Source organism: Camelus dromedarius, chromosome 29, assembly GCF_036321535.1.
Source record: "Camelus dromedarius isolate mCamDro1 chromosome 29, mCamDro1.pat, whole genome shotgun sequence".
NCBI lineage: Eukaryota > Metazoa > Chordata > Mammalia > Artiodactyla > Camelidae > Camelus > Camelus dromedarius.
Window position 1 is genome coordinate 20,618,093 of NC_087464.1, and position 234,199 is coordinate 20,852,291.

General features: G+C 47.9%; 4 protein-coding genes, 2 long non-coding RNA genes and 2 other non-coding genes across 15 annotated transcripts; 4 read left to right on the forward strand and 4 right to left on the reverse strand.

Moving 5' to 3' along the window:
* Window positions 1-6,283: 6,283 nt before the first annotated feature.
* On the reverse strand, window positions 6,284-54,624 carry LOC135319573 (uncharacterized). Of its 2 annotated transcripts, none has more exons than XR_010378308.1 (4): window positions 54,487-54,624; window positions 30,860-30,973; window positions 9,423-9,489; window positions 6,284-6,509 (listed from the first exon to the last, which is right to left on the reverse strand). It is a non-coding gene; the product is annotated as an uncharacterized LOC135319573 (long non-coding RNA). The 2 variants fall into 2 exon arrangements; XR_010378309.1 differs by having other exon boundaries at window positions 9,153-9,489.
* Window positions 53,307-148,353, forward strand: RASGRF1 (Ras protein specific guanine nucleotide releasing factor 1). Of its 3 annotated transcripts, XM_010983885.3 has the most exons (27): window positions 53,309-54,004; window positions 72,159-72,265; window positions 79,439-79,586; window positions 87,264-87,356; window positions 89,849-90,102; window positions 97,918-97,997; window positions 100,269-100,462; window positions 100,861-100,970; window positions 103,410-103,528; window positions 104,888-105,048; window positions 108,223-108,286; window positions 110,261-110,397; window positions 112,561-112,643; window positions 116,681-116,929; window positions 117,914-118,287; window positions 120,264-120,389; window positions 122,021-122,191; window positions 122,742-122,848; window positions 123,249-123,361; window positions 125,457-125,517; window positions 128,276-128,379; window positions 129,812-129,896; window positions 133,173-133,370; window positions 137,266-137,345; window positions 143,275-143,392; window positions 145,042-145,110; window positions 147,834-148,353. In XM_010983885.3, exons 1-27 carry the CDS (start codon window positions 53,729-53,731, stop codon window positions 147,924-147,926), a joined length of 3,774 nt encoding a protein of 1,257 aa, XP_010982187.1. In that variant the 5' UTR covers window positions 53,309-53,728; the 3' UTR covers window positions 147,927-148,353. The 3 variants fall into 3 exon arrangements, with proteins under 3 accessions (XP_064336727.1, XP_064336728.1, XP_010982187.1); XM_064480657.1 differs by lacking the exons at window positions 145,042-145,110; window positions 147,834-148,353 and adding an exon at window positions 138,762-139,019 and having other exon boundaries at window positions 53,307-54,004; window positions 143,275-143,326; XM_064480658.1 differs by lacking the exons at window positions 137,266-137,345; window positions 145,042-145,110; window positions 147,834-148,353 and having other exon boundaries at window positions 53,308-54,004; window positions 143,275-143,337.
* TRNAA-AGC (transfer RNA alanine (anticodon AGC)) lies at window positions 75,364-75,436 on the forward strand. The gene has a single exon. It is a non-coding gene; the product is annotated as a tRNA-Ala (tRNA).
* On the reverse strand, window positions 125,651-130,306 carry LOC105092232 (uncharacterized). 3 transcript variants are annotated; one of them, XR_010378307.1, is made up of 4 exons: window positions 130,157-130,306; window positions 129,331-129,442; window positions 127,747-127,827; window positions 125,651-125,896 (listed from the first exon to the last, which is right to left on the reverse strand). It is a non-coding gene; the product is annotated as an uncharacterized LOC105092232 (long non-coding RNA). The 3 variants fall into 3 exon arrangements; XR_837435.3 differs by having other exon boundaries at window positions 129,331-129,431; window positions 130,157-130,303; XR_837436.3 differs by lacking the exons at window positions 129,331-129,442; window positions 130,157-130,306 and adding an exon at window positions 128,189-128,277.
* A 13,269-nt stretch (window positions 148,354-161,622) lies between the features above and the next one.
* CTSH (cathepsin H) lies at window positions 161,623-180,263 on the forward strand. Of its 2 annotated transcripts, none has more exons than XM_031440721.2 (12): window positions 161,623-161,800; window positions 165,182-165,213; window positions 165,880-165,985; window positions 167,287-167,357; window positions 167,942-168,046; window positions 170,468-170,554; window positions 171,342-171,397; window positions 173,053-173,134; window positions 174,563-174,631; window positions 177,153-177,259; window positions 178,931-179,056; window positions 179,851-180,263. In XM_031440721.2, the coding sequence occupies exons 1-12, from the start codon at window positions 161,710-161,712 to the stop codon at window positions 179,924-179,926; spliced, it is 1,008 nt and encodes a 335-aa protein (XP_031296581.2). In that variant the 5' UTR covers window positions 161,623-161,709; the 3' UTR covers window positions 179,927-180,263. The 2 variants fall into 2 exon arrangements, with proteins under 2 accessions (XP_031296581.2, XP_064336729.1); XM_064480659.1 differs by lacking the exon at window positions 161,623-161,800 and adding an exon at window positions 162,093-162,434.
* A 13,759-nt stretch (window positions 180,264-194,022) lies between these two features.
* On the reverse strand, window positions 194,023-214,244 carry MORF4L1 (mortality factor 4 like 1). 2 transcript variants are annotated; one of them, XM_031440722.2, is made up of 13 exons: window positions 214,035-214,244; window positions 209,617-209,663; window positions 208,269-208,336; window positions 205,425-205,541; window positions 204,066-204,152; window positions 203,482-203,562; window positions 200,155-200,180; window positions 199,587-199,675; window positions 198,303-198,404; window positions 197,102-197,190; window positions 196,445-196,617; window positions 196,086-196,170; window positions 194,023-194,268 (listed from the first exon to the last, which is right to left on the reverse strand). In XM_031440722.2, exons 1-13 carry the CDS (start codon window positions 214,072-214,074, stop codon window positions 194,184-194,186), a joined length of 1,089 nt encoding a protein of 362 aa, XP_031296582.1. In that variant the 5' UTR covers window positions 214,075-214,244; the 3' UTR covers window positions 194,023-194,183. The 2 variants fall into 2 exon arrangements, with proteins under 2 accessions (XP_031296582.1, XP_010982185.2); XM_010983883.3 differs by lacking the exon at window positions 205,425-205,541 and having other exon boundaries at window positions 214,035-214,240.
* A 6,522-nt stretch (window positions 214,245-220,766) lies between these two features.
* Window positions 220,767-220,839, reverse strand: TRNAK-CUU (transfer RNA lysine (anticodon CUU)). Its single transcript has one exon. It is a non-coding gene; the product is annotated as a tRNA-Lys (tRNA).
* An 11,587-nt stretch (window positions 220,840-232,426) lies between these two features.
* On the forward strand, window positions 232,427-232,868 carry LOC105092229 (small ribosomal subunit protein eS26-like). The gene has a single exon (XM_010983882.3). The coding sequence runs from the start codon at window positions 232,437-232,439 to the stop codon at window positions 232,782-232,784; it is 348 nt and encodes a 115-aa protein (XP_010982184.2). The 5' UTR covers window positions 232,427-232,436; the 3' UTR covers window positions 232,785-232,868.
* Window positions 232,869-234,199: the final 1,331 nt, after the last annotated feature.

Below are 234,199 nucleotides of genomic sequence, written 5' to 3' on the forward strand. Positions count from 1 at the left end.
TTGAGGCCACGCAGTGACTGGCACAGGACTGAGGGCGGGACCCGGACTCCAGCCCCACCCCTCCAGACCCACCCAGCCCCTCCGAAGCCAAGAGCCAGAAGTAGACTATGCTTGGGCTTCGAGGGTCCAAAATAAACACATGTACAGCTCTTTGCATTGTTACCATGGTTATAGATAGCAAGGGCTGCGACAAAGCGCAGCAAATTAGTTAATGATGAGAGAGGAACTTCCAACAGCGGCACATTCTGCATGAACAAATTGCTTTCCTAATGCGGTGGCAAGCCGCACCCCCGCGGCCGGGCAAGTGCCGGTGGTGAGCGGAGAGTGGTTACGGTGGAGGTGAGAGCAGGCAGAGCACATTACTCACGGGCTGTCCTCACCCCTCCCCGCTCCCGCCATCGCCCTAACAGAGTGTGAAAAAACGGGGGCTCACGTGACCGATTTCAGCTTCCCCGGCCAGCAGGGAAGGTGGTGGCTCTGTTCCCTCCGAGCCCCACAGGGTGGCAGCAGCTGGCCCTTGGCAGGGTGGACGGTCAGGCCTGAGTCAGATGCAGGAAAGGTTAGACTTAAGACTCCCAGGGGGGTTGGGTTGATCATTTGGGGAATTTTCTCTGTGTCCTCAATCTCCTGAGTATCCCAATTCCTGTCTTCGTGGAGGAAGTTTTTTGCAAAACTGGCTGCAATTACTCTCCTTCCCTTACCCAGGCCTCCTGGCAACCTGACTTTGCAGCTCCTCCCAGCAGGAGGCAGAGTCCCTCCTCCCTCCCCTTGAATCTGGACTGTCCTGTTGACTGGTTTCTACCAATGGAACGTGTTACTGGTCCATGAGAACTAAAGTCCTTTGTCTTAGACCCAGGAGTCCTGTGTCTCCTGCCAGCACCATGAAGCGGTAACCGGCTACCTTGTTAGCATGGAGTATGTACCTGCGGTAAAACCAAAGCCCAGATCTAACACAAGTCAGCCCTGCTCTTGCCTCAGGGCCTCTGCAGCTTCCATTCCTTCAGCCTGGAACACTTTCCCCTTGGCAATCATAGGGCTTCCTCGCTAACTTCCTTCAAATCTGTGTTACTCCTGGTCCTCTAGGAAGCAGAGGCTGAGATGGGGTTAATTATGCCAGGCTTTTATTGACGGAAATGTCTTTATGATGGGAAATAAGAATGGAGCAGGGAAAGACTGGGGTTGTGGTCTGATGGTGACACAAGTCCGACCCCAAGGGAAGGAGAGAAGAGAGAAGGCAGAATGGAGGGGTCCTAGAGTTCAGTGTAGTCTCAGGATGTTTTGGCAAAATCCCTGAGTCAAAGGTTTGCTGACAAGGGGTCCCGGTCTCCCAGGAGAGGTCAGTCAGTCATCGGCAGGGAGCAGCGGTGGAAGACATAACCTTGACATAAAGGCAGTAACAGATTTCAAAGCTTAGCAACTGTGGCCCTGGGCCATTTACGCTCTCTGTGGTAGAAAATCTGCAAGACTCACTCTCACAGCTGTCACCAAACCTGTTCCAATGCCCCTGTCCAGCAGGCCATCCTGATCGCTAAGAAGAGCAAACCCCCCTCCAGCATCCCCATCATTCTCCCCCTGCTCTATGCTTTTTTGACTGCACTTGTGACCCACTGGTTCTATAATTACTTGCTTACTTATTCACTTTCCCATCTCTTGCCACTACAAGGTAAGTTTCATGGCAAGGGATTTTTTGTTTGTTTTGTTCACTGCTACATCTCTGGGACACTGAACAGTGTCTCGCATTCAAAAAAATTCTTGAATGAATGAATAGATGAACGAATGAATGAAAAAATAAATGTTTCCTGATAGATACTGAAGGGCTACTTTCAATTTGTGTGACCCCACGTGATGGACTGAATGTTTATATTCACCCAATATTCCTGTGTTGAAGCTCCAACCCTGAATGTGATAGTATTTAGAGAGATAGTCTTTGGGAGGTAATTAGGGTTAGATGAGGTCAAGAGGGTAGGACCCTCGTGATGGGACTGGTACCCTAATAAGGAGAGAACCCAGAGAGCTTGCCCGCTCTCTCCCCACACACTCCAAGAAAAGGCCATGAGCGCACACGACAAGGAGGTGGCCCTCTGCAAGCCAGAAATAGAGTCCTCACGAGAAACTGAATCAGCCAGCACCTTGATCTTGGACTTCCCAGCCTCCCAGAGAAATAAACATTTATTTTTTTAAGCCACCCAGTCTGTGGGATTTTGTTATGGTAGCCTGAGATGACTAAGACATCCCAAGCCCAGTGATAGGTCATGTGACGGAGCATCAGTAAATCTTTCAGACCGCTCTGAATAATGCTCCAAAACAAACACACTTTATTCTCCGCAACTCTGGCTGTCAACAGGAAGTGGGTTCTCTTTCTGGTGGCTGCTGCTAGTTGACAAGGAGACAGGAAACTGCATATTGTGCCTGGCCGTGGCAGGTATATATGAAGGGAAAAGGGAACACAACTTTGGGGTCAAACCTCTCATATCCCACCCACTTAAACTGCCTGTCAGAAAATTCCTGTCTCATCCTGGACACTTTCACGCAACAGTGTCCCAGAAGACGTGCTGACAGAGGAAAGCAGGCTGGCCCTGTGGCCCAATCAGCCCCCGAGCTCTGGGGCAGTTTTCCCTACTTTGTTGCTATGGCAACAGAATCCAGCTGCAGGTACTCACCTGTCACCAACACCAGGGCCAGACTCCCGCTGCATCTGAACACGCCGGTTGGAGTGAGGAAGGAGGAAGCCAACATGGAAAGGCCTTGTGTCACCTCAGGAAATTCCAGGTGGCGGTTAGGAAGCAACTCCAGGCTGCAGATCTGGGGCCTTTCCCTGCTAGATGCCCAGGCCCCTGGGTGTGTGCACAAAACCACAAGGCTGCCTTCTCCTGGTGGCAGGCACAGCTGTGAATGCAAGAGGTACCAGAAGTCCCCTACCATCAAGCCCTGGTGGGTTCAAAATCCAAGCAAGATGCTTTCTAAAGATTCCGCCCACCACTGCCTCCACCAGCCTAGCTTCTGCCAGGAACTCCTGACTTGCCTTAGACCTGAGGGCCACCTCCCAGACCTGTTACTTGTTCCCAGGTCCACCTCCAAACTGAGAGAGGGTGTCAGGCTCTGTCCTGCCCCCCCCCCCATCCCCTGGCTCATGTGACATCCCCCATGACCTGCTCTGGCCCCAGCACTGTGACAACTCAAGGAGCCACAGAGCACGTCCGGATCCATCACTCCCAGCTTGCCAGGCCGGGCTCCAGGCTCTGTGATCACTCTCCCCACCGAGGCCCTCAGTGGGCACGTGTCTCTGCCTCCCTTCCCACAGGGGGAGCTAGCCCACCCCACTACCCACCACCAGCCACTGTCCTGGGCCAGGCCTCCTTCCGATCTCCACCTGGACTATTGTGGAGCTTCCTAACACTCCCCCTGCTGCCACTTTTCCCTGCCTGCTCAACCCTGAAACAGCTTGGGCTCAGGGTCTCCCAACGTCTTTCATGAACATGACTTCCAGCTCCTGGCCCAAAACTCTCTCCAACAAGGCTCACAGCTGATTTCCTAGAGCAGACCAAGGGTGGGATGAGGGGAGAGAAGGAAGAGGACAATCATTATGCTCCCATTCTCCTCATTTCTCCCTCTCTACCACCACTGCTTGTACCCCAACCCTCCCTCCCCTCTAAGCCAACAAGCCCCACCCACACTGACACCAGCAAACAGAACCTTGGAGAACAAGGTACCCTCGGTGCCAGCAGTGTCCACGCGGCAGCTGTGGCCCAGCCAGGCCACCTGTTATATCAGTAGATGTCATCACGGTGTTTTCAGCAGTGAGACTGCTTATGGCTACAAGTCAGAGAAATCCAACACAGAACCTTCTACACATTGACTGTCTCATACAAGAAGCCCAGAGGGAGGGCAACTGCAGGTGTGATTCAGTTCAGCAGTTCCACATTATGATGCGCCCAGGTTCTTTCCCGTTTTCCTTCCTGCCATCAACAGCTTGAGGTGGCTCATCTCCCGTCATGGTCTGAAAATGTCTGGCACAGCTCCAGGCATCACAGGAAGACCAAGAGCAAGAAGCAGCCGCAGAGCAGGACTTCTTACTTCTCCCCTTTGCAGAGCAAGGAAGTCTTTCCCAGAATTCCCCTGGCAGTCTTCCCGTCACATCTCATTGGCCAGAATTTTGTGCCGCCCCTATTCCTGAGCCAATCACCAGCAAGGGGGCATGGTATCCTCATCACCGTGATTGGTTTAAAACAGTGAGGTGTCAGGCTCTTAGGACTAGAACAGGGCCCTATTCACCTGCAACTGCACTAAACTGGGGTCTGTAAGCAGGGAAGAAGGGGGTGGGCTGCTGGGGAAGCAACCACGTGGTCTGCCTCTATTTCGTATTTAACTGGCTACAATCACGTGAGGCCAGTCGCTCTCCAAGGACAAGCCAGGGCTCGGGTCTAGGAGCAGAAGACTGGGAGAAGAAAAGGACCAGAGACAGGCAGACACTGAGGACATTACTGCCATAGTTGAGCCAAGAAAGGACAAATGCAGAATGATGGCAGGGATAGGGAAAGCAGAAGAGAGAAGACACATGCAAGGGAAAAGTTAGCATTAAAATCAATGAGTCTTGGCAACTGCTTGGATGTGGAGAATGTGGGAAAAGGGGAGATGGCTTGGAGTTTTCCAGCCAGGATGCTTTTGAGGATGGTGGAGCCACTGGAATTGACTGGGCTGAACGTTCTGATCCCAGGTAACTGAGAAGGGCGGTGTGCATGCATATAGGACTGGACAGTTTTCAAGGTCTTTTATGCTCCTTGGTCTCACTTGTTCCTCACAGCAACCCAGCAAGGCAGGCAAGGTGGGACAGATAGTGGCATTCTCATTTTACAGATGAAGACGCTGGCCCTTGTTGGCATCATGAGTCTCAGATCCTCCGGGTGACAGAGGCTGGAACTGGGACGAAATCTGGGCATGTGAACTGGGGGCATCAGGTTAATGTGGGCTGGAATCTCCTAGATCGCTGAGGGCACGATTCAGTCTTTGCCCAGACTGCACCTGCCTCCTTGTTCTGGCTTCAAAAGTCGAAATTTCTCTTTTCTCTGTCACTCATACCAGAGGTCCTTTTATTGGTCAATTTCAAAGAAACTGACTTCCTTGTACCATATTAACCTGACATTTCTGAAGCATAATAACAGGGAATTTTTGTCATTATCTCAGAGTAGGGAAGGACTTTCTAAGTATAACAAACCCAGAAGCCAGGAAGGAAGGAAGGAAGGAAGGAAGGAAGGAAGGAAGGAAGGAAGGAAGGAAGGAAGGAAGAAAGGAAGGAAGGAAGGGGAGAAAGCAGGGGAGGCAAAGTCTAATAAATTGGACTTTGTAGCAGTAGACTTTGCAAAAACCACCACAAACAAAATCAAAATGCAATCTAGGAACAATACAGTATCTGCAATTCATATTATAGACAAAGAGCTAATTATCCTGATGGATAAAGAGTTCTACAAATTAATCTGAGATTTAAAAAAAAAAGATCTGCAAACAAATAAGAAAGTGGACAAAGGATATGAACAAACAGATTTCAGAAAAGAAAACACAAATGTTTCTTCAACCTATGAAAATATACTTAACCTCAAATTAAATGCATGTTATAAGCCAGACAGATGGTTTGTTAAGAAGGAAAATGATTGACATTGTCTTGGTGAGGGTAAGAGAAACAGGGATTCTCATAATTGTTGGCAGGAGGATGAATTGTGAATTCTCTGGAAGGGAGGCAATATCTATCACTTGTGTAAAGATATATACCCTTTCACCCGAAAATTCCACTTCTAGAAGTTTCTCCTGCAGAAATACACTTGTGCCCAGTGTACAAAGTCATGTTGCAATATTGCTTGTAAGAACAAAAAATGGAACACTTCTTAGAAGCCCATCAATTGCAGACTGGCTATTGAATGATGATACATGCACGTCAAAAGGAAAGAACTTCGATTGTACTGATACAGAATCATCCCCAAGATACATTAACTGACAAACAAGGTGCAAAACAGTGTGTATAGCGAAGTGCCATTAATGCAAAATAAAAATATATATGTAGTGGTATTTGCACATAAGTGTGTAGAACTTCCCTCAAAGGATAAACGAGAAACTGGTAACACAAGTTGTCCCTGGGGAAGGAGACAGAGAAACCGGGAACAGGGAAGCAAGAGATGACTTTTTACTATAAACTTTTTACAGTTTTAAAATTTACCATGTTAACTTATTATCCATTAATAAATTGGATATAAAACAAAACTGAAATGAAAAGGTACATGGAAACGATGAAAACTTTAATTAGCATATCCTGGGGTGGAGTGTTAGGACTAAATATCCTGCTAGTCTTCTGTGCTGCAAAGCAAATGATCATCAACTTAGCTTAAAAACAGCATATATTTTTCACCTCATATTTCCATGGGTCAGGAGTCCAGGCAAGACCGAGCTGGGTCCTCTGCTCATGTTCTCACAAGGCTGCAGTCAAGGTGTTGACTGGGCTCCATTCTCATCTGGACGCCTGACTGGGGAAGAACCCAATTCCAAGTTCATTCTGGTCATTAACAGAATTCATTTCTTTGCAGCTGTGTGACTGGGTGCCCTGGCTTGTTGCTGCCTCTTGGCTTGAGGCCACTCTAAGATTCCAGAGGAGAGATTTTTTTAAAAAAATTAATCATAGGGGAAGGAATCACAGAATGAGGAGCTAAACCTCAAGGCAAATCTGTTCATATCTCTTCCTTGTGCTCAAACTCCCAAATGTGTGACGTGAGGACCTTTGCCCTGAAAGGGCCCTGCATCACCACAGGCTCACCTCCTGTCACACCCCAGCTCAGACTCTACACTCCAGCCAGCCCAACAATACTTGTTGCTCCCAGAAAAGACCTTGAGACATGTCACTCCCCCTCTAGGCTGTCCTTCGCCTCCACTGTCCTTCCATGCTCTCATCCACCTTCTCAGGTCAGTTCAGTTGTCAGCTGTCCTGTGAAGCCTCTATCAGCCCTCCAGGAGCTGGTCCCTCCCTCCTCTCCAGAACTCTCTCAGCACTTGTCACGCTGTAAATAGCTTCTACCACCTACTGAGCACCTAACATGGTGCCACGCACTGTGCTAAGCCCTGGGCAAGCATCAGCTCTAGCTTTAGTTAACATCCCTCCTAAAAAACATGATTGCCTAGACCAGGCTCGCGCAGCTGGGGGTGGATCCGGGTTTCAAGTCCAGGACTCCTCTCTTCCCACAACTGCAATTACACTGTATCAGAATTCCACTCCCTCTGAGCCAGGGTTTCCTAAACTCTTCTAGACTCTGGCCCTTGGTAAGAAACACGCTTTATGTTACAATCTAGTACTCACCTACGCATATGGAAGTTTTGGGAAACAATATCTGCCCTTTCTACTTCCAGGACCCTCTGATCTTTTCCCTTTAATTTCATTTTATTCAATGGTAGTTATAATCCACTAAATCGATTTCATAATCCACTAATGGGTGGCAACTCCTAGTTTTCAGACACTGCTCTGAATTGGCAGCTCCTGCATTCACAGACCTCGCACAGAGCCTGGAAAATAGTAGGCACTCAATAAATAAATTCCTGACCTGATTTCCACTGAGTCAATGCTCTGAGCTGGCCTCAGGGAAAAACTGATCCCTGAAGCCAGTAGACTAGGGCCCGGGGGCCTAATAGCCCCAGTGAGGAATCCAATCCTCCAGGTGTTAAACTGAGAAGACAGCGGAAGCTTCTGGATGAAAAGCTGGACGTTGACCCTGCCCCAGAGAACACTGTCAGTCAGTAGGGCCAAGGCAGAGTGCAGTGGCAGGCCCTCTGGTCCCACGGCCAGGGTCAGGGACCTGTGGTGGTCAACAGCCCTGGCCTGGGGACAGAGAGAAAGTGGCTGGGGAGTGGCCCGGGTAGAGGGGCACAGACCAGAACACTGTCAGCGTCCTGTGCCTCCCCCGTGGGCGGTGGCACTTGCCAGCCTGGCAGTGACAGGCAGGTGAGTTTCATCGGCCCTGGATTTCTCCTTTGACTAAACAAAAACTGAGCTCACTAAGAAGCTGGAGTCTAAATTTAGCACCAAACAATGGGAACTGGTGAATTGGCCCCTGCTGCCCGTGGCACAGTGGGCAGGGAGGCTGCTGCTCCATTTCTCCCGCTCCGCCCGGGCTGTCCTAAAGCCCGGGACTCCAGTGCCGACTCACCCAGGGCTGCCAGGCAGGGACAGTGCCTTCAAGACCCTCCTCTGAAAGGCTGGGGTCCTGCTAGGAGAGGGGGCTGGGGGCAGGTAAAGCCTTCGAGGGGCTCTCAGTTTCCGAGGCCTGACCAGTGATCTCCATTAGCGCTGTCACCACCTGGCCCTGCAGTCCCTTACTGCCCCCACCCAGGGCCTGAGCTGCGCCTAGACCCCACTGGCCCTATATAGGTGGTCCTCCACCCCGCTGCATCTCAGTACTCTGGGGCTTCGGAGAGGCCCGGGGCTGGGCAATGATGACTCCTTCCCCACCATCCAGCCCTAAAAGCTTTTCCTCCAAGGGCAAGTGCTGTGTGTGTGCACAGCTCTTGAATCACAGATTATAACTGACCTCTTTGAGTCCTCGGATCACCTCCCTTAATCTTCACAAAACCCTGTGGGGTAGGTACTATGATAAACCCATTTTGCATATTGGAAAACTGAGGCTTGCAGACGTTAACTAAATTGCCTAACATACAGCTGAGTCAGCACCATACCAGACCCCCGCTTTTAAGGGCTCCTCTCCACACCACATGCCTCTGTGCACAGGGACCTCCCCTGAACCCCAGCCACTGGATCTGCAGCTGGAACTTTGCCCAGCTGTTGCCACTGCTAACCTCCCACGGCCTGCAAGACAGAGCCTGGGTTAGGATGAGGCTCCAGAGCCACATCGTCAGAGTGACATTTGTTTGCCCCTGTAGGCCTAGGTATGTTAAATAGCCTCCTTGAGCCTCAGTTTTCCCATCTGTAAAAGGGGGGCGAGCTCTGCAATGTGTCAACTTGGCTAGACTGAACTACATTTCCCAGAATTCTCTTCCCTGTGTGTTTCTGGTTAGGGTGGGCCACAGGAGACATTCCAGCGAGAGCTTTGGAGGGTGAGCATGAGGTTGGCAGGCACTGTGTAGTTCATATAGGTTGTTGATTGCTTGCTTATCTGCTGGCTCACCTCTTTGGTGTGGGGCCTGCAAGTGTTCCACTGTCCCCTGGGCCCCCTTCAGCATCTTCAGCTTTGAGGCCAGGTCTGCATGTCCAGCTGCAGAACAGGGTGTCGGCTTCTTCTCTGGGACACCCATACCATCAAGGTTGGAGGCAGCAAGAACAGACACAGCTTTCAATCCATCCTCATGGCTTCCAGCTAGGTTGACCACCGCTTCCTGGCTTGCCTGAGGCTTTCTCAATTGTAAAAAAGTGAAAATCTCACCTCTTGGGAACCCACCTTAGTCCCAGAAAAACAGGACAGTTGGTCACCTGGATCCAGTCGTGCTTGTGGGATCCAGCTGGTCCTGCAACAGATGCAAATAAACAGCCTTACAGAGACTGATCCATCAGCCCCCACACTGCGAAGTTCAAACCCCTGTAACATAGATAGATAGATAGATAGATAGATAGATAGATAGATAGATAGATAGATAGATAGTTGACAGATGTCAGGTGGTAACTGTGTTTGCCTCATAGTCATGAGCATTAAAGGAAGGGTTCATATGCCCAGCGCCCAGCACGGAGGAAGCAATCAATATATATTAGACGTTATTGTTGCCACTTAATATGGGTCACAAACTGCTAGGGTGTAAGATGGTGGTGGCAAAACCTGCTCCTCTGAGCTTCAGAACCACAAGTGGTAGGTAAAAGTGATCTGGGGTGAGAGTGGTTATCTTTGGTAGGGTGTCGGTCGGGAAGGAGCATGAGGGAGCCTACTGGGGTAATATGTCTTGTGTAGGCGGTGGTTACATATGTGAAGCTTCATCGAGCTGCACACATAAGATGTGTACACTTTACTGCAAATGTTATAACCTGATGAAACATGAGAACGTTTCTAATGTGATGAAAGAACCAGAAAAGCTAATGCCCCTCTGCCTTCCCTTTGGTGTATGACCTCATGTAACTTCTTTGGACCACAGTTACCACATCCAAGAAACGGGTAAGCCTTGCTAAAGGTCAGGGCACTGGTCTACGTGGCATCCTTGTCCCCAAACTCTCTAGGTCTTTATTTCAAAACAAACAAGAAAAGAGAGGCTGCTACAGAGAAGGCCTATTAAGAATTGAGGTGTGACCTAGTCTAAAGGGTCAGTGATCCTTTTATGAGTTGCCTGGTGTTTGCTTCTCCTTTGGACAAGGACAATCGTGAGTTTGTGTCTACAGCAGAGATACCTCTCAAAGCAGTTCAGGAAGGCTGTGATGCTAGAGATGAATGGAAGGCATTAGAACTGCAAGGGGAGGTGTGTGCCCAGGACCTGCCTTCTCACCTGGGGGAAGAAAGGATGAAAACGCCCATGATCTGTAGTCTCACTGTGTGCCGGGCTGAGCACCAAGTGCCTCACATGCCCCATCTCATTCTACCCAACAATGGCATAATGCACCATTGCTAAAAAGGAGACACATGTCTGAACTTGGAGAGATTGTGTATTTTTCACTCATTTGCATTTTCTAATTTTTTTTTTACTATATACAGCAAAAAAAATACTATAGAAATTTAAAAATGAAAAATACATGATTGGCCAAGAAGCTAATTTTCTCTCTGTGTGGGAAGGGGCGACTCTGCTCTGAATTCAGGAATCAGCTCAGCATAGCCCTGAGCAGCCCTAAGTTAATGCAAAGTTCGGCAGTGGGTGCACCTGCTGCATCACACGGGGACTGTGATTGTCCCTGTTGCCATGTGTTTGATTCCAACTTTGATTAGTAGAAAACAGGCTTGGTTGGAGGCAGAGAGACTAGTCAGGAGGCTCCTGGAATCGGGAAAAGTAAAAGCGCTATTAGACCCTGTTACCATAGCAACAGCACAGCAAAGCTATTTCGTTGTTAACTCCTGAGAGAAAAGGCAAGACAAAAATTAATGTAAAGTTAGAGTGCAATTTGGACTGTGAGTATTTAACCTCCTTCCCCCCGCACTCCTGTCTGGGCGGTCAGCGTGCTCCCAGCTAGCTGTAACCACTCCCTCCCTCCTCTTGTCCAGAAACCGTACCTGAACAAGCAAGGATGCAGTGCTGGGGGAATGATCCCTAGAACAGGGCTTTCCAACCATATTAAGAATCTCCTGGGGACTTTGTTAAAATGCCGAGTCTGACTCAAAGGCAGGTCTGGGATGAGGTCCAAGATGCTGCATTTCTAACGTGTTCCCAACAGATGCCAATGCCCCCAGTCCACAGACCACACTTGGAGTAGCAAAGCCCTTTAGAAAGGAGGGAACCAGAACTTGCATGTCTTGTTCCCTGCTGTGTCCTCCAGGTCTAGCATGGTGCCTGATACAGAAGTGGGGAGGGGAAGGAGCAGGAGGCTCAATGCATGCTATATGAACAAACAAACAGAAGAACGGATGAATATCGGATTCACTCACACGTGTATACTGGCCATCTTAATTGAAAAGTGATACATACCCTTGGTACAATGTTGAAACGTTATGAAAGAGCGAATCTTCCTTTATGTCTGAGCTTCTAGTCAACTGTTAATAGGGTTTTACGTATTTTATTTTATCTTTCCACAAATTACTGTTAATATATATTTTTTTTTCTTGGCACAAATGGGAGCATACTATGGGCATTGCTCAATCTCTCATGGGTTTTTTCTCATAAAATAAATACTGGAGATTGTTCCACATCTGCACATGCAGATCTACTTTTATTCTGTAAAACATATAGTATTATTCTATTCCAAATATAATGTTTATTTAATCATTGCTCCTTTGCTGGACATTTCTGACCTTATGAGTCTTTTGCCATCTCAAACCATGCTACAGTAAACACCTTTGTAAACAGAACCAGACTCACAGACATTGAAAACAAACTTACAGTTACCATGGGGGAGGGAAAAACTGGGAGTCTGGGATTTGCAGATACAAACTACCATTTATAAAATAAACAACAAGGTCCTTAATGTACAGCACAGGGAACTATATTCAATAGCTTGTAATAGCCTATAATGAAAAAGACTATGAAAAGGAATATGTGTATCTGTACATCATGAATCCCTCTGCTGTACACTGGAAATTAACACGACATTGTAAACCAACTATACTTCAATTTAAAAAAATAACCCTTGTATACATGCATTTGTTCATATGTGTATACAAAAGTTATCTGGTGGATAAATTCCTAGATGTGGAATAGTTGGGTCAAAGGGTGTATATATTTTTATGATGCTAGATAATATTGAACTGCCTACCAAAGAAGTTGCACCAATTTTACACTCTCATCAACATTTTGTAAGAATGTCTATTTCCCCACACTTTTTTTTATTGAGTTATAGTCATTTTACAATGTTGTGTCAAATTCCAGTGTAGAGCACAATTTTTCAGTTATACATGAACATACATATATTCATTGTCACACTCTCTTTCGCTGTCCCCACACTTTTAATACTATCCATTTTTAACCTTATCAATCTAAGTGAAAAAAAGTCACCTTCATTTGATTTCATTAAATAGGAATGGGACTGTGCCTCTTTTCACATGTTTCTATGCCATTATCTTAACTAGTAAAGTATTATTTTATTTAGGGCAGTTATCAATTTTTGTATATTGATTTGGGAACCAGCAGCGTCACTGAATTCTCTTACTATTTCTACTAGATTCTTTGGGTTTTCCAGTTACATGATCATAGCATTTGGAAACAACAACAATTTTGTCTCTTCCTTTACAACTTTTATGCTCATATTTCTTTTCTTATTGGTTAATATTCTAGAAAAACTATCAGATAACAATGATAAGAATGGGCATCCTTATCCTGTTTCTGACTTTAATTGTATTAATGGGTTTCCATCTTTAAGAATAATGTTGGCTTTTGGGCAGGGGGAGGGTACAGCTCAGTGGTAGAGTGTGTGCTTAGCATGCACAGGGTCCTGGGTTCAATCCCCAGCACCTCTATTAAAAAAGCAGTAACAATAAATAAACCTAATTACCTCCCCTCCTACCCAAAAACAAAAAAAAAAATTTAATTATTTTAAAAAGGATAATGCTGGCTTTTGGCTTGAGAGATATTTTTGTTTTATTAAGGAAATATCTATGTTGTTAAGAGTTTCCTCAATTCCTACTTCATTAAGCCTTTTTTTTTTTTAATCAAGAACGATCATAAATGAAGTACAAGAAAACATTGCCTAACATTGAATCGTCTTTAACTCCCAGAGTGAGTCCCCCTTGGTTATGGTTCTGTCTCTCTTTTAATGTGCTATTAAAGGAAATGTCTTTCTTTTAATTGCTTCCACTTGCTACTATTTCATTAGGATTTTGTACTGCTCTTCATAAGTGAAGTTCATCACTATTATTCTTTTTTATGCTTCTTTAGATTTGAAATCCATATCGTGCTGGTTTAAAACAAAATGTGTAACGTTTCTTTTGTAGTCCTCTAATACAATTTAAGGAGTCTGGGGATCCCCTTTTCCTTCAAGTTTTGGAGAACTCAAACTTTGTTTGAAAAAGACTGGTCAAGTCATGAATGCCCAGCAATGGGGAATGATCAAATTTCTTTGGCTAGAATGTTCTGTGGCTGTTTAACTGTCTCAGCCGGGCAGACTGGGGAGGGGGTAGCTCTTTGGTAAATTTCTCACTTCATCCCTCGACAATCCATTGGTTGATTTCAGTTCTATCTATAATACAATCAACTTTGGAAATCTACACTTTCCTAGAAAGTAATTCAGTTTTTTCATATTTATTTGCATAAAGTTAAGTAAAGCCTTTTCGTAAAATGTATTTAATTTCCTCTATATCTATGATTATGCTTCCATTCCCATTTCTAATTCTGCATATTTGTGCTCTCTCCCTTTCTGGCTTGTGTAGGTTAGCTGGTGATTCACCAGTTCCATCATGTGTACATTTTTATTTCAATTTATCTAGCTCTTGGATTTAAGGTCTAGTGTTTTATTTTCTGAACCAGTAATTTGTTTTGATTTTTATAAATCTTTCATTTCTTTTCCTTACATTTGGTTTTTTATTATTTTCCCAACTTCTTGCATTGTAATAATTAACTAATTTTCACCCCTTCACCTTTAGTAATGTAGGACTCTGAGAACAGCTTTAGCTGTTCCCTCCAGATCGATGCTATCCCACACAGTACCTGCTAGCTATCTGATTTTTAATTCATTAAAATGAGATAAAACTAAAAATTCAGTTCCCCAGTGCATTAGGCACATTTTAACGATCCAATAGACACATGTGGTGAGTGGCTACTGTATTGGACATCCCAGATGCAGGACATTTCTTTCTACTGGACACCAAGGCTATAGAATATAATATATAGTTGTTCAGGTTCAAACGTCTCCAGTTACAAGTGACAAAAACCCAACTCAGACTCATTTAAAGCCCTAAACAGAAAACATGAGCTCAGCACCTGTGAAGTCCTGGCGCACAGCTGGCTCCAGCACAGCTGGATTTAGTGCTTCAGTTCCCTCCATCTTTTGGTTCTCTTTATTGGCTCCCTCAAACCAAACTCTCAGGGCTCTTTTGCCCTCTTCCCCTCCCAGCTTTCCTTCTCTCTGTTTGGCTTTTCTCTGCTGGTCTCAGCAACGCAGCATAGCAAGTAGAGCCTCAAGCCACAAAGTCAGACTTCCTGCCTATGAGTCCTTGTTCCACAAGAACGTAAGGGATATGTTACCATGGCCTCTATGTCCCCATCTCCTCATTCCCAAAGTCAGGACATGATAAAACCTATCTTGCAGAGTTGCTGCATGGATTACATGAGATAAAGAACTTAGAACAGCACCTGGTACATAGTAAGTACTCAACAAATACTAGCTGTCATCTGGGTGAGTCACACTCTCTGCACATGGCAGGCTATTCGGCCACTGGCAGCTGCAGGCTCACATCACCCAAGCCTAGTGGAAAAGAGACAGTCTTCTCCATTAGCTGAAAAAATCTCAGCTAGGGCCCTGGTAGCCCAATTTGGGTCAAATGTTCATCTTTGAGACAATCTCTCTGGTCCAGAGTATGGTTACTCTTGACTGCACAAGCCTGGGTCATGTGCCCTAATTCTGGAGCCAAAATAGTATCAGTCACTATTATTATCATATTCTGATGGATTAACAACTCCATCAAAACAACGGAGTTTGAGGAAGAGATAGTTTTCCAAAGAAAAAGTGGGTTACTTTGATCAGAGAAAGGATGTGAAAAACGGCACTGAATAGTCAGAAACTCAAGCAGACAGTCCCCTACATTCCACCCCTTGAGTGCCCAGCACGTGTGCACACACGTGTACACATATACACACATTTCTTCCCATGCCTATAAATGTTAAATGCCCATCTAACACAATGCAACTAACCTACATACATCAAATATATATAAACTCTTTGTGCATTTCTCTCAGTCAGATCTGGATGTGGCTCCTAATGGTCACACAACCTATGATTAAATGCGTGCGCATGCGCACACACACACACACCTGTTGAGAAATAGGAAAAGGGGAAAACAAGAAGCCCAAACTCCAACCAATAGTGCAAAGCACATGCTCTACACAGGCTCACGGGGGCTCCACTGTCTGGCCACAGGGGGAGTTTCCTGGTCTGTCACTACGGATGCCCCAAATTGCGCACACTGAGAAAACTCTCCTTGTCCATTATTCTCCGTGACATCAGGGGGTTGGGGAAGGACTTTCCTTCTGAAGGATGTATTTCCGTAGAAGCCTATTTCCAGTTGAATGACTGAGGGGTCCTTTGGGTCTGAGCAATCATAGACCCACTTTGACCGGGGGGGGGGGGGTGGTATTAGATCACACAAACTTCCTCTAAAATTCTGATTTTCTGCCAGAAAAAAAAAAATTGTTTTCCGGTGGCTCCTTTGAACTGGAATTCCCACCATAGAAATCCTGCCAGCTATGGTCTTAGAATCTGAACCTCTCTATTGTCATTTCTGTCACTTAAAAATAGTCCTTCTGAAAATGTGGACTGAGCTGACGTTTGGTAAATAGACTTTCGGTGCATTCGCATGTTGAATCTGAATTTCTTCTGAAATTTTTAAAGAACAACTTGATTTAAGTACACTTGAAAAGAACACAATGAAAACATTTTCTAAGCTATCCAAACCCTGGTTCCTGCATAATCATATGCAAGCAGAAAACACACCCACTCTCCAGAAGTTCAATGAGGACTAAAGATCAACTTTTTGTACAATATAAGATGACTGAGAGGCACAATCATAATTGTATTGTCAGCCATTCCTGCCATCATAATTCAGAGTTAGTGAGCACTGTGTACGCCAAATAAAATGTCAACGTGTTAAACTTTGGGACACGGTCTCTAAAAGTGTAGTCCAGAAGGAACCCTACTTCAGGATGACACCTGCACCCCAGTGTTCATAGCAGCACTATTTACAACAGCTAAGACATGGAAACAGCCTGAATGTCCATCAACAGATGACTGGATAAAGAAGATGTGGTATATTTATACAATGGAATACTACTCAGCCATAAAAACTGACAACACAATGCCATTTGCAGCAACATGGATGCTCCTGGAGAATGTCATTCTAAGTGAAGTAAGCCAGAAAGAGAAAGAAAAATACCATATGAGATCACTCATATGTGGAATCTAAAAACAAACAAACAAACAAAGCATAAATACAAAACAGAAATAAACTCACAAACATAGAATACAAACTTGTGGTTGCCAAGGGGGCGGGGGGTGGGAAGAGATAGACTGGGATTTCAAAATTGTAGAATAGATAAACAAGATTATACTGTAGAGCACAGGGAAATATATACAAGATCTTATGGTAACGCACAGAGAAAAAAATGTGACAATGAATATACATATGTTCATGTATAACGGAAAAATTGTGCTCTACACTGGAATTAGACACAACATTGTAAAATGATTATAAATCAATTTAAAAATGTTAAAAAAAAAGTGGAGTTCAAACTTCATTCACGTCTATGAGAGACTAGTTTCCCTGCCCACCCTAATCATATATTGGTGTCCGTACAAAACAAATAAGTTGCTAAGTACATAAATCAGCCATGCTTCTGTTGGATGGACATACTCCCATTTGACAGAGCAGTCTTGCTCTGGTTCTCTTGATCAGTACAGACATCCATATTGATCAGGATTCCTGGCTGCAAGCGACAGAGACTGCGTGCAGCTGATCAAGCAGCAAAGGAGTTCATCAGAGGAGAGTGCATTGCTCTCCAAACTGCTGGGAAAGCTGAGCCTGGGGTCTCAGATGCCTAGATTAATGACCAAAACCACACCACAAAAAGCTGTCCTGTTGATGAACGCTCCCTGACTGCTGCCACCTCCACTGTCCCACTGTGGACACTCCACCTTGCAGTAACCCCGCCTCTGAAAGCCAGGTGCCTCAGTAGCACCTGCGTCGGCAAAATGGATTCCACCCAGAGCCTCTCCTGTGCCATCATCTCTTTCAAATTAGAGCCTCAAGTGCATGAGTCTGATTAGTAGGTAGGAGGTTATGTGTCTGTGTCAGACACCAAGCAAACTGGCGAAATAAGTTGTCAAAGTTTCTCGTTAGGGAAGAAGATGGGACTCGTGTGAGGCTAGAAATTCTCTGACTCTAGCAATATGGCTCAAAAGGTTATAAGCATCCATAAAATGTGGACAGTGCTCACTGCGATCACCAAACTACATTTTTAGCCAAGAAATTCGCATCTGGAAATTTAATCAGATAACTGCCAACATTCTGTACCGTTGGGAGTTACAGAGATCAAATCTCAGAATCCTACAGACTATCTCACGGGTAAATGCAATTGAGACCAAGAAATCTCCTTCTCCCTTCTTCCTCCAAATCTTATTAAGTTGACTGTAAATAAATGACTGTTTAACGAACTCCATGATGAACAAGAAGGAGCCTCTGCTCTTCACAAGTTGATAACAAGAGATCTCTTCCAGGCAGAGAATTGGAGACTTTCTTGGTGTTCAGGCCCCCTGTTTGCATCTGGTGTACCAGGCTGTTTATTCTTAATGCAGTCGGTCACCAGACTTAGGATCTCCCTCTCTTGGTTGGATGGGGTCCCTTAAAGGCTGCTTCTTTTGCACCTTTTTCCCTCTTCTGAATATCAGGAATTGCAGTTAAATCTCAGTTTTGATTCCAGTGCTTGATTTCATGAACTGGCTTTTCTTTAGCATCTGGACTGATCTTCCAATGCATTCACCAAGATGTGGCACGTGACAGGTCAATACTTTTCTCAGAGCCTCTCATTGGGCATCATGGTCACCACAGAAGCTGCAGTAAGAGGAACATTGTCTCCTATCCCAACTCACCCCTGACTATCAGCACCTCCACAGCCCTCCACTGGAAGTAGATTAAGTTATGGTTGATAATAGAGAACATTTGTCAATCCTCCTACAGAGATAGGATTCAATACGAAAGAACGATGTTATTTGAAAAAAGAGTGGGTCTTCATTTGCATACCATGATCCCTGAAGGCTCTTCTGGAGCATTCTGATCCAAATTTGATATGTAGGTTGAAAGAGAACAGACCAGATTCTAATTCCTACCTCCCCCTACCTCAGTTTCACAAACACAAGACAAGGATGAACTAAGTCGATTTGATCATGTATATTGGTGGCCTGGACCACACAAATCTATTTATTTTTCTTTCATCTTTAGATTAGTTTTAAAATACACAGTTAATAAAAGCAGCAAAAAAAATAAGAAAAAGAATATATATGTGTATGTGTATGGCTGAAACATTATGCTGTACACCAGAAATTGACACAACATTGTAAACTGATTGTATTTCCATTAAAAAAACTAAAAATAAAAAATAAAAGCAGCAATCACTTGCCTTTCCCCTTCCTGCCTCCATTTTTTTTTAGCTGATCTGGCATTTACACTTATCACATATCACAATATAATAGGTTTTCACCTCTATTTCTCAATTTATTAATTTGTTGCATGGTTGAGGTTTCTGCCGTATTAGATGAGGACGTGGCTGTCTAAAACCTCTCCTTTCCCTCCGCCTTTCTCCAACATCCTAATGGAGTCCTAGCACTAGCTGGAGCTCCTCTTCAGGTTACTTTTGTAAATGTGAGCAACAAACACTGTACTTCCTGTTCCATCGAGTCCTTTCCTCTTTACAAGCCCAGTAACCCTTGCTTCCTTTCAGCTGTTGTCCCCTCCTTCTATATTTCTATTTCTGCCAGTTGTACTTTCACCTTGCATTTTAACATCGATAGCAGGGAGCATTCTGTTCTGTAACAAAAATTGAGTTGTCTTTGCTTTGTCTACCGGATGCAACTATTCAATTGCGAAAATTCAATCAGCAGTGTTTGCATTCTTGCGTTCCTGGGACAGTGGTTCGCTGCTGAGTAAGGATTGCTACTCACTCTTTCACAGCTGTTTGCTTCTCCTGAAGTTTATCAGTTTATATTAAGCTCTATTTTCTATCATCAGTATCTCCATTTTTTCCCCAGATCCTCCATAGTATCACCTATTCTGTCAAGTCCCCTGTCCCCCAAGGACCTCTTTCACAGAGCTCTCTGCACAGCATCCTTCTGGCTTTCTCTGCACTGATTTTCTGCGTTGATTCCTCAGTTTCCTGGCTCCCAGGTCTTTGCTTTCCTTTATTTACTCTTTGGTTTTGCTGAAACCCATCCTCAAATAGCTCCCCCCAAAAGTGGATGTAGGAGGTAACATTTCAGGGTCCTCAACTGTCTGAAAACATCCCTGGTTTTTAAATGGAGGTTCTGAGATTTGAACCTAGGACTTCGTGCATGCTAAGCATGCACTCTGCCACTGAGCTATACCCACAACTCTGAAAACATCTTCGTCCTACCTTCTAATTTCAGTTTGGCTGGGTATAGAATTCTAGGTTAGATTTTTTCCCCTTAACCAAGACAAGAAATCACAAGACTGAATACAGAAGCAGATATGAGACTCCAGCCATCTTCTACTAAGCCAGACAATAAAAAGATTTCCAAAAATGTTATTTTTCATTAAAATGTCATTTATGTTAATATATAATAGGTTTATTATTTTTAAATGGATGAATACACTTTAAAAATTTTTAAATAATAATAATTTTCTCTCAAATTTTGGAAGGCATTGTTCCACTGTCCAGAATCCAGTGCCACAGACGAGAAAGTCACTGCTAATCTAATTCTTGCTCTTGTTGAGATAACCAGTTATTTCTGGAGCCTTTTAAGCTCTCCTCGGCGGCCTGATAGGTCACAACAGTATGGCTGGGTAGTGGTCCTCTTTCCTTGTTCTTACCACTCAGTGTGCCCTCCTACTCAAAATATCTGTGCCTTCCGCTCAGGAAAATAATCCTGTGTTATTTTGTGTTATTTCCCTTCCCTCTGTTTTCCCAGTTCTAGCTTTCCAGAATTCCTTAATCAGATGTTCACCCTCCTCAATTGATTCTCTCATCTTTTCCTTTTATTTGTCTTTTTAAAGTATTTCTTCATATTTATCTTCCATCTCTTCTTTTGGACTTTCTTTTGGCAAAGTCATTCTTAATTTGTTTTTTTCTTTTCTTTTCTTTTTTTTTTTTTTTTGCCATCATTGTTAATTTCTAAGTGCTTTCTTTTCCCCTCACTATTACATTTTCACAGCATCCTGTTCTTGGTTAATGAATATATCTCCTAGAGTCTCTGTGGATACTAATTCAAGGTGTGGTTTTGTTTTAAGTTCCCCTTTGTTGCTCTAAATTAATCTATTTTTTTCAGGGTCATTTTTTCCTGTTCATTGGATCTCTTTCTTTCATGCTGCAGGATTTCTTCAAATGTTTCATGGTCCTTGTTTTTCCTTCATGTGCAAAAATGCAAGAATAAGAAAGCTGAGAGAGAGTTCTGTGCACTCCAGTGGCCTTGTTAGCTTAGGGTAACACGCACGGAACTAGTTGGTGAACTCCAAGGGTGACTCCTACGTAACAGATGAGATGTTCTTGTCTCAGGGCCACTCAGTTTCTTTAGGGAGAGCCCTCTGGTGTATTTGTTTTTCCCCTGAAGGACAGACTCATGGTCGTATGTGTGCAGTCTGGGGGGAGTGGGAAATGGGGGATCACTTCCTGTAAACAAAGATGTTCACCCACTGAAACCAACTTCCTCCATCATGGTCCTCCCCCTGCCCCTCCTCTGCTCCCATGAGCTTGGTGTTGGCACCCACAGCTCCAAAAGGAGATTATACCAGTAGGTGACACTCTTAACAGATGACCGTCTCTTCACGCAGATTGTCTCTGTTCCATTAAAAATCAAAATCTCTACTTAAAGTAGCTTCTGTTGACAGCATAATGACTTTTATCAAAAGAAAAAAATAGATTCTCTTCTGCCCCCTCTCCATATTATTTTCTTCTCTTTATCCTATTCCTCCTCCTCCTCGCCCTCCTCCTCATTCCCTCTTTCTCCTCCAAGCCATAAGCTGGCCAAGAGCAACCGTTGGCACTCATTCTCTCTTGAGCCTTCAGAGGTTGTTAAAAATAATAAATTCCCAGCTATTGCTGATTGTGGCACTTGCGTGTTCACAATCCGTCAGGTGGCATCATTTAACACTGCAACAGCTTCATCATAATTACCAAAACCAAGGGTTTTATTATACATTGAGTGTGCTCCCACCATATGGTTTTGAAAGACAAGTCATTTCTCAGAAGAAATGTGAGTGTTTAAAATTCCTCCACAGGATTAAAGCTTTTTGAAGTTCTTATGCTTCCTAATGTGAGCTTCTGGCAACTTACTTCTCCTGCTTGGGGATGCATTTGGAATGCAATCCTTTATGTTCAAAACATTTCAACTCTGTTCTCTCCAGTCCATGGGCAGGCCTGTGACCTGGGGTCTGGACCAGGGTCTGACATCACCCTGGTGGCATAACCCTGCCCCTGGAATCTGGGTCATCCCTTCTCTGCCACTTGTCTAAATGCCAACAGCTCGGGGCAGCTCAGTTCTCAATACATTCCCTGGGTAAAGGCCTCATTGGCTTGAGTTCCTGGTTCCATAATGTCACAGGTTATCATGTTTCTCAAAGCTTGAGAAAAGATGCTCCCACCAGGACACATTTGAAAAGCGGGAAACTTGGGAAACTTGAAATATGAGACCATGTTAGATCAGATTTTTTTCCCAAAGACTTAAGGTAATTCTATTCAATGTTTATAACAGTCAGAATGGACTGACAGCTCAGTGTGAAAAGACTCCATCTGAAATATGTGAGGGGCCTGGAGGCCAGGCAGGAAGCTGAGCTTGGAAATACAAACGTCTGTTTCAAAGCTTTGAGAAAATGTGCTAAATGCTAAGCAAGGAAACAAGCAAACAAGTGTGCCAGCCTCCCCTGCTGAGGGCCTACTATGTGCCAAGCACTGCTGCATGCTGGGAGTTCAGGAGCAGGCAGGCAGATGAGATTGCCGCTCTTAAAGATCTTGTATTCCAAGAGGGAGAGCTTAAGAAAAGGAAGGAAGGAAGGAAAGAAGAAAAGAAAGATGTCAGCTGGTGATAAAAACTATGAGATGAATTAAAATAGGGCAATTGGACAGCAAATGGCTAGGGGCTTCTTCGTCTTGCACAGTCAGGGAAGGCCTCTCTGAAAAGGTGAGGTTTGAGTGACAAGGAGACAGTCACACTGAGTCCACATCTTCCAGAAACACACAGGTGACGGTAGGCGACCCGGTGATGTCCGTGTTGCCATCATTTGCAGAGAAGAGACGAGGGCACATAAAGTTTAAAATAACTTACTCATGGTCACCCAGCTAGTAAAGAATGCCATTGACCCAGGGCTGTTTCTACCCTCCACAGCCAGCTCTGTGTCCACAACAGACATGAAGAAGTAGAAATAATTCTATCTGGACTTAATCCCCGATCATTCTCGGGCAGGGGGCAGTAGGTGGTTATAGGTACCTGAACACAGGTTTTCTGAAATAAACTCTTTAAGGGACTCAGTTACGATACACAGAGATGCGGGCTGGCCCTGCATGATTCCAGGGGTGTCATCCACACAGACGACACTGTGACTGGTGTCCCCTGGAGCTGTGACAGATGCCTAGATGTTCCCTAACTCGCAGGATGTGTTCCAGAATTAGCATCCACAGTCTAGGTTGAGTCCAAAACACCAGCTGATTCTTTGCTTTTCTGAAAAGGCAAAGGGAAAGATCCTCCACTATTATCTGGTCCAGAACTCCAGCATCTCCCAAGGCTGGTGTCAGAGGACCACTTCCAGGGCTAATTCTAAATGGAAGCCTCACTCCTGGGGGTAAAGTAAATGAAGGGAAAGCTGGATACAGTTCTATTCTCTTTCTAGAATTCCCTTCCTCCGGAGCTTTTAACAAAACCTCATAAGGGTATCCTCCATGGGTGCTGTTTGAAAATGTTTGGTTCTGGTGGGCGTTGGGGAAATATAATTAAAAGCAAATCTCCTCCCAACCCAGCAAACCTCTCTACAAAGGTAGAAAAGAAAGAAAACAATCTTATTATTGAGTAAGCATTAAACCAGAATGTGATGCACCTCTCAGGCAATCCCTAAGAGATGGCAAAGACAGAAAGGAATCTTGTCCTTATGAAGCCGAGTAGATACAACCGATGACATACATGGCCTCAGGACAAAGATGACTAGCCCTCACGTAAAAAGACTAGCCAGCACCGCTGGCCACACGTTGCTCAGCTTCAGTCCACCTGGGAGCTGGGGTAAGCACCTGTGTTAGCTATCCGGCTTTATGCAAAGGAAAAATAAACTTCTCACATCTTTACGACAGGAGGTGGCTTTGCAACTTGGAGCTTCTGCCCTCCCAGAGAAACAGAGAAATAGGGGCACCATCTTCCTCAAGGATGACATTTCAAAGAGACGGTTCCCAGGTCCTTGAGAAAGACATTCCTGGGTCATAAAGCTGGCAAGAGGCTTATTTAGCCTTTTTAAAAGATTTGCATACATTTCGAAGAGACAGAGGCACAGCTTACAATTACAAGGTTTCTAAAATAAATACACTAAGTAAGGGAAAGGGGGACGTCTCGTCTTGTTTTCAGCAGGGAGGATGAAGCCTCTTGTTTTCAATTTTTATTTGCCTTTACAAGGGCATGAGGAAACCACTGGCAAACTTTGTTTTTAATGGTTCTTTTAAACGTAATTATGAAATGCTTCTAAGAGGGGAAATTTTTAATTTCTTAAAGAAGAATCTGGAGGGGAGAGGAAAGCCACAACTCTTGGTGATGTAAAGTCACTTTATGCAAAATGGTTTGCGCATTTTTAAGTAGCTTCAAAAGTCAGCCATTGCCCAACCAGCAGCAGTTGCTATGGCAGCAAAAGTTAGTGTTATTCTAATCCACTTGGTGATGAATTGTCTGGAGCGGCTGCTCGGTGCAGGAAGCCATGTTCTGTGTGTGGAGTTGTTAGTTTTTGCACCATATTATGGGCAGGAAGAGGCTGAGTGGACTGCATGGAAATCAGGGTGTAAAAGTAGGGCAGACACAACATGAGGTCTGAGCTGCCGGGAGTCAGAAATCAGAGAAACCTTGAAAATTAGAAGGGCTTGGGTTCCATTTTTCCAACCAGTCCTTACTGAGGACTGGACTAGGGTGGGAATGGGGAGAGCACTGAGGGCTCACTGTGTGCTGCACAGAAATTTAGTGATTTTACACACGTGGTCTCCTCCAATCCTTCCAGTGACTCAGCAGGAGACGCATCACTGCGCCTGAGGTCACAGAGCTGGTGGCCAAGTGAGGAACAGAACTGAGGCTCTTGGTCTCAAACCAGGAGAAGCTGGCATATTCAAGGGAGAGGAAATTTAGAGAAGAAATCTTTTTTGACTGGAGGAGGAGGTGGCTGGACTCAAAGTTAGAAGCAAGAATAGAATCAGTATCGGTCGTGAATTTAGGTTCACGTTATCTAAAGAGAGAAATGGGCAAAACAGAGGGAGAAAGCTGATGGCACAGAGAGTGTTTCACTAGCGTGTAAGTCACAAGGGGGTAAGGATTTTGTCTGTTTCGTTTTGTTGCTCGCTGTTGACTGAAATAAAACGCACAACCTAAAAGCTGAGAATTGTGTTTTGTTCTGTGGACTTTCTGAGGACTTGAGCCTAGGACTCAGCATCTCAGATCGGTCTAAGAGGCTGTTCCAAAGTGGCAAGGTAGAAGTCAGGATATATGAGTTTTTGCAATGAAGACCAGGTATTCAAAACATCAAAAGATTACTGTTAATTAAAGAAAACCAGATATCTCAAGGTAAGGAATTTAGCACTTTTCTGTGTGTGGGAAGATGCAAAGGCCTGGGCTCACTGAAATCATTCCTTTGATCTGAACCTTAGCTATCTAGGGCCAGTGTCCTGTCCTTTCCCACCCTGAGTTTCCTCAGGGGGCACCGTTGGGGGTGGCTGCGGAGGCCTGGCTGCCTGCTTGTCTCCATCCTGAGTTCCCTCCGCTCACTGTCAGAGGCATGATGGCAGCAGCTGATGACTTGATGGCCACAGCATCCTTTGTTTACTGATATGGCTGGCAATATTTTTCACTCACAGGCCTTAGATTAGTGCTGGGTGCACAGAAGTTCCTCAATAAAGAATAGCTGAATGATCACTGAACTAATTCTTGCAACAACAGAAGGCTGAGGGAAGAACACAGTGGGACTTCTACCAGGGGGACTGAGGGTCTCAGTAAAGACTGAAACTGCACGTATCAAGAGCTGTGAAGAACTGTCTAAGATTTTATCCTACTTTCAAGCTACCCAGTTAGCCTGTCACAGTTTCATGGATGTTGGCAGAAGACACAAGTCTCCTGGGTCAGAGACAAAGGACTTTGGGACTTATAGTAATAGCAATAGCCAGAGAAACGGTAGGCTTTTTGTTTGTTTTTGGGGTTTTTTTTGTTCCAAAGGATGATTAAAAAGGGGGGGGGGGGTCTAGGTGACAACAAATACCAAGTGATGCTTGCAGTTGAGGAAAGGAACCCTGAACTTAGGGAACCCAAATCTTTTTCAACTGGCAGTAAACATGCTGGTCCTTTGCTCCAGAGGGAAGCCCTGTCTCTGTCTCCCAAGGCTCTTCACTATGTATACATCATTAGGGGGGAAAAAACCCCAGCCTGGAACAAAGAGGGTCTGTCTGCAAGACAGGCAGAAATGTCAAAGTCCCACAGAATTATCTGCCAACGATAAACCAGCACTCTTTTCCCTGGCTGGAGGATTACCACTGTATGTAATGGTACTGAGAACACCCATGGGCAGATGAAAGTCAGGATAAGCAATGATGTTGCTGCAAAGCAGAGAGCAGCACCTTACCTGAGGTCTGGGGAGGAGTTTGGGAAGGTACTGAATTTTGATGTTGTAATAGTTCATCAATCAGATTCGTATAAATAAAAGGAAGGAACACAGAAGTGACTTATAATGGAAGCATAATTCCTTAAATGCATGGGACCTCAAGTATCTCGGCCTGGATTCCCCCAAAGCTCGCATGAAGATAGTCCACTTTGGAATTAATCCCAAGAAGCAGAAGTGAAGGACAGGGGAAGTAAAACAGGGAAGAAGGGAGAGCTAATCCAAGGATGTGTCACCAAGCTGGTCACCTTTGTGGGCAACAGTGCTCAATCCCATGTAGCCTTCTGAGAAGCCAATGAAATGCATCCAGAGCCATCTTTCCCAGAGATAAAAGCAGCATGTACCCACTGGCTCTGTCCCCCACCGGTCATTAGAGCCAACTTGCCTTGATCATCCAGGTTGCCCATGTATGAGTTCTGAGCAGGATCCTTGGGTTTCCCATGCCTGAGGCAGGAAGCAAGAAGCACAAGGCACAGGTCACAGGAAAGGAGTCTTCAGGCTGTACCTTCAGGAAACTGGTCAAGCCTGTGTGGAACTGACCACCACAGGGAGGGAGGAGTAAGAGGCGAGGCTAAGGGGATATGGAGTGATACACAATGGATGCTGCCTACAGGCTGCCCCTTGGCCCACTCGGTTCCACCCAAGTCCTCCAGCAAAGTCAGTTCCACACAGAGACCCCTGCCAGGTGGTGGCCAACCACAGTCTCTTTCAAGATATAATACTGGTCACGATGCCATAATCAATAACCCTCCTCCCCTTCCTCCTCTGCCACTCATTCTAGATTCCCCTCACCTTCAGCCAGCATGCAGATCCGTGTTGCCCATCTGCTGGGGAAATCCAGCTCTTCACCGAAGGGTCTGAGCCCTTAGCTGCCTTGCCCTTGTGGGATTTCTGGTTGCTGAAACTCCCCACTCACCATTATCACCAGGCTTAGAAACGCCATGAAACTACAAGGCCCTACTGTATAGCACAGTGAACCATATTCAGTATCTTGCAATAACCTATAATGGAAAAGAATCTAAAAAAGGAGATTTATGTATATATGAATCACTTTGCTGAAACTAATACAACATTTCAAACCAACTATAATTTAAAAATTAAAAAGAAAAAATAAAAACAAAGCTTTCCTTATTCTGAGGTTGTATTTTCTGTAACCTACTGATGACTTCTTTCTCTTACCCTCTTTCTTTTTCTAACATTCAGATGTTTCATCCTCTGGTGTGAGGTAAGGATCTAAACTTTTTTTCCCCAAAAGATGATTAATCAGTACTCCTCACACTGTGTACTGTACCACCCAATCTTTCATCACTGGTTTGAGATGCTGTCATCCCCATAGGCTAAGTTCTCCCAGGTTCTTGGTCTGTATTGAGATTTTCTCTTCCGTTCCACTCATCTATCCATCCGTGTGCCAGCACTAAACTGTTTCGGCTGTCATAGCTTAACGCACTTTAGTGCCAGGTCGGGAAAGCTTCCTTCTTCATTAACCATTTTCCTGGCTGTTCTTGCACATCTGTTTAAAAGAGGCTTTGATAGGAATTGGGGGGAGCTATTCTGAAGTATCAGAGTTGGAGGAAAGAAAGAGAGGTTTCAAGGTTCCAGGATTAATGGGAAGGACATGAGGTTAAGGCCTAAGAAATTGTGATCTAAGCCACATAACTGCTTGCCTCAGTCCAAAAAGGAGATGGTCCTGTTGTGGCAGGGGGTCAGCCAGCCCTCAGGTGAACTGCCCTTTGATAGAGTGAGGGTCTTCATGCACACACTGACAGGGAGAAGCGCTGACCAGACCACAACTCAGATTATTCACTCTCCTAGCAATTACGGAGGGCTCAGGAATCTCCAAACACCGATTTTTGCCTAAGTCTGTAACTGCAGGAGTCACAAGGGCTACATGTCAAATGCGAGCTGGAGAAGGATTCATTTGGAGAGAAGGATTCCAGATATGCAAGTCCATTGCCCCAATGGACTCCTTTGAGAGAGTTGAAGCTAGGTCCCAGAAGAAACAGAGAGCCGCTAAACTGGGTAAAAAACCGCCCGTCCAGAGGTCACGAGGGAACGTCCACAAACACACAAGCCAGAGGGTCTCCAGCTTGGGCTGCAAACTGCCACTAACTGGAGAGCTGCCAGATCCGAATGGGAATATGGACCAAGGATGTCAGGCCTGGACAAGAATGGAAGAGTACATTGAAAAATCCATCTTTTGAATCGGTTGGACATTTTGACAGGTAAGAGGTATTCACAGTGTAAGAGCTGTAACTTCCCACAGGGAAGGAGTGCAGGTTGAGAGCTGTGCTGTGTCTATACATGTACTTGACTTTTTCCCTTTCAAGTAGGAGTTAAAATTGAAAAGAGAACAAGAATGCTGTTGTCGCAGAAGCAGGCTGTGCGGGAACAGAGACCATGTGCTGGCAAATGAGGGCCCATCTGATCCATTTGCTCAGTGATTTAGTGGCCCCTCCAGTGAATTGCAATACTGCTCGACTGGAAAAATGGGCTCGTTGTACAAACCTTGGGCGATTTTACTGTGAGTGTGTGTTCATTTTAAATGAATACAACAGATTTGATTTTTTAATGTGTTTTTTTTTCTTCACAGGGTATTACTGATTAGGAAATAATTTGTTTCTAAAGTGATTCTTAATGTTTTCAGAGTCACAATGTTAACAGCTTTTTGAACATTTTCATTATGAAAATAAAGAGAGAATTTAAGAAATCTAAATTCAGCTTTCTAAATCTGTGTGTTACTGGATTCTTTTTTGCACCTAATTTAAAGGCATGTGGACAACACACTGTGATTTGTAAATAAAATGCATGAACATGTGTTTTACCAAGTCTGTGAGGGGGACATGAACAAGGATGTTTATTACAGTGTTGTTTAAAGTTGCCGCTGGTTGGAGGCCATCTAAGTGTCCATCCCGGGCAGAATTAACAGGTGACACGTGAGGTTTGCACATCATGGAACGTCCTACAGCAGTTACAAAGGATGCGTTGTTCATTTAGCTCCATAGATAGAGCTGAGTGAAAATACGCTAGAAACAATGGGATTTATAACATAACGCCAATAACGACAATTAAAAATACATGCCTACGAAACCACAGTGCGCATGTACAAGAATGCATGCATGCAAAGCAATACGTGTTAAACACGTTAGCTCGGTCTCCTGTGGGGAAGAGGGTAAACAGGAGTCGGGAACGGGGATAAAAAGGGAATAAAAGCAAAAAGACTATTTTATAATAATTTTTCCATTTCTTTTTCTTCTATGTGTGCTTCATATTTAAAGTGTGTTTTTTTTTTCCCCTTCTAAATCAGGGAAAAAAAGCCTCCCACCCAGAATATTCTAGGGAGAGAGATGAATATTCACCATCTAACTTTTGAAATTGACATTTATTTTGTGATTCAGGAAGAAAAGGTGGTGGGAATAAATAACACAACTGGGGAATTTAATCCACAAAATTGAGAAAACAGATTAGGTTTTATTAATAAAATTTGAACTGGGTACTTTCATCAGCTTGGGGGATTTATTTAGTTGATGATCTTAATTTGGATGAGGAGAGATTTTCATTAGTGATTCTGCTCACTTTTATGGGAATTAAGTTGCTTTTTTTCCCTATAGTTTGGGTATGCCTTCACCACTGGATGCAAAACCCATCGCTCAGACATGACATTTCCATTTGGTGACGATTTTTGCACACAAATAGCCATGGAACTCACTGAGAAATCCTACAGGATGATTAGTCTCTAATACTATTTTCTGCTTCTATTGGGAGGTGGCCCTGGGATTTCGGCTGCATCTGTCTTTTCTGAGCTGGTTCTAAGCAGCCTAGACAAGACTGCGAGCAGCACCTGGGTCCAACTGAGCCTCCTGATGAAGTAGGCCTTCCAGCTCAGACAGGATGGAGAGGGATCTCGAGCTGGCCTATGACTCAGGGCTCTTGGTGGCCTGCCGACGCCAGGCCTACGAAGTTGGGCCTCCCATTTCTCGCTCTCAGGTGAGAGGTCCCAGGGCAAGACGGGGAATGCACCACACCTCTTGCTGAGACATCTGGTGGCATTTGTGGGCAGCGCTGCAGGGCAGCACCATCAGACATGCTGCCTGAAGGTCCTGAGGCCTTTCAGCAGGGGAATGCCCTTCCAGAGGGGAGGCGCTTAGCTCCCTGCCACTCCTATCAAGCCCAGAAACAGAGAGGCCGTGTTCGTTGCCCTAATTCCCCTCTTCCTCGAACTGATTGTGAAGGATCTTTGACTTACAGAGGAAGGGGACAGAGTGTCAGTAAATTTCAGGAGCATGTGGGCGGGCAAGGCCTGAAGTGCTAGTCCACTTACCTACCGCTGCGTAACCACCCAAAAGTGAGTGGCTTAAAACAAGAACCATTTCTGTTTGCTTGAGATCTGAGGGTCAGGAATTCAGGCAGAGCACAGATGAGTGGTTCTTCTGCTCATGTACTGCCCCTGCATTCAGCTGCTGCCTGGGCTGAGCCGGAAGGTCTAAAAAGGCCTCACTCACCTGTCCAGTGGCCCAGGGCTCCTCCACGTGGCTCGTGTCTCTCTCTCTGTGTTGTTTTCTTCACATGATCTCTCCCTCCAGCAGGATGGCTTGGACTTCCTGACAGCCCTGCAGCTGGGTTGCAAGAAGAAAAGCACTTACTTAGCAAGCCTCTGTTTGCCTCACATTCGCTAATGTCCCGTTGGCTAATGCAAGTCACATAACCAAGCTCAGAGTCAATGTGGGAGGGGACCGTACCAGGGTATGCACACTGGGACGCATGGTTCGTGGGCGGCCACCGAAGTAACAGTCTACCACAAGTTCTAATTTCAGCTCTCACACCCAGAAGACACTCTCAGGTTGGGAGAGGCAGGGAGAGCCCAGGGACCTAAGCAGAGGGAACCACTTGTTGCCCTTGGAAAAGTCTAAAATTTCATCAGCTGCTAAAGAACTCAGCCGAGTTGCGGCATGTGGCTCCAGGGTAACCAGCAGTACAGCCTCCCCAGCCTGGGGGCCGTGACAATCAGAAGCCTCCAGAACTGGGAGTGAATGAAGGTGTCCTGAACAAGCCCCGAAAGGATTTCTAGCACCAGTTCCATGAGTCTGGGATGAGATGTAGGCGCCGGGGCAGGAAATGGGAGGATGAATACCCCAGCTTCCCAGCCCCTTAGGGGAGTTCCACACCACCTCCCAGAAGCCCCCGGTAAGACTGAGCTCTAGTTACCACGACGGTTCCCATCCCTCTGTCTTCTCCACTCCTCTCTCAGGGCTTCCTCCCAAATGAGCCACTTAGACTCAAATGGGGCCTCAGGTCCTGCTTCTGAGGAAACCCAGAATGGGTGTGGCCCACTGCATGATCTCAAGAGTCATTCCCAGCTGGAAAAGTCCATGATCTGATTAGTGATGTGGGTGTGTGGATTTGGCATTAGGCAGGCATAGGCGGGAGCCCTGGTCCTCCTGCTCACCAATTATGTTTGTAGAGCTTTTGTTTTCCAAGTCAGCCACCAAAAGTCCTTCTCATCCCTGTGTGCACAAGCCGTTCTTCCCATCAAGAGATGGAGTCTGTTTCTCCTCTCCTTGCTTCTGGGTTTGCCTTCTGCCTTGCTTTGACCCACAGGGGGGAAAAAGTGATATTTAGGACACAGAGGTGTCATGTGTTGGTTTTCAAACTAGCTCAGGTGGCTAGGACCTTAAAGGTCTGAATAGTCCGGACCTTAAACAGCTTGTAGCTTCTACCCTCTTTCCCCCTTGGAAGCCAGCCATCATGTAAAAAGCCCTGCCACCCTGCTGGAGAGACCAGCATGGAGAAGGAGGGGCTGGCCAATCCCCAGCTATTCCAGGGGGCGGGCACTGGGGGTTTCTGCGATGTCCAGGTGATGTCAAAAGCACAGTAAGATACAGATAACTCCTCCATATTTCTCTGAATAAGAACCAGGGCCTTTCCTTCATTGCTTGGTCAAAGAGCTGTGTCGGGCCATCCGAGGAGCTGACAACTGTAGATGGCAAGGCTGTGTGCGTGTATGGGTGCGCGTGTGGTGTGTGGGCTGAGTGTTTGAAACAGGCTGTGTAGTTTCCCGCGCCCTCACAGCCCCACTCCTACAGCCCAGGCCTGAGCCGCACCCCAGCAGTCCATGCCCAGACTGCTGAGTCATCAAGCCTCCAGCACAGCCGGGACCTCACTCTGCCAGCAGCTAACGTAACACTTGAGGCCAGCAGAGGAAGCCTTTCCTCGTGCGCCCTTTGGTACCATCCTAGAGCGCGAGCTTCTCCTCCAATGCTATCAGGGCTCTCCTGGAGGATGCCCCTCCCAGCATCCACTGGAGGGGTCGCTGCTCAATCTTGCACACATCCACCCCATCTCAAGGTCTGGAAGTCAGTTCACTGTCCTCTGTGGCTGGGTAACCCACCCTTCTGCCATACCACCAGCTGGAGTGGTTAGTCTAAGCCATTCATGGGGCTCCCTCCACCCAAAACAGGTGATGGCTGCTGATGCTGCATTCCAGCGCCCCCTGCAGGGCATTACAAGACCCAGCATTTCTCTCTAGCCACACTTGCAAACCCGCTTCACTGCGCTTTCTCTGCTTCAGGCACACTGCTCCAAACTTTCTCCAGCCCTTGACCTGTGCCTGGCACCGGGTAAGAGAAGAGGACACAAAGGTAAGGGGGGGCAGCCCTGGTCCCCAGGGAGCTCAGGCTCTGGTGGACTAACTGGAACAGAGAACCTTGAACAGAATTTGCTTATGACTCTCCTTCCTCCCTCCCTCCCTCCCTTCCTTCTTTCCCTCCATCTATGATTATACAGCACCTGCTATGTGTAAGGCCCTGTGCTTTCCACGCTGAGAGGATATGGAAACAGTGAATGCTCAGCCTGGACCTTTCTCTCGCCCAGGCTCGCTTCTCCATCTGGCGTGGCTGCCACCCATCTCCTCTGGACCAAATTCCATTCCTCCTCCAAGGGGAAGCTATCATCATTTGCTCAGCAACCACTACGTGCCAGGCATCATTCTAAGCACTGAGGTAAATCAGAGAGACATGATCTGCTCTCAGAAAGCTTAAAGTTCAGTGAGGAAGGCATTCAACCCATCAATCCATAAAGGATTAAGCAATTCCACCAGTGGTGTAGGCTGTCCAAGAAAAACAGAGGCCTCTGAGAGTATAATGAGGCATCTCAAACCATCTGGGCAGGGCAGGGAAGGCTGTGCAGTCTTCAAAAGAAGTCAGCACACTCAAGTTTAATGTGCCCATACTGGGTCAATAAATAGAAAACAAAACAAATAGAAACAAAAAAGAGGGGGAAAATCCAGACAGGTATCATTAGCTTTGATCCCCGACAGCTTGCAGTTTGCAAGACCCTGGCTTGTCTACTACCATTCTCTCTGAGCCTCAGTTTCTCTGTCTATAGAGTGGGGGCAACTTCTCCCCCAACCAGGGTTGTTAGGAAAATCAAGTGGGAGAGGCTTTTCACAAGGTACAGTCTATAGGGCTGTGCTTAATTCCTCCCACCAGTTCCTATCACTGTGACAGCCATGTGTTCTCTCTTGTCATTAACGGCACTCTCTTTCTGAAAGTCCCAGAGCTTGTCGGTTTCATCACCCCATGGACACGCTGGTGTGCACCGGTGTTTTCAACGTGCCCCTCACAAAGGTATGAGATTCCTGCCTAAGCTCAAATCTCCCATCCTCTGTCCCAATCCAGTTTGACAGCATGCTGCACGTATCTATCTGATACTGTCGGCAACCAAAATAGAAACCCCATCTCCAGCTACCCTGGATACAGCTTGTCACTGTCTTTAGAAGACAAACTTGGTGATGGGCTCACTTAGAATTCTTTCTAGTAAAGGAAGGAGTCACAGAAGCTAGACATCATGTCCCTTCACCCAGATGTGTGGCAGAAGGAGGCATTTTAATCAACTGAGGGACAGGTGGGCCGTCCTCTCTTGCCATGCAGAGAGCTGTTCGCTAGTCATGCCTGAACTGCACTGCAGCATATTTTGCTCAGATTAATAGAAGCTGTTGTTTAAGAAAAATCCACTCTGAGCCAGGCCCTGTGCTAGGCCTCCACCTGTAATACTGCAAATGCTCGCAACCACTTTGCAAAGCCAAAATTGTCGTGTCCGTTTTATGGATGAGGAAACTGAAGCTCCAGAGAAGGTTAATAAGTTTTCCAAAATCACTCAACTGCAGAGAGCGGGGACTGGGGTTTGAGCTCAGGTGTCTAGCTGTCCCCACCCCAAGCTCGGCCCACAATACCACACTCTCTCCACCTCTGTCATGGGCAGTTCCCACCCCTGCCACCTGTCCTTGGCCTCCGAGGGTCCTGGCAGGCGCAGCTGGTACCCAACCTCTTTGAGACCCATTGTTCTTAAACAGACTCGGGGAAGGCAGTGCCAAGTGTCTCCAGGGCCCCTGGGTCCTGCCCCCGGGTCCGTGCTGACACAGTCCCTGCTTTGATATCTACTCTGTAGTCTGGCCTTGGCTCTGCTGAAAAAAATCAGGAAGAGTCTGGAATCCACAAACTGGAGTCTGCCCCAGGCCCCCTGCTGATCTCTGTGTGCCAGCCACCACCGCTCAAGTCTTCCACCTGGCCTGCACTTCCAATCGCCCTGCCACCAGAAGGGCCTCCAGCACGGGGGCATGAGCTACTCAGCCCTTTGGGCACTGGGCTCAGGCAGCCCTTCTGTTCCTGATTAGAGCCCCAGACTCGTGTTACCTGAGGTCCCCCTTTAGGATATCCCATCTTTACTGGCATTTCTCTCTGCCTATATCCAGCACCCAGGTGTAAAGGCAGGAACCATCATCTATCAGGTGCTCTGTGAGAAATGGTCCTCACCTAGGCTGTTAATGTGAGAAGGGTCTTTAGACCCATCTTGCCCACTCCTACACTGCAGACGGGGGACTGAGGCCCTGAGAGGGGAAGCAGCACAGGGTCTGACTGACAGAGTGAAGTCTAGAACCCAGATCAGGTGGCTGCTGTTGATTATCAGGACATCCATTTGGGATTAGCATCTGGAATGGTTTACAGAAGATAATGCTATAAAAATGTGCGGTAAGGTCCTGCAGTCAGACCAGTGCTCACCTACATAGGTTTTTCACCACTAGAAAAAAGTTCCCCTTCTTCAGGCAGACCCAGCTCCTCATCAGGGCAAAGGCTTAGCAAGCAGACCAAGGGCTAGATTTCAGGTCCTACTTGCCCCTTCAGCTGAGCACTTTCGTGCAGTGAAGCACCTGAACAACTGTACATGGCGGCCCTGCACATAATAACACTGAAATTATTTGCTTAAGTGTCTGCTTCTTCTACCAGAATTAAGACTCTTTGAGAGTGGGAGTTCTGTTTCATTAATCTTTGTATCAGTCTCCATGCTGGCACTTAGGGGCTCATTAAAGCTTGTTGAATAAATGAATGGATGAATAAATGATTCACTCTCCCCAATTTCACCTTTGTGAATATCCACTTAAGTAACTCTCACCTATATGCTACTTGATTTTCTTTAAGTTTTGGTAATTGTCCTCCGTCTCAGGGTACCCACCTGCCACATGAAAGCACTAACTTCTGCTTCTAATCCTCCTGACAGGAGGGCTAAGAAGGTAAGGCGGTTGGAAGCAACGATAGTTTTCTTATCTCCTTGGAGAAGGATACAAGCTATTACTGGGGTTTTATAGACGAGATCCCCACTGTTCTCCATAAATTCATGTGTGTGAGCTTCTGTCTCCCTGGGTAAGCATTGCTGGCTGGCTGAAGTTATTCTGGGCATTTCTTCAAGTGTCACTGGTACCTTAGAACTCGCCAGTGACAAGCTGGCAGATTCACTTAACAGACTGCATCTCCTGAAAACTACTAATGATGCCGTGAAGAGACAGGAGACAGGAACCAGCAGTATTTGGTCTTCGGTTTAAGGCATAAATATCTGAAAATGAGAAATTCCTTGGAGCCAGCCTCCCAGACAGAACATTTAGTACTTGGTTACATAAAGAGCTAAAGAAGCCAAGAGGTCAGGGCAGAGCTGCAGCCAGGGGGACCGAGGCTCGGGGCAGGGGGTGCACTGTGGGGGGCGGGGGCGGGGGCAGGGGCGGGGGTCAAGAGCACTGCCCAGCTGACTGTGAGTGGTGAACGCTGAACTTCCTTCCACCCACTATCCAGTCACTCGACTGAGATCAGAGCACAGTGCCAGGCGCTGAGGGGAGGACTTTAAATATGGCAGGATTTCAAAAACGAGCAGATTTGTTGTGCTTTATGATACTGCAGAGTCATCTGAAAGAGAAAGTTGCAGAAAACAAAATGAGAGGAATCTCCTCTTTCTCCTCAAGAGAGCCAGTGGGGCTTTCCATGAGGTCTGCCCCGGGGGAACGAAGAGAGGCTTCGAACGTCTAAAGTCTAGGCTCTGGGCTCACAGAGCTGGCTTGTCTTGCATGGACAGGGGATGGGCAGGAAGTGGCTCAACCCACCGAAAGACCGAGGTTTCCCAGAGACAGGGAGCAGAGACGTGGTGGGAGGGGCGGTGCTATGCTGGTGAAGCTAACTACCTGCCTTCAGGGCAGTGATGCATCCTGATTTATAGCGTTGGCCGATTTCTGTGGTGTAAATATTTCCACCATGGCTGATTTCAGGCTACCAATTTCATGTCACTGAATAGGAAGTTGGGAAGAGAGGTGAAAACAGTTGGCTCTCACAAGCCAGCTACTGCTCACCAGTGACATGGCAACCTGCATCCACCTCCATGCAGCACCTTTTACAGGGTGGCCCATGGGTGCCAGGGACTAAAACCCAAGCTCTAAGACCTTGTGAGCTGTTGCAAAAGATCTCAGAGGCTGGCTTGGCTTGGAGGAAGAGGAGCCACCCTTCCTTAGAATGAACCATTTGGACTTGAACTTAAGGTTCCAGCAGTGACCATATGGGATGGAAGAACACAAGCTTTGCTGAAGTTTCTAGATGGTTTAAACCATCCTTGCTCACCCTAAGGATGGAGTACTACAGGCAACGATTCAACCATGGTGACTGGGAGCTCATAGCCATATTTAATTTGACTTACAAAAATAAACTACTGGGATGGTTCTTGCACATGACCATGAGGATGCAAATTCATAGTGCAACAAAGAAATGGCTGAGTCCTTCAGACTTACGGGGCCTTATGCCTTCACATTTCTCAGCCTAGGAGGCAAAATGAAACAAGAATTCAAATACCCCCAATGGAATGTGGTGTGGACCACAAGAAGGGTACCAACATAGTAGAGAAGACTGTCACACATTTGTATATTACCACATTGGCAAAGAGCTGTCACGTACAAGATCTCCTTTCACCCTCCTCAGGACCTTACTAAGCCGATTAAGGTCCCATTTCACAGACTTGGACAGTGAGGGTCAGAAAGGTCCAAGACTATATGGTCCATCTGTGCAGAACCAGTATTCTCATCCCTATCTTCTGTGTGCCACATTCAGTGTTCTATCCCCTACACGGTGACAGAACTTTCCCAATTTTAGCCCTGGTAGCCCAGCATCTTGATAAACCCCTCAATCCCACACAAACCAGCACAGTTTGCCCAGGACTGGTATTAAAACTGAAAAGCCCTGTGTCCTGTGAAGCCCAGTCTTGGGCAAACAGGAACAGTTGGTCACCCTAATCCCTTATCCTACTATGGCTGCACAAAGTGCTATGGAAATCAGAGGAGGAGAAGAGGGACTTTTGGCCAGAGCAGTGAAATCAGGGAAGGAATTCTGGAGGAAGTTTCCACTGGCTGGGCCTCTAAGGCTGAATCTGAACATATAGGCAGGTAGGAGGGTGTACGTGGGGGTTTGGGAAGAGGAGACAAGCATTTTTCGGACAAAAATAAAAATGATGTAAACACAGAGGGGGCCTCTGAGTGCATTAGGGAGATGGACAGTTGTAGTTCTACCTGGGACATCAGGGAGACGGAGGTGCCCCCTCACCTGTATTTTCAGGAGGAGCTCAGTCACCAGAGAGTGATTTAAGAGGGAAGAACATGGTCGACAGAGACTGCTAGTCCCCTTGCCAGTATCTCTTCTCATCTTCTTCCCTGGTAATGGAAACCTGCTTTTGATTGCAATATCGCCAGCTAAAAGAATGTATTTCCAGCCCCCCCTGGCATGATGGCCTTGTAAGATGTAAGTGGAGGTTGCTTAGATGTATTTTCAGGGTCAGGCCCCCTTAAAAGGGGGTCAGACAGTCAGTGAAGGCCCCTTTGCTTCTTCCTACTTTTCTTCTTGCTTGGAACTTGAATGTGATGACCAGAGTGCCAGCAGCCATATTGTGATCTTGAAGATGAAAGCAACATGCTAATAAAGTTGGCGCAGAAAGATAGAAAGCATTTCATTCCTCATGACTGCGAATCACCATAAACACCCTGAACCACCTACTTCCAGACTTCCTTTACATGAGGTAATAAACCCTTATATATTTAGACCACTGGAGTGAATTCTCTACTGCTGGCAGCCAAACACAGTTCTAGTCAGGGAAGAGCTCAAGCAAAGGCACTGAGGCAAGAATGCACAGAGTTTTTGAAATTGCCTGGTTTCTCCTCCAGGGCTTATCTAGGATTCTTTGGATTTCAATTCTCTTCAAGATCTCTTCCCCTGCTCTCACTCATGAGCCTTTCACCGGCAATTCACAGTGGTTTGTAACGGAGTCCTGACACCCAGGATCCCTCCCATTTTTCCCCCTTGGTACTTCCTTCTACATCCTAGCCTTTCCCCCATTCAGTCCTTGCATCACTAACCTCAGGGAATGAGTGTGCAGAAAAAAAAGCAGAAAGCAAGAGTAAATGCTCAGCTTTTAAGTTTACAAAATAGACCTTTGGAACTCATTGCAAAGATGTTAGTTTGAGAAAGACTTTTTGAATTTCAAAAGCCTGTGCACTATTACATTCTTGTGGAATTTCAGAATACCAGCGATAAAAGAAGACCCTATGAGCTTTGCAAAAAGCCAAAAAGCAGATGACAAACAAAGGCAGAACCAGAATGACTTCAGAATTCTCAACACCATGTTGCTGGAAAACAGTGGAGCACTGCTTTCAAAATTTTGTGAGAAAAACATTTTCAACCTAAAAGTCTATTCCCAGACAAATTATCAATCGAGGGACAGCAGATGAAAGACCCTTTGAGAGAGCCAATACTTCAAATGTTGTATCTCTTACACATCTTTTACTTTAGTAGCAAATGTAAAACAAGAACGAGGGTGGGAGGGTATATATAGCTCAGTGGTAGAGTGTGTGCTTAGCATGCATGAGGTCCTGGGTTCAATCCCCAGTCCCTTCATTTAAATAAATAAATACACCCAGTTACCTCCCCCCGGCAAAAAACAATAAATACATAAATACATACATAAGAAAAACATACAGGATCCAGAAATCAGGGAATTCAATCCAGAAGAGCAAAAAGACAAGACCCAGGGAAATGTATACAGTTGTCCTAAAGAGTAGCCAGGAGAGAGAGCATATGAGAAACTCTGTAGCCACCGGTAGGGAGAAAAGCAGGGAAATGAAAACCAAGGCAATTATTAACTCCAGGTCCAACAATGGGAGGGTTGTGGAAGAGTTAAGCCCACATCTACCACAACAAAATGTGAACCAATATCTATAATTGATAAATGATACAATATCTGTATAAACATATCATTTAGAGGCATGGTAAATGTAGGGGAAAGAAGTCAGAGGATTTGAGGGCAGCTGCCTTTGGGGAATGGAACGAAGGACATGGGGAGTGGGGACACTGCTAGCTTTTTATACTATGTACATTCACTATATCACTAAATATAAATAACAGCTTTGAAAAACCTATAATTACAAAGTATTGTGCAATTTTTAGTATGTTACACAACAAATTTTAACTCACTGGAGAGCAGCAATTTAATTGCTCTGTATCTGTAATCTGTAAGAAGAAAATGTTATAAATTTGAATTTATAAAATAAAACGTTAATCAATTTTTAAGTCAATGCCCCTAAAAGCATAAACTATAGATTTAGAAACACTTATCATGGATCAGAGACAGTTTTGTCTTATACATAATTATTTTAAATTTTTTATTTTGAAATAATTGTAGACTCACTCAAGAAGTTGCAAAAATATAAAGAGGTCTTGTATATTCTTCACCCAGTTTCCACCAATGGTTACATCTTGCATAACTATCTTACAATATCAAAACCAGGAAATTGACATTAGTACAATATGTGTACACACGTGTAGGTTTGTGTAGCCACAACAATCAAGATACAGAACTATTTCACGACCACAAAGATCTCTCTCCTGCTATCTCTTATTCACAAACCCTGGCAAACACTAGTCTGTTTCCCATCTCTGTAGCTTTGTTCCTCTGAGAGTGTTACATAATGAAATCATATAGTGTGTGACTTTTGAGACTGGCTTTTTTCATTCAGCGTAGCACCATTCAAGGTCATTCAGATTGTTGCTTGTATCAATAGTTTATTGCTTTTTATTCTGAATAGTACTCCATGGTATGAATGTATCACAGCTAGTCATTCACCTATTGAAAGACATTCTGGTTGTTTCCTGTTTGAGGCTTCTGCAATAAAACTGCTATAGGCATTTCTGTACAGTTTTATGTGGACACAAGTTTTCATTTCTCTGGGATAAATGCCCAGGAGTGTGGTTTCTGAGTTGTATGTTAAACACATGTATAGTTTTGTAAGAAACAGCAAAACCCCACACACCTACGGTCAACTGATCTTTGACAAAGGAAGAAAGAACATACAACAGAGAAAAAGTTTCTTCGCCAAGGGGTGTTGGGAAAGCTAAACAGCCGCATATAAATCAATGAAGTTAGAACGCTCCCTCACACCATACACAAAAATAAACTCAAAAAGTCTTAAAGACGTAAAGATAAGACAGGACACCATAAATCTCCTAGAAGAGAACATAGGCAAAACATTGTCCGACATAAATCACAGCAGTGTTTTCCTAGGTCAGTCTACTAAGGCATAGAAATAAAAGCAAAAATAAACAAATGGGACCTAATTACACTTACAAGCTTTTGCAAAGCAAAGGAAACCATAAACAAAACGAAAAGACAACCTACAGACTGGGAGAAAATATTTGCAAATGATGCTCCTGACAAGGGCTTAACTTTCAGAATACACAGACAGCTCACACAACTCAATAACCACAACAACAACAAAACCCAGGCAAAAAATGAGCAGAAGACCTAAATAGACATTTCTCCAACGAAGACATACAGATGGCCAATAGGCACATGAAAAGATGTTCCTTATTGCTAATTATCAAAGAAATGCAAATCAAAACTACAATGAGGTATTACCTCACATCAATCATTAAAAAGTCCATAAACAATAAATGCTGGAGAGGGTGTGGAGAAAGGGAACCCTCCTACATTGTTGGTGGGAATGTAATTTGGTGCAGCCACTACGAAAAACAATACGGAGATTCCTTAAAAAACTGAAAAAAGACATACCACATGATTCAGCAATCCCACTCCTGGGCATATATCTGGAGAAAACTTTAATTCTAAAAGATACATGCACCCCAGTGTTCATAGCAGCACTATTTACAATAGCCAAGACATGGAAGCAATCTAAATGTCCATCAACAGATGACTGGATAAAGAAGTTGCGATATGTGTATGCATGCGCGCGTGCGCACACGCGCGCACACACACACACACACACACACACACACACACACACACACACACAATGGAATACTACTCAGCCATAAAAAAGACTGAAATAATGCCATGTGCAGCAACATGGATGGACATGGAGATTATCATACTAAGTGAAGAAAGCCAGAAAGAGAAAGAAAAAATACCGTAAAATGGTACTATTTATACGTGGAATCTAAAAAACATGATACAAGTGAACTTGTTTACAAAACAGAAAGAAATTCACAGACATAGAAAACAAATTTATGGTTACCAAAGAGGAAGGGATAATTTAGGAGTCTGGGCTTAACAGATATAAAATAGATAAACAGCAAGGTCGAACATAGTATCTTGTAATAACCTACAATGAAAAAGAATATGTATATATACATGCATGACTGAATCACTGTGCTGTACATCAGAAACTAAACTATACCTCAATAAAAAAAGAAAAAACTGCCAAACTCTTTTCCAGAGTGGCTGTACCATTTCACATTCCCACCAGCAATGCATGAAAGATCCAGTTTCTCCACATCCTTGCCAGCATTTGACATTGTTACTATTTTTTATTTTAGCTGTTCTAATGGATGTGTAGTGATAGACTCATTAGGGTTTTAATTTGCATTTGCTTAATGACTAGTGACTTTAAACATCTTTTTATGTGATTATTTGCCATCCCTGTGCCCTCTTCTGTGAACTGTCTCTTCATGGCTTCTGTCCATTTTCTAGTGGGACATCAATCTTCTCCTGCCCTTGGACACTGGTGCTCCTGGTTGTCAGGCCTTCAGACTCGGATGGCGTCTAACACCTTTGACTCCTCTGGTTCTCAGGCCTTTGAATTCTGTGTGAATTACACCGCTGGCTTTCCTTGGTTCTTCAGACTAATACACTAAGCATTTCTCTTTTTTGAGCAACTGTAAATGACACTGTATTTTTAATTGGGTTGACATGTATTTACTGGCATTTTATAGAACTAGTTGATTTTTGTATGTTGATCTTGTGTCCCGTGACCTTGATGACCTGACTTACTAGTTCTAGGATTTTTTTTTCTTTGTAGATTCCTTGGGATATTCTGTGTAAACCCATCATGTCACCAGCAGGTAGGTTCTGTTTTATTTTTTCCTTTCTGATTTGTATGCCTTTTATTTCCTTTTCTTGCCTTTGCACTATCTAGGACTTCCAGTACTATGCTGAATTGTTCAAATAAGAACTAACACCAGTTCTGCACTTCCAGAAAACAGAAGATAGAACACTTTCCAACTCATTTCATAAGACCAAAATTACCCTTGTACCAAAATCAGATAAATACAGTTCAAAAAATAAAAACTACAGATCTTCATGAATATAGATGCAAAAATTCTTAAGAAAATATTAACAGCTAAAATTAAGCAATATATAAAAAGAATTGCATGCCAGGACCAAAAAGAGTTTCTTCTACTGATGCAGGGTATGTTCAATATTTGAAAGTCAATCAACCATATTAACAAGCTTTCATATCAATAATCTATCATATTAGCAGGCTAAGGAGAAAAATCACATTTTAATAATAATGGATACCAAAAAAGCACTCATTTGAAAGCATATTTGCCTTTACCACTTGCCTATTGTGGAATGATCAATAAAGAAACCTAGGGAGCTCAATTTTCAGATGTCAGAAGCCTTGACCCACTTAGGGGAGCCAGGGGATGGGTTGGAAGAGGGAAGGGTCATCCCTTGGGCTGAAGGCAAGAAACAGTGGTGGGAAGACCCTTATGTTCTGGACATAACAAGAACCCAGTGCCATTCTGGAGTTGAGTCCTAGGGGTCCACAAAGCTTGGAGGAAAGTGTTGGTTCCTCGAGGGACACAAAGCTCCCCTCTGCCCACCTTTTCTTAACTCAGTGCTCAGAATTGCTGGAATCCATGCAAGAGGCCATGCACCAGAATTCATACCAAGAAACATCAATAAGATTTGAAGGGTCTGAAGAGTCTGGAGCAGAAGCCTCGTATCTTCTGCGTGGACCTGTGACTGATTCAGTAGCTGGTTAAAGACAGAGAGATTCCAGGTCTCAGGCAAATATCAACCCACCACAGCTAAGAAAAATCCCCTAGCAGATTCAACCCTCTTCCCTGACAGATAGCAGCTGGCAACCAGTGACCCCAGAGAAAAGACAAATGGACCCAAAGCTCAGATTTTGTTTTGACACTTCTGTGGGTTCTGCCCTAAGGCTCTTACATAGCATGGCCCTTCACACACCTCTGTCGTATCTGTCATCAAAGGGCAGACAAAGCATCCACTCTGAGGCGCTGAAATCTCATCCCGGGGATCAGAAGCACTCCCCCACCACCACCACAATGTGTCGTGACTCCACCGAATGTGGAGAAGAGGGACAACGGGGCAGCCATCAGCACCTGACGCAGAAGCTCCGTGGACACCTTGAAGTTGCTGTGTTTGGGCCTGACCTGCCACACACTGGCATGTGGGCCGTTCCAACCAATCACTCTCCCTTCCTGAACCTCCATGTCTTTATCTGTCGAGCATGGTTGGCAGGGAGAGGGATCTCCAAGGAAGCCTGCAGCTTCAACATGTGACAGCTCCAGTTTGAGCCACGCACAGCAAAGACAGAAGGCAAAGCCATCCTGTTCCCACCCCTGGTACTAAGGCCACCCTGGACTATTAGATGAGACAGAAACAAACGTCTACTGCATTTGAGCCCAAAGCTTCTGGATTCACTTGTTACGGAGTTCAGTCTACAGCAACTCAGACCCTGAAGCTGACCTGCGGATTCATTTTCAATGTCTTTAGGCTATGAGAAAAGGCTCCTCCTCCCTCCCCACGTGTTCCAGGAATTGCACAAAGTGTATGGTTCAGAAGGGTGAGGACACACTAGAAAAGTTACTGATTATCCACTTTGGTCACCTCGAATATAATAAGAAATTCCCTTGGAGGTGGGAGGGTATATAGCTCAAGCGGTAGAGCGCTTGCTTAACATGCATGAGGTCCTGGGTTCAATCCCCAGTATCTCCTCTAAAAATAAATAAACCTAGTTACCTCCCCCAACTAAAATAAAATAAAATAATAATAATAATAATAAATAAAACATACAGCTATTTAAAAAAAAGAAATTCTCTCACTGGTTTTTCTTTCTTTTACTTAAAATACTGAAAAAAGCCTAATGATTAAAGATTGGTTTTTAAATCCCTCTGAATTTCATTTCTTAAAATCCTCTCCTATTTTGGACTCTACAACAAAGCTACCCCCCAAAATCAACATGGGACCTTAGAACAACTATTTCTCATCTAATAATTCAGTAAAATCTCTCTTCCAGAACCCTCCAGAACTCTCTAGAACTGTACCATATGGAGAGACAAACTCTATAAATAGCTGAAGATTCGCCTACTCTTTTAAGCACCGGAAGTTTTTGACTGAAAGCGTTTCTCAAATGTCTCTGTATGTCCCCATCTTATTTCTTTACTATAGTAACTTTTTTATTACAAAAAGTAGAAAATACAGATTAAAGAAAAGAATATTAAAAGAAAATTGAATCAAAATGAGAAGCAGAGCACATATGCCTACTCCCCTCCCACTCCCCTAAAATGATTCAAAAGATCAGATTAACTGGGCCTGATTCCAATAAACGGGGTGGTAAATCTTTGACTTATTGTTCACATTCCTCCATGTTTCTAAGTCAATCCCAGCCTGCTCTATGTCACAAAATTTGATCCAAAGGAAAGATTAAGAATGGCAAACAAAGATCCCAGAGACCTAGATTCTGGTTCTTGACAGCCGTGGACTTTCTCTGTGACCTTGACCACGTCACTTTCTCAATCAGAAGATGAGGAGGTTGGACTGAATTATTCTTGTGCTTCCTATCAGCTCAGAATCAGTTAGGGTCCAGCAGGAAACAGAGAGAATATTCAGATTGGAAAATCTGAGAGACCAGTGTAATAAAAGGACGATTTCCAAAGGTTTGGGCTGGGAGGAGGAAAACCACCAGAGATAGCTCAGTCCTGAAGTAGGTACCACCCCAAGTCCTGAGGGGTAAGGGGAGGGAGTCACTGGGCCCTAGAGGCAGGGCTGCGTGGAGAGCGCCCCTGAGAGCAGGGATGCTACACCCACCTCCCTCCCTCCAGGAGAACCTTTCTCGTGGGCCAAACCCGACCAGAAGCCCTTGATGCGACTGAGACCAGAGACTGACACCACCCTCCCGGGGCACAGAGCAGGCCGGGGAAGAGCGGAGAGCAGGTGTGAAGTGGCAAGTGGTGGGGCGGCCCAGCACAGACTCGTTATGCTGGTGGTCAGACTGCTGTACTCCAGGCTCTGTGCCCCTGGGGGACTGAGATCTACTTTCCTTAACATACGGTCAACCATGTGCTCAGCTCCCACATCTGTGAATGTTTTGCTGTTAATTCTTGATGGACTAAGAGGCCTAACAGCCAGGTTCACTAGGAGGCAGTGTGCAGCGTACATGCAGAGGCAACGGAGGGCCGAGGCGCCTCCTCTGGTAAAATCAGAGCCCTGGAGCACGTGGACACTGCGGTTTTCCTTACGGCTACTCAGAGGCCCTTTTTGTTTGCTTCCTGGTCTGCTACTGAGCTCTGGATTTTAGCAAGTCCCTGAGCCACGGGGCACTGCACTGTGTGAGAGGGGAATACTGGCTTTTCCCGGCCTGGTGCTCGCAGTCATACAAACATGCAGCTTCTGTGCACAGCTGCCAGCTGCCCTGAACAGAGATCAAACTGAGAGATTTGTTCCTGAAAAATACAATTTATTAAATTAAGCTGCTAGATATTTGTCAAACTCCATACCCTGTGATCAGGGTATGTGCCTTCTTTCCCAGAGACCAGGGAACTGTCATAAAATTGACCATGAACAGGGCACAATTAAAACAGTGAGAAATTTCAAAATGTAGAAATAATACTGGCCATGTTCTCTAAGCACAATGTAACAGAACCAGGAATAAGTCAGAGCAAGCAAAAAATCTACTCGGAAATTCAGAAAGTATTCAATCAAACTTTGATAACTATCCACCTAAAAAAGGAATAAACTTCAGAATTTTTAATATAATGATAATCAGAGATTAATACAGCAATCCTAGTGGATCCAGAAAAAAGTCTGCACTTTTTTTTAAAAGGTGTAAAATGAAAAAAAGAAAAGGAAAGAGAAGAAAAGGCATAGTCTTAAACACCTATCAATCAAGAAATAATAAAAAATAAATAAATTAAGCATTCGAGAAGTTGGGGCAAAATAACAAAACAAATTTAAAGCAAGTGGGAGAAGAAATTTAATAAAGATATAGGTGTATATTAATGAGCTAGCTAAAGAATAGAATTAACAAATAAATTTAAAGTCTTAATAATAATATAGTTAAAACCCTTACAAGAAAAAATAGACAACATAAAAACACAAAATCAGCACCTAAAAGGGAGAAGTAACACAGATAGAGAAAATTAGAAAAAATTGTAAGAAAATGTTTGGTTCAGATCTATGTAATAAACTGGAAAATGTGAATAAATGATCTTGGAAATTTAAATCACCAAGATTGACTCAGAAGAGATAAACTAAATAAACCAGTGATAATGTAAAAATCCACCATGGCTAAGTGGGGTTTATCTAAGAAATATGAGAATGCCTAAATATTGGAAAATGTATTCCAGTTGTCTGACTGGCAAACCCAAAGAGATCAGTTAAATTTTAGAAACAAGAAGAATTCAGGACAGTAGCAGCTTACAAAATAAATATATAAGTAGTAATAGCTTTCTTATATATCAGCAATGTTCAGTTTTTTTTAAATAGGAAGGAAAAGATCATGTTTTCATTTGCAACCACAAAACATAAAATACCCACAAATAAACAAGAAATGTGCAAGACATGTACATACAAAGAAACATATAAAATTCTACCCGAAGATTTTAAAGGACAAAGAATTGGAGTGATGTACTGTTTTCTTGCATAAGAAGACAAAACATGGTAAATGTATTCATTCTTCTTAAATGCATAAATATTTTCAATGTCATTCCAGTCAAAATCTCAGAGAGACTTTTCTGGAACTTGACAAAACAAGTAGTGAATTAATCTTGAAGAATAAATACAAAAGAATATTTAGGAACCCTGTGAAAAAGAAAAGTGAGGAGGGTGCTTCTCTATGGCCAGATTTCAAAATGGATGGTAAAGCAGTAAGAAACAAAATCACGTGTCCCTGGTATAAGAACAGACAGAACAGTGGGACAAAAAGTACCATCTGGAAATAGTCCCAAGTACAGGCAAGAATTCTGTATGTGACAAAGATGTTACTTATCCGTGGTAGAGTTTGGATTATTCCATCAAGCAGCGTTAGGATAACTTACCAGCCATTTGGGAAAAATCAATCATAAGCCAGTTCCCAATCTCCTTCTTAAAAATAAACTCCAAATGAATTAAAATTATGAACGGAAAAAAATAAAATTATAAAAATGAAGAAGAAAAATATGGGCAAATATGTTTCAATCTTGAAGGAACTGGCACAAGGGGACAGGGGATCTAAAATTAGAAACCATAAAGAAAAAGAAAGAAGAAAAAAAGAAGAAAGAGAAAATCTCTTATGAGCCAGCAGGAAAATGAGCAAAGGAGAAAGTCCTAGAAAAAGAAAAAAATTGCTAATAAACATATCAAAAGACAAAAAGAAAGAAAAAATATCTTGTCTACGTCTAAATTTTAAAATTTCTTATAATCCATATAAAGATGTAAACAATGTGTAAATATAGATATATAGGACTGAACAAGCAACAAACTGTGGAAGTTATTTGCAACAAGTATTATAGTTGATGGTTAATATTCTTCAAATAAAGCACTATGGTAAATCTACATAGAAAACATAAACATGTCTAAAAATATTTATATTAACAAGAAATTCACAAAAGAAGGGATGTGAATAATTATAAACAGTTAATAATGTCTAACTTCACAAGCAATAAAAGAAAAAAGAAAACTAATACAAGAAAGGGGTACCATTTTTGTTCTTTCAAAAAAGGTAAATATTTAAGAGATTGATAATATCGATATCCAAGATTGACAAGTGGATAAAGAAACGGATGGTCTCATCCCTATGGACAGCTATGTAAAGAATAAAAGCTCTTTTTGGAAATCTATTAATAGTTACCAATGTTTCAAACACACATTCTTTTAACCTAGAAATGCCACCTTCAGGAATTTAGCCTAAGAGAGGGAAATGTATATACGAAGATATTAACTGCAACATTATTTCAAAAACCATCAACTGAAAGCAATCTAAATGCCCAATCATAAGGAATCTGTTAATTAAATTTGTAGTAATATGAAAAGATGTCTCCGTACACTTTTAAGTAAAGAAAAAGTGAGAGAGAGATTATAAAATCGTGTATGTTACAGAGGCTCATTTTGATAAATACATTAGCAAAGAGTCAGGAACATAAATTGAAAAACAAAAAATTAATGGAGGAGTTATCTCTTTATTTTGTATACTGCCTTAATATTTTACAAAAAGCCTGCATTACACTTACAATCTGATGATATAATGTGGCTATTTTCATTGGCTAGAAAGAAGATGTGAACCCCTGACATCTGCATGTGAGTCCCCTAGGCAAAGCTAACCAATGGAGCCCAAAGTTGGAGTAGTGAACCCCGACCAGCAATACCTCCATTTCCAAAAATGCTCTGACTCCACATACTTAATTCTTTATTTTTTAAAGGGATGTGAAACCTATGTTTTTCTTTTGGAATATGTTGCCAAAAGACCAAAGGGTCTCTAAATGTTACACACACATCACACATACATCTTCCCACACTCAGACACACACACACAGCAGACACACATAACACACACACATATACCAGAGATCCTCTCTTCTCAGGGCCTAAAGGCAGGTCAGACTCACACAACCGCATCTCAACAAATGCCCAAGCTAAGCTCCAGTCCAAAGTTCAACAAAAATTCCCCATGAAGACTTCACAGGATTTTGGACTGGGTGAGGGTCTTGTCATTAGCTAGCCGTTTCTAAATGCAGAGATCAAATCCACCGAAACACTCCTTAATCCTCCTTCTTGTTACCTCTCTTCTGCCAAGACCTCAGCCCGGAGAGCCAGAAAGTGGGAGCTCTGGGATGAGCTCTGGGTGAGTGAGTAGTCAGGACACCCCATCACAGCTCCTCCCTATAAGACCCTTCGGGCATGTTGCTTCCATTCTCCCCCTCAGTTTCTCCATCTGTGGAATGGGGTAATTAACCCTTGTCCAGAAGCCTTATTGAGAGGATGGAATGAAACAAGGCAAAGCCCAGATGTACTTGTGATGCTCCTGTGGACATCTCCTCCACCTCTGGGAAAGAGTCGGTCCCAGGCCTGGTAGACAGCACATGTGATGGCTCGATGAGCCCACCTCTGCCAGCTATGACAAGGCATGCCTCCCTGCTCCCTGGAACCCTCTCCCCAGCCCAAGCTGGAGCCAGCCTGGTAAATGATATCTCCTTATCCAACTCCCTTGAGTGCTTTGCAAGGACCCTAAACTCTCGCTGGGGACAAGGGGGATGACCAGAAGGCCCACGTACAGGCTATGCTCAGGTTTCTCCCTACAGAGACTGGAGAGAAAGCAGTATGTACACAGCTCAGATGGATGTACTCAAAATGCCTGGGCTGCTGTCACCTCCTCTCTCTGATGCGGATACTTTGAGCCAAGCTCAACTTTCCAGCATGGCCCTGACCCACCAGGAATTCCTGGAGTTCCCACCAGGAACTCCAAAACCACCAAGAGGGTGACATCAGCCTCCCCAGTGAGGGAGGAGGTTGAGAGGGGACTGTCTTCACCCAAGCTTCAGATCAGTGATTCTCAGCCTTGGCTGTGCGTTGGAATCACATGGGGAGCTTTAAAAGCACTGATGCCCACGTCCTACCCTCAGATGTTCTGATTTAACCAGCCTGGGGTTCAGCCCGAGCACAGAGATTTTAAAAATCCTTCTAAGTGCACCAGGGTTAAGGCCCACTGAAGTGGATTCAGTTCTTTTCCCAATTTACATCTGTTGCCAGAACCTCTTCCCCAGAGTCAGGGGAAGATGGTTTTCCTTCTGTCACACTAAGGGCCCTATAGAGACGGAACCCTTAGGCTGGTCTAAGCTCCAAGAGGCAGGGGCTGTGTTTTGTTTATCACTATGTCCCCAGTGGACTGGCCGAAGTCCTGGCACAGACTAGTGGCTCAACGAACACTGGTGGGATGAGGTGTATGTGATTGAATGAGTGAACTAACTAATGAACCCCATCCCTCCCACCTCCGGAGTGCCCTAAATCCTCCAAAGTGTGGTCTGCAGACCAGCAGTGTCACTTCATCTGAGAGCTTGTTAAAAATGCACATTCTCCATCTTGGACTCAGCACCAGAATGAGAACCTGCATTTTAACACAGTCCCAGGCTATTCACAAGCAATGACTGCATCACTGATTCTGCTATATGTTAGCGGTTCTCCAACTTTGTGGCACATTAAAATCACCCATGAAAGTGTAACCTGCCCGTGGTCTTCTGTGTCCCCAGGTAATTGTTAAATGTCCCCAGATGATTCCAATGTGCAGTCCAGGTTCCCAATTCCCGTACCATAAGTCTCTCTGTCACAGCGGCCTCCAAGCAGGCCCAGTCTTGGCTCTGGCCCACTTGAGAGATCCTGCCCCCACTTACGATAAAAGCCAAGCCCCCTGCAACCCAAGGACCAGCCACTCAGCTCTACATAGCCAGTGGGGACAGACTACCCATTTCAAACCCCACCTCTGCCACTTTCCAGCTGAGTGACTTTGAACAAGTCACTCAACCCTTCCATGCCTCAGTTTCCCCCTTTGGTATAATGGAGCTGATGGGGGTGGAGGGTGGACACTACTCCACAGTTATGTAAGGATTAAATGACTTAGTTGATCAGAAGCACTTAGAATAGTGCCCCTTCCCATAAGTTTTCTTGGCCTCTGTATCAGGCTTCCTAATAGAATAGTTTAGAAGAGAGCCTGGATTGAGAACCCCACTTCTGAAAACTCTGCTTCGATAAAGAGGGCAAAAGAGAATTAGAGGACCTCTTTCGGGAAAATCCAGACTAAATGAAGAGGTGTAGCCGTCTCCCTTCTTTGCTTTCATTATCCGTGAAGAAAAAGCCTCACCAGGTCCTTAGAGAGTTCCCGTGCCCAGAGCGTGGGAACTGAGAGGGAAGAGTAAGGTTAACACGGGCAGTCCCTCCCTCGGAATGGTCCCCACCTAAAAAAAGGCAGGCCTGCTCCATGGTGCCCAGGATCCAGGCAGCTCCGACTCCTCCACAGCCGGGTGTCTCTCTCTGGATCTCCCTGGGCCTACCCAGGGCCACCTGATTCCCAGGCCCTTCCCTTGCTCCAGACCGGGGGCGGGGGAGGCGGGAGGAGGCGGGGGGATTGTGTCCACAGGTTCTGTGCTGAAAAATGGTGTCCTTCCTCCTTTCCTCCCTCTGGATGGCTGCGCGGCCGCCCATCCCCGCCGCAAACAGGCCAGGACGGGCTGGGCGCCGCTCCGGGCCCGAGCGCGGCCGTTGCCCTCTGCGGCAGACGGCGGTGCGCGCTCCCCGCTCCAGCGCCCCAGCTTGCCCGGCGGCCCGCGCGCCCTCCCGGTGCAGCAGGCGGGCGCTGTGACGTTCTCGGATAAATGCCGTGTAACTGTGTAGGCGAATGGGAGCTAAAAATAAGAACGGAAAATCTATCATTAAGGTATCATTGCGCCAGCGCAGCTATTTGAAGGCTCCCATGGTCCCCGGCGCCTGCGTTTGAAGCCCGCCTTCAGGCTTGGGGGGGGTGGGTATTTGCAGAAAACTCCCAGCCGCGGCTCGCCAGTCAGACCTCAGGGCGCAGGGGGTGGCGCCCGTAATTATGGCAACACTTAAATAAAATAAAATAAAATAAAATAAAATAAAATAAAATAAAATAAAATAAACGCTCCCCCCCATCTCCGCCTGTATTGTCCTCAGGTCGCTGGGGAAGCCACCAGAAGTGAGGCTGGATGCTAAAATGAATGTGACCCAGCCGATTACGCAAATATTAGGACTGAAAGCTCTTTCAGATCTATTTAGCCATCTACCTTCTTCCATCTAACTCGGATTAGAAAAATAAAGTACGTGGAGGAAGCCTTTGGAGGAGAAAATGACAAATGGGACTTAACCCAGGTCTACAGTGCGCCGCGGCGGGGCGCAAAGACGCAAACTCTAGGGATGGAGAGCCTCCGGGGTTCCACTGGGTTAAACGAAAATTGATCTGATTTGCTTTTTAACGCCCAAAAGGGAGAAGGGGAGATCAGGGGAGGTAGGTCAGGATTTGTGTTTGTGCGTGTGCGTGAGTGTCCTGGGAGGGGGAGGAGGCGCCAAGGTGCAGCCTGCGCGCGGCTCTGCGCCTCGGCGGGCTGCGTGCGTGTGTCCCTGTCCGCGCTGCTGAAACGGGCTCTTCGAGGGATCGGCGTCACATGACTCCGCCTGCCCCTCGCCAGCGCGCAGCTCGCCAGCCCCACAGTTTGCCCGGCGCCGGGGGAGGGTCGGGCCGCATCTCCCGGGCCCGGAGGCTCTGCGGAGCGGAGAATTGGTTCTGGCGGGGCATGATACATCTGGATTCCAGAAGCCGCGGCTCGGCGCCAGATCCCGGAGTGTAGAGATTTGAGGGGGAGGCGAGAGCGAGAAGGAGCGAGCGAGCGAACGAGCGCCAGAGAGAGGCAGCGCGCAGCGCGCACGGACAGGGGCTGCCGGGTGCCGCGCGGAGAAGATGTAAGCGCGTGGAGTCTAGCTGGCCTCGGAGCACCATGCAGAAGGGGATCCGGCTGAACGATGGCCACGTCGCGTCCCTGGGACTGCTGGCGCGCAAGGACGGCACGCGCAAAGGCTACCTGAGCAAGCGGAGTTCGGACAACACAAAATGGCAAACCAAGTGGTTCGCGCTGCTGCAGAACCTGCTCTTCTACTTCGAGAGCGACTCGAGCTCTCGGCCCTCGGGGCTCTACCTGCTGGAGGGCTGCGTCTGCGACCGCGCGCCCTCCCCCAAGCCTACGCTCTCGGCCAAGGAGCCGCTGGAGAAACAGGTGAGGCCAGCGCCGCGTCTGACCCCTCAGCGTCCGAGCCGCGGCCCCCGGGGCTCAGGGCCTTCCGCCGGCCGGAGGCGCCCGAACTTTAGTCCCTCCACTCTCGGCTCCCTCGGCGCTCTCGGCGAGAGGGGAGGGTTGGCCCATGCGGGCGGCGACCCCGCGGTGGCCAGAGGGGGCAGGCACTGCGGGCAGGGAGCGGCTGTGGGCTGCGGCCGCCCTTCACCCGGCGAGCTCGGCGGGAGGCGGGCACGGAGGGGCCGAGACGCCGAGATGCGGAGGGAGCTGAGGCGCCGAGAGACCCGGCTTCGGCGGTCCAGACAGAAACAATGAATGTAGACTCACATCCCACCAGAAATGGTGCTCCCCACCTCCGCTCCCACCCCTCAGCCCCGGAGAGCCCCGGACCCGGGAGGTGGAATTCCTGGCGCTTAGTGAAGGGCGAGACGGCGGCGTCGGAGCGCCGCGGGCCCCTGCCTTACCGCGTCCGGGAGCGAAGAGGCGCCTGCGCTAGCTCTGCCAAGTTGGGGGCTTGCGAGGCCACAGGGGTCGCTTCTGTGCTGTCGACCGGTGGTGAACTACCAGCCGACCCCGAGCCCGAGCAACGAGCCGAGGGGTTCTAAGGACCTTCTGACGCGCCGGGATCAGGGCCAAGGCCGCTGCGGAGGCCGCGGGACAAGTGGGCGCTTCACTCCCCCGCCCCCTGCGCCTCCGCCACCGCCGCAGTCGCGGCTGTAGCGCTGCCCCAGCGTTTCCGGAGCTGCCAGGCTAAAGGGCCAGGCCCGGATCTGCCGGGGAGCCTGGGTGGGGTGGGGGTGCGCCTTTGGCGTGGAGGGAGGGAGTAGCACCTGCGGCCGCTGAGTGGGAGCACCAGACAGCGAGAGAGCAATTTTTAAGCTTGATGCACTTTCCAAAGGCATCTAGTCCGTCCCCTTGCCTCTGGGAAGGTAATCAAAGACAGTGGATGCTGAAATGTAACCGCTGGGAGGGACCTGCGATCTATGGTGACCCAACCAGCTGGTCTTACAGCTTAGATGAGGACACTGAGGCCAAGAGAGAGAAATTTACTTGCCCAATATCATGCCAGGAGTTGAGGCCGCCTTAAGATTCTGAGAAGATAAGTGAGGTCTTAAAAGCCATTGGATTGCATGCAGACTGGTGGTGATTGAATTGGCTGACATAAAAGCATCCTTGAAGTCCCTCCTCCTAACGGTCAAGACAGAGATCTGAGCTTAGTCCCCTCAGCACGTCTCTTCCTTTCCTGCCTTCAGCCCATTGGTATCAGGAGATGATTTCTGGGGCCTGGGAAATGTGGGCAGAAATAATTGACGGTGGGTCTCTAGGGATGACAAACCACGTGGTAGGTCGAGGCTCCCAGATGGCAAAGTAGAGCAAAGAGCAGGCAGCTCCTTAAGCTAAAGGCACAGATGCAGTCTGGGGGACTCACCTGGGAGAGCCAGACATGGGCTGGTCCAGAGACACTCTCTCAGCCCTGGATAAGCTGCCTTTTGCCAGCCTTCCAGAACAGCACCAATCCTTGCAGACCAAAGCCCACCTGTACTACCAGTGGCCCACAGCCCCAGCTGGAGCCCATCCTTGGCCCCTTACACCAGAGCACAGCGCTGAGCTCCTGGGCAGGCAGGGAGGGAGGGCTGGAGGAAGATGGTGTATCCTATGTTAATTCCATGTTTCATGTCCTGAAGACTGACTGTGCACCAGTCTGGTCCCTGTGCTGTGTCATAGGCCTAAGAAGCTGAACGTTACAGTCCCCGGCTCCAAGGGAAGATTAACACAGATAAATATGGCACCTCACACTGTGAAGATGCTCTAACAGCAGGATACAAAGGGTGCTCTGGGAGCCCAGGCACCAAGTGCCAGGCCCATCCCAACATGATGTGCTTTCCTCTGGCTGCTGCTGCAGTGATCTGACTGCATCTGGTGCACCCTCGAGGTCCTGGAACCCTGGCCTGGGACCCAAGGCCTCCTGAAGTCAGACAGGCACAGCCATGCTCCCATGCCCACCAGCAGTTGCAAGCACCCCACGTACATTGGCTTGGGCTCTGCTCGCTCAGTCCTGACCTCTTCTCTGACCGCGCAGCCCATACACCAAAGGCCCAAGGGCCTGGACTTAGAATTTGGATTCAGCTTCCCTGGAGGTTGACCGTTGGTGTTTCTTGCACTGCTCTGCCATGGAGTCCCCCTGTTCCCAGCCCCCTGAAACAAAGTTTCCAGCCCCAGCATCTCAATGGGGGACTTGACCAAACCAACCCCAGCACTCGCCTCACCCCTTGATGAGGAGAGGTCACAATGTAGACCCCAGGCTCTTCCTAAATCCTGTAGAACAGAAGGGATACAGACAGATCCCTCCAGCCAGACCCTCAGCTCTGGTGTGGGCAGGGGCTCCAGAAGCTGGGGGGTGGAGGGGTCCCTGTAGTATCTGTTGTCCACCCAGTCGATGCCTTTCTCTGGAGACAAGACAAAGTCCCTGTCCTGGTCCTCATTCACAGGACACATTTCTGGTTGGCCTGCTGGATACATATTAACAATGGCCCTGAGGCCGTGAGTATGCCTGGTTTATAGATGAGGAAACCGTCTCATCAGCACCAGCCAGCAAGGCAGAGGAGGAACCAGTCTCTGGTCTCTGCTCTTTGTCTGCAGCTGCGCTGTCTTCACCACAAAGCCTGCCCTCCTGTTGCTGTAGTACATTCAGCCTCTCGGCCAATCAGAATGTAGGGGACCTGATTGTAGGGGAATAAGCTCACTCTAAAAGCAACATCCCTCGGACACAGAGCCCTGGCACGCTGTCGGCATACCCCTGGTGCCAGTGACTCAGACCGCCGAGCCTGCCCCATGGTTCCAGACCAGGCCCAGCCTGGCAGACATGGGGCCCCAGGGTTCACTGTGTGGGGTGCCCATCTCCCCACCCCAGCCTCCAAATATTTCTAGTGCTGAAATAAGGTTGAAGAGGCTCGGGCATTACACCTAAATTGGGACAATGAAGTACCAGGTCACTGTCCCCTCTGCTTGGTGACAGTGGGACTAAGGTCGGGAGCAGACTGTACATACACAAGCCTGCACTAAAATCTCACTGCCGCTTGCTCATGCAGTAAACATATTGGCTGTCAGTGCCAGGCCTGTGCTAAGTCCTGTGGATACAGAGAAAAATAAAACTTAGTCCTTGTCTTCAAAGTGCTCACAGTGGAGTGGGGAGCTCTCCTTAGATCCACTCCCACTGTAATCACCATGTGCCCGGTTCAGGAGCTCAGGGTCAGGCTTGATGTACTGAACGCACTCACACGATCCCACCTCACCCCACTCCCGGGCCCCCTCGGCTCAGCAAGCCTCCAGAGTGAGCTCCAAAAGAGCAAACCAGATCCTGTACTAAGCCACTGAAAGTATCAGTGGCTCCCAGTGCCTTCAGGGAAAAATACAAATTCTCAAGCATGACCTGGAGGACCCAGCAGACTCCAGCCACTGTCTTTCCGGCTAATCCTGCCCCACCTTCCCATTCGCCTCCTTCCTCACCCTGCACCCTATACCCACCTCAAAGTCTCTGCAGCAGCCACTCCTGTGCCTGGAATGACCCCCCACCCCACCCCTAGCCTTTCATAACCAACTTCTCCTCCTCCTGCTGGTCTTAGCCTAAAAGTTCTCCTTGACACCCGCCGCCTCACTGTGGGACATAGAGTAGCCCCAGGTACCCCATCGCAGCACTCTCTCCTTCATCCACGTTGCTTATCACAGGCTGAAATTACTTGATGTATTTGGCTGGTGGTTTGTGAAGGGTCTCCCTCCCCCTAGAACGTACACACTGGGAGAGCAGGAGGCCAACAGAGGCAGATCAGTCAGGGTGCTGTTGTCACTAATAGTCTGGTGATAGATGTGGCAGCCCTGAAAAGATGAAGGAACAAGGTCTTTAGAGACTTTATCAAGAGATACTCAGGTGAAGGACGAGCAGGACCTGCTGTCTAATTGGACGGAGTGAAACCTGCATCCACGCATCTGCCTTAATCCTGGGTGTATGCAATCCCAGCAGCTAAGAGAGGAAAGCTGGGGGAGGGGCGGGCGTGGGGGCCGTGGCCAACGGTGAGCCCCCTCTTGAGGAGGTCAGGTCTGAGATGCCTAAGGTAGAAGGGGCGCTGGCCTCTCCCCAGGCATGCTGAGGCTGCTGCTCACATAGGTGAATGAAGCCCCAGAGGCAAGTGGGGGTGAGTGTGGAAGGGGACAGGCTGATTGAAAGGGCGAGTTCAGAGGCCCTGCAGGTGGCCGCCTTGTGGCCCAGAGCCCTGCAGTGAAATGACTCGGCCTCCAGGGGCCCAGCAGGCCTAGGACAGTGCCAGCAGGCAGAGCCTCACGCGGTCCCTCTGGGACTTCCCTGCTTTAGGCGCGTCTGCACCCTGGCTTGGCTTGTCAGCCTTTGCTTTCTCTTCCCCAAGTGCAGCCAGGGGGGTGCAGGTAAACTTGCTGGCGTGGCCACACTCGGATCTGTTTCCCGACACTGCCAAGCAGGTATTGACTCTCTCCTATCAGAAGAGGGAGGACAGCACCGGGGGGTGGGGGCAGTTCTCCAGGGCACAAGTGTGGTTTGAACCTTCTCACACCCGCAAACTGTGGACAAGTCATGAAGGTCCCCTCGTCTGCGGTTTTCCTGCCACTCTGAGAAGCCCCAGGGCATCTGTGGGGGCCCTTTGGTGGCCACCACTGGGGGCTGGCCACCACTGGGGGCTACCCCCCTACACACATCAATCAGAGCAGTCTCACTGTTAACTGCTTGATAGATCAGAGTTCCATGTACAATTTTGTCTTTATTAACGCTTTAAAAATTTGACCACCAAAAGTCATGGCTAAAAGCCCTTCAGCCCTGCCATGCTACAAATGCAGATTTAGGTGTATATAATCTTATAGCAGAATGCTTCAAAACCCTGGACCAAAAATACTGAATAACAGTGAATACCACGTATCAAGCACTTAACTATGTCCCAGACTGCATGTTTTACATAAAATACCTTCCTTAATCATCCCAACAGCCCTGTGAGGTTATCACTGGCAATCCATTTTTGAGATGACAAAACTGAGGCTCAGAGATAGTAAGTAACTTGTTCAAGGATACAGAGAACGTACACGGCAAGGCCAGCACTTGAGCCCCAGCGTGCCTAACTCCAAAACCTGAGCTCTCCAACCACAAGCACAGCATAAAGACTTGCGCTGGGGGACTGTTTGGACTTACCATCCTCTGCCAAGATAAATGGTAGAAAAAGAGAGAGAATTAACAGCAAGCAAAAGTATGCCACTGTCTCTCTGGTGACTTGTGTGAAGCAGCTTTTGTGTCTGCTTGGGTGGGAACCTTGTACCTCAAATCCCAGGAGTCTAAAGGAAACTCACCAAGGCAGGCATCCACACCCCACCGTCCAGTTTCCCTGGAATCTGTGGGCGCCCGGAGCCGGTGCCCGTGTGCATGCAGCCAAGAACAGGACTCAGCCCCCTGATGTTTATGCAGGAGCGTTGGTGACGCGTGCACTTGAGAGGGGCCCAGAACACTGCCAACGCCCAAACACCTCTGTGAGGGCGACTGTCGTGCAGGGAGCAGCTGGGAGCCTTGGACACCCCCGCTGGCCCGCCCTCTGCTCAGAGAGGAGCTCGCAGCCCCGCAAACACATAGACTCCCAGCTCATTCACTGAGGAGGTACTCCCCCTCTGGCAGGGAGGCGGCATTAGGGAAAAGCCGCGAGTTTCAAGCCACACAAACTGGCTTTGGATCCTGGCTCTGCTCCCTCCTAGCTTGGGAAGGTCTTCAGCCTCTCTGAGCTTCCGTTTCCCCGACTGTGAGATGGAGACCACCACGTAGCCCTCCTCGCACCCTGTCTGAGTGCTGTGCTGTGTGCTGTTTGTAAAGCCCCAGCGCGGCACGGCAGGTCTGACCAATGTATTGTAGCTGTTATGGCTTCACCCTATGACAAGGCTCTTCTTTGATGAAGCAGTGACCCAGATCACCTGGGTCTCTGGCAAGTTTGAAGCAAGTCAACACGGAGCCCTGACTCTGGATATAAAGATAGGATGGAAAATCTTAAAGAACCCGTGAGTTTCTGAAAACATCTGAGCAGGCATGCCCCTAAAAGAGGAAAAAAGGCCGCGGGGGCTTCCTTCATGCCTGGTTCCACACCATCACCCAGCCCTGTCGATTTTACCTCCTAAGCCTCGCTCTCCACCTGTGTCCCTCTGTTCCCCCACTGCTCTGGTCCAGGCCGCCGTCATCTCTCATCTGGACTTAGGTGGGAGCCTCGTCAGTGGTGTACTGGTCAGGGTGGGCAGCATCATGCTGCAGTGACACCCAGCCCCCAGATCTCCATTCACACAATGAATGTTGATTTCACGCTCATGCTTTATGTCCCTTGCGGTTGGCAGGAGGCAGTGCTCATTGTGATCCCTCGGGGACCAAGCCTGATAGAGATTTGTCCTGACACCTCCCTCCACAGTCACCTCAGCCGAGGGGAGGAGCTCTCCCTGGCTCTTAAAGCTTTCCCCCACGTGACCCCACTCTGGCCACAGTTCAGCGTGACGAGGCAAGTCACATGGCTTCAGTTGCAAGTCAACAGGGAAGTGCAGACTCACCATGTGCCTGAAAGCAGGGCTCCAGAAATGCTGGGAGAACAGCACTAATGCCATCCACTGTCTCCCTGCATCTGCTGTGTACCCCCTTCCATGAGCCTCTCTGCAGCCAGACCGCTTTCCAAAATGCACACCTGATCATCACACACGCGCGCACACACACACACACACAGTAGCTAAGGAGAAAGGCAAAGGACCGTCATGATGGGTTAATGACAGGAGGCAGAGACCATGCTGAGCAAGCTGTGCTCACACTTAGAGGAGCGTCTTCCCCCAGCCTGCGGGCATCAGGGAGGCTCCACTAAAAAGGGACAAGTAGGACGGGAGATGTAGGGTGCAGGGGAGGCAGGGCTGGCCCCTGAAGCCTGTGTGCACATTACAGAGCACAGTGGGGAGCCAGCACAGGGCTCTACGCCAGAGAGGGGCTGCTGTGATCTCTGTGGCAGAAGATCACCGCAGGGGGAGAAGAGACAGGAGGAAGACTCACGTGGAGGCAGGAGACCAGGTCAGAGGAGGCTGTAGAACTGAGCAGGAACAAAGGCCTGAATTCGAGGAGTGCCGAGAGCACGGAAGGTCCCCCCCCCCCCGACTCCCATCCCAGCCTGTGCTAGTGCTGTACCACAAAAACCATCCCTAGCTCACGCATGCCCAGCACTGCCCCCTACAGCCTCTGCGGCTTCCCACCCCCTGGGCTCGGAGGGCGGTGGCAGGGAGTGTCACATTCTCATCCCCTGAAAGCTCCAAGTGCTGTCTCCATACGTTCTCATGCAGCCACCACTCAGACAGAGCACCTTTTCAGCCGATAGATTACAAAATCCTCCTCATGCTTAGCATTTCATGTAACCACCAAAGTAAGCCTGCACTTGCTGTGGTTCTGCATAAGGGAGATGTAATCCTCATTTGGTAGATGAGGCTCAGGTAGACAGAGCTCATCTCTCAACAAATACCTGAGTGTCTGTTTTGTGCCGGGCCCTGAGTTCTCTCTGCTAATAAATGTCAGGCCTCCTAGTTCTAGGTTGCTAAGGTCAGTGGACATCTAGGCCAATAGACAAATCCAGCAGTTTACACTTAAAGACCAGATTTTACTAATCCAGCAGGCTAATGCAGCTTCTTTCTCCAGAAAAAAAGAGAGAATTATTTTCAAAAAGAGACTTCCTAGTTGAATTTTGATTTGTTCTTCAAATTGGAAAATCCAACTCAGACCTTAAAATAAAATTAATTTTAGAAGAGTGAATGAATAAATGAATTTTTAGCAACCTTAGCCGGTATTCCAAAACTCCATCTAGAAATTCAGGCAAACCTGATGTAGATTGACTCTTCCTCTGTCAGGCTGTCTGCGTGAAGTGTAACCAATTTTGTTTAAATGCCTTTTAGGCTCTCAGCCAAACTCAAGAAGTCAGTGAAATAGTTTGGAAGAACCTAGTCAGTCATGCGGCATTCCCAGCGTGCCCACTCACCTCGCCCGGAGGCCACTGCCGCCCTCTACCCTCTTTCTCTCTCAATGGGCCTTCCCCGCCCTCTGGCCACACTGGTTGTCACCTGGGCTCCCCTCCGCTCTAATCAGATCAACAGGCTGGTGGTGGCTGATGTTCCAGAAGGAGAGCCCATACCGTGTGGGCACAGATGAGGAGAGGAGGCAAGTAATTACATCTGAGAGCTTCCTGGTAGCCTGGACAAAAAGGGAAACAAGTTATGGGACACCCATTGCCTCCTGAAAGACATGGTGCAGTCCATCAGGCAGGAGCACTTGTGTCCCAGAGGTTTGCATGAGGGGGACCAGTGGGGAAGTGATGATAACTTCGAGGGCACAATCACTGCAGAAACAGAGGCCCACCCCATCAGCGGCTCCCATTGGCTCTCAGGGCAGGCTAAGCTTGCTCAGGGAACATCGCTCTTCAAGAGGCTGCAACGCTGGGGTCCCAAAAAGAAGTGCCCTGGAGACCAGACAGTACAGGGTACAGCTTGAAGAACCTGGAGAGTGGATGGTCAGTCAGGCACTCTCAGATAGCCCCCACCTTTTATTTTAAAACTTTAAAATTGGTAATATATTCCCATGGTTCAACATTCAAAAGTTGCAAAGAAGTGTACAGTGCCAGTGCTTCTTCCCGCTGCTGACCCCCACAACCCAGTTCTCCTCCCCGTCACCTGGGGTCCTTTTCTACCTCTCACCACTGAGATCCCAGGGAGGCCACTCTGCTCTCTGGCTCTTGCAGGAGAGGTCGTGTTCTGCCCAGGCCAGGCCACCCCGGGAGTGTGTTCTGACCTCTCTCACCACTTCTGTAGCACAGTGCAGCTCATCAGTGCTGCTCCCTCCCCCCCCCCAGCTGGACCACCTCGTGCCTGGCACACAGAGGGGCTTCAGTAGGTACAGCGTGGCCCCAGTGGCCCTGCTCAACAGAAGTGTTGGCCTCTCTTAGCCCTGCTGGTGTTCCCACACCAATCCAGAAAGGACCGACCCACCCTGCCCACCTCGCCCTCTTGGAGGAGGCAATGAGCAGAGGCCCAGGCAGGACGGTGGGTCTGGATTCTGGTCAAGCAGGATGAATCAGAGGGCACAAGACCAAGGGCAGGGAGACCAGAGTGGGCAGTTTAATGGCCTGAGTGGGAGATAATGAAGCCTGGAAGCAGGCACGACAGTGAGGACAGGGGATGGCACAGACTCCAGAGCTATCCAGAGCGAAGAACTTGGCAACCAGTTGAACATCAGGAATGAAAAAGAAGTAGGAGCCGAAGGTGATGCAAAGAATGGCCCGAATTGCTGATTTGTAATAATCCTTTGATCTTAGCACAGCTATGGCTCTTCAGTTTCTGAGCCTCTCCCATGGCTTTTGTGGGCGTGTGCATGCATAGGGGTTGGTTTGTCTTTTATTTACTTATTTATTTATTTGAAGGGGCTGAGCCTCTTCTTATCAATCCAGTGTGACTTCACCTTACCTTGATTATAGCTGTAATGACCCTATTTTCAAATAGTCTTATTCACAGATTCTGACAGACATGAGTTTTAGAGGGACCCTATTTGTGCACACGCCTGTGAATGCGCGTGCATGTGTGTGTGTGTGTCCTAGTAAATGGTCACTGATAGGTTGATTAGACCCATCACTTGGCCTTTGCAAATGATTCCGTTGGTTTAAATAAAAACCGTTGTTGAGCACTTTAATGAACCAGGAGCTTTCATAACATTATCTACTTTAAACAACCCTGTGAGGTGGATAATATCCTCTCCTTTTTGTGAAAGAGAAAACATCCCCAAAGAAGTGAAGAGACATGTTGAAGACACTAAGGTTAAATAATAAATGTAAACCCAGATCTTGTGACTCCAAAGCCTGGTGTGTGCCACAACCCCAGGTCCCAAAGCCCTCAGACCTCTGGTTTTATGGAATGTTGGTAGATGTAACAAAAAATGAAAACAAAAGCGTTCTGTGGCAGGATAGGCTCTGGAAGAGGCTCCTTCACTGCAGGACTGCTCAGTGCCTTCGTGGCGTGGGTAGGCCCCCCACTCTCCCTGAAGGGACATAGTTCTTGTTCATGACAAGCCAGTGCCCACACCCTTCCAGCCAGCTCACCCGCCCAGGCCTGAGAAGCAAACTCATTGCCACCTGCTTTGTGGCTTTTGCTATTAATCAATTAATTAATAAGCCGGGCTCCTGGGCCGTGGTGACGAATGTATTCATTCACCCGTTCAGCAAATGAAGGCAACTCAGTGCCCAGTCTGGGGCACAGCGCCAGGCTCTGGGGATATTCTGGTCAGGAGTCATTTGTTTGAAAGGAACAGGAGCCCGTTCAAAGCAGCTTACACAAAGAGAAGGACCCTTGGAATAATTACAGTGGTAATTAATGGACCCCAAGGAGAAAACATGTGTCTGAGTCTCCACGGCCTGGACCAGGAACCATCGCTCTCTGCCCTCCCCTCGCCCGTCCCCACTCTAGTTACGTGGTCTCTCAACTCCTCTCTCTCAGACACTCCTGCTTCCTTGTCTTTTTACTTACACTTAGAGCTCAACACACACAGCTCACTAATCTGGCCTCTCTGTGTCACTGCTTCAAATAATTGGGAACTCCTGGGTGGGTGACTCTGTGGCTGCTCCCGGCAGTGGCTCCAGGACCGTGGTCTCTAGGAGAACATCGGGGGGTGGGCGTGGGGAGAAGTGCTTCCACTGCAGACTTGCTCCCTTTCAGGGTCCCCAGCACTGGGTGGACACTGGAACCAGCTGGGGGACTTGAAAACTACCAGCACCCAAAGCCTGTCCTCCCCCTGTTCCCCGGCTCCCACATTCTGCTTTAATTGGTCTGAGGAGGGGCTCGAGCATCTGTGTTTTTTTGAGTTCCCAGGTATCTGTAATGTGTGGCCCAGACTGGGTCTCCCTGCTGTACCAGGAAAGACAAGCAAAAAGTCATTACAAGTTGATGATGACTTTGATGGGGAAGGATAGGGGACCAGGGGTACATGCGCCACTCATCTGACAGTCCAGAAAGAGCAGGAAAGAGATACGCTGAGACCCGATGGTAAGGAGTGCCCGTGCCTTTCGGGAAGCCCAGCACTGCCAGCGTCCGTGTTTGTCCTTGATTGCCAGGAGGGGGACAGTGTCTGGGTTGTAGTGGGGACTGAAAAACATGGGTTTGAATTCATGAATGAGAAATCATTCAGGTAGAGGGTTCGAGGGCGAGAGAACTGTATTTTTCAGGATTGAGACCCCTTGTGTGTGGTTGGCCAGGGCACGTGTTAGTGTCGTGCACATTGGCCAGGGGGAGCTGCAGGGGCTGCCCGGAGGCCCTTGGCTCTGGGCAGCACAGCCAGACCCTGACCCGGCCGTTGGGACTTGCATCTCTCCATGTTTTGTAGAGTGACCAACCGTCCCAGTTTGCTCAGGACTGTCTTGGTTTTAGCACTGAAAGACCCGTGTCCGGGGAAACTCCTCAGTTCTGGGCGAAATGGGATGGTTGGTCACCGTGCCTGTCAGTGGTTTCCCGATGCTCCACGTTCGGTGGAGGTGTCGCAGCCCAGTTGGGACAGGCAGGAGGGGAAGGGAAAGGCTAAGCGGGCAGGGCTCCAAACCCACCTCCCTAACTTCTAGAGGCTCGGGCCAGCTTTAGCTGTCCTAAGTGGTACAAGTTTGCGATGATACAGGCACTGGGGATTTCAGAAGCAAAGGCTCATCTCTGAGGCAGAAGGGGAACTAGTTCCAGCCCCAGACAGGCATGGGGCAGCCAGGGCAGCCAGTGGTCAGGTCATACGGGAGGGAGGGAGGGCTTCTTGGGGCCAGGCATGAGCTGGAGCCCAGGATCTCAGCCCTGGTGAAGCCCCAGTTCACCTCCAGCCCAGGTGAAGCCACAGATGTGCTTCTAGAACATTTCCTCCAGCCAAGACAAGAACCCAGACGTGATGCTGATCTTGGCACAACCCCAGGTGTGATACCTGAATCCCTTCCTAGGAGCTTTGTGGTCACAGACGTAATTTCTGGATCAATCCCTCTTAACCCGCTGAGGCCCTAGGTGTAGGTCTAGAGCAGTGAGTGGTTCCCCACCTGGACTGCACATTAGTGTCACCAAGGGATGCACAGGCCTCATCCAGACTAGTTACACCAGAGCCCAATGTACAGCCACGGTCAAGACCCACTGGCAGAGATACCCGGCAGCCCAAGTGAAGCCCCAGGTTCTGCCCTGAACCTCGTAAGGCCCCTGGAGTAGTTCTGGGTCGTTATAGTGGTCTGGCTTTGATGCTCAGTGTGTTTCTGGATCCACCTTGGGACTCCCAGGGAAGCCTCAAGTCAAGGTATCCACCTGTTGCTTCAGGTCTAGGGAAGCTCCAGGTCTCTCCTGGGTCTCTCCCACGTGGAGTCCCGGGCCCAGCCCTGCAGCCTTGGTGAGGCTCCAGGAGTAGTTCACCAAGTCTGGCTTCTCTCACAAAGTCAGGGAAGGTCAACTGGTGGTTTCTGCTTTTGTTGCCTTTCTGGATCTGTTCCAGCAACTCCAGTTGGGCCTGTCAGGATTCAGTATTGAAACATGGATTCCTGGAGGAGACCCCAGGTTTGTTTCCAAATTCATCCTACATCCTTGATCACATTTAGTGTGAGTCCTGATCCCATCAGTGCCCCGAGGAGGCCATGGATGTAGCTCTATATGGATGGGAGAGTTCTAGGGTGTCCCCAGGGCTGATTCCAGACCAGTGTTGCTGTTCTGCAGAAGATCCATATCAGTGTTGTGGCAGATGTGGCTCAGGTCCTGTCCCATGGTCATGCTGAGCCCTGCATACTGTTCTGTGTGAGTCCTCCAGACTCTGAGAAGCTTAGATGTAGTTCTGGTTGGTTGGGCATCTTTCCGGGCATGCCCAAGGTGTGGTCCTGGTCTCATCACAGCGACCCAATAGGAGGCGATGAGAAGTCCCTCTTCTGTCTCCTGTTCCCCCTAAATCCTTGCCTTCCCTCACTTTCAAGATCCCTGGGCATTCATAACCTTTGCTATTTTCACACCATCCCCAAAACTCCTTTTCTCCTGATCTTCCTGCTGCAGCAGAACCTGCTTGCCTGGAGAAGTTTGCCCAACCCCTCCACACTGGCCAGGAAGCAGGATAAAGGTGGCAAATAGGCTGACACAGAGAAAATGGTATCACCCAGTGTCCACCCCCAGGGCTCTGCTTTTGGGGATGAGCTTATATTGGTGATGAAAAACTTCGCAGCCTCAGAGCCCCACTAACAAAGCGCCTTCCCCACTCAGGCTTGTGCCTGGGAGAGATGCAGCCACACCTGGCAGTGTGGCCAACGCGAGGCAAGTGCTCAGGAGGGTCGGTGCCGTATTACCATTGATATTAACAAGAGCAGGAGAATGAGGACCACAGATTCCTGGGCGCCTTATGGAGACATCAGAGATTTGCGGAGGATGTAACATTCGTGTGTCTGTTCATTCTTTCCTCCTTCAGCCATTTGTTGGTACTCATTTGGTACCAGGCTCTACATGGGCTCTGGGTTCCCCAAATGAAGCCATCCCAGCACTGGCCTTGAGCAGTCCAAGGCCCACAGGTCATCCAGGCCTGGGAGGCTCCATGGAAGGAGAGGCCTTGGGGAGAAGGCAATCCTCTAAGGGAGGGAGGGAGGGATGCCCACAAACCGTCCCCTCCCCCAGCCTGAGCCAGCCTGAGATCCAGCGTGTTGTGTCCCCTGGGGCGCAGTCCCACACCAGGCTCTCTGACCACTGCAAGGCTGCACACCTGAACCTGACAGAGAAGAGGGCCAGGCCAGAGCCACACCCAGAGCCTCCGGAGGGTTGAGGTTGGGGGTGGACTGGAAACCACCCAAGGCCTATCCAGAACTCCAGGGAAGGTCTCAGAACACACACTCTCTCTCTCTCACTCATGCTGTCTGTCTTCCTGCCCCCTTTCTGGCCTTCCCTCCTCCCTCTCAACAGATAGGTAGGTAGACAGACAGACAGACAGATGGATAATGTATATGACTATGTAAATAGAGATAGAGAGATAGCATGGAACTCAAAGAAGTTAGGGCTCAGCTTATCTAACTAACTGCCCATTTCACAGATGGGGAGACTGAGGACCACAAGGAGGATGAGATTTACTTGCCCCAAGTCATACTCTGGGTCAACTGATAACTGGCACCAGATCAGACCCCATCTCCAGGGATCCCTCCAAGGAAGCCACTTGCCCCCACTCAACTCTGGGCGCTCACTTGTCCATCACTGTGACGAGAACAATGGGGGATGGTGGTCGAGCCCTGGACTAATCTGAGCCGCTGTCCACCTGGACTCCACTCCTGGCTCGGCCCATGGACCGGCCACCTCACACCTCCAACCTCAGCCCCCGCTGTGAAGTGGTCGTGTCGCCTACCTCTCAGGTGGCTAGGCTCCCACGGGAGCCCAGGACAGCGTGTGCACAGTGCCAGGCACACAGTAAGGCCTCCCGAGATCACAGGCGCCTTCCCTTCCCACATCACTGGTTGTTTGTTGGACTTTTCTGCATGCAGATTTGAGAATCTGACATTTTCGTTCAGTCTCCTTCAATTCTCCAGCTTCCCTCTTCCGTAGCATCTTCCTGGAGTCCGGAACGCACCCTTTCCCTCTGTGTGTGTGGGTTTTGTTCTTCCCCCGTGCATTGTGCTTCCTCTCTGTGTCTCTGTGCGCTTCACCTTCTGTCTGTCCCTCCCTCCCCCTCTATCTCTGTCTCTCCCTCTGTGGGCAGCTCCCTTCCCTCATCTCCCGATTCCCAGATTCCCACGTAGAGCATAGTCTCATTCACTCGGCTGCCCGAAGTCAGGATCTGTGATGACTCAGAATTGCTGGGTGGAAGTTTACTTCCCCTCAGCGAACACTTTCTACTAGTCAGTTGGGCAACGTGGTTGTGTAAAGCAGCTGTCAGGGGGAAGGTTTACAAGCACAGAGGGAACACGCTGCTCTCCAGTCAGGTGGGGCACTTCTACTCCACCCTGGGCCGTCCAGGGCAGCGGAAGTACAGCTGGGCCAAGAGCAGCCCTGAGGCCTGGCCCAGCTGTGCCGTTTCCTGGCTGGTGACCTTGGGCAAACCATGGTACTTGCCTCCGCTTCTCTGGTTAAATGGGGGTAAGACACTTAACTCCCGGGGTAGCTGTGTTTCCAGCAAGGTGATAACGTGTGCTGAGAAGCTGGCATCACGCTTGGGTCCTCCAGTTTCCCCTTCACCTACAGCTAAGGCTCCCCCAGCCGCCAGCACTGCATGCCTTTTGGCCTTTGCCCTGAAAACCCTCTGCACGTTCCCCAGATCCGCCCCTCCGCCACTCCAGGCAGGCATCCATGGCCTGCTTAGTATAAGATGCAGTGAGATGAGATCTTCTGGGTCCTGCCTGCTGCTTCAGCCCTGTGCCCATCCCTCCAACCGACGGACCACTTCACCTGAACCTCCAGCCCGTGGGTTATTCAGGGTCTAGGTGCTGTCTCCAAGGACAAGAGATGCAGGACACTTATAGGAGACTCTGGCAAGAGCCCAGGAGAAAGGTCACAGGGCCTGACCTAGAACGGCGGTGACGGGGACAGAAGCCATGCCCCATAGCAGTGGAAGGGACAGATGGATGGACTAGCATCTCGCTGTGGAGTTGATGGGAGTGGGTGGAGAAGGAGCCTCTGGAAGCCTGCAACAACCTTTCTGCAGCCTCCAGGAGCCCTGGGTCTGGTCTGAGGAGCTGAGGACCAGCACCTGTCAAAAGCCAGAGGTCTCTGAAGGCCAGGTTCAGGCCCAGGCTGGAGGTTAGCTTTCCAGCTGGTGTGAGATTGCAGAGAGACTACAGTACACAAGGGTTGCACATGGCCTTTTCCTTCTCTGTGAACCAGGGCCGCTTGGCTGAGGGAGGGGCCTCAGCCAAGCCCATCACTCCATGTGGCTCTGAGGGGACAGGTTCAGGGGCCTCCCCCAACCCCGGCTCCTCCCCGGGGCTGGCAGCTCTGGGTCCCCTGGCAGCCCAGCGGGGAAGGAGACCACTCCTACCCTGGGAACTCAGCCTCGTGCCACCAGTGGGCCCATCCAGCTCTGGGACATCCCCCTCAGGGCTCTCGGGGACCCAGCAACCCCACTGAGTCTGCGTGTACTGAGGGTGCCTTGTTCCTGAGTTACAACCTCTAGTCTCACCTGTCCACAGACTCCTTCAGGAAGGGACCTTGCCTTTTCCATCTTCACATCCCAAGTGCCAAGCCCAGAGCCTGAGTGGACAGCAGGTGCCCAGTTATCCTGGCTCCTCTGCTTTCCAGCTGTGTGGCCTTGGGCAAGTGGCTTGAGTTCTCTGCAGCTCAAGTTCATCTGCTGTGAACAGAGAATAACACCTGTTCCACTTGGGGAATGTGGGAATGAATGAGATCATGGGGAAGAAGCATTTGTGTGCTCACCATCTCTCGAGAGATGGGGAGAGCGCTGGGGAGGCACCTGCAGCTCCGTTTTTCACCTGCTCCCTTCTCAAGGGGGACGAGTGCCCCCCGGAACCTTCCCAATTCAGTTATTTGAGGCTGCAGCTGACACTTCACTCTGCAGCCCAGTTATCTGTTTCCTAGGAAACAAGTGAGAGACATTGACTCTGCAAACACACACACACACACACACACACACACACACACACACACACTGGCTGCCACCAAAAGTGACAATTAACAGAAAGGCAGTAATGTCAGCAGAAGCTAAAAATAAGTTTATGTGCCTTGTGCTGCTCCTCCCTGCGGCCTGGGCACCAAGGGATGGAGGGAAGGGGCGGCACCCTCTCCGACACGGCACTGCACTGTGACCTGCGGTGCCTCTTCTGAATGGGCAGGCTTGGGGGTCCCTCTCTGCACCTCACCACCTGCCTCTCTCCTCCTGGCTTCACCAGGACCAGACCCCAGAGGTCTCTGAAGGTGGGGCCCCAGCACTTTGCTAGTGCACCCTGTCTCTGACTGAGCCCTCTCCTGGCTTCCCTCTCCACCCTAGACTGGGACCCCCGACCCTTGTCTGCAGCCTGGAGCGGCATGGCCTTCAGACACCCACAGTCTGCATGTCCACTTCCCTGCCTTCATTCACCCACTGACACCTGCCCTTTATCCTGCCAGTGCCTCCCCAGTCTATAGCACCTCCACCCACCTAGTTGCTCAAGCCGGAAACCGAGGGTTGTCCTTCTGGCTCTTCTCCCACCTCATCCCTCGGCTCAGGCCCTGCCCACCTGCCCAGCCTCGTCTCTGACATCCCTATTTCCATGGCTTGCCCCGCCACCCCCTGACCACGCTGTGCACTCTAGATGTCCATGTTGCTCCCCACGTACTTCTGTCAACTGCAATAAGACCTGAATCAGCCAATGCCCTATCCTCTGGGAAGGCCTCCTGCTTTCCCCGGGCTGAATCTGTGGGTGGCTTTCTCTGGGCACTTTTTTCTTACCTCCATGACAGTAATGATCATTGTACTGCATTAATTATAGGCAACATATGTGCTTACCATGTTTCAGGCTTTGTTCTCAGAGCTTTAGGTGTATTAATTCAAAGAACAATGTTACAGATGTGTGTCTGCTGTGGGCTCCTCTGCTGCCCCAGGAGCTTGGGGAGCAGGCCCCAAGTTTGCCCCGGCTCTACATCAGTCATCTACACACAGAGCTGGCTTCCAGGGGGCTCTGCTAGGGCCCATGTCTGTCTGTTCATTGCTCGAACACCAGGATCTAGAAAAACGTGTAGAACATTTTTATGGAGTGAATTAAATGCATCCTGCACTGAATTGGTGCCCGGTCCCCAAAGGGATGTTCTCTTGGTGTGTTTTCTCTACCTTTTTCCCAGCATACCTGATGCTTTAAAACTGGCTTTTTTGCAATTTGTTGGCAAATAGGGCTTTGTGTGTTTTGCTTCCTTCTTACAATAGCCTAAGCATAGGTTTTGTTACATCGTACAAAGCCTGCCTTAATTGAGAGTTTGAAACTACTAAATAGAATGGCATTCCGATGATCACAAGGAATGAATCCATGCCTAGCTGATGTGGCAACGAGGCGCTTTGCAAAACAGCCAGACTGATAGCAGGAGACACTGCCGGTTCTATGGACACGCTGGTAATCGGAGATGTCTCTTCTTGGTGCAGCATTATTTCACGGTCAACTTCAGCCATGAGAACCAGAAAGCCTTGGAGCTGAGGACGGAGGACGCCAAGGATTGTGACGAATGGGTGGCAGCCATCGCTCATGCCAGGTACGTCTCACCCACCCCACAGTCCAGGCGGGAGAGATTGAATCCAAGAGCCCTGTCCTGAGCAAAACCAAGTCCCAGGAAAGGAGAAGGAAAGCTGTAAGAAGGGCGTCCTGGCAGGTCCACCTTAGACCCCGGGGCTCTGGGACATGCCTCCCCAGGGTGCACAGGGAGCCAAGTGTCATGAGTAGCAGCATTGCAGCTTCCCCCCTGCTTCAACCCGACAAGCTCCTTTTTTCACACCAGGGGAACTGAGTACTATTTGGTTGGATTACAGGGTCTTATGGCCACCAGCGTCTAAGACCATCACAGTTCTAACCCAGATGCAGCCACTGATTTGCAGGACATGAACTAGTTCTGTCTTTTCCCTGGGCCTTGGTTTTCTCATCTATAGATGGAAATTCTCTAACCCTCTCTGAGCTTGGATGCTCAGGGACTGCAGATCCGCTCTTCCTCTCATTCCCAGCACTGTGTGCCCCTCTCTAGAGGGACTCGCTGGGCTGGGTGGGGAGAAACCTAAGAGGAAAGTATATGCTGCAGAGAAAATGGAGGCTTCCAAGCTGGACTGAGTCGTTCTGGGTCTTGGGGAAACGATGGGTTTGTGGGTTGGGGTGTGGCACCAGCTAACGATCCCCTGGCAGAGCTGAGTACTGTCAGGGTGCAGGGACACCCAGACTCACCCCTCTGAGCAGTGGATCTTTCTGACTGGATAGTATTACGTTTCTGTGTCTACCTTTCTGTAAAATGTAGGCTCCTGGGGGCAGGAACCAAGTGGGATTCTTTGCGTCCCCAGGGCCCGATAAACTAATGTGGATTGGAAGAACGCAAGGATGAATGAATGGATGAAGGATGGATGCACGGTTGGGTGTTGGGTTTATGTAGTGTTGAGTTTATATAAGGAAGATGAACAATAGATGAATAGAGGGTAAATGAATGATAAATAGATGAGTGTTAAAACCATATATGGTTGGAGGAATGGATGGATGATGGATCCATCACGGTGATGATGGATGGATGGATAGATGGATGGATGGATAGGGCCCTTGCTTGAGCCTAGGGTCAAGCTAGCTGACCAGACACCCTTTATTATGGCTATAGGACTGACTTTGGCCCTAAGGTCAGGCTGTGTCCATCCCTGTCCTCAAGGAGTGTCCAGTCCAGCTGTGGAACCAAGTTCTCACATTGAACCAATAGAGTCAGGCTCTGAGTGAGGTGCAGGGCAAACAGGGATGGATGCAACACAGGTATTCCCCAGCCTAGTCTGGAAAACATTAGACAGATGTACAAAAAGCTCTGGCGTGTGAAGGCTGTGTGACGTACAAGGAGAGAGACATACTTTCGTCTTCAGGGAAGTAGAGGAATCTGGGGAAGCTGGAAATGGGGTGACATTTGATCTGAGAAGGGGTCTTGAGGGCTCATATCTAACGGGTTTAGACAGGAGCACTTCAGTCCCTCCTCCAGCCCCCCAAAGGCCTTAAATAAAGGCAGTGATACAGGAAAGAGAATTCCAAGAAAAATGAAGAGACAAGTTTGGATGTCAGAAGGTAGATGAGGTTGGACATTGGGCTGGAACCAGATCAGAAAGGTCTTGAATACCCAGCTGAGATGTTTGACCTTTCCTCTGTGAAGAGTAGGGAGCCACTGAAGGTTTTACACCAGGGGAGTAACATGATCAGAGGTACGACTTGGAGTGGAATTTGCTGGCATTGTGGAGAATGGAATCGAGTGGAAGAACCCAGATTTAGGGAGAAGAGCTGGACCTCAGGCTCCCCAGCACTAAACCAGAGCCAGTAGCAGGGTTGTTTTGAGAACCAAATGAAATTATGTCTGCGACGGGGCTTTGTTAAGTGTTGCAGCATTATAGAATTCTAATTTGCTACACATTCTTGATAACCAGGACTATATTGATTTAGAAAATCAATTCATACAAAAATTTTCTGGAGACAATGAGATACTACTACCTGTAGAATCCAGAAGGGCTGAATTAAAAAGGACTGACAGCACCAAATAGTAGAGATGGGGCCAAGTAACCACAACTCACACCACGCCGGTGGGAGCACGAAGTGGTTCAGCCACTTCGGAAAATTGTTCGGCACTTCCTTAAAAAGTTCAACATACAGAGTATACCTACTCTATGACCCAGCAGTTCCACTTCTCAGTATTTATCTAAGAGAAATGAAAACCATCAACCAAAGTCTTGCATGCGGATGTCCTTAGCAGCTTGATACACCATAGGAAGCTAGAAATAGCCAAGGTGTCCATCAGCAGGCAGATGCAGAAAGGAACCTTGATACCTCTGTGCGATGGGATACCACTCAGCAATAAAAAGGAATTCATGACAAATACGTGTAACAAAACAGATGGATTTTATCGTTGATATGCTGAGTAAGAGCCCAACACGAAATAGGACACGCTGTCTGATTCCTGTTACATGAGACTCTGAACCAGGCGAAACTAAACTGGGGTGATAGAAATCCAAACAGTAGCTGCTTCGGGGGTGGGGATAGACTGCGAAGGGGCACGAGGGGACTTTACCTTTATCTCGGTTAGGGTGTAGGCATTTATCAAAACCAGCCAAACTGTGCATTTGAGGTCTGTGCTTTCCATCATATGAGCATTAAACCTCAAATTTTAAAAGTGAATTATATCAGTGAGAGAGAATGTTGTAGCTCTCTATTGCTCCATGACAAATGATCACAAACGAAGCAGCTTAAAAGAACACCCTTTTGCCATCCCACAGCTCCCCGGGTCAGGAGTCTGGGCTCGGGTGCAATCTCTGCTTAGGGTCTCACAGGCTGAAATCAAGGAATCAGCCAGACTGGCCTCTTAACCTCGAGGTTCTGGAGAAGTCTCTGCTTCCAGGCTCATTCCTATTGTTGGCAAGATTCAGTTCCTTGTAGGGCTGCAGTCCCTGTTTCCCTGCTGGCTGTCAACCAGGGATGGCTCTCAGCTCCGCGAGGTCACTTGCATTCCTTGCTGTGTGGCCCCCTCCATCCTGAAGCCTGGTTTCTTCAAATTTTTCTCCAGCCGCAACTCTCCAACCTCCTCTTCGGTGGCCAGCCAGAGAAAAGTCCCCATTTTAAAAGGCTCATGTGAAAGGGGGAGGGTATAGCTCAGTGGTAGAGCGCGTGCTTAGCATGCACGAGGTCCTGGGTTCAATCCCCAGTACTTCCATTAAAATAAATTAAATAAATAAATAAATAAATAAATAAATAAATAAATAAATAAATCTAATTACCTCCCCTTCTCCCCAAAGAAATAAACAAAATTTTAAAAGGTTCATATGATTAGGTCCAGCCCACCTAGCTAATCTGCCTATCAGCTAAGCCATTCAGCATAACCTAGTAACAGGAGTAAAAACTTACCACATTTATATTATGCAGGGCCTGCAAACCAAGGCAGGAAATCTTGGAACTATCTTAGAATTCTGTCACAGAGAGGACAATAATTCCGTAAGTAACTCACTAAATTAGAGGTTGGTTCCAAGTAGCCAATAAATTGCGAATCACTTAGTTGACAGAAGTGCTGCCAAGCCCACGCGGGCCTCCAGCAGCCTGACAGCAAGTGTTTGCATCTGTGGGGACCTCTGTCCACCGCGCCGTCCGCTAGGGCCTGGAAGCTCTCACACAGTGTGTTGTTTGCTCCTGATGACAGCCCAGTGAGTGGGTCCCTTCAGCCCCACTTGACAGATGAAGCCAGTGAGATTCAGTGGCACACAGAGGGTGGCTCCTGAGTGGAAATTGGGGTGCCCCAGATCTTGGCTCCCAGCTTTGGGCTCTGTGACTCCCAACAAACCAGAAACCTGCCCTCCCCAAAAGAGGAGCCATTGGGCCAAGTGGCACCACCTGTCTTTGAACGAAAGCTTCTCCCATCCTTTTGGAAGCCAGGGGGAAGGGCCAGTTGTACATGCTGATGGTTTGTCTTCCCTGGTCAAGCCCTGGGGTCTGAGTCAACCCAGTGGCCTCAGAGGAACATCCCCCTTTTGGCCTCAGACTGGGGCAGGGGTCACAGCAATGGTCACTGGTAAGGGAAACAGAGCCACCTCCCCTAGAATAGTCACCACCAGCCAGTCTGGCTTACGCTGGGCTTGTTAGGCAGCTCCTGGGCCCACATAAGCCACAGATTCTTCCCTGGGAAGCTGGCTGTGTGACCAAAGAGGGGACGATAGACTACGAGCGTTCTTTAACCTCAGATCATCGCATACATCGCGAGTGTACGTGCGTGTGTGTGTCAGGGGACAGACTGGCTCTCTTCCACAGTGAGAATGAGTAGTGGGTATTCTTGCATGTGCCTAATTTAGTTTTTATTTACATACACATAGTAGATACATTCTGTAGACAAGAATAAGCACTGTCGTGTATGAATAGGGGTAGGGACGCCATGTGCTCTCCCACTGTATGCATAATATTCTAGTACTACGGGATGCCTCTGTGGTATGTGTATATACAGCAGGCAGTGTACAGAATGTAACACGGAGTGTGACTTACGGTCTGCATCTCAGTGAGGACTGTGCGCCCAGCTAGCCGGCCGCGCGGGAGAGTGAAGACCTGCGTCTTCAGGGACTTGCGCCCCATTCCAGCTCCAGCTTTGATGCTCACTGACTGTTGTCTGAGGCCTGAGTTTCCATTTATAGAATGAGACCATTGGCCTTTCTTGATTCCTGAGTTTCCTTCCAGCTCCAAGAGTCTGTGAGTCTGTAAAGACGGGGCTGCACAAGGAGGTGCTCATTAAATCCTGATTGATGAGAGGGAGGAGGGGAAGGAGAAGAGGGGGGGAGCAGGGGAAGGAGTAGGGAAGGGAGGGAGGAAGAGCGGGAGGGTGAAGGGAAGAAAGGGAGGCAGAGCTGGATCAAATCGTCCTGCAGATAAAACTGACTCCCGGTTCTGAAGCACCAGGCTTCAGAGCGCCGTCACTCAGCAAACTAATGAAGGCCCTGGATTTTCGCACCCCTGGAGTGGAGAGAGGTGTGGGGATGTGAAAAAGGCTTCCCTCATGCTCTCAGCTGAATTTCCTTTGCAAGTAAAGACAATTCAGCCTCTTGGGAAATTCGGAAAATTTTAAAACCTGATATTCTAGTTTAAATTCATTTTAATAAGAGAAGCACAAAATCCTCATTTTAATCAAGTAGTATTACAAACCAAAGAATTCTCTCTTAGAGCCTGTTATTTTTAGAAGCAGGTTGGGGAGCAAGACGGTAGCTCTGATCTGTGGATGGGGTTTTGTCCCCTGGGACCTTGCCCATCCTTTGCTCCCTGCTGGGCTGCTGCCAGCTCTGCCCCTCTGTTCCCTCCCACCTTCAGGGCACAGCTGGGGTGGCCTCCTTCTCTGACCCCACCAGGGACCAGGCTGTATGTAGTCTCCACTGCCCCCCACCTCGCTACCCAGCCCCTTCCTTGCAATAGCAAAGCTGTTTCCCACCCTCGGCCTCCTGGGGTCCTGACTGCAAACCCGGGGGGTTGTACGGAAACTGTTATTGTTCTTTGTTGCCAGGAGGGAACTTCAGGACCTTGTGTGACACAGCTCCTGAGTCTGTGACAAAAGCCAGTGTCCTTCACCCGGCACCCCACAGACTAGCCACATCCAGGGTACCCAGAAGGTCCTGTCAGTAGATGTCAGACTGCAAAATGTCCTCTCAGTCTGGCAAGTGAAAGATAGAGCTGGTGACCCCAGAGAGGGACCCAGTTCCTCTGGGTGCTGGGGACTAACGCCAGGTGGCCAAGGGTGGAGGTGCAAAGGGCAGGAAGGACCTTGGGGACCAACAGAGAGGCAGAGGGACAGTCCAAGGTCCCTCAGCTGGTGGATGTGGGAGCTGGGGCTGAGCCCAGGCAGATTGGGTCCGAGAAGGAGGACTGGAGACCTGGACCACAGACCTCGTTGCAGACACTCCCAGAGACCTCTAACTCTAAACCTTCCCTCCCAGTCTGTGCCTGCCTTTCAAGTCTCCTGCCCCGTGCGCTACCCAGATGGGCACCTTCCCCCTAGAATGCTGGGGTTCCCTTTCAGAGCCTCTCTGCCCTCTGAGACTGGACCCGCTTTATGGAATCAGATTTCTCCCCACTTTGACACCTTCAAGTGCTGGTGCTGTGGGTGTCAGGGAGAAGTGGGCACGTGATGCTCCCCACCTGCCCTGCTAATCTTCCAAGTCCCACCTTCCCACCCTCCCCCTAGTTGCGATGCTCTGCAAATCTGAGACATGGTCGTTTACACAAATGCTGGGGCCACTTCTTCACTCCTCTGACCCTTTGGGGTGCTATCTGATCTGGCCCCACCTAAACATCCAGCCCCATTGCCAATTATCCCCAACACAGGCCTTCCACCCAAGGCTACTCTTGAATAGGCACATGCCCAGAATGCTGGGTTTGGAGTCAGAAGGCCTAGGTTCCAATTCTGGTGGGAGAGGGGGGGTCTTCCTCCAGGAAGTCTTCCCTGATTACAGGTCCTTGTTGCTAGCCCCTCTTCTTAATCTTACAGCACTAACAGCCTGTGGTGCACGATTTGGAACCCAGGTATACTGTGCAGGTTCTTCAGATGGTGGAATCTAGGTACCTGACCCTCCTCTGTATGTCATCCATCCACTCACTTGCATCCAGGGAACAGATGTTCGCTGAGCATCTTCTAGTCTCAGACACTGTGCTAGGCCCTGGGGAGACAGGGGTAAGCAGCACAGGCATGCCCTCAGAGAATGCAGGCTCTCCTCAGGGAACAGAAATAACTGAAAACAACCAATCATCTGGCCAGTGCTGTGGTAATAGCAGCCCAGTGTACTGCAGGAACACCCTACACGGTCTGGGGGAGAGGGCAGGGAAAGCTTCGTGGAGATGACATTTCAACTGGGACCCGCTCTGGGAAGGAGGATGGAGCTAGCCCAGAGAGAGAAGGAGGGAGGAGGCCTGTTACAGACAGAAGATCTATCTGTGCAAAAGCCCAGAGGGGTGAGGTGTGGGGCGAGGTGAGCAGAGGACCAGTGGAGGAACCAGAGGTCAGAGTGTGAGCCCAGAGCTGGGGAAGGGGCCAGAGCAATCAACGCCAGCACAGCAGCCAGGTCATGGCCTCGGGCACTGTGTCTGGGAGTCAGGACCTTCTCCTAAGAGCAGCCAGTAGGTGAGCCCCACTCCTGCTTGGATGTGTAGAGGACAAGGAGTCAGTGTCTAATCTGCCGTGCCCATCTGTCCGCAGCTACCGGACCCTGGCCACGGAGCACGAAGCTCTGATGCAGAAGTACTTGCACCTGCTGCAGATCGTGGAGACCGAGAAGACAGTGGCCAAGCAGCTACGGCAGCAGATTGAGGATGGGGAGATCGAGATCGAGCGGCTCAAGGCAGAGGTGACTGTGGGCCAGGGGCACAGGGGTGGCCGGCTGGGGGCCCAGGCCCCAGACCCAGCATCTCAAACCTCAGGCTCCCCAGGGTCAGGGTGGCACAGGATGGGCAGGAGGGACCAGCTCCCAGCCACAGCTGTGCCAGCCTCCAAACTTAAAATCAGCGATGCTGGCAGAGTGGGAATGTCCTTTGGTCAGATCTGGGTTCAAAGCCCACCTCTGCCACACAACAGTGGGATCAGAACCGTCTGGCCATATCACATAAGGTCTGTGACTCTGAGCTGAGGAGGGGAATATGAAAACACAGATTCCTGCAGTCGGGGTCAGCTACAGAATTTGCAGGGCCCAGTGCAAGGTGACAATGCAAAGCCCCAGCCAGTGTGGGGGAAGTCAGTCTCCTCTTCCCACTGCCCACTGCCCCCTCATAGCAGACAGGCCACCCCCAGCTTCAACCTCCAACTCCCCTAACCTCTGCACCATGATGATGCACTCAGTACCTAGATTCGGGTGGGCCCCTGCTGAGTCACCCACCTAATGCTCCAAGGACTGCCAGCCCAGACAGCTGTCTCCTCGCCCTGCCCGGAGACAACACAGGTGCACACGAGACCCACCCTCTCTGTACCTACACCTAGGTCCCTGCAGAGGGCAAAGGGGGGCAGTGAGACACTGCCGGGCTGATTTGACCCATTGCCATCAGACGTTTGCAGAGGTTTGGGGCCTGTGTTGCTGGGGTGAGGGAAGCAGTCACCTGAGCACTTATCCCAGGGAGACAGGAACACGCACGAACTGAGGTTCCAGGCTCCTGGGGCATGCCCCACTGTCCCATCAGCCACCACTTACAAAACACAGATTCAGAGAGAAGATTCTTAAGAATTTCAAGATGGAGACTGCTAAGCTTGAAGCCCCGAGCACCTGGCCTTATGAACACAGGGCCCCATCACACCCATGAAGCCAGCTCTGCCTGGAATGCTCAAAGATCCAAAGTTGCCAATTCCACCTTGTCGTGCAGCTGCGAAGCTCTGAAATAATAGTAACGTCAACTTGGAACTTCAGATGGATCAAAAATTTCAGATTCAGTGCACTTTCCCCAGCCTCACACCGGGCACCTTCAGACATGCTTCCTTAGTCAGTCGCCGCAACCATCCCGAAAGGAACCAGGCTCAGAGAGCTCAAGTCAAGATCACACAGCTGGAGGCGTCAGAGCCAGGACTGGAGCCCAGGTTTGTCTGTCCACCTGCCAGTCTCTCCACGCCGCTCGTAGCCTATTCCCTCACTGTTCCCAGGATGGGGCTTGTCCCAGCTCTAAACCGCCTGGTTCATTCTGGGATCTATTCTAGCACAACAAACATCCTTGACTCCAAGCTGAGCCCGTCAGGGACCAGGGAAGAGGTCTGGCCTCAACACCCAGTTATTAGCTTTGTGATCAAGGGTGTCCAGGAGTCATTCATTCATTCACCCACTCATTCACTAAATGCCTCGATCATCTGACCACTGCCTCCTCTTCCCCAGTCTTCTCCCCTCCAGTCACTTGGGGCTCCATAGCAGTGAGCTGTGCACCCCTTGGCCTTTGCACATGCTGGTTTCCTGTTTGGAAAGCCCTCATCACCTCCACACTTCCCTGCCTGGTGAAACCCTCCCAAGCTCAAATGCCTCCTCCTGGGCACTCCTGGCCTGGCTGGGAGCGTGCTCCCTGCCCCCTGCTCCCACGCTTGTCCACACTCAGGGTGCCTCAGCAGAGCCAGCTCCACGCGTGTCTGTCCCCCACCAGCCTGGCAGGAACTCCTTGAGGGCCGAGTGAGTCCTTATCTGTCAATCCCCTTTGCCTAGCACACAGTAGGTGCTCAGTGAGGGCTTGGTGAATGAACGGATGCAGCCTATGTGGTAGACACTAGAGGCAGAAGTCTCTACCCTTAGGGTCTGACTGTGGTCAAGTGTGAGCGGTGCTCCAGTAGAGCTTGCAGGGTGAACCCCAGCAGGAAGGAAGTCATTTTATAGCCAAACGTTCATGTTGCATATGGCTAAAAAGGGTTTGGGGTTTGTAGGCCAGTGAAGGTGTGGGTGCAAAGGGCAGAGCCCCGTTTGGTGCCGGGGTGCAGAAAGCAGGTCAGTTGTGAGTGATTGCGTGCATGTGTGTGTGTCAGAGTGGCAGCAGAGGCCCATTTGGTGGGAATTTGGAGCAATGCTTCCAATCGAGTGCATCAACCTCCAGGGCAGAAGTTTTTTTAAAAGAGTTTGAAAGAAAGGCCAGCTTGGTAAAGCTTTCTGGCTGTAGCCCCCTCACCCCGTCTCTTTCTCTCTCACACACACACACACACAAACACGCACACACACACACATGCACACACATCCTGCAGGGCAGAGGCAACCTCTTTGCTCTCCTTGGGCTCTAGACAGGTGGAAACAGAGTCTGTTTCCCAGGAAGTAGGCCATCAGGCAGGCAGGCACTGAGAAGCCAAGGAAGTGCTGAGTGACGCCAGTGACAAAGGCAGAGGTCTTAGAATGTCTGAGCTGGGAAAGATCAGAAGACACCGAAATCCATAGAAGGAGGGACTTATCCAAGGTTGTTCCAAGGTCACCTCCAGCACTGGAGTCCAGGCTCAAACTTGGATCTGTAGGCCCCAGATCCTTGGCCTGTGCCTGCCCCACAACTTACTCCCCTTCTCTGAGGGGCCAGGCCTGATAGAAGGGTGCCTGCTAGGGAATGACTGTTGCCTGGAGGGTCCACCTTTCCTCTGAGAGCCAAAAAATTCCTCAAGCTCCCTTCCCACTTATTCCCAAGGATCCTCAGGGGCCTTACATTCTCCTGGCCACCTCTTTTAAATTTTGCTTTTAAATTCTGCTCTCCTGACTTACTGCCTCACTTGCCACAGCAGCTGTCTTTACACTGTCGTTACTGCTCTTTGCCCCCCCGGGCGGTCCCACCATGTCAGGATGAGCTAGATGATGCTGCAGTAACAAACACCCCCCGAATCTTAGTGACTGGAAACAACCAAGGTTGCTTTCTCACTCACACTACCATGGTGTCCATGGTGGGTTCTGCCCCACAACCTTCTCACTCTGAGTCAGGAACACGGGCTGACGGGGCTCCCATCATCAGGAAATTCACCAGTCTTGTGGCAGGGGACAGGAACGTGGGAAGTGATGTGACACCACTGCCCACATTTCTTTGAGCAAAGCAAGTCACGTGACCACACCTGACTTCAGGGGATTGAGAGATACCATCCTGCCGTGTCTGAGGAGGAGAACCAGGGTATCCAAGAAAGCCCCCGTGACTACCCAACCGCGGCTCCTCCTTCAGTTCTCAAACCTCATGATACTGGCTGCCGTGTGTAACAGACTTTCCAAAAGTTTTGGATATAAGAGAGAGGGGGTTCCGTTACTGAAACAGAAAACAGCTTAAAAATGAATGGAAGACACCCCTGCCGTCATGTTGTTCAGCCTTTCTGCTGTGAGGGTTTGACCTCCTCTCCTCCCCCTCCCTCTGGACATTTGGTCGGTGGGGGTGTCACTTATAATCTGTTCATCAACCAAGACCCTCACCCTGCATCCAGGGATGCTGGAACCGGCTCATATCACCATGCAAGAGCCAGCTGTTAAACGTTCAAGAATTTCACCAGCTATTCAACCTTTAAAAGTAGCTTAAAATGGGCTGAGGTAGGAATGCTCACACCGTAGAAACTGACAAGTGCTACCAGTCAGTTTTCCTTGCAGAGAGCTGGGTCAGTAAGGATTTACCAATATATTATTGTCTGCATCTTTTTTCAGGACCAGCTACAGAATTTGCAGGGCCTGGGGCACAGTGAAAACGCAGGGCCCTTAGGAAGTTCAAAGCCACAACAGCAGAGCCTTTGATCAGCATTGGGCCCTTCTAAGCCCAGGGCTCTGCACGGGTCACACATCCAGGAGTCAGCCCTGTCTCTGCTCCCCCTATGTACTCTCCAACCCTATAGCCCCCATCCCTCGCCACCTCTCCCTGGAGGGGACAGGAGAGCACACCCAAACAAAAGTCTGCACAAAACTTCACAAAGCATAACTCTCCACGTCTGTCTCTTCTCCTGCATCTAAACAGCTCTGTCAGGCCTCATCTTTCATAACCAAAAAGCGCTAAGGACCCCCTAAAACAAAAGGCATGTCCACAGCTGAGAAGAACCCTCCCTGCCTCTAGAATGCTCAGTTTGGCACCATTTCATTGTTTTAACAGTGATTTTTCTCCTATTTACGATTGCAGGTAAATTTGGAGAGCAAAGGCAGGCCCTAAAGGTGCAGAATAGGAATTGAGATACAGTCGTAATATTTTACTGGCTTGGAAACACTCAGACTCCTGGAAGGCTGAGTCTGGAAGAAACTGAGGAGATCTTTAGTTCAGGGTTTAAAAATGAAAATTTAGCCATGGAATCCATTTTACAACCTTTGACATGGTACCCCAATATATCCAATAGGTCAATGAGGGGACTGCTCTGGGAGAAGTAAGAAAGGGTGGCCGTGACCCCTAACCTTGCAGCCCCTCCCCAGCTGCCCTCTCATGGTGCACCCTCCATGCCTTGAGTCCTCCTTCCCATCCCTCCTCCTGCCATCCTCACCACTGCCACCCTGGCACATAACACCCTGTCATACCTGTGCCTTTGTTCACACCATTCCCTCTGCTCAAATTCCCTCTATCCCACAGCCCTCTTGTTGGGCTCTTATTTGTCCTTCAAAACCCCTTCTGCATAGCCCTTGCCACTTTCATGGTGAGACACTACCTTTGCAGTAGGTGCACACCTGTCTTCTGGTTTTGCCTTATCAGATTAAAAGTTACCTCTGTGGGTGTCTGACCCCCTTCTTAAGCTGGAAGCTCCTCCAGGGAAGGGATTCGACTTACCCACCTTTGGCTGTGTCTCACCAATGCCCAACACAAAGACCCCGTCAGGACACACTGGTAGTGTTGGCCTAAAGGGAGACTGAGATGGGCATCCGTGGGGCTTGGAAGATGCCAGAAGGTGTCAAGAAGGAAGGAGAGAGAACTGAGTTGTGTGGCAGCTGTTTGAAAAGCAAGAAATACAGAGATCTTTAGTAAAACCTTGGAGGCTAACAAAAAGAAAAAGGCCTGGATTGATTCCATCATCAATTACTGCCCTGACTAAATGCATCCTGGATTAAAGACATTATCTCCAGAGAAGGAAGTAGGATGGGGCAGAAGCTGATGCTCAGTGCCTCAAAGGGGCGTGGCTAACAGAGTTTTCCTATGATGGTCAAGAAGGCTAGACCATGGGTGGCGAGCGGGCAGGGGCCAGCAGAGACACTTGGCATTGAGCCAGGTCGGACAGGCAGAGCTGGGCTCTAGCCAGCAGGCTGGGGCATGAGCCAGGGTCCCAACCCTGCTCGGCCTTCATTGATGAGGTCAACTGAGCAGGATTCAGACACCAACCAAGCAAAGCAGGGTCCAAAGCAAATCCATCTCCAGAAGAGACCTGCCAGGGTTGGAGAGAGGCTGCCTCCATGAGCTCACCTGCCACTGGCTCCTGGCGGGGATGGGCCGTAGCCCAAGACTTCTGCAGCGCCCCCAGGCTCACGAGTCTCCAGAGCTTTGCCCACCTGGCTTGATCCTGAAACAAAGACTCCAAGGCTGTCGGTGTGGCCTGTGCATGTAGCATAGCGCCTGACCTCATTGCATCTATTTTTTGCCCTGGTCCCTGCTGAGTAGATGTCCTGGAATGCCTCTCTCTGAGGCAAGTGCCATCAGCTTTAGCTATAGACTACACACACACTCACTCCCCGGCATCCTAAAGAAAGAAGGGTTCCGTGTGCAGATCCCAAAACTGGCAAAGAAAGCAGACTGGCAAGGAGGTGATGATATCAGGCCAGAGGTGGGTGTTGCCTGGGCACCCCTGCATCTCTGAGCTCTCCAAGAGCCTGCCTGTGCGTGTGTGCATGAGTGTGAGTGTGTCTCTTCGCCCTTTAGAGAGCAGATCGAAGAATCAGCCTTTATTTCAATGTGCAGGTGTTCTCAGAGAATTGAAAGAAAAGGAGTGGAGGAGAGAAAAAAGAAAAGCCCGTGTCAGCACTGACTATTTCTCAGCCGCTCTGCAAGCACAGGCCAGGGTAATTTTAGCAACCCGCGAGTAGAGAGCCGGTAACGGTTCCATTTTGCTTTCAAAGTGCTCCATTCGCTCAATTGTGAGAGCCCATTCATCCTGCGGTTCAGCAAGTGGCCTTGAGGGGACAAAGCCACGTGCTCTGAAGAGGAGCAGCGCCGGCTTTGTGGCGGTGTTTGTGGATTCCCCTGAGCTGCTATCTTTAGACACGTGGGGCTTGGTGACTGCAGTGGTTTCTGGTGGTTGAGGTTTTTGTCGCTGCTGTTCTCTGATTCTTTTTTTAATTTACTTATTTATGTAGCCAACAAATATGTGTTAAGTGCCCAGCCCCACACTAGGTACCAGGAGCATATTAATGAAGGAAACAGCGCCGTCCTTAGCTCGCTGAGCTCACCGCTGAGATGGAGAAGTGAATAGGTGACACCAGCACTTTCTCTGGAAGATCGGCAGCGCGGTGGGAGCCCCGGTGGAGGACACCCAGCAGAGACTCTCAGACGCTCGAGTGGCAGCAAGGAGCCCTGCCCGGGAGGATGCACCACTGGCCTGTCCACCTGAAGAGTGCCAGCAGCCCCGGCCGCGGTGCTGCTTAAGGTGCCCCTTCTCCTAGGCGCCACTCCCTTGGTTTTGACCTTGCTGCTGGGCTGACCTTTCTGATCCCCAAATCTGGCAAATGAAGATTCTCAGATCATCTCAAACGTTCGTTTCAAGGGCTGTTCCATTTTTCTAGGCCACAGTTTCCAGGTTGTGCTCCAAAGAGGGAGGGGACAGTGAAGCCAGCCATGCTTTCATCTGAGGTCATGCTAGGGATCCAGGTTGGTTTTGTTTGAAAAAATAAAGGGACTCCCTAAATGTCCATCAATGGATGAATGGATAACAAAATAGGGTCTGTACATACAATGGATGTTACTCAGCCTCTAAAAGGAAGGAAATTCTGCACGTGCTGTGACAGGGATGAACCTGGAGGACATCAAGCTGATGAGAGAAACCAGACACAGGAAGACGAATACTGTGAGATTCCACTCAGATGAGGTGCCTAGAGAAATCCAATTCCCTGAGACAGAATGTAGAATGATGGGGGCCGGGGCTGAGGGGAGGGGAAATGGGGAGTTATTGTTTAACAGGGGCAGAGTTTCAGTTTGGGACGATAAGAATGTCCTGGAGATGGATGGTGGTGATGGTTGCACAACAGTGTGAATGTACTTAATGCTGCTGAACTTTCACTTAAACTGGTTAAAATGGTAAATTTCACATATACAACAATAAAAATTCAAAAATAAAGGGACTGAGGGTTTAAGGAGTAGGGAAAAGAATCCCAGATTACAAATGAGGTTCTTGCAACCCAGAGAGCAGAGAGATCTCACCCAGGGTCACTCGGAGTTGGAGCCCAGCTGCCCTGGACCCAGGTGGACAGGCTGCCAGTCCAGTGCTCACTCAGAGACCTCTGGCTCATGACCTCACTCAGAGCAAGGGACATGAGCTGCAGTACCACCGGCACTCAGGGAGACCAGACGAGGCACTCACTCAGCACGCCTCGCCCACCGGTAGCCAGAGGGGTGGGGCCTCCACCAGCCATGCCCCTCTGGGCACCTGACCTGTGTTTCTGTTGCAGATCACATCCCTGCTCAAGGACAATGAGCGCATCCAGTCCACCCAGACCATCACCCCCAACGACGAAGACAGCGATATTAAGAAAATTAAGAAGGTCTGCACCATACCTCAGGGCTGCCACAGCTGCCCCAGCCCTCTTTAGAGAGCCTCCTGGCACAGCCCAGGGTCTGCAGTGTCACCTACTGTCCCACTTCTCCCAGAGCCTGCCACCCTCACCTCTGGTCCAAAGGCAGAACCAACAGCCCCTTACCCCTGACCTACACCTGGTCAAGCCATTTCTTCTGGTTGTCCCTGTGAGGTATGGTGGTGCAGCCCCATTTTATAGATAAGAAAACTGAGGCTCTGAGAGAAGAAAGAGTGGGTGGAACCAGGGCAGGAACCCAGGCTGTGAGATTCGAAGTTGAGAGCTTTCCTCACAACAGCCTCAATAAGACCCCAGGCCACTTTCTCCACTGTCACGACCTTGTATGCCTGCCCACCCCCCAGCCACTGTAGTGCAAACACTTCCTCTCACAGCTGCCCTCTTTCATTCCCAGCAGACTTCAGCTTGAGAACCAGTCTCTGTAAGGCCCCATAGTTGGCCCCACTGGTCTGACTCTATTATAGAGTCCAGGAGGGGCAGGCATCTCGGGATGTATCGGAGATTTGCCCAGCAGCCGGAGGACGGACCAGCACCACAGGCCACCTCGTGGAGAGGGGTGTGGAGGGGAAGAGTATGGTCTGTGCTTGCAGCTTGCTAGACGTGAAGCAGGAGAGCCTGATTCACCCTAAGGAAAACAAGTGAAATGGAAAATCCTACTAGTTGAGGGTGTAAAAGGACCCTAGTGCCATCCAGACCAGAAACTGCGAACTGGCATCCCACAGGCCGAGTTCAGCCTACCAGCATGTTTGGGGTTTTTAGCCCATACGGTGGCTTTTTTTTTTCCCCCTTTTTAATTTTTTACCAGTGCTTTAAAATCTAAACATTTCACATGAAAATCTGTATTTCTGGTTTCTCAAAAATAGAAATAGCTAACATTCATTATTCACTTTCTATGTGCCAGACACTGTTCTCAGAGCTCTGTGCAGATGAATTCGTTCCTAACTAGAAGCCCTCTGAGGTTTTATTATTACCTGCATTTCCCACATTCAGGAGCTGAGGCACAGAAAGGCAAAGTGACTTGCCCAGGTCACACAGCCAAGTATTTGCAAACATTTAAACCCTGGCCACCAAGCTCCAGAGCCCACATCCTCGGTCAGTAGGACACACCATCTCCTGGAAAGCAGAAGGTCCTGCAGCCTTGGGCCCATCTCCTACACGCAATGACTGTTGGCCCCAGGCCAGGTGCTGCCCTATTAGGGCCCACCCCGCCAGCTTCATGATCTATAGGACCTGCCAGGCCCCCATGGGCATCAGGATTTGCCACCAGTGCCTCCCAGGTCTGAACCAAGTCCTGCCCAGGCCCTTCCTTCTCTACTATGGCTCCACTGGCTTCCTGGCCCAGGTTCAAAAGCCATTTTGTTTGGGACATTTTGTTAAGTACCTACTGAAATCCACCTCTGTTCTTTTATTTTCACCCTCCTGGGGCCTCAGAGCAAGGCTTCCTGCCTTCAAAGAGAAGTGTAAGGGCTGAGGCCAGGCCTCTCCTTCCTGTGACAAAGGTCCCTGGCCGACGGGTCCGCACTCAGCAGGCTGCACCTGCTGTTCATGGCCAGTGCCCTTTCCAGCTGATAATATTCTGATGAGTGCTTGGCCCGTGGCCCCTGCATCCCCAGGCCCCCCACCCCCGCACCGCCCAGCACCCTTGCTCCTGGTGGCCTGTGTGCAGCCCCTGAGCTCGCACACAGCTCAGCAGCAGGAACCCAGGAGGAACCCAAGCTCGGTGGCGCCTTGATTGGGAACGTGCGAATCCTAGAACAATTCTGTGTCTGTGAATCAAGGCCCTTCCCAATTTCTTGCCAAAACGAGGCCACGCCAAGCAGCCCAACTCCAAGACGGGTGAGTCAGGTGTCCAGTGCACCTCCCCGCAGAGGCAGGGGAGAGGCTCCAGGCAGGCGCCGATGAGGCCCAAGCAAATTAACTAATTTGCCATGTTCTCTTCAATTTGATAATCGCCCTCTTTCCAGGCAAGCTTTAATTGAAACTTCTGGGCTTTCAGACCAGTCATTAGACAAGATGAGATGTGAGCCGTGCCCAGCACAGCCCAGCAATCCTCTGTCCTCAAGCCACCTCCCATGATGGGGACTCGGGGCCACACTTTTCCTCCTTCAGAGAATGCTCCTTCCAAGGCAACCTGAGGGGTCTGGTCTAAATACAGGGGTTTGGGCCGGGGATTTGCATTTTTAACAAGCTCGCAGGAGGTGCCGATGCTGCCAGTTGGTGGACCACAGTTTGAGTCCGGCCATCATTTCATTAGCCCCGTTGCACAGTTGGAAGGTTGGCTCAAAGGGCCCTTGCAGGCAGCAACATCAGGCCCAATCTTTGAGCTCTTTTCCCTACACGCCCAGCGTGGAGAATGACAAAGCCCTGGTCCCTGCCCGTGGGGCGCTCACGGCCTGAAAGAACAAAAGCCGCGACTAATGGGAGACTCTCGCGCTGGTCCCCAGGTGCAGAGCTTCCTGCGGGGCTGGCTGTGCCGGCGCAAGTGGAAGACCATCATCCAGGACTACATCCGCTCGCCCCACGCCGACAGCATGCGGAAGCGGAACCAGGTGGTGTTCAGCATGCTGGAGGCCGAGGCCGAGTACGTGCAGCAGCTGCACATCCTCGTCAACAACTTCCTGCGCCCGCTGCGGATGGCCGCCAGCTCCAAGAAGCCCCCTATCACACATGACGATGTCAGCAGCATCTTCCTGAACAGGTGCGCACCCCCGAAGGTTGGCCCCGCCTTGGGGTGCTTCGCCAAGGCGGGGAGAGGGAGGCTGGCCGGCACTGAGCCCAGCTTTGACACCAGCCCTCATCTAGTTCCCACCAAATGCAGTTGAGGAAACTGAGGCCCAGAAAAGGAAGGAAGCTGCTCGAGGTCCCGTGGCTAGAAGCAAGGGCCCCGACAGTTACGGGCAGGAGTACAGATGGAGGCCCACGTAGTATGTGTCTAAACTAGTGGTTCAACTGGGGCAGTGATTGGAGGCAGTTTTGATTGTCAAAACTTGGTGAGGGTTGTGGGGAGGGTTTGCCACTGGCATCTAGTGGGTAGAGGCCAGACATGCCACTAAACCTCCTACGGTGCAGAGGACAGTCCCCCACAGCAAATAACTATTCTGCCCAAAGTGTCAATAGTGCCAGGGTTGACAAACCCTGGTTTAAATATTTAAGAGTTATAAATCAAGCTAGAAAAAACCAGCTATGTTCCATTCTTCTACCTTGATGCCGTCATAATGATCTAGAGGTTAGGTCCAAAGTCTTAGTCTCCTTAGAGTTCTGCTGTACCCCACACGACCCACATACCTTATGAACAAATCGTGACCTTGGGCATTAATATGGGGTTTGTGGTACCTCAGAAGGCTGGGCTGACGACCACCCTTCTGCTGTCAACCTCTTTTTAAGAGGATATTCTTAGGAAATGGTTTAAATGAGCTTTTTGGTAGGCAGTAAAACTGAGTGAACTAGGTAAAAACAACAAACGTGAAAACATACCAACAGAGCATTATTTACCAATGATTCTCACCTAAGAATTAAAGTAAATCCCTCTGTGCCCCAGGTCATTGGTTCAACTGCTTTTCTCTTAAAATATTCATCGTTCAGTCATTTCACTAATTCCAAGCAGCCCTCATCCAGGCCCCCTGCAGGGGTGTTTGGGACCCAGGGCCACTTTCCCCGTGCCCTGTTCTTTCCCTTTACCTGCCAGCGTGCTGTGGTGAGTTTAGGGACCTGTGGGACACCGGGAGGAGATGGGAGACGCATTGGGTGTGGGTCATACCTGGGTCTGATGCCCAGAGGTTGAGCTGGAGAGGCTGAAAGTCACTGGGAGAGGGCCAAGGCTGATACCGTGGGTATGGATGAGGCGACAGAGTGCGGGGACACGGTGGGGGGTGAGCAGGCAGGAGGAAGGGAACAGCTTTTGGCCTCTCAGACCTTCTAGAAATTCTGAATCACTGAGCCGTAAAGGGTTGGCTTTTTACTACAAATATTGAACACTATTTTTAAGCATGAAATAAATGTTTTTATTCTTTTACTAAAACAAAGAAAATTGATATTATCATTTTGTGAAATCAGATAAGATTTACTCCAGAAACTACAATTGGGTCTTTTAAAACCCAGTGACCTGGCATTTGGCTGCAAAGTGTGAAGAACTTGTTTCTTCCTGGGTAAACCCTGGACAGCTCAGCTAGATTCACAGATTCTCAAACATGAGTGCGAGGTCCCACCCCAAGTTTCTCAATCTGTAGGTCTGGGGTTGAGCCCAGGGACTGCATTTCTAACAAGTTTGCAGGTGCTGCTGCTCCTGCGAGTCCTGGACCACACTGAAACGGGAGGCTTCACACACATCAGGGGACTGCCTGTGTTGGAGGCTTGGCCACGGCCTCTTGAGAAATACTTTGGGAAGCATTGTTAGAGTTTTTTCTTTGTTGTTTGTGCTTTTGTTGCATTGCAGGCCACAACTGCAAACTTTTGGTGACCATTTATCATAACCACTAAGAGATGAAAGGGTCCTTTTGTGTTTTTAATCTTTGACTAATTTTGTTCTACTGCACTGATCTTTTCTGGAATTCTTTTAGCCTGGAATCTTTGGTTTAGAATATTCACACTGAACTCACAGAATGTGTTCAAAAGTTGTTTGAAGAAAATCACAATGTGATTTTATATTTTTATCTTTTAACAACTGCATGGGTCAGATCAGATGCCTTCAACTGAGAATCAAAGGAAGGAAGGGAAGAAAGTCCCCTCCCCTCCTGGTTCCTTCTGGGCCCCTGCAAGGGCCTGATTCTCCTTCTCTGCGATGGGCCCAAGGTTGTCTGTTGCCTATCTTAGCAGTCTCGTTGATCCTGGTCAAAACGGCAGCGGCAGCCTGATCAATCCATAAGGCCTCTAGAATACGGACTCTAGCAGTCACTGGAAATACTGAGCAGGGAGTATGCTTGCCTCTTGCGGATATTAGAGAATCTAGCACAGAGCCCAGCACATCCCATGTGCTCAGAAGAGTTAGACATCATTACAACCAAAAAGCTTCACAGTGATGCACCCTGGGAGAAGCTGAATTCAAATCTAACACAGAGAGAATGAACACTTCCCAGTGCACTCTGCAAAACCAGCATTACTCTAATACCAAAACCAGAAAAAGACATTTTGAAGAAGAAGACTACAGACTAATATCTTTCATGATCATAGATGCCAAATATTATCAAATTGAATCCAGAAGTATATAAAAGGGGTAATTTTCATGACCAAGTGGAGTTTATCCTAGGAATGCAAGGCTGGTTCAACATCATAAATCAGTCAGATGTCTTTTGCTATATTTTCTTACTGTATTAAGTAAGAAGAACCGATGATCATATTAATGCATGCAAATCTGATGTGGTTAACTTCTCTCCCCTACTCTGGTCCGTGTTCCCAATTGGGAGTGGGCCACAGCCCTTTCCTTTCCCTGGGGCCCAGGGAAGGGTCAGAAGAACTAGAAAATGACTGCCTGATGATCATTCACACCTCACTATATGACCCATTGGGTACATGAGACAGTAGAAGCTTCAATGTCTTAGCCTCTATGCTTTTCGTGCACACAAAGATTAGCTGAACTTATTTTTTCAATAACCTGCAGAAACCCCACACAGCACTTTGCATGATTAAACGTTATGGACTGCACTCACCACATTGAGAAGGTGCTTTGCGGGGCCTGCTTTGTGCTGGGCTCTCTGTAAGTGTTTGGCCCACGTGATTTATGATCCTCAGAGACGCCCCATGAGGCTGGCACCAGAGCTCAGAGAGGTGACAGGGTGTGCTCAGGGGTTCAAGTGGGATGGATTTTTGAGCCAGTTCTGTTTTATGATAAGACCTGTGCTTCCCCCTGCTGCTCTGTTAAATAATGGGCTGGAATATTCTCCATTGACCCACCCTGCATCCTCCTAACCCCATCCCTACTTCCGGAGTGTGGCTCATTACAGCAAAAGTCTCAGCACACACTCCCTCTCACTCCTGCACCATGAGAGAACTTTGTCTCGTGTGTGAGCCCAGCCTCCCCTCTTACTGTGTAAGTGCTCTGGAGGCAGGATCCAGGACTTGAACCTCCCAGGTCTCCCCACTTCAGACCATGGCACAGAGTTCTGTATGTATCACAAGCCAAGTGCAGAGGCTGCCAGCTCCCTCATTAGACTGCATTTCCACACATAGCTTTCCCTTGGATTTGCTTTTAGGCTGACGTGTACAGCCACATTGGAAACCTGATGCTAATTTGGTGATTTCATTTGCTGGCACTCATTACAGAGAAGTCCTTGAGAAGAGAGAGACCTCTCTCCAGGTTAACAGATTCATCAAGGGTGTTGCAGAACCAAAGAGGGGGGTTAATTGTGTGCTTCTCGAATAGGGGGAAGAAAGATCTTTGAGCTAACACATCTGTAGTAGGTTCTGTTTACCCAAGACAGTGAGCGTATGGGCTTGGATGATTTCCCTTTAATAAAAACCATGCCCAGGGACATGTGCTGGGAACCACAGGCGTTGCCCCGTGATGAGAGGCATCCTGCCTGGGTGGCAGATGGTTTATATCTTGATGCCTGCTCTGATTGATTGGCAATGGCTGCCTGGAGTCCTGGGTTGAGAAGGATGATGGGGCTCATTAGGGGAGCATGCTGCCATCAATTCGTCACGTCTGCACGGGCTGGAGAGGAGAGACGGGCGCCTGAACCCATGAGGAGTAACACGCAAAGGGCAGAGGAGTGGAGATGCCTGGTTCTGCCCTTTGCTGGCTGAGTCCTGTCTACCTAGGACTGGCCTCGGGCAAGTCACACGCCTTTCTGGGCTCAGGGAGCGAACCAGGCAAAATGAGCACTTTCCAAGCAGACAGGTCACTTCCTCTCCCTAGAACATTCTTCCCACCTGCTGTCCTTTCCACTTGCTTTCCGACAGCTATCTCCTACTCTTCCTTCGTGTCTTTCCTTGGCTGTCATATCCCTGGCCACCCCAATGCTCCTTGTCATGGTTGGTTTATGTTCTTTGGTTGAATGCTCCCAGGGCCCCTTTGCTGCCCCTTACGTAGCATTCATCACACTTACATATTTTCTTTTGTGTCCAGGTCTCCCCCAGGACTATAAATGTGCTCTGGGAGGGTCAGGGCCACAGAATACAGTTGCACTGGCTGTGCACTGCACAGTTTCGGGACACCATTCATACAGACTAGGGATCAGCAAATTTTTTCTGTCCAGGGCTAGATAGTAAACATTTTTGACCTTGTGGGCCAGAGGGTCTCTGTCAAAACTAAGTAGTCTTAGACAATCCATAAATAAATGAGTGTGGCTGGGTTCCAGTAAATCTTTACTTATGGACACTAAAATGTGAATTTCATATAATTTTTACGTATCATGGAATAGTCTTTTGATTTTTTTCAACCATTTAAAAAATATAAAAATCCTTCGAAGCTTGCAGACTGTATAAGAAACAGAAACTGGGCCAGCATTCTGGATGGCAAGATTCCATGTCATAAAAATCATTTTCACCCAAAATACACTATATGCTTAATATAATCCCAATCACTTTGCAGTGTAGCAAAGTGATTTTAAAGTTCAACTGAAGGAATAAATATGTGTAAATGGATAATAATATTCTGAAAAAAAGAACAATGAAAGAAACATTTCCTATATTAATTAAAATATATTATAAAGTTTACAAATATATTTAAAGTAATGAAAACAGCCTGAGACTGTTGCCAGAATAGGCTAATAGATCATCAGTGTAAAATAGAAAGTCCAAAAACAGACGTAAGCGTACATGAGAATTTAGTAACAATGAAAGGCAGCCTAGGGAGGAGGGCGTAGCTCAGCGGTAGAGCGTGTGCTTAGCATGCACGAGGTCCTGGGTTCAATCCCCAGTCCCTCAAGTCAGTCAATCAATAAACCTAATTACCTACACCCCCCCCCAAAAAAAAGAATGAAAAAAGAATTTTTAAAACCCACCAAATGCAAAATCAGTGGCAAATAGCTAAGCAAAAATATCCACAGTGTACGTGTTAGAGGATGTGCTTAATGTATAGTTATTTAAAATTAATAAAGGAGAAAGTAGTAAACGGGCATGACTTGGCAATTCCCAAAAGAAGAAACTCAGATGGCCAATAGGTAGGGAAAATGTCCAACCAGCCCCACTAACAACGATCTCTTAAAGCCAATGGAATCAAAGTGAGACCATGTTTTCTTGTTAGATGGGGTAACGATGGCAGGCTCTGGGTAGTAGGCTTACAGGTGACATCCTCACAGTTTATAGTGCTTTAAACATGGAGGCTTCATCAGCTACATTTTTGTAGTCCCAGTTTATGACGTTCCTAATATGCTACTCTACAAGTCTGTGCAGTCGGAATCTAAGAAGGTTCGTCCTGCCGTCGTCTGCTGGAGCTGCCTGGGAATGGGGCCCTGCGTCTTGCTGTGGCGGCTCTCAGGGCTCCCCAGGAGTCCCTGGAAGTCCTCTTACCTCCACCCTCCCCCCACTCAGGGCCCACGTTCCCCCCTCTGTGTGCTCTCACGTGCCCTGGACTGGTCTCTTGAACTTTCTGAAGGGTCTTCACATGTGGAATACTAAAATTCTTAAAATCAGTACAGTACATGTTTATCTACCTAGTAACTAGTTCAGGGACCACAGACAGACAGACAGACAGGAACCAGCCTTGTCAAGGGTCAATCTGCAGCAGACTTGTTGCCTGAAAACTGAAAATGACTTCAGTCATCAGGTGGGGGCCCTAGTCCCCAAATCAGTGTGTCACCACACGTGGAGGGGCCACTTTTCCTGGAACTTCAGGGGGGTGACGGGTAGGACCCACTCAGGAGTGAGGACTCAGAACCCTGCCTCTACTTGGCTGCCTGTTGCTTCTGCCGGTAGACGTTTTCCTTCCCTCCTGCGCATCCTGTGGCTACGACAGAGTCACAGACTTCGCTTTTCAGCCCGGAGTTGCTGTGTTCTCTCCCCGACCTCTCACTCCGTCCCCCCTTTCTCCTTGCGGCCTCTCCCTCTTTTCTCTCTCATGCCCTCTCCCTCCCAACTCAGCCTGTTTTCTCTGCAGAGTGGGGGTGCACAGGGCATTTCAAACCCCCCTGGAGTCACAGAGTCTCGTGCCTCTCAGGCCCGCCGTGTACATGAGACCCCAGGCCCTGCCCCCCACAGGCCTCCTGGGCTGTGCAGCTCAGGGGCGTCTCTGTGCCCACCCAGTGCCTTCCATGCCCTGCTCTCGTCCTGAGAAAGGGAGACCCCAGGGTGGGGCCCAAACCCCTGGGAGAGGGGACAACAGCCAGTGACACAGCCCCAGGGTGGAAAACACCAGGAGCTCAAACAGCCACTCAAAGAGCTGAGAAGGCGCAGAGGGAGGGAGCAGAGAGCACACCGCACAGATTGTACCCAAGGCAGGGGCCGTGATGTGGCAGGGAAAGATAGAGAACAGTGCAGGGAGAGAAGAAGGCAGGCTCAGAGCCCTGACTCTGGGGGCCCCTTCTTGCTCTCTGGACTCAGTTTTCCTTTCCGTGAAGGAGGTGCACAACAGAGTCCTTTTGGCTTCCCCTGTCTGGTTCAAGACAAGTCCAGACAGGCTGGGGAGACCCCTGGGTCTCCAAGGAGCAGGAGCTGGGGTGCTGCACAGGAGCAGGGGAGGGACAGCGGGGAGGGAGGGGCGGGGTGGGAGGCACCACGGGAAGGAGCAGAAGTGGCCTCTCTCTTGGGCTGTGCTCTGGGGCCAGCGGCTTGGGGAGCAGAGGGCAGGGAAGGGGGTGCCAGGAGGGGAGCCAAGGCACATGTGGCTGCCCGGGGAGAGCCCAGAGGCCCGATGAGAACGCGTGTTCCCTGGAGCATCTTAGGTGGTGACAAAGCAGGCCCTCCAGAGATCCTGGGATTTCTTTCTTTTCTTTTTTTCACTTTTCTAACTTTTCCCCCAAAAAGGGATGGTGGAAAGCTAGCATTTTCTGAGCATCTGCTATGCATCCGTACTTTCAAGAGTTACCTCATTTCACCTCCACATTTTATACAGAAGAACCCGTGTGCCAGAGACGTTAGACTTCTTGCTTAAGATCACACAGCTCGGGAGGGGCAAGAGGCAGGTTCAAGCCCTGCTCTGTGTGGGTCTCAAGCCCTAGCTCTTCCCACATCATCAGTGGGTTTTCCTCCATGCTCTCCAGAGCCCTGGGTTCCTCCAAGATCCCTCAGGGATATCCCCAGCCGGTGGGGACTTGAGGGGACAAGGGAGGCTGGCAGACAGAAAGTGCCCCTCCACTGCCCGTGCTTGACGGAACGCTCTGCAGTCGCCATCCCAACGTTCTTAGCCATTGCTTCACAAGGGGCCCCACGGGTGTGCTTTGCGCTGGGCCCCGCAAACCACACTGTCCGTCCCGCTGATGGGGCTTTCACGTAAGGTCTCCCCTGAGCCGCTGTGGTCCCACGGGCAGTGACAGCCCCTGCCTCTCCCCTGGGGCCCCTCTGCTCTGCTGGACCTGGGGGACGGGGCACCCTGGGGAGCAGGAACTCCTGGCCAGAGCTCACCCTGTGCTTTCTCTTTCAGCGAGACCATCATGTTTTTGCACCAGATCTTTTACCAAGGCCTGAAGGCCCGCATCTCCAGCTGGCCCACCCTAGTCCTGGGTGAGTAGCAGCCCTGGCAGAGGTCCCCAGCTTTTCCTGCTCCCGCCCCCACCAAGAAGTCCCTGGGCGGGGGCCACCCCTCCTGGCCGGTGGCACTTCTGACCTTCCAGAGTGTAACAGAGTGGCCCCTTAGAGACCCATAGAATCCCGCTGAAGGAGCAGAAGAGGAAAGACAAGTTGGCCAAAGCTACATTTCTAGGAGGAAGTGATATATTTTTAGTGTCCTATCTGCTTTTCCCTTTTAAAAATAATATATATGTACCCACTTGAGAAACTTTGAGAATCCAGAAAAGTAGAAAACGTTTAAAAATATCAACCGTAGTTCTGCTTCCCAAAGATAACTACTGTAAACACTTGGGTCTGTTGCCTCCCTATTTTTTCCTATGTGTACATCTTGGGGGATTTTTTTTCCCATTTTACATAATTGCAAACATACTGAATATAGAATTTGAATCTCACTGTGGGTTTTTGTTTTTTGTTTTTTTTTTTTTTTTTTGCTTAACATTATTGCATAAGTGTTTTCTCATGCTGAAGGCATGCTTTTTCATGGCTGTATAATGCTCCAGTGCCCTGTGAACCTGCCACCCTCTATGCAACCATCTCCCTTTGTTGGCTCTTAAAGTTATTTTACCTTTTTACTGTTAGAAGTAATCATCTCTGGAGGGGAGGGTATAGCTCAGTGGTAGAGTGCATGACTAGCATGCATGAGGCCCTTGGTTCAGTCCCAGTACCTCCATTAAAAATAAATTTAGAAAAAAAAGAAAAGAAATAGTCATCTCTGCTTATGAAGTTTTCTCCATATTGGAGAGTGTTTCCCTGAGGCAGGTAGTCAAAAAGTAGAATTAGTGGAACAACAGGTGTGTACGTGTTGTCACATTGCTCTCCAAGCCCTCACTACCGTGAGTGGTGTACGGGAGTGCCGCCTGCATCTCGCCCCTCCACACCAGGTGTCATCTTCCTTCCACTCCAGTCAGCAGGGAAAGGTGAGTGTTGGCATCACCTCCGCTATGGAGTCAAGGGAACAGGCTCCGGGAAGTGAAGGGACAACTGGAGGCGGCAGAGGCTCTCCTGCCATCAGGCCAGGAGGCTTCCAGGGGAGTGGGCACTATTTTTGTTTTTCTCAAGTCAAAGACCCCCATTTTCCCCAAGACCACAATAAGAAGCAGCCTTAGAAGGACAAGGTCTACACTTCCTGTGACCACAGAGCTGAAGATGCTGCCCACTGGGCAGCTGAATACCCCGTGTAAGAGCTCCCACTTAGAGTTTGTTACAAGGAAGGCTTGTCTTTCTTTTTTGATGGGGTTTGTAAGCAGGGGTTTCAGTGGTTCGACTCCGTCCCTGCAAGTGTTGGAAGGCAGATTTAGGCTTTCAAGAGCTGGAAGGGCAGGATATTAGACACTCAGGAGGCTGAGACGGACGGACAAGCAGGGGATCCAGCTCCCTGAGCCAGGGGCTGCAGAGCTGGGGCGGTCAGGAAGAACAGGGGCGGATGGACGAAGGAATGGACAAGGTGAAAGGACAGAGACTCAGGAGGGCATGTCATGTGGTGGAAAGCCCTGGAATGGGGGAGGTGGGAAGCCTGGTTCTGGCCCAGCTACTGACTCACCTTGTGACCTCAGATGGGTCACTGTCACAGATGGGGCACTCTGGGAGAGAGGCCTCCTGGGGAGCCTTCAGGATGACAGTGTGGCAGAGCCAGAGCAGAGGGGAGTCGTCTGCGATGCAGTTACAACAGAGGCCTCAGCCAACCCCATGGAAAGCTCTGGAACTGAGGTGGCCCTTCAGGGATGTCCCAAATCAAGGCAGAGGCTGGCCTTTACATCTCACTTGGACCTGCCATTGGGTCCAGCTTGTGCAAAGCAATTTTCTTCAGCTGAGAGAGTTCCCGGCAGGGGAGGATCCAGCTGAGAGCCACCAGCACTGGTGGCAGCTGGGAACAAGTCTCCTGGGTCCTGAAGGGTTTCCAGGGGGCCATACCACAGCACTCACTACACCTCCTCTCTCTGACCCTCCAATACACAGGTGTCAGACTACAGAGGGCTCCCATCTCCAAAATCTGTGATTCTGATGTGGTCCCGATGTCTGGGGCCACCTGTCTGGCCCAGGGGAGGTAGTGGTGCCAGAGTCGTCTCCAAAGGCAGGGGTTTCTCTGGGCGGGACTTTGATCCTGGCCCTGGCCTCCTGGGTAGTGCTGGGTGAGTCCAGGGCCGACGGGGCGTCTGTCTCCCTGGGGATGCCCCAGCCCCCGGCTGAGCCCCGCCCTCCTTCCAGCCGACCTGTTCGACATCCTGCTGCCCATGCTCAACATCTACCAGGAGTTCGTGCGCAACCACCAGTACAGCCTGCAGATCCTGGCCCACTGCAAGCAGAACCGCGACTTCGACAAGCTGCTGAAGCACTATGAGGCCAAGCCTGACTGCGAGGAGAGGACGCTGGAGACCTTCCTCACCTACCCCATGTTCCAGGTGGCGCCCAGCCCCGCCTGCCAGGGCACATGCCCAGGGCTGGGGGGCTGCTGGGGGGCTGGGCAGGGAGGGCCGAGGCTGGCGGGGAGCCAGGCCTGCAGGGATGCCACGGTGACAAAGGCCATGGCCTCTGGGCTGCCTGGAGAATGGGGTTAGGACCAACCCCTGCCCCTGGCTGGTGGAAGGCCAGCTGACATGGGCCGCACGGGAAGGTGAAGGGGCAGCTCCTGGTCCTGAGTCCGCACCCAAGTCCTGCCTCCTGCTGGGGCAGAACCTCAAGCTCTGGGCTCTTGTCCCAGACAAGACCCTGGAAGAGCCTGTCTTTCTCTCCCTGTTTCTGTCTATCCCTCTGACCTTCCCTGCCCCTTCCTCTGTCCCTGTCCCCTGCCCCTCCCCAGATCCCCAGGTACATCCTGACACTTCACGAGCTCCTGGCCCACACCCCTCACGAGCACGTGGAGCGCAACAGCCTGGACTACGCCAAGTCCAAACTGGAGGAGCTGTCCAGGTGAGCCCGGCCGCGGGGCACCCCCTCCCATGGGCAGGTGCGGGCTGACGGTGCCCCCGCCCGGAGTCTGCCAGGCCTGCCATGCGTGGGGTCCAGCCCCCAGCCCTGTGCGGGGCCCTGCCAACCAGCCCAGAGCCCTAAACAGCTTCCCAGGTCCAGCGAGGGGCAACGAGTGAGGCCACGGCTCCCAGCTGGGCAGAAAGAGGACCAGGCTGGACCAGATCAGGGCACAGTTCCCAGAGCAGAGGATTAGGGAGAGGGAGTAATCGGGGTGTGGCTGCAGGCTAACAAAACCACTGTGGGATGTGGACTGCAGTCCTCACGTGCCCCAGGAAGCCAGATCCTGCAGTCTTCTCCAAGGAGAAGATTTGGGGCCCCCGTGAGGCAGCGAGCTCCTCGTCCCTGCGGGATGCCCTGTACCAGTGCAGGCGGGGGTGCAGGTGGCATATGGTGCCAAGGAATTTGGCCTAAGACCCCAATCCCCTTTCCCCCAGGGTCCTGGGTGTGCCGCCTGCTCTAAGCACCTGCACCTGGCCCTGAACCCAGCCCTAGCAGCACAGAGGAGGGTTTTCCCACCGTGTGACAACAGCCCTTTCTTCCCCCTGGCACCCTCCCTGGGGGCCTGTGGAAAGCTCCAGCCACAGCAGGAAGCGTCAGATAACCCACCCCTCCCTGGCTGTGCTGAGAAACACTGCGCACTCAGGGCTGGCTCTCTCCTGCCTCTGGCCTTGGTCCTGTTTTTCCTCCTGAACTCCTGGGCTCATTGATAACCCAGGTCATCACTTTCGGTTCCCCCAGGAGTCTCAGGCCCTAGAAACCCATGCCTTCCCAGAGCTCCCGAGGCCCTTCAGCTGCATGTACAGCATGCCCCCCCACCCCAGCCTGGGGCTGCCACTTACCCTGAGCAGCTACAGCTGACACATGTCTAATACCAAAACTAGTTTTGCCACCTTGGATTCACCCCCTTCTTTTTTAGCAAATCCAGACTTTAGCTAAATCCCCACCCTCATCAAGAGAGATGCTTCTGATTGACTTTGGCTAATTCCAAAAGTGGAGTCTCTATCCACAGCTGCATATACCCCAAAAGGTGCCTCCCTGTCCCATGTTGTTTCTAGAAGGAGGCTAAGGCCTGGGATCCTGAGAAGAGCATTGCTGAGGGGCAGGGAGGAGGGGACCAGGGCCCCTAAGGCAGAGAGACACCATCTCAATGCCCCAGTCTGTTAACCAGAAAAAATTAACAAATTACAGTGTGCCACCTTTTTTACAATAACATTTTTGCAGCCATGATAATGGCAACAAAGATCATCACCCTTTATTCAAGCACCTGTCATGTGCCAGGAGGAGGGTCAGCCCGCGAAATACGTTATTTTCCATCCTCACCCCAACAAACTGCAGATGGGGAAACTAAGGCTGGGAGGGGCTGAGTAGTTTGTCCCACGTCATGCTGATTGCACTAATCTCAGCTCCAGCTCCACCAGTGCCATCGCCCATTGTTGTGGGGCTTAAATTGGATAATGTCTATGCGAGAACTCTGTAAGCCACATACATATTAATCAGCCCTCTTATTGGTCTTAATTATAGAATTTCAGGCATCGGCAAACAAATAGGAGGTTTTGTGCTTTTCTTAGAGTAGGTGGGGTACTTTTCTCAGACCCCCTCCAAAAAAAAAACAAAAAACAAAAAAACTACTCACTACGGTCCTAAGACTCCATGGCTTTTAGCAAAGTTGGCAGCTCACGTCTACCTTTTCCCACCAGGGCAATTGTTTAAAAGCAGTTCAGTACTGCCACCTCCTGGTGAGGAGGGGCGTTGCAGCAGTCAGGAGACCAGAAAGAAGAGTTGTCTGTGTTCTTAAGGGCGAGCTGTGTGCCAGAGCCAATAGAAGTAAGCCGAAGTCAGTCTTTCGCTGAGCCAGCTGGATTGCCAGGTGCTTCAGAAATAAGCCAGTCCAGAGCCTGACGATTAAGGAAACAACCATATAAAGAGTGTTCAGGGGGAAGAAACAGCAAGGACAAATCGCCTTGAGGCAGGAATGAACTTGGTTTGTTCTATGGATGGAAATAAGGCCAGCAATGGGATGAGGGGCAGGGTGGGGAACAAAGAATGCCTCCTGTACACCCATCTTCCTCCCACCTCTGCTATCTCTGATCCACGAGGTTCAGACTTTAACTCAGACAGACCTGCTTCCTAGCGGTTAACCTCTGTTTCCTCCTTGAGCTGTCAGAGGACAAAATGAGACACCCACCCTCCTCCCCATAACGTGCACACACCCTGCAGGCACTCAGTAGATGCGAGCTGTCTCCCGCTTTACGACAACGGGCTCCACCTGCGAATCCTGGACCCCAGGCTTTCCTCCTAGGTCTAGCCAGAGACCGGCATTCCCTCCTCCCTGGGAGGCGGGGGCAGCCGGTCCCTGATGGTCATTGCTTGTCCCCACAGGATAATGCATGATGAGGTAAGCGAGACAGAGAACATCCGAAAGAACCTGGCCATCGAGCGCATGATCATCGAAGGCTGCGAGATCCTCCTGGACACCAGCCAGACCTTTGTGAGGCAAGGTATGGCCTCCGCACCCTGCCACCCCGCCAGGTGGGCCCAGCAGCGGGAGGCAGGTGGCACTCGGGGACACCACCAGTTGGTTTGGCTGCTGTGTGCCAAAACCTGCCAGCGTGACTGCAGAGTATTCCGGGACTGCCGGGGGAAAGCGACAGCTACAGGGAGATGTCGGTATCTATACATATAGATGCAGATATTATTGGTTTTCACAGTTTCCTTCTCCCCAGATGTAAACATAGTTCTCCCCAGATGGCCTGGGTTTGTCTATTGTATGTCATAGTAAACACTGGCATGTCCTTTTGGAGAAAGAGTAGAGAGGGGAAGATGGGGACAGATTCCGACTGGCCCCGTGAATCACAAGCATTTTCAGCGTCCCAGGTGGGCCAGTCCCTCTGTCCTTTGCTCAGCATCCTTTGCCTCTCGGGGGAGGCCATGATCACAGTGGTTCTCATGGGTAGGGTTCCCTCACCCTTGGGCCTCACTGACCTTGGGGACAGTGTTGAGAGGCACAGCCCTGTTGAGAGGGGCCAGAAGAGACTCTCTGCAGCCCTGGGTGTTAGAGCCGTGATGCCTTTAAGGCCGCTTGGTTCAGGCTCCGTGCCCCCTGGGAAACTTCAGCTTCTGCTCATGTGCCCCAGAGGTGACTCCACCACAGGATGGACCTGTCGCCTTCCTTCCATCTAGTCCTAGGATTCTCTGACCAGATGAAAAGCTTGCCAGCACCTCCCGCTGGCCTGTGCAGCTGCCGCTGGCCCCAGCTGCCCTCAACTTGGAGTTTGTTCTGAGCCCCTATGTGTGGTCCCTGTGTCCTTCCCCCAGGCCCACCCGGGGACCTGCTGAGCCCAGAGCCAACCTAATCTGTCTCCCAGCTCCCCCTGAGCTGTGCTGGGCCCAAGCTGGAGGTGGCCCCAAGAATGACCTCCCCTGGGATGGGCAGTGTCCCCACAGACCAGGAGTCTGCTCCATCGCCCTGGGCCGAAGCAGTTCCTCCCAACCTGAGGGGCTGAGCTGGACCTGGCGGCCAGCTCCACATGTGTTTAGCCTCCTGCCACCCCCAACTCCAGTCCAGCCCTGCATTCTCACCAAAGGGTTCCTTTGCTTTCCAAGGCCCTGGCCCTGGCTAGGTCAAAGTGTGCTGCATGGAGTTTTTCTGATCATCCCCCACACAACCCCCACCATCTGGCCCTGAGGAGGGGCTGGAGGGAGCATCCATGGTACGTGTTTGCTACCAAGAACTCTGGTAGCCTCGTCCCACTGCCACGGCCGCTGGCATCGCGTCCCCACATGCATCCTCAAGGCTGGGTCAGAGGCGAAGGGTCTTGCTGGAATATGGGCTCAGGGTCTCTCTCCTCCATCCACAGGATCCCTCATCCAGGTGCCCATGTCCGAAAAGGGCAAGATCACCAGGGGACGCCTGGGGTCTCTGTCCCTAAAGAAAGAGGGCGAGCGACAGTGCTTCCTGTTTTCTAAGCATCTGATCATCTGCACCAGAGGCTCCGGTGGGAAGCTCCACCTGACCAAGGTAAGGGCAGTGGGAGCTGCGGGGCTGGCAGTCCATGGGCTCCCAGCAGGCTCTGCCCTGATCTCGGGGTCCTGACTGCCCCGACCTTGGGCCCAGATGGTGGGCAAGCGTGTCAGAGACATGAGAGTGGTGGCTTGGAATGAGAAGGCCAGTGACTGGTTTTCTACTGGAGATATTACAGGAAGTGGGAAAGTGAGTTTGAAGACCCCCGAAGGCACCCCCACAGCTGGGTGCTGGGCCAGAGGAGCCAAGGGGGCCAGAGGAGCCCTTAAAAGGCCCGTGTGCAGGTGTATGAGGGGCAGCTGGGGAATGGTGGCACGTGGCGGAGGACAGGGCAGCAGCCTGAGCCTCTCTTTTCCAGTCAAAAGGAGCTCAGACCGAGCCCCTCCTGACACCCCCTCAGGCACTCACTCGTCCAGCACAAGAGCCCACACCCCGGACAGAATCTGCTGCCCCCAGCACAGCACATGGCCTGTCTCGCTGCTGTCAGCTCAGGACCCGTCCCACCTCTGTCTCTTACACGTGTGTGACCCTGAAATCTTCCCCGCCCCTGTCTACACCTCACTTCCTCATCTGCAAAACAGGGACGAGGGGCCTCACCCAAGGCGTGCACGGAGGCAGGCAGGTGGCCGTACACCTGCTCCAGGGAGGAGGCCCCCCCGGTCTCGAGCGGCTCTAGTCTCCCCAGCCCTGTGTCCATCCCCGCGGAAGCTCGCTTTGGCAGATTTCAAATCTGAACACTCTGGAGCCTGAAAAGGGCCAGAAGGTGCCCTTAATGAAGCCAGGGCATCAGGGAAATCATCCTTCCAGACCCTGGATGCCTGGCCCTAACCTGCAGAGCTCACAGATCAAGCCCTGGCTCCTGGAATATACTGCTGATGTTAACGTGTCGACAGATTAGTCGGTTGGCTGCACAAGGGGGAATTCATTTACAAACACTGATACTCCAGTTTCCACCAAATCATGTATCAAGGAAAGCCGTCATTATTTATTAGCTCTGGAGGTTCTGCTGGAAAGATCTCTGTCCAGGCTAGGGGGACAGATCCCCCCAGCAGGTGGGGGGTCAGTAGGGGCAGGTTGAACTGGAGACTTTAAGGTCGCTTCCTGGTCTGAAAGCATGTGTTTTTATGTTTGTTAGTTTTACGGTATTTTGGTTTGGGGAGTTGTTCATTTGTTTGAGTTTTTAAAGTCTCTTTGCACACTGGTAAAGAACACGGAACCCGAGTGCTGCTCAAATTCTAGCACTGAGACTCACCAGTGGGTGACTTCATGAGCCTCAGTTTACTTTACCTGCAAAATGGGAGAGAAAAGTACCTACTTCTCAGGAGTACTGTGAGGATTAAGTGAGGGAGTGGGTGCAAAGCCCATGGCTCCGGGCTTGGTACCTGGTAAGTGCTCAATAGATAACAGTCATTGTCACTCTTAGTTGTAGAGTGTGAACTTGTAATAGTAACAATAGCAAGCTTTGCAGAGTGATACTGGGCGCCAGGCACTAGCCCAAATGCTTCATGTATATTTAACTCCTAGAACAGCCCACCGAGGCAGGTACTATTCCTTTCCCCTTTGTATAGATGAGGGGACAGAGACTTCTGGAAGGAGCCAGCAGGGGCAGAGTGGGGCTTTGAACCCAGGGAGTCTGGCTCCAGCGTCTGTTCTTAAACCATAAGCTAAAATTCGAACCACTTCTCATTAAATACCGCAATTGGAAACAGAATGAATGCCTCAAGTCCTCCTGAAAGGGGCATGCTACCACTCCGCCAGATCTAAAACTACCGTAAGAATTTTTTTTAACTTAAAGCAACAGATGGTTAGAGCTAGATGGGGCTTTCGAGATTATCAAGCCCAGTAACATCACTGTGCAAGTTAAGGCCCACCAAGACCTGGGGGGCTCCCCTGCGGCCACCAAGGAGCCAAACAAGAAGCAGAACCCAAGATTGGGGCCGCTCTGATGCCTCTCCCATCCCCCTCTGTCTCCCAGGTGGCTGCCTGCCCTGCAGACGTTTTCGTATATAGATTAGCTGCATGGCCAGATCTTTGTTACCATCAGTTATTCTATTATTTATCTGTTGCTGTGTAACAAATTATCCCCAAATAGAGTGGCTTAAAACAAACATTTGTTGTCTCATGGTTTCTGTGAGTCAGGAGATCAGGACAACTTAGCTGGGTGGATGTGGGTAGCTCGGGGTCTCCTATGAGGCTGCAGTCAAGGTGGCGGCTGGGGCTGCAATCATCTGCAGGCTCAACTGGGGCCGGGGATCCTTTTCCAGCATGGTCCCCTCACATGGCTATTGGCGGGGGCCTCAGTCCCTCATCCGTAGCCCTCTCCTCGTGACACAGCAGTCGGCTTCCCCTAAAACAAGTGGTCCAAGAGACAACAAGAAAGCAAGTAGGAGGCTGCAGATCCCAAAGCCACACCCCATCACTTCTGCTTTATTCTCTAAATAAGAAGCAAGTCACTGAGTCCAGCACACACTCAAGAGGACGGGAACTGGGCTTCATCTTCTGATGGAAAGGGTGTCAAAGAATTTGTGGATGTGCTTTATAACCAGCACAGTGTGGTTGCTCTGATTTCTCACTACAGCATCAAGGGATCTCACACCCGAGAGATGCTCGCACACCCAAGGAGGTGGGCAGATTTCCAGATATTCTTAGTAATTGAAACCCAGCAACTGACTTTCAGCTGGGATCAGGCTGGTGAGGCTCTCTCCAGACTCTACCACTAACCAGCCAGATGGCCGTGGACGAGATATTTAACTCTGTGATTCCATTTCTTCACCTATAAAATCAGAATAACCATACCTGAGACAGGTCTGTTTCCCTAGTGATATATACGAGGGCTTTCCAACTTCTGCAGATTTAGGGCTACGAGGTGCTGTCTCGGAGCTGTGGTAGGTCAAGAAGAGGCCACACGAGCCAGATTCTGGCTCCTCCGCTCCCAGCCCGACCTTGACCCGCATTTGGGGAAGGTGTCTCTGAGCCAATCCTATTGGAGCCGCTTCATTGGGCTTCTTATATGAAAATAAAGTTCTTCAATTTAAAAACCAAAATGCCCACTCAGCATATAATGCACACATACGTGCTCACTTTTAAAGTCCCTTCCCATCCTGATATTCCAGGACGCCAAAACTAGCACATCTCCCACTTTGATTCAAGGCGGCCCCTGCTCTTTTTCAGAATGGAGTCATATCCCTCATTGACTGCACCTTATTGGAGGACCCAGAAAGCACGGAGGAGGAAGGTGAGTGTGACAGTCACATGCAAGCCTGTGTGCTACACACACACTAACCCCAGAGGGTTGGGCCCAGGCATTGGTTTTTTCTTGGGAGGAAGGGAGGATGCTGAAGGGTGGTCCTGAACCCAGAGGGGCCAGGTCCTTAGAGAAGGAGCTCCCTGGCCCAGTAGGTGATAGCCTCCCCCACCCCTCCTGGTTCCTTCAAAGCTTCTTGGGTCCCTGGACTTGTTAGTGCCATTCAGTTTGGGGGCCTCAAGGAAGAGACCAGGGGGCACCAGCCCATCTCTGTCCTCCAGTAGAAAAAAATGGAGTGTGCAGGGACACATGTGCCCCTGCCAGGGGGAGTGCAGGGGAACCATCCCCCACAGTGGGACTGGAGTGGCCAGGATGGGAGGCAAGGTTTCAGGGAGAAGGGAGCATGAGAGTGGGGCCTCAACACACCAGAGGGGTCAGACAGGGAAATGCGGAGAGGGCAGCGCCCAGGCATTTGGAAAGCCTCGGGGTGGGGGCGTTCCATGGGATTTCTCAGAATCAGAATTGGGGAACGAGGTCATTATTTTGGGTTAAGGGGTGGGGTCACTGCTGTCTCTTGATTGGACCAAAGTTGTCCCATGTCTCCCTCATTCACTGGCCCCCAGCCATGGCTCTGGATGCTGCCCATGAGGATATACAAGCTGAACCCTGCATCTTTGCCCTTCCCCGGACTGGGGCTCCTCAGGGCAGGGCTGTGTCTGAAGGACCTCAGATCCCAGTCCCAGCATGCCTTGGTGTCAGGCTTGCGGTTTGCTAGGGGCCAAGAGCCTAGCCCATACACACACTTGATGGACACACACACACGCACGCACACGCACACATGCACTTGTACGCATGCACCCTGGTCAGCCCCAGCACCAGCTGAGCTCTGCACTCTTCACTCCAGGTGGCCCCTCAAGGCTAGAATAAATGTGCAGCAGTTTACCTGGGGCTCTTACCAGCGCCACCTCCTTCCATCTTGGCCACAGCTGGTCCAGACTCAAGTGGAGTCGTCAGGCCCCAAAGTTCTTTTCCCTGCAGGGCCAAGGGAAGTGGAGGCAGGACCCTACACGTCCCCCACTCAACACCCAGACACCCCACTTCTCAGAGGGGCCAGCACCATCCCATCCCCAAGTCACCACGTGGAGCAGGCTCTCCTGTGCCCAGCAAGGAATCCTACAATTCTCGAGTGTAAACACCAGAAGGGGTGGGGACCTCAGAGCCATTACATCCCACTCTGCTCGTACAGGAGGACGTCTGGGGCCCAGAGCAGGAAGGGCACCACCCCATGGTCACGTTGCCAGCAAGCAGAGTCCAGGGCTGTGGCAGACCAGCCACAACATTCCATCCCATTCAGTGTACTCCCAGTTAACGCGGCTGCATCGAAAGGAATCCCTGAGCTGTGACCTCAGTCTTTCCAAACAAACAGCTTCCAAGAGTTCAAGGAACAGTTCAGATTAAGAGCAGTAACAAAAATACCTAGGATTTACTTTGGCTTGGGGGAGCCCTCCACTGAGCTAAATGTCCAGCCCCGTCCATAAAAGCTCAAGATCTGAAGTTCTCCTTTTGGCCCCGGGATCACTTTGTGGGGGCAGGAGGGCCCTGCTGCAAGGCTTGGCTTAGCAGCTGCTCCGCTGGGCATCTTACAAAAGTCCTCCCTGGGGACCTCAGCTCCCCATTGGTGCGATGAGGGCAGAGGGTCGACCCATGATTCCCAGAGGCTCTTCTGGCTCCGACTCAGAGCTGCCTCTGTGTGGCTGGAAGCCGCTCTGCACCCCAGGGCTTAGTCTTTCCGTCTGTGAAGTGGGGTTCCTCACCTTAAAAAAATGTTCTGAAACCAGCAAGTGCCCTGGTGCCTTACCGATGCAGTGCCTTCGCCGATGGGTAAGGCAGAGTACCGTTCAAATGTTTTCCGACTCAAAAAAGGCCCACACTCATTCTGCCAACTCCGTGTTTTGCAACTGGAAGCCAAAGGATCCGGCCAAGACATAGACCACTTGGATTTTAAGATCGGGGTGGAGCCAAAGGATTCCCCACCCTTCACGGTCATCCTCGTGGCCTCATCCAGACAGGAGAAGGCGGCGTGGACCAGTGACATCAGCCAGGTGAGCAGCATCACCTGTTCCTGAAAGCAAGTGGTTCCTTCACACCTAAGCTGGCTGGGGGTCCGGGGGCAGCTGTAGGGCTCTGATGGGGAGACGCGGTGTCTCCAGGAGCAGCCCCAGCCGAGGCTGAGCCCCACTACTTGCCCAGTTCTCAGAGGCCCCTGGGCCACCTGCAGAGTGGTCTGGGAAGCCCGTGCATCTGGATCATCTCCAGGGTGATTTTTTTAAGCTCCACATTCCAGGGCTCTCCCCTCCAGCCCTGCAGACACACTAGATCCAAGTCTCTGAGGTGGTGCCTGGGAACCTGCATTTTAGCACTCACCCCAGGTCACTGGTACCACGGGAAAGTCTGAGCACCATGACCCAAGGATGTTGGATGTAGCAGAGCCAGGAGAGAGAGCCAAGGCCTCGCAAAGCCTAGGTTTCACCCTCCCTCTTTGCCTGCACAGGAAGCACAGATTCCCCGGGGACCAGAGAACAGACCCAGGGGGCTGTGGGCCCCTCCCTGCAGGATCAGGCAGAGATCTGAGTCTGCAAAGAGGCTGTCGGCAGCGCCGGGCTTCCGGCCCGAGTACAGGCCTCTCCCTGGGCCCCGCAAGGGCCTTGAGTCCGCGCAGCCCTGTCCCAACAGCAGAGAAACTCCTCTAGGGCTGCCTGCCTGCGGTCTGCGCTCTGCAGAGCAGGTGGCTGTATTAGGGTAGCAGCTGACGGAGGAAGGGGGCAGCGAGGCAGGAGATGGCCCTCTTTCCGAGCAGGGGGCCTGGGAGCTGTATTTATGGAGAACTGGGGGCAGAGTCTCCTCTGCATTTAAGGGGGACTCCCATCACTCACTCCCTGCCCCTCGTTTTTGTGCCTCACGTCTGCGCTGCCCTGACTGTCCATGCACCACTGCCTCTGCCCTGCCTGCCTCCCTCACAGCCCCAGCAGAGGATGGCGGGATGGGGAGGGCGTGTAGCGGGTGCCTGTCTGCTCCTGCTGAGTCTTCCCACGTCTTCACACAGCGTGTCCCGGGGAAACCGGAAAACTGGAAACCCCGAGCGTGGCCCTTTCCTGTCCTCAGCAAGCCATCAAAGGCTCAGGGCCACTGGCCTGGAGAGTGTCCCTGGGGCCTCTGCCCCATTGAGGGCTACATGGCTGATGCCAATGGGTGTCAGGGCCCCCAGGCCCTCTGATGCCCCCAGGAAGCTCTGTTCCGGGGCCAGGTGCCCTACGTTTCAGGGTTGCTGGCAGAATCAGAGCTAAAGAAAGTCTCAGAGTGCGGGGCTGGAAAGAAGGAGCTGGGAAGGGCAACTGAGGAAAGCTTCCTCTGGAGGCCCCCAAACAGTAGGGGGCCTGGCTGGGACCAGGACTGGGCCTGGGAGCACCCACTGCACCAGCCTCTTTGCTCTCACCTTCTAGGGACTTGGACCCCTCCCCCAACACATACATCCTCAAAACCAGAAGTTCCTGGGATGCGCCCCTACCCCCAGGCCTAGGATAAACCCTCTCATGGTGCAATGTGGTGGCTTGGGGCGGCGGGCAATGAGGAGGAAGAAGTGTGTCTTTGTATCTTTTATTATTGGAGGAGGTTTACTTTTTATTCAAAGAAAAATTTGGATTTTGTGGTTTTTCAGAGGCTGAATATACCATACAATTGTCTGTTTCCCCCAGTGCCAGCAGCCTTACCTCCCCGGGGGTGGGAGTTTATATGGAAAACCAGCCGCAGCTTCAGAGTGCTGGCCCTGTGGTGGGCAGAGGACAGGGTGCAGGACAGCACCCGCGCGCAGGGGGCACGGAGGCCCTGCTGAGCCGGCCTCCCCGGGGAGACATCCCAGAGCACTGTGGGTCTGATCTTGACCTTGGCACTGGATCTCAGAGGTCAGCCACAGGGTGGCCAGGGTCAGACGCTTCCATTTTGCAAACAACCCAAGGAGGTAGGAACCATTATCCCCCATTTTGCAGGTAGGAAAGCTAAGGCCCAGGGAGGTCAAGTTAATACTCAAAAGGTCACTGAACTGGGGGCTTCCGACTGAAGTCCAAGGGATGCTTTGCGTTGACCTTGCCTTTGCCTCGACGATGCCCTGGAGGTTGAGGACCCTGTGTCGCACCAGGGCACGTGAACCCCACACTCAGGTCCCAGAGTGGAGGCTGAGGCTCTGACCCTGGGGTCCTCTCTGATTCCAGTGTGTGGATAACATCCGGTGCAATGGGCTCATGATGAACGCGTTCGAGGAGAACTCCAAGGTCACGGTGCCGCAGATGATCAAGTAAGTGCCCTGAGTGGCCCTGCCCAGGCCGAGCTCCAGAGACTGCGGGCCACCTGGAGCCAGCAAGGGGCTTCGAAGATGCTGGGTTTCGTCTTTCCAGGTGTTTTAGGTGTTTGTTTGCTTGTTTGTTTTGAGTTAATGTCTATTTGGATGATGGCTTTGGCTTAGTTTTTCTTGTTTGTCTTGAAAATGTGGATTTTTGTATTAGGCTGATTAAAATAGAACATCAGGTAAGACGATTTATACACTCTTTTTTGTTTAATAGCTTTATTTCTTTTCCTAATTACAAAATGAGAACACTTCCAAAACGCAGGCCCCAGTGCCACCGTGTTCGTTTGAGCAACCCCAGGGACAAGGGACTTGTGGGGGGACGGTGGCATCCTACTGAACACAGCTCTCTGACCGTGCAGGCAGGGCAGCCTCCTGGCCTGCACCAGCATGCTTTCTCCTCCAGTGTCTGCTCGCCTGACCCCCTCAGGGGGCCCACCGGGTGGCCTGCTGGCTCTCTGGCCTCCATCCAGACCTCTGAATTCCCAGCCTGCTCTGCCCGCCTGGCTCAGGCCAAGACCCAGCTCCCCGACCCCCGGCGCATTGTGCTGCCCAGAGCACAGGAAATCTTTCTGATCTCAGATTATTCCCTCTTCTTGGTGGCTTCCTGCAGTTCTGTAGGTGCAACATATATCTCCCTGAATCTTGGTGAAAACACAAACCAGATGTGTCTTGCAGCATAGCCGCCTTGGAAGGAATCATTTCCTGTTTCTTCAGGTTGGACGTTTGTCAAACTGCACTGTCCTTGTAGGCCCTGTGCTTTTTCTCTATTTTTCTCATCCTGAAAAGAAATCCCCACTGCCCTGCTCATTGGAGGTGGTCGATAAGGGTTATTTATCCATTAATATTTCAAATCCTAGGTATGTTTCCAAAGAAAAACCTTTAAGGACAGTGTGAAAGGCTATATCCAGTCTGCTCACCTCTTCTGAGCACTTCCTGCACTCCTAGGCGGTAGGCACCCTCTAAAAAGCCAGTGACTGCAGAGTCCACATTTATTTACTGTCTACTGAATGCCAGACAATATTACAGGTCCCTTAGGTCATTTAGTCTATTAAGTTCTTAACAAAAATCTTTTGAGGTAGGTCTTGTTATTTCCATTTTACAGATGAGGAAACTGAGTCCGGGAGAATAAGTACCTGTGTAAGGGCACACAAGAAACAAGTATTACAGGTATCATCTGAACCTGTGTATTCTGATTCCAAGCCTTGTGTTCTTCCCACATCACCAGAGATGCTAAACCTATTCCTGCCATGACAAGCATTATGGGCTGAATTGATACTGAATTAGATTTTTTTTTCCCTGTGAGCTCATGATGGTAAGGTTCCCAAACTTATCCTTTCAGTAATGTCATGTATTTATTCATTTATATCATCTTCTAATCATATCCCACCAGAAGACAAAACAGATTTAAGGCCGCCTGCTAAATACATATAAAAACAACTAGATAACGTACAGTCATCCGTGTGTAAGGAATACGGACAAACAAAAAATAAGGAAGGAAAAATAAAATGAAGCCCGAATGAGGTTAACTGCACTTGCTGTGCACTTGCAGGAAGTCAGCAATAGACTTGATTCCAAGCCTCTCAGCAGTCAAAACAAAAAGGGAAACGATTACAAAGATTCACAGTGTTCAGAAAGTGAAAAACTACAGCTGCTTATGGAGTCATGATAGAATCCCCCTGAGACAATGAAACATGTGTCCTGTGGTTTAACCACCAGAGGGCGCTGTGGGTTGCAACATTCTTCAGGGCAACTGGTTCCCATTACACCCAGCAGAGGCTGTGGGCGTCAAGCTCACAGACAGCTGAAGGAAAACAGACCTGTGGGTGTCTAGACCCAGCTCAGTCCTCAGGTCCTCAGCCCACTACAGTCTCATTGACTGCACCAGACACCTGTCCTCATGTGTTGGCAGCCTGAGAGGAACGGGACTTGCTGCTCCCAGATCCAATTTGGAAGGTCTCAGGGAAAGATTCAGATTGCTCCGGCTTGGATCAGACTCCTACCCCATGCAGAAATCACTCTGGCTAGAGGTGAAGGACTTTGATAGATCCAATCCAGGACACCTGCCCAACAGTGTCACTTTTAGTCCAGCTGATATACTACAGGCTGAAGATGGACCCCAATGCTTTTTATTTTTCAATTTTTAAGGGTTTTTTGGGGGGGTAATAGGGGATAGGAGGCAATTAAATTTTTTTTTTTTTAATGGAGACACTGGGGATTGAACCCAGGACCTTGTGCATGCTAAGCACACACACTACCACTGAGCTATACCATCCTCGCTCCTCAGTGCTTTAATAGGAAGCCAAGGTGAGGTCAAAGAGAGGATGACCTCTCCCTACAAAGGCTAAGAAGGTTGAATAGACTTCTAAGAAATCCACCCAACCTTGGCACAGGGGCCAGAGGTTCACAATGACTGACCATCACAAAGCCAGCTTCATTCTTTATAGCTCTTCATAGCTAAGGGAGGGAAGCTGTCAGCAGATTGCTGGCAGGCGAGGCAGCTAGTTACAAAAATTTGTGGGATTTTTAGACTTAGAAAAGAAATTAGACCCTTGGAAATTTAATTAAGCTATTTATTGTATCTGCTGACACTTGCTCGTGTGGTTTTTAGTTTGGGATTGCAAGCTCATTTTCAGCAGGGGTCTGTCTATGAATGTCTTTTAGAACCTGGTTGACAGATGCCCTTCCAGAAAGGTTTTGCATTTGTTTCCACCAGTTGCCTCAGGAGCATTACATCCTGTGACCACACTTTTATATGCTCTGTTTGGGCTTCCCAGACCACAAAGGTAGTATGAATTTGTATTCCAAAACCACTGGGAGGGCAAATAAGACATTCTCAAGGGAGCTTTCTACCCCCGCCCAACCCGCCCCCCAGAGGCTGGGCTAATACAGAAAACATGCAAACTAGATTTTCCCGGGCCACCTTTCACTGAGCCTGTAGCCCTTCAAGGCTCCCAGCTTTACATGCGGGTCTCACTCCAAACCCCTCCACCCACAGGCCCAGGCCTCATCTCCTTCTCTATTGAAACCTGAGGCACTTGGTTTTCAAGGGCAGCAGATGCCCTAAAGGCAGCTACAGCATCAGCTTGTTTCCAAATTTCTCTTCATTTTTGGCCCCTGGGAATTTCCTTTGCATCTTTTTGTCTCTACTTATTTTTTTATTGAGATATAATTCATGAAACTCACCATTTTAAAGTGTACAAGTCACTGGATTTTAATGTATTCACTATATTGTACAACATCACCACTGTCCAATTCCGGAATAATTCCATCACCCCAAAAAGAAACCCCATACATATTAGCAGGCAGTTCCAGTTCCCGCTCCCCCATCTCCTAGCAACCACCAATCAACTTTCTGTGCCTACAGATTTGGCTATTCTGGACATTTCATATAAATGAGATCATATGATATGTGGATTTTTGTGACTGGCTTTTCTTACTGAGCATGTTCTCAAGATTCCCCCGTGTTGTAGCAAGTGTCAGTGCTTCGTTCCTTTTTGTGGCTGAATAATATTCCATCATGTGGCTAGGCCACATTTGGTTTATCCTTTCATTGGTTGATGGAAATTTGGGTTGTTTCTACTTTTTGGCAATTATGAACATTGCCCTCGTGAACATTTGTGCCCATGTTTTTGTGTGAACAGGTTTCCTTTATATCTTGTGAACTGAGTAACACATAATTTTTTAATTTGTTATGTTTCATCCAGTATTTGTAGTTTTATAATGTCAGGTTTTTAGGATATTGTTGAGAAAAAGAAGACGCAGCCCATTCTTCCTCAATGTCAGTCTCCCAGAGCTTTCCTTGATCCCATCCTAAGCCACCCAGTCCTTCAGCAGTCCCTCTGTCCTTGGCTGTTGGCACACTGAGGAGACCGTGCTGCTTGGGCCATGGTCCAGCCTTCAGGGAGCTCACAGCCTGGTCGGGGAGATGGCCGTGGACTTGGAAACTTCAGACCCAAGTCTCCTCTTGGTCCTTCCTCCTTCCCCAGGTCCGATGCCTCCTTATATTGTGATGACGTAGACATTCGCTTCAGCAAAACCATGAACTCCTGCAAAGTGCTGCAGATCCGGTATGCCAGCGTGGAGCGGCTGCTGGAGAGGCTGACGGACCTGCGGTTCCTGAGCATCGACTTCCTCAACACCTTCCTGCACTCCTACCGCGTCTTCACCACCGCCGTCGTGGTCCTGGACAAGCTCATCACCATCTACAGGAAGCCCATCAGCGCCATCCCCGCCAGGTGGATGGCCTCCCCCTCCCAGGCGGACCCACAGACCTTCCAGGCCTGGGAGGGAAACCGAGCTCGGCATTGGGAGTGGCTGGGGAGAGGCTGTGCCCTGCACTGGGTGGGGGGATGTGGGGCACCCTACAGAGGAACCAAGCCCGCCTCCTGCAAAGAGGTGGGGAGGTCTGACCTGCCTGATCTGATGCCCCTGCTCAGTCCCAGCCTTCTCCACCTCCCCCGGGCTCCTGGGGTGGCATAGAGTTGGGGGTAGGGGTGCATTATATTGCTCTGTCCTCCCTGTTCTCACCTATTAGCCCCCTCCTGGAAGCCTCCCACCCCTCCCCACCTTCCCCATTTAAGAAAGAATAAGAAAGAAAAGGAGGAATAAAAGGAGGGAGGGTGGAAGGAGAGAGAGAGAATCCTGTCCCGTCTCTGTTTAGACCACATCCTTCTGACACACTTGGGGTGGTTCAGCACACGGAGGGCAGGCCACCTTAGGTTTGGCGTCAAGGCCATCTTTTCCATCTATATCGTGGCAGTTCAGCCCTGTGATGGGCCAGCTGGGACCCAGAAAGGCCAAGACACTTGCTCCCGGGCCCCTGGCAGTGAGGACTTGAACCCAGGGCCCTGGGCTCATGGAGACCACTGGCGGCCACCCCTGCTGCGTCTGGGTGACACGGGCCCGTGGGGGGTTCAGAGAGGCGTTTCTCAGAACCCTGCAGGTCAGGAGGACCCACAGTGTCTCAGGTCAGCGGCTGCTTTGGACCAGAGGGAAGCAGAGGAGGAAGCATCAGGCAGACGCACCGTGCCACCAAAGCCCGTGCCCTCCTCCCAAAGCAGGACACTCGGGTCTATGGACTCCTGGCCTCAGGCCATTTAGCCACGTGATCCTTTTGGCCTGGCCGCCTCTCAAACCCACCCACCAGAGACGGGGGTGCCCCTGGGCAGGCAGTCAGGCCTACGCTGACCATTTGTTTTCGTCCCCTGTCCTCCCCGCAGGTCACTGGAGCTCTTGTTCGCCAGTGGCCAGAACAACAAGCTCCTGTACGGCGACCCCCCCAAGTCCCCCCGCGCCACCCGCAAGTTCTCCTCACCACCTCCCCTGTCCATCACCAAGACGTCGTCGCCCAGCCGCCGGCGGAAGCTCTCCCTGAACATCCCCATCATCACGGGCGGCAAGGCCCTGGACCTGGCCGCCCTCAGCTGCAACTCCAACGGCTACACCAGCATGTACTCGGCCATGTCACCCTTCAGCAAGGCCACACTGGACACCAGCAAGCTCTATGTGTCCAGCACCTTTGCCAGCAAGATTCCGGATGAGGCCGATACGGCCCCTGAGAAACCTGAAGAGCCCTCAGCTCTCAGCAAGCAGAGTGAGTGGATCTGAGGGCCCAGCCGCACCCCCAGTCACCGGCCCACTGAGGCCAGCCCAGCCCCGTCAGGCTCCCACGGGGCAGGAGGGGAGGCTGGGGGTCCCGGCCAGATGTGCAGAGCCTGGGCAGGGGGCCAAGCAGCCGTACGTGGGAGCCCAGCTGCAAAGGGGCCAACAAATCGCTGGGAAGGATGAGTGTCACTCCCGTCACCAGGCTTCCCGCTGGCCTGACGACAGCTTCCTGCTGCAGCCGTGTATTTGTCCATCTCTGTAGTGACATGTCCTGGGCCAGGCCCCAGTCAAGGCCGAGGAAAGAAGAGGTCATTAGGCTTAAGTCCTGCCCCCAGAATTCACAGGGTGGCTGAGGAGCAGGACCAGACACGGAAACATGGGCACCTGATATGTGTGTTCAGGGGTGCTCCAGGGGCACCGAGGATGGTGTGGGGAAGCCGTCAGGAGAGTCAGAAGACTTCCTGGAGGACCGATTAGATCTAGATTCTCACCAGGAGGAAGGGAAAACCTCCTAGACAGAGGGAAAGGAGTGGGCAAGACTGAGGAGCAAGGAAAAGTGTTGCGTGTTCAGGGAACAGCGTGGAGCTCAGCATCCCTGGAGCCCTGGGCGTGGGTTGGCAGCTGGAGATGATGCTCTCAGAGCCCTGACCATTCTGGAATGACGTTTATTTGGAGGATTGTCTGGCTATGTCTTACATTAGGTCAACCTACATCCTGGGTACCACCAGCATTGTCTCGGTTAGCACACGTGTTCATGTGTGCCCACGCACACACACAAACATGTGCACAGCCCTGGGCTGGTCGGAAGCCCTGGGCTTTGAGGAGGAGGCAGCCTTTGTAAAAACAATGAAGATAGTCGGGATTTCTCTCCTCTGAGTTGGGAAGAGGGAAGACAGAGGGACCCACCCCAGCAGAAGGCACAGCCGAGGAGGGGTAAAGCCCCCAGGAGGCTCTAATACCAAGTGACACTGACTGTGGCACATACAGTAAGCAGGTCACGTGCACAGCTCCAAGTCAGGAACCAAGGTAACAGCCTACCAGAGAGCCCCACATGCCATCCCACAGCAGCGCAGACACCCCGGCAGGGCAGCAGACAAGGGCACAGAATTCCATCTGACATGAAGCTGCAGTGAACCCAGGCCTGTCACGTCCTGACACGTAGTGCAAGACGGTCCTGAGAGGTCATCTCATACTGGGCTTCTCGACCTGCGGTCCAGCGGGCCCTGAGCCTGCCTGCCTGTGCACCGCATTGTGATTGTGTGTGTGCATTCGCTTCTAAACAGAAGACCTGTAGCTTTCTTTGGGTTCTCAAAGAGGTCAAGTGTCACTCCACTTACTTTCTAATTGGGGAAACTGAGGACCAGAGAGGTGAAGAGTTTTTGACCAAGATCTCACCATGCCAGAGCTGGACTTTTAATGTAATTCATCAGCTTTCCCCAAAGTGTGTAAACCATGAGTCTCCCAAGATTAGGGGGACTGCCCAAACCAGGATGCTTTTCATAGTGACCAGGCGCAGGGACAACAGGGATAAAGCAGGACTTCCCTGGGCAGGCCGGGGTAGATGGTCACCCTAAGATGTTTCACACACACACCAAAAAAGCAGGGAGTCAGGTGGTACCCTGCTACTCAAAGTGTGGTCCATGGACCAGCCACGTGGACATCACTTGGAAGCTTGTTAGAAATGCAGGCTCCAGACTATTGAATCAGAATCTGCATCCTAACAAGATCCCCAGCTGTGCCCATGAAGTCTGAGGAGCCCTGGGAGAGCAAAAGGCCCCTTGGAGGTGCACAAGGCCCGTTAGCACGTGGAAGGTCTGATGCGGCCCATGGCAAATACAGCTGTTAAACTTTCTTCAGCCGGTATTTCCCAAACTTACTCTGTTTGGCTTCGTTAAATTATAGGCCTGAATTTAAAAATCAATGACTGTTTGAGACATGCAAAATTATTTCCTCTTTTTCTCCCAGGCTCAGAAGTCTCCATGAGGGAAGAGTCAGATAATGATCAAAACCAGAGTGACGAGGGTGATGCCGAGACATCCCCCACCAAGTCTCCGACGACACCAAAATCTGTCAAAAGCAAAAATTCCTCAGGTACAATTCGCCAGTCCGAAACTACAGATAGAGTCCAGAGGATGTGTGAGATCCAGGCGGGGAGAGGGCAGCGGGTCAGCCCGAGGAAGGTCGAGTGTGTGTCAGCCCTTCTGTGTTACGAGTGACTCCTTCCTACATGCAGGAACTTAACTGCCCTTCGTAACCCTGGGGGTGATTCTGGGGCCGCTACCCTGGCTGGTCCTGCTCTTCAGCTCAGCAGAGCCACTTCCCCACCCCACCCCACCCCACCCCACCCCAACCCCCGACTTCAGGCAAGACTGCATAGCCCACCCCATACAGGCAGGAGGGCCCAGCATGTGGGCTCATGCATGGAAGATCAGACTCAGAAGGTGTTTCCTGAGCTGCTGCTGCGTGTCAAGCTCTGTGCCCCGCCCTTGAGCCATCTGACACCGCACAGAGGGGCCGGGTCATTCCTGATTTTCATACAAGGGAGAAGTCTCCCCGAGAGGTTGTGGCGATGCCCACCCTAGTCTCAGACTCATGATTCTGGAAGGTCCTCAAGGAGCCATCTGGGTCCCTGGTTCCCACAAAGCACACCGCGGGGCTCTGAGATACCAGGGGTGAGGCGCGAGCTCACGGGAGCCCCTCCCGCCCCTGCTCCCACATACGAGGTACAGCCTGAACCCCGAGCTCCCTGACTACCCAGGCCCTCCCAGGAGACCCAATAAGTCACAGGGTCACCCACCTGCAGAGAGAAACTGCTCGGACACCGCAGGCCTGCCACAGCTTCTCAGATACCCTAAAGCAGATTCATGGAGACAGAGCCAAATTCCAGAAATAAGCTTTGAGGTTTTAAAATAAATCATTTGCTGCTCACAGCAAAAGCACTGTTATTTTGTCCTGAGTATGGATTGCTCTGCAGAGACTTACAAGATGAAGCTAAAGGTTTTTGGAATCAGATTCTACTACCATGACTGCTGAAAAATAACAATTATTATTGTTAATAGCATCAATATTCCGTTGTATATATATAGCTTTTCACGCTCTACTACGTACTTCCATCCATGTTACCTCTTTTAATCTTTATGTTCACCTTTTGAAGTAGGTGTTAACATCCCTATTATCCAGAGATGACTCAGGCTCAGAGAGGATAAGTAATTCACCCAAGTCCACGCAGCTAGTAAGGGGTGAGGGCTTGGAGTGCAGGGCTCTCTCCACCCCGCTGTGCCAGGGAGCCCTTCCGTATGAGTCATCGATGTCACACACTATACAGGTCATGTGTTCATTTCCAAACAGACTGAAAGGGTAAGAAAACTTATGACACTGTCCTCAAGCAGGCCTGTGCCAAGCTGGGCTGAAGAGGTGAAGGATTTGGAACTACAGAGGGAAGGAAGTGGTGGTTCCCCAAAAGCAGAGGGTGGCGGGACCGTCTCATCTCAGTGGGAGAAGCAGGGGGAGGCAGGGGCTTTCCCTACCGAAGACACCCCCAGTCGGTGGGGTCAGGTGGCATGGGCCTGCCCCTTCCCGGGGACTTCAGCAGGGGAACAGACCCCACCACCACCACCTGACAGGCCCTGAGTGCAGTGAGCACAGCCTGTCAGGACCCCAGGGTTCCTGACAGCCGAGGGCTGGACCAGGAAAGGCTGAGGGGTGGTCCATGCTCCCCCCAGAGTTCCCGCTCTTTTCCTACAATAATGGAGTCGTCATGACCTCCTGCCGTGAGCTGGACAGCAACCGCAGTGCCCTGTCAGCGGCCTCCGCCTTTGCCATAGCAACCGCGGGCGCCAACGAGGGCACCCCAAACAAGGAGAAGTACCGGAGGATGTCCCTGGCCAGCACAGGTACGGTGGGCTCCGCTCACGGCCAGTGATGACAGCCGTGGCCCCGGGGACCTGTCGCCCTTCGAGTGCTGAGTGCTTCCTGCTCCAGGCTTGGCCAGCGCTGAGCCCCCTTCCTCCCCACCCCACCTCTGCTGCTTGGCAGACCTCTGTTCAGAGTAAAGCCCACGGCCCACAGGAGCCTCGGCCCCCACGCCACCACCCACTTCCACGGCATTGGTCCTGCAGCGGGGGCCCCAGAGAGCTCTGATCCCGCATGGCCCTGTCTGGAGAGGCTGCCAGAATCCTCCAGCACCCTTTGAAAGATCCAGAGGTCCAGTAGAAGTGGGCATGTGTGGACTGTGTCCACTGGGAAGTTGTGACATCCAGGCTTACTGGTCAGGACCTGGACTGGCTATCGAATCTTTTCTCATCCCCTGCCCACGGCCCTCCCACCAGCAGCCATGCGGAGCAGCCCCGCTTACCCAGCACTGGGGTTTGAATCCAGTTTAGAGCCGGGCTCTGTGTCTTATCCTCACATTCCCTCTCTCCCATCTGCTGCGTGTGCCGCCAGGGTTTCCCCCCGACCAGAGGAACGGAGACAAGGAGTTTGTGATTCGCAGAGCAGCCACCAACCGCGTCCTGAACGTGCTCCGCCACTGGGTCTCCAAGCACTCTCAGGTGGGTGGGAGCCCCCCGGGCGGGCTTCTGCGGACCTGAGGGGACCACGGACCCCAGGAAACTGCCGCCCTGATATTCTCAGAGAACCTGCTCAGATCCCCTAGGAGGGGATCAAGAACATTCAAGGCAGGAACAAGGGGCCTCTGTCTACAGCAGGGGTTCCTCCCAGAGCCTGAGCCAGGGGTGCAGCTGTCAAAGGATGGTCCTTGCCCAGTGCCTTTTACCTCCGGGTCTGTAGGCTCCCTGGCGGCCTGCCACGCAGCCAGTGAAGAGGGAAATGAGGCAGGCGGCCCGCCGTGAGCAGAGGCACAACCTGCCACTGCCTCCTCTGGCCGGGCCAGGACCACTGCAGGGCAGCTGGAATACAGTAGCCAGAACCACCCTCCCATCTTCCCCGCAGGACTTCGAGACCAACGATGAGCTCAAATGCAAGGTGATCAGCTTCCTGGAGGAGGTCATGCACGACCCAGAGCTCCTGACCCAGGAACGGAAGGCAGCAGCCAACATCATCAGGTGAGGGCCGAGGACGGCCTGCTGGGATAGGGACCCTGCCTTCTGCCTCCAGAGGCAAGGAGGTGGGGAGGGCCCTCCTAGGCCAAAGCACTGCCTCAGGCACGTGGGCCTGGAGGACCTCATAGCCCTGGGCTTCCTGGGGGCCGGGCACCCCCTCTGCAGCCAGGCTCTGGAGTGGGTGGTCCAGGTGTCCTCCCTTCTCCTGCCCCCATCAGTCCTTGAGCTCCTTTGAGACAAGAAGGCTGCCTGCTTCTCCATCTGTGCCCACAGCTGCTCACACCTGTCCAGCCCATGCCGGCCTGTGTGGTAGCCACTAGCGACATGTGGCTGTTAAACCTTAATTAAAATTAAAGAAAATTTAAAATTCAGTTCCTCAGTCACACTAGCTATAGGTGGCTGGTGGCCCCATGTCGGGCAGCATAGATAAAGAACATTCCTGTCGCTGTAGAGGGTTCTGCTGGACAGCACGGACTAGCGCCTGTGTCTAAGTGTTCAGGGAATGTCTGTTGCACTGAGTTCAGTCATCCCCAAACCTGTACTTTTTCCTCCTGCCCAGACTGCCTCTCCTGCTGGAGTCAGGGGTCAGGCAGCCTCGTGTCCAAGCCCTGCTGGCTCAGCCAGCGACTCACTGTGACCTTGGGCAAGCCCCGTCTCTGAACCTCGTTTTTCTCCTCTGTAAAATGGGTGAACAACACCCACATCAAGGACTGTGATGAGGCCACAGTGAGATCACGCTGGTGTTTCTGCAGCTCTCGGGGGCGTCGGGCACAGGCCCGCCGTCTACCCGCTGCTCTCATTCTGCTGGCTCAGGCTGCCCTCCCAGCCCTGCCCAGGCGCAAGAGCTCAGGCTCAGGCCTCTCCTCCTCATTTCTTGGCCAACTCCAGCTGCCCCTCTGTGTGCCCCAGCCATGGCCTCTGACCCAGACTTTCCTGCCTACAACCCAAAGTCTCCAGCCTTCCTCCAGCCAGATGATCCGCTTTGCTTTCCCAAGGCCCATGCTGCAGGCCCCATCATTCCCTCGGGCTCAGCATCCTAGGAGCTCCTCAAGGCCTCCCTTACTTCAGTACCCAAGCCTGAGATGCAAGCACGCACGCACGCACAGTCAGCCACTGGCTCCTCCCATCCCCTCATCTCCCTGGGAGGCCTGCAGGGCTGTGCTGGGTCCCCAAGACTTTATTGATCAAAGCCACCCTCAGTCAGGGGGCTTGTTCTGGGTGCTGCTGGGTGCAGGGGAAAAAGCAGGCTGTGGAGTTGGGCCGCCCCGGTTTGGATGGTAGACACCGCCACCACCCGCCAAGCTCAGCTGTGGAAATGCCGGTGCGATTTCTCTGAGCCATCGCTTCCTCGGAGGGAGAGTCCCAGTGGCTCAACCTAGGCCCAGCGGGCTCCTGACTGTGCCCCTACCTTCAGCTTGGCTCCCAGGCCCATCCCCAGATTTCACGGTTGCTGTCACAGCCAGGGTGAAGCTCCTTGGCCTGACTCTGAGGATCCACCCTCATTCCCCACCACTGCTCAGGACCACTCTACTCAGCCACCTCTCAACACAATCCCACCTCTGGGCCTTGGGCCACGATGCTGCTGCCCCTCACTGTCCTCTGTCCCTCCCGTCTAGAAAGCTTCCCAGTATCTCCACCCTCTCTGGTCCTCCAGGCCTGGAGCTACATCCCATCATCCCACAGGCGTGGAGGATCACCGGCCGTATGCGCAGCCCTGGGTTGGGTACCAGAACAACAGGGACAAATCAGACATCACCCTGCCCTCAGGGGCCCCCGGCCAGTCTAGCAGGGGTCGGGCGCATACGCAGCCATTCCAACATGGGGAGACTGGGGCTGAGGCCACTAGAAGCCTGGGGGCTGAGGGACCCCTAGAAGGGGTCCTCACCCAGCCAAGAGGGTCAGGGAGCTGAATCCCGAGGGCAGCCCATCAAGAAGAATCAGTGACCAGAAAGGGGAGAGGAGGCTCCTGGCAAAGGAAATGGCAGAGCAAAGACAGAAGGGCAGGGGGGCTGGCATGAGGGGATGGAGAGGGGGCTGCCCCTGAGGTGAGGTGTGGGGATGGGCTGCGTGGGGCTCATTGCGCCTTCTCATCCCCTAGGACTCTGACCCAGGACGACCCGGGTGACAACCAGATCACGCTGGAGGAGATCACGCAGATGGTGAGGCGGGCCTGCCCTCTTGCTCACCGGCCAAGCCTGTCTCCCCCGGCCTCCCCACCCCATGACCCCCAGGGGAGCACAGTGACCCCCGTGGTGGTTTGCTGGGCTGTTGTAACAAAGTACCCGAGACAAATTAAAACAACAGAGTTTTGTTCTAGTCCTGGAGGCCAGGAGTCTGGAATTTAGGTGTCAGTGGGGCCACGCTCCATCCGAAAGCCTTAGGAGAGGCTCAGTCCATGCCTCTTCCAGTGTCTGGCAGCCCCGGGCATTTCTCAGTCGGTGGCAGTGAATCTCCAGTCTCTGCCTCCGCTGTCACATGGTCGTCTTCTCCTTGTGTGTCTCTGCATCCTCTTCCCCATGTCCAAGCGAGCGTCCCCTTCTTGTAAAGACACCAGTCGTTTGGATTTGGGCCCACTTCAATGACCTCATCTTACCTGAGTATGTCCACAAAGACCCTATTTCCAAATAAGTTCCCAGTCACAGGTACCAGGACTGAGGACTTCGGCATGTTTTGGTGGGCGGATTCAGCCCATAACCCTGCCACGTCCATTTTCTTCCTCTTTGACCTCCGCACAGATGGAGACTGAGCGGGTCCCTCGGCCCCAGGCGGGCTCACTTAGACTGACTGAGTGACCCCCAGTCTGTTCCAAGCAGCCAGCGTGAGGACTTAGGACTCTGGGCCCTGAGCCCACTGCTCCCCTCCGCTTTCCCCTCTGGGCCCCTGGCGCTGGTTCTCCCTGGGGGTGGGCGGGGCCTCCCAGGGAGCAGCTGGCCCCTGCCCCCGGGCGCAGCACTGCAGGGCGGTGCCCCCAGGCCGGGACGGTCAGGGGCGAGGCTGCTCGTGCTCTTGTTTCCCAACAGGGCCCCAGAATGTTTGCCCCTCAAGAACACGAGGGCCCCTTGTTCCTTCATGAGTAGCCTGTGGCTCTTCCAGAACAAAGCACCACTGAGCTGCCCCTGGGCCCTGACCTGGGTTCCGGAGCCCGGAAAGCCTGCGCAGGGCACACCCAGTTTGGAGGAGGCCCCGGGGCCCTCACGCAAGAGCAGAGGGCTTCTAGCTGTGAGGGCTTTCCCACGCCCTGTGACAGGATGGTCTGTTTTGGCCTCTGCTTCCAGGGTCAGCCCCTGTCCCAGGCCACACCCAGGGGCAGGGGAGCTGCCTGCTCATCCTTGCCCAGCACACCTTCTCCTGGCCAGGTCTCTTGGCCCCTCAGGGCCCTGGGCGGTCCTCACCCCTCCCTCAGCTCCCAGACCTCTCCCCAGACCGGGCCAGGGCCCTTGGTCCTGACAGCTTGGCCATCCTGGGTCTTCAGGAGTAGGCTGAGCTGCCCACATGCCCTACCTGCCTCAGAGGCTGGGGGCTCCTTCCCATGAGGGTCCTTACCCTATAACACGGCATCCCAGCTCTCGTCCCCATGTCCCAGTTGCCTTCCTGAGGGCTCCCCAGTAGCACCGTGTTCCCCACCCCTGGGCTTCTGCATCTGAGCCTCTGCACAGACCCTTCTTGGCCCGGGGTGACTCTGCTTGGGGAGCACATGGACCCCCACCACACACACACCACATATACAGACATCACAGGCACACACACCACACAGGCACACACATCACACACACACACACACACACACACACACACACACACGGGACTAGGAGCTCTTTCCTCTGCCTGTCTATGCTCTACCCTGCTCCTGTCCCATGACAGGAGCTCCCTGAAGCCAGGACTGTATTTTCTGGTCTTTCTGTCCCCGGTGTCTAGCAGGGACCTGGCAGTGCAGGCCTCAGTGCTTTTTGCTGAGAAACCAGGCAGGAGAGACACCCTCCAGGAGGGATGGCTTGTTCCCTGGGTGTGGGGTGGCCCCCACTTTCCTTCCGATCAGTGCGGCTTTCAGGGGCTGAGCCAGCTCGCCAGGACACCAGGGCAGGGTAGCGGCCCCCTCTCCCTGCAGCCCAGGGGGCCCCTAGGCGGAGAGCCGGGGGATTCCTGTTCCTGACTCTCCTCTCAAGACAGCACATTGTCCCCCTCCCCCCTTTTCTCCATGCCCTCCCAGATCCAGCGGACTTTCCATGAGGCCTTTGTGCCCAAGGACACAGGCCTCCTCTTATCCCTGCCATGGGGACTTCGGTCCCCTCGTCAGTGCTTCCTGAAGATTCCCCCGGTCACAGGGCTCAGGTGGTGGTCACCTTTAAAGGTGGTGCCCATGGTGGCCCTGGGGGACAGGGACACAGTACCTGGACGAAGGCAGGCAGCTGTCTTCCAGGCACAGAACAGGAGGACTGTCCCAGGAGGTAATCACATCTGTGGGTCCGCATCTGTGAATGAAGTTTAAAAGGAAATTTTAGGGAGCCAGTTGTGGACCCAGACAAACCCCGAAGGGAGTGACAAACCACAGCCTGGAGTCAGGCGGCCTGGGCTCCGGTCCCAGCTGGCCTGTTTCCGGCTGAGTGCCTTGGGCTAGTCAGTAACCTCTGGAAGCCTCTGGAAGCCTCTGTTGTCTCGTCCCTGCACCAGGGGCAGTGATGACCAGACGGCGATCCCGGAGCACAGCACAGGCCTGCACACACGGGGCACAGCTGCAGCGGCTCCCGGCCCCCTCTGTTCCCTGTCCTCATCTCACTCGTCCATCTGCCAGGAGGGCCTCCCCGGGGAGGCAGGTCCCACCCAAACATTCACCAGAATCCAGGGGGAGTTTCCCTCGAGAAGTGGCCAGAGAGCCAGGAGGCGTCCTCATGGGCCTCAACGGGACCTTGCTCCCCTCAGGCTGAAGGCGTGAAGGCTGAGCCCTTTGAAAACCACTCCGCCCTGGAGATTGCCGAGCAGCTGACCCTGCTGGACCACCTCGTCTTCAAGAAGATCCCTTATGAGTGAGTAGCTGTGGGTGCCAGATGGATCCTCCTCCCTCCTCCCTCCTCCCTCCTCCCTCCTCCCTCCTCCCTCCTCGGGTGCCGCCTTTGGCTGCCTCCCCACCCCTGAAGCACATGCTTCCAGAGAAGCTGCGTGGAGTGATTCCCCACAGCCTGAAACAAAAACGCGCATGCCAGCAGGGATGCAGAGGATCCCTGTCCCCTTTCCTCCTTGCCCAGCAGCTACACAAGCCTCTCTAGCTCAGCAGTCCTTTTCTGGAGGTCTAGAAAAGGAGTATGCGCTCACGGATGTGCACACATGTACATGTGAACAAATGTGCACACATGCGTGAGTGTGTGTCTGTGAGGGCTCGTGCAGGAGCAGGGCTCGGGGCAGCTCTCGAATTTGAAGAAGCCCACAGGCCTGGCTGCTACCTGCTCTGACCTGCTGTCAGTCCCCCTCCAGGTGTCGCTTGTAACTGTACTACCAACATAATTCTGTACTGCTCCTTCTGCATCTAACAATATACCAAAATAGTATCTGTAAACCCCATTTTTAGTAAGTGCACAGCGTTCCCTGACAGCGCCCTAAGTCCTGGGGTTCTTTCCAGTTTTCACTTTTATATTTAAAGCTGGGATAAACCTCCTCGTAACTAAATATGTCTCTGAATTTCTGACAATTGTCCTAGAATAGTTTCCCAAAGTTTGAATTACCGAATCTGAGGCTATGAATCACTGTAGGACTTCGCATCTGTGCTTTCCAGAAAGGTGGCCCCCCCAGTACGCACAGAGGCCCCACCGACCCAGGTGCTGCCCCCCCAGGTGGAGAGCTGCGGCATTTTAGGAAGCTACCACATCTCCTGGATGTCGAGACAGTAGTTATTCGTGATCTGCTCCCTCCAGCCCAGGGAACTCAGGTCACTTGCACAGTCCCCGGAGGCCTGGACGGTCTGTGGCTTCCCGTGAGCTCACCATGACCAGAAGCCGCCACTGGCTTGGCTTGCAGGCTGCTTTATCCATCGCTCTGGCCCCTTTTTGTGGCCTTTTGTCCTCCCCATTCTACAGACCAGCATCTGCAAAGTGACTTTAAAATGTGAGTTCTCCCTATCAGGAACAGGATCCCAAACCAGACCCGATGAGCCCACCGCACTTCACAGTATAGGATGTGCCTCCCCATACCCTCTCTCAGTTCAGCTTTGCAATAAGCTGTGAGGAAAGTATTGTTGTCATTCCCACTTCACAGATGAGGAAACTGAGGCCCTGAGATATCGAGGGCTTCCCCAAAGCCACCTGGCTGGTACAAGACCAAGCTGGACTTGACCCCAGGGCCCCTCCTTCTCAAGGGCTCTGCAGAAAGTTACTCCCCTAGAAAAGACAACTTGAGAAAGGAAAGAAAGCAAAGAAATCAGCACAGCAAACCTAACCTCACTCACCCTGGGTTTCTCCCTTACAGGGAGTTCTTCGGACAAGGCTGGATGAAACTGGAGAAGAATGAAAGGACCCCTTATATCATGAAAACCACTAAGCATTTCAATGATGTGAGTACAGGGGTTGGGGAGGGGAAGGCAGGGCCCTTTCCTGCAGGTTTCTCTTTGGCGGGACCCTCAAGAGGCTGGGTGGAGAACAGGCTGTACACCTGGCCAGAACCAGGCCACCTGGGTCCTCTCCAGCCCCATGAGTTATATGCATAAAAATCTCATTTAAAGCTCACACTAACCCTAAAAGACGGGGGCTGTTACCACGTTTTAGATATAAAGAAACCAAGACTCTGAAGGACAGATGCCGGAGGTCTCCTTACCAGTGTCTGCTGGCTCATGGCCTGTCTCTGCCGCACAGCCCAGCTGTGAGGGAAAAAAAATCTCTCCCAGCAACTTCCCCACACTTGCCCAAGCTCCATCCCCTGCAGCCACCGGGACAAGTCCACTCCCAGCCTCGTGATGGCCCTGAGGTCAATTCCACTCAGTATTTTCATTCCTCTGTATTTAATCTTCAACCCAAGAGCCTTTGATGGCTGGAAGTGGGAGCACATGACTCCATTTGTCCTGACTGCCAGGTTAAGGCCACAACATACCAACCACAGCAAGGGACTGGCCCCCTGGCAAACATCCCTCATCCTGGGAGGGTCCTCGGCAGCCCGGAGGAAACAAGAAGGGGCCAGGTATTGACGCTCAGGGGAGGAGCCCTGTAGTGAACACAGCCACAGGATGGAGAGCCGCATGTGTAGCAGGAGAGAGTAAGTGATGGGGGCAGGTGAGGCCCCAGGAAACATGCACCAGGCCTGTGTCTGACCACACCTTACCCACAACCCCAGCCACAGCACCAGGCAGCAAAAAGCCTTCCCCCCACCCGCACGCCCCGCCCCACTGTGTGCCAGGATTCAAGTAAGTAAAAGGCGAGAAAATGAAGTGGGCAATTATTGAATATTGACCACATGCCAGGCACCATGCCAAGGGTTTCATAAGCATCGTCTTGTTTAATCTTGTTACTGTCATTTTTATTTTATTCTCTGTTACGGATGAAGAAACTGAGGCTCAAAGAGGTTAGATTTCATCCCCAATAATCAGCAGGAGTGCCTGCTTTGAACCCATGCCATCCACCTCCAGAGGGCTGCCTTCGTCACTACCTGGCATTTGGCCATCTCTGTTAAAATCCAACTTTTTCTTTTTCAGATACACAAAATGTGTGCCTCTGTGATGGTGATAATCATGGCCTGAAATTGTTTCTTAACATCTCCCTGATACAGTTTTGCTTGTTTTTGTTTTTGCTCTTTCCCAATCTTGCTGCCTTTAAATTTTTTGTCTTACTGGATGGTACTGGCTAGGACCTCCAGTATCAAGGCTAGAACTAGGGGGGTGAGCAAGGTGCTCAGTGGGCAAAATTTAAGGAACTTCTCACCTTTGGATGCCTACCCATGCACCCTGGGAGCCTCTAGACCCCGCCCTCTAGGACAGTGTTGAGAGGAAATGGTGATAGTGAATCTTGTTCTTGGTTTTAAAGAGAATGCTTCTAATATTCCTCATCTGGGATAATGTCAGTTTCTTTATCAAGTTAAAGAAATTCTTTTTCTTATTCCTTGCTTGCTAATAATGTGTTTTTACCATAAATGAATATTGCATTTTGTCAAATTTTTTTCTGCATCCATTGAGATGGTCATATGGTTTTTCTCCCTTAATGCTGATGTGATGAAGGACAGTTATAGATTTTTCTCTAATATGCAACCATCCTTGCATTCCAGGGACAAATCTAAAATAGTCATGTTATATTAAACAAATGGGTGTGTAGTTTTCCCTTCTTGTATTGTTTCTATCTGGTTTTGGTATCAAGATTTAGCTGTCTTCATAGAATAAATTGACAGGTGTTCCTTTTTTCTTTATTCTCTGAAAGAGTTGACTAATCTATTCCTTCTTTAAAACAACTATATTGTTGTGTGGTTCCTGTACAGTAAACTACACATATTTCAAATGTACAATTTGATGAATTTTGATAGATACATACACCAATGAAACCACCACCACAATCAAGATAGCTAACATTTCCATCACTCTCCAAGAGGTGCAATTTTCAAATTCCCAATTTACCCCTCCCCACCCCCCTTACACCCTGGTAACCGTGAGTTTCTTCTCTGTGAGTCTGTTTCTGTTTTGTAGATAAGTTAATTTGTGTCCTTTTTTTAAATTCCTTTTTAAAATTTGTATAACTTTTATGTAAAACTGTCTGGAATTCAGTGTTTTCTTTATGGAAAAAAAGTAGTACTTCAGTTTAATTAAGGGTTATAATATGTGTAATATGTTGTGTCATCACATCTTCCTGATTCTCTTCAGTAGCTTTCCATTCTTGAATACTTTCACAATTCATTCTTCTTTATGTACATCCTTAAGAAATTTTTCTAAAGAAGAATATTTCTTGGTGGTAAAGCCCTACAATTTATATTCATCTGTGAATGTCCTTTTATCACCTTTATTTTTCAATAACAAGTAGTCTTTTTTTGTACTTTTTATTTTTAAATAATTATAGATTCACAGGAAATTGCAAAGGAATGTACAGGGAGGTCCAATATTTCCTGCTGCCTCAATTCCTTGCAGTTCTAGCTCCCTGATGTTTGGACCCCAGCTTTTCATCCCCTGGCTGCTCCAAGTCCAGCCCACATTTAGTTTGTTAGTGTGTATGTGATTGTTTGCTGTACAGGCAGGGGAAGAGGGGACCTTGGAGATCTCTCCTACTTTATATGTGAGATCAGGGATGCCCCCAGATGTGTGTCCTGTCCAAGCTCTAGTTGTGTGGTGGGAGAGTCCCTCAGAGCTTGGCTCTTCTTAACTATTTCTTCTTCCAGATAAACTAGAATCACTTTGTCAAGTTCTCAACTCCCATTACATGTTTTATTGGATTGTATTAAACTTGTGTGTTAGTTTTGGAAAATGATATATTTACATTCCCATTTGGGAATCTAATCTTTTTCTTTATTAATCAAACCTTTTATAACCTTTGGCAATTTGATTTTTCATGTAGCAGCCTACATAGTTCTTATTAAAGTTCCCACATAATTTACAGATTCCCACTGGTACTTTGAAAATACCTTTTTTGTTGTATTTTTTTAATTGGTATTGCTAATATATAAAAAGACTTTTTATTTTTTTATGTTGAGTCTTTAACCATCTTCCCTAATGAGTTCTGTTGGTTGTTCTAGTAGCTTTCCAATTTATTCTTTTGGAGATTTTCAAATAGGCAATCATCTCATCTGAAAATAATGGTGATTTATCATCTTTACAATACTTATTCCTCTTATTTTTTTCTTGTCTTATTGCATGGGCTTAAAGATCAGTAACTTGATTGCTTCCGAAATCATTCGCAATGAAGACATCAATGCAAGGGTGAGCGCCATTGAGAAGTGGGTGGCTGTGGCTGACATATGCCGCTGCTTACACAACTACAATGCTGTTCTGGAGATCACCTCATCCATGAATCGGAGTGCAATCTTCCGACTGAAAAAGACGTGGCTCAAAGTCTCTAAGCAGGTGCGGGCAAGAAGCTGGCCCCATGGCCTGCCTGGGGCTGGGCTGGGGTTGGGGCAGGGAGACCAGAGGGCCACCACGCATGGGTGGATGAAGGACAGGGTGAGGGCCAAGACCGCCAGGTGAAACAGAGAACCTCTTCTTCTATTTCACCTGGAACCAGATATCAGACCCACAGATGTGGCACTGGGACCCATGGGACTTTAATTCCCACTTGAATAATCAATACCCCAAGGTGGGAAATGTGAGACAGTGATAATTAGTCCCAACACTCTTCTTCTTGAGTTGGGACTAAAGAGTGGTGGCTTCTTGGGGATCCCAGTCCAGGTCTGCAGGTTGCTGAGACAGATAATCTTGCAGGTCCCTCCCGCGCCAGGACTCTGATTGCACCCGCCCTTCTGGCCACCAGAGAGTTAATGTGTCCCTCTTACCCATCAGAGAGCTGGCGCTCCTAAATGTGGGCTTGATCTTTATTCACTCAGAACATGAGTCTGAAAAACCATAAGGTGGATTCTTCCTCAGGAGTAAAGCTCCTTGCACTGGGGTCACGAGGCAGCAGCTCTTTTGAAAGGAGGGCACAATGGGACACTTGGGCCACTTCCTGGGTGCACTTGATGGATGCCAAACACCAGCCTGCCTGTGTGCAGGAAGCTAGACAGGCACCACCAGGCAACAGGGTAAGCCTCCAGAGGCACCAATCACTTGGTTATAGTGTCTGTGGTCCTACAGCTGGGTGGGCTGTGTGGGGCCCAGTGTCTCCAAGGGGCCTGTCTCATCTGGACCACTCTGAATTTGGATACTGTGTCCTCTCGTAGTTCTCTTTGTGACCTGCTCCTCACCACTCTCGTCATGCCAATGGCATGTCATGATTCTACCCCTAGGCAGGCAGGTCTATAAAACCCTCCTACTTAGATAAGCAGCCAAACCCAGGATAGCCGTGGGGCATCTGTGCTGCCCTTCCACCTCCATCCAGTCAGTCCAGCTCCAGATTCCCCCAGGACTGCAGAGTGCCACAGAGATACCCCTGCCAGCCAGTGAGACTGGGCCTCTGGCTTCTTAGCACACAGCGATACCAGGGTCAGGACAAAAACTGGAAGATGCCACTCTCGCTAGTGGGCTCCTGGAAAGAACAGAGGCTGGAAGCACACGCATGGCCAGAAGTCGTGAATTCCTAAAGTCAGGGTTTGTGCAAGGCTGAGGCAGAACCTCCAAGTCATGTAGGCTGATTGGCCTGTCGAGGTTCAGACAGGGCTATTGGCAGAGTCTGAGGGACCCGTTCCAAGTCAACATGTTTCTTCTCCTGCCCTGTTCCATCAGAATGATGTCATCTTTTCCAGAGGCCTTCAGACCAGACTCCATTTTTCCACCGCTTTGGGAGTCTGGGAGTTTCTTGGCCTCATTCTCCAGCATCACCCTTATCGTGGAGGTGGGAGGGAGCTGCCTTGACCACTCTGAACTCTTCCTTCCATTCTCTTAGGAGACTGCAAATCGAGGGTAGTTAGAGGTCAAGGTTATGATCTGGCATGCCTTCTGGGATGTCATTCAAGACCTCGGGCCAGCCAGCCTGGTTCAAGAACTGCAGATACCTCTGCAGACACATCCAGGCCTGCACCGTCTGTGGCAGACTGGACCCTGCTGGCTTCTCCCAGCCCTTCAGCTTGTGCCGTAGCTGTATGTCTGCGTAGCGCCTGGCTCCAAGAGCCGCTGGGTGGCCATGGCTGGGGCCTGGCCAACACCACCCAGGGATGGTTTACTCTCCCTGGGCAGGTATCCCAGGGCCAAAATGGCCACATTTCTTAAAGGATCTGAAATGTAGCATCCACAGCTCTTTTTTTAATCATTCTCTTAAATGTGTGGGCCCAAAGCGGAAAAGCCTGTGTCCAAGTGCAGTCTGGCCCTTGGCAAGAGTCAAGCAGTCAGAATTAGTCTGGGGCTTCTGATCTCTTCCCTTTCTTCTTCCAGCCTCTCTTCCCACCCTCTCTGAAGATAAAACTTTCCATCAAGGAAGAATCAGATGATGCTCCTTCATAGGGTGATGTAGATGACTAACGTACTTTTATGTGTTTCCTCTCCCTGGGATGGTTGGATTTTAGTGGCGACATAAGCCTCTCTTTGACTACAGTACTTTCTGGTCTTGGAGGGAACAGCCATGGCCATCCAGAAGTCTTCTGTTTGATGAACAGGAAGGGATGGTGTTTAAGGGGCCACATATAATCATCTTTCTTCGTGACACTACTTTGTAGGCTCCTTGCTTAGCCTCTGGTTTCAGTGACATATTCTAAGTGCCCCCCGTATTTCTGCCCACTGGTGTCCATACTCCAGCAAAGATGCCCAAGACCCCAGGGGCCTGGTATCCCAGTGAGCCTCAAAGGCTGGACACTCCTGGCTTGGCCAGAAGATACTTGAGCTGCTCCAGGTCAGAATGCACTTTCTAAGCAGCAGCTGGGAAAATCCAGTGGCCTCGCAAGGCACAGAGCTTCTTCTGAGACGGAGCAGGCACATACCTTAGGTAAGCACACAGGTATGGAAGGAAGCAAAGTGTGCCCAGCTCGGAGCCACAGATTGGTCCCAAGTTTATCCAAAAAACCCCACACATCAGAACATCCTCTGTACATTTTTGTGGCTTCTAAGCCTGGTGATACTTCACCTGCAGCCATGTGGCCGTCTAGCCCCTCTGTCACCCACAGCTCAGGAGTATCTGAACGAGTGTTGCCTTTAAGGAACACCTGGACCTACCCTCCCATTTTCCAGATGTGAAAACTGGGCTTTGCTGGGAGTCTGAGAGCAGTCATCTCAGGTGACAGCAGAATCACTGCCTCGGTGTGGCTTGTCCCATCCTGGCATGTGTCTCTTTCACCAGATCCAGAATAGCTTTTTCTTCGAGCAGGGTCAGTCCAGACCAGGCGACAACACTTCTCCTCATTGGTCGGGACCAAACTGAACAGTAGGCCCTGCCTCTCTCTCCCCTTGAAGAGCACATACTGATCCCTTCTCCCATCAGAACGAAGACTTAGATTGTCATTTCTGTGGCCAGATTTCTCAGATAAAAACCAGACCCAAAGATTAGAGGTGTGCTTGGCCTCTGTGGCCAGTGTCCCCTCCAGACTGGCTGGCCCCTCTTGCCACACAGTGTACAGCTTGGTCTCCAGCCCAGTTTCTCTACCACACTCTGGATTTTGAGGACTGGAGCTGGAAAGGAGGTCACTAGTCATCTCACCGTTTTATACACGAGGGCGCCGAGGACCTCAGAGGGGAAGGGGTTTCCCCAGGCCATGCAGAGCCAGGCTCGCCCCAGGGCACACTCCGCACACACACCTGGTCCCTTAAGACAAACTCCAGCCGCCGGGGTTGCTCCAGCCTAATGTGTGGGCAGGGCCTGGCTTGGTCATTCAGCAGATGGGGGCCCTTTGCCATGGGGTTTTCTCTTCTCCATCAAGGTCTTTCCTTTGATGATTTGCCAACTTTTTTTCTTGATTATTCTTCAATTTCGGTGGTGTTCATGATATATAAAAGTGGAAGTGTGAGAAGATGGTCACATCCTTTGGGTACAGGTCATGAGAAAGATGACGATAATGAAATACCAACCGTGCCCTGTTCCGAGTCCAGCTCCTTGGAGTTACCCACCAGGTCCTTCCCAAACACCCAGGTCTCAGGATCTCGACACTTGGACCCTCTTGGCCCCACTCCCGTGTTTCTGAAAGATGCGTGCATGAGCATGGGCACGCAAAACAGAGACCCATGTCTAACTTCTCAGGAGTTCAGGGCCAAGTCCCCAGACCCAGGAAGTCCCCGAATCCACCTGCCCCATCTCAAGGCAAAGCAAAGACCTAGAATGTGGGCCAGAGCTGTGGGCCGCGACCTGTACTGCGTGCTAGTAAATGCTTCTAATTCCTTCTAGACAAAAGCTTTGATTGATAAGCTCCAAAAGCTTGTGTCATCAGAGGGCAGATTTAAGAATCTGAGAGAAGCTCTGAAAAAGTAAGTGTGTGTCGTTTTGTCACCGTTATTTTTTAAATTATAGAACCGCATTGCAGAGGCATTCACGTGCCACACCTGGCTGGAGCAGGAGGTCTGTCTGTCTGTCCATCTGTCTACCCCTAAGACCTACCCCTACAAGCCCCAGACCCCCAGGGCGGGTCAGCTTTGTCTTCCACCATTTACCAAAGAAATTCCAGGGTGTGGGCATTTCCCAGGAGAGGAACCAAAACAGTCATGAGAAGCTGTGATGATATTCATAGTGGTGCCAGATTCCTTGATTCTAAAATGCACATTGTTTTTTTCTATTTTAACATTTCTGACATCAAGATATATCTTAAAGTCAATGTGTTTATGTCATGGAATGGTGTTTCCTTTTTGTACTGGTTAATTACTCATCAGAACAAGAGTGCATTTTTACAGACAATGGCATCTTGGAATCAAGGAAATAGTTTTACTGATAGTTTACACCTTACAGTTTGCAAAGTTTGTGGCAGTGCGTGCCAGCCCACCAACATTGCCTGTGAGGTGGGCTTCTCGACCTCGGCCCTCTTGTCATTTAGACTGGGGTAATTCTTTGTTGTTGGGGGCTGTCCTGTGCACTGAAGGATGTTTAGCAACGTCCCTGGCCTCTACGCACCAGATGCCAGTGTCCCCGCCCCAAATTACTACAATCAGGAATATCTCCAGCCACTGCCAAATATTCTCTGGGAGGCAAATTCGCCCCCTCTGAGAACCACCATTGTAAGACAGAGTCTCCCATAATGTTTCTCCAGACAAGGAAACTGAGGAGAAGTGGCTGGCCCACGGACTTGTGGCCATGGTCACAGAGCCTGGCCTCAGCCCAGGCTGGCCTCCAAGGCCAGGGCTCTATGGTCTGCCCGAGGCTGCCTCCCGTGAGGGTCCAGGCCAGCTGTCCCAGGGCAGCAGCGACTGGGCCGTCGGCACACACCGTGGCCACACACTCAACGTGGGTTTGCTGTCACTCTCGTTAGGTGTGCACTTAAGGTGTCCACCCTGGTCTCTGCCACTGTGTTCCCCTGAACACATGCCCCCTGGGGCTGGCCCTCGCCCTCTCTCTCTCTCTGAGTGGCTGCTCGCTGGACCTCAGAGAGACCCTGGGAGACCCCCTCGGGGGGTCCCTACAGAGCCCAGGAACGCCTCCCCCCCCCCCCGCCCCCGTCTCCAAGGGCTCAGGTGCTCACTGCCAAAACAAGGCCCCCCAGAGCCCACGACCCCCCACAGCCAGGGGATGGGGCCAGTCAGCACCTGCAGCCTTGACGGTGACTCTGCCACACCACACACCCGCCCCACCAGCCTCGTCTGCCTTTCTCGTTTTCTCCCTGCCGTACTTGGTCTGTCCCTTGCCAGCTCCGTGTGCCATTGCCTTGACCATCTCCACTTTATTTGTGTCCTCAGACAGATGTCCCACCCATCTGTGCTGTCCGGCCGTCTCTCCTCCGCCTGGGCTCCCAGGAGCCCCTGTGGACTGTGCTTGTGGGGAGCTGCCCCTCCGTGCATTCACCAGCCTGTCCGTCCACCCCCGGGGCGCCGCTCCATCTGCCTCCTTCACATGGCTTCCTCGTCCACCGCCGCCGCCGCCGCCTCCGTGGTCCCCCATTCTGTCTGAGTCCCCATCCTGACTGTCTTCCCTCTTTCAGGTTACCCGTGGCCTATGTAAGTGCCTCTTCCAGACGCCTCTGCTCCCTGCCACACGGGGCAGAGGTGGCCTTCGGGCATTCTGGGTGCTAAGACCTTTATGCAGACCAAGTTCTTGCCTTATGGAGAAGCCAGGCAGAGGAGGGGCAGACTGGGGCAAACGCTTCTGCGCCCTTTCTCAGGAAGCACTAAGGTTTACACATAGAGCTCTGTTGTTGGAAGATTGGATGGCCGTCTAACCAGGCAGGGGACAGGATCAGAGGGAGTGAGGTGGCTGCCTGGGGGCACAGCTGGTGACCCACGCAGACAGGGAGCCCATGATGGGCCCCACCACATGGGTCCTCACACCCATTCCATTGTCCCCAGCATCCTGTCTTTAAAACATTCAGCCTTGTGCCAGCACCTGTGCTAGCAAATGGTCTTATTATCTTTACAGCCAAGACTGACCCCCCAAATCCTACATCCCAAACCCCAGCCGCTCTCTTAAATATCCCCAGTCCACCCACAATGCTTGCTGTGTGCGCCCCTTCAGTCCCCTGCCCGGGTGCCCCTAGAGGGACAGCTCTCCCTTCATTCCCCAGACCTTACCCTCCTGAAACCCATGAGACTGTCCTCTTCCTTTAGCCGCCCAGTGACCAGAAGCTTCCCACAGCTCCAGGCGACAACATTTGGCTGAGAACTAAATTTAGCAGTAAAATTTGGTCACTGGCTCTTTGGGGGCCATCTCCAGTTTTGCCAACTCGTCCAGTCTTAACGCGGCACACTTGCTCACCTGCACCTCTGTCTTCATCCTGAATAGGAAGCTGGTGGAAGGACCACAGGGGATGGGCTTTCATTGTTGGCTGCTTTACATTCCTTCCCCTCTGTCCCCCTGAGTTGAGGATGGAGGAACACGTCTGCTGGCTGACCAGCAGGCCATCCCCATACACCCTCCAGACAGGGTGACCGTCCATCTATCTACATGGATATGATGGATCCAGAGTCCTGCAGTTCTAGAGTGCCAGGGGCTCTCTGTCTCCATCTTTATTTTAGGCCTGTGGCCACAGAGCAAAGCCCAGACTCCTGCTAATGAGGCAGCAGAGCAGTTAATGTCCAGGTGGCAAAAAGCAAGATTGGATCTGAGCCCCACCCAACTCCAGACCTACTTTTTTTTTTTTTTTTTTTTTTTTCAAAATCTAAGTGCTTGATTTTCCTGCACCACATGCCAGAACTGTGGGTCCTGACCCCAGGGATTCTAAGCCACACAGCTCAGCTGGTGAGGGGAGAGAGGGAAGAGGTGGCCCCTAGCTTATCACCGCCCTTTTCCTGGGGTTGGGTGGAGAGCCAGTCAGGCCACTGCATCTTGCATTCAGTCACTGGTACCATTTGATTCCTGTTACCCCCCTTGACGTCATGAGGAATTTCTTGGTAGAGAGAAACATGAAGTCTGGGGGTCCCAAACAACCACAGACAAGATCCAGATGCCAGGTGTCACCAGACATTGGTGTGCCACCTTAGACACTGCCCAGGAAACCAACAGTGGCTTTTAGATTGGGGGTGGGGCACTTTTCTCTCTGCTCCCTGAAGCATTAGGTACAGCCAGGTGAGGGCTCTGCCAAAAGAGGAAGCCTCCCCCATATCAGCTTTGTTGGCCAGACCCTGATCCAGGACAGGGCTGGATCCCACCCGAGAGGGGCCAATGCCCACGTGGAAAGTTGAGAGCTAGCCAGATGCTGGGTGTCTCACCCACACAAAGCCCTTAGCTTCCCTTTTCACTCAGATGCTCAGTTTGAGTCTGTCCCCACGCAGTGCTGCCCTTTTTGGGCCGTCCACCAGCCCTCTCTACCCCACATCTGTCTCCACCAGCCCCCCACTGGCCACTCAGACAGCCCCGTATATGTACCTACACTGGATTTGGTTGGTTGTGTGTGTGCATGACTGAATTAAGTGTGCTGTTCCCGGGCCCCTCCTTCAGGGGCCCTCACTGTGGAGGTAGTAAACAGGGACAGAGTTTGGTGCTGGGACGGGTGGTGCCACTTGCAAGTGACCAAATTAGCTGCCATCGTCTTTCTATAAACGGATCATGCACCCCAATCAATACCTCAGGGAAATCCACCTCAGTGACCCAAGGACCCCGATTTTTTCCACTGGTCTCGGTGGTCAGAGACCCTGTGAGGCCTTCAGAAACACCCTGCACCCTTCAGTCATTCACAGTCAGCAAGCAGTCACTTGGCCTCCCCTTCTCCATCTGAGATCAGAGGTCCTCTGGGAGCTCCAGGCTACCTGGTTACCATCACAGGCAGGGGTAGCGGGGCACCTCCCAGAACCTGCCGGCCAGAACCCAGCGGTGGCCTGAGCCGTCTAGGTCCAGGGTGGCTTCTCAGACCCTTGAACTCTTTCCCCATCAGATTCACGAGCCTGTGCTTCAGACTTGGAGTTTGACGGAAAGGAAATGAAAAGCCAGGCATGGAACAATCATGGACTATAATGGTCGGAAGGACCCAAGGAGGTCTGCCTGTGACCAGTACAATTCTTGCTTTTTTTCACAACTCACAGTGAAAAAACATTTGATGATGTGACCAGGTGTACAAATGCACACATGCGTAAAAGGAACAAAAACTTCACAAAGCAACATAGAACTTTAGTCCATTCGATGAACTCAGATATTTTCTGTTCTTTTTTTTTTAATTTTTAAAAAAATCTGGTCAGCACCCACTAAATTGATTTCAACACTCGTGAAAGAGTCAAGCCCTACAGTTCAAAAACCATTTTTCCTGTCCACTGTTCCCCAAGTTTTAAGGATCTGCCTCCTTCAAGACTGCCACACCCATGTGTCAGCTGTATTTGCATTTATGCAATGGTATCCTTTAAATTAACTCACTAATTCCTCAAGATAAACTTAAATAAGGAAAACTTTCAGGACAGCAAATGGGAAACCAGTGTACGCGCCATAAATACCCCGAAGACAAAACAATGTTATTAAATTCTGTCCTACTCTTGATTTTTGCCTGCATTCTGATCCTGAGTGAAACCTGTTACTATTTGTTCAAAAAGGAAAAAATAGGGGAGGAGAATGGCAGGTGTTAGAAAGTATCAAAGCCACACTGTCACCAAATGAGCCCTCTCCTTGAGCGCTAGGGGGGAAAGTGAAAAGCGGATGCTTCTTCTCATATGAGTCAATTATTTAAATAGTGTCTGGGCATCACCTAAAATTAAGTCTCAGGTCACTTAAAATTGTCTTAGCCAGCATCAGTTCTGTTGTATGAGCGGAACCTGAGGACCAGACAGGGCAAGAACTGACTCAGAGTCACACAGCAAGCAGGCAGAGGCCAGGTTCCTGTCCTTGCTCTGCCGTCCTCCCTGGCTCACCCCACTCTGGAGTGGCAGGAGTGCCACAAGGAGACGAAGGTGAGATGGGCTAGAAATGAGGGTCACCTGTAATGCGTGCACAAGCTCACCCGCACCTGTGTGCTGAGCTGAGTGGAGGCTGCAGAGCACTGTGTGAGGAGTCCCCTGAGGGAGCTATATGGAGTTCTGCCAGAGTGTAGTGACCCTGGGCCCATCACAGAGTCACCTCGCACCCCAGCCAGAGGCACCAAAACAAGTTGTGATGGCATAGTAACAGAAGCCTCGGCTTCAGAGCTACACATCAGAGGGGCCTGGCCCATCACTCCTGGGTCCCATCTCCCAAGAGTCACCAATCATGGGAGCCATCATCCAACCCCATGCCCAGAAGCCACTTCCAGGATGGTGATCCCGTGGGCAAGGGTTTCCCGCACCGGCGGTCCAGTGCCCGGGTGGGCAGAGATCCTAGTGAGGCAGAGGAGAAGCCTCAGGGAGAGGAAGAGACTAGGGGGCTGGGTAGGGTGGCTGGTGGTGACTGGCAAGAATGGGGGTGGGGGCTGCAAAGCCCGCCCAAGGAGGTGATTCTAGGGTGGGACTGGGATGGAGAGTTTCAGTGGTGAGACAGGAAAGACGGGCTGGGAGGGGGCGGGGGGGCGGAGCCCAGGACACCATCTGGGAGGGAGAACAAGGAGGTAGAGGTGGGCCTTCTGGCTCAGGGTGGGAGGAGACAACTGATTGAGAAGCCCCAGGCCCCAGCAGTCACCATGTCCCCCAAACACCAGAGGACTGACCCTCATACTCAGCTGGAGGCCCGAGAGCTACTGTTATTCTTGGCGAATAGAAATCCCTTTTCTCCAGCAAAGCAAGAGGTGCATGTGGGGTGTTCTGTTCTTGGTAGAGACTCGTGTTTTTAAGTGAAAAACTTCTGTTAATGCCATTTGCTTCAAAGTTGTGACCCACCCTGTGTCCCTTACCTGGGGATGTACCTCACTGACCTGGCCTTCATCGAAGAGGGGACGCCCAACTACACAGAAGACGGCCTGGTCAACTTCTCCAAGATGAGAATGGTGCGTTTCCCACAGCCGGGGAAGGCGGGGAGGGCAGCAAAACCCAGGCGCCAGCCCCAGGCCCACCCGAGCTCTGCCCGCCAGGCTCCCTGCTGCCCCTCATAGGGCACACACATCGGGAAGCCTGAGCCAGGCTTCTCCAGCAAGAGGAGTCACTCCCTCTAGTGAGCAGTTAGCATCTGGCAGGCCCCCAGCCAGGTCTGCCTGCATTTCCTCCTTTGATGCCCACACGTGCCCTTACTGTTCTCCACCTTACAGGTGAGCAGGCTGAGGCTTGGAGTAATCAGTGACCAGCCCAAGGTCACCCCTAAGTAAAGGGCAGAGCCGAGTCTGGGGCCCGCATCTGCCTGACTCTGCCCCCTGCGCCTTTATCCATACCGCATCCCTTATAGTTCCTATGAGCACGTGCTTTATGCAGGCGAAGCGATAGCACTTCTGCAGCATCTCCTGAGCAAGTAGGTTTCCAGTTTCCCCAGAGAAATCTAGGACCTGGGAGGGGAGGTCCCACTCCAGCTGGGAGCCTGGTTTCTAGCCACCCTCCCTCCAATCAGAGCCTCCACTTGGATTTGTTCTGGGTCAAAGACTTCCTCCTAAGGTTTTATTTAATTGGCAGGGTCTCTGTCACAGGCGAGTTGGCAGCACTTTCCTGGTGACAGGACGGGGGCCCCTTCATGAGGCCTTGCACACAGTGGGCACGGAGAAAGGGGCACAGGCCTCTAGCTGTTGCTGGAGTCGAGGGGGACTGTTTGAGGCACCATGAGGCATCATGGATCAAATTATTTATTTTTCTCTCAATCACATAGTGTAATTAACCTATAGATTTTTTTTTTAGCAACAAAATCACTCATTTCTTTTCATTACTCAGAGAAAATGATTGGTAATTTTCTTTTATTGTATTATACCCAAGTCTTTAAAACAAGTCTTTCTTCATCATCTATAATTCTGATCTTACTGAATATACATTTTACAGTTCAGACTATGCATCTTTTTTTATTGAAGCCTAGTTGATTTACAATATTGTAATAGTTTCAGGTGTACAACATAGTGATTCTATATTTTTACAGATTATACAAATGAATAAAAAGATTGTGGTGTGTATATATGTACATACACACACACACACACACACACACACACACACACAATGGAATATTATTCAGCCATAAAAAAGAATTAAATTTTAAGAGGTACAAACTATTATGTATAAAGTAAGCTACAAAGATACGTTGTACAACGTGGTGAATATAGTCAATATTTTATAATAACTGTAAGTGGAGTATAAACTTTAAAAATTGTACAACAGAGTCACTCTGTTATACAACTGTAACATATAATATTGTACACCAACTATACTTCAATAAATAAAGAGTGAAATTCTGCCATTTGCAGCAATGTAGATGGACCTAGAGGGTATTATGCTTAGTGAAATAAGTCAGAGAAAGCCAAATACTCTATGTCATCACTTATAACCTATAGATTTATAGACTCTTGACAAGTATCAGCCATGCAGGCAGACTGCTCGTTTAAAGAAAACTGCTCTTAAGAGACCAACTACAGATGTGGCAGTTTGAGGCCCCTTCTGTTCTGTAGAGTTGGGGGTTGGTACGAAGAGAGCAGACTGTCTTCTCAACTCTCCTTCCTGCCCGCAGATATCCCATATTATCCGAGAGATTCGCCAGTTCCAACAAACTGCCTACAAAATAGAGCACCAAGCAAAGGTAAGCAGATAGCATTTTCAGTCGCTTCTGCTTTTTCGCAAGTGCCCTGGCTGCCCCACCCTTCTCCCTCCCTCCCCAACCCTGCACCCAACCACTCTCCCTCCCTGAATTCCCTGGGCCCACTCTTTCAGGAAGCCCAGTCCCGGCCCCCTGACCCGCAGTGAGTCCCCCTCCTTTGGACTGGACTTGTGATGACCTTACAGCCCCTGAGTTTTACCTGCCACGCGATGGTTTCTAATCATGTCTGATCTCCCCTGGGGCCGGACAAACAATGTTAATCACATCTTTTTGAAATGGCTCACTAGTTTCAAAATTCACAGATAGAAAGGGCACACCCGGAAAAGTCCCTGGTCACCAAGTTCCCCTCCCAAAGCCAACTGTTACACCCATTTTTGAGTGTGTATGGAAACACAACCAAACTTCTTTTTACTATGATATAGCACATTGCTCAGCATCATTCTTTTCCCCTTAATAACGTATCTCGGAGATCCTCTCGTATTGAGGCAGAAGCATCCTCATTCTTCCTTACAGCTGCAGAGAAATCCGTTTATTTAGCCAGTCCTCTATACTGATGGACAGTTAGGTTGTTTCAGTCTTTTGCTGCCACAGGCAAGACTGGGGCAAAAACACTTTGTACACCCAGGAATGGGAGAGTGCTGTGAGACTGTGAATCCAGGGGCCTGCGCCTGCTGGAGTCTAGAGGGGCTTGCCTGGGGCAAAGACCCAGGAGTTATCCTGGCTGGGGTGAGGGCACAGGCTTTCGTGAGGTGGGAGGGCCCGCCTGAGAAGGGCAGACACCCCCGGTGGCTGCAATGTAGCATCAGATTGGCCTGAACCGGATAGGACTGGGGGCATCTAGAAGGATCTGGAGCCTTGTCCTCAGGATGATGGGAAGCCCTGAAAGGAGCCTCCAGAACTAGATTAACTTGCATTTTTAAAAGATCCTCAAGATCAATTTCCCTAAAAAATTTTGACCCATTTACAGATAAAAATAACTGAAATTCACTAATCCAGACTCCAGCTCTGAATCCTATGTGACTCTTTTCTCTGCCCAGAGATGTATTTGCTTTCCACTCAGCCTCTTAACCTCCTCGTTTTCTGTTCACAGAAATATCCAGCTCCAGACACACCCTCAGGCTCACCCAAAAATCAAGCTCGTATTATGTCTCCCTTCTGCGCTCCTTTGTGAGAGATTTGCCCTGCTCCCTGCCATGTTCTGTGGACTCACAGTCTGTCTAGTAGCCGATAACCACAGCAGAGAAGAAGAATCAGCGGGCTGGCCAACTGTGCCACTTTTCCTTGCTCTTCCTTTACGTTCCCAGCAAGTATTCACTGAGCACTTACTGTGTGCCAGGCACTGCATCAGGCCTTGGCCCTTTTCTTAAATTCTCCCTCGAGCTGCCATGTGCAATACAAACAAGTGTTACTGCCTTTCAGACGCCTTTCCTTGACACCTTTGCAGTGGTGGTATCTGCAGCCAGTCTCCCACTAAAGCAAAACTTTTTAGGGGGGAAAAGTTGCTCATTACGGAGGAAACTAACCAGTCTGGTGATCCCCAGAGAGTTTGGGAGGGTAGAGATTTTGTGCTCTGGAAAGGGCTGTTCACTTGAAGCTACTAGCTAGATATAAAAGACGAATTTGTTTCACATGGCTGTAAAATCGCCACGCATTTGTCAGTGGGTATGGGCTAATCTAGACTGTGGCATCTGAGGTCATCTTCCTGGAGGTGCTGGGTGGGAGCCATTAACCAGATGTAATCATCGTTTCATCTGTGACTAATGGTCAGCATCCCGGACAGCTGGTTCTGTCCTGCACTGTAGCAGAGTGTCAATTAGCAAAGACACGCGCAACAAGGACTTGATTTTTCTCAAGCATCTATCAGAAGATTCCCAAATACGTAATAAGAAATACAATTTTTTTTTCTTTCTTCTGCTCTGGGTTTCTGTGGGGGAAAACAAAAACAGACCTTCAGTTTCAAACCACTGAGAAATCAGTGAACATTGGAAAGAGTCTTTTTAAAGGGGGGAGGGGGAAGCTGCCGGTGAGGTTTGGGCTCTGACTGCATCACATTTAACACCTGGGAGTCCAGCAAAACACTTGGGAGCAGTGTGAAGTGTGCAAGGAGAAGGAAGGAGAATGATTTAATCCGTGTGGGGAATCTTCCTGATTTTCCACTCTTAAGACTTTGCCCTGGGGTGAGCCTCATTAAAAAAAGGGAAAAAAAGAAAGGTCGGAGGGTGGGAAGGCTCTTTCCTCACATGGCCTCAGGTTCCACTCTCTCCTGGGTGAACATCTCTCAGTTCTATGTAATCCTGGTGTTTAAGTACATTTTCCAACATACAGAAATGTTGCAAGAATTGTGAACACTCACATCTCCATCACCTAGATTCTACAATTGACGTTTTAGGTGTATAGATATGGAGGATTTTTTAATACGAGCCCCAGATAACTTCATCTAGCATTCAACCAAAGAAAAAGTGGCCAAGAGTCATTTTGACCATATGTGATTTTAAATTACTATTAAACAGTACTAAAAAAAATAATACTAAGAAAAATAATACTAAGACAAAACGCTGCTTAATGCATTTTTTGCCTCATGTGCAAGCCTGAACCCCACCACCACCCCCATGACAGTGCCTGGTTCCCAGGAGACACCCAGCATCCACAGAGTATCACGGAGGTCCCATAACCCTGCACTCCTTGTTCTCTTTTCCTTTTCTCAGGTAACCCAATATTTACTGGACCAATCTTTTGTAATGGATGAAGAAAGCCTCTACGAGTCTTCTCTCCGAATAGAACCAAAACTCCCCACCTGAAGCTGCAGCCGGCCCAGACCCAGCCGCCCCCGTGGACACGTGCTACACGATATTGTACATACTCGTTTGGTTTCTCTGGATTTTCTTCTTTAGTATGTGCTTCTCCAAGAATACAGATCCGTTCTTGTTCTTAGATTCCTGTAGAACCAGAATATGAATTTCTGCACCGTTTAAGACTTGGCCCATCCACCCCGCTCCCCCCTCGTCTCCTGCAGTGCCTGTTTCTTCTCAACACCTGTCCTCTTAGTCTGTCCTTCCCAGCCTCTCCCTCTTCTCAGAAGGGAAAACAGAACCCGCGCATACACGAATCTTAGGCACCAGTCCTGCTTCTGTCCATCCCCAGCCCAGATCCCTGGGTTGAGTTGGCCACCCAACATCCTCCTGGCATGTTCCATGTAGTTGTTCTAACTGGGTGGGGGGTGGGGGGAGGCGGGAGGGGGAACTCTACCCTGAAGTCCAGTCATCGACAAATCTTCCCGCTGATGGTGATGCCAATTTCCAAAGCAGCTTTTTCAGCCAAACTCCACAGGTCTCAAAGCTCCCCCGTCTCCCAGCGACCTGGGGGGAAGGGAGTCCTGTCCGCTGAGAACCACGCCCCACGACACCAACGCCACCACCTCGTTCAGGCCCCACGTCGCTCCTCGCTCTAGGAATAACACCAGGTAGCATGAATAGCCGTCTCCATCACACTGGACGAGGCCCTGGAACTTCCCGAGGAAAACGGAATCACAACACAAAGTCGCGCCGACTTCGGCCGACCGCTGCCCAGCACTCACTGCAAGTCGGGAACACCAAAAAATGTCACTTTTCCTCTTTGAGCCGCCTAACGGTCACTACAAGCTTACATTGAGATGCTCCAAGTCTGTATGCCTTGTGACAATAGTACCACATTGTAGATTTAGGAAATCAATAACCAAGTGTTTTTATTGCATATACTGTAGTCCTGTCTAAACGCCTTCTAGCAGGAATATAGTACTGTAGTGCTTATTCTGTGAATATTACCATCTATTTTTTACATTGTACAGTATAGAGAACACAGGTTAACTCTGAAGTGGCAGGCATGCTCCACTCCAACAAACAGACAACTTTTGCTGTAAGCAATACCTAGTGGTATGAGAATTCTATTTCAAGTCCTACAATATTTCAACTTACAGCTTGTTTGGGAAAAAAAATTTCCATTTTTGTAAAAATATATGTTTCCTGATTACCTCTTGCTAATAAATCTATTCTATCTCAGGGTGAACGCTGGAGTTTTGATGGGTTTCATTCATTCACTCGAGGAATGTTTGGTGAGCACTTGGTCCTTATCAGGCCCTGGGCTCAGACCAGGGGTCTGGAATGTTAAGGGGCACAGCCCCTGCCTTGGGGGCCTCATAGTCTGATGAAGGAGATTGTTGCAGTTTTCTATTGCAGACAAATCACTCCAAAACTTAATGGCCAGAAAACAATTTCTCACAATTCTGTGAGTTGACCGGGCCCACTTCTTGCTTGGGGTCCCTTGTGAAGTTAGTCACACAGCGGTTGAGTCTGGAGTCATCTGAAGGCTCGACTGGGCTGGGTGTCCAAGATGGCGCTCTCACGTGGCTGGAAGTTGATGTCAGCTGGGGGCTGCGCTGGCGCTGTACGCTGGAGCACCCACACGTGGCCGCTCCACGTGGCTTGGGCTCCTCACAGTGTGGCAGCTGGGTCTGAAGAGCAGCCTTCCAAAAGACTCAGGCAGAAGCTGCAAGACTCCTTCTGACCTGACCTCCGAAGTCCCAGCACATCACAGCCACGGTGGCCTACTGGTCTAGCGCATCACCAAGGCCAGCCTGTCACAAGAGGAAGGGAATCAAGCTCCTCCTCTCAATGAGAACAGGAGCAGAGTTTGCAGCCATCTGTAAGTTGCTAGAGAGACAGACCATTTGAGCCACACTGTCACAGGATGTTGTAGGAAGTGCCTCGGGGACACCAAGGAGGACAGGGCCATGTGGTAGGGCGGGAACTGGAACAAACTCCACAAAGATGTGAGGAGGTTGCAGGAAAGGTCAGGACGATTTGCCAGAAGAAAAAGTGGGCAAGGGCATGCCAGGCAAGAGGACCAGAAAAAGCCAGAAGCATGAAAGCACACGCTCGCTCAGGGAAGCGTTAGTGTGAGCGTGCAAGTTGCTGGGTTAAGAGATGGAGGTAGGATGGCAATAGCAAGCCACAGGGAGCGCAGAGAAAAGGATTCCCAAAGAGGAGGGCAGCCCGGGGCCGGCGCCAGTGAGGCTGGAAGCATGCATGGGGCCGCGGCCGTGGCCACCTCCTCGAGCCTCCAGAAGAGAACAGAGAAACGTGCTGTGGACGAAGAGTCTGAGCACCTCCCCCGGAGAAGGGACCCTGGGTCCACCCCGGACCCTTCCTCACAATCACGCACATGAAGGGTGGGTCACGGGCACAAGGCCTGCTGAGAGGCAAGGCCCGTTTCCAGAACGTCCCTGGGACCCGCAGCCGGCTGGCTCCGTAACCACTTTTCTGTTTCCTTCAGACACAGAACGGCAGTCCAGGCAGCCGGGGGGATTCAGTGAGCTGCCCCCAGCTGCCGCACGTGAGGTCATGAGCGTGTGACAGGGGCTTGCTGGCCATTAGCTGTTGTTCCTTCATGAACTCTTAGTAGAGCCCTCACCTGGTTTCAGGTCGTCTCAGACACCATGGACTTATTAATGGGTGGTGTGATCAAAGTCCCTGCCCTCACGAGGCTTACGTGCTGGTGGGCGGTAGGCAGGGACATTTTTTTAAATACCCAGGGCAGGGGGACAAGTACCACAGGCACAGTCAAGCAGGGCAGTGTTGAGGCCACCCGCGGCTGGGACATCTGACCTGAAATTTGAATGATGCAAAACCATGATGTCATCGTTAAAGAAGCCGTGAGGTCAGCACACACCTGAGTGCAGGCGCGCCTGTCCTGGGCTGGTGTGAGGCACTGGGCGATTCTCTGAGGCTTTCTTCAGGGCCAGGATTAGGGTGAAGCAAAAGGAATACCCACCTCAGGGGTAAAACAAAAGGGGCTGCCAAAAAACTCAGTAATAAAGATAACAGTCTAGTGCAATAATTTTTTTAATATTTTAAAAGTCAAAAATAATGTAAAAAATCCATGATGAACAAAATTTTTCGATAACAACAGGACGGTATGGCAGATTTTTCCTCTTGCTTCGGGCTCCCTCCAGTGTGGCTTGGCGAGGCTCGGTGCCCCTTCTGCAAGTGAGATGAAGGATGGCTCTAGTTTGAGAAAGGAAGTAGCACGGCTCAGGCTATGGGCTGGTTTGTGGGGAGGGGTGGGGAGCTTGGTCACGCCCTCTGCTTGTCTGTGGTTGGTTTTGGAGGGTGTCTCTTGGCCCCAACTCCATGAAAGAGGTTTTTAAAGGTCAGTATGTGAGAAAGATTGCACCTGGTCCATGAAGGTCCTTTGGCATAAGTGGGTTTCACAGTGGCAGATGGTGTCACCCTTAGGCATCTGGCTGCCCCCTCACCGGCTTTTTGCTCTCACCTCACATCTAATGATCATGGTCTCCCTCCCAGCAATGGTCTTGCCAGGACCTCTCAGGCTGCCTGGGCAGAAGTGTGAATTGTTGTCTCAGGAGGACGGAGGTGTCACCCAGACCCACCCACCCTCCAAGCGTTTATCGAGCACCCGGGCGTGCATGCCTCAGCACCCCGCCTCGTCCTGACCTCCAAGAGCTCGTGACCTAGCTGAAGAGAGGAAACATGAAACAATAACCTTCCTGTTTCTAACTCCAGCTTCACACCTCCCTCCAGGTTCCTCATAACTAACTGCCTAGAAGCTGCCTCCACCTGCCTTACTGCCACCTCACTCAGCTGGACCAAACTGGCCTCATCAACGTTCCCGCCACACCTGGGCCTCCCACCTGCGCCAGCCAGAAACCCAGAGGTCACCCCTGCCTCCCACTTCAAAGGGTCACATGACCAGTCAATGTTAACCTCCTAATTACCCTTCCAGCCTGGCCACAGCTCTTCATTGCCTCTGTCACCACCCTGGAGGAGCAGTTCTCAACTTTTTTAACTAAAGGACCCCTCCACACTCTAAACTATTGAGGTGAGGGCCCTCCCCCCCCAAAATAAGTTGCTTATATCAGTAGACATAATTGCATTACTGATTATTTTATTTGAAACTGAAAGTTCAAGAAGGTTTTAAAATAATTATGTATTAATTCATTTAAAAATACCACCACCAGCAATTTCACTTCCGGGAATATGCCCAAAAGAACTGAAAGCAGGGTCTGAGAGACGTAATTGTACACCCATGTTTTAAAATTCTTTTCAGATTCTTTTCCACTATAGGTTATTACGTTATTGAATATAGTTCCCTGCGCTATATAGTAGGTACTTGTTGTTTATCTATTTTATATACAGCAGTGTGTACACTCATTTTTCACAGCAGCATTATTCACAATAATCAAAAGCTGTAATCGGTCTGAGTGCCGTGGCATATACTTACAATGGAATGTTAATCAGCCTTAAAAGGGAAAGAAATTATGATAAAGACTACAACATGGATGAAGTTTGAGGAACAAAATATTATGTGATTCCAGTTATATGAGGCACCTAGAGGAGTCAAATTTACAGAGACAGAAAGTAGAATGGTGGCTGCCAGGGCCTGGAGGGAGGGGTGTATGAGGCACTGTTACTTACTGGGTGCAGCGTTTCAGTTTGGCAAGAACAAAAGTTCTGGAGATAGATGGTGGTGATGGTTGCAAAGCAATGGTAATTTACTTAACAGTCCTAAATCGTAAACTTCAAAATGGTTAAGATGGTGAATTTCATGTTGTGTGTATTTTACCACAGTTGAAAAATTTTTTTAATAACAAGAGCAAATGTGTTGTGTATTGACATGAATGATCTATTTTTAATGAAAAATTACTAAATTTTCAAAAACAAAAATAATTTAATGAGAAAAGTGGCACCACCTTATGTTTTTGCCAGTCTCTTTAATGTCTGGCTGAATAGAAGCAATCAAATCCCCCTATTTGCTGCTGCATCCAATCCTCTGCTGTAGCCCACTGTCATGTAGCCTTTGAAAACTCTACTGTGAAAAAGGCAAATACTGTCTTAGTAGTGCTGTGAAAGTAGCTCCAACCCCACAAAGTCCTTTTGAAAACCACTTGAGACCAAGCCACCAGTGTGCCTTGCCTGGACTTGTGCCATCTCAAACACCTAGGCTACCTATATCCTCTCTTAGGCATTTATCCTTCCTCTGGCCCATTTTCCAGTTACAGCCAAAGTGACCTTTTCAAACACAGATCTAATCATACCATTCTTCTTGCAGTTCTCTAGGAGCACCCATAGCTCTCAGGATAAATTTCAAACCCTTCAACAGGAACCCCAAAGCCCCACACCATCTCTCCCCAGCCTACCTCCTGGGCTCCAGCCACACAGTTTCCAACAAAATTTCTTTCCATCTCAGGGCCTTTGCACATGCTATTTCCTCTTTCTTCCTTACCCATCTTTCAGATCTCAACTCAGACACCAACCACCTCCCCAGAGAAATAGTCGAAGACAACATCCCTGTCATACATTCTCATGCCTCTTATTTCTCTTCATCGCATAATTTGTTACTTAACTCCTGTCTTCCCCAATAAAGTGTAAACTGCAGAGGGCAAAAACATGGCTCACTCATCCATCACCGCCTAGCACAGAGCCTGGCACATGGAGACATTCTACAGTGAATGTTTGTTAAATAAATGGACCACATTTCTGTTATTCAAAATGGGAATCCCGAATCAGCAACATGGGCATTGCCTGGGAATCTGTTAGTAATTCGGCATCTCAGGTCCCAGACCAGAATTCCTCAATCAGAATCTGTGTTTTAACAACATCCCCAAGTGATTTGTGTGCACATGACCATTTTAGAAGCACTAGATTTGACCAAGCAAATGTCATTCCAGCCCCTGGATATGTTCGCATCCCACCTTTCCAACTTCACCCTCTAATCCTGCATACACCACTGAGACCACACCATCGGTTGGTCTCATCATCAATTTTTAATTTTAATTTTTATTTCAGTTGACACCATCCTTCTTCAAATGTCCTTCCCTCCAGAAGCCTTTCCTGATTTCCTCCAGTCAAGGGCTTCACCTGTCTCCATCTCGGTGCACCCACCACCTCATGTCAAAGTCCTGCGTCACTTCCCTCCCATGAGACTGAGATTCCACCTGGGCCAGGGTGGTCTGACTCAGCCGGTGTCTCCTGTGGCTCCCAGCACAAAACACCTGATCCATGAGAGATGCTCTTGTCAGGTCTGATTCAGAGTGGGGCTGCCAGAGGAGGGACGTGAAAAGTAAAAATAAAGTGGACTTCATCGAAATTAAAAACTTGTGTGCATCAAAGAACATCCTCAAGAAAGTTAAAAGACTTAAAGAGCCATAATGGAAAAGAATATTTATACATTCAGTTTATATATATATAACTGAATCTTTGTACACTAGAAACTAACACAACATTGTAAATCAGTACTTCAATAAAAAATAAATAAATAAAAAATAAAAAATAAATAAATAAATAAATAAATAAATAAATAAATAAATAAATAAATAAATAAATAAATAATTTTTTTTTTTTTAAGTTAAAGACAATCTACAGAACGGGAGAGAATCTTTTTGCAAATAATATGTCTGATAATAGTATCCAGACTGTATAAAGAATTCAACTCAGCAGCAAAAGGACAACAAATCAATTTAAAAATGGGCAAAGAACTTGAATAGATATTTCCCCAAAGACGATATACAAATGGCCAATAAGCACAAGAAAAGATATTAAACAATATTGGTCATTAAGGAAATGCAAATCAAAACCACAATGAGTTGCTACTTCACACCCACTAAGATGGCAATGATTAAAAAAAAAATGACAAAAACAAGACGGAAAATAATAAGTCTCTGCAAGAGAAATAGGAATCTTCACACGTTGCTGGAGGGATGGTAAAATGGGGCAGCCACCGTGGAAAACAGTCCAGCAGTTCCCCAAAAAGTTAAACAAAAAATTACCATATAATCCACTAATTCCACTCCTGTGATCTACCCAAGAGGAAAAAAAACATATGTCCACATAGAAACTTGCACATGAATGTTTACAGCAGCCTTATTCAAAATAGCCAAAAGGTGAAAGCCACCCAACCATCCGTCAACAGATAAATGGATAAACAAAATGTAATATACACACAGCAGAATACTACTCAGCCTTTAAAAGATGTGAAATACTGACACATGCTACAATTTGGGTGACTCTGGAAAACATCATGCGAAGTGAAAGAAGCCAGACACAAAATGATTCTTTTCATAATAAAGTGTTCAGAACAGGCAAATTCGTAGACACAGACAGCAGGTTAATGGTTGCCAGGGGACTGGGGATGGAGAGAATGAGGGGTGGTTACTTAATGGGGGGTGGGGTGTTCTTTCCCAGATGATAAACTTTTTTTTTGAAACAGAGAGAGGTAGTGGTTGCACAGCACTGAATTCACTAAATGCTGCTGAAGTTATCATTGTACATTTTAAAATGGTAATTTCATGTTATGTGAATTTCACCTCAAAAAAAAAAGAGAAAACTGAGTATAACAGTCTTCTCATTAAAAAGTACTCCAGATATGATCAGAAATTATTTGAATCAATTAGTGAGATAACTCTGAATTGTATGCTTTAAAATGATTAATCGTATACTATGTAGATTTCACTTCAATTGAAAAGAAAAACAGTAAAAGAGAAAGAGTGGCAGGGGGCTGATCAGAGAATGCTTCTCAGAGGAAATGTCCCACACTGGGCCTTGAAAGAATAGAAACCCAAGGTTTCTGGTGGAAAGAAGAGAAGGGGCAGGGGTGTGTCAGCTGAGGGAGAGTCTGAGTGATGGCCGAGCAGGGGCCTGGTGAGTCCAGGGAGTGAGGGGCCGGTGGCAGGTGGGAGGATCTGCCGGGTCCCTGAGTGGCTGGCCAGGGAGTCATCCAGAGGTACTATGACAGGGCTGGTTGGTGAAATCGTGCGGATGGTGAAATCCCTTCTGGCCCAACCTGATTCTATTTTTGTTCCATCAGCCCCTTATCAGTGCTTACATGCAATAATGTCTGTTTACCATGCAATTATTACCCATAATCAGATCAGGTGACTCATGACCCAGAAACAGTCCAGGCCCATTTCTCATTGCCAGGAAGGGAAGTCAAGAATGTCCTGCTCACACAGGGTGCAAACTGGCTGAAAACCAAGCAGCTCTACAGGACGCTCTCCAAAATAGTACAGGATAACGTATAACAGTGTGTGGTACAGGTTATTAATTCAAGAGTTTAGGAAGAGGAAGTTTCTGTGGAGGAGAGAGAACAAGGTGGGAGGAAAGGAATGGAGGCGGGGCTGCGCCCAGGACCTGGAGCTCACCTGTGGACTGATGAGGAGTGCAGTGGTGGTGAGGACTGCAGGCAGAAGAGGGATACATCATAGAAAGCCTTAAGTGACAACAAAGAAGTGCAGACAGTGAGAATTTGTGAACAACAAGTGAGTGAATGAGTCCCTAGGGGCAGACACACTCCAGCCCCTGAGGTCCTGCCTTCCCCAAGAGTGATGCCAACTGAACAGGGATAAGGTCCCCCTGCACGGGAGTACAGAAAAGTCTAGAAACTGGTGCTCCTTCACAGGGTCAGGACAATGGTGAAAGAAGTGGGACATACCCCTCAGGTGCAAAATTTAAGGGAGTGCCAAAAAACCCAGTAATCAAGATAAATAATATTTTAATGCAATATTTTAAAATATAAAAAATTAATGCAAAAAATATGTGATGAAAAATATCACATTTTAATAAATAAAGCAATTGCACTAACCCCATATTCACATATATAACCCTGCTGCATTCACCCCAATCATGGCTATGATGAAACACAGCTTCTGGGCTTTTCTGCAAGCTTTCACACTTCCTTGGCTGTGAGCCCAGCATCTTCAGAGCTTAACCAAAGAGGTGGTGGTTTCCACGTTCCTGACTTCTTGAGGACAAACAACGCCTTCTTACGCAGTTGGGAGGACATATTCAGGCCGACTTCTCTGACCCACAGAAGGGAAATAACCGAGATGGCTAAGCAGGATGTCTACTCGTCAACAATGAAACTAGCAAGAGGTCCAAGTTCATGTTACAATCCAACCAAAGTTGCCCTTTGAGGCAGAGTTATACACCTCCTGCATTCATTACCTTTCCCACTCTTCAAGATCTCTGGTCACTCATCTCTACATTCATCGATCCATCATTCTACCCATCCACCCATCCAACTACCCGTGCATCCATCCATCCATCCATCCGTCCATCCATCCATCCATCCATCCATCCATCCATTCATCCTTCCTTCTTTCCAACCAACCATCCGTTTAGTCATTCAGCCATAAAGCCATTTTCCCATATATCCATCCATCCCTCCTTCCATCCATTCATCCATACAGGCGTCCCTACAGACCGTCATCCACCCAAACTACTTAACTAGTCCTCTGCTTACCTACGTTGTAAAATGAGCATGTGAATGTGAGAAGAGCTCCATCACTTACAAACAGACCTCCTTAATATCTCCAAATCTAATTTCTTCATCTAGGAAGTGGGTGTGGGTATTTTCAAAGAAACTTCACAGGGTTGTCATGAGCATTAAAGAACAAAATCTATGTAAATGGTAGTTATTATATTGTTATGGCAATTATTATTATTATTATTATTATTATTATTATTATTATTATTATTATTATTATTATTATTATAAGATGCTAGAGGTAGAGGGCAGAAATAAATCTGGTGAGGGGCCCAGGTTTCCTGCCAGGATGTTGACTCTGACGGGTGATCTGGAAAACCAGTTAAACCTGTAGGTAACAGCTGGGGAGGGGATAAAGTTCTGGCAGGAAGGGAGTGATGACCAGCAGATCTGGCCTAAAGAAAAAGGATAAATGAAGGCAGAGTAGACTCCTAGAACGGTAAGCAGGAGGCATTCTGTATCCAGGCATGGACTGGGAGGTCCAGGAGCTGTGGCTGGTTGGATGCCTGACCCCCCTCCCCCCGATGCCTCAGGGAGAGTTAGAAAAGTGTGCTGGCCTCAATGTTCACTTTCATCCACCTGCTCCCACAGAGCAGATGCCTCCACTTGTGGGAAACTCTGGACTCAGCTGGCCAGGGGTTCAAACCCCAGCTCTCTTATTTATTAGTTGAGTGACCTTAGACAAGTTACTTAAGTCCCTCAGTCACCTCATTTATATCATGGGCAGGGGTGGAGGGAATAGAATTAAGAAAGTTTATTAATGTAAAGTGCATGGCACTGAGTCTAACACATCCCTGGAGGAGGTGTGGACTGCCGAATGTGGAGGATAAGACCTGCTCTCCTCTCTTAGCCTCCCAGATTCCAGACATGCAAAAACTGGGCACCAGAGCCTGAGACCACACCCGGCCCTCTGTCACCAGAGGCACCCATCAGCCTAGGCATTTCACCCAATGTACTAGTTTCCTTTTGCTGGGTATGAGATTACCACAAACTTAGAGGCTTAAAATAACACAAATTTATTATCTCACAGGTCTGGAAGTCAGAAGCCCACGTGGACTTGGCTGGTTCCTCTGCTCCAGGTCTCACGCTGCTGAAAGCAAGGGCTCAGCCAGGCTGCCTTCCTTTCAGGAGCCTCTCGGGGTGAACCTGCTTCCAAGCTTATTCAGATGGTTGGCAGAATTCGGCTCCACGCAGTTGTGGGACTGAGGTCTCCGTTTCCTTGCTGGCCCTGGGCTAAGGTTGTTCTCAGCTTCTAGTGGCCACTCATGTTCCTTGGCTCAAGGCCCCCATCAAAGCCAGCAGTGGTGGGTAGAGTCCTTTTCATGGTTCAAAGCTCTCTGACCTCCCTCTGCTTCCTCCTCTCTCTTGTTACGGAAACGACAGGCCAGCCAAGAAACAAGCACCACTCGGAGGGTTGGAGTACTCAGATTTATTACGCCGGCGGGCTCAGAGGGGCTTCTGCTCTGAAGCTCTGAGCACCTCCAAGACGTGCACATGAGGTTTTATAGGGTTAATTACAAGTATGGGGCTATTAGCCAATAAGGTTCAAACAACAAAAAGCAAGGAATCAGTACACTGGAGCTTATCAATTTGGAACAGATCACGTTACTGACACTCGTTGAGCTTGGATTTACGAGTTAGCTTGTTAGCCCAGTAAACTGACACTAAACTTTAGATTTACGAGTTAGCCCGGCAGAACTTATATCAGTAAACCGACACTTATCACACTTAGATTTGTGACTTAGCTTGTTAGCCCAATAAACTGACACTAAACTTCAGATTTACGAGTTAGTCCAGCAGAACTCAGATCAGTAATCCGACACTTGTTACACTTAGATTTGTGACCTAGCTTGTTAGCCCAGCTGGGCTTTCCCTTTACACTCTGACTCTCCTGACTTCCTCTTCTGCTTTGAAGAATGCCCATGATGACATCAGGGCACCTCAGACATTCCAGGATAGTCTTTAAACTCACCTGATTCGAAACCTTAATTCCATCCGCAAAGTCCCTTCCCAGCAGCACCTAGATTATGTTTGAATAACCAGGGATGGAACCTTTAGAATTCTGCCCAAAGCCCCTGGTCCAGTAAGGCTCTGTTACCAGCACCAATCCTCAGCATCCCCTCTCTCGAAATACAGAGGTCCAGGACTACAGAGAAACCCTCACAGAGGTGATGCACAACTGGAGCTAGAGGGGCAGATGGACTCACCGTGAAAGTGAGTGCAGGCAACTAAGGACAGAGAGCCCAAGACAGAGCTCCTACTTGGGGTGAGTCACTATTACAGTGCCATGCTTGGGGCCAGGTGTTTTACCTATAACTAAACTGTGTAACTGTATTGAATCACCCTGGAAAGCAAGGCACCTATTCCCATTTTACAGATGAGAAAACTGAGGCACACTGGGGGCAAACCACTGGCTTAGGTCCCACAGTGCATCTATGGTAGGACTAGAACCAAACATTAGTTTGAAACCGACCAGGTCAGTACCTTCACATCGCATCACCCCATCTCAGGCCCTTTGGAATGATCCAAAAAGAAGGGTCACTGGGGACCCAGCATCAGAACAAGTTTGGGGTTTGAGGTCTAATATTAGGGCCTTAAGTCCTGCCACGCTCCACGTGGCAGGGATGGGCAGAAAAATGAGATGGTCCCTGCATACCTGAAGGATAGGACATCGCAGAAGCTGGACACATTTATTCCAAAGCCAGGGACTTCACTTCCCAAATAGCAACCATGCAGGGTCTTTCCTGAGACATTTGCCTCAAAGTACACCCAACAGGCATCCAGACAGGGCCATTCATAAATGAAGATCAGCTTTATTGGAAAAGACAGTGTCTACTGGCACTGCTAATCTTCCCACAGACACGGTGTCCACACTGCAGTCCTGAGCAATCACCCTGAGGCCCTTTAAATGCAGATTCCAGAGCTGTGCCCAGACCCACTACTCAACTCCAGGAAAGAACTGCAAGAATCTGCTCCCCCAGGGGCCTCACAGGCAGAGCCTGGGCTGAGAATCAGGTTTCCTCCTGTCTGAGGGAGGGAGATATGAGAGAGCTCAGACCTGACAGGCTCTGACTACACCAAAACGCCTTGGGCTGCAAAAGAACAGAAGGAGCGACGGCAGTAGGTCAAAGCTGAATTCAGACTCCCTCTGCACGCTTTCTGGGAATGTTACCATCAACTCTTGGAGCCTCAGTTTCCCCATCTATAAAATGGGAGGTCAACAAACTTCCACTTGGCAGGACGATGCTTAAGTGAAGAACTTGGTCCCACTGGGTGCTTGAAAGGTTGTTATAGGTGGGTGTCAGTCAGGAGTAGGGGTTGATAGAGCTCAGTGGTAGAGTGTGTGCTTAGCATGCATGCACAGGTCCTGAGTTCAATCCCCAGTACCTCCACTAAAACAAATGAGTAAATAAACCTAATTACCTCTCCCCCAAAATAATAATTTTTAAAAACTTAAATAAATAACAAGCAGGTCTCAGCCGCCGTCTCCTCTCCCCTGAAGCAATCCCTGTACACATTTCCTTAGTTGAAATGTTCATTGCTCTACTTGTTTATCTGACACCCAGACTCTAATAAATCATCATCTTCTTTTTTTTTTCAGATTTGTAAAATAGAGAAAGTGGCCCTAGAACTGCTAATATGACTTTCTCAGCAGAAATACTAAAATTCCTGTTGTGAGAAGAAAAAAAACCAAACTCACAAAGACAGCTGTCTCCCTCGTCCAGTTTAAATTCACTCCAAGGCACAAGTGACAACCAGGGGAATGTGGTTTATGAGAGTGGGAGATAAAGACTCTGGGAGTGGCGACAGGTAGAGAGATGAGAGCTCTGGGGGTGTAAACAGGCAGGGAGATGGGGGCTTTAAGGGTGGGGACAGGCAGCACCCCTGCCCATGGTGCCTGCCAGTTCCTACAGATGGAGGACCCCGACAGACCAGGCGATCCAGCTTGCCGGTTCTTGCAGAGGAGGAGAAAGGGGAGTGATGTGGCGAGGGAGGGAGGTGGGCGGTGAGAAGTGGGTGAGGTATGAGGCGATAAAGAAAAGGATAGTCGGAGGCGTGACTTCTCCCGCGAGCCGGAGCCTAAGGATGTCTGCCGCCTGGCCCCGCCCCTACTGCCGCCTGGCTCCGCCCCTGCCGCCTGGCTCCGCCCCTGCCGCCTGGCCCGGCCCCGCCCCGCCCCGCCCGGCCCTCCCGAGGCAGCTTTTGGCCGCCACCCCCGCGGGCGCTCGGAGCCAGTGCGCCGGCCAAGTCGCTGCCATCGCCACGATGTGGGCTGTCCTGCCGCTGCTCTGCGCCGGGGCCTGGCTCGTGGGCCCCCGCGCCTGCGACGCCGCCGACCTGGCCGTGAGCTCCTTAGGTAAGGGGAGAGCGCTCGGAGACCGACTGGCCTCCCCGGGAGGCGCCCCTGGAAAGGGGCCTGGCAGGTCGGAGGCTTGGGAGTACTTAGGCTGGGGGTGGGGGGGACCATGGGCTCCAGAGGAGCCGGGCAGGGCATTTCTCAGGCTCGAGGCTCAGGGGATCTGCGTGTTGGAATCCGGGATCTGGGAGGAGTGACCTGCGTTGTAGGAAAGGAGGGGGCCGGGAGGAGGGGGAGGTCTGGAGGGCAGACGTCTTTCGTAACCAGAAAAGCCAATGTCTAGGTGCCAAGGGTCCCCCTTGCCCGGGGACAAGGAGGTGGAGGGAGCTGAAGACCCTAGAATGCCAAAGGAGCCCGGGGCCCCTTCTGCCCTCCGCTCCTCATCTGGAGACTTAAAGGACTTTGATCTGCTCCTGCCAGAGAGAGCAGGGACTTTTCAGCCTTTTCTAGCAGCATCCCAGAGACTTGGCACCTAAGGGATCCCCAGAGGTGCCCTGAGAGTCTGTCTGAAGAACGAGCTGGACGGACTGTTTGGAGGAGTGACTGCGCTTAGAGCAATGGCTGTTTCAGGGGCTATAATGTTCAAAGGGCCCATGGTGTAAGGTCAAGTTCCAGGACTGCTCTTTATGGCCAGGTGAGCTGAGAGTAGTCCAACTTCATGCTGCTTTTAAACCCCGCCTTCAACTGCTGGGGCCCCAGGCGCCTCCGCGGGCTGAAGGCTCTCCTTTGCAGCCTCCTTCCTTCGCTGCTGCTGCCCACCCTCAGCCCACCCCTCACAGGCTCTGACCTCACAAAACCACCTGCCCCCACCTCACCCTGAGGCCCCAGAAGAGCAACCAAAGAGCAGCCTGGGCGCTAGACAAAGATCACTGAGGCTAAATCTTTACAGCCAGAATCTTGCCTTATCCCTCCCCACCCATTTATGCAAGAAAGCCCCCCAGTCTGCAAGACTGCCCTGGGAGGGCGCCAAGCTCCAGCTCAGTCCCAGCCTAAACCCAGCTGCCCCCCAGCCGGGGCTGTGCTTTACCCCGGCTGCATGGCCTGCATGGAGGAGGGCTGTCGCTGGAAACTGTCTCAACTCCAGAGCCGGGCTTGGCCAACTTTGCCTATAAAGGACCAGGTAGTGAGTATTTTAGGCTTTGTGGGCCACACAGTCTATAACAGCTGCTTAGTTCTGCATTGAAGGCAGCCTTAGGCAGCATGTAAATGAGTGAGTGGGTTGTGTTCCCGGAAACCTTTATTTATAGACACTGAAATTTGAATTCAAATGATTTTCAGGTGCTACAAAATAATTTTTCCCCCAACCATTTAAAAGTGTGAACTTTCTTAGCTGGTGGGCCATTCCTAAACAGGCAGCAGGCCAGAGTTTGCTAACCCATGTTCTAGATGCTCACTCTCACATGACCCCCCAGACAGGGTATTACATAAGGTCTGTATGCTTTCTTTCAAAAGTCACAGTGGATTGAAATGGGTCTTTCTGAGGTTGGGGCACAGGGGTCACCTTCTGGCCCGGCCCCAAGATCATCTCTTGCTTTTTCCTCCGCTGACCTTCAGCGAATGAAAAGTAATCTGGGTTTGCACACCTGCTTATTGCTTTTGAAACCTCTAGAGGCAAACACTAGTCAGTTGTCCTAAACTCCATCTGCCTCAAACTTTGGTCCTAGGTTGAGGTCTGTCTTCCTCTGAAGCCATCAGCTGTAGCAGGGCCTTAACCAGGATTTGCAATCCTCTGAAGCCCCACAAAGGGCATGTATTGGGGAGATGTGCATTTCTTTCCCAGGGAAAAGGACTACTGCTTGGTTTCTGGAGCAGATCTGTGACCCACAAGGGGAGATCTAAATTCTGTACAGCAGTGATCTTCAGATTTCAGGGTATGGATCCTTGGGAGAACACAAAAAATTCCAAGTGATATCGGCACAGACAGGGAATCAATTTCCAAACCCTTTACTTCCAAGAGGAGAAAGGACTTCTACATATCAGTTGATGGGGTTCTAGAAATAATGTTGAGTAATAGAGCACCATGTGATTTGGGGTGTAGGAAGGAGATCAAAGAATTGAGTGACATTACTCTAAAAATTGCCTTCTGTTCCCAGAAGCAAGTAGCAATGAGCAATCCTGCTTATTGGAGCAGAATTTCTCAGCCCTTTGACCTATTATGAAAACAAAGACCAGAATTAATGCTAACCCATTCAAAAAAATAGGTAATATCCATCCATAGGGAGGGGGTTGTTAGTATGGTTTAATTTACCTCATTAAGAGAAGCTTCTCCTACAGAGGTTTACTTTAACAGTTACTGTTCATAAGGTGTAATATATATGAAATGTTTTAATCAGGTGGAGTGTTAATAATTGATGATGATAACTCAATCCCGAATAATTTTTTTTAATATTCAGAGGTGTATGGGTTACAGAAAGTAAAAGTAATTCACATTTATACTTTCTGTTCTTGTTGTTGCATAAAAAGATGTTAGAGCGATCAAGTGTAAACAGATGCTCCCTTAGGATAAAACTCTGTGAGGCTGGGATGGAGATGGGGTTTCAAGGAGAAGAAGAAAATATGTAAAATACCCAGTTCTTATAGAAGAGCTTCGTTCATGATTATTGATGGTGGGTATCAGATCTTGATGGTATATGGATTTCGTTGGCCAACTTGAAAAGAATGATTTAACAATCTTATTTTAAAATGCTATTATTTACAGTAAGCTGGAATACATCCTTTGCAGCTATTAAATTTGAAATTAAATTTTTACATAACTTAAGAATGTATACGGGTAGATATAGCAGGAGTCCACAAGTGACTAGCCAGCCTGTTTTTGTAAATAAAGTTTTATTGGAACAGTCACACCTATTCGTTTTCACACACGAGGACAGAGTTGAGTAGTTGTGACAGGCTGTAGAGACTGCGAAGTCCAAGATATTTACCATCTGTCCCTTTAAAAAAATTTTTGCTGATCCTTGGGGTATATGGGTTTTTTAATTAACTTCTTATTGAATTATCACATAATACAGAAAAGTGGACAAATTAAATTATGCATTTCAGTGAATTTTCAGAATCTAAACACATTCATGAAACCAGCACCCAGATGAGGGCATAGAACATTACCAGCACCCCAGAAGCCCCCTCTGTATCCCCACTAAGGATAACCACCATCCTGATCATTAATATCATAGATTAATGACGTATCGCTCTTCCAAATTAATTGGACTACAAAAGCAGTAAGAGTTTGTGTTACTTCTTACATTCTGCATTAGATAACACCATTTTTGGTGATTTAAATTTAGCCTAGATTCCTAAAATGCAGATCAGTTCTGATGTGCCCTACTTGACTACAGAGGTTATTGCAAGACACCCAGGCCTAATTTTTTTTTTTTCTTTTTGCAGAGAAGTTTCATTTTAAGTCATGGATGGTGCAGGTTAGTGTTCAACTTCTTCTTTCTGAAGTTTTTCACTTCGGTAAATTTTCTGTTATCAGACCAAACTGCTAGGTTTGGATAATGAAGAGGGATTTTCCAACCTCACTCTGCTGGGTCTTTCCAGACTGAGAAATTGGTCAAGCGCTGGGGAAGAGTCAGTTAACTGAAGGAACCCCTTCCAAACAGTGGTCTCCAGTGATGAAGTCAGTCAGCTGACAGCCTTTCAAGCCTTGAGATTTACTTCCATATTTTATGTTCAGATCACGTTGCGTGCTGGCTGCAGAATCAGTTGGAAGACAGTGGTGCACATGTGTTTGAGAAATGGTGATATCTGCCATCAACTTGACCCAGTACCAGCTGTGCTGTCCAGGTGCGACCTGCACTTGGCGGGTCTTTCTCTGGGGCCTCTTGTTCTGCTGGCTGACTCTCCCACAGCTGCATGGGCTTCATTCTGGCCACAGGTCCCCAGAGGCAGGCGGTCTGCTTTGTAACTTCCTGACTCTCATCAGAGAGACCCAGGACAGTGTCCCACCTACTAACACAGATTTGGCCAGAAGATCATGGCAGAAAGGAAACCTCCAGTCCTCCTCTTAGAAAACAATGCTGTCTCCCGCTGATGAGCTGCACCCTGTTTCCATGACTTATCGCTGATGTGTTTTGTTTCAGCACCAAAAGGAATACAGCTCGGAGGAGTACCACCACAGGCTGCAAGTGTTTGTCAGCAACTGGAGGAAGATAAATGCCCACAATGCTGGGAACCACACATTTAAAAGTACGGTGGGGCTGCCTTTCCTGCAGATGTCTCATCCGCGGGGGAAGGGAGAGTCTCAGATCAGGAAAGAAATCAATTAGTAGCATCCGCTGATTAAAGGGCCCACTAGGGGCTTGGGGTGGAAGGAGCAGAAACCCAGGCTCTGAGGCTGTGGCTGGCTGACCTCAGGTTCTGGCTTTGCTGTTATTCTCTGTGAGATTCAAGGGGTTGTAATTTTAGGATGGAGCTGGTACCCCTCTGGGTGGTTGTGAAGTTTACAGGAGGCTGTACAGAAGCCGCTGCCCTGATCCTGCCATCTGAGGGTCCAGCCCAGATGCTCAGCCCTTGGATTGCTGTGGGGGGCCCTGCCTCTTTAGAGACATACTCTGGATTCCTGAGCAGCCTCTCAGGGCATCTGCCTTCGCTCCGGTTAGTTTCAGTAGAAATACACACACACCGCACATACACTGAGGGCTTGGAAATGATGGCAGTGTCAGCTAACATAGAAATCTGATCAACAGGCATGAGGTGGGAGGAAATCTGAGTTCGAATCTCATTTCTGCCCAGTGTTAGCTGTGTGAATTATGGGGAAGTTGACATCTCTCAAGTTGTACTTGGCTGTAAAGTGGAGAGGATAATGCTTCCCTCGCTGGGGCGTTATGAAGACTGAAGGAGGTAGCAGGTGGGAAGGCACCTGGTGCTGGTGCGGTGGTTCTTTACCCAGACATCCATCAGACTCACAAATGGAGTTTCCAAAAAAGTGGGTGCCCAGGCCCCACCCCAGACCCACTGCATCTGTAGGGTACAGCCCAGATGTATGTACTGTTGAAAAGCCCCCCAGGGAATGCTAAAGCACAGTGAGGGTTGACCTTAGCATACTGAATTACAGTTGACCCTTGAACAGCGTGGGGGTTGGGGCAGTGACCCTCTACACAGTTGAAAATCCGAGTATAAACTATAGTTAGCCCTTCATGTACACGGTTCCTTTGTGGACACTGTTCCTCCACATCCAAGGCTCCTCCGTATCCAGAGCTCCACAGGCGAGGATCCAGTCAACCCGGGATAGGGTAGCACTGTAGGATTCACTACTGAAAAAAATCCATATATAGGTAGGCCTGCGCAGTTCAAACCCATGTTGTTCAAGGCTCAACTGTATATCACATTTAAAAATTGAATGGAGCCAAGTTGCCGGGACTATAACTGGGACAGTGAACGTAGGGTTTCATTATTTTTTCTGTTTATATTTTTTCTGCTCCTCTGCTGTTTTTTTGTTGTTCTTGTTGTTGTTCTTGTTGTTGATTGTTCTCCCTTCTCTGTTTCAGTGGGGCTGAACGAATTTTCAGACATGAGCTTTGCTGAATTTAAACGCAAGTATCTTTGGTCAGAGCCTCAGGTGGGTGTTATTCATTGTGACCAAATCTGCATGTTTTCGCTCAAACCTTTGGAATAAGCTCATAACTTGCTCTGCTTCCAGCCAGATTCAGCCCCACCCCTGGCTGCAGCTGGGGTGCCCCGGGTTCTCGGGGGGATCCAGAGACGTCAGCTCCCAGCAGTTCCTCAGTCCCTGCTCATGGCCTCAACAATGCAGACCCCAAACCTAGGGTTGCTGGATAAAATACAGATGCCCAGTTAAAAGTGAATTTCAGATAAACAACAAACAATATTTTACCATAAGTATATCTTAAATATTGCACAGGATATACACAACAGTTATTTATCTTTTATGTGGAACTCAAATTTAACTGGTGAACTGTATTTCCGTTCGCTAACTCTGGCTACCTTGTCCTAACCCCTCCATGCCGAGCTCCAAAAGGCACCTGTCATTTAGCGTTGGGCCCCAATAGATGGGGGTGGGATGGTTCTGACAGGCACACTCTTTCTCATTCTCTCTTGGTGATACCATTTTAATTATGCACTTTTCTATCAGAAAAGGTTTTCTTTTTTTCCCCTGAAAAAAATTTTAATTTGTTGTTTCAGAATTGCTCAGCCACCAAAGGGAACTACCTTCGAGGTACTGGTCCCTACCCACCCTCTATGGACTGGCGGAAAAAAGGAAATTTTGTCTCACCGGTGAAAAATCAGGTATTCATGACAATCCCCATCCTTTTCCCAAAAAGTAACCACTTTCTCAGACAGTTTACCAGGAAGAAAACCCCAAAGAATCCCAAAACCACAGCAAGTATATCCCCAACTCTGGTTTTAATTCATCCTCTCTCGAGCTGCCTTCCTCTGAAAGGCCAAGTCGTCATTGTTTTTATGGACTGCTCTGAAGGATGGAAAAGTACTTCTTTACTAGGCTGAAGTTTACTTGTTCACTCTCATCCCTGACCCCACAGTCCTAAGTTCCCCCGGTCTCTCCGGTAGAATCACCCAAAACATGACATTCTCTGAGCCCTTCAGAAACTGGGCACTAGGACCCCATTCCTACTGCCCACTCATCCCCTCCGCAAGGCACCAGGGTCCAGCCCCTCCCTGGCCGGCTGCTTCCCTTAAGGTAGCTGCCGGTAGTCAGTGATCACAATGAAACCCAGCATTTCAGACATGCTGTGGCCGAGAGCAGGAGACTGGCCTCTCAAGGAATAGCGTCCCCTGCAGGCTCTTGGGAATAGCGCTCTTTGGGAATAGCGCCCCCTGCAGGGCATAGTGTCCTAGGACAGCAGCGGTGGTGCCTTCCCAGCACTCAGGGCTGAGGACTGGGCCTCTGGCTGGGGTGGGGGTCCCAGTACAAGTTCTGTTCTGGAGACTCTGGACCTACCCTCTGCTGTCCCCTGAAAGTGACAGTGCAGTGACCTTCTTCAGAAAGTGTGACCTCTCGATCCCAGGAAATACGAGGTGAAGGTTTCCCTCCTGGAAGCACTTGGCTTTCCACTGCAATCTCCACAAGAAACAATTTCTCCTTCCCCTTAAAGCTATGTGGCACAGCTGAAGATCTGTCTAGACAGGCACACTGGGTTCCCAGAGCCTGCCTAGTGATCTCAATGTACAGACCAGCACCCAGAAGCCAAAACTAGTCTCCTTTCCCAGGGATCAGAGGGGTAGAATGAAGTCAGCCCTCTCCCCCAAGACCCAAAGGCAGTTTCTAGACCATCTGAGAATCCGATGACAGTTCAGAGCAACAAGTATTATGTGTGGAAGCCTGAATGCTTTGGGCAAGTGAGAAGGGGAGGCCTGCCAAGAATGTTCCAGGTCTTCATGTGAACTGTTCCTGGTGGTCGGGCAGGACGGAGCCCCCTGGGCGAAGCGGCCAGAACAAGGTGGTTACTCTCGTAGGTGTGTGTGGTCTCTCGCCGTGGCCACTGTGTGGTTACAGATCCAGCAGCGGGATCCAACGTTAGCTCAGCAGCCTTGAGGGTTTCTCACTTTACAGAGGAGGAAACTCTGAGGGAAGGTGGTTTGCTCAAGATACAAGGCTAGCAGGTGACAGAGGGCACTTCCAGCCAGGTGTCTACTCAACACCAGTGCTGGTGGCTCGGCCCTGCTCTGCCTCCTTCAGCCGTGGCCAACCCACCTCCTTGACCAGCTGGAGACCTCTGACCAGGCCCTCCCCTCCCTGCTGAGGGGAGGATCTGAGAGGAAGAGACTCCGGGGGGGAGCCCAGCGTGAAGGTTCCTTCCATGGAGACAAGCGACGAGGGCTCAGTGGGGAAGGGAATCTTAGGAGCCGTTGCAGAAGTAGAATGTGGAGCACTGAGCCAGTGAGGGGTGGACAAGGACAGAGGAGGCTGAGAGAAAAGCATAGACAGCAGCAGGTGACGTTACTGAGCCCGTGGGGTAACTGCCTGACAGGCGCGGCCTTATCTACCCCCAGCAGCCCTGTGAGGCAAGCACGGCTGTTCCTGTTTTACAAGTGAAGAAACTGAGGGCTCGAGGGGCAGCGCCTTGCCCAGGTCACATGGGCGGTGTGGGACAGAGCTGTGATGTGCCCCGGCAGGCAGGCTCCAGGCCCCGAGTCAGGAGGCCGGGCACGGCAGTGACGGTGGCCGAAGATGGTTAGGTGGATGGAGGGGGCAGGACGGGCAGAGTCTGGGGCGTCCGGGTGGGATCATCTGGGGGCCGGGATGTGTGGGTCTGGGTGGAGGTCAGGGCCGAGGCAGGGTTTGGGGAGTTGTTAGTGTAACAGGACTGTGGGTGGAATGAGATTGGAGGTGGAAAGGTGAGAGAGAAGGTTCTAGGAACAGGACTTTGGTGAGTCCGTCTGCTGGGAAACCGTGGGAGGAAGAGGAGCCAGCGTAAGGAGCGCCAGGAGACCACAGGATGGGACGCGTGAGGCGGGGCCAGGCCTAGGAGTGCGCGGGCGCTGCTTCTTGGCTCCTTGACAAGCTTCGGTCTCCTCGTCTGTGGCACGGGGGCAGGGGTGCGGCTCACAGGGCTCGCGAGGGCCAGAGCGGACACACGTGCACCAGGGCTTTGTAGACTGAAGTCACGGGGCGCCCGGGTTCTCAGGGGACCGGTCCGTGGGGCGTGGCTTTCTGACGCCCCGCCCCCGCCCCACCCCCACCTGCAGGGCGGCTGCGGCAGCTGCTGGACCTTCTCCACCACCGGCGCCCTGGAGTCAGCCGTCGCCATCGCCACCGGGAAGCTGCTCTCTCTGGTGAGCGACCAGCCACTGGCGGGGTTGGGGAGCACCTCCTGCAGGGGTCACAGCCTGGGCCTTCAGGCTTCTTTTTGGCTTTGGCCTTCAGTTGGACTTCAGGTATCCCAGCCCCATGGACGTTTGGTATGCAAATCTCAGTGAACACTTTTCTTAGAAAGAAATGAGGCTTACTGAGTAAATGGCCCAAGGGCTCCTTCCCGGCTGGGTCTGGGTGCTCCTCAGTTTGGCAACCTGGGGCCTTCAGAGAGCAGAGCCTGCCTGGGAGGCAGCCCTCTGGGACCTGTGCCCTCTCCGAAGCTGGACATCTTCACGGAGGGAAGAGCCAGGACATGTGTTCAACTGCTGACCGCCAGAGTGAGGGGTGACTGCCCAGCCCCTGCCTCCTGTGTGGGGAAGAGGGAGAGGAGAGAGGGCAGGGCTGGCGAGGGCTACGAGGGCCTTGGTTGAGGGGAGGCCTGTCCCCTCCCCCCCACGCCACCAGGGACCCCTGAGCCACAGGCATGTGCGCCCTTCAGGGCAGCACTCGGACACGCGGGTCCCCACGCCCTCACCTGCCCTCTTGGCTGCCAGGTCATCAGTGCGCTTTTCTGTGATGTGTGCCGCCAGCTGGGCTAGCACCTCACACACACAGAGACCCTCCCTGCCCTTGGGGAGCTTATGACCTGGTCCTCCTGACCCAGAGCCGACGGGACCACAGGCGTGGGTCAGCAGGGGAGGCCCGGCGCCCACGCCCGTCCAAGAATGCTCTCCGCTCTCAGCTCACTGGGTGTGTTCCTCCCTCCAGGCAGAACAGCAGCTGGTGGACTGCGCCCAGAACTTCAACAATCACGGCTGCCAAGGGTACGTCCCCGACCCGGGGGGGTGGGGCCTGAAGCCCCTTCTCATCTCCCGCTGATCACTTCCAGGATGTGCTGGGCGCTGCCGCAGACCCTGCCCTCAGTGCTAGCAAAATCGGCCTCACTTAGGGAGGGAAGGGCACCTCACACGTCCAAGGCCTCTCAGCCAGAACAGGCAGAGTTGTAATCTGAGCCCAGGCCTGCCTGGTTCCAAAATCTGTCCTCTTTCCCTGGTGTCACCCGGATTTCACCTTACAGCATGGTTGACCTCATCAAACACCAGGGCCTCTGGGCGAGCAGCCAAAAGAATTAATAGAGTGAAAAACACATCATCCTCCAAAACCAGGACCCACACACAGATGTCCGCTTGGCCTTTCTACAAGTTCTCTGAAGCTCTGGCCGCCCCAGCTCAGCCGGCTGCACGAAGGACCTTTGTAGATGTGGTTCGGTGTTCAGGCAGAAAGGCTGCGTCTTCGCTGGGCCTGTTTTCCTGGCACATTTTCAGAACAGACTGTTAGGGATTTGCTCAAGTTTCCGCATGTCTGTAGCCCTCGTCTCCTCCCCACATGCAACGCTCTCAGACCGTTCCTCAGGATTGGCGGCTTTCCCAGCACATACACCCATAAAGCCAGGCCCCTGGTGCTCCCCAGGGCACGCTCCCAGCCTTGCCTCCCCTCACCTACCTGTGGCCCATCCCCCCAGCCCCAGGGCCCTTGCTCCTCCTGTGGCCGAGTCCTGGGAAGGCCTCGTGCTCCACCTGCTGCTGTGGCAGCAGCCAACACGGGGGCCTCCTGCAGACAGCATGCTCCAGGCCCGGGGCCGAGACCTTGGGTGAAGTCACAGCCTAGTTACTGACCCACATCATGTCATGTTCAGCCTCACCGTTCACCTCATTTTTGGTCACTTTCCTCTCTGCAATTTACAAACGCCACCCATCGCAAGAGTCTGAAAGGGTGCTCTGGGGCCCCACCATTTTCAAAGGGGTCATTTTTTTCATCCATTCAGCAAATCTGACCAAGCACCTGCTATGTATCTTGGTACAGGGGATCCGGCAGCTGACGTTCTAGCTGGGCCAGACAGGCCATAAACAGGTGTGCCAGGGATGGGATGGTGACAGAGGCTATGGAGGAGAAACAGAGACAGGACAGGGCATTGCTGGGGATCTGTGGCAGGGAGCTGTTGAGTTCTGTTTACAGGCAACGCGATGTAGGAAAGATCCACATTTGGAGCCAGATGCTGGCTACAGTGATGTGGCCCTGGGCAAGCTGCTTAGCCTTTTTGAGACTCAAGAAAGAACAGCATCTACCTCTCTGGGTTATGAGGGGTCAGACAGTGGTGTTTGTCAGGCGCCTGCCCAGGCGGGGCCCCGCAGGCACGGTGGTGGCGATGTCGGTGAGCCGGGCAGACACTGTCGGCTGTCCTGTGGGAGTGCCCGCTCCTGACAGAGTAGGGGCCTGGCTTAAAGGGGTCTGTCCTGCAGAAGCTCGGGCGGCTGGACCTTGGGCCCTCCTTAATAGCCTCTTCTGAGCTATGTCCTGAGGCCAAGCAAATGCGGTGGCATTGCTAGCCCCTCGGAGACTTCCCTGTCACCGAGCCGGGCAGGCCCCACCTCTGTCGTGGCCAGTCCCAGGTGGGCACAGCTGTGTGTCCTTCTTGCAGGGGTCTCCCCAGCCAGGCCTTCGAGTACATCCGGTACAACAGGGGCATCATGGGTGAAGACACCTACCCCTACAAGGGCAAGGTAACTCCGGGCAGCCTGGGCTCGGCTTCCTGGTCTGCAATGCTCCCCGTCTCCTTCTTATCCCGGCCTCGGAAAACATCCCTTCTCCCCGCACCTCTTGAGGGCTCCCGGCTCCCACCTGAATTCTCAGAGCTGTCTCTTCAGGCTCACTCCTTCACCTCCTCCACTCACCTGAGCCTGGCGCTCACCAACCCGGGGGCCTCTTACCGCCCTCCCTGTGGCCGCACAGTCACTCTCCTCACCACCTCTCCCGCGCCTTGCGGGCATGGCTCTGGCTCCCCCGGCTCCCGTCCTGCTGCTGTGCGTGCACCAGAGCACCATCTGTTGGCTTCTTCCCTCCCATCCGTCAGTAGCTCGTCCACAGTCAGCCTCGTGCTGACAACACTCCTGGACCCACACCCACTTCACCCAGCGCTTGCCCAACGTGCACGGGCCCCTCCTGTCATCACCTCAACCCAGCCTGTCCATGGCTAAGCACCTCATCTTTCCCCCAAACCTGGGACTTCTCCTATATTTCCCCACTCAGCGATGAGAGGCACCAACCTTCCCTAAAACCTCTTGGTCACCAGTGGTCTGTTCTAGGGGTGGTCTCCTGCCAGACCCTCGCTTCAGTCAGCCTTCTGACATCATCATAGACTTTCTCATGTCGTATCCTTTGGTTCAGCCTGTGTCCCTGCCCCTACTCGGACCTTGGTGTCCCTTCATCCTAGGTCACTGAAGGTGGCCTCTCCTTGGGCCACCTCCAGCTGGGGGCTACCAGAGTAGCCTCTCAGACCCAGCTCTGACCACACTCTGCCTTGTTCAGAACTCTTCAAAGGCTCCTCGGGGCCTGCAAGAGGAAGTCCAGACTCTTTGGCCTGTCCTTCGAGTCCCGTCCCACCCCCACCCCACCTGGATCTGTCTTTCCAGTCTAATCTGTTACTTTACTCTCCCCATCATTAAACTTGTGCTCCCACCAAACCACCCACTGGTTCCTAATGTCAGGTCCTGCCCCTCGTCATCCTGACCATCTCTCTTGTCTCAGAAGGCCTTGCTCTTCCCTCCATGTGACCTACCTCTGCGCCTGCCTCTTGTCTGCAATTCCCTGGGCTGAGACTAGCCCTCCCTTCGCCTTCCATGCAGGCTCTTACTTGCCTCTATTTCTCAGCAAGCTTCCATGGACTGGGTTAGGCCCTTCCTCATGCTCCCACCAAGTGCCACGCGAGCCCACCTCTGCCAAAGCCAGACAGGACCATCTCCTCCCACTAGACTATGGTCCTTGAGCACAAGGATGCCTCTAATTCCCTCTTAAGTGACCCCACCCACCACCCCTGGCACTGTAGCTTTTGATTTATAAATGTTATCAAATTGCATAGGGGAGGCCTGAAGTTTCAGCCCAGGGCCGAGCATCCCTAACCTGCATTCCATGCCCTTTGCTGCCCTGAACAGGATGATGACTGCAAGTTCCAGCCCAGTAAGGCCATTGCTTTTGTCAAGGATGTAGTCAACATCACAATGGTGAGTACAGTCCTTCTCCTGGATGGAGAGTGTGTTCTGATAAGGAAGCCCGGTCTCCACTGCTGTTAGATGACCAAGTGTTGGTGACAGGGCATGGCAGGGCAGCCTTTCATGGCAGCGTATCACTTTACCATTGAATCTCAGTCTCCATGATGGCAGCAAGGTGGGGGATGGGAGGGAAAGAGCAGGATACTGGCAGTCAGATGCTGTGGTTCTGCCCTGAGTCCTCACAAGTCTTCATTCTTGTGTTTCAGTTTTCTTGCCTATAAAATGCAAGCAGTAATCCCCATCCTGCCAGAGAGGATGTGAGCATGCGTGTGACGTCAGCATACGTCTGTGTGATGTTGACTGTGAATGCACTGAGTACGAATGTGCATCCCCGTCAGGATAAGCCAGGTTATGCTGCAGTAACAACTCCAAAATCTGAATGGCCTAAAACAGAGTCTGTCTCTCACTCTTGTGACATGTCCGTCAGCTTAAGCAGGGCTATTCTCTGTGTCATTGGCTTCATTCCAGTACCCAGGCAGAGGGAGAGACAGTGGTAAATGATGCACTGGCTCTTAAAGCCAAAACAAGTTACACAGCCACACCTCACCGCAAGTGGATGGAGAAGTATGCTCATATCCTGTTTGTCCAAGAGAGAGCTGGATGTGTGAACAGCCCTTGTGACTCGAGTGTGTGCCTGTTTGTGAGTGTGGGAGAATATGTTTAAAGAGTGAAAGAATCTCTCTGTGGCTCTGTTAGGTGTGATGTGTGTAGCTGAGATTGTGAGGCTGAGGCTGCGTGCCCCCACATGTATGTGTAAGTCACAACGTGATGTCTGTGTGACAGTAGCTACCATTTAACTGAAGCACGTGCCAGGCAGTCGGCAGTGGTAGTAACAGCGGAAGTTTCTGGCATGCTGCGTTCCAGGTGCCGTACCAACCACTTAACACGGATTATCACCTTTAGACAGCAGACAAGCCTAGATTAGTGTCATTATCCTCTTCCCTTTATAGATGAGGAGACATGTTTGGAGTGGTTAAGCAACTTGCCCCAGGCCACAGAGCTAATAAGTGGAACCTGGATTTGAACCGAGATCCTGTCATTCCAGAACCTACAACCTATAACTGGAATGTTTCTGTGATATATTTATCTGCAGAAAATAGCCAGTTTCTCTTAGACACACCCACCGAGGGCTGACCGACTCTGGCCCATTTGTATCCCACTAAGAGATGAATGAGGGGCTCAGAGGTATGCCTTTTGCCCGGTGCCCAGGCGAGCCTTGTCTGAGACACCTGCAGGGCCTGAAGGGCCAGCTGGCACTGGGTCCAGCCCTCCGTGGCCGGGCCGACAACACGCTCCCCTCTTGGTGGGCAGGCCTTCCTGTCTCCTCTACATTGACCTGTCTGCGCTCACAAGGCCTTTTCTGAGCACAAGGAAGGAAGCCACTTACTTACCAGCTGTTCGCTTTTTGCAGCTGGATCTCTGCCCACCCCTCCAGGGAGGGAGGACTGAGGGAAGGCTGGGTGCCTCGATCCCTCCAGCATGTCCTTCCCATCAGCAGGGTCCTGGCCTCAGCTCACACTCATTTCAACTCCCAAAGGGTGCCAGCCAGGGGAATGGCCTCCTCACTCATGCTAATCCAGGGGTTCTCAGCAGAGATGCTTGAAAAACTCCTGCTGCCTGGGACCCACCCCAGAGACGCGGATCTCATTGTCTGGGGTGCAGCCTGGACACTGGGCTTTTTTAAAACTCCCCAGGTGATTCCAGCTGCTGCTCTCACCTGGCCTCCGCAGCTCCCTTCCAAGCTGGAGCCTCCAGGAAGCCTCTGGCTTCCTCCTGCCTGCCTTCCCCAGCCGATGGGGATGCGTCCTTGTCAGGCATACAGCCCTTTGCTGGGTCTTCTCGTTTCCACCACCATCTGGGCCTCATATGCGCATAGCCTCCTAAACCCTGTGTTCTGCCACAAAAACTCCTTAGACTGGCTTTGTGGGTGCAGGGGATCCTGGGGGCTGGAGTCACATCACCTCTGCACCCTCTGGAGCCCCTGGCTCATGGAAGGACCTCGCTGAATGGTTGTGAGTGTGCAAATGAATGGGTCCATGCTGCACCCTGGGCCTGACCCCACAGAGTGGGGGTTCTCTAGGAGCAGAGCAGGGAGGGGGACAGAGACGAGCCCACGACCAGCCCAGTGAAACCGACGGAGGTCACAGGGCAGCCATGGCTTGGGAGGAGGGACCTGTTAGCCAAAAGGACCTGGAATCCCAAAGGCTCCTGGCCATTCAGAGCCAAAAGGGCGGGGTCCCCATACCAGCCCCCAGTATCTATGGCCCAGCTCTGCTGTGAGGAGGGGCAGCTCCCCCTTGGTGGCGGCTTTTTGGCCTAAAACAGCCTTCTCTTCCCTTTGCTTCCTCCTGGACATCAACGTTGCTCTGTGCCTCTGTCCCCTACCTTGGGGCAGAGGGTCACGCTTCGTAAGTAGGGTCAGGAGGTGGCAGAGCCTGTGTGTCCAGCTGTCAGCCCCTCCGTCTGTCCACAGAATGATGAGGCGTCGATGGTGGAGGCGGTCGGCCTGCACAACCCCGTGAGCTTTGCCTTTGAGGTGACTAACGACTTTCTGTTGTACAGAAAGGGCATCTACTCCAGGTAAGCCGGGCCCGACAGTCTGCACAGGAGGGGCCGGGGGCCTCAGCCATGAGGCTCAGGACCCATGGCCTCCGGTGTGGCAAGGAGGAGCGGGAGGTCAGAGCCAGGCCACATGGAGCCCAGAGCTCACTCTTCCTCAACAGAGGAGCTGCCTCTGGTTATGAAAATCTATGTTCAAAAATTTGAAGATGTGAAATAGGGAAGGGAAAGTAGCTGCTGTCAGATGCCAGGATCCTGTGCTGAAGGCTTCACCGCAGGGTTTCCCAGAAAACCCGAGTTGCTGACACGTCTAACACGGGGTTCATCTCACGCACGCCTCTTGCCTATTTTGCAATGTGAGTTCAGCCGCTTCTGGCAGCTGCCCAGCGTCTATGTCGCGGCCTCCTCTTTGTCTGCCCATTCCTAAATGCTGGTGTTCTCCAGGGCTTTCTCCTCAGACACTCCTTGAACTCCACGGACAACAGTTTGCCAAGAATCTCCAAGTCTCCGTCTGGCAGCCTGGTCTCTGCCAAGCGTTAGACCCGTAGAGCCAAGGGCCTCCCTGCCACGTCCGGCTGCACGGCCCAGGGAGAGCTCAGATCCTATGTGTTTCCTCCCTGTCATCAGACGCTGCCCCACTAACGCTGCTCAGAAATGTGCTCTCACTCCCTCCCCATGTCTCTGCCCACCGTTGCCTCCATACTGGCTTGCCCTTGTGCCCCCACCACTGGTCCATCCTCCGCTCCGAGCCAGTCAGCCTCCTGGAACACCCTTCCTGCCACACCACCTTCTACATTCTCCGTGTCTTAGCCTGGCTGGGGAGACCCTCCTAATCTGGTCCTCCTTTCTCCAGGCTCATCTCCATCAGAACCACTTGCATCCGCCCTGTTCTTTCCTGTGCCCGCTCCAGCCCCACTGAAGAGTTTGTAGTTTTAGGCATGTCTGCTGCCTTCTCAGGGAAGCCTTTCCTGACCCCACCCCACCCCTGCCCCGCTGGACTGCATCCCATCCGCTGGGCTCCCAACAGCCTCCCGGCTGGCACAGCCCTCAGTCCACTGTATAGAAGTCGTCTGCCAAAGGAAGCTTCCTAAATTCAGGAGCGGAATTTTCTACCTTGCCTCAGGCCTGGCACATCCCAACAACTCAGCTACACATCAGATGAATGAATATGTGACCACTACAGTTTGTCCTCCAGAAATTCCCCAGAATTTCCTCATGGGAACTAGTTCATGGTTTTAAATGGGAAACCTGTATATTTGCTCTAAATACAAGGTAAATGGAGGTACTGGGGACTGAACCCAGGACCTCGGGCATGCTAAGCATGCGCTCTGCCACTGAACCATACCCCTACCCCCTTACAACTTAATCATAGAAAGACGGCAACAAAGCGATGCTCTGTGAAACTCTTAACTGGACACTGCTGCCCGCAGGGGGAGCGGCAGGAGGGCCGCTCTGCTTGCTGGAGCCGGGCCAGCACCATGCTCAGACCCTCTCCTTTGAGTGAGCAGAACCAAAGGGGCTGAAGGGAATACTTCTCTTGCCCTGGGACTTATATGAGAGTTAATTCACCACCTTAAATGCCTCCGAGTTCCCCCTTTGGGAAACATTGCTCTAAATCACTTGTTGGCTGTGATTGAGTCTTCGCTTTTACCCTTTCCATATTTTCAAGCCTTTTTTATTTTCGTTTTCCAGTCCTTTCTGTCATAAAACTCCAGATAAAGTAAACCATGCAGTGCTGGCTGTTGGGTACGGAGAAGAAAATGGGACACCCTATTGGATCGTGAAAAACTCTTGGGGTACCCGGTGGGGAATGAATGGGTAAGCAGCTTCCACGTCCCAGGTCTGGGGGCCCTCGGGGAGGTCCCCTACACCTCAAATACATGGTTTCGAGAAGCTGGTCAGCCAAGCCCTCGCCCCAGGCCAGAGGGAGAGGAGCGTGAGAATGCCACCTTCCCACCCCCAAGACCCCTCTAGTAACCCCTCTCCCATCCTGGACCCCAGATCTTAGCGATTCTGTCGGGAACAGGAGTGCCTTTGGCTCAGTAGGGTCTGTGACCACTGCAAGGAAACAGCTCACAGCGCAGAGCCCCCTGGGACTAAGCCAGCACCTGGAAGGGCCCATTTTTGAGAAATCAAGGCAATGAGTTTACCCCTGATGGTTGACAGCCCCTCCTTCTAGAAGGCCTGGGTACATGCCTTCCCTCCCACCCCCGCAGTGAACCCAGGACCCCCTGCATGCTAAGCGTGCACTCTGCCACCGAGCTACCCCCCCTCCCGGGTACATATCTTGATGTGACTTTGTCTGTGTCTCCCCTCTCGGACTCCGTGTCCTCACCCGTTAGCTCAGGGGTCCCAGGGATGATTGTAACTACATGAGGGCTAGGCAGGGCTAAGAAGGGGCCCTCGGAGAATTCTGGGAGCAGTGAGGTGCGGACAGAATAAGGAAGAGAAGTCATTTGGTGGCCAAGGAGAGGGAAGAAGTTATTCACGAAGTCAGGTCAGAGATCTCCTGGGTCTCAGATAAGCCCAACGCTGTTTATGAATAAATCCAGAGGGAAAGGCCAGGGGTGAGGAAGCCACCAGCTGGGCCTCACCTCCCTCCCTCTGCCCAGGTACTTCCTCATTGAGCGCGGAAAGAACATGTGCGGCCTGGCCGCCTGCGCCTCCTACCCCATCCCCCTGGTGTGAGCCAGGATGTCACGGCGACTGGTTGGCAGAGGAAGGGAGGAAGGGCAGCCTGGGCCCTAAAACCCTGCCCTAGAGGAAGTGGAGGGAGACCCACCCAGGGCCCCCTCACCCCTGCGGAGCCTGGAAACCAGAAGAAAACCAGGAAGAAGAGTTCTACCCAGTAGCAAGCTCACCCACGCCTGCTGATGCAGAGGTGGCCCCAGCCGTGTGCCTTAGGCATGGTGTTTGACTCAACCCCATGTGGACCGAGAATATTCTTTCTTCCCAAAAGGGCTGCTTTTCACATCTGGAAGACACTCCATTGACCGTTTTTATTCAATAAACATCTGTGAGCACCTCCCTGAGTCAGGCCTGTGCTGCGTGCTAGGGCCTGAGTCAGCCTCCGGGCTCAAGATGGCCTGGGTGGTGTTCTTGTCCACCAGATGGGGGACCCAGGAGGAAGAGCAGGTTTAATTTGATATCTTGATTATCTGTCCCTGAGTGGGTAGGGAGGAGGAAGTGTTCCAGGCTCTGACGGCACCAGAATTCAAACCCACATTGGTGGGCAAGCCTGTTCTCCACATGGAGAATAAACATTTCTCCAAAGAAGATACACAAATGGCCAATAAGCACATGAAAAGATGCTCAGCATCATTAGTCATTAGGGAACTGCAAATCAAAATCACACTGAGATGCCACTTCAGAGCCACTAGAATGGCTCTGATAAAAAAAGACGGACGATAGTAAGTGTTGGTGAGGATGCAGAGAAATCAGAGCCCTCATCCACTACTGATGAGAATGTAAAATGTTGCAGTTGCTTTGGAAAAGTTTGGCAGTTCCTCAAAAAGTTAAAAATAGAATTACCATATGTCCCAGCAATTCCGCACATAGGAGAATTGAAAACATATGTCCACACAGAAACGCATACATGACTGTTAACAGCAGCATTGTTCGTAATTGCCAAAATGGGGAAATAGCCACATATTCATGATTGGACAAGCAGATGAATAAAATGTGGTCTGTCCATACAAAGGATTATTATTAAGACATAAACAGGAACGAGGTACTGAGACATGCTACCATGTGGATAAACCTTGGAAACATTATCTGCACAAGCCAGACACAAAAGACCACATACTGTCTAATTCCATCTCTGTAAAATGCGCAGAACAGGTAAATCCATAGAAACAGAAAGCAGACTGGTGTTAGCCAGCGGCTGGGGGAGGGGAGAATGGGGGATGACTGCTTATGGGTCTGGGCTTTCTTTTGGGGGTCTTGAAAACGTTCTGGAATTAGATAGTGATGTTTGAACAACCGGGTGAATATACTGATGTTCACTGAGTCGTATACTCTTAGCGAGTGAATTTTACGGTATGTTAATTATATCTTTTAAAGAATGTCCAGGAGTGCATGTTTTGAGGGATTTATATGGGATGCTACCCATATAGTTAGGCACTGGCTCTGCCCCTAGGAAACCAAGGAGCTTCACAAATGAGATTTTTGAGCCGAGTTTTGAGGGAGGAATAGGCTTAAGGAAGGACGACGAAGGCATTCCATGTAAAGGGCAAAGCATGTTCAAAAGCTCAGGAGGGGCAAAGAGCCGTGCAGGACAGCTCTGCCTCTATGTGACAGGGAGTTGGGGCTGGGAGGTAGGAAGGGGGCAACTTCAAATGCCACACCAGTGAATCTGGGAAACCCAGAGTGACAGGCTCCTGTAAGTTTGCCTAAATCAGATGGAAACATCTGTAGAAATTCCAAAAAGAAAATTTCAGTCTAGTAAGCTCTCTCCACCATCCGTTTCCTCTTATTTGGGTAACAGCATCATGGTTCTCCTTTGGGAAGCCATGCCTCTCCCGTTAGTACTTACGGTTTTACTAGAGGGTCTACCCCTCCCTGCTCCCCCAGGCCATGTGACCTAGGCTTTGTCAATGACAATGCTTGATCCCTCCAGCCAGTGATTGGTCCAGGGGTGAGCACATGGCCCAAGATGGGCCAGTCAGATGGTAATGAACGTGGAATTTTGTGGGAACCATCAAAGAGGACTCTTCTGGTCACCATTTTATAATGTATAGAAATATCAAATCAATATGCTGTGCACCTGGAACTAACAAAGTGTTACAGGTCAATTACACTTCAATTTTTAAAAAGGGCATGGAAGTACATTCTCCCCTAGAGCCTCCAGAATGAATGCAGCCTGATGACAACTGATTTTAGTTCAGTGAGACACTTCTGACCTCCAAAACTGTTAACAGATGTGTGGTGCTTTTACCTCAAAAAAAAAAAAAAAAAAAAAAAAAAAAAAAAAAAAAAACAAACCAAACAACAACACACACACACACACAGCTCCTCCCCCTGGAGGAAGTTAGTGAGACATAACCTGGAGCTACCGGGGCCTCCTGTTTGGCCACTGCACTGAAATGTGAAAATGCCAAAAATGAAAATGAAGGCAAAAGAGAGGAAAGCAGGGGCAAGAGATGGGATATTCCAGAGGACACTGAGCAGCTGGGTCAATGCCTGAAGCTTTGAAGCACCATGAAGCACCTTCATGTCCAATGCTTTTCCACATAGTTTTCAGTTACATGAGCCAAAGAATTCCCTTTTTTTATTTGAGTCAGTTTGAGCTGCAACTATCATTTGCAACTGACACCATCCTGAATGCAGTAGGCAATGTTTAGACATAGACACATAGACACAGGCTATGTTTAGAAGCCTGTGTGCTCAAGACCTAAAAATGTCAAGACGTATTAATTTTGGAAGATCAGGGCCCATTCCTGCCACCATCAGCATTATTTTAAATGAACTAGGCATCTCCTCCCAAGACTAATGTGTCCATGAAGGTGAGATGTTTTATATGGAATTCATGTGACTGTGCCACTTCTGGCTCTTAGAAAAGTACTCAGTAAAAGAGGGGGTCACCTTCCACGCATTTGTCCAAGAATCAATTGTGTATTAAGCCCCCAACACTTGCCCAGCCCTGCCCCCAAGGCAGGGAAGACACACAGCAAGGGCAAGTCAGGTCTAGGAGCTGCATTCACACTCACAAGCTTGTTACCCACCTTTTCTGGAGTCAGCCCGGAGCCACCTCCCAGCCAGGTCTCCTGTGTGGCTGTTGTGAAGGTTCCACCTGCACATTAGCAGCTTGTACTTATTAAGCACCTACTACTACTGTATGTAGGCCAGGCTCTGGGCTGGTGCTTCAGTCACATGACCCCATTCAGTCCTCCCCTAAGCTTCTACGAGGCAAGGTAAGTCCATTTCCAGAGGAAGCCTACAGCGTGGCGCGCCCATGGTTACAAGTTCTGGTCCTGGGAGAGGAACCTGGATCTGTCTGAGTCCTGGGCAGCACCTACTTCACCCCGTCAGGCACCTGCAAGAAGGGCTGGATTTATCAGCATAGGAGCCTTCTCTTTAGCACAACTGCTTGTCACCTGCAAACATGATCCAGGGCACCCACTCCCACAGGACCGGGTGGGAGGTGATCCCCTCTCCTCTGAATCCGGCCACCTCTGGAGAGGAGCATCCTGCTGGGGCAGGGCTAGAGACTTTCACAGCCCTAAAACGTGAAAAGGTTAATCCTCTCCCCTACTCAGATATGTGTATGTGAATTAGGATTTAGAATAGACTGTTTTTAAGTGTCACAAATGTACATGCATGCAAAATTTAAAATAGTTCCCTTCTGGTTTGTCAAATTCTAGCTAAGGTGACTGAAGGATAATCTAGGTTGAAACAGCCTTGGTTTGAATGTAGGGTGACCCCCCGATCCCCGCTGGCCTGGCACTGAGGGTATTCCTGGGACTTGGGACATTTTTGTGCTAAAATTGGGACATTCCCAGGGAAACAGGCTCCTTGGGTATGTGAACAGGGGCAATCATACAGGGACCCACGCTCAGAACTGCCCCAGGCTTGGGCTTAATCCTCTGCAGTCACCATCTTAAATTCTTAATAACATTCTCTTCAAATTTGCATGTTTTGATGGGACAATGGAGCCTATGGACTCCCAAAGTTCCCGCCTCCTAACCTGCACATCAGGGATTAGGGCTCAACATAAGAATTCTGGAGCATCACAAACATTTAAACCACAGCACAGACCATTGTGTTTCCAACTGCAGAATGACATCAGGATAAAAACCCAGCTGGGAAGCACCGCAGCAGCAACCCAGGGAGAACGTAACCTCCACAGGAAACCTTTCAATCACAGTTACAGTTAATTCCACAAAAAAACCCAAGAGGCCAAATTAGTTGTTTTTTTAATCAAATCCTTTCTCTCTCTACAACTGACAAGTTAATGTGTGTAAGTACACTGACTCTCATGAGTACATAAATATCTTATTACAGAAACTCATTGAGTGAACGAATCAAATAAGCCAGCTTACTTCTTAACTTTTCACAACAAAAACTCCTGAGGTTTTTCTCCTAACATCAAGAAATGCCAAGCTGGTATAAAAGTGAAGCTGAATGGAAGGTTTACCTGATTCCCACCAGCAGTCACTTAATTCAGTCAAGTTTTTTCACCCAGAATAAACATTTAGTAATTGTTTTTAACATCCAAACAGCATTCAGAAAGGCAAATGACGTAAACACCTGAGTTTAGCTGGAGGCTGTGTCAGGGACTGACTCTCAAACAGCCACCAGGGCTGCTTCCTGAGGAGTCAGAGCTGCAGGCAAGGCCCCTGCAGGGATGCCCACACCCACTCCGATGCACCTGTGCCCCTCACCAAGGGAGCCGAGGTGGTAAGACTGAAGGAATCCTTTCCTTCCAGCCCTGTGAAGCTTTGAGAGCCCAAGGACTTGCTAGTCTGTGGCCTGCAACAGAGGGGAAGGCAATCCCCTCCTTCTTGGGACTCAACTGGTTAAATCAGGGAGTGGCACACACTGACATTTTCTTAGTTTTTTTTCCCCCACAGGCACTTTCTATGTGGCAAGCACTTACCTGGTTAACACACAGCATTCACTCCTCACAGCATCCCTGAGGGTTGATACTATTAAGACCCCCATTTACACATGAGGGAACTGAGGCACAGATAATTCTACTGCCACTCCAAAGAGGATTTTGAATCCTTGGGATTCTTAAAACCTTTGAAAGTAATTCACTCCTAGTAGAACATGCTCCTAGTAGGCCTGGCCTTGCCCTGTGGGCCATGGCGCTAGGTGGGTGCTGTCCATGACTGGGGACTCCCTCCTTCTTGGCAGACAAGTCCCTTCTTACGCTCTCCTCAAACTACCCAACTGAGTGGCCCTTTCTCTTGCCGGGATCCTGGCTGATACAAAGGGGTATCTAAAGGGTAACTATTTTCTTTTTATAGTCCTTGGTATATTTTTTAAAGTAAGTATTCTAATATGGAGAGATAGAGAATTTGAGTCTAAGTTAGAGACAGAGAACAGATGTTCATTATTATGGGAAAATCCTTTGACTAGCCTCCCATGGTTATGTGAACATAAAAGCAGCAAGTTGTTCTGAGGAAAGGGGATAAATAAGGCCCCTGGATTGCTGTGTTTGGTTCAGCAAAGACTGCCTTGCCTCTCTCTGGACTCCAGAGAGCAGGGTGGACCAGTTTGCACAGGAACACAGAGGATGAAGTTGGGGCCAGTCATTGGTGTAGTCTAGGATGGTCCTGAAGCAGGCACATGGCAGAAAAGACCCTTAAGGAAACACCCTCCTCTGCAAGAAGGGCAAGACCCCAGAGGAGACCCAAATTCAGAATCTAAAGGTTCATGGGGACAGCTGAAGGAAGCCCCTGAGGACTTAGGAGCCCAGGCAAATGTCCTGCTCTGAGAAAGGAAGGCTGAACATGTGGCAGCCAAGAGTAGATCTAGGGCACCAGACTGGGTGGCCCCCACAGCCCTGTGCAGGCATCCCCAGAGAGTGGGCAGGCCCATGGTCTGTGGGAAGACCTTCACTCATACCAGCGATGCCTGCGGCCACCACATCTAATTTTCTGGTGTCCCAGTCCGGTTTGGGAAGGAAGCCTGACCCCTGGGAATTCTTGGACAACCAGGGGAGGGGTGATCAAAAGGACGGTATGAGGCTCTTTGCTTATGGATGTAAAGCACAGAGCCATTATCTATAAAAGTGTCCCAAATTGGTGACAGAGGTCATACCGGGAACCTCCAAGGTCCCAGACCAACCTGCCTATAGGGGCATCTTTGTATCTTCAGCTCTGAGACCAGGAAGGGCAGGATGATCTAGCCCCAGAATAAAAAGCACAGAGCCATCACCCATGCCATGAGCATGGTGGAAAGCATGCTGCCTTTACTGCACATGCTCACCAAGGTGGGATGGGGGGGGGCGCCTAGCACCGCTTCTAGGCCCACAGGACGATGAGTTCAGATCAGAGATCCAGCTCTGCCCATGGTAACTTCATGCCACAGAACATCATCAGATCAAGGACACATCAAACCGCCCCCTTCTTACACACACAACCTGAGAGGTTTGTCTAACCTTGATCACTCTCAGACTCAACACCCGTGTGTCCCACCCAACCAGCCCTTCCCTGGGGGCAGGAGTCATCCTCCCAGGTTCAGCTGCCCTCCTGTCTCTCTCAAGGTTGCATCACAAAGCACAACCACTTGTTCTTCTGAAACCATCCACTTTTATCTCACTTCTTCTTCCTCATTTTCAATTCCTAGTTTTCCAATTATTCTCAATTATCTAAATGTCACAATATAAATAAGCAGTATTTATAAAGACAATTTTACTTTCTTTGCAGCTTTCCCCAACCAGATCCTCCCCACAAAAGGTACAGGGACCAGCCCAGGCTGGCAACACCAGGGCCGAGTTTTCCACCCCACTGTGTGGCAATCTCACAATTGGCTTATCAACACAGTAAGACAGTTGAAGGTTTGCATAATGTACAGCAATTGCTGACCCCTTCTCCTCTGGGTCCCTGTAGGGTTGAATTTCTGTCCCCTCTGCCTTGACCCCGGTGAAACAGCCATTTCCATCTGTCCACAGGGAAAGGTCTGGAAGGACCTGTACCATGAGGCTAACACTAATTAACTCAGAATGGGCATGAGGAAGAATCAACAGACTTCTGGGTTACTTGATTTGCGTTCAAGAAAGCACACACACCTTTTGTAACTAGAGTTTGGGGGCTGTTAATTGTACCCCCCTCCTTTGTAAGAGCTGAGCTAATAAGCAAGCACAGGAGCTGTGGGGACAAAGATCCATTACCTGCTTTATTGCTAGATCTCACAGCCAAGGGGGGCTTCCCACCACGTTCACCTGCCTGCCCCACTATACCCCTGGGCATTTCAGCCTGCCCTGCAAATGCAGGAGAGCAGGAGTCAGGGGCAGGGGACACGACGGACTCAGGATCTGCTCAGGCTTGACACGTGGGTTTGAGAGAGGGCCAAAGCCAGCTCCAGTAATGACCTTCTTGCCATTTTAAGAAAATGAGACAAATCAGAAAGAAGTTACCTTGCATCATATAGGAGTGGGGCTAAGGGAGGCACAACTTTCCTTCCCAAAACTGCCCAAGAGTGTTGATCAGTTGGCAACATCTATTACTATTCTGTGGATAAAGACAGCAACCTGGAGAAAGCAGCCTCTCAAAGTCATTATTTTTTTTACTGTTTGGAAAAAAAAAAAAAAGCTCTAAGTCTATATAATTATCTGTGTATTTATCTGTCCCTCAGCTGTGAGCTCCCTAAAGGGACAAAGGTATTCTTATCCCCTGTGACATATTCTTAGGGTTTGCCAGAGGAATAAACGAGGAAGGGAGGATCTCACTACTCTTAACTACACATAAGCCATTCAAAACCTTCCTTCTTGAGTTCAACCAATTAGCTTAACATTTGGCTCCTACATCAGTTTGAACCTGGCCTATCTTTCTCAAAGGCAACAGTGCCTTAAATTTCCAGACAGAAAATACCGTTAACTCCTCTTCATCTCTCTCCTCCAATAAACTATTATATAGTGAAACCTCTAGTCTAATTTTTCTCAAACAAGATATTGCACTGAAACTTAAAAATGCAGTTACATTTTTATTTACTTTCAAATGATTCAGAGAAATCTGGGGGCAGAGGTGAGAATCTCCCGATTGCCCTGGGGAATGAAGTCTCCAATGGTTAAAAGAAAACGCGGTTACAGGGCAAACAATAGTTAGAAGGCTCGCATCACGCAGAGGGGTCCCGGACTCACACACACCACTAACCTACTCAAGCTACTTGGAGAAAACCTAGAACTAGCAGAGGTGCCAACCCACTAATCTCTCCTGACCCACCACAAGGAGTGCTGAGGACCCGCCCCCATAATGCTCTATGTATCTGGGGTAGAGCTGGGAACACTGAGGCATCTGTGTGGCAATGGTGCTTCCACGTCAACAAGGTGGCCTTGTTAGCAAACGGGAACCTCCGGAATTCAGCCTCCAGTCCTAGCCTGTCCTTCCTTTGAGCTAAGTCACTCCTGCTGAGCCAGCTTCTTGCCATATCTTGAAAGGAAGGAAAGCAGCTTCCAGAGCTGATTCCGTCAACGACCAGTGTAAAAGGAGGGCTGTTCTATTTCATCACAATATCATCTGCCAACAGCACGTAACAACTGTCTGATGTGTTGTGCCAACCTCCCGACAGCCTTCATTTCATCTTCAGAGGAAGAGATTATGGCTCAGAAGGTGAAGTGACAGTCACACGGCCAGGGAAGGGCAGAGCCAGGTCTGAGCTCAACTCCCTAGCTTCAAAGCCCAGGTTTTGGCCAGTAGATTTCATGGTTTACAACCACTCCCAATACTACCTGGGTATCTCATCACTGAAACAGTATGGATTGCAGGGGGTAACAAAAAGGAGTATCACAGGGGGCTCCTAGAAGCAGAGGTGAGATTCCTTTTAACTTCCAAGAATTTGCACAGAACAAAGGTGAGGGAGGTCGGGGAGGCACACATTAAACCCTCTATGGGACCATGGTTCAAAGGACAGATCTCCTTTCTGTATCCCATTTCCAGACCTTAAGTGGTCCTGACATCTCTCTCCTTCATCCCCATATCCACATCTCCAAGCCCGACAGATATTACTGCCTAAACATTTATGGGATGCTCCTCTCCCCTCCATCTCCACTGCCAACAATTTGGGCCAAATGACCTTCATTCCTTAAGGCATAGATGAGCACAACCACCTGCCTGGCCTCCACATCCACCCCTCCACCCTGCAACAGGAAGTCATTTCTCAAAACCCAATTCTCCTCAAGCACCACTCCTCTCCCTCCTCTCGTGGAGAACTCTCCAATTGTTTCCCAAGGCACCCCACCATGTTCCAGGCCCTCTCCCGCCTCCAGCCTGACCCTCTCGGTTCCACACATACTAGACTTCCAAATCCTTATGTCCCATGCTCCTTCCTGCCCCAGAGCCTTTGCATAGGCTGTTACCACTGACAGACTAACTCTTCTCCATGTGTCAGATCTCAACTTGAGCATCACCTCAAGTAAGCCTTGCCTGAACTCCAAGGAATACAAATTCCTTCTTATAGGCTCTCCCAGAACTTCACAGTTGTAATTTGATTATTGGCAGGGGAGGTGGCATGGGATTGCAGAGTGGTCTTTAAATAATGTCTCCACCACTCTACTCCGATTTCATTAGGTAGGGACCACGTCTGTTTTTGTATTCAGTGCCTAGCCTAGCACCCAGCACATGGTATACGTGTAATACACATCTGTGAAATAACTGAATAAGCAAACTAATTTCTCAAATTAGGCCAAAAACCCTGGAATAAATCAACCCCCACTGTAGATAGACCTGAAGACTTCTTTGCAATCACTTTGCTTCCCTTTTTAGCAATTCACCCTTTAGATTTGGGTAGAAATGTTACCTAAATAGATTAGCCTCAGCATAAACAGTCCAGAGGATAACTAACAACCAACGCCAAGTATCTTGTAAGTGTCAGACTTCTGCTTCCCACACCCTACACTCTCACACCTGACACGCTCTCCAGCTGCCCAGCAGAACTGCTGGAGTTGGAACTTGAAGGAAATCCACCATTTCTGGGGTGAGGGCTGCCATTTCCAGAGCTACCTGACAGGAAGGCAAAATCTCAATGTGTTCCCATGCTGAAGTCAAGCGCAGGTAACACTAGGAAGGGTAGTGTTGTCACACAAGCAGGGACACCAGTCACATACACGTAGTCCATGTGACTAGTGGCCACAAAGTTGTGCACTGCAGTGGGCCTGAGGACAGGCTTTAATGTAAGACCACTGGCAGGTACGTAGCTAAGACCAAGATTTTGAACAGATCTTCCATGAGGATGCTGAAGTCTCTAAGAAATCTGGTAGAAGCATGAGTGAAAAGGAATGCAGTGGGCCAAGTGCGAGAGTCATCAGTAACGGAGAAGTCAGGAGTCAACAAGGAGGGAGTGGGTGGTAAAGTCTAACGGCAAGACACTGAATCATATTATGCACTTTCCTTCATTCTGTTTTTTACTCAAATACATTATTCAGTTCTTATTAAGTTAACTTCTACCAACTTTGTAAGAGAACTTTTAATGGCTGAGTAACATTCCATGGTGGGAATGAGCCATGGCTACTTGCCTTTTGATAACCCTTTGTCCATCTGAGAAAAATATAGATTTAACTATTAACTAGGAGAGTACTTTTCAACTTGGGCAGTTTCATTCCAAAGACATGATTTATGCAAGTTATAAGGGGCAATGAGGTAAAATGAAAGCATCAAATGTTGTTTCTGGCTGGTGCAGGTGCCTGTGAGGCAGCAGAATGAGACTACATCTGAAAGTACTCCCCCCCACCCCCTAAAGAGACTGGAATCAACACGCTGTCCAGTAGTGGACAGAACACCAAGTCACCAGGATGGATAAAGACCCTTTCCCCCCAACTCTTGCTTTCCAGTCTTCTAATGCCCACTACTGGCAGAACCTAACAAGAAATAAGCCAACGTGGGGGGGGGGGGGGAGCCCCAACTCCAGCGTCTCAAAGCCTGATAAAGAGCTTAGACACAAGTTTCAAACCAAATCTGGTCCTCCTCTTAGGAAGCCCAGCATCCACACATATTTAACCACCACGTAATAGTAACGCTGCATGCTTTTACCGATCAAGATGCAACTACCTTTCATACAAAAGAAGACACTCATGCTCTCCAAATCAAAAGGGAAGACAGAAAGTGCATCATCATACCGATCACTGCACAGTGTGTTAAATTGCTCCTCTAATTCAAACAGTCCCACATGAATATTCTACAAGAAAATGTACATAGTTGCTATAGCTCTTATTTCTAAAATGCTCACAAGGCCATAGCTGGTATTTTAAAAATTCTCCCTCCTATTACATGTTTCATTGCTTTCAGCCAGCACCTCAGTTGTTTGTCTTGTTTTTTTTTATTTACAAAATGAAGTGGCCCCAAAAATCATACTTGAAGGATCTTCTGAATGCAGTTTTCTATTACATTTTACCTAGGTACATGGAAGTAATAAGAGGTGTTGGAATCCCCTGGGTTCCAGACATGGTCCTCCCTGTCCCCACTGTACAGCAGCACCCACATCTGTCCTTGGTAATTGGAACCAATCATTCCAGTCAGTACACTTTTTTTCTTTACCTGTTGGTTCAATGGGATGAATAATCCATAAATATAGTCTACTATACTGCCCTGAAACAAGTCTCCAGAGATTTAAAAAAAAATATGTACATCCCTGAAAATACAGCATTTTAAAAACTACACTGTGATAGTTTCTCCACTTTTCCCAGTCAACAGCATGGAAAACAAGCCTAGAGGGTAAAAAACTGGCTGAAATACAGCATGGAAAAGTGAAGACAGAAGTGGTACTACTAATTTGGACCCTAACCTAACCACCTCCATAATTCAAAGATTATCAAACAGGAAATTATTAGTTTTAAGGAGAAGAGCAGCATGACTGCTTTAAATAAACACTGGTGGCAGCAGCAGAATAAATGTGTAGGAGGCAGGGAACACCAGCAGGTATTAAGACTACAATGCTATTAAAATACAGACTCCACGACAGAGGAAAAGAGGCAGATAGAAAAGGCAGGAAATACTTGGTAACTGCTAAGACTCAGTCATCGAATGGATGTCTGCACAGCTGGAGAATGGGAGATGGGGGTGGGTGGTGTGATGTGTTTAGCTAAGTGACCATGGACAAGTTACTTAGCCTATGTAACCTCGACTTCCTTTTTGTAATATACACTACAAAAATAGTAGCAGCTATTAATAACAAATGCCCATAAGACAGTAGTTATAGGACTGCACAAAATCATGCTCAGCAAAGGCCAAACAAGGTGGGCCAAGGTGGAAAACCAGGAGAAAAGCACCTTAATTTTGAGAAATCATTTCAAGACCTTAAAACTATCACAACTAAGACAAAATAAAAATGAAAGTGACTAGTATGTAAACAACATGCCAGTACACTGATACAAATACCATAGACACATTAAAGCTAAATAACCAACTATTTCAGAAGTATATCCTACCTCTAATAGCACAATTAGGGCTTACAACTTCACAAATCTCTATTTCTCCATAAACAGGTGTATCAAGTTCTGCTAAGACAGTACTTCAGCATGACAGTTTGCCATTTTGCCAACGATTTGAAAATAGCTAACTTTCAACCTATGTAAATAGTCCTGAACATTTAAACTGTAATTGTAACAAGGAAAGGAGGTGGATGCAAAAACCCCAGAGAATATTAGTTTAAATGTACCCTTATCACCAGCAACGCATCTTCCTGTCCTTTGAGTCCATTCCTTCAATTTAGATGGATTCAGTTCAAAGAATAAACTAAGACTAAAAGTTCTACATCATAGCACCTGAGGTAGCTAACTAACTAGTCCAAGCATCTCAAGCATGGCTGTGGTTTAATAAATACTGGGAATTCCAAATATCTGGAAATAAAGACCTAGGTTTTACAAAATTTTTTTTAATTCAACAATGAATGGTAATGGGTATTAACTACACTTATTGTAATCATTTCACAGTATACACAAATATTAAATCCTTTTTACCTGAAACTAATATAATGTCATGTCAGTTGTACCTCAGTTTTAAAAAGGTTTAAATACTAACCCAATTTCATTTTGGGGTAAACAATGATTACCTGCAATTATCAATTCAGGATTATCTTGATCATATTTAATTCCAGCTACTTCTATTACTGCACAAGACGTTTTGAAGCCACATCAAAAATTACTAGTAAGTGAAAAAATACTCAAAAATACTTTATAGACTTAATGTCCAAGAAGATTACTATTTTCTTTAGTATCATCAGACAAACCTACCAATATGCTATTCTCAAGCCATGTTTAAATTGGAAGGAGGGGCTTAATGAATTAAAATCTCAAATTTTATGCATTGTAATGCTGGTAAATAGCTCAAAATAAAAAATTACTGGCAGAAAGCTAGCTGTCACACAGGTAAAAATTCCCTAAATGCTCAAAAATAACAATAGTCTAGGAAAAGTAGAGTGTTAACCTCTAACTTTTTCAGCCAGAACTCAAGAGCAAATTACCAAAGCTGCTGTGGATTTAAAAGTAGACAATGAAGCCAAGCTTCTCATTCCATAAAGGTCAAACAAGAAAACAAACACTCACCTGAAAAATCACTGTCTAAATAAAAGAAAGAATACACAATATACAAAGATTGTGTAATGTATCCACACAAGCACGCTACTCTTTGAAATTTAAAGAAAAAATTTATTGAAGATCTGAAAAACAATTTCTAAAAGACTGACTTTTCCAGAAAACTGTAGCTACACAATGCATTGCGTCTATCATGTTAAAACGTGCATTAGACACAAATACAAAAACCATGAAACAAGCCACCATTCTTCAACAATCTGAGCAAAGATAAAATGCCTAAGGAACAACATGGATGACTTGCAAAGGATGGGCTCTTTACTTTAAGCACCATAAAAAAAAGAGGGGAGCACAAATGGATGAGTGTGTTCAGTTATATACACTGAATTGAACCTTTGGCACTAGGAATCAGAGCATTCTGTCATATAGCATTAACACATATTATAAAAGTGCGTAGTGTCAAAGGAATAGAACCACCAGCATTCAAAAGCAGCTTTGTCAACTAAGCAATAAAACACTCTACAGTATGTCTCTCTGTTGTCCATCACTGAATACACTGGTAGCAACTTTGAAATGAAAAAAAAAAAGAAGAAAAAAGGAGCTGTAACCCCTTTTATTTTCTCTGTTTAAAATCAAACAGAAAAAACAAACATCAATTCTGTTATACACTAACATTTCCAAAGTACATCATTTGTACAAGAGAATGACTGAAACAAAAATGTGTTTACAGAGATCCAAACATAAGTGAGTGTAAGAGCCTCACACAGCTTTCCGATGGTACTCAGGAGGGGCCACTTCATAATCGCTGGCACTAAACAAAGTTGCAGAGTTCTTTGCCAGGTATCTAAAAATGAAACGTTATTCATTACAAGTATGGAAAAAGAATCATATTTTGAACCTAATCTCTTCTCAATTATACACAGAAGCCACACAAAGCACTTTAAAATATACTAAAACAATTGCAACCTCACAGTAAAACCATGTAATTACAACTCAGACAAATAGGGTTATTATATACCAGACAACAATGCATAAAGGAATGAAGTCCAGGGTTACTCCCTTTATTTCAAATAAGCAAAGAACAGGAGCCACCAGCATACCAAGCTAAGCACTTACTTAGATCACCTTTAAGAAACAGGTATTGTCATCCTAAAAGAATAACATCTAATTGTTTTCTTTACCTCTATGAAATCCATCATATTACATAGATTCAGAAATTGACGGGGGGGTGTAGAGCACATGCTTACCATGTACGAGGTCCTGGGTTTGGGTTCAATCCCCAGTACCTCCACTAACTAAACCCAGTTACCTCCCCTCACAAAAAAAAAAATTTTTTAAGAAAAAAAAAAATTAATGAGTAAATTTCAAATTTAAACAAAATTAACACTATAAAAATCAGAGACCAGTAGCAGAAATGTCAAGTAGCAGACTTCTCTTTCATAAAGAAATTGGGGTAAAGAGAGGTTATTTATTCATCACTGGCAGAGCACAGACTATAAGGCTGTTTACATTCCCACGCACATGTTGGTTTTTTAATTATAAAATACATGATGCCGCTTAAGAAAATTCAACTACAGAACTACATAATATAGAAACAGAAAACTTAAACCTTCCCTCCCAACATCATGCCCAAGAAATAACCCACTAAGTATGATCCATACTTTTCCAAAGATTGAAAATGTTTCTCTACAAATGAGAGGAATCATACCAAACTCTATTGGAATTTAATTTTTTTAAATTAACACAACAAGGACACCTTTCCGGATCAGTAATTTGGGCCTACCTCAGCCATTAATAGTTAAAAATTCTTCACCATTACTTTTTTTTTTAATGCAAAATACATGCTTGGAAATCTTTGTGCATTTAAGCATTTCCACAGGATAAGTTCCCAGAACTGTAACTGTCAAAGGGTAAAAGCACATTTAAAACTTTTATATACACTGCCAAAAAGCCCTCCAAAAAGCTGTAGAAACCAGGACTGCCTTTTCCTCCGTTTCTTCAATCTTTTAATCTAAGCCAATGTGATGATATTTTAATTTTAATATTAAACATACTTTAATGGCTTTTGTACAGACCTTTCTGTAAATTTCCAATGACCTCCTTTTCATTCATCTTTTTCTTACTGAATGAGAACTTTTTTGTATAAAGATACTTTAGCATATACGTAACATGTATTCCCTTCATCTTTTAAGCACATATTTTTAATCACAGTTTAAACTTGTATGAATTTCCTGTATTGAGCTTAACTTTTAAAGACCTTTCTTACTACAAAAATCATAAAAATATTACTTTACATTTTTCCTTCATTACCTTAACAGTTTTAATTTTGGATTTAAAATTTTGATTCATCTAGTTTTGGTGAATGACAGTAAGTCTGGATCTAATTTTGTTTTCTTCCAAAGACTAGCTAGACCGCTGTTCCCATCACCATCTACTAAGCACTCCATCATTTCCTCCTCTTGTTGATATGCAATCCTGTCATTTGTGTTATTCCCACATACCTGTACTTGTATTGTTTGCTTAACATTATGTATCTACCCCTGTACCAATACCACATAATTTTAGTTGTATTATAGTATTTATACTGTCAATCCATCACAGAGTAATTTTCAGTACACTGAACTAATCCATGTTTAATTTCAAGCACATTTTTAGACTTACTTTAGGAAATCATGAAGATAATTCAGTAATAAAGCAAGGCTCTTCTCATCCAGAGGCGTATAGGCCAACATTGCTCCAATTCGTACTATTTAAACAAAAGAATTTAGTCAAAGTTACATCCAAGGTAGCGCTATAGCCATATATTTCCATTGTGTGAGCAATTGCAACCATTACTGATTCCTCTGAAGTACACCATTTTAGAAATTGACTTTAAACAGGTTTTAATGTATTAAATAAAATTTTGAATTTGAACTGAATGTTTTTAAACATTACTTTGTTAGCCCCCTTCATATAAATTAGGAAAGACAAAAGGCCCAAAGGAAAAAAAGTAAAATTTTGTTTTCTAAATGGCATATTACCAAATAATCTCAGTAGATGTGGTGCTCCATACACCTGGGACATGGGCGCGTCAGGATGATCGGCAAGGATTTCAGCATACTGTGGTCTCTCAAATTTGTAGAGTAGTTGAGTGCCCAACATTACATTGAAGTATTCCTTTATCCCTGCCACGACTTCATTAACAGCATACTCCCTGATAAATAAAAATATTTACCTTCAAAGCAGGCCATTGAAAAGAACTGAGAGATAAGGATTAGGTCAACCAACATGAGGGTAAGGGATTAAGTTAAAGGCTAAACTAATTGACAATGAACCTCTACTGAACAGGTTTTTTTTTAAAAGAAGAGATTTAGTACGAGCACAAGGAATCAATTCTAAAAATAAACCAGTGGTAAGCAAACTACAGCCCTCAGGCTAAGGATGATTTTTACAATTTCAACTAGTTGTACTCTAAATGGTTATATATGTACTTACATAAAATAGATTCAATTTTACCTAGAACATTTATTTGGCTCTTTAAGAAAAAGTTTGCCAGCCAAACCCCCTGTGTTAAAGCAATGAAATTCTACTTTGCTAGTTTCTGATGGTACTACTTTAAGAGTACGTATTTCAGATAATTTCTTTGGCAATAATGTTTGAAATGTATGGGTATACTTCAAAGATATGTATATTCTTACTTATTATCTGTGTTTCCTCGAGATTTCTTATAATTTGCATAATCCTCTAGAATGGAATCCACATTCTTCTTGGCAGGAAGATAAAAGAGCTAAGAAAACAAAAAAATACTTGAATACTAATACTGTTTTTCAATAAAAAGGTATACTGGAACTTTTAATGCAATAAAATATCACCTAATAGTATTACAAAACAGCAAAGGAAACTGTTCACTTAAAACATAGTTAACATGGCTGAGGAACTAAGAATTTAATTTTATTTAATTTCAAAAGCCAAATGTGGCTAGTAGCTGCCATACCAGACAGCTCTAAACACTGGTAACCTGTTGAACACACTATACTATCGCTACATATGGAATGGTCCTGCACATATTCCTCCGTGATATTATTAAATCATCATTTACTGTATTGTATGATGGGCCAGACCCTGTCTGAAGCACCCGAATGCTCTTTTCATCCTCACATCAATACTATGAGGTAGGGACCCATTATTCCACTACATGTAAAAACTAAAACACAAAAAGGCCCAAGTAACTTGCTCAAACTCAGTAAGTGGTAGAACCAAGTTAAACCTAGCAGTTTAGCTCCAAAGCCAAACCAAGAAGCAAACGCATTGTACAGTGTATGAGATGTCTATTAAGTTTCATAATCCTCATGCAGTCCCTATTTCCCCCCTCAATCCTGCCTGTACCATTTAAGAAATCGGTTCCTTTGTTCTCCAGAGTGCCTCATTCTGGACTTTTATGACTTTATTTTTATGATGTTTCACACATACCTCATAATGTTCCTATTTCCTGTAGACTGGTAATTAGACAAAGGACCTTGATTAGACTCAGGTTCTTCTGAAGGTCACAAATACCCTGCAGGCAGTATTGTGTGCTTCCTATTACACTCCACTAGCAGTAACATATGTGATGATGTCCCATTGTTAAGGCAAGAAATACATGCTTCTTTTCATCAATTTTCAGAATGACTTCCTGCCCTAGCAACTGCCAATTCTTTTTTAAATCATTAAAAATCCACGGACTTTTATATATGTACTTTTTTATTTCATTCCCTTCAAAGTCCTTTCTGGCAATCAAATTATTCAGTCCCTCAATTAAAATGCTCATACTGTCAATATTCAAATCTACACAACCAGTTCTTTAAAATTTTTTTTTTAAACGAGCAACAACATATACAATCTGTATAGCTTTCAAGTTACCTGTTTTTGTCGGGTAATTAAGTCCCAATCATCAACAAGCCATGGTTTTAGTTCTTCAGGAATCTTTACTTTAACCTCAACTCTGTTCATGAATGTTTCCTCCTAAATAGAAAAAGGGCATTAAACATCTGTCTTTTCTTGCTGAGTAACAGCTCTAAAAGAGTTTTCTAAAGGCTTTTCTGGACCTTTAGAGGCATTGGGTATAAATTATTTACTCACACAGGCTGTTGGAATTGTCATTTCAAAAATGGTAAAGCATCATATAGCTAGCTCTGGGGAGAAAAGAATCCTGGTAAGTCTATTCAGTGCCTCTTCATGTGAAGGCAAATACGCTTTAGCAAATCTTTTCTTCTGTAAATGACCACTCCAACTTGATGCTTTTTAACTTGTATTTTTCAAATTCATTGATTTTGAATAGTCGTATCATCAACAACTAGCCAAAACACAATTCTAATACATAAAACTAAATGTACTGTCTTCTTTTTTTTTAATATTTTTTGAAGGGCAATTTATTTGTTTAGTTTGGGGGGGGAGGGAGAGGTAATTAGGTTTATTTATTTCTTTATTTTTAGAGAGGGTACTGGGGATTGAACCTAGGGCTTTGTGTTTGCTAAGCATGCGCTCTTGTCACTTGAGCTATACCCCCCCCCCCATACTGTCTTCTAATTTGTCTTCAATAGCTGCCTAAAAATGCCTGGTTTTCAGAACATACCACTGTTTCTAAGTATATCATTGCTTTATTATAACCTCAGCTTCAGAAATGTAAACTATGTCAGTTAAAACTTTAAAAACCCTATTTTTAAATTCATAACTTTGGAAATTATAAACATAATTAGAAATAAGACATTTTATTCACTTATGTATGATTTCTAAACTATTATATACACACATATATATGTGAAACTGATAGGCTTTCCTGGTATTTTTTTGTTTATTAAATCATCTTGGGACACACTAAACCATTTAATGTGACCTAATTAAGTCTATTCAGTCTAATACCAAAGAAATACTGGGTCTTATACAAGAACACAGAGCTTTACAGCAAACATCTGATGAGTTGCGGGGTAAAATTTAGCAGGAATGTATCTAGAGCTACAAGTGAAATAAAAAACAATGTATACAAGTGTATCCTTTATTCAAAAGGGAAATTTTTCAATTCAGTAGTTGACTACGTTACCAATGGATGCTTCTGAAGGCTCAAAGTTCTGACTATTTTATTGTGTTGTGTAACATGACAGACTAAAATTTCTAACATACTATACATTAACTTAGGGAAAAACTCACGTTTTCAACAGTAGGATCTACTCGGGCCCTTTTCTTGCGAGGAGGCTGAGGTGTCTCACTGGTACTGCCACCATCTCCATTTCCAGGTGCTATAAAAATTTGGGGGTGAGGGGAGATTTTTAGCTTAACAAATGAGAAACTCTAAATAGTTTCATGACATACTTTTGATTTTTCTCACTACATAGGTGTTACTTAAATCTGTATTAAAGATAGCATTCCTACTAAAAACATAACTTTTATGAACAGCCCTACCAAACATTTAGTACATGGTAAAATTTACTATTACCATTTTACATTTATTTTTACAATATATCTTCTCAGGGCCAGTCATTAAGACTAAACAATATGAAAATAATAAATGCTTACAGGTTTCTCTGTGGTAGAAAAAGGATCATTTAGTTCTCTACTACTACGTATCTAATTCTGTAACTGCTGTGAATCATATTTGAGACCATCAACATAAGTTTACTCTAAAACTTCGTAACTTTTAAAACTTAACAGTGAAGGCAAAATGCAAATGTTATAAAGGTAGAATAATCGATTTTAACAAAAAAGTTAATATTCTTACTTTTCTGTTTGTTCTTTTTTGTTTTCCTGAAAGGAGGGAAGAAAAAGAAAAATAATTATTTTTAGTAAAACTGCCTCTTTAAATTCCCTTTTACCAGGGTTAAATTCATAGAGAAATACTGCCTTGTTTGGTAAGACCACACAGTGATCTTTTTCCCTGCTCAGACACAAGGATTTTTACTAATAGTTGGGTAAATTCACATTTCCCTCCACATGGGGAAAAATAAACCAAAAACACATCAGGAAACTTCCTTCCAGGATTATATTACTCATTTGTAAGTTTATAGCATGTAAGTTGTAAAAATATACTTTATAAGAGAAGTGTTACAAACACACAAAAAGCTCCAAAGGTTAAAATATTTTTCCCAACTACTTTAGCACTAGCGTAATTTGATTTTGGATTTGTATGTTTTCAGGCCAACCTCTAACTCCAGTCTCACTGATTCAAATTCTGTTTCGCTTATTTCTTCTCTAAACTATATTCTCCCCTTTACAACAACAAATACTCTCTTCTCCCATTTGTAGAACAGAGCTAATGTCTTGGTTATTATCTGCAACAGCAATTTAACTCATATCTATTTACATACATACTGCAAAGCAGTAAATTACCAATTTTGACTTTATAAATTCTTTCTAGACTGTAAGGAAAACAAGTTTACAAAGCCCATGATTATGGATTATGCCAGTGGGACCGTAACAGAACAACTGATTATTTTTACTTTTCTACATCTTAAATACTTATAAATGCTGTTAATTACCTGTATTTACTTAATTCAGAGCTTGGAGTTTATTTGACATCTCTAATTAACTTACGTTGGCTATGAACACAAATATCTGGCCATCTCAAAGTACAGATTTTCCCCTCCTTCTCTAAGGTTAACTTCTGTAACACAAATATTTGCTGGACACTATTTCTGGGTCAGATTAAATCATTAACTTTTACTTATACATGTCAAGAACACATGGGGACCAAGAGAAGCCAAGAGATCTTATATTCATTTCTTACCCACTCAGTCTATACCATAAAGTAAAAAAAAAAAAAAAAAAAAAAATACTGACAACTGATCTCAACTCTAAAGATCTATAAACTATACTTCAATGAACCCCAGTGGTAAAGATTTGCTTCAAACTTCTTGCTTTGTATTAAATTAACATGCAACCTAGTTTCTCAAAGTATGCAACAGATTTCGTACAATAGACTGATGCTTTGTCTTCCTATTTCTAAGCTTTATGACTGTTATAATCAAAATATAAGCTGTCTGATGCAACTTACTTAAAAGAATAACTGAAGTCCTAAGTCATTCTTGAGAAGTCATTTCACTAAATAATGAACCACCAAAGTAAACCTTTGAAGCCAAAGTGCTTACAAAATTCACATGTATTTGCTAGTTTAGAAAGCAGAAACCCCCATCCTTAAGGACCTAGATGTCAACAAAGTAAAAGGTATATCTGGTTCTTACGATACACTCTAGCCCGATGCATTTATATTTATGCATATTCAGAGAAAGCTAAAGAACAATTACCAAACACTAAAGATGATGTAGGGCATAAAACTAAAAATTAAACATTCAAAATCGTTTTGAAATCAAAAGTTTAAAAAAAAAAAAAGATTTAATTACCGTTTTTTAATCTCTGAGTCTACCAGAGCAAAGCAGTACTTAAAATTGTATGATGCCTTCCTAAGCACTCAGATTATGACCTTATCAAAATGCTATTTTCCCATTAAAAGGATGGCTCCTGGAGAAACATTAAGTTCCACTGTCTCAGGGCAGAAAATGTACAAGGTAATCCTAGAACATTCTGTCCTACCTACTGAGAGACAAGAAGATCCAAGACTCAAGATATCTTAAAAGACTCATGAGCCAATTAATCTGAAGTGGTCCCCCTTGTCCAAGGACAGAAAACTTGAGTTTTAAAGCTTTACCTCATATACTTACTCAGCCATTGTTTCTGTAGTCAAAACTATGCAACTCTACAAATTCAAATGTTTTTTAACTCAGATACAAATAATTTTTAGGCCTACTACTTTCTATATTCATTATCTATACGAACTTTTAGCAAATACAGCTTTATTGACAAAAATCCATTTTTCCATACAATGAAAAAGTTGCTGGCTTTTAAGATTCAGCTACTCTAGGGGGGTTATAGCTCAGTGGCAGAGTGTGTGCTTAGCATGCACGAGATCCTGGGTTTAATCTCCAGCACCCCCATTAAAAAATAAGTAACTCTAATTACCCACCCCCCAAAAAGATTCAATTACTCTTAAATCCTTTCAAATTCTACTATATAATAGTTTTCCAAAGAACTAAGTCACGGGAGTGTGTTACTACTTATTAACAAAAGCTATGAGCCAACCTCAAATAGTAATCCTTGCCAAATCAATTATCTTCTCACCAAAAAGGTGAAACTTCAAACATTTCAAAATGCATAATTATCTTCATAACTATCACCTAAGTTTTCGGTAGTAAAATCAAACTAGTTAAGTCTAAAAGCAATAGAACTTGGTTTCAAGGAAAAACATACTTCTCTTAGATAAACCCTATTTTAGAGCATGTTATTTTTGATCCTCTGACAAGCACATAACCATTCATTAAAACTATGTCCTTAAAATATTCAAGTTGAAAGAAAAAATGGTATTTTAATAAAAGTTATGATTCTTTATGCTTTCTTTTATCAAGTTACCATTCTACACTGGTTTTCAGATACATAAACTTATTACACCAATGTATGTATATGACTTCCACACACAGGCTTATTATTATTACCAAGGTGTTCTAAATCTTAAGAGTTAACAAGGAATGGTTTTCTTTTTCTTAGGGGGTGATCTGAAATCTTAAATGTCTCACATATTTTTACTATGGATTTCAAGAGGGGAATTAAAATTAACATATACGTTAAGCATTATTGAAAGAGCAATTTGTAAAAACCGCAAAAATCTCAAAACTTATGCCCCAATAATTCAATACTATGCTTGTAAAAGAAAACACATTACGTGCACATTTACACATACAACTTAAAAATAAAATAAGGGTTGTGAATATACTGCCACTGAATTATACACTTAAAAATAAGTGGTAAATTTCATGTTATGTATGTTTTGCCACAGTAAGGGGGGAGGGTAAGAAAACCTGCTAAGGAAAATTACAGAATCAATATGTAATTGATATGTATTTTCAACAACCCAACACTAACGGGATTCTCACTGGCCAGTTTCGAATTACAATATTCCAGTTTCCATTTTCAATAAAGCCTAATACAAGATAGTGGATATTAAGTTTGAATTTCACAAATAGTATGCAAAATTAAAACAAAGATATGAATTTCTTACACTTCAACATTTTTCTGTTGCAGACCAGATGTCTTCTTTCCAGGGGCAGCCCCTCTCATCTTCCCCTCTGCATACTGCTCCCTTCAAAAATAATGTTAATAAAATCATCATAAAATAAGTTATTTATGTGGAAAAATAAATTAATAGCTTGATTTCCTTTTGAAGTTTATATTCAAATTGAAGTCCCAAACCTATTTATATTCTGGTACAAAGTTTTAACAAGTTGGACAAAGATAATGTATCTAAAGAAAAATCAATTAAAGAAAAGAATATGTACCTTAAAAAGAGCCCAGGAGATAAGAACGTAACAATGAACTTGCAACTACTGAAATTCTAACAACATCTTGCTTTGTTTTCTACCCATCTCTAAGGACAGGCTCAAAAAATGATACGTATGCTACTTCCTTTCCCCAAGAAGGACTTCTCTTATCACCCAAAGTCAAAAGCCAAAACACAGTAGCTGACAGGTACCAAAAATCATTTTATAGGGCAGAAAGCCCATGATTTCCATTGTGGATTCCATTTCCAAAAATTAACTTCCAAACATTTCTCCTCATATTCAATATGTTGCAAAACAAACTTACTGATTGGCTTTTTGAAGTTCTCGTTGTTTCTGCAGATTGGTGTCCACATATTTGAGTACTCTGCTTTCTGGAACCCATTCATCCCAACTGAAAAGGAGAAAAGTTAAAATATCATTCAAACATATTGTATTACTATTAAGACTCTGTCCTCCAATTATTTTTTTAGAGATCCAAGAGGCAAGACTTTTGACTGCTCTGAACTAATTTGATAAACTGGCATTACAAATCCATTCTCAACTAAAATGAAAATATAGTGAAAATATGTTCTATAAAAAGGTAATAAACATATTCTCAAAAGCAGCATTCTAAATCTTAACTGCCAGAGTCCAAAAAGCAGATTATTAAATCATTAATTTTTTATTTTATTATTTTTAATTGAAGTATAGCCAGTTTACAATGTTAATTTCTGGTGTACAGCTTAGTGTTCCAGTCATCCATATACATACATATACTCATTTTCATACTCTTTTTCATTATAAGTTACTACAAGATACTGAATATAAGTTACTACAAGATACTGTGCTATCTGTATAAACTTGTTTTCATATTGTTTTGTAAAATGGCAAGAGTATGGCATTTAACATAAAATATCCCAAGCAAGTATCCTTACAGAATAAAGCCACCTAAAAGATTTTTAATTTCCAAAAAATGAGGCACAGGAGTCCATAAGCTTACTTCTTAAAGACCTAACACTAATTAGCTGGTTAACTGTGTTACAAAGTTATAGAATTCTCCGTGACTTAGTTTCATTATCTGTAAAATGGCAGTAATAATACCTATGTCATAGGATTGTTATGAAAATTAAATAATACATGTAAAACACTTGAGTTTGACACACAAAAAATGAACACTCAAAGTGTGTCAGAAATATATTAGGAGGTCCACAATACTCAAATACCATCTAGATCAACTCAACTGAGGCTGTAAATTAAAGTGCTGTAATGGTCGTTAGACTGTATCACCTTAAACCTTTACTCATTCACAAATGAATACACCAACTTTCAAGGCATCACCAAAGAAATAGCTTTCTGAACATCAAAAGGTAGAACCAAACACTCTTAAAATACCTGCTTTCTGGCACTTAGAAAAGCTCCTTCAAAACAAGATTTCTGGATGTTTTTTTCCAAAGGGGAAGACAAAGGTAGGGTCTTTCTCAGGGAATGCTTAATTTTTCATGCAAAGTGATTCTTTTCTCCTGCTGATGGAGCTCCTTTAGTGACACAATTAAATGTATCCTCGAAGTTTTTTATTTAATAATTTTCCACCTCTGACCTCTTACATAAGATAGCCAAAAGAATAAATAATAGAAAACATCCTTCAACATGATTTCCTAGAGAAAACTTTAAAACATGCATTTACCTAGAGGTCAGGAGGGGGTGGTGTACTGAGGGAGCTCCTTCAGGAACAGGAAAAAGGGCTACAATATCCTCACGTGTCTTCAAAGTTTTTTCAGAGCGCCTGGGCCTCACAGCACTTCTGATACAGACAGCATAGTACAAAGTAATCTCAGTAACTAGGTGTAGAATTTGGCTTAAGCTTTATTTAGATTTATTTACAAATGGAATATTTAAATGTCTGTGTCAACAAATTCCAATAAGGTTTTTGAAAATTTAGAAGTATTTTATTATCTACTGCCCTTTTGAAAAAAAAAATATATAGTATTTACCGAAGTTGAAGAAAATTCCGGTTTGGAGATGGGCTTTTGTATGAAGTATAAAAGTATAGTATCCTATGAACCATTTTCAAAATGAGGATCTTTATTTACATATCTATTTACATCTGTTCCAATTCTCTATTAAAGGGAGCCAGCAAATCTTCACTTACCACAAAGTTCCATTTCAGAACCTTGTAAATTCTTTCCCCTTGGTATAAAATTAATCTAAATAAGGACTTTGATCTAAACACCATGTCAATTCTAGAGTTTCTTTTTCATATCAGGAGCTTAAAACTCATGCTGAACCACAGGAACATCTTTTGCTCTAAGAAACATCACTATTAGGACAGTAACTGAAGGCTAAACATTCAGAAATTTTTATATATAGGTCAAACATAAAAGAATTTAATAATTATCTAAAGAAAGCTTGTCATTAACTCCCACAGTCACAATGATCCATGGCACTATTTATACAACACTAAATAAAAATGTAACACACTTGCTGGGTATTTGAATAACTCCTCCACCTTTCAGAATGGGTTTATTTAAAGGCTTCTCTAAATAGTAAAGATGATTTTTTTTCAAAATTACATGTATTTATCTATATACCATATCAAGTACAAAAAAACACATCCTTGTTAATACATCTACAAAGGTATTATTAAAGATCTCCAATATGTAGTACAATTTTTTCTTTCTTTTCCCAAGGAGTAATATATACAATAAGGCAAAAAAACCAAAGCAAAAAAAACTTATGCACCCTATCATTTATTTGTTACTAGATAATACAACAAAGGAAAAAACATTTATTTTCAAGCAGTACTATCAGAAAATACAAACATTTTATATAAATGTATTTCCACAAGTTCTTATAGGCTACAAATGCCACTTAAAACCATGAAACAGTTAATAACAAAAGCTGTGTTCACAGCTAAGATGAAATCCTAAAAATTATTTATAAGTGTACATGGGGTGGGGGACAGACTTATCCCATAAATTTGCTATTTGCTTAAATTTCCTGTATAGATTTAAACTTTCTTATACATGATATGCATAAAATAAGATACCCATTTCCTATAGAGAATCGAGATTCTCATTATATCTTAATATATACTCTTTATCTGATATTAATCGAATATCAATATGTATAACATAAACCTAATAATGAAAGTCTTTAACATTGTTTTTAATAAGGAAGAAAAAACTGTAACACACACTGCAATCTAGAAGATAAACTTTCCTGGATACCAGAATCAATTCAGCATTAATCCTAAAATCCCACTTAAAATCATGGACAAGTTTGCTTTTATAAGACCAAAAATTGAAAAGCCCATGGGGTCATTTTGAGTTACTGTATTACCTACCAATCATTACTAGAAATATTTTAAATATTATTAACGGGGGGGGGGGGGGTCGCAAGGTGCCACAAAGGGTTTTTACAAACTTTAGCCCTCTACCTTTCCACAATTATACTAACGAAAGGAAAGATAATGTCTGATTTCTTCTTAGCTAAAACAATTTCATGAAAAAAATTTCTAATAAAACTGGATTGGTCACCTGGCTAGGGGACTGTACAAAAGACAACCAAGGTAACAAGGTCAGTAAACATAAAGGAAAAAACCTCCTTCCAAAGCAAGAGTACTCAACAAATCAGATGGCACTGTTCACATGAAGAGGCAGGTACCAGAGAATGGCTCAGGTAAACACAAAGCTTTAAAAGCTGCTAGAAAACCACTCTTAAAGAACTACACTTTCTGGCAGTGCTATCTTTGAAGGACAAAACACCATTAACAAAAGTAATTAAGAATCTGTCAAAATAAAAATTATTAGGCTATTAAATTACAGGAACCAAAAATTAGTAAGGTGTCAGATGTGGTACTTATGGGCCCCAAGGAAAAAGACCCATCACTGATCTCCACTGGCTGGATATTCTAGAATGTGTTCAATCTATAACCATCGTCCATTCCCAGCAACATCAAATACATCACTACTTCAAAAAAAAAAAAAGTTTAACTCTTTGGGGTTAAAAATTAGGTTCTGTAATTAAATTTCTGTACCTGCGTTAAACCATATGGTAAAAAGTGAACCACATGAATCCACTTTGTAAGCATATAATTACGTTTCCAAAGTTCAAACATGAGTTGGTCTATACTTCCAAATCAGGCAATCTTTTATCTTTTTCCTTTTTCTAAGTAGAAAAGCCCAACCAGCTTTGGGTATGACTACTTGAAACAATGTAGGTAGCTACTAAGTTTGTGTTAAGGCAAAATACTCAAGCTGTCCTAAAACGTACCAAAACCAGAAAACAGCCGGTCTGACTAATGATTAGACATTATACCAGAACATAAGAAATACTCCAAAAACATAAAATCAAATGGCTGTACACTCTAATTTCTATTATATTTTCATCATACTACAAATGGTTCCCCCTTCCTTCAATATATATTACATTAAAACTGTACAAGAATTAAGAAGCATATGCTTCTGTCAGTCTATGACACAAAGCTACCCTATTAATTACAAAAACTGCTTTTAAATCTAATACTCACTTTTTATTCCAACCACTGTAATGTATAAAGTATTTCACTTGTTTATCCTTTATGGCAACCTTTACACACTGAAATGAAGAAGAAAAAAACTTTAGAAATACTGAAGGAAAAAAAAAGACTAGCTGGGTAATTCAGAAGTAGCCAAGCTTTTAAAGACATGCTCTACATTTAAGAACCATAAGCATAAAAGGCCACCTGAAATCTTCAATCAATGAGCTAGATAAGCTATCCAACAACAGCTAATGAAAGCTGTATTTGTGCTTCCTCAGAGTCCAACTAGTTAAAGCTTTATTTCAAAAACAAATTCAGCTGAAGAAAAATACTTGTACCATATTATTTTAAAATTTCATTGGTTTATGTAAGGCAGTAGCTGTTTTGCTACAGATTATCACCAACTAGCAAAGTGACAGATTAAAAAACATTTTGTGTTCTTCTTAAATCCAACCAAATTATACTGAATATACCATTAAGACATATGTACGTAATAGTTCCTGAGCATCTCCATGAATCCAAATTGTTATTTTAGAACTTTAAAAATATATACCTACTACGCATTTAAACAAGTAAAAAGTAGTGAAAATGGTTTAGTCACACTGACACTTTACAACTGTTAAGACTATTTTCACAGACACATATAAACTATTCACCAAGAACATATGTAGAAACTGCTTTTAACTATTAATACTGTTCAGTATACCATGTTCATTTTTTAAGAAACTACCTTTTAAAAAAGTAGACACATCTTAAATATTTGTGCTAAAAGTTACCAGAAACAAAATACTAAAAACATTTTCGACTTTAGAATGCATTATTCTACTTATCTTTGGCTAAAAGTAAAATCAGTGTTTATAACCTGAGCACAACACTGATACAGAGGAAAAGGCCCCAGAATTCAAACTCTGGCAAACAATGCAACAAATAAAAGTTAAATGTACTCATTTTAAATGTTAGCTTTTATCTTCAGCGTAATATAGTTGGCTCAGTGCTTACTTAGCATGTTTTATTTGTAAGTAAAATGACTTTGACAGTATTTTCTCACAAGTCATTAACTACACAATGCTATTTTGCTCCCATAAACAGAATTCTATCTTTCCCCCTCAGATGCTCTTTCCAACTACTGGACTTAGCAGGTCAGTTAAGATGAATGGCAAGATACCAATGCTTTATGTGACCCACTAAGCAAGCAGTAAGACACCCAAAAACAGAAGAGGAGGAAGTATGAATCTATGAAAACCTATGAATAAGGTAGCCCTCTTACTAAAGAAAACAACCACTGAAATTTGGTATCAAAAAGTCAGATCTAACCAGTAGTTCTGGCTAACTTTTCAAAAGAAAATGGGTTTCATACCTTTGCTTCATATAGAAGAGGCCCATGAAAGCACAGCACTCGCTCACCTGTAAAAATTAAAAAATTTAAAGTACTGGGTTAACTGTGATCTCTCTTCATATATAAGAATATTCACATCTGAGAAAGCCATCACACTTGTACTATTTGTACTTTTGTAATTTCTCAAAAAATTAGGTTAAGTGGGTAAGGATCAATCAACACTTCAGCTCAAACTTCAACAAAAACACCTAGGTAACTGACATAAACAATGAAAACCAACTTATTAGGATGTCAATCTATTTACATCATCACCACCTGCTAAGCAAATAAAATCTACGGCTAGCTATTGGCAGGGTTGTTTTGTTTTGCGGTGTATATTTGGGATTTTAAAGAAAATTTAAGTTTAGGACCTTATGCTCTGTTATCTCTCTATTCTTCCAGCCCTTTTACTGATTAAACTAATTAAAATATTCTAAATACATGAAAACTTCAAAGTGCATCAGAGATGCCTGGATTTTTTTTAAGGTCCCACTATGTTTATGTCTTCTGTGTTCAATGACGTTCTGAGTGTTAAACTGCTTCAACGAACAAAACATGGAACTTACACTCTGTGTTGAACCTACCATTAAGACTTACAAGACTAAATAAAATGCTTGCTCATTAGACAAATCAGGCAGGCAATTTCAGGCAGTACCTCAAAGTATCACTTGATTGTAGAAGAAATAGATTTCTCAAATGTTATTTTAGGTCCTTTTAGGTTTCAACAGATTCAGAGGTAACAAAAGTGCCAACACAGTCAGCTCCTTTAGTTCTAAAATTAAATTAAAATAAGCCTACTAGCTCAATTCTGAAGAAACTATACAGAGCAGTATGGGCGACACTGATATGTAACAAAATGGTTTTGCACAATTTACTGGATTTCATATAACTATCTTCATAAGCAGTATGACAAATGATTGATGAGCTATCTGGGAAGGTCACAGGGAGGGGCCCAAGCTGAGAGAAACAACTGGTATAAAAGCATAGAAGAAACATGATATAAATTCTTGTGCAGTGGTCCCTTCTGAGGAACCACTGCCAAAGGATGCTTGGCCTATGCAAAACTTAAAAGTGGAGACTAGAAACAGAGACGGAAGACTTCTTCCAAAAGCCAGGAATAAGAGCAGAAATACTTGTGAACCAAAAGCAGTCAGACAGCTCAGCCAAAGTATGAACAACTTAAACTGACCTCCAGTATGGTGGGAGCATTAACCAGAACAGGAAATTGAGGAAGGCTTTTTCAGATCAATTTTGGAATGTTACAGTGGCTCTAGGACATCCAAACTGGAGCCATCTAGTAAGCAGTTGAGTACCAGTCTGGGTAAGAATAAGACCAGGGGGGATATAAAGCATAGGGCTAATAAATACCACCAAAAACCAGCGGGGATTGGGGGGAGGTATAGCTCAGTGGTGAGGGCAAACTTAGCATCCACGAGGTCCTGGGTTCAATCTCCAATACCTTCATTTAAAAAAAAAAAAAAAAAAACCTAATTACTCCCCCAAAAAACAAAATAAAAAAGCAAAAACAAAAAAGCACCAAAAATCAGACCTGTGTCTCCTAATTTAACTCTCCAGGTTCTGTTTAAAAGCACCCTGAAAATGGCCTTATTCACCCGGTCCTTTTGGCTGCTGCCACCAAAGACAACTGCACTGAGGCTAAGGCCCTTTGACCTCCATTCTAGTTATCTGGCCCTATTATCTTGTTGAAAAAACATACAGCTAAATTGAGAAGTGGAAAGACTGTTAATTGGGGAATGGGAAAACTATTGTTCCAGGTTTTTTTTTTTTAACCTTTCTCCACTCTTAATCCTTTCTAGTATCAAACTACAAAAATAATTTTGCCCAAGGCTCTTAAATTTAAGGGTGATGAGATTTGATTTCCCCATCCTCCCACTGGTTTGCTTACCTGGAACATTACTAAAAGCCCAGCAACAGCCAGTCTCCTGACAAGCCAAAAGGGTCCACTCCTAGACAATGAGCTAGATGCCCAACAGTTTTCTTTACCATATGCTTTAACAAATTTCAAGTGGAAAAAGCAAGTCCAGTGCAAAACAGTCACTGTGCTGAAAAGTTGCTTATAACATACACTGTACCATTATTAAGTAAGAAAAACTTTCATGTTTAAAGGAATCTTGAAAAAATACTATTTCTGATAATTCCTATTTCTACCATACAAAAGCTCAGTTCTTCTGCAGTTTTATGTAATTGTTAGCTCCAACAAAATATTCCTTTTTCCTTACCTATTCTGTGAAAGTGTTTCTAAATAATTACAATTTCTTAAAGATGGTTATTCAACTCAACTTTGACACTAGAGTAGAAAACATGCCTAGAAAGTGATGGTAATGGTAGATTGTTTGGTAGCTGCCAAAACCTTACAGATAACCTTGGTTCCTCCTCTTCTCTCATTCACCACTACAGCGGCACATGTATTCTTCTTTATTATCCCTTCTCACTCTACCGCCCCCCTAATTTAGAATTAAAGCACTTCCTCCAGAAAGCCATTCTTAACTGTCCCAAACCTGGATGATTTTTCTTCAACATTCTACAGTGGGGATTAATTTTTGTGCCATGTACCCTTGACAGTCTGGTTAAGCCTAAGGGCCTTTTCCTAGAATGGTTCTATAAAAACAGAAAACATACAGTACTACAGAAAAAAAAAAAAAACCCACTATATTAAAAGTTATCAAAACATGTAAAATATCATATTCTATGGTATTATGAGCTCCTTAATGATGTAAACACTTAGTAAACTACTGATCCAATTAACTGCCACAATTTTGAAGTAATTAAAGAGCATACATTATCTCTGAATGTATTTCCCACAATGGTAATGCTGGGATGTGAAAACATAAAGCTAATAATACCATAAGGTTTTTTTGTTTTGTTCTGCTTTTCTGCGGTGGAGGAGACCTACTCAAAGCCCAGCATCAGCCAGTCTCCTGAAATACTAAATTTCGGTTGGATAATAGAAAAATAACTTGCCCGTCCAAGTTCACGAATCTTCTGAATTATACCCACTGACCCCACATTAACAATCTCTGAAACACAGGGTTTTTAAAACAAGGAATCCACAGAAAGTAGTCATACAGCTTCTCCGGGTGGGAGAAAGCAGGTATTAAGGGTCAGTTATATCAGAAACACCCTTGGAAACCTCTTAAATATTCCACATACTTGGGGTTTGTGTATGTGAGTCTAAAAGTAATCAAACTTAAAAATCCCTAGAACATTTTTTGCAGACCCTCGACATTATGCTAACTAACATACATCCATATTAATGAAAGGGAATTTTAAAGTGTTCTTGCTTGCCTAACAGAATTTTTCTTCTACTTTGACTTAAGCCTCCACTTTAAATTAATAGATATTTTAATTGTGGAAATTAAAGAGCTGTCTTCCACTGAAGTCAGGTTCTACCGTCAGTCAAAACGTCGATCAAACACAATAAAAACTCAACTTTCAAATCAGTTAATCCAACGTTATTGCAATTAGCCAAACAACTACTGTATTTAAAAGATGGCATCAAGGAAATGAGACTAATAAATGGAAAACTTAATTCTGCAGCTAGGTAGTTTATTTTTTTACGAGCAACCGCACAGCAAGAGTGCACTCACATTCCCAGAAGATCGCAGCACTCCGCTTTCTGTAAAGCAAAGGGATGCCTTCAGGCAACACAAAGCCAACCAAGACGCTGGTGTTTTTTTCTCCTGACCCCACCCACTTTTCCCGGGAAAGCGCCGGGGAACCGGTTTACGTACAGTAGGGGTGGAAGAAGGGGGCGCTGCATCTGCCCTAAAGCGGCGTCTGCGGCTGGGGACCGAGGCGCCGGCGGCCATGATGGGGAGGCCATCTTGCGGCGACCATTTTACAACGCAGTTCTCCCGCCCCGAAGCGCGAAGCCCACCGCAGCCGCAGCCCGGCGGCTCCACAGGGCGCCACCACCTCGGGGCTCGAAGCCGCCCCCGAGTCCCAGGCGTTGACCGCCCACGCGGCCAGGGGCCTCCACACCAGCTGCAGAAACCGCCGCCGCCGCTCCCTCCCCTCCCCCACGCCACATCACTTCCCCTAACGGCCGCCATGGCGCACCCGTCGCCTCCCTACAATAGGCTGCTTTCTCGGCGCCCTTTTCCTCAGAACAATAACAAACACTGCACGAAGGCTGTGCCACGCGGTAAGGGCTTCCTCTCCCACTCTAACGCCTGCGTAACCCTTTCACTTCACAAGTATTTTCTCCTCGTGACGCACCGAAACAACCCGCCGCAATGCGCTTTCCCCGCACAAAGCCCTGCCCGCCGCCTTCTCGGGGAGCAGCCCTTGCCACCCACGGCGCCCAAACCTCAACCACCCCAAGCCCCCCTCTCTCTCCTGCGCCGTTAGATACCTTCTCCCCACGGGCTCAGACTTACCCTCCTGGAATTTAGGCTTCGGGTCCTGCTTCGGCGCCATTTATAAGTGATTCGCCGCCGCCTCCTCCTTCTCCCACCACCCCCGACTACCGCCCCCTACTCTCTACCCCACCCAACTCCGCGTCAGACACGCCGTCAGGCACCGCCAGCTCTACATCCTGGGCCCGATTTGCCAGCGCCCGCAGACCTCACAGCACCGCGACCCGCGCAGCCGCCGACCCAGCCAACGGCTGCCCGCCGCGCACGCGCCTCTGCGCCCGCGCCGCCGCGGGGCACGCCGGGATTGGTAGTTCCAGGGCGGTTGAGGCCGGCGGGGGTGGGGGAGGGGCGGCGACCTCTTCCCATCCCCCACCCCCACCCCCACGCCCCGACCGCCTAGGGTTTTTAAAGCCTAGATTTGATTCTCCTTGTTGTTGGCGGCCAGGGGAAGGGAAGCGGTGCATCACTGGGATAAAAGAATGGGAAAGGCCCAGTTGCGGAGGCCCATTGGGCAGTATAGAGCAACAATGACGTGGGCTTTGGACTGGTCTGAGCGGTAAAGGCTGCCTTTGAAGCGTATTTTCAAGAGACTCTGGAGTAGTTTCCGCCCGGGGAAAGCTTTAGGGCCAGCAATCTGGCGGGGGGGGGGGGGGGGGGGTGGTAATGGAGTCTGCGTCTGAAAATTTCTTTGTGTAGCAAGCTGGCTGCCAATTCATTTGGTGGGACTGATGGCCCTTTGTCGTCTCCTACTCCTTCCTTCCCCAGCCTGGCCTCTGAGGACGAAGGAGGGAGACACTAGGCAGGCCGAGGGGTCGAGCCTTGGCATTTTGAGGTGATGGAGTTCTGCCCCCCGTGAAAGAGGCCAGCATGAATACCACGTAATACCAAAGTCGGGGTTCTGCACCTGCCCTATTCGTGCAATTTTTTGTAACCTAATTTCTTTGAGCTTTTATTGAATATACACACTGCTAAATGAATTTCCTCGCATCCTCTCCCCTGTTGAAAAAGCCCGTAGTTTCCTCAGCTGCAAAATTAATAGCACCTTTCCATTGGTTTACTGTGAGAATTTCATGGAAAGGCTTAGTGCAGTGTTGGACAGTGAATTACTGTTCAGCACACGTAGGGGAGGATAAATCCCACAGTCCTTAGCTTGGTATTTTAAAGGCCTTCCACAGTCTTCCAGCCATCTTCTAGGCTTTACTCTTGTCTCCATACCTTTTCTAAACCCCCCGTTGAACGTGGTATATATGCACCCCGACAATTCCAGACCCCTCTCCTGTTGTCTGACTCCAATTTCTAATGCAATCTTCGTTTAACACAACCCCTTCGTTGACCACAGAAAACCACAAAGAACCCTCATTCTATATCTGTACATCATCTGGTCTGTACTACTAATTAGAGTGCCAAAGAAAGGGGCAAGCGCCTCTTTGTGACCCCACCACCACACTAAAACTCCAAAGTACACGTCTTTTTTTTTTTTTTTTAACGTTTTAAACACGTAATACTTAAAACTAATTCAATAATTCCAAAAAATCTTAATAAAAAAATGAAGATAGTGAAAAGTCCCTTTCCCACCTCAGTCCCTCATCTGTGCCCAACAGTTGCTACTATTATAGCTGTTTTGAGTATCCTTGCAAAGTCTCTTTATTCTAGCGCCCTTTTTGTGTTCTTTCTCCATTTCCATTGAACTCAATTTTTTGCCTTATTTTTTAATTATATAAGTAATATTCAAATATTTGGGTTGTTCATGATGCCACAATTCAGAGGTATAAAATACAGGACAAAACTTGAGGAATCTTTTTATTTTCCTTCTTTACCTCCCCCATCCTTTGGCATGGACATTTTTCTATACTCCCTAATTGTTTTTTTTCTTTTACTGTAAATAGACTACATATTGTTCTTTTTCTTTTTTAACTTAATGATATGGCTTAGAGGTCATTCCAATTACGTTTGGTGCATGACATACTGTATTAAAAATAGACTATATTTATCTAACCTTGGTTCTGATGCTGGACATTTAGATTGCTTTCAATTTTTCACTGTTAGAAACTTTCACTGTTAGAAACACTGTCTTTCAACCTGAACCTTTCTGCATATTGCTTTTTTATTTTTAGGACCCTAGTTGTAGAATTACTGAGTCAAAGACTGGGCATTTTAAACTTATGAAAGGCTTCATAAACTTACATTTTAACCAGCAATTTAAGAGAGGGCTTGTTTTCCCACATCCTTGCCAAATATGATATTATCAGTCTCTAAAAATTTGTTTTAACATAAGAAGTCATGTTATGTAAAGAAAGCCAGACACCAAAAAGAATATACTTTAACAATGGTGTTAGAAGTCAGGATAGTGCTTAACTGTGGTAAAAGGGGGAAATTGACAGGAAAGGGGCATTAGGGAACTTCAGGGTGCTGGAAATGTTCTGTAACCTTAATCTGGTGTGGTTGTATGGCTGTTTACAAATGTAAAAATTCATCAAGTTGTACACTTATGACTAATGCACTTTATCATAACTATACTATACCATAAAAAATCTTTAAAGTTACTTTATTTTAGATTTTATTCTGCAAATTTCAAACATATGGAAAAGTAGAAAGACCAATACATCTCAATTCAACAATTATGAATATTTTCCCATATTTGCCGTGTGTATACATATGTGTGTGTGTGTCTTGTGTGTGGTGTGTGTGTGTATGTGTGTGTAGACATCAGGACCTATTGTGCCTGATTTCTTTACTATGTACTTCCAAAATAGAAAGGCATTCTCCTACATACCAAAATACCATTATCACACCCGGTACAATTAACAATAATTCCCTAAAATCGTATAATTCCCATTTCACATTTCCTCCCTTGTTCCTAAAATATTGTTTATCTCCGTATGCCTGTTGCTTGTTTTTTTCAAAACAGAATCCATTAAATGACAGTGTGTTGCATTTGGTTGTTTTAAACCTAAACATGAAGTTCTTAAGGTAGGAGTCCATGGATGTAATTCAAAGGGTCCATGAACTTGGATGGGGTAAAAAGATTACATCTTTATTTTCCACAAATTCAAAGTGAAATTTAGCATTACCTTTCATTATAAAGGTAAAACTGATATATCAGCAGCACCTGGGGTTTTGTCTCAATAAAAATTAGATGTTTTCACATCATGTTACAGTGCTTACATATATCTCAGATCTCATTTACAGTCATCAGTACTTGAAATCACTGTACTCATTGGGCCTGTTGCTAGATCTTATTTAATGCGTTAAAAATGAAGCATATTTTAAGATATTTTGATAGCTGTGATTCAATATAATTATATTCCTTTATAATCCTTTGCTTTTCATTTTATACATTTATAAAAATTCTGGAAAAACAGTGTATTGGCTTCACCAGACTGCCACAGGGGTGGGAGGGATGCCCTTGGCACAAACAGTCCACCCACACACATACACTTCATTATTAGTAGTGTTAGTATTGGTTCATGACGTTTGCTTTTTGAAGAACCTGATTCTTTTGAATGTCTGACACTCCACATTTGATGGTTTACTCATGGTGTTACTTAACTCATTTCTCTTTTCCCTATATTGCCTATAAACTTAAAGTTGCATCTATCTATAGACTTGATTAGCTCTAAAGTTGAGTGTTTTTGACAAGAATATTTTATAGGTGATGCTATGTACTTCTCATTGCATCACATCAGGAAGCACATAATATCTGGCTGTCTCATTAGTGATGCTGAATTTGATCACTGGGCCAAGGAGGTTAAAATACTTTTGGGGTTTGCATAATCAAATAGTATTTAAATTTATGGAAAATTTAAACTATGTACAACAGTAAAGGGGGCAGTACAGTGAACCATGGTAAACTCATCACTCAGCCTCCATAGGCTATTGATATATGTTATTGATATATGGCCAATCTTGTGTCTTTGGTACCCAATCACTCATTCCTCCCTCACCAAAATACATACACAAAAATCCCAGGTATCATGTCCATTTCATTTCTAAACAAGTGAGTACATATCTCTGAAAGATAAGAGCTTTTTAATCAACATAATACCATTATATTACATTTAAAAAATAATTCCTTAATATCTTCAACTATCCAGTCAGTATTCAGATTCCCAGGATTGTCTCATATAATCTCATGATTGTATTGTGCATGTCTGTCACAATATAATCTTATGATTGTTTGGTTCAAATCAGAATCCAGACATGATCCACACATGATTCATTTGATTGAGTTCACTCTATCTGTCTCTCTCTTTTTCTTGCCATTTACTTATTGAAGAAACTGGACCACTGAGAATTAGCACACTTTCTTCAGATGATTTATTTATAGAATAACTTAATGTAAAGTCTCTGAGTATGAGTTTATTTGTTTAACTTAATGTATCTTTGAATATATTCTTTTAGTACAAATAGTGATGAATCAATGGCCAACATAAATCACCAGTTAACAATGAAAAGAAAATACCCTTTGAGATCATACTCTTTTCTAAATGTTACTTCTGAAGGAGCTGTGATTGTAATGCCCTCACTTGAGCTGAATTAGATGCCCATCTAAACAAACCAGTGCTTTTCCTATGGCTTCTGAAATGAAATGAAGATGATGGCGACTACTTAATATAAGGTATACTAAAATAAACTTAAAATCAAAATCACCTCCCAATAGAACACTGATCATTTCCTGGGGCTATTGATACTGACCTGGGTTCTTGAACTCCTTAGTTAACAGAAATTGGTGACAGGCCAGAAAAGAAGTTCAGGCAAAGCTTTACTGGGCTCATGCTACACCACAAAGGAGTGAAAATAAGTTAACAAGTTTCCTTGCCCCTGAATGGGGGTGAACTGGTCCCTTAAATGGGGTGAGGGTAGGGGCAGATCTATGGGTCAGGCCAGAGGGGTGGCTTAGTAGGTTGGTCCACCTGCTTGGTTGTGCTGTGGTGCAGTGTTCATGCCCAACACCCCGCTTTTGCTCCTGACAGCTCAGAAGTGGCAGCTGGGTTGTTACCCTTTTTGTATCTTGTTGTTCTTTGTATGCTGTTGTTCGAGGAGACACATTTGTCCAGCTGCAATCATTGCAGCAAAGAGTCCCAGAGCCCTGGTCCCAGTCTGTCTCACTACCATAACAAAGTACCGTAAACTGGATGGCTTGACGAATGTATTGTCTCATGGAGGCTAGGCATCCAAGATCAAGGTGTTGGTCGGGTTGGTTCTTTCTGTATGCCGCGAGGGAGAATCTGTTCCAGGGCTTTCCTCTAGCTTTTGGTTGTTTGCTGCAATCTTTGGCATTCCTTGGCTTATAAACACATCACCCTGATCTCTGCCTTCTCTTCACATGGCATTCTCCCATGTGTTCAAATGTGCATTTCTCGGTGCATGCCTGTGTCTGTATTTCCCCTTTTTATAAAAGACACCAGTCATACTGGATTAAGAGCCCATTCTACTCTGATAAGGCCTTATCTTAACTGATTACATCTGCAACAACCCTATTTCCAAATAAGTTCACATTGTGAAGTACTAGGGGTTAGGACATCAACATATGAATTTCAGGGGGACACAAATTCAACCCATGACACTGATCTTCAATTTAAAATGGAATATGTATTTAAAAGTAAATGCATCTTCATTGACTTCTCATCAATTTACCAGTTTGCTTTTCCTCCAGCAGTTTGCTTTCTGAAAAATTCTACTTTACCTCTCATCACCAGAGATTATTCCTTTGTAATAATAGGAGTATTTAGGGATCTTCATTTCTGATTCTGAAATTTTCCATGTGTTTCTTCCAAAGTCTGAAATTGTGTCTTGAATTGGTGATGATAACACATGGTAATTGTGGAGAATGTTTGAGAATTGCTGGGAATGACAGAAAATATTTATGACAAGGAAAGAATTTGTAGCTGTGAACATAAAAGCAGTTTTGCCTTGAGAAATTGAGTTCTTTTAGGAAAACATATGATAGAAAAGATACTTATTTGCTTTGAAATATGTTGTGAGACTTCAAAATGGATGCAAGAAGAATTTTCAATTTGAATCACAAACTTAGAAAAAAAGGATATAAAGTCCTGTGTCTGTTCACAATAGCTACCTCATTAGCCAATCACTAAAACAATCTTAACAGTGGTTTTAACAACCTGTAATAATCACTAGCCCTTCCCAAAGGCACAAAGTAAATGAATTTACTTCGTGGAATTCAAGGGTATGAAATTAATGTGCATAGTAAACCCTGTGAATCAGAGCTGATCTCCAAACTGATTTTCAATATTGCAAAGCCTTAAGTTAAAAATACACATTTCAAACATTTCAACAGAGATCACTTCAGCAATATTTATGAACGGTACAATTTCATTAATTTTTCATGCCTTCTATCTCCTAACCTTCGGCATTCCACTGCCTTTCAAATAGACCATTCAGTAACAAATAATTTTCTACACTGATAACCGTTAATTGTGTATTTATAATACGAAATTGTTTTCTAGTTTGATTGCTCCATTTAAACATTTTTTTTTTAATTTAAGTATAGTCAGTTACAATGTGTCAATTTCTGGTGTACAGCATAATGTTCCAATCATGTATGTATATACATATATTCGTTTTCATTAAAGATTACAAGATATCGAATATAGTTCCCTATTCCTTTTGTAACTTGTTGGGTCCTAGTAGTTTTTAATGTGTTGAACTGTTTGAAAATAAGAACTTCTGGATCAAAATTAATGAACGTTGATAAAAATAGCAAATAGAGTGAAAACAGATAATTTCTCAAGCCGCCCAACGTGGGGATCGAACCCACGACCCTGGGATTAAGAGTCCCATGCTCTACCGACTGAGCTAGCCGGGCTGCTGAAAAGATTCCTTTTTCTAGGTCTTCTCAAAGTAATAAGATTATTCTAACTTGTTCCAAGATGTATTTTACCTTTAAATTTTTTCTCAGAATTTTTTGGGTAAAGTTTTCTTTTCTTTTCTTCTCTACTACTCTCAAAATTGTGTTTCATTTCTGATTCTGTGCGCACAAACTTTAACTACTTAGTAAAATGTACAAATGGCCCTCTAGTGGTCAGTGGTAAATCGAGCTGCTGCAGGCGATCCCCAACTCCCGCCGGGAGAACGGAAGTGAGCGTCGGGGAGCCTCTTTTTTATTCCCAAATTCCCTTTGGCAGAGCGCTCACCCACTGCGGCTCAGGGGCCCGGGGATGTTCTCGACACCTGCGCGGCCGACTAGAACGCAGGCTTCGGAGTCCTGCGTACCCCCTAGAAAAGATCAGAATCCAAAGCACAGCTGTTCAGCCAGCTGGCCTCTCGCGGCCCCGTGTGGTTTGAGTTTTCTGGCCATTATTCTATGGCACGACGGTGGTTCCACTAAGCCATGTCCCATTGTGCGGACAACAGAAGATTAGCAAAAAGCCAGTTTAAAAAAAAAAAGTAAAAAGCTCATGCAGTCTCAGAAATTAATTGAAAACGCCATATGCCGTTTGCTCACACACTGAAAGTTAAAGACGTTTATTATATTGATAGCACCTCTTTGTGGGAAGGGATCATTTTTTCAAGCCTTTCCCCACTAAAATGAAAAAAGTTAAAGATTTATTCTGCTTTTCTAGTAGGAACTGTAGTTCCCAGTGACCAAATAGTCCCAGTTCATGAGAGAGTGCCTAAAAATGTAGGATTATGAAAAGCATAAATCGGCAAACCTTTATAAGAAGGATTATCCACTGTGGTAAACCATTACGTTAATAGCGGGTAAGGAACTGGATATTCACACAGGGGCAAAGCAGCACTATACAGGTTACTTCCTAGATGCAAGGGGGGCAATCTAACCGTGTAAAGGAGTTATCAGGCTGTCACCACCCTAACTGAGAAATTAATCCGAGTTTTGCTAGTAGTTTACTAATTTTCAACAAGATTATGTCCTCAGTAGTGATCTACTATGAAGATCAACGGTAATTATTTATTCTAGCCGAAAATATTTTACGTGGATCTATCAACCATTAGCTATTAATTCCAGTTTACAGGAAAGAAAGAGGGATGAGGAACCAGGTGAGTGACACCACAAGGAAGCAATAATGCAAAATCAGAAAGTGGGAAATTCTGCAGGACAACTGACCTGGGGTCTTCAACAAGTAAGTATAATATTTTTTAAAATGACTTTTGCTAGATTAAAAGAGACACAGGGGCCATAATAATCAGATGCAGTAGGTGATCCTGGACTGGATACCATTCTGGATAAACAGTTTTTAAAAGAGTGTGTGTGTCTTTATGAATCCTTCTTTCTTTTAAATTGTGATAAAATATACATAGCATAAAATTTACTATTTCAACCATTCTTAAGTGCACAGTTCAGTGACATTAGTACATTCATATTGTTATGCAACCATCACCACCATTCAACTCCAGAATTATTTCATCTTCCCAAATTGAAACTCTGTCCCCATTAAACACCTCCTTATTCTCCTCCCTTTAGCCCCTAGTAACCACCATTCTGTGTTTTTTCTTTATATTTTTGACTACTCTAGGTGCCTCATGTAAGTGTAATTGTACAATATTTGTCTTTTTGTGTCTAGCTGATTTCACTTAGCATAATGTATTCAAAGTTCATTCATGTTGTAGCATGTATCAGAATTTCCTCTCTTTTTATGGCTGAATAAATGCTCCATTTTATGAATATACCACAATTTGTTTATCCATTCATCAGCTGATAGGCATTTGAGTTGCTTGCACCTTTTGGCTATTGTTAATAATCCTGCTCTGAATGTTGATATACAAATATCAATTCCCTGCTTTCAGTTCTTTTGGATGTTTATCCAGAAATGGAATTGCTGGATCATATGGTAATTGTATGTGTAATTTTTTGAGGAAGTTCCTTTGGAATTTTAACCTTTATGTAAGTCACCTCCATAATGCAGGCCTCTTTTTCTTCATCTACAAAATATGGGATGGGGGCAGGGAGAGAAGGGGGCAGAGAGCGAAGGCTAAGAAAGGGAGGGCTTAAGGAGGTCTCTAAGGAGCTCATGAATCAGTGTACAAAAGTGCTGGTCCCTTCCTGAGAGTCTCACTGAGAGAGTACAAGGAGAAAATCTTTTATTATTCTCCAAAGGCACAACTTGATATCCACTAGATGTTGGGCCTGGGGAGGCCCTGGGGTAGAGGATGAAGGATGGGTGTCCAAGGCTGCACAGGCTGGTGGCACAAATGGGGCTTCTCTGCCCTATACCATCTTACCCCAGCATTTCCTTCTCCACTCCCTCAACTACTCAGTGTCCAGGAAGAAGGGATGAAGCCAGGGTCTAGGCCAGCCTGAAACACAAAAACAATTGAAATTTTAGTAAGGAAATCTCCTTGAAAGGAATTGTACCATCTTCCAGTGTTACCATGGAGATGGCTAAGATACGAATGGTGAAGACCTTGGTACTCCCATCTCCTTCCCTCCTCCCTCTGGGTACCAGCAGAAACTAAACCACACTCCTCAGTCATCTAGGGAGATCTCTGCAGCCAGCCTGATCTTTCAGTTATTTCCCTTAAAACTCTCCAAGGTCATCCACTGCCTCAGGATGAAGCCCAAAGTACATACTCCTTAATAAGGCCTGCCTGGTCTTGCCTGATCTTGCTTCAACCTATCTCTCCGGCCTCCACTGCGACCCCCACCTGTACTAGATGTTCCAGCCACGCTGAGCTAGAAAGAGCAAAGCCATGGACTTTTAGATTTCCAGGATGCCAAGAGCACTTCTTCTAAATATTTAAGTTACAGGATAAATGTTTGCTTTTGGCATCTTGTCAGTGTGTTTAATGATAGAATATACAACTTCATTTGGAGAAAAGGTCAAATGTCTGAACACTGTCTAAAATGCCCCTGGGTATATAAGACCCAGAGCAGTGGGGCTTCTGCTGCCCCTTGTATGAGGCCTGGTTCCTGCCTGTGATTTGCTCAGTGTTGTCAGCAAGTCTCTTTCCTGCTCTGGGCTCTAGATTCTTCATCTACATAACAAGGAGGCTGACACACAAAGACCTTGCAGGGCTGTGGCTCCTCTGGCGTCCTGTGCTTCCCTGACCTTCCCTGACCTTCCCTGAGGCCAGCTGGTAGACTCTGGATGGGCTCCCACGCCCTTCCCACCCAGGCCCCAAATGGCATCCTTGCAGGTTGAAAGGACAGAAAGGAAATTGTGAGCCCCGCGTGCTCACAGTGGTGCCATTGTACCCAGCAGAGCCTCTTTGTTCTTTTCAGCTAAATCTCCCAGTCTTCCAGATCAATATCCATCCCCCAACCCCGAAAGGAGTGGGCAGAGGGGCTCGTGAATGCTGTGGAAGTGAGCCAAGAGCATTTAGCAAGCCCTTCATGGTAATATCTGCCACTTAAGGAGTCTCCACTCTGTGGAGCGCTTCCAAGTTCTGAAAAGACCTTCTGCTGGGTTAAACAACTTGTCCAAGACCACACAACTAACAAGTAGGAGAGCTGGGCTTGACACATACCTGTGCTGCAAGCTGGTGCTGGGGAACCTTCAAGGCCTCTGGTTACATGTGCCATAACTGCTATGTTTGCACCCCTTCTCATTTTCCATGACCCAGACACTTTCCTAAGCACTATATTTGTGTTGACTCATTTCAGCCTCATAACAATCCTAGGAGGAAAGTGTCTTTGTTATTATCATCATAAGGAAAAGGAAACTGAGGCACAGAGTAGTTAAGTAACTTGCTCAAAGACTGACAGCTAATGAATCTGTATGGTCAGGCCATTCAAGATGGCTGTTCTCTTGCTCCCTATACATCCCCTGCTTGATTGGTCCCTGCTTACTCACATGACTATCCAATACTCTTCATCATAGGGTTTAATCAGTAACTACCTACATGCTTGCCTCCCTGCCCCACCCGCTGGTTTCCCTGGTAACTGATGAGCCGACCTGACATGGTTCCCACTATAAATGGCAGCCTCCTTCTCCCCCGAGTTGTGAAGACCTCTGCCATGCCCTGTCTGCAGTGCACAGTGGGGTGTAGCTCTAGGACCTTTGCTTCAGACGTGTGAGATTCCCTATGTCTGATATCTCTGTCTGTGTCTCTGGGCTCTTTACTTGGTCTTGCAGCTGGGCAATTACAAGGCTTGCAGGCCTGTGGGGTGCAGCCCACCAAATCATAGAGCTGGAACTTGGATAAGGAAGTCTGGCTTCAGCACCCCTGCTTTAGCCATCATGCACCAGTCAGCTATGTTCTTAAATCTGACCTTTCATTTCCTGGGGCTTAGGAAGCATTCCTTGGTTGGTTGAAAAGGGATCAAAGTATAGTTGAAAGGGCTCCGGTGACCAAGTCTGACTTTGACTGAGACTACAGGGCCAGTCAGATAAGTGAAGAGCCTGGGGATGCCTGTGAGACTACAGGTTTTACGTCTGAGGCTTTGTGCCTTAAAGGGGCAGCCACTGCCAGGCATGCAGGCCGAGGACTGCCAGTTCTTCTAATTTTATTTTAAAAAGAACCAGAAATCTGGACTTCAAGCAAAAACTGGAACAGAGGGAGTCAGTCACTGAACCTCCCAGGTTTGGGTCAGTGGTGGGGACAGGCCTCCCTGCCCTCCTGCCATCTCAGGCTTGGTGGGGATTAGCTGGGTTCTGAGGCTCCTGCCACCAAGGGTGAGAGCAGGTGCCCATGCCTCTCTCCCAAAGACATCCCCTCCTGTGCCAGCCCCTGGCTAGGAACCCCCTACCCTGAGACCCCCAGTCCTCAAGGAATTAGCACCTGATCTGGTGGATCAGACCAGGCTGCCAGGCTCCATTGGAACACTTCTTCCCCAGAAACTGTCCTGTCTCCCTAGGACTGCAGCTGTGGAGGGAGGGGCTCCAGCCATACCACACATAGTGCCATGGGCCCAAGGCAGTGGGCACATGAGAAGCCCTGACATTCTTGGGGGTGGAGGGCAGGTCACTGGCATGTATGTACCTTTGACCTCCCAGCCCTCTAAGTCCTTTTGGGAGACAGTTCATTGCATGGAGCTTTAGAGCTGGAAGTCGCCCAATTGCTCATTTACAAAGGAGGAAATAGGTCCCTATAGGGCCATTTTAAAATCTCAGACTTGAACAGACACTTGCACACCAGTGTTCATAGCAACATTATTCACAATAGCCAAAAGATGAAAACAACTTAATTGCCTAGCAACAGATCAGTGGATGAACAAAATATAGTATATGCATACAGTGGAATAGTATTCAATCATAAAAAGGAATGAAATTTTGACATATGCTACAGCATAGATGGACCTTAAAAAATTATGCTAAGTGAAAAAAAAGAAAAAAAATTATGCTAAGTGAAATAAGCCAGACACAGAAGCAATACTGTAAATATTGTATGATTCCACTTATATTCTCTAGAATAGTCAAATTCATAGACAGAAAGAGGTTACCAGGGGCTTGGGGGAGCAGGGAAGGGAGAGGTACTGTTTAATGAGTATGGAGCTTTGGTTGGGGATGATGAAAAAGTTTTGGGTATAAACTGTTATAACAGTTACACAACATTGTGAGTATATTTATTGTCTCTGAATGGTATACTAGTAAATGGTAAAAGCAATAAATACTATTTTATATATATTTTACCACAGTAAAAAAATATCTGAAGCTATCAATACACTTATTATTGGAGTCTGCACCCAAACCCCATATCAAACATGTTAACATTTTAGAAAACTGTACGAGTTGAGGAAGGCAAAGATTCCTATTTCTGGCTATGTTGTGCTATCTTGTAGCAGACCAACTATCCTGCCAAGATCTACTAGGAAAGCTGGATAAAATACAAAAAGCATCTGAGATAGAAGACAGAATAGTGGTCACATCTGGGGAAAGTAGCAATGGAAGAGGGCATGAGAGGGCCTTCAGAGACATTGGTCACTTTCTCTTTCTTAATTTGGGTGCTGGCTTAGTGTATACACTTTGTGAAAATCTGAATCAAACACTTAGTGATTTTGTGCTTTTTTATGTTAATGTTATATTTTAATACAAAAGTTCATCAAAAATCCTATATGAGTTGAATTGATGTAGTGTTATGCCTTTAGATGTTTATGTACTCACACATCCATTCATAAGCTTCTTTTTTTTTTAAGCATTCTTGCAATATGTCTAAAGGACTTGGCACTGTGTCTAAAGGACAAAATGTCCCTAATCTGGAGAAACAATGGAAAGTGCCCACATTTCTCACAGAAGGTTGGACTTGGCAGATTTAGGACTTAGAACTCAGAGCCCCTTCAGGCCAGTGCACTTTCCAGCACACACTACCATCTCTCCCGAAAGCCACATGGTTGAGTGTAGCAAACATGGCAAAGCTAGCACAATTCAGAGAGAAGAACAAGGAGACCAGCTGCCATCTTCCCTGCCCCCAAACAGTTTTCCTTTGTGCTCTCGTTCAAGTCATATCCCTTCTTATACCCACAGCCTCCTAATATCTAAAACTTATTTAGTCACTTAAATATTTGTTGATCTATTATATGTTAAATGCTGTGCTAAAAACTGGAAATGTGCTTCCCTTTCTGTCAAGGTAGAGCAGATAGTCTGAAAAAAATCCCTTTGCTATAAAACTCTAAAAATATCCTCTTAAAATCATGGCTGGTCTGGGGAAGCAAAGCCTAGGGCCAGGGCAAAGTGTAGTCAAGGAACAAGACTGGAACTGCTATAATATCATACCCTCAGTGAAAAGGTAACTAAGGAAAACCCAACCTGCAAAGGCAGAGAGCACGTAAATGTGTTTTTTCAATCTTAACTCTGGGCGGAGTGAGAGAATATCTCCTTCTGAGAATTCATAATGGCAGTATGGCTTTCTTCATGGTTTGGGGGCCTAAAATATATACTTCATATACTAAACATATGGTCCAAAACAATTCAAGGAATATTTTAATTTTAATTGGCACAGCAAATACAAATCTGTCTAGAGAAGAGCATTTTCAATCCAGATTGCAAGGAATTCCTACATGTGCAGTGTCTCTGAAATGAGCTCACAATCGGAAATGACATAATACAGGACATAAAAAGGCACCTTAAGTAAAAAATCAGGAGACACAAATGCCTACAAATACTTAAGCTATAATCATTATAAGATACAAACTATTAAATAATTTTGTTTAATGATAATACAAACTATAAAATAATTTTGTTTAATAAAGAAATAAAAAACCTACTTGAAAGTATGAGTGAGGGGCAAAAGACTATCACAAATTATCAGGAAAGTTGGAAAAACAAAAAAAAATAGAACAACCATAAAAGATAAAAAACACTAAAGAATTTTAAAAAGTCAATGAAGAGTTAAACAGCAGGTTAAATACAGCTAAATAGAGAATAAGTGAACTGGAAGATAGGTCTGAAGAAATTACACAGAATATAGTTCAAAAAGAAGAATGATAGAAGATATAATAAAGAGATTATGAAATAGGGAAAATAGAATGAGAAGGTATAACCCACATTTGATCAGAGTTCCAGAAGATGTAAAGAGAAAATGGAGAGAAGCAGTATGTGAAGAGATCATTACCAATAATTGTTCAGAATGTATTGCAGACATGAATTCTCAGCTTCAAGAAGCAGAATCAATGGTAAAGAGATAAACAAGAAGATAAACAAAAGAAATCCATACCTAGACACATTGCACTAAAACTGCAGAACATAAGAAACAAAGGGATCCTAAAAACAGGCATCTGGCATAGGCCTGACTCACAGCAAACAAAGAACGTTAGCTATTCATATTTTCGTGACTCGATTTTAAATGTTTTCCAGCTTCCATTGTGATGTAGTTTTTGCATTATTTAGAAACTTTTCTTCAAACGTGAGGATTTTGTTTTCTTAATTTAGTTATTGACTTCCAACTTAATTGGACTGACTGGAAACTATAGGTCTATATAGTAGGGATTCATTAGTTGTTGTTGAAAGTTGTCCTATGGTAGTTCATGGTCAATTTTTAAAAAATATTTCATGAACATTGGAAAGAATATATATTCTCTTACTGGTGGGTGCAGGGTTTTATACATATCCATTTGGTCAAGCTTGTTAATTGTGTTGTTGGCATTTTCTATACCCTAATCGTTTTTAATCTATTGAACTCTCAATTACTGAGAGAAGTGTGTTAAAAATCTACCACCATGATCATGGATTTATCCATTTCTCCCTTTTGATTCTATCAGTTTTTACATTACATAATTTGAGGCTCTTCCATTTAGTGAATATAAACTAAACGTTTTCAAATATCTTGCTGGAGAATTGTAATTTTATATCATTATATAACAATCTTCTTTATCTCTAATAATGCTTTTATTCCTTCAGACACCTGTTTCTGATGTTAACAATGCTGCACCAGTGGAACAGTACAGCACTTGTGTTTGCTTGGATTCATATTTGCTTGGTGTGCCATTTTCTATCCTTTTTACTTTTAACCCGCTTTTGCCCTTATGTTTAGGTGTGGCTGTGTCAACAGCATAAAGCTGGATTGTGGGGTTATTTTAAAAATCCAGTCTGACAACCTCTGGCCAGAAACTGCTTGTGTGTGTCTGTGTGTGCGTGTGTCTGTCCTTGTTCCTGGAGCTGGCACAGGGCCTGACACACAGTCAGCCTTCAAGAAATGTTTGCTGAATGTGAAACTGATCCTCACGGCCAGAATGAGAACATAAGGTAATAAGAACTACCATTTATTGGGAACGTACCACATGGGAGGCTCAGCGCCAGTGATGCAAGAGCATGGTCTCAATTATCGTTGAGGGCGGTTGAGGCCCAGGGAGGTCAGATGACCTGCTCAGAGGTCACACAGCCCAGAAATGCCCCTGTGTTTTTTCCTGCATGTCACTCTACCTCTGTTGTAACCAGTGCCCCCTTCACCTTCACACTGCCTGTCCTCCCCAACTCAATGCCAGCCCCCCTAACCCCCAAACCTCTATTGTGGCTCCTTGTTAGACCATGTGGGGTGGGTCCCATGCTGCTAACCTGCCCAGGCCACTGGTCACCAGGGAGGCAGGAAGGAAGGAGCGAGGGCTGCAGGCTTCAGCCAGAGGCTGAGCACCTCCCCCCAACCCCCCTCCGTCTGCAAGCTCAGCCCATAGGACATCTGCTTTAGTTCCCTAGGGCTGCCATAACAAATTAGCACAACTGGGGTGGCTTAAAACAACAGAAATGTGTTCTCTCACAGTTCTGGAGGCTAGAAGTCTGAGATCAAGGTGTCGAAGGGCCACCTCCTTTGGAAGGCTCCAGGGAAGGCTCCCTCCTTGCCCCTTCCAGCATGTGGGCATTGCTGCCTGTCCCTGGCTTGTGCATGTATCACTCCAATCTCTGTTTCCATCTTCATATGCCATTCTCCTATCTGTGTGTCTCTCTGTCTTCATGTGACCCTCTGATAAGGATACCAGGCACTGGATTTAGAGCCAGGCCTAATCCAGAGTGACCTCATCTTAGCTCGATCACCTCTGCAAGGACCCTATTTCCAAATAAGGTCACATTCACAGGTACCTGGAGTTGGAATTCAGCATACCTTCTTGCGGGGACACAATTCATAGCAGCATTTGCTTTCAAATATGATTGTCGACCTTGAGGGTCATGCTGTCTGCAGCCAATCGCCACCCCACAGTGACTCTGGACCCTGTCACCCCCACAAGCTCTCACTCCTCCATTACCTCCTCTCTCCTCCACTGCTCTTCTGGCTCCCTCCCACCAACATCTAAAGGACCACTGGCTTCCCTCACAGCCCTTTGTGACCTCCCACCCTCTCACCTCCATCACGAGGCCCTTTGCGAGAGCAGACTACGTTGGCAGTATCTAGCTTCTCTCCTCCCCTCCTTTCCTCCAGCTGCTAGAATCTGACTTTCCCCATCTAGCCTCTCCCACCATTTCCCAGGAGGTTAGAATTCAGCCAAGGGTGGCCTCGTATAGTTCAATGGTCAGACTCCATTTCTTAGACAGTGTCTTGAAGTCTGCTTTTAGCCCAAGGCCACCCTCCTCTTGCAACCCCCACATCTACAGGGCCCTCTGGGACAGTCACCCTCTCAGCTCCTATTAAGATAAAACAGCTGTGGAAGGTAGCAAGCCATGAGCCATCTCCACGTTCACTCATCTCATTTCTGTCTTGATTAACTCTAGCTGACAACTCCTATTAGAGGCAGGCAGGGTGGCGGGCCTGGGACTGTGTCTGTTCTATTGCTGGTTGGCTATATGCTACTTCTCTGCTTGGAGCCTCAGTTTGCTCCTCCATGAAATGGGAATAATGTGTCTTGGTTCCCAGGGATGCTGTGAGGATGAATGGAGATGATGACATAAAGGAGGTCTGAAGACTGTAACAGGCTGAACAAAGGTGGGCTCCAGAGAAGGCCTAGGCCAGCTGGCCTGGGCCACCAGGAGCTTGGATTTTAGGAACAGTCTTATGGAACCAGGGGGAGCCTTTAGAAGACCCTGCTCAGGCTGAAGGAAGGGAAAAAGAGACGAAGGACCACATCATACACAGGCTGACAGGAGAGTGAGGACATACACACTGTGTTCACTCATTCATCAAACGTTTATTGAGAGTCTACCTTGGAAGCAATACAAGCAAGAATCAGACACAGATATTTACAGTTTTTAACTGAAGAAGAAATGGAGACCCACTCAGCATTCAGTTTGCTATCCTTCACAAACAGAGCACTGTGTAGGGGACCAGGAGGACCTGTGTGCCTGCCCTTGTCCTCCAAGGTGGGCAGAGGAACTGCAGGGAAGCCAGCAGCCTGGAGAGCTAAGAGCCAAAGCAGAGACAGGGCTCAGCGCACACAAGGGAGGGGCACAGGGTAGGACGAGGGAGTGGCAGAGGGCAGGCTGGGATGGCGGCAAAGTCTAGAACATCTGCCTGAGGTTCCAACACCTGGAAGTCTCCATGGAGGACCTGGGAGTGAGGTGACTTGTAAGATAAAGAAAGGCTCACCTGCCACTCTGTCCTGAGGGGAGAAGACAGAAGTGGCAAGGGTCAGAAGGGAAGCTGTTTGGCTCAGGGTGGGGGCGCAGGGAAGTGTCCTGCCCTCTTCAGGAGAGAAAGCTTGCCGAGGCTGAGGGGCTGTCCTCTCTGCAGCCTGAAATGTCTTCCAGCCACGCACCCACTCGCACCTGGTACAGGGTCCACAGCTATATTCCCCCGCCCAAGCCCGAGCATCCTCTCACACCTCTCTCCCACAGGCCACTGAGAGGGCTGCAGTGTGCTGGGATAATGACAATATCAGATGTCCTTGTTATTCATTCAGGCTGTCACCCTCCCTTCCCCTCCCCTCCCCTGCAGCATCCAACACCTGGTCACCCCAGCCTCCATTCACTCATTCAGACCACCTGTTCTTTTGCAGGCACTTGGTTCCTCTGTCACCTCTGTTCCCAGGACACAAGTTGTCATTTGGCCTCTTTGAGCATTTTACCCCCCTTCTTGACACCTGGCAGATGAGCCAATAGCGATTAAAAGCTTGGACTTTGGCTCTCTTGCGTTCTCGCTTCCAAAATGACCAAGAAAAGAAGGAACAATGGTTGCGCCAAAAAGGGCCGTGGCCATGTGCAGCCTATTCGCTGCACCAGCTGTGCCAGATGTGTGCCCAAGGACAAGGCCATTAAGAAGTTCATTATTCGAAACATAGTAGAAGCCGCAGCCATCAGGGATATTTCCGAAGCAAGCGTTTTCGACGCCTCTGTGCTTCCCAAGCTGTGTGTGAAACTACATTACTGCGTGAGCTGTGCCATTCACAGCAAGGTAGTCAGGGATCGTTCTTGCGAAGCCGGGAAGGACCGAACACCTCCGCCCAGATTTAGACCTGCAGGTGCTGCCCCAGGACCTCCACCAAAGCCCATGTAAGGAACTAAGTCCTTAATGACTGAAGAAATACTGTTCTTTGAAAAAGAAAAGACTAAATAAAATGGAAATTATACTTTAAAAAAAAAAAAAGCTTGGACTTTGGAATTAGGAAGCTGCAGTCTGAAATGCTTGCTATACCACTTCACAAGCTGTGTGACCTCAGGCAATTCTCTAACCTCTCTGAGCCTTCATTTCCTCTGAACAGTGTGAATAATACTGCACACCTCAAAATCCTTTGTGAGGACCGAGCATACACAAAGCGCTGTGCCTGCCTCACTGTCACGTGCTCAGCAAATGCCAGCTTGTTGCTCTCCTTGCTCTACGAGCACTGGGGTTTGTTCTTTCCCCTAGAAATCTCATTTAGTCTGCACATCTGTGTATTCATTTCCCTCATGTCCCTCTTCTCGACATCGACTGACAATTCACTTTTCTAGCTCACCCTTTCCAGGCAGTCTTCTCAGAATGCCCTGTCCCCCGTGCTTTCCTCCTCACTGTCCCCCCCCCCCAGTGCTAGGGTCAGGACCGTGCTGAATGCATCCTTGACTGGTTGCTGTCTTGACTGGGTCCTGTTTCCACACACAAGGCAGCTGCAAAATAAAAAGCCTCAAGAGTGCCTGCTCAGAGTGGAACACACGGTCTGAGACTCCCAATATGAATATCTGATCTGACCCTCCCTCCACAGGAGCCTCAGTCCTCTTCTGGGTGAGCAACATGATCCTTTTATGATAAGAACCAGTAAAAGTTCACCCTGTCCTCAATAAAGGAAATAGTTCACAAGAATGAGAGTTAAAGGAACTATTTTGTGGTGAGAAATGACCCTAAAGATAGTTTGCAAGTGAAAAGCAATTAGAAGAGGACACAGAGGGGTAAAAATTAATCATTGATCTGGGAAATGCACAACCTGCTCATTTTATAGATGAAAAACCCGAGATTCAGAGAGACAAAGTGACTTGTTTAAGGTCACACAGCAAGGCAGAGCAAGGACTTCTGACCAGGCTGACTCCAAGTTGAATGTCTTTGCCTCCTACACCCTGGGGTCCACTACATGGTATTTGTGGGGTCATTAGTGTAACTTTCTACAATATTCTTTGAACAGAATGAGTTTAGAGATGACTATTGCTCTCAGGTTCTATTCAGTAAGCCATTGTTTCTGATTCAGAGCACTTGCAGCTCCCACACAGGTCTCGTGTCCTCTTGGGGGAGCACCCTGTGTCCCCACCCTGTTAGTTCTTAGGGCTGCTGCCATGGATGGGCTGCAGGAAGACAGGAGAAAACTGCAGTAGGGGCTCCTTCTCTCTCCTGTTGCCCCCACAAAACACAGTCCTCTGCAGATGAAAGAGAAACGAGCTGCAAATGACCCATTTTTTAAAATAACACCGAGAAAAATAATCAAGGCTTGGAGCTACCAATGAATC

What these genes read in the sequence shown, in the direction of transcription:
- RASGRF1 (XM_010983885.3), top strand. Translation starts at nt 53,729, where the DNA reads ATGCAGAAGGGGATCCGGCTGAACGATGGCCACGTCGCGTCCCTGGGA. An exon ending in TCACCTACCCCATGTTCCAG is followed by an intron (nt 100,463 to 100,860) that starts GTGGCGCCCAGC and finishes GCCCCTCCCCAG; the next exon opens with ATCCCCAGGTACATCCTGAC. An exon ending in AGAAAGCACGGAGGAGGAAG is followed by an intron (nt 108,287 to 110,260) that starts GTGAGTGTGACA and finishes TGCAACTGGAAG; the next exon opens with CCAAAGGATCCGGCCAAGAC.
- MORF4L1 (XM_031440722.2), bottom strand. Translation starts at nt 214,074, where the DNA reads ATGGCGCCGAAGCAGGACCCGAAGCCTAAATTCCAGGAGG. An exon ending in GAACTTCAAAAAGCCAATCA is followed by an intron (nt 203,563 to 204,065) that starts GTAAGTTTGTTT and finishes TTATTTTTGAAG; the next exon opens with GGAGCAGTATGCAGAGGGGA. An exon ending in CGAGGAAACACAGATAATAA is followed by an intron (nt 196,618 to 197,101) that starts GTAAGAATATAC and finishes TTTATTTATCAG; the next exon opens with GGAGTATGCTGTTAATGAAG.
- CTSH (XM_031440721.2), top strand. Translation starts at nt 161,710, where the DNA reads ATGTGGGCTGTCCTGCCGCTGCTCTGCGCCGGGGCCTGGCTCGTGGGC. An exon ending in TTAAGTCATGGATGGTGCAG is followed by an intron (nt 165,214 to 165,879) that starts GTTAGTGTTCAA and finishes GTTTTGTTTCAG; the next exon opens with CACCAAAAGGAATACAGCTC. An exon ending in TGGGAACCACACATTTAAAA is followed by an intron (nt 165,986 to 167,286) that starts GTACGGTGGGGC and finishes TCTCTGTTTCAG; the next exon opens with TGGGGCTGAACGAATTTTCA.
- LOC105092229 (XM_010983882.3), top strand. Translation starts at nt 232,437, where the DNA reads ATGACCAAGAAAAGAAGGAACAATGGTTGCGCCAAAAAGGGCCGTGGC.